The sequence below is a fragment of the Festucalex cinctus genome, chromosome 4, assembly GCF_051991245.1.
Source record: "Festucalex cinctus isolate MCC-2025b chromosome 4, RoL_Fcin_1.0, whole genome shotgun sequence".
Classification (NCBI taxonomy): domain Eukaryota; kingdom Metazoa; phylum Chordata; class Actinopteri; order Syngnathiformes; family Syngnathidae; genus Festucalex; species Festucalex cinctus.
Window position 1 is genome coordinate 10,974,158 of NC_135414.1, and position 288,358 is coordinate 11,262,515.

A 288,358-nucleotide genomic window follows, 5' to 3' on the forward strand; every position below is an offset into this window, starting at 1 on the left:
ATGTAATGGGCAAATTCTTCCATCTCTTATCAACAATGCTCAGGGTTGCAGGAACTTTTACCAGGTGATTGAGGGGTAAAGGTGGACTCCACTAGACTTATCAGCAGTCAATCCAAACAAGATCGTGTTTGTGGGGCATTGATGGAAATCAATCAAAAGCAAGCTGTGTAAAGTCAGCAGCAGAGGCTGTATGTGAAACACAATACAAAGCCAATCATGTTGTGATGCCTTAAAAAACGGTCAGGTCTGATAGTTATTTTTTTCCCGTTTTCATGATCAGTAATTACGACTATTTATGTAAAAAACGGTCAGGTCTGATAGTTATTTTTTTCCCCATTTTCATGATCAGTAATTACGACTATTTATGTAAAAAACGGTCAGGTCTGATAGTTATTTTTTTCCCGTTTTCATGATCAGTAATTACGACTATTTATGTAAAAAACGGTCAGGTCTGATAGTTATTTTTTTCCCCATTTTCATGATCAGTAATTACGACTATTTATGTAAAAAAACGGTCAGGTCTGATAGTTATTTTTTTCCCCATTTTCATGATCAGTAATTACGACTATTTATGTAAAAAAACGGTCAGGTCTGATAGTTATTTTTTTCCCCATTTTCATGATCAGTAATTACGACTATTTATGTAGAAACATGAACAATCAAAAAGTCTTTTGATTCATCTGTAAAGTAATTGTAGACTGTTGTCATTTGAGGGACTTTTTTTTTTTTTTTTACTTTTACAATACAACATTCAAAAATCATTATGAAAAACAATAACACTTAACAGTTTCCCTAATAGATAAATAAATGGAAGTTGGAAGATTTTGAAAGAAAGTAGGCAATGAAGACAAGAATTTGCTGATGTCATAAAATACACCAGCAGCACACTAACTTGAATATCCAGCACAAGGTGTCTTGAGTATGTGCAGGATAAGCATAGTAACAAATTCGAGGCCTCTTGGAGCAAAATACAGAGTGGAGAGTCTGTAAGGGAAATATACATATTTATATATACATATTTATATATATATATATATATATATATATATATATATATATATATATATATATATATATATATATATATATATATATAAATTCATTGCAGCCATTTTCAGACTCTCCTTTACCCAAACACTTGGAAAAATAAATAAATAAATAGATAAATAAATAAATAAATAAATAAGTGAGCCTAGCCGGTTTCCCAAGAGACGGAATTCCCGGCACTTTCACTGATAGTTTAACAGTAAACCAAAACAGGCAACTCAAAATATTCAAAATGGTCAGTAAATAAAAACAAATAATAATCAACCAAAAATGGCTCTAAAATGACAACTTAGTATTCACGATATCAGGCTAACAGTTGTTGATGTTTAGTCTACTTATTTATGCATTTATTTATTTATTTATTCACTCGCCTACTTCTTATTAATTTACTGATGGAAAATGTATTTACTTGTAAAAAACAAACAAACAAAAAAACCTTGTATACACACTTCAAAATGTTTGCTTTGTTCTTGTTTTGTTACCTTATTCTTTACTGCTCAACCAATATTTATGTTTATGTAAAACACTTTGTATACAGCAATGCTGCTTTATAAAGCTCTTTATAAATAAAGTTGAGTTGAATAACAGACAAAATATATAATGATTGTGTCCATGTTTATATTAGAGTATGACTCAACATTCCACACCTAAACTTGAAGCTGTCTAATTTGCACACAGTTCCTCAGAAAGCAATTTGTTTATTTATTGATCCTTTCGCAAAATACACAATTGTACACTCACAGACTCACACTGCACATCATTTAGAATGCAGCTTCTTTGTTTTCCAAACAATGACTCTAAAATGTAATTTCCGTTGTTGCCTTCTCAAAATTTTAATGCAACCAGTGCTGTGTGGCATCCATAGAAGGGGAACAGACAGCATCAGTTTTAAGGTTCCTCAGGTAGTAAAACACTGTGAAAACATATTGTTACAGCTGACTTGAGGAAATGATGAGCTCCAGGCATCAAGGAAAGTTGTAAATCCTTGGCAAAATGGAGCCTTGCTAGGTTGTGTCTGAAGGGAATTTACAGTAAAGTCGAAATCTAGAAACCCCCAAAACTCCACCCATGCGCACTCCACTTTGCACTAGTCTTGTGCTGGGCGCAAAAATAGGAAAATAGGGTCCAGAAGATCAGACCACATTTTATAACCTTTGTATGGACAAATTCAAGAAATTTCTAAGGGTTCACATAGTTACACTGTAACAGCATTCATTTAAACAAAAGGCAATTGTATTTTTGTTTTGTATTGAGTGCAATTCCTCCAGACCAGTTAAATACTGAATAATGGTTGATATTGTGCTATGCAATGACTCATAGCCAATTAAAAGAACACTGTGTGGGGTTTTGAGGATGCGCTCAACTGAGAGGAATTAAAGAAGTGCGTTTTTTCTGTCGCCAAATTGGCTCAAGCATTACAAGTGATTTGTCAACTACTGCAATCCAATCTCATACCATCATGCAGTTATTTTCAATAATACCAGCTATTCATTACCAGTTCACAAAGCGCAGTCAAGATTAATCTAATCAAGATAGCATTCATCTGTGTGTGTAACAGAGACAAAATAACATCATTATAGCTGGGTTACCATGATAAAAGATTGATCTATATGTGAATTTTCCTTCCAATGCTGTTCAAAAGCTAATCAAGCATGTGTCTTTCAATTTACAGTACTGTGCTATTCTTTAAGGCATTAAAAATTAAAAAATTAAATTACAAGTTATAAGTTTTATTTACTTCCTGTTGCGGCCACTAGCGCGAAACAGACTATAATTAGTTTTATTTTCAGTTTGACTTGCTTGATGCTTGTTGGAGAAATCTCAAGTAATATGTTCACTTTTCAAAGCCAAATTCAAATATCACAATACCCTGCTCAAGTTTCCACCAAAGGGTCACACGAATCAACCCTCCTGAAGTGTGCTGCTTGTGGGCTCAACTAAACCTGGAAGCGGAAAGTTTTGAGAATTGTTTCTATGAGAAAACAGATGGTCTGTAAAGCTGAGTCCATTGTGATCATTTTATTTAACAGTTGTATTTTACAGGAGATTAATTATATTCAATGTGCAAGGAAAGCTATTAGAACAGTATTTCCGCACTATAAGGTGCACCTAAAAGCCTTAAATTTTTTCAAAAGTTTACCATGCGCCTTATAATCCAGTGCGCCTTATATATGGATCAATATTGGGCCGCAAAGGTCTCGTTGTCGAGACACTATCGATGACCTTGCACGATCGGTGACGCGCATGTGCAGGAGATCCCGCCATCTTGCATCGCGAGCTAATACTAATACTTTACCTCAGAGAAAATAATAAAACAGCTGTTTACTTATTTTGGGAGTGAATGGAGTTGTCGGAAAGCTGGTTTGTAATCTATTAATAAAGTTTGACTGACTTATCTGACTGTTTTGTTGAATTTCCCTTTAACGCAGCACCATCTAATGGATGCATAACGTAACCCCAGCCTCTACTGTAGAGCCTTATATATGGAAAAAGTTTTAAAATATGTCATACATTGAAGGTGCGCCTTATAATGAGGTGCGCCTTATAGTGCTGAAAATACGGTAATTGATTTTGAATATACTTTATATTTGATTATTAGTTTATATTCATGACAAAATTCTACTCAATATCTGTTACAAGCTTTGTACAAAAAAAAAAAAAGAATCGTAAGAGAAAAATGTGATTTATTGCTATTAATTATGGAAAATTCCATCCATCCAACCATTTTCTTGACCGCATACTCCTCACAAGGGTCGCGGGGGTGCTGGAGCCTATCCCAGCTGACATCGAGCAGTAAGCGGGGTACACCCTGGACTGGTTGCCAGCCAATCGCAGGGCACACAGAGACGAACAACCACCAACACTCACAAGCACACCTCGGGACAATTCGTAGCGCCCAATTAACCTGCCATGCATGTCTTTGGAATGTGGGAGGAGACCGGAGTACCCGGAGAAGACCCACGCGGGCACCCAGGAAGGCCGGAGCCTGGACTCGAACCCGAGTCCTCAGAACTGGGAGGCGGACGTGCTAATTACTCATCCACCATGCCGCCCTAATTATGGAAAATTGAGTGATTAATTAGTTAAACAAATTAAATTGTTGTATATTCCGTATTTTAGTAAATCATATGTGTGTCACAAATAGTGTCATCTACATTAAACAAACTAAGCTTTCTCAAGTTTGCACTGTAAAACACTTGAAGCAAATCTTCATTTTTGTTTTGCCATTATTGTAAAGCAGTTGTGAGGAAGGAATTGTGGTTTTTTTTAGTGATATTTCCAGAAGCATGATTTAAAAAGGTGGCCTGTATAGCCTTAGTCTTGTGTTCTGATAGAAGCATTTTTCATCTGTGCTTTGTTTACTAGAAGTTCTAGCATTATGTGCCGTTTGAAATCCTACGGCATTATTGTGAGTTTACTCGACAGGGATTTTACTTTTTTCCTTGTGGGAGAAAATGAAGCAATGCATATCTTAGCTACTTGGCGTGTGTAATATGTTAAATTGTCGTCCTTAGCCCATCACGCTGTTATCCACAGCAGCACTCTGAGATGTGCATCGTGTCTTGTCTTGTGCCATGAAGCAGAAGCTGTCCCTTCCTGTGCCTTTTGAGATCACACTGCAAGGCCTCAAGGGTGGCAGATGAGCAGGGAGGCTTATGAGGACGAGGAAAATGAGAGCCAGAGAAGAGTAGCAGGAAAGAATTGGAAGTTGCAAGGTGAGAATGTTTCAAAAAAAGAGCAGCAAAATGATGAGGCAACGTGACTCACGTGTTTTGTTTGAGATTTCTTTGTTCCGCCCTGCTCAACAATTTGGAACTAGCTCAAGTGAATCATAGACCAACCTTGATAATCTCTGTACAGATTTAACTGTCTTGAATATTTTACAGCCTGAGTGGATCTACATTGTGTAAGGCATCAATGATGTATTCCTCATGGCAGAGATTAATTTTGACAAAGCCAACAATAAAAAAAAATACACTGACAGAGTGCTGTTCGTGCTGCTGTGGCCTTAGAAAAATTTAATTATTGACATAAACTACAAGGCATGTTGGGTGGGGATAAATATTCTGCACGTATGCTAAAAATATATTTGAGACAAGTTTGTGTCGATACTAATGTTGTCGGTGGGGGACTTTGCCACAACGAGGCTCCAGTTAACAGCAACCCTTACGAGGTCAAGTGGTATTAAAAAAATATATGGACGGATGTATGCAAAGATGAGCTTCACTGGCAAGAACCTATTCAAGGTCAAGCAATCCTCCAGGAAGACTCCTAAAAACTCATCCACCTTTTGCCAGGCACGTCTCGCTCAGCATAGTTCAATGGGCTAAATCATTTGTGCCCCATAGGTCAGCTTCAATAAATAAATAAATAAATAAATAAATAAATAAATAAATAAATAAATAAATAAATGAACAAACTATGGGTGTCAAAATGAGTGAGTTAATTTTGAGTTCCGTTAATGCCACTAATGTTTTGAACGCACTCATGACTGCCCCTTACTTGGAAAGTCTGTACTGTAGGAATTCCAGTCGCAGTGCAGCAGGCACATCCATGTCAGTATTTAGCAGTAATACATTTAATAATAATGCATATATTTGTGGAGACTGGGGTCAAGTTGTATTTTGCAATTTAAAAAAATGTGCATAACTTCACAAGTTACTTCATGTTAGATTAGATAGCTCTTTTAATATGAAAAGAAAAATGCACTGAGCTGTCACCAATATCTTACAAATGCAATAATGCCATCTAGTGGCCAAAAAATGACCTCATCACAAATCAATATCACACTCGTTTTTTGTTTTTTTTGTTTTTACAGTACAGTCCATCTTTTTAATTTTAACTCAATTATGTTATGAAATTACTGTGTCAATGACTAAAAGATGCATCCTTATTTCTATACGGTTAACATTTGTTCTCACTTTCATGTAAACAAGAGTATGAAAACTTGGAAAAAATATGTTACTGTGCATTTTATTGTACATTTAGAACACGTATAAAATTTGTAATTAATCGTAAATTAACTATTAAAGTCATGTGATTAATTACGATTAAAAATTTTCATCGCCTGACACCGCTAAAATAAACATGACTCAGTGATGCTGCTATTCTCCAACAATAGTCTTCACTTGTCTATTTTTTTAAGTTATTACGTTGCAGGCTGCTGTCACACTGCAAACCTAGAACAAAGAATCAATTTGAATTTCCTTATTAAGGTGGAGAACGGCACAATGGAGTTTTTCAAACTCTTTCAAGAGGCTTGAGATGGAATGTCACTGCTGTGAAGCTTTGAACGGCACAAACGCTTCAAGAGTGACGGTTGACAATGACCCCAATCAGGGAAGTCTTTCATGATGGAGACGACTGAGACCACTTACAGAGTAAATTAGATGGTGTGCGGTCACAGATTCACAGTGCAGTTTGACACTGGGTCAGATGCTTCACCAACTTAACCAGTCATTTAAAAAAATTTTCTTTCTCTACCTTCAGGTGTGTGTGAAGCACCATGTGAGAGCGTGACAAAGACTGATAGCAAGTGTGTTACTCAATATAGCCTGAAAATAAAATTCAGAGTAAACAATATTCTGTTTTATGCCCCTGGAAAGACTGGACAGCAGACATTCCTGTCAACCTAGCTGCAGCCCCACTGGCTATGATGACTGGAACCAATGTCAACCTTTGCTGGTGTAGCATGTGGCAGAAGTTGTGAGACAAAGATGTAGAATGTTACATAATGTAAATAATACAGTGCTTTAACTTGTAAGAATAATTGTGTGAATATTTTTGCACGTTTCCCATCCATAGAAATACAGGACCAAAGATGTACCTTTATGACCACACAATGGCATGGTTAAATATTCTGGTCACTCACCATGCGACAGAACAGTGTGAGGATCTTAGAATCGTGCCTCTTTGTCGTGAAGGTCAGGGAAAAAAAAAAAAAAAAAAACTTGAAATAGGCTTTGAATTCTGCTACTGTAGATCCTTTGACCAAGAGTCACTTTCTATGCAGTATATCTGTATTTCATTTATTTATTTATTGGTCAGCTATTGTCTTTTATTTTGATCTGGTGTTTAACTCTTTGACTGCCACACTTTATAAAAACAAAACAAAAAAATCCACAGTGCCAGCCGCTTTTGAGCATTTTAACTCATCTTTAAAGGCAAAAAGAATATTGTTTGCCTTTACTGCATATAGAATGTGGCTACTAAATGAAAGATCGCATTCCATTCATCGGAATTTTACTAATCATTATTAAACGTCTTCGGCAGTCAAATTAAGACAAGTATTTTTCCTAACGTTTTTTTTTTTTTTTTTTTTTCATTATTTTCCCCATCTTAGTCCGCATGGTGGATGACTGGTTAGCACGTCCGCCTCCCAGTGCAGAGGATCGAGGATCAAGTCCGGGCTTTTGCCTTCCTGCGTTGTGTGGGTTTTCTCCGGGTACCTCCCACATTCCAAAAAACATGCATGGTAGGTTCATTGACGTCTCTAAATTGTCCCTATTGTGTGGATGATTGTTTGTCTATGTATGCCTTGCGAGTGGCTGGCAACTAGTTCTGGGTGTATCCTGCCTATTATCCAAAGCTGGCTGGGATAAGCTCCAGCACCCCCGTGAACCTTGTGAGGAACGAATGAGGCACAACGCTCATGATGGTATCTGATTATGATAGTGTGTAGTTGGATATCCATCCATCCATTTTCTTGACTGCTTCTTCCTCACAAGGGTCGCGGGGGGCAGCTGGAGCCTATCTCAGCTGGCTTTGGGCAGTAGGTGGGGGACACCCTGAACTGGTTGCCAGCCAATCGCAATGTCGTTGGATAGTCACAGAGAATGAAAAAAAGGAAAGTCAACAAAATAGCAGCGCTAGCAATAGCACTGTAAACACGTTATTGGTTTGGAATGGACAGTTAATAAAAAAAGGTGATGAACTTACATGTTGAGCAGAAAAAAGCAACTAGAAGCCCAAAAAATCAGCGCAAGGCTGCTGGAGTGTGCTCGCAAAGTGCACATGAATGATTGACACATCGGGCACATTCGGTTGCTGTGGTTACTTGCAACTCAAATTAGAGGTAAAAAAAATAAAAATAAAATAAAATAGGGCCAGGTACAGAGGATTTTCTCACAGATCATTTTAGTCACATACCATTGTCAGAGCACGGCAACAGTTTTAACAATTGATTATTTGTTTTTGTTTTTTTCCCTATTCAATTTTCAAACTCATCCCTTTTAAGCTTTCATAAATGCATTCTGTGAAATTCTGAAATAATTGTTCATTCATCAGCATATTTCCTTTTGTGTTTTTTTTTTTTTTTTTGGCTAGTATACTATCAGTTTCCTCCAGTGGTATTAATTAGCCCGAGGGATGTAAACATGTTTACTTGGAAACCTACAGTCAAGTCACATCATAATGCTTGTCAAATATTGACAGCTGGAGAATCTCAGAGTTGATTTCATCTTCATCACAAACCGCCTATTTGCAGAAGCGTTAGATAAACACTGGAACTCAAAGAATGGAGGATTCATAACATGTTCACATCAATACAACTGAGCTCCTGTTTTTCAGTCTCTGCAAGCTTCTGTCACAGAAGTTTCAGCCGAGGGCTGATGGTCGTCTGGTGCTTATCAACAATGCAAACATTTCTTAAGTAGCCTGTCTGCTTTCGTTGGCATCCATGTGTCACATTTAGGAGCAACATTTCTCTTTATAATGCGTCATCAATTAAGACGTTTAAGTTTCAGAAGCAAACGTGATTCACTCCACTTTCTGCGGTCTTTCTTCTTTCTTTCTGTGTCAAGGTCGGATTTGTGAACATATCACATTAATGATTATTAATGATCCCCTAAGATCCTCAAGTAAACACTGCTTTTAAAATTGTCATCTTATTACCAATTGTGTCTAGAGAGACAGTGATTAGTCATGTGGCATGATTTGAAATGTTGTGCTTTTGAAATGGTATGAAGACAACAATCGTGGCTCACATTTTGATGTTGGACGTAATCACTGCATCAAACATTCTTTCAGAAGTATGTTTTATTTGAAAACTTATGTCATAGTCAAAACATTTTCAAAAGAAGAAGACATAATTCTAGCCCATTTCTTAAATTCTCTTTTCTGAAAACATTGTCTTGACAGACATACAGCAATCGCTATGGACGCCTCTATTCAGTTTGATCTTCTATTTTCTTTCTTCTTCAAATGATGAGCTCTTCAATTGCATTAGTTTTGGTTTAATTATTTCTAAATGGTGTTTTATCAGCTCTCTTAGTTAATCATATTTATGGCACATGATGACATGAACAAAAGTTAGCTGCTTGGTTATGTATTTCCAGAAGTTTTAGTTGTCATCAAATGGCCAGTTTTTGCTCAGTTAAAGCACCCTGTCCAGCTCGTCACTATACATGATAAAATATTGATAATATTTAAATGGATGTTTATATTGGCCAATTAGACATATTCATATTATTTAAAAGTCAATATACTTTTAAAGTGAGTTATGCAAGTTACACTAGCACAAGACTAGTGAGTAGGGAGTCACACAAAAACCACAAATTGTTTAAATCAGATTAATTTTCTCTCAAGGTGATCCACATGAGTGGATTTGTCCTAACAGCAACCCTCTGCTCTGGACATCTCTATTTGTTTCGCTCCGAATCGCATGCCACCCTTTCCCACTCTCCTCTGTTGTAAGACTTGTAAAACCCAACAGGATGTTGTGCAGTCAAGTGGAACCACTTGTGCTGCAGCTCAACTCCCGCCGACAGATTATGATATACTGCTATATTATGATAAAAGAGCAATGCTTCCAATTTGCTGTAGGGCGTTGAGTGTGAATGCTCAGAATCCCCCCCCCTGCTGTGGTTCTCGTTACGCCATAGGAACAGAGCAAATTAATTAGAATCTTTTCCCACATGTGATTACAGTGTTTGGGATTTCCCCTGCAAAAGACTGTGAACAAGTGTCTGTGGCCTGTTGGTAGGATCACACAAAGTGTTGAAATCAGAGGTATAGGTATTATGGTCACAATACACTGTATACACACACAGCTCTATTGCCTAAATTTGTCACGATTTGGGGTGCGAGTGGGTGATGGGCGTGAATGTCGTGGATAGACCCATTGGTGGAGAAACATTACAGGAAGACAGACAGGAATGGCAATATAAGGAACTTTATTTACAATGACCAAGTAAAAGACTGGATTGGACATGAGAGGACTGGTCGCCAAGACTTGACCAGGCAACTGGAAGCTGGTTGACATGACAGGACGGAACGTGAGAGGACTGGTCGCCAAGACCAGATGGGAAGGGGAAGCTGGTTGACATGACGGAATATGAGAGGACAAGTCGTCAAGACCAGACCGTACAAGGGGTGGGAGGTAGCCATAGTGGGGCATGACGTGAGTGGACTGGTCGCCATGACTGGACTGAACGTGGGCAACTTGACAAGACAGTGACTTGATGACGTGGGTGACTAGACACGAGTACCAATCAGGACGAGGGGGGTACTGGACTGAGACGAGGAAGACGTGGACGACTGGATGTGATGACGATGTGAGTGAACTTGACTGAGACAAGGACGACTTGAACAGAGACCAAAAACATCGTTGTTCTAAGACTTGACTGTCTTGAACAGAGACCGAAAACGCCGTTGTTCTAAGACTTGACTTACCAACACCAACACCAACACCAACACCAACACCAACACCAACACCAACACCAACACCAACACCAACACCAACACCAGCACCAGCACCAGCACCAGCACGACAGGACAGGACAGGACAGGACAAGAGAATGCTCCCACATGTACTGAACAAACACCATTAACTAAATACATCAACACTAACGAGAGACTAACAAGACACACCTGGGAAACACAGTAGGCTGAGGGCACTGATTGGTCACACATACTGGGAAGGGAAGACACACTCAGGTGGACGAGGGTAACCATGACAAGGGGAGAACTCAGGACAAAACACTACAAACACCTAAAACCAAACAAAACCTAACCACACGGAACCAAAACATGACAAAATTGTTGCATTGAAAGAAGTATCTGAAGTAAGTTTGATCTTTTTGACTCTTACCCCGGGATTACACCGGTTGTGTGTGCGGTGCGGCTGCGGTGCGGTGCGTCTTGACTGCGTGCTCCGTTAGTAATTGACAATGCATGAAGGTTTACTGATATTTAATAATCCTTACCTGGAATTTGTTATGTCTATGACTTTTTTGTGTTATTTATTCATCTATTTATTTATTTATATATTACCAAGTGGGCGAGACCTGCAAAATCATGGTATTTAAATAATTTAAAAAACAATTGGCGTCAGTTATACACAGATTTTAGCTATTTGCAGGTCAATCCTAAATAGCGGGGCTCAACTGTAAATATATTGTTCCAAAAGAAAAATAACATGAATGGAAACGGAACATGAAACACTTCCTATGACTTCCGGGCGTGTTATATACCTATGTTTTATTAGTTTGACATTACTCATTTTATTACTCAGTTTTTTTTTACTTTACAAGATCATCTCGCGTGCTGGATTGAACCCCGTTGCGGGACTGAGCCGGTCCATGGGCCATACGTTTGACACCAGTGATGTAGAGGATAATACCGATTTCTCTTGTAATGTTCATGTTGTGCAAAAGAAGCAGGAGATTTTTACAAATACCTACACACAGACCAAGAGAAGCTTATCCATGCTTTTATCTCGTTTATCGCAATGGTCTTCTGACTGGACTCTCTCAAAGAGCATCAGAGAGTTGCAGCTCATTTAGAACGCTGCAGCTCGGGTTCTAACGAAAACAAGATCAGAACACATCATTCTGGTCCTAAAGGCTTTATTTACACTCTAAGTCAGCCATAGAATAGATTTGAAAATTTTGCTGCTGGTCTATAATTCATGGAATGGTTTGGGTCCATACATTAATGAAATGCAAATTGAATAAAACGTACGGCTCTGAGATCTGCAAACCTGGGTCAATTAGTGGAACCCAGAGTTCAAAGTAAACATGGTGAAGCTGCATTTAGCTGCTATGCTGCATACAAATGGAATAAGCTGACAACAAAAGTGAAGTCAGCCCAGAGTGTAAATGCTTTTAAATCCAGGTTAAAAACCTATTTTTTCATATACCTTTGACTGTCTTCTATACATTTTTACTACTATTTTACTACTACAATTACTATCACATTTTTTTCTTTTCGTTATTTTATAAAAACAGTCTTATTTCTTTACTTTACTCTCAAATATTTTCAAAGTTTTCTGTTAATTTTAATGTTGTCACTGTACGTTCTTTTAGTAATTGTACTTTGCTTTCTCTGCTCTGCTTCTGAATGTCATTAACTGTTGTATTTGTTGACACTAAGTGTTGCGTCTTTACTTGTGTAACACACAGTGATAGCGTTGTGTATGAAATGTGCTAAAGAGATAAAATTGAATCTAGTTCCATATAGTTATATATGCATCATCACAAAGCTACTTACTTGGTATTTCTTGCCTTCCTAAAACACAAAGGCATCTAATCATAATTTTGTTTATTACGACTGTAATCAGACATGTGCATAAAGCAAGTCAAATTAATTTTATTGGTGAAGCAGCAATTCACAAGAGGAAATTTTTACCTCTGATGATCCCATCGCAGGGCACAGCAATCACGCACACACACACAATTAGTAACACAGTTCAGCCGCAGGGGACTTATGCAACAGCTCATGAAAATATTAGAGATCAGGTGCATTGCAGAGGGAAAGACTTATCTTGTTTTGTTTTTGTTTTTTTTACCCCCCTCAATTCTCATTATACCCACATCCCTGAATAGAGTAATCCCAACTCTTCAATCACTTACTCAGCGTAGGCATGGTTTTGTATAGAAAACATATTTACTCAAAAATGTGCAAAAAATAAAATTAAATAAATCAAAATAAGATAAAGTTAAAGAATGCAATTAGATTTTTTTTTTTTTTTTTTTTTACTGAATAGGATAATGAATGAATGCAAATTCATGCATTTCTAACTCCCTCATACCTAACTAATCCCTTTCCAAAAAACTTATGCCAATGCACCGCACTGACTAAATGGATGGAGAGGATATGGATACATGTTTTTTCTGAGCAAACATGTAGCTTGTCGCGCTTACACTTGGATAGTCATGGTATGAATCTTTTTATAGCTCATTGAAGTTCTTTAAAGTACAAATGTCGTGTAGCCTACTTACATGAAAGTCTAGACCTAATCGTTGTATATGTTATACTGTGAATTATTAACAAACAGAGGTTTCAATTGAAAGTAAGCACATATGACTGTTACTATGTCAAAACGGAGTTGACACAATTCTCCAAAATCCCCACCAACACCAACACTAACTCCAAACACCTACATGCTCTGCTTCTTTCAGATCTTATTTTTGTTCCGTGGAATCACATTTTCTCTTTATTTCCGTTTTGGGACTTCTTTTATTTATTTCAAGCAGTTTTGGCATAGCTTTTACTGGTATGGGTGTTACATCACTGCTGAGAGGAAGAGATAGCTTAAAATGTGAAACCAGCCAGACCACACTGACATACTGATAAGCTGTATGTTAGTTTGTTGCGAATCCTGGCTTACGTGCATCTACTGTGTTTTAGCCAGATTGTTACTAATCCACTTGAGTCCTTTCATGCTTTTGAGACTACTTTAATCACAAACAAACATACAGATAATAAACATACAGTGAGAAAACTGTGTCTCCGTAGCTGAACAATGCCGAACTGACACTTTCCCCCGCCACAATTTCCAAGATGAAAGCACCTTGTTGGACTTAAAATATAGTCATTGCTATGTGAAAAACATTTATGCCCGTTTTTGTCCTTTTTTTAAATTGTTTTTATTATTATTATTATTATTATTTAAATACATTTTTATGTTTTTGGGATGGAACTGGATGCAGAAATCCCAAAAATGTAAATAAATAAATACATAAATAAAAACAAATTGACATAAGTGTTTTTCACATAGCAATGTCTGACCTGCCGATCCCGTTTTTTGCCGATACCGATTTCTTTTCATGTCAAGCAGCTTATATTTTCAGTGTTCCAGTCTTGTTTTATTGGAAAACAATGAACAATATTGGCGAAATAATACAAATGGGTTGTTTTAACTGCACATGAAGTAGTTCTATCAAATAAAAATACAAATCCTTATAGTCATCTCAGCAGAAGAGGCTTTTTTTCAGACCTCTGAGGAGGGAGATGAGATTGGTGGAAAAGATCAGTTTATTTTTAAGGGATCGGCCGATCACCGATCTTCCAAAATTCAGGAAATTGGGGCCGATCGATCGGTGCACCCCTAATATATATATATATATATATATATATATATATATATATATATATATATATATATATATATATATATATATATATATATAGGGGTGTGCGTGCGTGTGTGCGTTTGTGTGTGGGGGTGTAATATGCACGCGCACGCGCACACAGTCAGCTTAGAGTCTAAAATAACACCCACGGTTTTCACTTGATGAGGACTTAAAGGAGATTGCTTGTACTATGGTGAAATGTTTTTCTCCCTGAGCCACAGAACCATTGATTCAAACTTCAGTTTTGTCTTGTAAAGCTAGAGATAGTTCTCTCTTGATGTCGAAAATGCTGTTAAAAAGGGCATCCAGTGAACTCGTGTTACTCGGAGACAGATGTATATACAGCTGCTCACCACAATTAGACGTAACTGTAGATATTCATTCTGTGCCTCATGATGAAACTAAACCTTGCTCATTCAATTCTCATGGTATTTGTAAGTTCACAAACTCCGGCGAATACATCTGGTATCGAACCCGCTGATTTTCACTGATACAAACCACCGGTGGTTCAGACCAATCACAAAGCAACGTTGTGTTTGGGGGTGGGATATGCAGCTGTGACAAAACCAGGAAGTGCCGTTGCCGTGGGAAAAAAAAAAAAACCTAACATGGACGCTGCAATTAATTCTGTTCTCGCAGAATTACTCACCGAGAGGCATTTTTAGCTCGTAACAACGTTTGTGTGTTGTTGTTTTTTTCCTACTATGAGAACAAAGACAACATTTTCATCCGTTGCTGTGAGTGATCAAAACAAAAGTTTGGTAGTCGTGCACAGTTGGCGCATCGTCCAATCAGCTCCAAGTATTTTATAGAATGTTCTGCCTTTCACGAGCTAACCACTGTGAAGCAGTCTCAGATTGATATTGCAGAGAACTCCCTTGAGTGAATCACAATTATCAATCTGGTATTGCCAGGTTAGATGAAACTGCTGAGAGGGAGCATATATATAAATTGAACAATGAATGGCTAAAATCTCATCATCCTAAAATGATTACTCTTTGAAACATTAAATTAAAATTTGCAGCAAGTCTCTGAGTTGATTAAAAAAAAAAAGTTCTTCAAAAGTTTTGCTTAAGATTGGAGAGTTTGATTCCTGTTTCTAGTTTAGATTGTTAAAATCTAAATTATGCCTCATCAGAATGGACCTAACCACTTCTGCTTTTATGGTAGCAGGAAAGACATTTGCCTGAAGAGAGCAATTTATAATGGTAAAAAAATAAATAAATAAAAAAAAATAGCTCTTCTCGGGCGGCACGGTAGTCGAGTGGTTAGCACGTCCGCTTCCCAGTTCTGAGGTCTCCGGTTCTAGTCCAGGCTCGGACCTTCCTGGGTGGAGTTTGCATGTTCTCCCCGTGCCCGCGTGGGTCTTCTCCGGGTACTCCGGTCTCCTCCCACATTCCAAAGACATGCATGGCAGGTTGATTGGGCGCTCCGAATTGTCCCTAGGTATGCTTGTGAGTGTGAATGGTTGTTCGTCTCTGTGTGCCTTGCGATTGGCTGGCAACCAGTCCAGGGTGTCACCTGCCTACTGCCCAGAGCCAGCTGAGATAGGCGCCAGCACCCCCCGCGACCCTTGTGAGGAATAAGCGGTCAAGAAAATGGATGGATGGATGGATAGCTCTTCTCGCATAAATCCAAAACATGCTTTAAATGTTTTAAAAATAGATGTTCGGATAGGGTCTAATATAATATAAGTTAGTGTCAGTAAAGAGCAACAATGCTTTCAAATCTTGGATTTAAAGTGGAAGTCAATCTTAAACATTTCTTGGCAATAATATGTTATATGTGACCTGACTAGTGTAAACATGGCATTCTGATTAATATTACATATTTGGAATATGAGTTATGAAGCAAAATTCAGCTGTTTTTATCCACATCAGGGGGTGGCGATTTTGCCACTTGCTGTCGACTGAAGACGACATCAATGTTGCTCAGGGCTCAAGCAACAACCAATCAGAGCTCACCTGTTTTCTGAAGCTACACTGTGATTGGTGAGCTGGATTTTGCTGCTTAACTCATATTCCATTAGCACAATATTAACCACAATATCCTATTTAGACTAGTGGGGCTGCATAGAACATACTGTCAAAAAAAAATAAAAAATAAAAAAGGTAATTGACTTCCCCTAGTTGAAAACCTTGCGACTTTAGCGTTTTGGTAGCAAGCTTGGACTAAACACTAAGCAAAACACGTTCAACAATAAAATGTTTCTAATATGTGAAAGTGTATCCAGTATGCAGATAAGTGCACCAGAGTATACAGGTACAAAGAACTGCTATTTCACCATTGTTAGAATAGCCATGAAACCGACCATTTAGCTTGTCCTCATTCATCATTCAGTAGCTGCACAATCACATCGAAATAGGGAATTAGGCTAGCAGTTATCCTCTTTTGTCTTCTACATCTTAAGGTGATTTGTCTGAACGGTAGCACATTAGGGCCAGATACATCAAGCATGAAAGGTGGAAATTGGATTCCTTATCTGGCTAATTCCCAATGTATGTCTTCAATCATAAGCAGATTTTATCTGGAATGGAGACGCAAGAGGTGACAAGTGTAAGTTGGCCTTTGAAGATTTAATAGATTAAAAGATTAATCAAATGGATCAAAAGATTAGGTTTTGAATACTTGGCCTTCTAATCATTTGGGTCCTATTAGCACAAATTTCTTAAACGGAGTGTTTTGCTGGTTTCTGGCTACTCACCTTTCAAAATGTTCAGACCCCAGGCAGTCGTGCGTTTCCTGCTCCATTATTCATACTTGAGGTTTTTACCCGGAGGTTATTTCTTGGCATTGTCACTAATCTGAATGTCTTCACCAAAATCTGCTTCAAAGTAAACTTTGTTAGTTCAAACATGGTGGATTGAAAATATCTGTAGAAAGATTTGTTTCACAATCCCAAATCTCTTCATCAATTTGTACACAAGAATGTTGATAGAGGTGACGTGTTTTGGAAACTGGGGTGCACATTTTGTACTGACGACAGCGCAAGGTTACAACTCTTTATAGCTTTTATCTTGGAGTGTTTTTGGAGATTTTCCACACTTTTAACTTTTTCAGGGTAACTTGGCTCAGCATGGTCCAATAGCTTTATGAGTGTGAGTGCCTCTATCACCGAAAAGCGTGTCCGGCTCGCTTCTCTTGTTGACAGTCTGGGTATAAATATCATTATATGTCCTTTCAACACTCTAAACATCACTGTTGTCACTGAGGCCTTTGACAGCTGCTGTTCATTTGATGGAGCTGTGGTGAAGTGTTAGCGGTTAAAAAAAACAAAAACAAAAAAAAGAAAACACGTCAGTCATTGAAAATGGCTTTTACTGTCAACTTTAAACATTCAGATAATGCATTTCTTTCTATAGATATTTGCTTCAATAATCAAATTGGGAACACTTCGACAAGCTATGAAAAACAAATGTCTTTCTTTACATTTTTTGGGTGGATTTATTTATTTAAAGTGTGGATTTCTGAACCCATGGACTACCTTGCTATTATTCAACTGTCCTGCCTGACACACTCCAGAAATAACAGAAGGGACACCGTCCTTGACTCCCAAGTATTTCTAGCCACATAGGGAGAAAAAAAAATGCCCCTCGCTCCCCAACTACCAATTTCCCTTTCAGTGGACACTTTAATAAACCAGCGTGTTGCAACAAGAGTAATGAATTAGCACATCGTACTACATTTAACGTTCAATATCGTTTTTGTGCTGACTCGTGGTCCCAGATTGCCCAATAAAAGCTTGTTGTTTCTCTTTTGCCCAGACTTTATATGGTCAGCTTGGGAAAAGACACAGCACTCCGTTTAGAAAAAAAGAAGAAAGAAAAAAACAAACATTATCTACATTTTATAGGTCATCAGGTATTGCATGTTTTTGTCAGTCAGTGAATAATTCACACGCTTCTTTATTTGACCTTGTGTGACCACAATTCCAAATGGGAGGGGAGGGTCTACCGCTAATGAGGATCTGATGAGGCCAAATAATACCTAGCAGAGCATGGTGAATTGATGCTTTTTGGCCAGCTGCAGTGTACAAAATGTCTCTAACGGATGTGAACGTTCACACACTTTTGGCAATTATATAAGGGGAAAAAAACATTGTGGGAGAACAGTACAGCATTACCAAACCATACTCACATTTACATGTTCTATTTTAACGACACCCAACAATTTTAAGGGTGTGTAGATTTAAGGAGCAATTAGCATTTTTAAAACCACCTCTGGAGCTTGAGATCTTGACCTCATCAAAATTTAGTGGAAGTGGATGAATGAAAACTAATGCAGCGGTTACTACAGAATGGTTCCTTTTTAATGAATGTTATGAAAATGACCTTCTAACCCAAAGCATTTCTGTGGGTTGTATTTCAACATTTTTCTTTTAAGATGTGGCAATTCATTCATGCGGTAAGAGCATAGTTGCCTGAAAGTACATTTTACCGTATTAAAATGCTTCGTTTTTGGACGTTCTTGTAAGAAAGATGGTTATAATCACCTTTTGTCAGAATGGAAAATATGCACCAAAGAATAATACGGTATTTATTGAATTGAACTTCTCATCTTCCTATTCCATTTAAAACACATTTGGGATCTGATGAACACAACAGTAATCTTCCAGATTACTGCAGCCTGTGGATTTAATTTATTTGTGGCAATACTCTATATCACCTCAAGACTTTCTTGCAGGGTAAATTGGATATAGTTCTATTTAGAATAACAGTGTGTTAACACAAGTGAGTAAAGCGCAGAATCCTCATAGTAACTTTTATTTCTGTACACGCAAAGGCATTGGCAACACTGCACATTCTATTCCAGATCAAAGCATGACATCACATTCTTTACAGAAAGGGAAATAGTGGCGAGTTCAAAAGTAGTGAGTGAGTGCATTTTTTTCTTTCAAGCATTTTTTTGTATGAAATGAAAATACTTGATTTTTTTTTTTTTTTGCGTTTCTGTGAGTCACTCAACAAACAGCTATAGTTGTACAATCTCTGTTTCTGAGAAGTGCTTCATATCCATGTTGCATGAGTGCAAACTCGGGACAACTGGTCTACATTCCACAGTTCCTCTGCCTTTTAGCTAACATGTTGGTTCCTTGCTGTTGTTTTTCGGGGAATTTGTCTTGTTGAAACATCCATTTCAAATGGTATCGCGTCTACAGATTAAGGCAACATTGACCCTTTAACTATTCTCAAATTCTCAAGTATTCTCAAATGGATGATCACTGTATCAAATCTGCAGTCTACTGCGGCTTGAATTCAGTGAATGCAGGTCTTCTAACAAATTACCCAAAAAACAAATCTTCTGTCAAACAGCTCAAAAAACATTCCTCGTCAGACCTTTTGTCGTTTTTTAACAATAGCATAGCTATTACTTGGCTTCACAAATCTTCAAGAAATGCACATGTTGACATCTATTATGACCGACTGCATATAAGCAAACTGCTCAATCTGTCTCATAGTTTTTTCATACTGCATGTTTCAACTCCTTCCATAAATGCTCGACGGGAGTTAGGTCAGGGTTCTTCAATGTAACTTTATGTTTCGTTACTAGCCCATTCCTCGATATTTTTAGCCATGGATCTGGGTCATTATCCAGTTGGATGACCCATGACCTGCTGAGCCAAAGCTTTCTTTCATTAGTCAGCACATTTAGTTCCAGAATGTCTAGTTTATAGTCTTGGAATTTTATTGCACCCTGCACAGTTTAAAGATACCTTGTGCCAGATGCAGCAATGCAGCATCACAACGCTACTGGGCCTCCTCCATGTTTCGACAAAATCCGCAGTGGTCTTTTCTTTATATGTTGACGTGACTTGCCAGAAATGTTCTATGCCTTCTTTTCTCATTGACAGCAGATATATCATTGGACAAAATAACACATTTAAAATGACCTACTGAGAAGTTGATTAGAAGTGTCATACATATAAAATTAAGTTGTCTCTCCTTCATTAAAACTCCGAATTCCATGCATAGTCTCTGACTATCTCATTTGAAGTCTCCCCAATTACAAATTACACCACCCAGAGTTGCAGTTTGGATGGTATATTGCCATGCCCCCTCATAGATTATAGATGTTCCGCAGAGTCTCAAAAGCATTGAGGCCAGGAGAAAAAGGTGTCCACACCTTTAGTATTTCTCCCTTAATACCAATAACAGTCACTGCTTCAGTGGCAATTTTTCCACCCTGGGAACAGTTCTTCTATACAGAAAATGGTCAGCTAGAAACATCACATATTTTGCTAAGGTCATTTTGACACTTTCAGGTCCCATTTTTTCCACCTCAAAACATCACTGCTCCGCCTCCTCGCTGATGGTTCAACCTTGGGGACATGGCAGCCATCCACCCACCAACCATTCCGAATTTCATCCATCTGGACAATCTAATGTTGTACATCAGAAATGAGTACAAATATTTGAAAACGAGTTTTCATATACTGTATTTTTAAGCCTACTGCAGTTTTTTTTCAGCTTGTGAGATTGGTTAAGGGGTGGCCGAAAAATACTGATTTATGCATGACTGCAAGACTTTGGAGTCTCCTGCAACGAGAGGTTCTTGGGACTCCAGAGACACCAGCCACTTCGAATACCTGCTTGCTGCTCACAAGTGAATTTTTAACAGCTGCTCTCTTAATAAGATGCATTTGCCTGACAGAAACATTCCATCATATGCCTTTATCGGAACAAACTAGTTTGCCCTCTGAGTCGCACACAAATTATTTAACAGTACAGTCCAAGGATGGGTTTTAGATGTCCAGTGTTTTCCTTCTTCAAGGCATTAGTTTAGTCTGCAGATTTCATCAGTAGAGAGGTCCTTTTTTCCCCCCATTTTATGCATGACTGTGATTTGCTTAATAAGGTGAAACAACCCCTTTTAGTAATTTCCCCTAAATTAAGATCTCTTGATAAGCGAATTGACAATCTTGTCTTTTGCTATCAGTGAATATAAAGGAAGCAACACATTGACGCCTTAAAATAATCACCTATTTCTTTTTTCTTTTTTTCCCCCAGAATTTTCAGCAAAAAAAAAAATTGAACCATTTGCATCGTGAGATAATTTAGGCAAAAAATAAATAAATGCAAAAATAATGTCTAATTATTATAAGAGTTGACGATATGCAAAAACTTCTCTGGAAACTAAAACTAACAGATGTTTATTTAACATGAGTCATGCTATCCTCAGTGTTAGATGGAAACCAGCTATTGTTCATCATTGGTCATTTTCCTATTTTTTCACAAATTGATAATCTTGGTTAGTATTAACGTGGGTCTGCTTTTTTTTTTTTTTTTTTTTTTTCAAATAAATAACTAAATAAAATGGTTTGTGATGCAATGTTAATGGCTTAAAATTTTTTTCAAACCTTTATTTAACCAGGTTGGTCAGTTTAGAACCATTTTTCATTTACAATGATAACCTGAACATTTTTTGGGTTTCATGAAAAGTTATAATTTTGGAGATGTGAGGATTCCACCCAATGTGCATATATACACTATGTACTGTACAATACTTTGGAACACAATGTACTGCAAAAAATTATACATTTCTTACATTTTTTTGTCATGTTATTGTATGTGTAGTTTGCCCAATGCATTTGCAATTAGAAATAATAGCAACTGTAAGGAAGTAATATTTCTTCACTTTTTGAAAAACACACAGCTATTATTCCCAATATAACAATATCACTAAATTATAATTATTTTCAAATTGATTATATACTGTACTACCCATTTGCTCCTCTCTGAACAACTTACATACTCAATAAACAATATGACATTTTCTCTTTTAAAAAGGTCACAACAAATGTATGTTTTGTATACATAATCTGCTTTTAAGATTATATAATTTGCTTTATCCCATCCATGAAAAGCATTGCAAAGAAAGAATAAAATATTTATCTATAAAATAGAAAACCAAAAAACATTTAGCACAGTATGTCAAAATAAATGATATATTTTCTTTGTTATCGGAAAAGATCACATTCTGGCCTCTTATTCTTCATAGTGTGTTAACATGCACATTTTTTTAATATAATTAAATGTAACCAGATTAAGGAAAATTACTGTTGTTTTGTTTGTTTGTTTGTTTGTTTGTTTGTTTTTTTACAATAATATGTTCTATAGTCTAAGTATGTCATTCTGGTTAATAAGGTGTTCGTGGAATATGAGTTATGCAGCAGAAATTAATCCAGCCGTTTTTATACATCTCAGGGGGCGGCCATTTTGCCACTTGCCAATCGACTGAAGATGACATCGATGTTTCTCTGGTCTCAACCAATCACAGCACAGCTGAAAACAGGTGAGGTGGGATTGGTTGTTGCCTGCAGCATTGACGTCATCTTCAGTCGACAGCAAGTGGAAACATGGCCCCCTAAAATGGCTGGATTTTGCTTCATAACTCATTCCACAAATGTAATATTAATTAGAATGTCACGTTTAGACTAGTGAGGTCACATATAACATATTATTGTCAAGAAATGTTTCAGGTTGACTGACACTATAACCATTAAAGCGGAATAAGTGTAACACAGTGTAACAATTGATTTTACCTCCGTATACATCTTCGGTTATCTGTCCAAAAGTCAAGATAATTTAAAAATAACAAATACACATGGTTGTTAGACATAAAAAACTTAAAGATGTACTCCTGTCAACAAACAAACAACCAAATGACATTAGCTGACATTCTTTGAAATTTTACACCTAATATTTATGACATGGGTTTAATCTCAAATTAAGAATTCATAAATGCAATATATTTGCTTCATAAAATAACACATCTATATCATTAAATTAATTGGTACTTTTGATGGGACAGGAGGCACATTTAAGCATACAAAAATGGGGCTCAATAGGTATATCGTGCTTTATAAATCTGAGTGCTTATATTTGCTTAATTTGTGCTCATAGAAAGAGTTTTCATGTACCATCAATGACTTTTGGCTGGATTTAATCAGAGTGTCTTCTTAATTTAGTTACGGCAATTTTTCTGGAGACTTGTGCTTCTCATTGTCAACGACCGTAATTTGGCATCCAATATATGTGTGCATGTTAACATACTAGAGTTTTGCCCGTATAATGTTTATTGTGATACAATGTTTTCTTTTAAAGGCTTTTATTTCAATTAAAAGAAAAAGACAAACAAACATATGGTCACAATGCTTTTGCAAGTGTGTAATTGCTATCACTCAAGTACACAATCGAAGCAAAGATAATGTGTATCCCAAATGGAGTTCATAAGTCTGCAGTACTTTTATGGTTCACATGATTTTCATGTTGAATTGTATGGGTGTCTCAGGTGGACTAGCCTCTTCTGTTTCTTCTTTGCGTGGCACATACTCAACCTCTATACTTGGCTTTGTGTTGTCTTTCCCTCTGCTCCAGAGGAACAGGATTACAAGACAGAAGAGTACAACGCCGAGAAACGAGATGAACCCCATTGTGGTTGCAATGATGAGGGTCTTTACATCGAATGGAAACGGAATTGTGGTCCGGGTCACATTCGCACCTTCGTCGCTGGGTTGGTTGAATATGAAGGCAAATGTCTTGTTTGGTTGATGAGGCCAATTAGGAGAGTAGCTATGTACAAAAAGATGAGCAACTTTGGTGTCATTGCCCGCTGCATTGCTTGCAATGCACAAGTAGGTCCCGTTATCTTGGATTTGGGCATAACGAACCTCGAATCTGCCATCGTCAGACACAGAAAGTCTTGATCCCACGGTTTTGGTGGTGATGTATTCCTTCTTCGGAGAAAGCCACATGATCACAGGGACTGGCTCGCCCTCAGCTTGGCAAGTAAAACTGACGGTGGTTCCTTCATCCACATGGCTTTCTTGAACCTTGTTATCCACGATCTTCGATTTCTGGCAGATGAAATAATCAGAAGGCAGCGTATCTGGGAAGTCCTTAAACTCCTTTCCCTGCACCACACCAGGTGACGCACAGATGGGCTGCTGTCTATTAAAGTTTAACCTCCACCGCCGGCGGAAAACCCAGAGCAAGCGACAGTCACAGGCCAAAGGGTTGTCATGCAGAGCCAGAGTTTCCAAATTACCCACCGAGTGGAAGACAGACTCCTCCAGGGTGCTCAAACTATTACTAGAAACGTTGAGAATGTGCAGATGATTTAGTCCTCGGAAAGAGTAAGGCTCAATGGCGATTAACCTGCCACCAGCCAAATGAAAAGCCTGGAGCTTTTGCAGATTGTGAAGTTGGTTCCCTTCAACAATAAGAATGGGATTAAAAGACAGGTTTAGAAAACGTAAATATCTTAGATGACTGATGGCTTGGTAAGGGATGGCAGTAAGGTTACAATTTGTGATCGCTAAAGATGTCAGGTTGATTCCGAACAAGCATTTTGGGGTCATGGTATCCAGGGAAGGCATCTGTGATATTTCGAGTACTCGAAGCCTATACAGCCGCTTAAATGAGTAATCCCTAATGGCAGTGATGTTCAGATAGCGCAATCGAAGTGACAGCAGGTTGTGCAGATGGCTCAGGGCGTCAGTGGGCACCGAGGACAGCTTGTAACCCTCAATGTTGAGGGTTTCAAGATTGCTGAGGCCATGAAACGATCGTGGTGAGATGAAAACGAGGTCATTGTCGCCCACTTCCAGCACCCTCAAGTTGTAGAGCTCCTGGAACATGTAGTCCAGCAGAATGACAATTTTGTTCTCGCTAATATCCAGTTGGGTGAGGTTGTTAAGGCCTGTGAACACCCCGAGCTGAATAAGCTTCAGCTGGTTGTTGCGCAACCCGAGACTCCGTAGATTCATGAGATTGCTAAAAGCCCCGGACTCGATTGACGAAATGATGTTTTCGTTCAGCTGGAGCTCCTCCAGCTGTGGGTAGTTGATAAATTCCTCTGGCCCAAGAAGTTTTAGACGATTCTTGCTCAGATCGAGGAGCTTTGTTTCGGTTGGGATGCCTTCGGGGAAAGAGGCCAGTCGTCTTCGATGGCACACGACCGATCGCTCTTGAGCATTGCAGTCGCATCTGGAGGGACAGCCGGTAGTTGAGCCGGAGAGGACGGTTCCCAGCATCAGGACCAGGATGGGCTGCCAGCACGCCACTAAGTAGCTGTGCCCCCCTGCCTCAGCAGAGACCATCCTACTGCGAACCTACGAAAAAATAGGGGGGGGTAGAGTTTAAATATGGATGTAGATAGAAATAAACTCACAATTAATATGCAACAGTGTTAAAATTCGATTCTGAGTGTGCTGTAATTCTTGATCCTTTGTGTATTTTGACCAAAGCATGTCAAACAAGTTTTATAAGACACCTGGGAACTGCTTAAAAAGATTCTGAACCAGGAAGAATATATTATCCAACAAAGTTCTGCCAACAGTTAAAATAACGAGTACAGGGGATTAATAATTTCATTTTTCACTTTTCTGGCCTTGAAATGGGGCAGTTGTGTGGGCCCCACAGCGAATCTTACTTTGGGCCACAATTTGGTCAGGCACGGCTTTGGCTATACCTGTGTGACACCATCTTAAGATAGGCATCACATTAGGTATAGAAAAGCATTATGTGAGGCAAATGTATTTGGAAATGGGAACAAATTTGACATTTTAATGAAAATATGAATCACATGTGCCATGTGGCTCAGCTTTCATGCACAGAATTAACCACATTCTGTGAATGTTTCAAAGTACTGCTTTAAAAGCTTTGGGATGTCTACCATTCTCACTTTAAAGGGCCTGTCTGCCGGTTTCACTCAGGGAAATGCACTTTTTAAATACAGGACTTCAACAAACAAACTACTTCTCAATTTATAGATATGGGCTTTTCATAACATGTGGGGGTGATTTTGTCCGAAATCCCCACACCCCCAGCCTGTATTTTGCCATTTTGTGTTTGTTTTGTAAACAGCGGGCCGTTTCTGTGGAAAGACAGTGTTTACACCCCTCCAGCCAATCGCAGAGCGGGGGGGGGGGGTCACAAACGGGGCCGGGCGTACGTGTCAGCTGCGTGACATCACTCCCGCGGCAATTTGAAAGCACGCACGGATTTTTTTTTTCACTCACTCATTCACACATGTAAGCTTCAGTGAGTGAGTGAGTGAGTGAGTGAGTGAGTGAGTGAGTGAGTGATGAGTCAGTGAGTCAGTGAGTCAGTGAGTGAGTGAAAAAATAATAATAATCCGTGCGAGCTTTCAAATTGCCGCGGGAGTGACGTCACGCAGCTGACACGTTCGCCCGGCCCCGTTTGTGACACGCGCCTGAGATGGATAAAAGTGGCTGGATTTTGTTTTTTAGGGGTGTGAATTGCCTAGTACCTGACGATTCGATTCGTATCACGATTCACAGGTCACGATTCGATTCGATACCGATTAATCCCGATACGAATGGTCACGATTCGATACCGATTAATCCCGATACGAATTTATAAGTCGATTGTTGCGATTTTTTTCCATTCAAATTTAGAAAATACTATCAGTAAATTTGTACATGTACACTGTAAGATTTGTATGAATATATTTATCTAAAACTTGAGGCTTATAACCGTGAGCCACTGTACACAAACAGTTTGCAATCTGTTTCACATTTGAACAGCATTAAAATAAAAATATTAAGGCTTAATGTGCCGTTCATATAACATTCTTCCATGCTCAAGGTGTGAATCCTAAAAAAAAAAAAAAAAAAAAATCGATTCTGCCGATTATTGAATCGATTCGAGAATCGCGCGATGTAGTATCGCGATATATCGCCGAATCGATATTTTTTTTAACACCCCTATTGTTTTTAATAACTCTTATTCCGCAAATGTAACATTAATCAGATTGTCATGTTTAGACTAGTGAAGTCACATGTCACATATTATTGTCAAGAAATGTTCATAGTTGACTTCCACTTTAAGACATCAAACTTGATAAGTAGTCAGGACGGAAAATGATTCAGCCACTAGACAAAGATAATCTATCCCTCAGCACATGACAGGTGGAGCTTTAAATTGTCTAAAAGTTTATAATAGAATAGAAGCTGCCTTTGACTTCTTGATTTGTCTTTATATGGCACAGTTAAAACACTCGCAAAATACAGGCAATCGAATTAATAAGAAATGCCAGTTCAACATCTCCTTTAAATTACCTGACAAGCGGAAATTTTACTTAAAGAAGCAGCAAAACTCCATTATTCCACTAAACACAGTGAGTGCTTATTAATGAATAAAGCCTGAAATGAAAAATCATATTGCTCAGCTAATGCATGCATAAAGCCAGTGACATGTTTATCTCTCCGACATTTTATTGTATCAAGATAGAAATATGAATGAGCATGACTAGCCCCCTGCCTTTGCTAATCCAAAGCAAATGAATGCAAATGCTTTGGTGATTTCCTTACCAGAGCACATGCATGATTTATAACGCAGAGTGTTATAAGGAACGAGGAGCTATCTGTGTAATCTGGCCTTACAGTACATATCTCACAATAACGCCACTTTGTTGTGACCTTGAGCCACAGCTTTGAAAAAGAAATTCAGCAAATAACACCTCACAAATATGACCAATCTCTTCATAAGCGGTTGTCGTGCATTTTAAAATGGCTTGTATAAGTATTGCCATTTTTTTCTTCTTGGTGAGAGAAAAATCAATGTCAACTCTCGTAATCTCCCTCAATACATCAATGTTTATTTTCTCTTTCTTTGAAATGGGTGTACAGGGGAAGAATATCAGTACACATTTTCCATGTTAAGACTGTTTGCTTTAGTCTCTTCCTCTTTTGGTTCACTTCTACTGAATTTATGTATTGCGGTCTGCAATCTAAAAAGGTTACAAATAAAGTCAGCATTAATTAATCTTTTGTTCCAACATAGTTTTGGTTTCAAGTTATATTAAGATGTATAAAGCAAAAGGACAAGGGAGAAAAGCAAAGTAATCGGAATAATAAAAATGGATTTAACTCCAAGCATAAAAATGTATTATTGCTGTATCAATTTGTGTTGCATGTGTTTACTTCTGGAGCAAGCATTTTTTTTCTTTTACGTAGTAGACAAATGACACTGCTGTATTGATGTTTAATAACAATGCTCATTTCCCGCATTGCTACTTTAAGGATTTAGATCAGTTTGTTATTTCTAGTGGGGGCACGGTGGGTGAGTGGTTAGCACATCCGCCTCCCAGTTCTGAGGACTCCTGTTCGAGTCCAGGCTCCGGCCTTCCTGGGTGGAGTTTGCATGTTCTCCCCGTGCCCGCGTGGGTCTTCTCCGGGTACTCCGGTCTCTTCCCAATTCCAAAGACATGCATGGCAGGTTAATTGGGCACTCCGAATTGGGTGTGCTTGTGCTTGTGCGTGTGGATGGTTGTTCGTCTCTGTGTGCCCTGCGATTGGCTGCCAACCAGTTCAGAGCCCTGTTTACATCAGTTGATCCTTTTTTTTTTCTTAATATTAAGTCACTGTTATACCTGTGACCTGTGTGACATAATCTCAAGGCGAGAGAATAAACACGACTGCAGTAGGAAATTGGAACAGATTACATTGTGATTTTAATATCCATCCATCCATCCATCCATCCATTTTATTTTTTTTTTATTTTTATTTTTTAAGAGCTCAGAATTGTTCATTCGGTAGTCTTACCGATTCAACGTCTTATCATCATTGCTCTTTCTTTTTTTATTTTTATTTTTTTATTTTTTTTTGTGTGTGTGTGTGTATGTGTGCGTGCGTTTGCGTGTGTGCGTTTGCGTGTGTGCGTTTGCGTGTGTGCGTTTGCGTGCGTGCGTGCGCGTGCGTGTGCGTGCAAATACGTATAAATTTATACTCATTAATTCACCTAAAACCTTATAAATATCCCATTACCCTTCGCCTTAACCAGGTACTTCAGAATCTTGCCAGAGTCGTGAGGTTCAAATGGTCAGGAGACCAGAGAAAAGGTCAGAAAAAATAAAGAGAAAAGAAAGATAAATCAAAGTGAAATCCAGCACCGACCAAACACTTCCTGCCTTCCCCATGGTTACAAAATCAAAGTCTTACGCCAACCCCGGAAGCCTCTAAATTCCAGCAAATTAGCGAGATCTCAAGAGACCAGAGGAAAAACTAAAGAGAGGAAGGAGGGAAGGATCGATGAGGTAGAGTGAGATCCATAGAAGCCAGTACATCCAATCCATCAAAGTGAAATCCAGCACCAACCAAACCCCTCCTGCGTGGTTACAAAACCAGAGTCTTATGCCAACCCCAGAAACCTCAAACTTCCAATAAATTGAGATCTCAAGTGACCAGAGAAAAAACTAAAGAGAGGAAGGAGGGAAGGATAGATAAAGCAAAGTGAGATCCACAGACACCAGCACCCACTGATTCAAGGGGCTGTGGGAGGGAGAGGCAACTTCTTTTTGAGTTTCAGTAGATGCTGGCGCGATGGATCTGGCATGCATAAGGACCACCACCAAAGAAAGAAGCCGTCAACCGCGGTCCAGCAAAGCCAGCACCGCCCCCCCCCCCCCCCGGAATCCCCAGGTCGCAGCATCACCAAGGCCACCCCCAAGCCACCCGAGCGGACAACGGCCGACCCAGACGCCCGGAACACCCCCGCCCCAGCCCCGGCCCACACCACCGAGCTCAAGGCCGCAGAACGAGGCCCGGCGGGCCCCTACAGCGCCCCACCGGTCCCCAGCCCCCATCCCCCCACGACCCCCCCGCACCCCACCCAAACCCGCCACCCACCACGACCCAGGCCCCGCCACCCCCGGCCCCCAAACCCCCAAACACACCCCGACCCCCAACACCCAACCCCCCACCCACCCATACCTCCACCCCCCCCAAAAGAGCTCCCCCCCCCGACGACCGCCAACCCCCCCGCGAACCCCGCCCCCCGCGAGCCCCCCCCCCCACCCCTGGAAACCGGCACCGGGCAGCAGCGCAGAGAGGGAAGACGTGCCCACCACCACCTCCAGCCGTGCGAAAGGAGCACAGCGGCGGGAGTGGGGAAGCAGAGGAGGAAGCACCAGGGGAGAGGCGGAACACCAGAACACCGAGCCCGGTGGGAAGAGGCCCCGGTACTAGTGACACCTAGGGGGGAGGGGGAAGCGGGGAGGAGACGACAAGAAGGCGAAAGGGCGGCTGCAGGGCCATCCATCCATTTTCTTGACCGCTTATTCCCCACAAGGGTCACAGGGGGTGCTGGAGCCTATCTCAGCTGGCTCTGGGCAGTAGGCAGGGGACACCCTGGACTGGTTGCCAGCCAATCGCAGTATGATTTTGATATGAACAATGGAAAGATTAGTGATGAGTGATGGACTATGTGGCTGAACCTTCAACTAGTAACTACATTTGGCTAGTGTTTACAAGCGGTTCCTTGAGATGCGATATTCATGTATTATGTGACTTAATATACTCCATTGAAATGAATGGAAATGGCTCCCTTACGCTCCCCCCAAAAAATACCAAATCATTTTGTAATGTTTTTTTTTTTTTTTTTTTAAACAAATAAAATAACACCCTATAAACGTTCAATTCACAGCAACATACAATAAAACACACAAATACTGAAACTTCCTACATTTTTGTTTCAATTCAATAGATACTGGGCTGCACCAATACAGATATACAGTACTAAGCTCAGTAAGCCACAGTAAAATCAGTAATTATTCACACAGAATGAAGAATATATGGCTGTAAGTATAATGGCATATCTTTGTACACGTGTTGCTCCACCTTGTAAGTAACTATATGTTGCTTAATGCTCCAGAGAGCATTGATCTCATTGATCAAGAGAAAGCTACAAATGAATTTCCAAGGCAGCACAGTGAAGACAGTCCATGGCAGAAAATATGGCACAATAGTGACATTATCAAGAACTGCTTGTCTCCTCCAAAATTGATGACAAGATGGGAAGAAGTATGGCTAGGAAAAAAAAAAAAAAAAACCCAACTCTTTCACAAAAGTTGTGTGTGGAATCCCCAGTTCCCCAACTGTACATACTGTACAATATAAAGTGTTTTTCAAATCCTTTGGATATCTACCATCCTACTTATAGATTTTAAAATTCAAATTTCAAAATGCTCAGGGCAAGGAAGATTATGCTTCGTTCAGCGCTTATAAGGATGAGAAGTTACAACAGAATTGCAGCTTCCTTTTCACTGTTGATTTCATATTCTCAAAGCACAGAACTCCAGTGTGCCTGGGGCACTGGAAAAAGCAGCCACGGAATACAGCAAAACAAAGTTAATTAGGAGTGCCTTTCTATCATCTCCTTTCAATTAACTGACAAAACATAGCAACGCAAAATATAGTAAACATAGTAACTAAATAACACAACAAAAACATCTAATAAATAGTGACATGAATTTCTACAATTCACTCTTTAAAAGCGCATATGGAATTCATCCAAATTATTATAATTAATGTGACTAATGCCGATGTCAGACTACACGAAAACAGCCCGATTTCAGCCCGACCGACGTGTCGCGGACAAACGGGGCATGTCGTCAACGATTTTGGGTTGTCTTGATGTAGCGTGTAGTGTGACACGTTCAACGACTGGTCGCCTGTTGTCTGGAACGGTTCACAACCATCACGACGAAAGTAGAATTTTTGTTCGTCTTGACGCATAATGTGACATACCTCCGACGTCGTCCGTTTGGTTCCACAGCATTGACCAATAGCGAGAGGGAGCGAAACATCAATCACACACTGAACAGCACTTTATAGCTCTTTTTATTTATGTATACATTTGTTTATTTATTCGTTTATGTATTTATTTATTTATCCCCTGGATATTTCATGGGATGGGGCCAGACAGGTGCATCTCGAGGGAAAAAAAAAAAAAAGCGCCCCGCTGCAGCGCTGCGGCTGCATGGAGGGCGCACGCATCCGTGCAACCCGTCAGGCAACGGCGACGTGAATAGAGGACCAAAATATATTGTGACTGTTGTTCTAATAATTTCAGAAATTTGGGCATATGAGATGGGCACATATTTAGTGAGGATTGATCACATTTTCATATAGTCGGGCCAGGCCTCGCCGCCTTAACTGTCACCCGCTCTCACTAGAAAGTTTCCCCTCGAGTGGCCTACTGTCCAATGCACCGTACTAAAACAAGTCAAATATGAATAAATGAAGCAGTAAAAAATACTCAAACAATATAATATTTCAGTGTTTGATAAAATAATAAAACAAGATGTCATCCCGCAAATTAATTAACAAAATCAGCTATAATTACCCTGGCGCATATAGGCCTAAATAAATTAAAATACAGTGTTGGCTACTAAATCATATTTTAAACACTATTGCGGAGCAGGGAGCGCAAGCAATGCGCTCACATCACACTTGTCCCATGCGTGCTCCATTCACACAAACCCTGTCCGTGCCTCTTTTTTTTTTTTTTTTTTGGCCCACCTCCCCGACAAACAGTGGCCGACGCGTCTCTCTTGGCAAGACAACACACGATGATCAGCTGGTGTCTTGTCGCGTTCAGACGTGTAGTGTGACTACACGCCCCGTCCACGACACGGAGCGAGTTTGTCGTGTAATGTGACAGCGCAACTGTCGTGTAAGACAAAAAAATCGCGTAGTCTGACATTGGCATAACGGACATCCGATACTCTTTCAGCACTGAATGCTCTTAACAGAAACAGCTCACAACTGACTTTATGAGGCAAACATAGCATCCAAATATTGTGTCCGTATTCCACAGAGAAATATAAAGCGATGGAATAACCAGTAGTTTATTAAAAATATATGTAATAATGAATAATCATCATTCATTAGTTGTTAATTAGCACGTAAATGCCCTTAAGAATGCAGCTGGGAAATCACACATCAGACCTTCAGTTCTACATACCTAAAGCTGTTATATTGACGCAGGGCATAGAGCACTGCTGCTTGGGCTGCTTGCTGGAACAAACAACAACAAAGTATATTTATATACCCAGAATATTGCCCTCCAACCACCTTCTATGTTTTCATTATTTTAAACAGTAACTGTTCACTCTTCTTTGTATCATTGTGACCTGTGGGAAATAATAACTCTTATGGGAGTGAAACAATTTTAGCTGACGTTCGATCAATTTTTGAATATGGTGGTGCTTCTAAATTTGAGTTACCATGCAGATGGTCCAATTCTGAATTCAACCACATTTATCAAAGGTTAAACCTGACCATGAGGTACTCTACAAAAGGGGCCCTAATTTCGTGCCCAGCACAAGTCTAGTGTAATGCGCAGTCTAACTGGGCACATGGGTGTAGCTTTTTTTTTTTTTTTTTGGTATTTTCATAGGCGTAGGTACAAAGGTGGTGAACACAGTTGGCTTATGAAAATGAAAATGTTTCCACTCATTCTCTTTAAATTTACATTGGCAGGAAGCATAAAAAGACTCACTGGAGTCCATGTAGAAGATTGAAAAATATATGTTTATAAGCAAGAGTGCACATAAAGATTTTGGCGTGGTTCTCAAATGAGCATCACAGGTTGTTTTTTGGGTGCTCGTTTTTTTTTTTTCTCCCAGTGCTCTGACCCTCATGGATGAACTTAAATACTTATGGCACATATCGGCAAAGTAATACTTGTGTTCCACATCAGCCAATCCGTATTCTCTGCAGCCTTTATTAAGTCAAACGAAAGGGGAAAAAAAGTACAGTATGCATAGTTTTATTTTGACGTGTGGTGTCTCAGCAGTGCAAGCAAATAAAAGCAGTGATATTCAGCAATCTCATTTCTTGCACAGTGAGCGGAATTTGCACTGGTAATGATCTGGGATCACAAGGGTGGCTATAGTAGGGAAAAAATATGAACACATTTTTTTATGCTAATTAAGAATATATATAACATATACAATTAATATATAATAAAGATGATCAATCAAAAAATAATAATAATGCATTTAATTAATTTATTTCTACAATAATCCAGTGGGCTAGATGCACACTGCTTTCATATTTATGAATCAAATGATGATATACACCACACATATCAGTGGAGCAGAGAATCTACGCTACAATTAATCAAATTTGCATTGCACCACCTACACCACAACTTACACCCACATTTAGCTGGTCTAAGGTCCTGTCTACTTTCTGTCATAAATTGTCCGGTGTGTCTGGGCGTGTAAAACAAAACACCCCCGGTCCACTGGAATACCCAGCATGGCGCACCACAGTCTGCCAAATTCCAAACACGATAATCTAGACTGTCTCTGGAATGAAAAGATTATATGTCTGCGCTTATATGTCTGTCTATGAAATTATTGCTCAAGAAGCTACGTGAAGTACAGTAAACAGAATCACATAAAAAAAAACATACATATATATATATATATATATATATATATATATATATATATATATATATATATATATATATATATATATATTATATAAATGTTACTGTTACATATGTTACTGTGATTTTTATTCTCCACACTTTTTTGCCGCGTAACAACTCCCACATAATACTTCCAATTTAACTAGTTTCAAAAATTCACGCCTCCCGGGGCATATATCGTCTGATTCCACAGTACTAACAGTATTTGCACAATTTAATATTTAATATCAACTTTTCCCCATTCATTTTCAATGGAACAGACATTGAACTTTTTCTAAGTATCACTTTCCACGCCCACTTCCATACATATAACTCATCATAATTAACAGGTGTCTGATACTGCTTGGTGGCACAGTTGGTAAAGTGCATTGTCCAGTAACTAGGAGGTTATAATTTCATAATTTATCTCTCAATTTACTTCATAAGCATTCCACATGCATTCAAATCTTAGCATTCAGCAATTAGCATTCAGCTTTCATCATTCCCACGCAATTTCTCCAGAAATTGCACTTAGTCTACTTTATTTGTGTTATCTGTTATTAGGCTATAGGCTAATTCCTGTTTTTATGTTTTTGCGTGTACCATGAATAACGATTTTATGATGGGAACAGTTTGACCCTAGGAAGAATTCTTCCATTTACATTATTTTTCAGTGGGAAAATAGCATAATAGAGGTTGGCCAAAAAAATATAATTAAGCACCCAGATAGGTCGGTACTAGATACCTACATATGTATATTTATTTGCTTATTTTCTTATGCTCAGCTCAGATCCTCATTTTTTTTTCCTGCAGCTTTAACTGCACAGGCTGCAAGCTTGTATCAGCAGAACACATGGATTGAATGTAATGATTCTTCACCGCATCCATGGTAACTAAACTATGTGCAGAATCAAAGAAACCCTGTGGCTTCTAATCACTGCTACTCAACTTAATTACTGTAATAGACTGTCATCCAGCAAATACGTGACCCATCTTTACTACACTTTGGAGCCTCTTAGTTTGAATATACACAAATTGAATTCAATCAAAAGACATGTGTTAAAACATCCATCCATCCATTTTGTATCGTACTTGTCCTTATTGTCCACATTCACTTCAATGGTCAATTTAAAGTCTTCATTGAACCCGTGCCCGACGTACATTCAAACGTGACTGCTCATTCAAACGGATCAAGTTGATCGACTAACCGAAAGCACCCAGGATTGTGTCTGCCAAATAAATTCCTAAACTGTAGTGCATCCTGGGAGATACAAGCAGAGATTAATTTAGCACTTGCAATGCATGTTATCAAACCTGTGATTAATCTTGATGCGTTGGGTTTGTGTCTTATAATAATAGCATGTCTGAAAAGCAAATGCAAAAGGCACCACTATGCGTAACCAGTGAGGGAGCGCAGACAAAATGAGAGGTGACAGGGAGAATGGAAAAGTGTGATATCAATGAAAGCATGTCTTAGACAGGTTATTAAAGTTCTTGCAAAAATAAATGCAGATAGCCTATATACGCGAGAAGGCTCTTTTAAAACCACCCTGAATTGGACTATTTTTCAGGATGTGGGAAATTGTGTGTTCTTTTAACCAAATGCAATACAATTCTGACTACCACGTTCCATCACAATAGAAACGCCGAGATCTAATAAGCGAGTCGCTCGGCTCCATGCTGGAAGCTTTTGTGCTGCCCATGGTTTTTATATGGCGGGGCCAGTGAGAGCTAGAGGGCCTCAACTTGACTGAAATAAGAGGCTGAAACCTGCAAACAGGGCTGTAAACGCTTCACACTCTCAATCAGCAGCACTATTATCACTTTTACAATACAAAGTATTATTTGACATCCAGTACTAGTAGGCAGGATGGTGGGAAAGATGTAAGCATGTCTACCTCTCAGTTGGTCCTGGATTTGAACCTCGACTTCATATGTGGATTGTGCATGTTCTCCCCACATTTGTCAGGGTTTTATCAAGCTACTCAATCTTTCACCCACATTACATGAACAGAACATGCATTTTCCATGTGTGCATGAATACTTGTTTATATGTGCTCTGCATTTGTCTACAGAAGGGGAAAAAAAGTATGATTATATACCATACTTATGATGGGAACTACTTGTACGTTGGGTTCAGATTCAGAAACTTTATTTACCCGGGTGGGATAATTAAGGGGACAGAACGTGACACTCTTATTTGCACAATTTAACAAAATCAAAAGTACAATTGTATAATGTATAATTGTGAGCCAATTGTGGATTTTGAGAAAGCAATACAGTACATCAGATTTGGTGTTAACAAAATATCACGGTATCAAGATTCAACTGGGCAGCTTTAATTAGTTGTTGGCCCAGCCTAGATTGGGGAATATGGAAATACAACACAGAAATTAATTAATCTTTTTTTTTTCACAACTGATGGAAACTAGGGCAGTAGTGCCAGAGGTACAGAATTACGGTATATAATATGGTGATGTCGACAGAAAATGACAGGAAATCAGGCCATATTGTATTCTAAGTTCAGTTGTGAAATATTGTGATTATATAGTAAAAAGTGCCATTTGAAATCCACACTCTTCCTTTTACTGACCTTTGACATTCATATTTGGTGTAGGTTGGCAGAGAACAGCAGCAATTTGACTCTCTGAGTACATTTATTGAACGCACGTTTGAGTATCCAGTGGCAGATCTCCCTTCATGGTCACCTCACCATATCAACACTGCGCACATAGTATGGCTGGCAGTCACTTTCTCCTTTCAGAGGGCTAATGTTAACATAACATTAGGATACGATCCAGGATGTTCTCCATTTTGGAGCCAGGGGTGATTTAAGGAGGGTAAGTGGGATCCCCAAAACGTATTAGGGCATAAATTAATGGGTGATTGCATTCAATATTACATGTGCTCCTGGGGGGTTTCCGTCGGCAGGATTTTGCTGCACTGGCTCGATGAGAAATGCACTGTAATGACAAAGATGCTGAAGACACCTGATAGAATATTCTGATGCGATTATCCAAAGCAGTCAGAAAATAGAAATAAATCTGTGTATAAGTTAAAGAATAACATTGAATTTTGAATTGCTGATGCCACCTGGGGCCGGAAAATTTGCAGGGGTTTCCATTACGAACTGCAAAGGTGTTAATCTGCTAATTAAAAAATGTTTCAGTCATGAATGGTCAAATAAAAAGGTCAAGATATTTTTGGGCAAATTGTTTGAAAGCGCAGCTTTAAGTGTAGGCGATTCTACACCTCCAGTGCATTCATTGAAAAGTAATTAAAAATGCCTAAATCGGACAGGAATGTGACTTATCTCCATTTGTAATTTTTCACTAATGGCCTATGAGAATCTTTGAAAAGCATTGCAGTATGTGGTCTCTAATTATACATTTTTGAGCCTATTAAATCAAAACAAACTAAACTATTGTTCAGAATCCTTTGGAATGTCACATTAGACCAGGGGTGTCACTCATATTAGCTCAAGGGCCACATAGAGGGAACTATATTACCAAGTGGGCCGGATCGGTAAAAACATGGTACATAACTTAAAAACAATTGGCGTCAATTATAAATACATTTTCACCAGTTTTTTTTTTTTTTTTTTTTTTTTTTTGGGGGGGGGGGGTCAGCCCTATCATTGCGGGGCTCAACTGTAAATATATTGTTCCAAAAAATAACACAAATGCAAATGTAAAATTAAAATGACAAGTAATTGAATTTGTGTCGTATTTAACACGTTTATGTCGGTCTATGATTTTATTTGTATTTTTTTTTAAATATAACTTGTAAAATAATGAGCATAGCAATTCCATGTCGAAGTTGCATTGCTTGTGAAATCACAAATTTGTTGTTGATTGTGGCCAGCTGATTAATTGGTCCAACTCCTAATTATGATTTTTTTTTTCAACTTTACAAAATCATCTCGCGGGCCAGATTAAACTCCTTTGCGGGCCTGATCCGGCCCGCGGGCCCTATGTTTGACATCCCCGCATAAGACTTTAACAAGCATTGTTAAAAACACACAATTGTTCAATGGATTCTTTGCTGTTTCGTTGATTCCGGAATTGTTTATTTTTGTTTAATCTTGTTTTTTTTGTTTTTTTTGTTTTTTAATTGGACTCTGACAAAAATTAAATCAGTGACTCTCAACAAATGAATTTGAATGTGTGTCCAACATATTCTATACACCAGCGTTGTACATGTGCCAGTACATTGTGACAGTTCAGTTGTTGCATACTGTAGGAGTAGCATATCTTATTGTGTAAACATTTTTAGTAGCGATGGGGGAATGCCAATATCAGGCCTTGTTTCAAGATATCGGCATTCAGCGCGCCGGCTGATACCAGTATTGTCCGCCCTCTCGTGGCCGTTGCAGCATCAGGAACTACAAATTAGTGTTTAAAAGAATAGAAAATTGCCATTAATGTCATGAAGTTTTAACGAAAAAGATATATATTGGGATATATCAGTCTTTCTTTTTTGGGAGGGGGATGGATTTTATGTATCAAAAATACTTGTGATATTGGTGCTTGGTATTGTTATTGGTGACTAAACAGGTTGAGTACTGGTATTGGTCTGAAAAAAAAATAAATAAATAAAAAATAAGGTTCTCCATGCTCTCTATTTTTTTTTTTGTGCGTTAAAAATTATGCTCCTAAATAATTATATTTGCACTTCTTAGTACATGAAAAACTTTACACATCATTAAATTTAATTTTCAAAAGTGAATCCACTCACAAAAACAAACAGAATTCTAGCATTTTGGGTATTGTTTCCAAACAAATGTGATTCTTCAAAACGTTCATGTTGTCATATTGGATATGTGTCTTCTTATCACTCAAATAGTAAAATGCAATGGTCTTAACAAGCGTTTGGCTCCCCTTCATGCCGTCCACTTTTATTTAGGGCCCAGTTTGATCCATTTTTACCAATAAGGGACTGATGAACTTTATTGTCAATCAGGGAACACTAGGGATGAATTTGCCTTGGCAATATGGCAAACTACGGCTTGCCAGGCAAAACCTATGTTGCTCATAATCGTCCACTGAAATCATAATAAGCAGCAGACGTGGAACTAGTGACCAGCATAAATAATTTACATTGGAATGATCCAAGCCAGTCATCACAATTAATAAAAAGAACTCCGCTTTGACAAGAGCAGAGCAGACATTTGACTCCGAGACTGTCGCGTCTGCATGGGTTATTACTCAATGTTAAAAAAAAGGAAGCATACAGCTGCCTCCCTGCTGGAGCTTTGCAGCCACATTTATGCTTATGCAAATATGATGTGCAGTAGGATTTAACATTTGAGGGATCATTCGTTTGGTCTGCATAAATCATCAAAGTCTATCCCCCTTCCCCTAAGCTGATGCTCCCCACCTCCACCGCCACCCATTGATATGACCTGTGGCAAATCAGCCAACAGCGAAAGGTAGCGCTGAATAAATGAAGTGTGATTCTGGCAGAGTTTACTGGCATTTGAAGGAACATGAATGTTAATGAGATGGCAGCTTAGTAAGCATCAACAACCTCTGGTACGACAGTCAGCGAGGGGAAAGGAAACAAAACAGACAGTACTCAGCCTTACAACTTCAACTGTGATTATAAAAAACAGCATGCTGTAAGCATTTCTGCATGTAAATAATACTTAAATGATAATAATTTATACCATTAGTTGGATCCCCACTCAGACCACACAAGTGTGCGTTCTGCATGTTGCATACAGTACAAAACAAATGAAATCCATTTGGATGACAAGGCACAAATGAGACATGAAACCCCCCCTCAGTGGACCATCCTCCCGCCTTTCTCCGCTGCTACCTACTAATTTTATTCCTGAGATCAATTTGCTCACTGGCTATCATATGGCACCACCACTGCACCATATTAAATCTGATCCAATACCTCAGAGCTCAAAGCCCACCACAGAGACCGAGTACTTACCAGGACTGTCATGCAGAGAATTCTAATTCAAGCAGCTCCATGTTGCCAAGGAAATTCAAAATGCCTCCAAAAGCATGGAGACGGGGATACAGCAAACAAGACGGGCTCAGATCTGGAAGCTAAAGGCGGCTGGATGGAGCAATGAGATTCCCTCGTCAGCATCCGCAAAATGCCTTCGTCCTCTACAGATGCACTAAATCCAACAGCACTGATAGGCTGATATGTAAACACACGGGCGGCTCTGCTGCCTCACACACGCTCACATACATGCTGCACCTAGCGGAGAGCCAGAGGAAGGAAGGAGGGGTGGCGGATGAGAGAGGTGGAAGGAGGAGCTGCAGTGCCCTGGAAGAATGAGAGGACACATGAAGGGAGTTGAAAAGAAACGGAGACAACTGTCCTCTCATTGCCCTGGCAGCAGCATCATCGGATTGGGTGTTCTTTCTTTTCATGCAGGGATTTCTTTTTGCTATAGTAAACTATAACATAGTTTGTTTGTGTGTGCGGAGAGAGAATGTTGGTAGTGAGAGAGGCGCAAGTAGCAGCGGGATGAAGATAAGAAGGTGAGAGGAGATTATGGCAGCTCAGAGGACATTTTGTCATTGGAGAATAAACAGCCAATTAAAGAATAAAATGGCAACGATTGTACAGTGTAGATAAGGATGGACAAGTGCTTACTTTATTGTCCCACTTATGGGGGCATTCCAATTAATGTACCTGTAATCATCATCAGTGAAAACCACGTTTGTTTTGAGTGCAGTGTAAGGTGCTCGATGCACAGGCTTAACCGTACTAATTGCTGTTATAGGAGCTCAAAAGCTGCCAGTGTATGCCAAGCTCCATCAGGGAGTTTTTATGGGATATAATGTGGCAGAGGATTTAGTCAAGTGGGCATGAACAGCTTCATGCCCCCGAATGAGCGATGTGAAACTATGAACAGGGTATTGATTCTAATTTCCTCAATCCGTTCGATTTTGATTCACAAGAGTTCAATTCTATTTGATTTCAACTAAAGATTCGCTTTAGTTCAATCTTATATTGATTAATCATGGAACATCCATCCATTTTCTTGACTGCTTATTCCACACAAGTGTTGCGGGGGGTGCTGGAGCCTATCTCAGCTGGTTTTGGGCAGTAGGCGGGGGACACCCTGGACTGGTTGCCAGCCAATCGCAGAGCACACAGAGACGAACAACCATCCACACTCACAAGCACACCGAGGGACAATTTGGAGAGCCCAATTAACCTGCCATGCATGTCTTTGGAATGTGGGAGGAGACCGGAGTACCCGGAAAAGACCCACACAGGGACGGGGAGAACATGCAAACTCCACCCAGGAAGGCTGGAGCCTAGACTCGAACCCGAGTCCTCAGTACTGGGAGGCGGATGTGCTAACCAGTCCTCCACCGTGCCGCCTTATGGAACATCAATTGTTCTTCAATGTCAAGAACATGATAAATAAAAAAAATTTTTTTTTTTAAATAATTTACATTTTTTTTCACCAAATATTAAATTCCAAAGTAAAGTAACACCTGTTATAATCGCTTAAGCGTTACACAAACGTTGATATCAGCAAGGATGAGATGAACATATTTTCACAATTCTAATTTAATAATTGTAAATATAAATTTAAAAGATTATTAATTGTCTTAAAGTGCAATAAGTCAGGTCTTTCATAAATATATGAAAATACTTTTAAATTCATGTCAACAGTAAATTTCAAGAAAACGCACGATGGCCATTGTTTCCGCCTGTTCACCATTCAGAGGTGATTTTCTGCGTATAATGGATAAAAATGCACCAGTTCTTTAAAATAAACATCTTTGTATGTAGGGAGTGAAGATGTTCAAGGGTAAAAATAATTTCGTACTTGAGTGCTTGATGTTTGCTGTCCATGTAATAACTGCACCAATATGAAATAATAGAGCCGAACATGACATTTAATAATCTCCTGCAAACAAAGGACTGAGTGAACTATTGCTATATATTTGGAGTACACTGCATAAAGATTTGATATAAAGCATTAGCATACTGTATGTCATTAACTGGTTTTGCACAAGAACATCCACACTGCTGGATCATGTTTTCTGAGAACAACCCATGCATCACATTTATATGCAAGTTTTCCACAAACAAAATACCAAATCCTTTGCTTAAATTTCATTGAATTATTTTTGAGAGATTATGAGGGTCTCCTTGGAAAAGTGGGGTGCTTGGACTTCGAATGTTTGGGGTCTGGTTTAGAGTAAGAATTGTCAACTCTCACACTCGAGGTTTATGACAAGGATCACCAAATCCAGTCCTCGAAGACACCTATCTATTATCTCTCATGTTTGGGATGATTCCCTCTTCCAACACATCAGATTCATATCATCAGGTCATCAGCAATCTCTGCAGAAGTCTGATGATAACGATCCTGATCATTTGAATCAGGTGCATTGGCGGAGGAAAAATCCAAAACATGCTTGATAGGGTCCCGTAAGGACATGAGTTGGTGACCCATGGCTTACGGTATAATTTAAATATCTTACACGTAATAAGGGCTCCATATTCGTAAACAGCACAGCTGTGCTCAATCATAAAATCTGGTGTATCCTAATTTCCATGCCGTCTTTCCAGCGTATCAAGAGTCCTTTGACATGCGCACTTGACAATTTTTCGGGGACAGAAATTCATCAGAATTTTAGGCTTGCTGGAACCACGTCTAAGATTTGGTGCAGGTATTGTCATGTTTCAGTTTTGGGGCCGGGGTTTAGTTTTGGTTCTTTATGTTGTTTTTTGTCCGGTTTTCTCTCCCCTAGTCTCGTCACAGTTAACCTTGTCCACCTGTGTGTGTCGCCCCTCCCCGTTTGTGTTGCTAATTAGTGTCCTCTGCCTGCTGTGTTTCACGGGTGTGTCTTGTTAGTGTCTCGTTAGTGTTGTAATTAGGGAGTGGTGTTTGTTCATGCATCGTGGGAGCATTCTTTTGTCTAGTCTTGTCCAGTTGAGGTGTGCAAGCTGTGTTTATAGCGTTTACGGCTAGTCAAGTTTCTCAACGTCTGGTCAAGTGTCTCCCCTGCAAGCCAAGTGCCTCACATCCAAGCCAAGTGTCTCACGTCCACGCCTAGTGTCTCACATCCACGCCAAGTGTCTCACATCCACGCCAAGTGTCTCACGTCCACGCCAAGTGTCTCACATCCACGCCAAGTGTCTCACGTCCACGCCAAGTGTCTCACATCCACGCCAAGTGTCTCACGTCCACGCCAAGTGTCTCACATCCACGCCAAGTGTCTCACGTCCACGCCAAGTGTCTCACATCCACGCCAAGTGTCTCACGTCCACGCCTAGTGTCTCACATCCACGCCAAGTGTCTCACATCCACGCCAAGTGTCTCACGTCCACGCCAAGTGTCTCACATCCACGCCAAGTGTCTCACGTCCACGCCAAGTGTCTCACATCCACGCCAAGTGTCTCACGTCTACACCAAGTGTCTCACATCCACGCCAAGTGTCTCACGTCCACGCCAAGTGTCTCACATCCACACCAAGTGTCTCACGTCCACGCCAAGTGTCTCACATCCACGCCAAGTGTCTCACGTCCACGCCAAGTGTCTCACATCCACGCCAAGTGTCTCACGTCCACGCCAAGTGTCTCACGTCCACGCCAAGTGTCTCACGTCCACACCAAGTGTCTCACGTCCACGCCAAGTGTCTCACATCCACGCCAAGTGTCTCACGTCCACGCCAAGTGTCTCACATCCACGCCAAGTGTCTCACATCCACGCCAAGTGTCTCACATCCACGCCAAGTGTCTCACGTCTACACCAAGTGTCTCACGTCCACTCCAAGTGTCTTACATCCACGCCAAGTGTCTCACGTCCACGCCAAGTGTCTCACATCCACGCCAAGTGTCTCACGTCCACACCAAGTGTCTCACGTCCACACCAAGTGTCTCACGTCCGCGCCAAGTCTGTCCTGCCCCGTCTGTCCACGTCTTTCCCAGTCTGTTCACGTGTCTCCCTGCCTTGTTTCTCCGCCATTGGGTCCATCCACTGCATCTTCTTCTTGACAGGTATTCAGATTTTTATGAATTTGATTGGGACACAGACAGACAGATTCTGCGCAGACGTGTGTGGTGGATGTCATCGTATTTCATTCATAAATATGACAACCGCATGTATTGAACCATCTGAATCATTGTCTCCAAGTACCCATTCCTCAGAACTGTGATCTCCCTGGCCTACATTATATCATCCACCCATGGCGGTCCGCTGCGTAGGACATAAAAGCAAATCAGTGTCTTCGTCTGCTATGCCAAGGACTATAAGCGTTTCTCTTGTGCGCGAGATTTGAAGGGAATGAGAGGAGCTGCTTTGATTGGCAGCAAATCGAGTCATCTGTGTTCACGCCTACAACAGCCCAAAATATGTTTTTTTGTATACTTAACTTACATAGGTCTGCTAAAACAGTAAAAATGGGCATGAAAATAGAGATACCCAGAGGCCATTTCACGAATAGCAACATTGAAATGAATCTTGTAAACATACAGTAGTGTTTAAGCGTAGGGAATTTAGGTTGTATCACGAAGCAAGGTTATTAGAAAACTACAATACTGACCATTAGGAAACGGTTAATTAATCTCATTTACATTCATGAAAAATAAGAAAGTCACTGGGTGAAATAGGTGTTTAGCATTGTGTCTTTGAAAATGTAAAACCAAGAAAATGACAAATTGTGAAAGCATAATATCAGATTCTGGACAAAAACGTTGTCATAGAACTCATCAACAAATGATCTCATCTAGTGCACTATAGTGTAAGTCCACAGTCTATGATGAGGGTTCTTAAAACAAGCAAACTGAATAACCCTGGAAATTTAACTGTAATGATGACATTTAATTTTGGAGTGGAATGGAATGTTTAGATAAATGAAATCAAAAATGCTTTCAATTACCCTTCTAACCTCGTATTAAATACTGAAGAACAGATGGTATTAATAAATGCAATATTCTAGTCTAGAGGAGGATTTATTAATTTTTTTACTCGATGCCACTCAAAGTATGTCGATGTAAGATAAGTCTGCTAAATTTGTACATTTATTTACAGAATATGTGGCGACTTCTAAGATGGTTTAAATGTCAAGAGTCCGATCAGTAAAAAGTGAGACTATATCGGCTTTCAGGCATGCTATCTCCAAAATAAAGTGCCTCTGTTGTATCTACCAACAAACCCCGTCACGCACAAGGCACACACTGCGACAACAGCTACACGTAAGAATTAAAGGACTGGCACACAGCACAGGAGGCTGCTGCTGGTTGCACTCTTCACTAGAAGTGAAAACATGACGGCCGGAAAAAGCCATTTTGTCTTGTTTATGTCATGTTGAAACCCAATGCTGGGGAAAGGGCTTGCCTGTTGGTTAATCCTGAAGGTGTGACTGTGGGAACAGAAGATTAAATAAAGGAAATGATTCGGCACCAAGAAGGTCTCGTGAGGATGTTTTACTGGACCATTACAGGCATACAGAAATGCAAGTTAAATACATGTCTTAGGCCTAATGAAAGCCATCTTGAGTTAATTACTTCTTAGCCTCCCTAACGTCATCATGACATCTCTGAAAACCTCATCAAGTCTTGTCACGAGAAATTACAGCTTCATCTGATGAGTTTTGACAGTGATGTAAGCATCTGTACATATTTAGGGGAATTTTCCATGTTACATTTAAATTGGTTGCCAAATGGTCAAACTGGATCAGATCTTGATTGAACTTGTTTTAACAGATTACACACTTTGACACCATCTGAACCAAAAAAAGATGATCTGGGTCTCATCAGACCACAGGACATGGTTCCAGTAAACCATGTCCTTAGTCTACTTGTCTTCAGAAAACTGTTTGTAGGTTTTCTTGTGCATCATCTTTAGAAGATGCTTCTTCTTGGGCCATGCAGACCAATCTGATGGCAAGTGTGCGTGTGGTCTGAGCAAGGACATGCTCAAGGGCACCTTCAATTTCTCTAGCAATATGCTAGTACTCACATGTCTATTTTCCAAAGAGAACCTCTGGATGTGACGCTCAGCACGTGCAATCAGCTTCTTCTTTGGCCAAGCATGGCGAGGCGTGTTCTGAGTGGAACCTGCCCTGTTAAATTGCTGGATGGTCGTGACTATTGTGATGCAGCTCAGTTTCAGGGTGTTGGCAATCTTCTTATAGCCGAGGCCATCTTTCTGCAGTGCAATAGTTCTTTTTTTCAGTTCTTCAGAGAGTTATTTGCCACCAGTTGCCATGTTTCAGTGACCAGTATGAGAGAGTGAGAGCTGTACTAGTGCCAAATTACCTGCTTCCTGTAACACTAATGACACTTGGAAAGGAAAATTACTAGCTGTGCTCCATTTGTCCATATATGTAAATAAAATTATATATAATGGCATAGCTCAGTGGTAGAGTGGTCGTCTCCATCCCTGAGATTGTGGGTTGAGATCATCAGGTTTCAAATAAGAGTCAGGGTTTCATAATAGTTTCAAACTAGTTCTGGCATTTGTGCAAACTAGGAGTAGGGTTTCAAATTAGGGTTTGAAACTAGGGTTAGGGTATCAAACTAGAAGTAGGTTTCAAATTATGGTTTCACACTAGGGTTTGGGTTTCAGTTTTAGGTTTCAAACTAGCAATGGGGTTTCAATCTAGAATAGGGTTTGATAGCAGGGTTTCAAACTAACTAGTTTTAACTTCAAACTACGGCTCGGGTTTCAAATTAAATTTGGGGTTTCAAATGAGGTTTAGAGTTTCAAATTAGGTTTTCTAACTAAGGTAGGGTTTCAAAGTAGGGTCACAATTTTTAAGTTTGGAACTGAGTAAAACATCTAAGGTGTGACCACAGGTTTCAAAGTAGGGTTTGGGTTTCAAAATGAAGTTTTAAAAACAATTCTATTGTTTCAAATCGGGTTTCAAACTAGAGTAGGGTTTCAAAGTAGGGTTTTAATTATTTTCTAGGGTTTCAAATTGAGGTTTCAAAGTAGGTTTCAATTTACAAGGGTTTACAACTGTTTCAAACATCGGAATGCGTGACCACCGGTTGTAGAGTGTTAGGGTAAAATCTCAAAGACCCTCATAGCACGTTGAGATTTCTTTTGTGAAATTTGCTCACTCTCCAAATCCTTCCAAGGGTTCAGAATACAGTACATCCATGCCACCTGTTCAGAGAATGCTGAAGGAAGGTGTGCAATGCTGTATTGCATCAAAATCCTCTGAAATTGAATGTTAAGTACTTTTTGCATATTTGCATAAGACAGCAACACATGTGGAACATAACATTAGTAAATATGGTGCATAATTACCCAGGTTTGAGCAGATGGTGACTGTGCGAAGAGCATTAATGATGCAGCTGGGTAAGAAGTTAATGGATGATTGGTAGTCACTAATGCATGATATAGTGGGGATTATTTCTTGATGTTTAATTAAGTGAACCCTTTAACTGCAGCATGAAGCATACGCAGGTTCAGAAGGCTCGGTGATGACTAAAATAAAATGTGTTTAAGGTCACAACGTAACAGAATTTTACACTGTTACTGACTGGAATGTTTGGCAAACACAGTACAGTATACAGTACCAATGCTGTGGTAAAGAAAGTGAAAGAGAACCACCTTGTGGAGTAGCACAGAAACAGCAACTTCATAATACAATACAGTACACTTAAAAAATGAATTTGTATGTCAAGAGTTATCCTATTTCATTTCTTATTACTTTTATGTGTGAACTAGTTTCACTGTACATTTAGAAAATGAACATTTCAGTCACTCATTCTATTATGTGACAAATTCAGCTGCTCTGCCTCACAAAAATGATTTTAGGCCCTGCTGATATTGCAACATTCAGTTGAAAAGTGTTTGGTGTGAGTTATTCAGTGAACGGCCCCCAAAAGAGCCGAAACAGACAGCTTCCACTGGCATGATGCTGACTTCACTAGCCCCGTGTCAAAGAACACCCCACAGTGTGTGTGACCTACTTGAGCACGAATCTGCTCAAGACTTTTGCTTTTCTTTCTGCAGCAACAGCTGTCCTAAAAATTGACAGAAAATGCCAGTGAGCACAGAGGTGATTGTGTTCAAAGTGTGTATAATTGTTTTAAGTGATGAACCATGTCCACCCTCCACGGGCTATTTCCCGTGACCTTGTTTTTACTCAAAGGTCTGTATTGTTTTCTTTTCAGTCGTTTCCTTTTGACTGTAATAATATTCAGGAGGTTCTTCTTGCATGCATGCATGCATAATGTTGTTTAATGAGGTCTGACAGAGGTCTAATCTCAAAAAGCGTTTATTTAATGGATGTGTTTCACACACTGATCAGTTAGTCTTGTTTACTACACACAATACTTATATAAATTACATTTGCTATTAAATAAATAAAATCAAAATGTTTCTTTGGCAACGTACACAATTTATATACAGTATTGTAAAATCTGCTTTACTGAACTCTCCCTTGCACCATTTAAAACATAACCTTCTGGGTTTTGCATAATTCTCCATTTAACAGAGACAGAGGGCAGAGGTAACAATAATTTGAGGAATGAGGAGCTATAACAGAGTATCCTGCAAATTTACAGCTCGTCCTGCTGAATATCAAGCAGTTTTTATAGCGTCTGGTGCAGTGTGAGCACCTTTCACCACACAGGATCCAATTTTATTCTACTCCTTTCTCCAGAGCTTACTGTAGTGTGGGGGAGGCTTTTATCAATTGGCTCACACATAAAGAGAGAATTTTCCACATTCCAAGCAGAAGTGATGACTCTCACCTATGTGAAATGGTGTGGAAGAATGTGCTGTGTCTAGTCATCAACAATAACAGCTCAGAGGCAGTATTGTGGGATCAATTTAAATTAAACCAGCCATCTTTTGTTTTTAATGTCAACTACTTCAGCTACATTTTTGTTCCACAAATATTGTATGTGACCAGGATTGATAGTTGTTCTTCCCTGTCTGCCACATATTGATCTTTTTTTTTTTTTTTTTACGTCAAATTGTAAGTTAAGGCAATGTTGTTATATTTTCAGCAACATCAACATGAGACATGAGGTGTTTATATGGAGCATTTTCTTTCCGTTTGGCTGTTTGGATTCATTCCAATCTGAATACATGGCTCCATATGTGCTGTATCTTGGATCTACTTTTATCCAGTCATTATTTAACTCATCAGGAGCCTATCACATATAACTTAATACTGAAAGTACTATTCTTTGTTTTGTTACACTGCATGCCGAAGCCAAACTTATCATGTTTTATAACGTGATACGTTTTTGCATTGTTACATGAAACATTACATAATGTAGATGGGACTGTGAGACGATGCATGTTCATTAGTGATTGGATAGTATGAGCATCGTAGTTTCTTTTGAAGAGCAAATACTGACTTTGGCTCGCCTTATTTTTGCAAAATACTTTACAGTGGATACATAGTTTGTTTGCAATTAAAAGAAACAGACACATAGCCTTTATCTATATGCATTTATCAGTCATTTTATTTTTGCCAGGCAACAATGACAGACACTTGTTTCAAGGAGCGCTTTTATTAGGATATCAGCCAGTATCTGTTGCTGTTATGCAACATTTTTATTGACAGGGTCATGTGGACCAATGCGCTTGCCTAGAACACATACTGATGCCTTCAAATGTTTTATGTGCACATCTGTTATCCGCATGTAAAGTGAGGCAGCTCGCATTTGCGACCATTTTGCTCACAATCTCGATCACTGAACGGTTTTGTAAATTTTGGTATTGCAGAATTGCTTTGTTTTATTTTGCTATTACAATAACATAGTTGATACTTTTATTTTGAAAGATGCAGGAAAGCTCTCGTAAATTGATAGGAACTGAAGTAACCAATTTAGTGCCAGAAGTAGCGCCATCTTCGATGTGCAGAGAAGAGGTGTGCGCGCCACAGTCAAAACAGAGAGAACTGAAGTTTACAAGTAATTCAGTGAACGGTTGTTTAGCACCTGGTTGAGGAGGGAACAAGGTTCGTAGTAGAGTAATATTTCATTGTTCAACGAATTTCGAATACATTTCAACTGTTTGTGTGGTTTGCTGCTAAGTAAAACTACAGTTTTCATCAGCTTGAGTGTGCAAACGCACCTTGGTAAATATTAAGCAATGCTCTATGGTTCAAGATTGTTTACTATGAATCTGTATTTTCTGTATGGTTTATTTTTGTTTTATGGTAATTACAAAGGTAAAGGGCAAGGTTAAAGTGTTTTTATGCAATGTCAATTGTACTGAAAAACGAGACTGTTAAGGCTAGAAAACGTAATGTAAGGCAATTCATTTATGGTATATTGCTTAAATAAGATATAAGGATACACAAAACATACCGATTGAGTTATTAATGGCAGTTTCTGTTTATTTGCATTGTAGCTCTTACGATGTGTTCACACAAGGACTGTTCATTAAAAGTTGTGAACCATCAGTTGGAGAGACCAACTGCCTAGAACTGGGGGGAGGCAACACTGGTCCTCAAGAGCCGCATTCCTGCATTCCAACACTGTTGGAGGAGGGAGACGTCTCAAACACACAGGACTGCGGCTCTCGAGGACCAGGGTATCCTACACCTGGCCAAGAGGAACAGCACCAAAGTGAACCTGTACTGTATGTTCCCTTCCGAATGCATATCAAAAGTATCTGATAACATTAGGTTGGAGAGGTGAAGAGAGACGACAGGCACTTTGCCAATAGCATCCTCTCTAGTAGTACAGTAGTTGTACCAGTAGATGGGGGTGTTGCGCTTTGCTGTTTCTGCTTTCTGTTTTGTTTTGCACAATCTGAGGTGAGGCTGGCTTCTTGCTGCTGCAAGTTCCAAACGGTTTAAAAAATAAAATAAAATCCATATATGCCTCTCCTTACTGCTTGTCTCTGTTCTAAACGATTGTTTTACTTTATGCTTCACACGTGCACTTACTTTTTAGAAAACCTATTAATTGCCGCCCTGGTGATAGGAAGGATCGATGATTACTTTTATATATTATCTATTTTAAATTAACTTACTTGTCAATCAATTTTACTGTACTTGTTTATAACACCCAAAAAAATTATGTTTTCCATACAACGCTGATATTCATTTTACATTTGCATATTAAGCTTGATCAGAGGGTTAAACTCAACTCAACTCAGATTGATTTATAAAGCACTTTAAAATACATTGCAGTAAAGAATAAGATAAGAAAAACAAGAACAAAGCAAACATTTTAAGTGAGTTACAAGTTTTTTGTATACAAGTAAATCAGTTTACATCACTAAATTAATAACAAGTAGGCAAGTAAATAAATAAATAAATAAATAAATAAATAAATAAATAAATAAATAAATAAATACATAGATAAATAAATAGAATAAACATCAGATTCATGACACAAAAGACAGCACACACCACCAAACACCAAAAACAATGTTAAGTCTCATAGTGCGCCAAAAGCCAAAGAATACAGATGGTTTTTAAGACGTGTTTGAAAATAAATAAAGATGGGGATTGCCTAATATTTTGTGGAAGGTCATTCCAAAGGGAGGGACCGGCAGCTGCAAAGGCTGATTCCCTCTAAGCCGCGCTTTGTCCTCAGTACCTCCAATAGTGTCTGGTCTGCTGACCTCAGACACCAGGCAGGTGTGTAGGGGTGCAAGAGCTCAGCGAGGTAAGCTGGGGCAAGACCAATTAGAGATTTAAAAACAAATAAAAGAATCTTAAGTTGGACTCTAAATTTTACGGGCAGCCAGTGAACAGAGGTCAGGATAAGGGTTATGTGCTCCCTCTTACGGGCACCAGTAAGGAGGAGAGCAGCAGCATTTTGGACAAGCTGGAGACGCTGGTGGGAGGACTGGCTGATTCTAAAGTAAAGTGTATTACAGTAATCCAGCCGAGATGTAATGCTCCAAAGTCCCGCACTGCCCCACTGCCATATGGTGTTCCACAAGGTTCTATTTTGGGGCCCCTACTGTTTACGCCCTTGGGCTCTATCCAAACAAAACATGGGGTTTCTTTTCATTGCTACAGATGACAGTCAGATCTATGTCCCACTTAGTAAAATGGACGCTTTCTCATTGAGGCCACTTTTGTCCTGTCTGGAGGAAATCAAAGCCTGGATGGCTTTAAATTTCTTGAACTGCAAAGAGAAAAAAACAGAAGTTATGGTCTTTGGTCCCAGTGGCCTTTCTCATCCTGCTGACTTGGGTTGTTCCGATACCGATACTGGAGAGGCGCCAATACTGCATTAAAACAGTGGTATCTGTATCGGTTTTCATGTTGAGGAAAAAAAAACCTTAGGTATCGGTATGGTATAGGTATCAGCCGATACTGCAAAGCTGGGTATCGGAATCGGTATCGGGGGCCAAAAACCGGTATCGGAACAACACTAGTCTTAAGCCAACAGTCTCACACTTGGGTGTCAAGATGGACAGTGATTTCAAACTGGACCAGCAAATTGCTGCTGTTGTCCATTGACATTTTACAGACTATTCTTGACCCTCCCGGTATTACGGGACAAAGTGCGTCCCTTGACATCTCAATACGGAACGTGTACTTAGAGTTCTAAATATGGGACAATTCCATATTTCAAGAGACGGTTGACCATCCTGACTGTATAAGTGATCTAACTTAATTCACTATTGATAATGTTCAGTGTCACATAGGTTCACTCAAACCGTGGGTTAGACAAGTCACTGGCGTCATCTTGTGAGATTGCTGAGATTCTACCTACTAAATTGTCATTGTCCTACCAGGTTTAGGCTACTCCCTAATTGCTTCGTGAATCTCCCTTTCCTCTGGACAAAAACGGCAATTAGAAGTATGTTCTTGCGACGTAAGATAACCCTCACAAAGTGTTGACTGGCAGCCTCAAAGCTGTGCGATGCTAAGTGTTGTCATCGAGTAGACAGGACTGCTGACTTCCGATTTTCTCTACGCTTAGTTGAAACAAAGAGCATTCCTAAGGTCTCATCACTCTCGTTAAACAGTCTAGTTCTACTGCGGTGATGGTGTACAGCAGCAAAATTGCTTGACATCTGCTTAGCACTCGCTACATGCTCACTTTCTCTCCCCATACCAGCAAATGTGCCAAGGACTTCTCAAGAGAACTATGCAAGGGACTAGCCTACATTTTCGACCAACTCCCTAATGTTGGGTTCCTAGAGGGCCAAACTCATATTTACTCTGACTTCTCACTTCCACACAGTGGCAGGCTGTCAAGGCAGTCAGGGTCATATTTCGTTGTCCTCCATATCGTCTTAATAAGGAATTGGACTTTTTTTTTTTTTCCCTCCCTGTGGGCATGACAGCTTGCTGAACAGGGTGAGAAACTTTAGCTTCCTGCTATAAAAGGCTGGCAAGATGATATACTGTAGTTGATATTTAAGCCAGGTACTGTAAGTCGTGGCCCACTGCTAGCTTGGTGGTTTTACAGCACTAATTTATTTCTGACAGAGTAAACCAACTATTAGGATGTATACAGGTGTTTGCTGGAATTAATAAGACATCAATTAGGATTCCAGGTTCCTGCTATGGCTAAAAGGTAGGCAAGGTCCCACAAAATATATAAACGTTTGAAAAGAAACACACTTTCACCATTGGATTGTTCTGAAACACAATTGTATCAGTCCATTTATCCCAGAAGAAAGTGCCAAAATCGCATTTTCCTCTCTGCTGCTATCACAGGCTCAATGTGACAATAACAAACTCAAACAAATTTACAAAAGCCTATTGCCTTGATTCTGTTGGCTGCAGCTGTTAGTTCCCATTAGTTTGCTACAAGCGCCCCAGTAGCACTTCGTCCGTCTTCATCAATTTGTCAAGTGTGGTTCCTAGCTGACCAGAATGTTTATGGACTTGAACTTGGACCTTGAACTTATGCCGTGAGTTGAGATTTCCCTGCAGTTAGTCATATACTGTCTTTATAGATCTTTGTCCTTCTTATGCTGCATTCAAAAAATCTCTGAGGTACAATATACCTGATTTAGTGTGTGATGATGATAGAATTGGTACAAGAAATAAATAAAGCAAAACTTGATTAATTGATTCATCTACTACATAGCTGGGAGCACCTACGATTGTATCCGCCAAATGTGCAAAATTGTTGCACAGTTCATTTTACTTGTTTTGGAAGGAATATAGACAAATCAATGAATTTAGCACAAGTGATTTATTAAACCTGTGAGGAAAAATGAGAAGCAGAGAGGAGAATGGATCTTTTCGTGTAAACAGTTTGAAATGCCAGAAATAAAAATTATCAGAACATGGCAGTTTTTGAGCTTTTGAAATCACAAGGATTCATGTCAAGTGATCTAGCTGTGCCTCTGGGGCCTTTCAGCATACAATGACAATTGGTGCTGGCATCTCCTGCAGCAGTTTTTTTTTTTTTTTAAAGAGTGCGGTCCAGTTTTAAACTCAAAATTTTATATATACCGTATATATATATTTTTAAAAAAAAATCCTATTAATTAAGCAACAAAACAATGAAGAGACTTATCCATCCATCCATTTTCTTGACCGCTTATTCCTCACAAGGGTCGCGTGGATGAAGAGACTTATCTATATTTAAAATAATTTTTAGTCGTAGCACTAATTTGGGTCCCAACGAATGTTGCCCTCAGTAATTAGCTTACTTATCAAAATAATTCATAAAATCTTTTAATTGATGGTTTCAAAGTTGTCGCCATTCTTGTGCAATGTCAGATTACTGCATTTTGGTGATGCCAACTGAAATTATGAAATTTAAAACTGTCAAATGATGTTCCTAACTCAACATTCTCAATTGGTATGTGCAACAACAAAAAGCACGTGTGATGCAGCCCGAGACAATTTGTCTGCTAATAAATTAACTTTGTACACTTTCCATCCAGTCATTTCTGTTAAGTGCACAATATCTATGTATGATTCTGTCGAACATCTTAAGAGGAGAGTAGTCTCTAAAAGCAAAGACAAACCCCAGAGCGACAATATAAAAATGCATTTGGGGAATTTGGACCCTTTCAGGTGTTTTCCCCCACTCATTATGTTGTAGCCTAATGTTAAAATCCATCCAGCCATCCATTTTATTAACCGCTTGCTCCTCACAAGGGTTGCGGGGGTGCTGGAGCCTATCTCAGCTGGCTCTGGGCAACAGGCGGGGTACACCCTGAACTGGTTGCCACCCAATCGCAGGGCACACAGAGACGGACAACTATCCACACACACAAACACACCTAGGGACAATTCGGAGCGCCCAATTAACCTGCCATGCATGTCTTTGGAATGTGGGAGGAGACCGGAGTACCCAGAGAAGACCCACACAGGGAGAAGACCCACACAGGCATGGGGAGAACATGCAAACTCCACAAGGAAGGCCGGAGACTGGACTCGAACCCAAGTCCTCAGAACTGGGAGGCGGACGTGCTAACCAGTCCTCCACCGTGCCCAGATGTGCTTTAAGAAAATAATAATAATAATAATAATTTAAATTCTGTACACTACTATGATTATGTCAATAGTAGAGCTGCCAAACGATTAACATCTTTAATCAGATAACACATCACATTTATCACATTATGACTTTTGATTCATCAAGATTAATTACTTAATAAAAAAAGGCTTTTCCTAATCAACATTTTTTGCCCGTCAAATTTGAAGAGCACCTATTATGTGTTAATTCTTTCGACAGTTAATGTGATGTCTTCAATATTTTTTGATCCACTATATATGCTCATCCTCCTCTTTTTCCAAGAAGTTAATTACTTGCATAATAAAAAAAAATAAAATAAAAAAAATATGACCCCAGTAGTTGACATGAACAAATATTCTGAATGTGATACCACTCAACCATTTATGAAATGCTTTACTTTAATGCATGTAATTTCAAATAAATGTAATATCCTAAATTCTTCATTTCCTTTTTTGGCAACGTGTGCTGTTTCGAATCAAGGCAAAAACAAAAAAAGTTCACCACACAAATAGATAAGCTGCAAAACAAGGTTGCGAAACCTTATCCTCATGAGGTGGACATTTTTCAATCTGATATCTGATTTGGCATATTTGTCCCCCCACCCCCAGTTGATTTAAGATGTCTAATAGTGAAGAAATGCTACAAAGGCCACAAAGAACAAGCAACCAGTCCCTAACAGATGCCACAAGTGTCTTCTCTCACATGACGGCTCATATTCTTTTTATTTGCACCAAGTAACTGCATGGTGTAACATAGATGATAAACCGCTAGTCGGGTTATTTCATTCATATTTCTCCGTGAAAGCGTCTCTTCCAACACACAAACGTAAATCCTACAAAAGGGCGAAAATAAAAAAATGAAGTGCGGCGGAGTTGACCGCGTAAAAGAAAAGTTGGCTAGCTTTACCTCAGTAGTTTACAACGCAGTGCTTGCTTGTGGCCGATACTTCATGCTAACGTTAGCTCAGCTTTGACAAAGTCCCCCATTTATAATGCGTCACGCCAAAAAATATGTTGTCACAAAAACAGCCCCTTACTGTTTGTTATGATTTTGCAACACTTATTTAGCATGTCTCACCCGTGCATTCGGTTGTCCTGACGGCAACCGGCCGGACGCCAGCGGGAGAATACGATGCGTTCACAATGCCGACATCGACATCGGACATATTGCATAAACGTCGCTGTTGTACGGCAAACCTGGCACAACCTATTGCTGCTAGACCGTAATGGGTGCTCAGTACTGTCTAAAACAGACTTTGAAGTGGAATTTTGTCACTGGCATTAATTCATATGCTGCCAATCACACGAATATGGGGTATATATGTTGAGTTACGAGTTCTCTTAATCCCTACGTTCCCTGAAGGCACTGTCACTGGGGGGTGTTTCCAAAGCGCTTTTGTGCAGCTGTCACTCATGATTCCACGCCCCGCTCAGTTGTCACCACGCCCCCACGTAACATTCGGGCCAAAAGTCTGAAACTGAAAAAAAAAAAGACTTGAAAGTGAAAAAAAAAAAGATCTGAAAGTGAAAAACGATTTGAAAGTGAAAAAAAAAGTTTTGAAACTGAAAAAATGTGTTGAAACCCAAAAAAATAAGATCTGAATCTGCAAAGAAAAAAACATGCACCTGAAAAAAATAAGACCTCAAATGTCAAAATATATATGGAAGCAAAAAATGAAAATAAATAATTTATTCAAAGGCAGGACCGAAGTGAATCAAAATTAATTTTGACCCGAAAAAACTTTTCACATGCTTATTTTTACTTTGAATACCTTTTTATATTTTGTGAAATTCAAGATCAACACAACAATTTTCAGTTTCGAGTTTTATTTTTTCAAGTACAAAACTTTTGGCCCTAATTTAACTCCATAGGTGTGCTTCGCCGCGAGCTACAGGTTTGAATCTTTCATTCCCGCATATTTTCCGTTTGGATTTGTAACTAAACCACCTTATTGCGTGGATTTGTAGGAGCCCTCTACCGTGGCCGGTCGAGTGTGTTACGTTCACGCAGCGGGGTGGCGTGTTGTACACCGCGACGACGGGTGAGTGAAATGTATGTTGCTGTGATAGTGAGAGTCGGCCGGGCTCACTTAACGTGATTAGTGAAGCTGTTAATATGCTTTTGAATGTTTGAATGGAGCAATTTTAACGGTTAAAGAACTTCAACTGTTACTTTATTGTTGATAGAATTATGAATGCCGATGACAACTGTTAACTGTTGATTATGTATTGATGATGTTAGATGATCCTTTTTGTAAATATTGCCAATATTTATATGGATGATTTTATGTGCACATTGGAATATGCGATTGTAAGGAACCTTGTGATTAAGAATTTATGGTACTGTTGTTAGGCTGTGTTCTCAACTGATGGTGAGCTAAAAAGGAGTAGGACCCGCACCTACAAATTGAAATGGATTGAAACATCTCAAGAGTCGACCTCCTCCTGCCAGGCCGGTAGGGGGCTCTTCGTGGCCCACAACCCCACTTTCGCCTTTTGACATCTTGGCTACTATGCATCCAACCTTTTGCAGAACCTCTTTCCATTCCACCAACTGCTTAAAACCCCCTTTTCACCTTTTACACATGCACACACACATTTTTGGACTATCTCATTAGACCCAGACGTGGGTCGTCAACCAACTGTGGATGGACTGAGGGCTTTTCGCATTCGTCAACGTTGGGCTTTGGATGTTATTGATTGACTTTGGGAGTGTTGTTATTGAATGAATTTGATGAAGCGCTGATTGAACTGTTTTAAACATGATTGTTAATATTTACTGTACATAATTACATTCTGGTATTGGTATTTGGTTTTCCTATTTAATATACTTTTTGCAAATCAATCTCAGTTTCCTGTCCACTCTCTTCTGAGCGAAATCCTAGAATCTTCTGATGAATTAGCCTACTGATATATATTGCGATATATTAACATCTATTTTTCTAGTGTACTGGTTGCTCTGGCTCATTTGGCTGCCAGTGCAGGGTTACAATGGCCTGTGCATGAATTTGGATGGCTAAATTATTAACAACTCTTTGACCAATGTTACTTACCTCATCCCCTTAGTGGTAATTTTACTCCGTTTTGGGAGTTCAAGAAGGAACCCTTGATAAATGTTAAAACTATTTTGAAACCGTTAATTTGACTCCAAAGAGCATGGAGTGATATAAACCCTCAGACATCGTTAAAATTAACACTGTGGGAATTAGTTTGACGCTGGTCGTTTTGCTGTGTGGATTAATTTTTAGCTGATGCCAGAACACTTTGCATCATCCAACAGCTGTTATGCTGTTATAGGCTCCACCACAACCGAGATCCTAGTGAGGAAAAGTGGTTGAAAGGATGCACCTCCTGTATGTTTTATGTCAAGGGATAGATTATTGTATAATGATTTTATTTGATTAATTATATAATTAATTAGAAGATAATAACACTTCTTACAGCTGTGGTTGTTGTTCAGTTTAGTTTTTTAGTACATTTTTACATGACATTTGAATTAAGAAATGTATTCCAAATTGTTAAAGAAGTCAAATATAAATATAAACTTAAAATGTTTCTGAATGAAATGGCTTACTGTTCCATCAGAGCCACTGTTTCCTCAGCACATTCTAAAATAATATTTCAAACAGTATTGAGCATCACAATATCACACTTTCATCTTGTGTTACACGGTGATAAAGAAGACATTTCACATTAATCAAAACAACACAGTGCCGTTCGGCGTTAAAATTGCAATTTACAAACCTACCTGAAGATGGTGGTAAAAATCCACAACTGAAATCAATGCCACTTCATTGGGAGGCCGAATCCGACAAAGTGAATGCAATACTTTTGATATCTTTTGGGGTATTTGGTTGCTAAATTCTTGTGATATTGGACATTGATGCCAAACAGCAGTGTAATTTACATGTAACTAAATATTAACTCATAAAGCCTATTGTTTTTCTGAGTTTAATAAATTGAAGTAAAAAAATAGGAAAATATTTCCATAAATTGGTTAAGACATTTGTTGAACTCTATAAATGAGCACTTCATAAGCTACAAAAAAAGTCATCTGCCTGGCATGTGAGTCTTGCTATTCAAAGAGAAATTGCACGTGCCATTTTTCATGCAACATAATGCAACAGATAGCACAAGTTTAGAAGGCATGCACAATCATGATGCCAACTGCAAGAATATCAACCGCCAGAACTGTGACGTGAATGTTGATTTAACCACCAACATCCTCTGCCAATATTGTGTCTGAGAATTTGGCAGTATATCCAACAAGGCTTTCAACCTCAGATCACGTGTAATCACGTCAGCCATGTCAGGTGGCTTCAGCTGGGAGATTTTTAGAGATCGACAGTCAAAACTTTTGATGAAGCACTTTTTTGGTCTGAGGGGGGGGAAAAAACACAGACAGACCCAGGAGCTTACACGTAGCTCAGCTGCAAGGTTGTCAGGGTCATGACCTGACCTGCCTGAATGGCATGTTGCATTTTGAAGAATTAATTGACAGACAAATCCTGAATAATATTGTATTATTCACAAGTTGCACAACAAAGAAGAAAGCGCATATGGTGGAGTACTCCTGAAAATACAAGAAAAGGCCTGCCTACACTGCTAGTTTATGAAAATGAGCAATCACACGTTCTTGTTATTGACGCAGTTGGAATGCTCAGTGATGCCGTGGTGCGCTGCCATTCAATTCATTGTTTCGTACATCGCAAGGATTTGCACACCAAAATTCAATTCTTTCATGACCTGCATACCAACCACATTACCCACTGAACACCTTAAAAGTCATTTGAATTGTGGAGGACAAAAGTACTTTCCAATATGACACTGTTTTCTCTTTGCCAAAAAGAGTATTTCTGCAGGACATGATTGTTCCGAATATAAAAAAAAAATAAAAAAAAATAAATAAATCATTAGTCACGTTAAATCAAGCGATGCTCAGTATGTCAATTTTTCAAAGTTTTCTGTCATGCATTAATCAACAAAACGGCCATTACTGACATCCATCAATGGTGATGGAATGCCCACTTCTGGTTAGTACAAAGTTGTATCCATGAGTGCAAATGTACTAATATTTTAGTGCTATACTCTATATACAGCGGATCCTCCGCATACTCGAGGTTGAGCAACTATTTGTGACTCGAACCACCCCAATATTTGTGGGCTATTTTGGGCGTTTATTTCCCTCATTTTGTTCCCCTTTAAAAATCTCTCTCTCTCTCTCTCTCTCTCTCTCTCTCTCTCTCTCTCTCTCTCTCTCTCTCTCTATATATATATATATATATATATATATATATATATATATATATATATATTTTTTTTTTTTTTTTTCTGACATAATTTTTAAAAATATGGAAATACACATATGGTGGATAACTGGTTACCATATTTGTCTTACAGTGCAGAGGTTGTGCGTTCAAATCTGGGTTCCGGATTTCCTGTGTGGAATTTGCATGTCCTTCCTATGCTTGTGTGGGTTTTCTCTGGATACTCCAGTTTCTTCAAACATTCATGGTACATTTAGATTAACTGGAGATTCAAAATTGTCCATAGGCGTGACTGGGGGTAAATGGTTGTTTGCCTATTTCTGCCCTGTGATTTATTGATTGCAGGCTGTATCTAGTCTCACTCCCAAAGACAGCTGGGATAGGCTCTAGCACACGCGCAACCCGACTGAGGATAAGTGGTTCAGAGAATGGATGGATGGATGGAAATGCAGATAAATTGTTCTGGAAGTTAATTTCTATAGCTTGGCAGCTCTGGAATTGGATATCTGCGGATGTTGATTTCCTTGATCGGGCATTGGTGATGTATAAACTGGTGTGTCTACCCAAACAACTTGTGAAATGCAATGAGCAGAATGGAAAAAAAAAAAAAATCCCTTATGAATGAAGATGAAACATTTTTGCACATAAGTTACTACAAAAGGAGATGACACAATGCTGATGGCATCTTTTTAAATGGGCTGTCTGAGGAGTCAATGAGGAACACCTGGACAAGACATAAGTGGCTGTGGGAGCTGATTGGGACAAGGGACCGGGCTGACGAGAACAGGTGGACAATAACATACAACCCCAAAGGGACAGACATAAAACAAACCACAAAAATAAAAAACAAGACATAACACAAAACTGTTCACACTGCAACTCAATTCAGATTTTTTTCACAAGTATCTGATTTTTTTAATGCAGTGTATTCAAAACAAAAGTTTCAATAGAGATTGTGAAAATTGTCGCTGTTTACTGAACGTTAACTATTAAAGCAAAAGAAAAAGAATAACATCAATGTCAGCTGGAGTCCTCATGTTCGCAATAATCTTTTTTTCCTGCAAGGTGGAGGGATATGGGTAATTTTCCCTGGTAATAATTTGGGAGTCTTTGCCATGACTGGGTCACGCCAGGGTTAAGTTTGGGTTAAGTGTCTGTTTTGAACTGATGTTTTGAACTGATGTAATCGGCATTTAGTTTCAACTGGTTTTAGCTATGTGTTGTCAGGAGCTATGTGATGTCAAGAATCTTTAATCGCTTTACTGGATCAACAGCCAGCCAGATAATTCATTGTCCGTACTGTTACCCACATGACTAGCCACAACCAATGAGATCGATTCACTGTCTATTTAAGCCAAACTGAAGACGTGTGTGTGTTTGTCAGATTATTACCTCTGTTCCTCTGTGCATCTTCGCAGCCCAAGGGGGCTTGGCGTCTTGTGATTCTCGATGCATTCTCGTTGTTTCTTGTCTAGTCAAGTTTGTTCTACGCCTCTCGATGTTATGCAAATAAAGAGTTAAAACTTTGTGTTTGTGTTTTGGGACCTCAGCACATAACAGTCCTAAGAATGGCTTATCAGGGTTTGTCCTCATAATGGCAGCACGCTTTACTGGAAAATATATGGAAACTGTGAACATGTTTTTTGTGTTGTGTTGATGAAATAGTGAATTACTGTAATGTTAATATGCGTCAAGTCATTTTAATGTCTCTGACATTTTCTCACCAGTTTTTATTTCCATTTTTATTACCTAATTTCAACATATATCATGGCTGTACAAGTGGCAGCTTATTAAAACAATCCAATTGACTGCTTTATAAAAAGACATTAAATTCATATTTAACACAATTGAATTAGCATGTTGGTGTGGCCCTCAAAAACCATTTCAGTTTCCTCACATGGCCCCTTAAAAAAAATGAATTGCCCACATCGGACTTGCAGGATGGAATTGCCCGATCAGTTGACCGCAGCACAGCGAGACTGAGATGGCCGAATGGCCACTGCCGCACATCCTCATGTCTGGCCGTTTGTGGTGGCTATAGCCGTCAAGGCAAGGCAGCCACCACAGACCACTCATCATGGGCTACCGTAAAAATGAAAGTCAAACAAATAACTGTACATTGCCCTCGGAATAGTGGCGACTGATTTGACTTCGTCTGGAGGCTGGCCTGACCACAGTCAGGCTGACTGAGCTACAGCAGGCTGGCTATCAAAATGCGTACAACACAGTTGCTTCTGGTGCACACATGAATATTTTCAGCACCTGTGCACCCCTGCATATAATAATGTCATCTCCCAAAGAATGTAACTTTCTTCCCCCACTGGCTGCTTTTTAAAACACCACAAAAACATTCTAAAATCACACAGTGGGGAGGGGAGGATACGCATTGCTTATATGATATCAAAGCTCTGACACTGTTGTTGCAATTCCAGCCTAGGGGGGCAACAGACGGCAGCTGCAGCTTTAAACAACCAAGTACATTTTTACTTTATCTGCCTTTTTCTGAAATTGTGTCTGTGAGCTACAAGTTCTGCACTTCCATTGAGAAACGGTAGGTCTAATTTACATCCTAACCACCAGTACACCACCTCCACACTGTCTCAGCTAGTGACAACATGGCAGTATTGACGTTCCAGAGCGAAATAACCTTTTTGATGCGACCGTTGAAGTGAAATGTTCTGCTTAGCTTGCACTATGGGGGCGGGTGGCCCTTTGCGTGTGCTGTCATGGGCCACACCATGACAAGTGTTAACTGGTAGATTGGTGAAAAAAAAAAATAAATAAAATCGGGCATTTATGACTAACAATGCAATGGGATCTCTTTGGACACTCGTTTGAATTGTGTGGCATGCTGGGGTTGAATAAATTACACAACTGAGCTGCATTAAGAGTTGATTGATTTACCTTTGGCACTTTTTAGCATTAGATGACAGTATTACCTTCTAGAATGCAGCACTTGATTAATCTAAAGAAGTTGAAGACATGTTTTTAACAGACCTGGGGATTGTTTGAAATGGGGGGGGGGGATGTCTTCTTTAACTATGCATGCAAATGATATAGTACCGTAGTTATGCATAATGAGCATCTTATTCAGTAGAAAAAAAAATTGCAAGCTTTTGAAAAATAGTGCAACTAAAAAAAGCGCTGATATTTAGGAAAAATAAAGCTATTTTGGCAGTAGCCTAGTAAAGTGTTGATGTCTGCTCTTGTGCTACTCTGAAAGAGAGTAAGAGCGAGCAGATGATAGAACACTTGTCTGTCAGGATCTTAGTGGACAGGTTAGATTGGGCCTTGACACTGCTTAAAGTCTGTTTCTGGCAAACATGAAAAATCCACTTTTCTCTTCTTAGAGAACGTCATTAATTATCTCTGTGTCCCACTCACTCATCTTTATCTGATTCTCTCCATCTCTTGCTCACTCGTCGTCGTCCCTGTCCTTGTTTAGTGCTCGTTTCTCTCTAGCTCATCCCCTGCTACATATCTTCTCTCCTGGTTAGCTAACTTCTTTTCTTGTCTGTTGTTTAAATCTAACCTCAAATGCCCCTGGATCAGGAGTCATTCCAGGTCAACTGGTAGAGACACAACAGACAGACAGACAGAACAACAAATCCCACATGCCACTCCCATTCCAATAAAAATTGTTGATGTCAAACTATTTCACTTACACACTGATCAGCAAAAATGCCAGAAAACGATGTCATGAATATAGCATCCCTTTGTGTTTTGAATAATATTTATCAGCGTATATTAGATATAAGAATAGCGTATTTTGTCAGCAATATGCCTCAACTGGACACTGTTGTGCTGCATGTGCACAATGTTGCAGAGGCATTATAAACACAGATGCTACAACAGCATCATTACTGTCTTGATTATAATGTATTTGTGCATACCCTGACCAAACACTTTTCACACTGCCTCTGTTTTCATCAGCTGCCACGCAGCATTTGCATGGAAGCGGTAACATTGTCGACTCGTTTTCAACACCTTTGACTTTGATCGGTTTTCAAAATGTTGCATGTTTAGGCTTCAAAACACTGTTATCACGTACTCATGGCTTAAAAAAAAGGAAAAAGAAAAGAAAAACACTTGGCCAATATTGTATATAAGCAACCCCTTATTAATGAGATTTGGAGTCACAGTGTGTCATTCACACACTCAATGGACAGTTAGTCTATTGATAAAATTTACTCTAAATGCTAAAAAAAAAACACATGCTCAAGTAAAATAAATAAAATAAAATAAAATAAAATAGAATACATTAAAATAATAATAATAATAATAATAATAATAATAATAATAATGGTTTTTGCATTTGGCCTATATTATCCCAATATTTTCAAAAATTAAGTACATAAACATTGTTTATTAGTAATTTATTCTTTTTTTAAATTATTATGTTATTTTAAAACTATCTGCAGTACATGATTTCAATTTGGCAATATGAGGGAAAAAATGCTATGTTGTTAGCATTGTGACTGCATTTTATTAATACATACGATGCAAATGCGTCCATCGGACCGCATTGACATTGTCCCATTTGTGGAAGCATAGTTAAAATAACAATGCGATAATTATAATAATGACAGACTAGTGAAATTTACTGACACGTCCACCGCCTGCTGTTACCCTTGTAAACAGTTACTTACTGACTGTCAACATAGTAGTGATGGACTGTAATTTAGTGATGTTGTACTGTACTTTAATTTATTTAATTCAATCTCCGGTGTAATAACCTTATTTATTGATTGATTTAATTTTTATGTATTTATTTATGTATTTATTTCTTTATGTATTTATTATTATTATTATTATTATTATTATTATTATTATTATTAATTCAATCTCTCGTGGAATAACCTTATTTATTGATTGATTAAGTCTAAGTTAAAATAATGGACGGAATGACCATGACGGACAGATGGCCCGGCCGTGTCAGGTTCTTTGGTGTGGTTGTGGACTCAAATGCAGAGAAGCAGGGCGAGGGGGCAGAGGTGAAGCTAAAAATATTAATAATCAAACCAAACAAAAAGTGAACTCCAAGGTGTAAGTAAAGCAAGACGAGGGAACAGCAAGGCAGAAAACGGGCAGCATAACAGGGGGAAAACAACAACAATGAATCGACGTGGACAGCGGGGAGGCAAGAAACTAAATACACACACTAATTGACACAATTATACACAGCTGGGCAAGACACAAGTGGTAGAGCAGGGGTGTCCAAACTTTTTCATTTGAGGGCCACATACAGAAAATCAGAAGGACGCAAGGGCCACATAATGTTATGAAGAGAAATTGTGTTTAGTCCTAAAAATTGTACAAATAATTTATTTGTGCTTTTGCATATTTAGAAAAATGCTACAGTATATAAACCATTTTATTTGTAATATGGCAGTATTTTTTTTTTTTTTTTTATTTAAAAAAAAAGTTTTTATTAATTTTCAGGGTGGTTCTGTTAGTTTTTATTAGTTTTAGTTCTTTAATAAATGCTTAGTTATAGTTTAGTTTTAGTTAGTTTCAGTATTAGTATTAGATTTTTTTTTATGTGTATTACTTGTGCGCAATATTAAAAAAAAAAAAACACCATCGGAGGACGTCATCTGAAGGTGCTTTTCTATTGGCTGCTGCTAGATGACGTCACTTCTTTGTGACATACTTTCAAACGTCATTATTCCAGTTGATATCAAAATAAATCTACTAAAGATCCCACCAAAGACTAAAACGAAGTACATTTTTGCTATAATTATAGTTTTAGTTAATTTTGTAAACATAAAATGTAATTTCAGTTAGTTTTCGTTTTTTTAATTTTTGTTAACTAAATTGTTTTTTGAAGTTTAGTTTTAGTTATTTTGTTAATTAACTAAAATAACCTTTAATCACACCTGTGTTTTTCGACAACCTCCCTTCTTACTTTGACCATCTCCAAACATTTTTGGTTTTATTTTATTTGAACTGAGTCAAATGCCATTTTTAGTATATGTCGCAGGCCACTAAAAAAATGGACGACGGGCCGTAAATTGCCCCCGGGCCGTAGTTTGGACACCTCTGTGGTAGAGGATGCTGATTGGTTGACGAACCCAGGTGGACATAACAGTACTTGACAAGACTTGGGGATGCACACAAGGACAACAACACAAAACACAGATCATGACGGAACTTAAAGAAACGAGAACAAAATCAAACTAAACCAACATTAAATCCATTTTTCTCTCTGAATTCAAGTCTCACTTAGTTTTCACATGTTGTATCACAGTCAGCGTGACTGGCAGTGGGGTTCGAGGCTGTTGAATTCTCGAGGCTCAAAGGCACACTACATTTTGGCCTGCAGTTTACAATGGATGCCATACTGTTCCCTCTTGGCCCATCACATTTTGTTAGGGTCTCTCACGCTTTTCACATTCTGTTAAGCTTTGTGCGAATGAAACTTGGACACTGGGCAGCTTTTGAGCACTTTTGCCAAGGCAGTCAGCAGAGTTCCTGCCTGACTCCAGAGTAGCGTGGGATGGGGATCGTGGGCACATGTATATTGCTGCTCAATATATGTTTGATATTGTCTTCTATCATCATCAAATAATTCTCAAACTACTGAGATAATATTGTAAACTTATATTATGGTTTAAGCTATTTTTCCCCCATCAGCACAAATCCTTAGCTTCTGTTCCATAAACGAAGGGTGTCCTGCTTGCTGCAGTCTTATCGGCAGTGTGGGTGTCCTGCAAGTTCACTGTGTTTCTTTTTTAATGTGTGTATCTTGGCTTCTTGTTTCTTACTGTGGGTGTCTTGCAACTGGTGTGGGTTGGCCCATGATCCCCTTGGCAGATACTGTAACTCTTACTTTAATTCCTACATTGGTTTGTTTCGAGCAATAATCTTGTTATGTATTTCATGGTGATGTCTACTTTTGGTCTGAATTATGATGGAACCTTGATTTGATAGTCTTATCTGATTATAAGAATCTCAGTATGAACACAAAGTGAAATGGAACAAATGGGTAGAGGTTATACCTCTTTTTTTTCTGGACAGTATAAGAGTACTGTACTAAACAATGTAGAATAAATGCTCATAATTCAACCAGCGTTCCAAGACACCATTACTGTATCACCTTCATTTGTGAATTCTGAATGAACTGACAGAGAACTGCCTAAAACTTGTGCTTTACAGCCAGACTTTTCTTTCCTGTTATCTCATGCATTTTCCACATCCAAGTTTTGAATGACACATGGACGCTGAAAATGAAATATATGCAACGGCGTGCGGGATATTGTCCTTTCTTGTACAACCCCTCTGTAAACATATTGTGCATAATAGGCTGCTGAGATTCCACTGCTTGCCATCTTATCTCCTTTCTATACATATTCATGCCGAGAAGCATACAGTAGAAAGGAACGAAAAGCATCTCCACGACAAACAGTTCTCAGTGGAATTGTCAACGTTGTTGACAGGCCAATATTTTGTCTATTTCCTAGAAACAATAAATCTTGTTTTACTCAGGCAACTGTCAATCAATATTGCTGACCTTGGGTATGTTATTGTAAAGTTGAAATGTGTGCTCCTTGGATTTTGATGAACAGACTGACAGGCACAATTTATGTGTAAATTTTTGCTGGTATCTTTTTCACCATTTAAAAAGTAAATGTAGGCTACTTGGGCATACATTTGACATTGATTCTATAATAAGGTGCATCAAAAATACATACAAATGGGCAACATTATTGGTACCCTTACAGTAAATAAATAAATATATAGATATTCACTGAAGGCGGCACGGTGGTTGACTGGTTAGCACGTCTGCCTCCCACTTCTAAGGACTCCGGTTAGAGTCCAGGCTCCGGCCTTCCTGGGTGAGTTTGCATGTTCTTACCGTGCCTGCGTGGGTCTTCTCCGGGTACTTCGGTCTCCTCCCACATTCCAAAGACATGCATGGCAGGTTAATTGGGTGCTCCGAATCGTCCCGAGGTGTGCTTGTGAGCGTGGATGGTTGTTCGTCTCTGTGTGCCCTGCGATTGGTTGGCAACCAGTCCAGGGTGTCCCCTGCCTACTGCCCAGAGCCAGCTGAGATAGGCGCCAGCACCCCCCTTGTGAGGAATAAGCGGTCAAGAAAATGGATGGATGGATGGATGGATATTATTCACTGAAATAACAGAAAATGACAAGATGGGAATTTAACAAAATGAGTATTGACAAAGCCACAATGCTTCTGGGAAAATGTAATTTATACATTTAAGGCAAGTCTTAAAAAACAAAAACAAAAAAAACAAAAACAAAAACTGCATGCTTATTGATGCAAAACTAAAGCTTGCATGTAAACAACATTGCAAAGCTAATTTGCTTCCCAGTGGTGGAACAAAACCAGTGGCAGTGATAAGCCTCTGTTTGTTTGTTTTTAAAAAAAAATGTATTTACACAATTAAATAAAAATCATCCTTGGACTCAAACCCACACCATCCCCACTGGTTAAGAACTGAGCGCACTACCCGAACAGGCAGCGTTGCCCGGTAGCGACGTTAGCGTGGACGTAGCTGCCCACATTGAATAGCTTTTCGGTAACAAATCTACTTTTGTGGTCACATTGCACGGTAGTGTCTATCGAGGCTGCTTTTGCCCAGGCACTTCTAGACCTTAAATGCATCTCTTCCATTTCACATCATGCTACGTAGCATATCCTTACTCTAGAAGCACATGACTGGGTACAACGGCATAGGATAAATATCTTGACTGACACAAAGTTAATCAGTCAGCTTTCAGGAAGGACTTCATCTCACATTCCAAATACATGCATGTTGGTTTAATTGAACCATAATTTGCCCGTAGATGTAAATGTGACTGTGAATGGTTGTTTGTGTACTATATGTGTGAAATGTCTTGGCTCCCATGACCCTAAACAGGATAAGCAATAGAAAATTAATAGCTTGATGTGTTTGTCCAAGCAAAGTTATGGAATACATAGTACTGGTGGTAATGCCCGAGAAATATATTACACATAATCATGATCGGAATTCAAATGAAGCAGTGCACAAAATATACAAACCAATTGATGCGACACGCCAGCTTAGCTTTGGGGATTTAGCTAAATGTAATCACACTTGATATCAGCAATTCATGCTCATCCGCAATAATTATTCTTTACGATACTCAAGAGATGGGCTCAGCTAGCACATTGGCAACAGCAAGAGTGCATCTTACGCAATATATTATTGAGGAGATTTGGGGGGTCTGTTAAGGACTCTCTCCACTGTAATCTCAGGCATACTGTGACCCGGCCTACTCATTATAGCTGGTCACCGTGGGTTTCCATGCATGAACTTCTAATTAAACCATATAAATTGGTGGAAATCTTTCATTATGGACAGTAGCCTCCTACGAGGACACAACAGACTGGAAATTCTATTAAATTGGGAATGGAAATGATTTATCATGCCTGTGGTATATGGTATGTGACTTTCACCTTTTGCGTGGGCTGTTTAATAATCTGCATATATTTTCATGGTTTGTGGTCCAGCTCGCTTGACTCGTAAATTCTCAACATTTTGTGTTTTTGTTCAGGCCAACTCTCATAAGGACAAGATTTAATTTGAAATACATTCCAGAGGCAGTGGAGGTTAGAGGTTTGGTAGAATCCTCTATACACATTCGACACCAAGGGACTTGGAACTTAAATACTGGAAGAGGGCATAATTTCCTCATCGGAGCTTCTGGGGGTTGGGGGTGTTGGTTGGGGGTGGGGATGCACACAAGACCTACAACTTCCTTACCAGATGTTTGACAAAAATACAATTTTAAATATGGACAAAATACATGCTGTTATTATATTTTTTCTTAATTACTGTATTTTCTCTACATTTCTCAATGCATGCAAATAAGCTCCACTTTCCTAAATTAACATGAAAGGTTTTGAAGCAAACAACAAACTAAGCATATACTGTGTGTACTCTTTTGCATAAAAAATACCATTCAAGGACAACACTAAACTGCTGAACAGCCAACATTAAGAGCAATAAGTCATTTTATGCATCCTTGTACCCCCCACCCCCCAAAAAAAAATCAACTCACTTAAAATTTTATACATTAATGAGGTATTTTGGTTGCCCAGGATATCATCCAAAATCCACAAACAAATCCTAGTCATATGTTGTAGTATAGGGCATCTCCAGACTTCCCGACGGCTTTGAGGAAATTCTGGTCCACCATTAACACTGTGTATAGTGGAGATGGCGTGCTGCTGACCTCGAGTCGGGACGTCATGAGTCGGTGGGGAGAAGACTTCGAAGACCTCCTCATTTCCACTGATATGTCTTCCTTTGAGGAAGCAGAGTCTGCGGACTCTGAGCTGGGCTCTCCTATCTCTGGGGACGTAGTAACTGAGGTGGTTGGAAAGCCTCCTCTGTGGCAAGGCCCCGGGGGTGGATGAGATCCGCCCCGGAGCTCCTAAAGGCTCTGGATGTTGTGGTTGACACACCTCTACAACATCGCATGGACATCGGGGACAGTGCCTCTGGATTGGCAGACTGGGGTGGTGGCCTTCCTTTTAAAAAAGGGGGACCGGAGTGTTCCAACTATAAGAGGGATAACACTCTCAGCCTCCCTAGTAAGGTCTATTCAGGGGTGCTGGAGAGGAGGGATCGTCAGGAAGTCGAATCTCGGATTCACAAGGAGCAGTGTGGTTTTCGTCCCGGCCGTGGAACAGTGGACCAGCTCTACACCCTCGGCAGGGTCCTCGAAAGTGCATGAAAGTTTGCCCAACCAGTCTACATGTGTTTTGTGGATTTGGAGAAGGCCTTCGACCGGGTCCCTCGGGGAGTCCTGTGGGGGGTGCTTCGGGAGTATGGGGGATTGAGCCCACTGATATGGGGTGTTCGGTCCCTGTACAACTGGTGTTAGAGTTTGGTTCGCATTTCCGGCATTAAGTCGGATTCGTTTCCAGTGAGGGTTGGATTCCGCCAAGGCTGCCCTTTGTCACCGATTTTGTTCATAACTTTTATGGACAAAATTTCTAGGCTCAGCCAAAGAGTTGAGGGGGTCCGGTTTGGTGGCTTTTTGCAGATGATGTGGTGCTGTTGACTTCATCAAGCCGCGATCTCAAACTCTCACTGGAGCGGTTCACAGCCGGTTGGGATGAAGATCAGCACCTCCAAATCTGAGACCATGGCCATACAGTATGCATCTGTGATGTAAAAATGATCGCAAAATGTCTCCCCCATTGCGATCGCTGGGTTACATCGTGCTGTGAACCATTTCGCCACATACACTCAACCTGATCCAGGCCGCCTTGGAACCCAGCCGTCAGGTACGCAACTTTCCCCGTGCGTTCAAAGCTGAACTCTGTGTTGTTGTGCGCCCGCGAAATGGGCCGTGTGAAACAGAAGAGCTGTTATGAGTAGAAATAACCGTTGTTGTTGAACGGCTGTTAGACGTTTAAAAACCACGGTTAATCGTAAAACCGGTTAATAGCTGCACCGCTACCTTCCTTTAGTGGATCTGGCCCTCTGTTTCTTCAAAGGTGATTACTTTTTAAGTAAGTAAGTGTTCGTCACTTCGCACCACAGCCACGCTTTTACTTTGACCAGTGATGTTGAGGGAATTGTCTCGTCGTGTGTATCTTCAGATGCTGATAAAAGTATTAGACTCAAGAATACAATGTAGATCATCAATTACTTTTTCTTGTTTCATTTGTACAGTACCATATCACACCAGATAAGTTACATTCATGCATTTTTTATGGTTCAGGTTTAGACCACATTCCCGATTCAAGGTATTTGATAACAACATGAGCTGACATAAAAGTTAGACACCTTATTGTCAAGCACTAAAAAGGAGTGATTTCTTCTTATCAGTCATCAAAGAGCTGAGTTGTTGAGGAGATGAAGTGAGAGCGAGCGAGAGATTACATAATATGGATGCAATGTAAATATTGCTGATTCATTAGAATATCATCAGAATGTAATCTGCTTGTGTAATATTCAGATCATTTTAGTGCTCGAAAACAGTCACTGATTTTTATTTTTTTTTGTAACTGGTCGTGGGAGTTCTGGAGATTCTGGAGTTTTTAGATCACAGTGGACTCTCGCAGAGACCCACGGATTCATATATGTTTAAATTTTTAAAACATATGTTAATTTTTTTATTTTTTATCTCTATTTCTGTTTAATTGGGGAGATCCAATCTCCTTTATAGAAAGGGAACCATGTGTATATAGGCCTATTTCAAGAGCTTCAAGATACAAATGTTTAAGCGTTGGAAAAGGTCTGTGCTCTTTGAGTGCTCTTGTTTTAATTGGAGATTTTTATTACTTCGGCACCTCAGCATCACTTTGCTTTGCATCATCATATTTTCACTTTTATGAAAAGGAAAACCTTGCACCGTCATAAGCGATTACACTCTGTTTAAATCTGTTAGCATCATTTCTGAGAAGTGTCAATTCCAATGTAACCGTTCCCTGATGGCCACTCTCACCACTTACGCGTGCTGCGTCCTACCCCTCACACAATGCAGGTAGTAAACCGACAGTGCGGATTGAATGGGGTACCACAGTGCTGGAGGAGCAACCAGCAGCCACACAGTGGCAAAGATGCCTCTCACCAATCGCAGAAGCTGCGCGGCTACTGACATCATATCTCCTCCACATCTCGCTCTCTTCATTTCAAGCCCCACCCGCTCCTTTTCATTAGCAAGTCGGTCCGTGTCTCGGTGTTATTTAAAACCAGATATCCCCCCTCTCGCGCAGCCACTGTGTTGCATCTGTCTGCCTCTCCCCATGTGTGTGTGAGAGCGTGTGTGTGTATATGCGAGGGTGCACTAAAATCCCAAGCAGCCAGTGGGAAGAGAGCAAGAGAGTGAGGAGAGAGACGCAGGGGAAAGGCTAAAAGCATCTGAGACGGGAGAAGGAGCGGGAGTGCGATTCAGCTATGAAATCCATCCAGGCTTTTTGCATGCTGCTTCTCTGTCCAGCTTTGAGTCTCAACACCAGGTAGGCACGGAATCATGTTTTCATTCAACCAGTTTCAGACACTCTAAAACAAATAAAAGCAGGGATGTGCAAACGCACAATATAATGTAAAGCTCTGTAGTGCCAACTATAGATCCTAAAATTGTCCTGGCAGGGACTCACTGTATTTCGCATGTTGCTTCAGGAAACTCAAGGACTTAAAGGGAGGAAGGAAGAGATAATCTGTTTAACTGGGCTATTATCTTCCTCAGTTCTAGGTCGGCTAAGAGACAGTTGTCCCATTGTGTGCATTTCCCTGTTTGCGATGCCTGTGGTGTGGTGGTGGTGGTTGGGGGTGACCACTGTGCTTTTTGGGACTTTTGCTGCATGCCGGTTTAAGAGAGAGCAAGTTGAAATCAGGTGAAAAGGAAGGATAAGGTGACTGGTGCTGCAATTTGCACACAATGAGCATGTGTGTGACGTATGTTTTGCATTTAGAAGGAAGACGGGTCATAGTAAAGAATGACAAAGAGAGATGTACTGTATGATTGGGAGAGTTTTGGTAAGGCGTGTAATGTTTGAAAAATCATCCTTTCCTGCCAGTGCCTCCACTGTCTTAATGAGTCGTGAGGGGAAATTCAAGGTTTTGACGATACCTTGGAGACTCAGACGCAGAATGACATGTAAGAGGAAATCAACCAAAAAACTTGCCTTTCCTGCACCGGGTGCTTAAAAGTAAATGGCATTTGTGAACAGATATATTTCTGTTGTTACTGAAAACGAGGTCAATAACAACGTTTGAGTATGATGGCAAGTACAATTATTACCTATGTCCAACATGCATCAATATCACAGAGGTTAACTAATGATGTACGACTTGTATTACTCCAGGCTGCGTTCATGTATTAGGCCATAGTAATATGTTTACCTTAGATAAATAGCATGTGTGCAAAAATATAACTTCTTTTGTAACATCTTTGTAATGCTTTTAATTACTGTGCTCTTGTTGGAAACAATTGGTTATTTCTAACTTTATGAGGTCTTCATTTAGCTTTTATTATATTCAAGTGTACTTTTGAGTGCATGTCTTGTTTTCAAAAATTACACTTGAGCCTTTGAGGTGATTCTATGGGTACTAATGGGAGCTTGCGGTGTTGTGGAGGTAATTTTGCTACTCCTCACACATTGCAAAGTACCGCTTGAGGGTAAATACAGTACCTTTAAACGTAGTTAACCGTAATCATGTATAATAAGCATCTTGTATTATGTTTAGAAGGAAAACATTACAACTCAAACAGATTTTCCACAGATGCCAAGTATGAAAGTTCTTTCTTCAATAAATACTGTTGTGAGCTTCTATATGTTGCATGAATTCCAATCCAAAAGTCAATCCATTGACATTGCAAATCTATTTCAGGCCAGATTGGAGGTTAATCATTTCCTCAAGTGAACACATTTTTTTTTTTAGGTTGTGTTAACGACAGAGGCTGAGATAATTTGTGAATTAGACTACCACCTGACCATGTCAATTGAACTAGCATTTATCTGTGTTTTCATAGCTTCATTGTGATATTATCGAGCCTAACTACTGTATCTAGAGCAGTGGTTCGCAACCTGGGTTCGATTGAGCTCCAGGGCTTCAGTGGAGCTCAAGACACACACCCGACTCAAATGATTCGTGACGATATGCCCCGGTTGGCCATCACTGGCTGCAGGTGATAACGCTTCATGGCATGGCCTATTTGTGCTGCAGGGAATTTGTTGAACTCATTTGTTGACTTGTGGCTGTTGTGATGGTATGCGAATTCTCTGTTATTGCAATCACTTTATAATAATTATGTCCAGCAAAAAAAGAAAGTGGTCGAACAAATATGTGTAATGAATTCACATGTATAATGGAACGTATGGCGATCCACAGGTTTCAATTCTGGGGCCTCCGCTCTTTTCATTGTATCTGGGTTCCATCTGAAGAAATCTGCGGTGGTTGGTTTAAAGTGCTCTATAGATATAAAGTTGAAGTCAGTGATGGGAGTTAGCATCCTAACTGCATGATTTGAAGTGCCAATTTGAGCAATTCTAGTCCAGAACAACTATAGCAAAACTAAAAGAATACTTAATTTGCATAGAGATGCAGAATACAAAAACACAGAGCCAGATTCAACTAAAAAACTAGAAGGCTACTCTCCTTGTTGACTTTGTTCACCATTAAATCTTCTATGTCTTGAATTTGAACACAATTGTATTTTATTTTCCAATAAAAAAAGGATTCGTTGAATGCGCATAGGAAACTCGTGTGGTTCAGTGCCTCCAACAGGTTAAGAAAGACTGATCTAGACGAAACGCTTGCTTGGCGTCCTTTATTTCTGTTGTGGTTGTAAGCATCAGTCAAATGTCACCATTGAACTGGGAAACTCATGTACAGTTGATACATAACACTTTAATTTCTATTGGGCTCCAGTATTAGCTCCCTGCTGTAATTGGTGACATGTTTCATGTCTGTTAACAGTACAATCTAATATGTTAATTAGTTTTTGTGGCGCACATTAATTAACTGCAGTATCATTGAGCTATGTTTATATTTCGATGAAACATTGCACAGTTGTTGAGATGACACCATTACACTTAGCAGTAACTTTTTTATTTAACTTTGTTTCCCCTTTGTTGTCTGTTTGCTAACCAAAACATTTTATAGTGGGAATTCATTTTGGTAAGGTGGCACTTTTTGAAATTAAACTCAGTTGTGATTCTGTGGGATCCTATTCTGTTGACTGTGGTATAGTACTGTAACATTGAATATTACTGAATGGAAGGCGGACGAGAGAAAAATGAAATGTGACCCGTGCTGCCGAGTCTAGGTAGAGCTCTGCCTTGCTTTGTTAGAGTCACAATCATCACATCATTGGTCTGTGAATGAATCCCTTTTGTATTATAAGTCTGACCTGATACAATTGCCTTGTAAATGCATTCTTCTGCTTCATTGCTCTGAAATCTAAAATGGCATCCATAGTACTGTTATCATAATCAAAAAAGCATGGCTGTTAATTAAAAATGTATACCTGCCAGTTTATGTCTGTATCGAAGCCGTGATGCCAACTCCAGTTCCAAGGAGAGTGTGATCAAAAGGGTTTGACTTTAATGAATTGAGTGAGAATCTCCAGCCGCAGAATGATTGTGCAGGGTTGTGTGCCATTGCAGAAATCAATTGGTACTTAGGCAGAACACAAGGCTGCATTGACACCAGCCCCGTGAGATATGACTGTCCACCCCAGGTCAGCGTTCTGAGGCTAAGAATGCGCTTCTGCATTCAGCTTTTTTTTTTTTTTTTCTCCTTCTGTATAGATCAAACAGCCCCACCTTTTTACACTCTCAAGTATTCTCTTTCAGGGTTTCTCTTAAAACATTTTGACACATTTTCTTGACACCATCTTTGATGCCTCTTGCATCAGCAGGCTCTTCTTAGAAGAAGCTGCTCTACCTAGCACTGTCTTCCACTATTTCCAAAATGTTAGATTGTTTTAGATGTCACATGGAAGGGCAAGAGAGACTCTTAAATTGCTGATTGAGTACAGACAAGTAACTGTTATTTCAAGTGGTCTTTTTCACATGAAATGAAACTGGTGAAGTGCCAACCCGCAAAACGCTGTTTGACTAACTTTCACATCTAATTTCTCTTTAACTCATTCACTCCCAGCCATTTTCACAGAAGCAATCCTGTTCGCTCCCGGCTGTTTTACTGGATTTTGACTGATTTTGCAAGGCCCACAGAATATTGTGTTCTATTGCTATAAAAGCATGGAATCTATCAAAAGAAAGATTAAAGTCTCTTCTTTCATCGGGAAAAAAAAGTATGTTTCTATCTGTTTCCGTTTTGCAGCAATTAGCATTAGAATATAGCTAAGTTTCATCAGTTTTCACAAATCTCTTCAAAATTGTAAGTAATTGAGCTTTTTTTCTACATGGCCCTGGTTGATCTCCTTTGCTCTGCTGCCATCTGCTGGCCGTTTGTGTAATAACTACCATTTCTGCAACCGTTCTTTGCAGTTGGGAGGCTGCATCAAAGCCTTCTGTATGCTCTAGCATAAAAAACAAACAAACAAAAAAACGTATAAATACGTCTTTGGGACAGGTAGAACATTAAAAAAACGTATTTATACGTTATTGGGAGTAAATGAGTTAAATAATGTACTAAAATATATGCACATCTAATAAATACTGCATGTGATGTTTATAAAACACACCATGCAGGATACAACACAATGTTTTGCTGTTTCACATGTCATTTCAGTTGCTATGAGGCTGGACTAATCCAAATTAAACAGCATGCATAGGTAAGCCCACCATAAATTGTGGCAAAGGGTTTTTCTGCCCCACAACGCAGAGAAAGGATAGGAAGAGGTGGTAGGTGATGCATTATCAGATGATGTACACACTTATGGAAATGACTGCACTAATCATTGTAGTTATATTTGTTCATGCACATTGCATGTGACGTGGTATGTTGTATTAAATATTAGGGATGTTTGATAACACTTTTTTTCAGACCGATACTGATACTCAGACCCTCAGTACTCACCGATACCGATACCAACTGCCGATACCAGTAGTACATTTTGACAAATATAAAAAATCACTAAAAGATATTTTTAAACAATTATATTTCCTTTAATTTTGACAAAAAAAACAACACAGTCACTCTTCAATCGTCTTAACCAGTGTTGCCACAGTTACCTTGAAAAAGTAACTTAGTTACTTTACTGATTACTTGGTTTTAAAAGTAACTAAATTGCGTTACTGATTACTTGATTTTAAAAGTAACTAAGTTAGATTAAAAGTTACTTTTTTAGTTACTTTCAGCAGCTGCCGATAACACCATCTCAACATAAAAATAATGCAGTAGAAACGGAGTTCCAAATACTTTATTGAAAGTGCATTTTTAACATGAAAATAAAGGTTTTTTTTTAATGAAAAACAAAATAGGCAGTCTCTCTTGACTTCTTGTAACGTAAATACTTTTTATAAAACAAAAAATAAAAATCTATCCAGGTTGAAAATGAAAATCCCCTAAATTCCTCTATTGTTTGTTTGTTCCGCTATTCCAGTGTGTACACATGTATCAGTTTAAATATTTATTAGTAGTTATTGACAGTTATAATTGTTTTTTGGTTTGTTTGTTTTTTCTCTTCAAAATAAGGATCAGGAAAACAAAAGGTTGATAATTTAATGTTAAATATAAATATTTAACCTTTAGACAGACACCAACACAATTAAACAGAATATTTGCACATTGTGAAGTATTTCAGAAACATAAATTTAAGACATGAAATAAACCTACCGTCCAGCCAAAAGAAATATGAAGCCACCTTATGGAACAATAAATCTATCAAACACATTTTAACCACTTAATATATGCAAAAATATTTCCAAAAGTTCATTTCCCTTTTTAATCAACAATTTTTGTATTGAACTTTTTTTTTTTCTTTTGTCATCACTTTCATTTTTGGTTAATGTATGACATCTTTTTTTGTTTTTTTAATCTGAGACACGATGATGACCACAGAATCACTACTGTTTATATTTTGTTTTTTGGGCTGTCGTAATTGCGGGCACGTCTCAGTTCTCCTATCTGCTGCTCATGCTAGTTGTAGACATTGACAGGGAGCCACAAACTGAGAAATGAGATACTTGCAGTGTGCTTTTAGCTTAGCTGGTGTGTTGGCTGTGGGACATACCTGTGTCGTTTGAATCCATGCATTGGATCGTCACGGGAGTTATTCTTTTTGGCTCGCGCGCAGTACCAACGCCGGCCCGGGACATACAAGTGCACCGAGAGGACTCGATAGTCATGGGAAATACCGAGATGTACGGCACTGGCTTCTGCAACCGTTCTTTGCAGCTGAGAGGCTGCATCAAAGCCTCCTGTATGCTCTAGCATAAAAAACAACAACAACAACAACAACAACAAAAAAACTTATAAATACGTCTTTGGGACACTTACAACATTAAAAAAAACCTTATTTACACGTTATTGGGAGCAAATGAGTAAAATATAGCATATACAGTGCTGCCGTGAGATACGAGTCACCCAAGATTTTCGAGATACAAGTCATCGGACAGCCAAGTTAGAATTTGTAAATGTTAAAAAAAAAAAAAAAAAAAAAAAAAAAAAAAAAAAAAAAGAGGCTTCAAGCTGTTTATTGCAACTCTCAGTTTAAGTTTACTGTCAAAAGAGAATTACATTTGTATTTAAGAGTTTGAGACCTGCGCCTTGATATGAATACAAACCATGGAGCAACACCTGAAGATTGACATCATACTGTATTAGTACTCACAGGCATATACTGCATTCTTTATCCTCTGCGAAGAATGACTATATGAATCCTACTTGAATTCTAGGCAGGAAGCACCCGCGCTGCTTTGCGCTATTGTGACTGCCCCGCTGCAATATGATTGGCTTCTGTATACAAGCAGGAAATTAAGTGTGAAGTATGAATTGGCCTTTATACTACCCCCAGGTGTCCAAGGCATGCACACCAGAATGAGCAGCACAGAGCGCGTTGAACTGAATGAGGAAGTGTGAAAACAGCTGTTTCTTTCCATTCGATGAGGGAGGATGTTTGAGATATGAGCGTTTTGAGTTATGAGCGTGGTCAAGAAGCAAATTGAACTCATATCTCAAAGTAACGCTGTATGTAAATGTCAAAGTGAGAAAACACAAGCTTTTTTTCCACCAGCTGTTACTATCTACATCTTAAAATTATGAAACATAATGCAGAAACAATGCGTACCTATTGAAATGATAAAATATAACCCTAACCCTAACCCGAAGTCTAGGTATGCCTGTGGATGTTTCTTTGAATTGTTCGTATTTACGTTAGCCTAGATAAGGATAGCCTACTGCCCAGAGCCAGCTGAGATAGGCGCCAGCACCCCCCGCAACCCTTGTGAGGAATAAGCGGTCAAGAAAATGGATGGATGGATAGATAAGGATAATGAATTTATGAAGTTGTAGCAATTCATTACTGCATGAATATGAGGATGTATTGAATTTAGATGTAGACTACTACAGCAACATGTGATGTAGTAAAGTAATTTTCAAACAATAAATGCACAGTGACAAATCTTTGTTACAAAACATAATGTGCCACAGTTGGTCCCTTAGTTAATTGAGTATCAAGGTCAATTCAGGCCTAAGCAGAGATGATGGGAAGTGTTCACAAAGATCATCAAGAGGTAAAGTAAGTGGAGGTAAATAGCCTTCTATCCTTGAGTATTGTTGAAGATGAGTGTGATGGATTGCTTTGGACAAACGATTTATCTCAGCATGGAGTACAGCGCTCACAGATGTTTTGCTCGTTTGACTGAGGCTTAGCTGGGTCACAAATTTTCTAAGTTGTTACTTAGAAGAACCATCATTATGCAAATTTTTTTATCTATAAAGTCACTGGAAACTTGGAATGCCTAATTACCCCCCCCGCTCCTAATGTGTCATCCAAAGTACAGGGGTGAAAGTTAGGTTACATTTGATTTAAACACGGAAATATTAAGAGTATTTGTGTGTGTGTGTGTACTGCATACTGTATATAGAAGAATCGAAGGGAGCCATTACAACTTGGATATTCTTCACTTGTATCATTATTATTATTATTATAATTTATAACAATAATAATAATTATTATTATTATTATCATTATCATCATCATCATCCTTCTTCTTCTTCTTCTTCTTTTTCTTCTTCTTCTTATTATTACTAATATAATAATAATAATAATACTAATTAGCATTATTATTATTATTATCATTATCATCATTATCATCATCATCATCCTTCTTCTTCTTCTTCTTCTTTTTCTTCTTCTTCTTATTATTACTAATATAATAATAATAATAATACTAATTAGCATTATTATTATTATTATCATTATCATCATCATCATCATTCTTCTTCTTCTTCTTCTTCTTATTATTATTATTATTACTAATATAATAATAATAATAATAATAATAATAATAATGATCATTATTATTATTATTATCATTATCATCATCATCATCCTTCTTCTTCTTCTTCTTCTTTTTCTTCTTCTTCTTCTTCTTCTTATTACTAATATAATAATAATAATAATAATAATATTATTATTATTATCATTATTATTATTATTATTATTATCATTATCATCATCATCATCATCATCATCCTTCTTCTTCTTCTTTTTCTTCTTCTTCTTATTATTACTAATATAATAATAATAATAATAATAATAATAATTATTCTTATTATTATTATTATTATTATTATTATGGGCGGCACGGTAGTCGAGTGGTTAGAACGTCCGCAGTTCTGAGGTCTCCGGTTCGAGTCCAGGCTCGGACCTTCCTGGGTGGAGTTTGCATGTTCTCCCCGTGCCCGCGTGGGTCTTCTCCGGGTACTCCGGTCTCCTCCCACATTCCAAAGACATGCATGGCAGGTTAATTGGGCGCTCCGAATTGTCCCTAGGTGTGCTTGTGCGTATGGATGGTTGTTCGTCTCTGTGTGCCCTGCGATTGGTTGGCAACCAGTCCAGGGTGTCCCCCGCCTACTGCCCAGAGCCAGCTGAGATAGGCGCCAGCAGCCCCCGCGACCCTTGTGAGGAATAAGCGGTCAAGAAAATGGATGGATATTATTATTATTATTGTCATTATTATTATTGCACTCCCCTGTCATACTGTGCATCACAAATCTCGTTTGTCATGTATTTTTCCCTTTTCATTAATATATTATCATCATCAGCAGCAGCATTATTATGATTGTCATTATTATTATTGCACTCTCCTGTCATACTGTGGATCACAAATCCCCCTTACTTGTTTTTGCTGTTCAGACTCTTCAGATCAAGCATTCTCCATCAGGCAAAAGGTTATCCGTGACAGTTAATGGGCCAGTGAATGTTGGTCAGACCATTAATTTGTTGTTCATATCAGTGTTTCTAAATTCTGAAGGTCAGTGAATGATGGGTAACCAGGAAGTAAGAAGGAATGTGGGTACACACGTTGAGGACGAACAAGTCTCATATGAGACTTTCGTATGAAGTCACTCAGAGAAAGGGTTTCCCACAACCAGACAATAAGATGACAAACGTTTTGGCTGGTGCTGGTGGCCTTTTTTTTTCTTTTCTTTTTTTTCTCACGACAAAAATGTAATTGAGTTTCCTCTTCTGTTCTTCACTTGCCTTTCTAAGCTGAGGTGTAAAATTGTAGTCAAGTAAGAGTGATGTTACCTCTGCTTTTTTTTTTAATTAGAGCATGAACATCAAATAAAACAGAAATAAGTAAGTAAAATATTAATTTGATGATTCAGATATTGATGAACAATATCACTTAATATAAAATTAAAGTTAATTAAGAAAAAATCTTTAAAAAGAATTCACATTCATCCCCATGGTCTTATACTTGTTTTGTTTCCTTGAGAAACAGCACAAAGGTTCAGTGTATATAAAAAGTCTACACACCCCTGTTCAAAAGCCAGATTTTTGTGATCATCCATCCATTTTCTTGACCGCTTGCTCCTCACAAGGGTCGCGGGGGCTGCTGGCGCCTATCTCAGCTGGCTCTGGGCAGTAGGCGGGGGACACCCTGGACTGGTTGCCAACCAATCGCAGGGCACACAGAGACGAACAACCATCCACACGCACACGCACACCTAGGGACAATTCGGAGCGCTCAATTAACCTGCCATGCATGTCTTTGGAATGTGGGAGGAGACCAGAACTGGGAGGCGGACGTGCTAACCACTCGAACACCGTGCCGCCCTATTTTTGTGATCATTTAAAAAAAAAAAAGTAACTAAGCAATAGCAATGATTTCTAAACATTTTCCACCATATATGCAACCTAGAACCTGTAGAACTATTTTTGGAAGGACTGACAATATTTGGTTGAACAAGTGTGCACACCCTCCACCCTCTTATAACTGATACGTGGCTGTGCTCAGAAGTAACCAATTACATTCAAATCACATGCTGGTTTGTTGACCAAATTTATTGATCTAGTTTTATGGCACTTGCAAAACAAATGGAATGTGTGCGTGCGTAAGCGAGACAGAAGCTACACCACAGTATTTACCCCAAAAGCTGCCTGTTTGACAGTTACTTATGATCATAAAGTAGGACTAATGTTGGCCTAAAAAAAAGGAACTTACTGTGTGTGTGTTTTTTTATTCATTTATTTATTTATTCTTTTTTTAATCAGAGTAGATTGAAATTTCCATGTTTGGGCAGACACAGACAAGCAATGCAGGACAAAGCTGTTGTTTCCTGTAGTCTGAAATGTAAACAAGAGGCGCACGCCGCTCAGTCACTCCTCCATTTACAGTCACCTTGACAGGTCTGCAAAAACGTGTGCGGTCATGTGACTGCCTGATGCCATTTGATTTGTGAAATGCAGTCAAACATCACTAATGTTTAGCACCTAAGGAGAAAGTCACTCTGATGAGCCAAAACCGAATAGATCGCAACAAGCTATTATTGATTGATAAATAGAAGTAGCAAGCGGAATCTAGCTCAATGTAGCGGAGTAAACATACTGTTTCTTATTAAATACTAAAGTAAATGGTATGTTTTATTAAAACTACTTTGTAAATACATTTGATTAAAAAAAATAAAAATACTTGAGTTACTGTAACGGAGTAAATATAGCATGCTGCTAGACACCTCTGCATGTAAGAGGCAAATTTGACCCAGGACAGGACAGCCCTAATATTTGGCATCTAAGCTGAAATGACACTGTAAATGAAAGGAAAACAAATCACTGGATTGGCCCGTTGGGAACAGTGTGATGGCCTCTGAAAGGCTCCATCAAATAAGGCACTCGGAATTACCACATATAATGCAGGTTGAATGCTTGCTCAGTTTTATATTTAAGAAAGGTTCAGTGTATTACGCTGTTTTCCATCTTATTTTGTTAAAAATACTGAATGTCTTTTTTTCAGTTTACAGTGATCAATTTCAAAATGTCATACAACTTTATACTTATTCTACTTACTTTCCGTTGTCAATGCTAAAATGTTTGTGTAGTCTTACAAAATGTTATGTACATCTGGTCATCCCGCTTGTTTCCACATCAAGGAATGTATTTCTTTCCCTTTTTCTGTTCACACACGATGTTCCTGCTTATTGTGTTGCCGACTTCTCTTCCCACCTACAAGTCATTAAAGCCGATCTAAGGAACTTTGATGTGGATCTTTATTGCAGCTTCAACCGGCGCTTGATTGTACTGCTTTGGTGCTGTCACTACACATAGTGTTGCGCTGTCAAAATTGCTGTTCTAATTGGCAGAGACTTAATTGCTCTGTCCCTCTAAACACTGATACTTGTGTTCTCAGAAATGAGTCATTACTGGAGGGCTTGGCTCTTTGTTTTACACTGTAGTGCAAGATGTATAACCATAATAAACAAAAGCTGAGCACCATCCCTTGTCATAGTGGCAGCGAATATAAACTGACTTGGTTGTTTTCAGTGTATTGTTGCGCTGCAGCTTGGAGTCAATTTGTTTTGAAGCTAAAGCAGCACGCTTGAGTGCTTTTTGGATCTTGTCACATCTGATCAATGCATATAAATGTGACGCTCAAGGCCTTTCAGAGGTTCTTCAATGTGGATGTTGGTCATGGCAGAAGATTTGAGTCAAAGTGTCATCGTCTTGCGCACTTTATATGATTCCCTTGCATCTGAAACAGACATCCACTGATCATTCAGTATAAGTCAACCAGGATCTGGGCTTTTTATTTTTATCGTTCGTTTCAGCATTCATCTTAGCAATCAGACCTGCGCCCCCGAGATAAGTACCATCTAATTGGTTTACATATCCGTAACTGCATGGAAACTTGGAAAGGTTTCAAATTCAAGGTAGTGAAAGTGAGAATAGAGCCGTCATTTTAAAGTATCCATGTGTTTATTTTCTATGCCGCTTATGCTGTCGCCTATTTGATTGCGATGCACAGCGCACTGGGGATTGGTGTCTGGCTAATCGCAAGGCACAGTGACAAACAACAATCACACTCACATTCATACCTAAGGACAATTGAGAGTATTAAATGAAGGTTATGCATATATTGATAAAGAGTATGTATATGTTATGTATGATATAAACAGAGAATTGGAATTCGAGTCTCACAATTGTTAGAAAGATAAAAAAAAAAAAAAGCAACATTCTGAGTTTACTACATAGCTAAATAATATTTTGACAGTGAACACCCTTTCTTATTTTTTATTTTTTTGTAATTTAACGTGTCACTAATGCAAACAATATTAGCATCAATGTCACCATTCGCTTGACATGTTTCTTGCAAACAGCACATGCTCTACTTTTTCGTGAGGAAAAAAAAATATGATGTGAAAATGCTACTGATTGCTCAAGAACGAAAAAGCTTGAAACAAGCTTTCAGTGGATCTTTCAAGAATGCTTTACTTGACTTGACTTGACTAAAATGGCCGGTAACATCTCCTTTGAAAGCAGCTGGCAGTGAATGAGACTGTTACGGAAAACTGCACATTTTGGAGTGACCTTTTACTGTGGGTAGCCTAAGGCTGCGTTCAGACTGCAGACATATCTGACTCCAATCGGATTCCTCCTCAAATCTGATTTATCAAGCTGACTGTCCTGACTGTTTTTAGCAAGCGTCCAAATCCGATCTGGCCCTGTTCAGACTGAGCCACATTATTGACCCATCTGACAGGTTGCTGAAGCAACGACGTGGAACGGAGATGGCGCCCAGCGCATTTGATGTTTGACGTCGTCGTGAGGCTGTTTACCACTCAGGACTTTCCATTCCTCGCAAGCGCATTAGGTGGTTTTCTTTTCTTTTCTTTTTTTTAAATGACCATATGTTGATGGCTATGGCCAGGCATGAAATCTCTATTTCCGATTGCACATGTGAAGAACTGATGGGGTCGCGAGACCGGTTTCAGCGCAAGTAATGTACGCTGTCACTGTATGCACCGCACCTGCAGCACATCAAGGGGCTACTTAAGGCGTGAGCCCAAGTTCAACAACTGCCGGATTATTCTTGCCCTTGCTCGCTGCATTTGCTCCAAGTTTGTCATCCGTCTCGTTGTCTTTTGAATCTGCTATTTGATATTCCGCGTGTAAGTACTTGCGTCAGTTTTGGTCCATACGAGTTTGTAATCTGTCCTAGTCTACCGGTACTCCTTTCTGTTTTTTGCAAGCACTTTCTGAACTCATTTTTCTCCTGTCATGGATGAAGGTGTGTGGATGTAGTGGATGGACCCAAAGGCGGAGAAACAAGGCAGGGAAACAGACCGGAAGGGCAACGTGGGGAACTTCATTTACAGTAAAGATGGTGATGGACATGACCGGATGGAACGTGAGCAGACGGGGCATGATGTGGACAGACGGGGCAGGACTGACTTGGCAGAACGTGGACAGACTTGGCATGAAGTGGACAGACTTGGCAGGACGTGAGGGCGACACTTGGCTTGGACGAGACGGAGAAACTTGACCAAACGTGAGGGAGAAACTTGACCACACGTGAAGAATGACTCGATAGCAAACGTTACTAACAAAGCACAGCACAGCACAGCACAGCACAGCACACCAGGACAGGACAGGACAGGACAGGACAGGACAGGACAGGACAGGACAGGACAGGACAGGACAGGACAGGACAGGACAGGACAGGACAGGACAGGACAGGACAGGACAGGACAGGACAGGACAAGACAAGACAAGACAAGACAAGACAAGACAAGACAAGACAAGACAAGACAAGACAAGACAAGACAAGACAAGACAAGACAAGACAAGACAAGACAAGACAAGACAAGACAAGACAAGACAAGACAAGACAAGACAAGACAAGACAAGACAAGACAAGACAAGACAAGACAAGACAAGACAAGACAAGACAAGACAAGACAAGACAAGACAAGACAAGACAAGACAAGACAAGACAAGACAAGACAAGACAAGACAAGACAAGACAATGCTACCACGACGCGTGAACAAACCCCACTGACTAAATACAACACTAATGACGCACTAGCAAGACGCACCTGGGAAACGCAGAGGGCACTAATTAGGTCACACATACTGGGAAGGGAAGACACACGCAGGCAAGGTTAATGATAACGAGACACGGGGAGAACTCAGGACAAAACACTACAAACACCTAAAACCAAACAAAACCTAACCATATGGAACCAAAACATGACATCTCCTTGACGTCTGCAGGTGATTTTTTTTTTTTTTAAGTCGGATTTTTCCTGGCCTTGTGCACCAGTGATTTTTGTTAATGAGTTTTTCTGTAAATAAACAAATTGTATTTGTCCTTATTTTGGTCTACGTTTGTGGTATCCCTTTTTCCTTCTTTTTTTTTTCTCCACCGCTTCGACCCAACACAACATGCTGATTAGCTGATCGTTTGAAACACCTGTGTTGGCTGAAGGAGACATGTAAAACTGCAGACCCGTCACCAGAAAGAAATTGTAGGGGGGGCATTACCTTTTTTTTGGGGGGGCACACTTTATCAACCTAAATCTAATGTTCATCAGGTTGAACAGCGGCATTGTGACAACTGCAAAAGTGTTCAGAAATATTTTCTGTCACTTAAAAGCGGCAGTTCGTTCTGAAATCTAAAAGACAAACTGAAAAAAAAATGTGTAGTTCATTTTGCATTTATTCAACTCAAAAGTTCATTTGAAACAAATCCACTCTTCACTTCTGTAAACAACTATGTCTGAATGAATGACTCTGTGACCCAGCCCCTTCTATCTGGAATTGGCTAGCAGTTGCCTTCATTTGCGTGTTGGATTAGGGCTGTACGATATGGACAAAATTTCATTTCATTTCTGCCAGACATCTCTATTCTTTGATCTTTGACTCAGCATGAGACTTCACATCATTTTACTTTTTTTATGGTGCCTTCTGTATTTTGTGTTATTTTATTTCTATACTTGTACAGATTTTTTATTTTTTTTTAGTATTTTATTTGGGTGTATACTTATCTACTTATATTTACTCGAATTAATTTTATTTTGTGTTATTTTATTTCACTTGTGTCTACTAAAAGACTAATTTCTATTCCATGCACAGCACTTTGTATGCAGCAATGGCTGTTTTAAAGTGATTTAGAAATAAGGTTGAGTTATGTCGATGATATACAGAAACAACATATGGGTTCAGTGAAAAACTAAGCAGAATATCAATCCAAAAGGATGTGTAAAGTGCTGTTTTTTTTTGTTTTTTTTATTAGAACTTAGTGACAGTCATCAACATGAACAAACTTGGCAATAAAAAAGAGAATTCAACTCACATTGTACTGCAACTGCTTTAGTGATAAATAATTTTATGCTCCTTAGTTGTTGTTGTGTATGTGTGACTGCTTGGGTCTGTTAACCGCATACTGTGTATTGCTACAATTCATCCGTGCTGTGTGGCTTGACTAATTAAAATAAAAGTTTGACACTCACTTGTAAACGTAACCAGTGGACTCAGGATTCCCATTGATGTCAACTGTGTCATCCTGGATCGAGGTTTGGCGTTTGGTGGCTTCCATTAAAGCGGCACGACGTGCTCACTGCTCAGTCTTTGTCCCAGCGCCAGCCGGCAAATGCGCACTATCTACCCGGAAGTGGATTTGGCTAAGGCACGTCTGCAGAGCGCGCGTCTCCCCCCCATCCCACCCCATCCCTCCTGATCCTGATTGTCATTGGCTCGCTTAGTTGTCAATCACAGCCAAACTTGAAAGGAGGTATGTGGTTGGCTGGCACGCCATGCTTTACTTGAAACAGAAGGCGCAAGTTTACGTGACTGATAGGACGAATAGTTGGTGAGTCATCTTGCTAGGGCGGGCACGGCTGACTGACAGGGCGGGCACGGATCCCCAAGGCCCGCCCATGGCGACGGGTCCGTAAAACAGGCTGGAGAACCACTGAACAGAGCAACACCTGTGCAAGAATCAAGCTGTCTAACCAGTACCTTGATATGCCACTCGTGCAAGGTGTTTGGCAAAGGACAATTGCTCACTTACTTGTGAAATACATTTGAGTGAACTACACCTGGGATTGACAAATAAACAAGACAAAGTTGATAGACTCGCAGGCAGAAATGACTTATTCTGTTGTTTGAATGGTCACAGATGGATACACAAGTTTATTGTACCTTCTGTCATCTAATGGAAGAGCATTTAATTGTTCTTCCTGTGACTATACGTCACTGGCATAGAGGGCTGAATAAAGATCTACTTGTACACTGCACACAGGTTGGGAATCACTGCACTCGTGCCCAAATATCCATCAGACTGATCGTGTACAATATTACCTTGTTGTATTATCTGTTTCTTTTTTTTTCTTGCCTCCCAGCTGGTGTAATTCTCACCTTTTCATCAAGTGAACAGTGTGAGCAGACTTCATGTTTTTCACGAGCAGCATGTTTGACATTCATTGCCGTTCAGGGTTTACCTTCTCTTCTATTGAATGTCTTCCCTGCAACAGTTAGTGTGGCTCAAGACTCAAGTAATTGCACTGTAAATATCACATATTTTCCCATCGTCTTGAGCATTTTGAGATGTTGCTCCCACTTATGTGATCATGATGTTGCCATCGGCTGTATCCGTTCACTACTTTTGTTCTTTTTTGTCTGTCTCTAAAACCACAATTGGTTTACTATCGGCGGAACCAAGCTCAGCGGAATTATCTACAAAATGGAGAACTCGGAAGATGAAGATGTTTCTTTTGGCATGAACAAAAAAGGCTTATAAATTATACAGGTACACACAAAATGCTTGGATCATGGAAGACAAAGCCAGACCTCAGTGGCTCATCCCTTTCATTATTTATTTTGCTGCTGCATTTGTCTCTTCTCGTTGCTGTTGCATTCATTTACCCAATTGTCTATTTTAATACTATGTTCATGTATTCCAAAGCCATTGCAGAATTCCCCAGGTGAATGCCACACAGTTGTTAGCTCTATTAATATCCTACTGTATGTTACATTCTGAAATGAAATGAATGTGAATTAATACAGTAGTATAGTATTTATCCTACGTCTGCTAAATTGCATGCTTTCACCATTTTACGATCAATGACCAACTAAGGTAAATTAAGTAAATTGAATTAAATTGTTGATATTTCCCAGTGGGAAATGTTGCTCCATATTCTTCTAGTGAGAAACATCTTCTGTCAAATCTCTGATAAGACAGTCTTTTCAGTTTGTTCCTCGTGGAGTACTTCTTTTTTGGTGGGGGCTGTTATGTTCATTAGATAATCATTTGCTGCATTGCACTAAATTAAGCAAATGGAGAAACGGAGGCTTTATGTGTGTTTGAGAGCAGCAATTAAATGACCGCCTGAGTCTGAGTCTTGGGGGCGTAAGTCAACAAAAAGGGAGTTGCTCACCTGTTTAATTAACACTTTGCTCCACACACAAACCAGATATAGCCTGCGCTATGGTAGGTGACACAAAGGAGATATGCATACAGTCAATATTTAGACAAAACAAACCCAAGTTTACCTCTAAAATTAGGAAGCAAAACTACCAATCTGGACCCATGATTTTCCATTTCATGTGTATTTGGTAACCAATACTGAGCAGACTTTGCAGCCTATCTATCTCCCATTTTTCAGAAAACGAAGGCTATATAAATCTGAATCCTTTATCAGTTGCTAGCACACCTCCTCGAAGGTGTCTGGTTGGTTTCTGTTATTTTTATCATATCATTTCCTGAGCATATTATAGTCTCAGAATCCATCTTGGCTGACAACCTCAACTTCTAGTAGTCCCCTATCACCCTGTTTATTCAATTTTTACCACGTTGCCTGGCGGATGGGTATGTTACGTGTTGCACACAGCACACTATTTACAAATAGATAATTTCCCATTCTGTCTTTTGCATTTACAACAAGTTCTTTACATCTCATATGTTTTTGTTGTGTTTCAAGTGATGTTATGCCTGACATTAATATTCAATGACACTTCTGAATTCAAAATGATGTGCGGAGGATTTTCAAAATTAAAACTGGAACAATACAGTTTCATAAACAATCAAATATATAATAAGTTCTCACCAGGAAATATAACAAATTTAATTTGATGACCAGTGGTTGTGTTATTGCTTTATAAACTTGTAAATGTTATCTGGGTTGACAATTCGACAACGCTAAACATAATGCACTCACCTACCTACCTTTTTTGCTCGGTCTCAGCAGCTATTGGAAGCTGGATGTGCTGTTTATCTTGCGTATGTCCTGCATTGTAACATTGGAAATATGCCAACGGAAAAGCTCAGTTTGCATTATGGAAGGAAGCAGGACAGACCTGGCCGGCGGCAGGAAGAAATTACATGTGGGGGAACTGCATTGTTTTTTTTTGGGGGGGGGCACTTCTTCAACCAAAATCTAATGTTCGTCAGGCTGAACAGTGATGTTGCAAAAGTGCTCAGAAATATTTTCTTTCACTTAAAAGTGGCAGTCCATCATGAAATCTAAAACATAAACGAAAAACGATAATGTGCATTTATTAGACTCAAAAGTTCATTAGCAACAAAGCCGAACACCATTTTTGCTGACAACTATGTCTGAAGGAGTGACTCTGTGTCCCAGCATCTTTTGTCTGCAGTTGCTTTCCTTGGCTGGTTGGATTTAAGGCTGTACGAAATGAACGTTTCATATCTTGTGGTTTTTGTCAGACATCTTTATTCTTTGACTCAGCATGAGACTTTGCATCGTTTCAGTGTGTTATGGCGTCTATGCTGCATTTTGTGTTATTTTATTGATACTTATTTACTTATTCACTTCCTTACTTCTTATGTTTTATGTTTTAATATTAATTTTATTTACTTGTGTGCTATTTATGATATTAATTAATTTTATTTCACTTGCCTCTACTGCAAAACTGATAATGATCCAATAACAATATTATTCAGTGAAAAATAAGCAAAATATCAATCCAAAAGGATCATGTGTAACTGAGGTCCGGGTTTTCACACATCAGCTTTGATTCCGGTTCCGGTTTGCGACGTGTTTCCGAGTGGTCAGAGCGAAGCAGTGCACTCTCGGTTCTGAATCACGATCAGAACTGTGTGATTGACTTGCACATGCCACAAACAACTGGCATGGTGGCTGGCCAAAACAAACAAACAGACAAAAAAAAAAAAACAAACAGGAAAACTACGTCCGGTCGGACCGTGCGTACTGTCGAGGCGGGACAAAACAATGGGGCTGGCAAAAGACGGCGCGGCTTGGGACACAAGGCTCAAAACCGGTGTACTGCTGAAATAAGCTGCTTGCCAAGCGGTACTGACCGAGTGGCCTTTCATGTGCATGCTAAGTTACCGTCAGGTCTGCGCATGCCAAGTTTCCGTCAGCTACTCCTGACAGCCCGTTGCTTCAAGTTAGGCTGTTTTTAAAAGAAGTGCCTTGTGTCTTTATTGATCCAATATTTGACGATCGTGTCGTACTTAAACCAGAACCTCTGGTCAGCGTCGTGGAGGACTTTGGTCAAAGGAGCAAATGTATGCACGGCTTTGAGGCAATTACAGAACATTTATGTTGAAACAGTTTTATAGGACATTTATTGCATCCCATTTCACCATGCTACTGTTTTTATAGATTGGCCAATCTCCAACATACTGAAAACTCATATTGAATTAAAACAGTAAAAGTACCACTGCAGGGAGATTACTGACATATGACTGACCTGGAGTGTTCTGGGAATAACGCTTCTTGGATTAAGGGGGTTTTTGCCACTCACCAATCAATCTGCAGTGTCATTTGGCACCAAATGGAAACCCACTCATGCAGTTCACCTTCTTGCTGATTGTATCTCTCTGATCAATCTGCCTCTCCCAGTTTTTATTCTGTATTTCAGCAACAACTCGAGAGCAAAGAGATGTCTAAGCCATAGAATGCATAACCCTGCTTTGTGTGGGTGTATATGTACAGTACTGTATGTGCAGTGAACTACTCTGTTAGGTTCAAAGAAGGTAGCTAGCGGGTGTCACGTTACCAAAGTCCACCACTCTGGTTTGCCTGCCAGTCAGGTGCCTTGCTTGGCTGAGCTCAGCCCAACTGTGATGGTGTTGACAAAATGACAGGATGGGAGCAGTCTACAGTGAATATCAATATGGCGGAAAAACATTGCTTCCCCTCAAACGCTTGAGCACCCAAACACCGAAAATAAGAGCAAGAAAGCAGACACTACAGACGATATATGAAACTAATTGCATTCCCACAATGCTTCTTGGGTCACATGCATGCAAGTCATCATACAGTCTGAGGTCTTATGCACATGAGATGTTATCTCGCCAAGGGTGAAATTACATCTTGACTGCAGATTATACAAACAATTAGATTTCAAGATGCTCCTTGCCTTCATGTTTATATGACGGCGTGGAGAGGTTGCATGTCTAAGCATATGCACAATGTCAGTCTCGTATTCTTTGAGCATTACTTTGACATGCTTATATAGTCCATGTATTCAGGACTGTTTGCATTTGAGAAGTAGGGCTGCCGGAAGGGAAGGAAAAAAAAAAAAAACACCACCCCAAAGCTGCAAATATTCGTCAGTCATGGCCCCTTGGACTTGTCATCAATTTTCTCCCCATTACAGTATAGCTACTGGGAAGCATTCAAATGTATCTCCAATTTGTTCTTCCACTGGACCTCTTTTATGGTGGTTCAGTTGTGGGATGCCTGGGGAGGTTGTCATTTCACACAAATCGGAAAGTTTCTTGTTAAAAAATACCAATATATTACTGTCATATGTAAACATATGCATCTTATCTCAAGTGTTAAAGAAATTGTAGAAAACATCCCCGTTGCATGTTTTTACAAATTAGCTTTTGATGACAGGTGTTTGGATTAACGTCGATTTAATGAGCTTTATGAAATTCCCTGGAGGATGAATGTGGGGTTTGGGGATTACTGACTTCCAGGATATTGTTTAAGACAGGCAATGGAGCATTTCCGCTCTAAATCCATTAAAATGTGTAGACAGTTTCTGCTTATACGCAAGGAAGAAGGAAAACAATATTTTTCTCGATGTGCAGCAGGAACAGATCTATTGTACTGATGCAAATTGACATGACTGTAGAGTCCTGAATGGGAAGAATCTTGGGAGTTTTTGGCATTCTGATAGCATGCAAAAATGGTGGGGGAGACCTGCAAAAGGTTAAGAAGGCAGTATTCCCCGAGGTAGTGAGAGTTGTGACCACTGAGCAGAAAAATGGTTTTCATGGTAACAGTTGTAGTTTTTTTTTTCTTTTTTAACTCTCGCTTGCATTTTAGTATTGATGTTCATGCTTGATACTATGCCTTTGAGGAATCCAGTTACAACAGTTTTTGCATGCCTACTTGAACTTCTCAAGTCAAACCATGAATTCTGTTTATTTCATGGAAGTTGCAAATGCACACTTACACATTTTATTCTGCATATTATTGTTTTATTCTGTTTTATTTACTTTGTAGCAGACATTTTGAATATTTTACATCAATCAAGATTATTGAAAGGTAACTTTGAAAAAATAAAATGAAATAATGGTGTTTATATTTGTACAAGCACTGAACAGTAACACCGCTATTACAAATGTTAACTGAATATGAGTTTACTAGTAGTTTTTTTGTTCTATATGATTTGGAAGAAATTCTGGAGCTGAATGAAGCGTGCCTGCTTTGAGAGAGGAGCACTGTGGTCAAAGTGGTTCATTTTTCATGACCAAGCTCACTATATTTATATTTTCTCAAGAAAATTTAACTGATATTCACGTTCAATGCTATCAACCAGTTTTAGAGCACTGTAAATAAACAATTGCCGCTTCATTGGCAAAATCGATATGCCCCACCGACTTGGACTACTGTACACGTCAGCGACAGAAATTCGTTGTACTATCAACCGGTCATATTTACTCATATTCTATATTGTCCCTGTCAGATGGAATCTCCCCACCTCCAAAATGACAACTTCTTTGGAAATAATAATAATTTAATAATACTGCCACCCGTTGACAGCTGGGATAGGTTCCAGCATGCCCGTGACCCTAGTGAGGATAAGCGGTTCGGAAAATGGATGATGGTAATGATGATGATGATGATGATGATGATGATGATAATAATTTAATATCCTAAAAAAAAATTGCATTGTCTGTGATGTGCTGGCTGCTGCTCGCTGGGGTGACAAAAAAAAAAAAAAAAGTCACAAGTGCTACAATACATAAAACAACTTACTAAACCCTTTTGTATATAGGTGGAAAAGAATCAAACTCACGTCATGATGACTGATGCTACTTTTAGTGTGCACGCTCTAAGCAGATAGATTATGTGGCTTGATCCTCACAGACTGAGCATTTCGTCTTTTTTTCTTGAACAATCCCACCGTGAACGGAGAGTGCTCGTAGTTGGGTAGTTGGCGAAGGCGTGCTCTGAGCGGATCTCAGCGTTGCAGCTCTTTCCTAACTGCCGCCCAACTCTAATGTAGAGTATCTATCCTCGGTATTTGCTGCTCTCTTCCACAGAACGAGGCGGCCTTTCTCACTTCTCAGACATTTTTAGCATTCAAGAGCATTTACCGATTTTTTCTCAAGCTATTTTCACCACTTTGAATTCGTTACATTTGTGTAAATATAACATGCGATGCTGGAACAGACACAAGCACTACTAGAGGCAAATAAGGTCATACTCTGCCTCTTACACAAGCGTGAACGTCGCTGTTTTCGCCCAAAATTAGGCTGTTCCTAAAACTGCTAAAACCATCAGGAAACAAGCATAAAATCATTACTGAGTCTTCGTGCGGACATGATTTTTAAGTCCAGATTCAGCCCACTATAGTGGCACTTTAACCAACAATATTACAGTGTTGGTTTGCTCTTATGTTCTTTTTTTTTTGTGTTTGTTGAAGTTCCCTTTCAAACGATACAGAAAAGTAAAGAGTAATATGTGTTTCATTATAACAGAAATTCAAGATGACAAAAAATAGACTTGTTTAAAAAGACATGAAGAAGGTCACAGGTTGCAGTGAAAACGATCCCCGCTGTACGTAACCTTGTCATCTCTCCTTCACCTTGTATAATCTAGATGAAGGGTCTGCAGAGTCGCCCGCTATGGGTATTGACCCCAAATGATCAGATTCCCCTCTCACCCTTTTTTTGTTGTAATTTTAGCAGGCACTTACAATGAGGCATGTCCTTCAAAACCACAACTGCACCCAGGTGTAGTTTTTTCATGATTAAAATGGAAATGTTTTACTCTACTAGATGAAAAATGTGAAAAAGTATATCATCCATCATTCTGGTTTTATAGTATTACGTATTCTTTTTGTTTTTTTAACCACTGAAATAAATCCCACCAGTGAAAATTCTGCAGCTACAAATCCGCACATTTTTGACTGTACATCCCGTGAGTCTGTCAAAGCTTACATAATATGTTACACAACTAATTTATCCAACACCTCCTAGCCTGAGTTAACAACAGGTTCCTCCGAATATAGCACTAGGCTGTGTAGCAAACAGGATCCCATTACTTAAATGGATAGGACTAATAATAAAATATGACTTCCAACCTACGGATTAACAGTGATTTCATGCTCTTGAAAATGTGTTGAGTTCCCTTTCCACATAAATACCCTTTTGTATACAACGCTTTTAAGCAAGTTGATCTCACTGTTGCTGGTGTGTGTTAATAGAATGGAGGAGTGATGGTAATATATGCGAGTTGGTGCAAAGAAAGAGGGGGAGGCTTCTCACTGTATAGCTGAATTAATGCCCCATACAAACAAGTTAACGCAGCTAGGGATTACTCAGGATTGGAGAACACAATTAATTAGAAGACTTAATAGAAAAGTCACATCGGAATGAAAGAGTAACTGAATAAGAAACCAAGACATAAATCTTATCTAGTAAAGTCATCATTAAATTCCAAGTTATGACCTGCTGACTGTGCAATATTTGCGGCTAGTTGCGACTTCTGCATGTGAATTTTTCAACCAATGGAAACTATTTGGAAAGATCTATAAAATGTAAGGGAAGTAATGTGAAACTAAATGATCACCCGTCTGTCAAGTTGTAGCCTAGTTCTAATTTCAGATCATTTTTTGTCTGCTGCTTCTGTAATTTTACTTCTTTTGGCTCATTTCCATCTACAGCTTCAGCGGGAAAAAAGGCAACATAAATTTACTATGCCCAAACTATTCAGCCACAAAGAGCATAAAAAAGTCTTGTGAACATAAAACAAAACATGAAGAAAACCCCCCCCAAATGGCCGGATAAGCCAATTCAGATGAAAGATATCACTCTTTGTCTACCACAATTTTTTTTTCCTTAAATACTGTGCGCAAAAGCTAAATGTTGTGTGCTGAAGGGTTGGATCCCAAAGCACTGACACAAATAAGGTTTTAACTATTTATTCACATAACTTGGCTAAACAAAAAACAACGAGAATGCATCGAGAATCATGAGACGCCAAGCCCCCCCGGGCTGCGGCAAGCACAGAGAACAGCGAGCAATAATCCGGCGACCACACACACTTCTCAGATCCTTATATAGACAGTCAATCAATCTCATTGATTGTGGCTAGACATGTGAGTACCAGTACTGACGTGGATTTCTCTGATTGGCTGTTAACCCAGTAATTACAGAACGTTTCTGACACCAACAAACATCATATAGCATAAAAGATTCTTCAGTAACGCGATTAACGATTCCTGACATAACATAGTTCTTACAGAGAGTTCCTGACATCACCTAAATTCAAATAGATTTAAAAATCCTTGACATCACATAGTCTTAAACTAGTTGAAACTAGATGATTGTTACATCAGCACAAAACGGACACGTGACCTCAACTTAACAGGTCATGAACTCAAACCTAACCCAGGCGTGACCCCAGACAGGAGACAAGACCCAAACATTACTCCTGCATGACTCGAGACATGACACTAAGCTTTAAGGTGCATTGACTCTACCTGCCTGTGACTATATTTACATACATTGAATATTCAGGTAAAGTCAAAATTCTGTTTTTCTGAAACATTCGGGATAACCCAAGTTACTCCCATATACATGTTCAGTGTTCAGTTGATACCCCATTCGAAATTGCAACACACGGGCAACGTCATTACACAAGTAGATGGCATTTCCACTTGTAAATGTCAATGATCAATAAAAGACATTATATTTATGTCACTCACCACGCTAAATAAAGTAGATGGTTTTGTCCTCACTTCAATTGTGTGCTTCATTGCTGTCATGTTTGTTTACCTTTGCTTGAATATTTCCGTTTGATTGCATGCCAAAAGGAGGGACTTATTTACACATATATATGTTTGTATACACTGTGGCATTTACACCACAGAGACAGAACACAAGGCAAAAATGCTGCAGAGAAATGTATTCAAGTTGGACGTGTGAAGTGGGACGTCGCAGCGCAAAATAGTACAAGTAGTTCCTAAGCAATTTTTGAAGGGGTGAGTGAACTTGAAGTTTTACAGCTCCTCTCAAGTGAGCTGTTTTTACTCCCAGCACAACTTTCTTTTAATTGGGATATTTCATGACCATTTTTTTATAACGGGCCAATATGTTCCAGTGCAAAATCAGTCTTGCACACTTCCTAATAATCGTCATCCGCTGTGCTCAGTGCTAAGGAAATTTGTGTAGCTATTGCTTCGTTGGGTTTACACATGCCATTTTGGGACCATTTAGTGATTACTTTCAATGTAGTGGCAGTCATTTTAGAAAAACAGTCTATCATCAAATATTATTTACAGTTACCACTGTAATGCATGTACTGAAGTCTGCTTGTTATAGTGTCTGTGAACACTACGTGAGGTCTTTGTGTGCACATTGCTTCCATTTATGGTTGGCATTGTGATTTTGTGAAAAGAGAACCCAGAGAAGCAAGCAGATAAAACACATACTATCCAATTAATGAAAGGTGGACTGGATCAAATGTTCCAGACTTTGAAATGTTCTGTAGTGATAGTGTTTTTGTTCATCTTAAGCCAATTTTGAGCAAGTTTGTCATGAATACATAGGTAAACCGATGTAATTAATTGAAGCAACCGTGTACAAACAATGCTTATAGTCATTTAACAAGGATAAGAAGATTTTATTTGGTACATTCAAAGCAAATATTCTGAAATAAATGGGTGAACAGAGAATGTTTAATTCTTCTAGAGCAGGGGTGTCCAAACTTTTTCATTTGAGGGCCACATCCAGAAAATCAGAAGGACGCAAGGGCCACATAATGTCATGAAGAGAAATTGTGTTTAGTACTAAAAATTGTCCAAATAATTTATTTGTGCTTTTGCATATTTAGAAAAATGCTACAGTATATAAACCATTTTATTTGTAATATGGCAGAAGGGTTATTATAGTTTTGGATTTTTTTTTATTTTAGTTAGTTTTTATTAGTTTTAGTTCTTTGATAAATGCTTAGTCTTAGTTTAGTTTTAGTTAGTTTCAGTAGTAGTATTTTTTTTTAAATGTGTATTACGGGTGCGCAATATTTTTAAAAAAAAACAGCATGGGAGCGACGTCATCTGAAGGTGCTTTTCTATTGGCTGCTGCGAGATGACGTCGCTTCTGTGTGACATACTTTCAAACGTCATTATTCAAGTTGATATCAAAATAAATCCACTAAAAATCACAACAAAGACTAAAACGAAGGACATTTTTGCTATAATTATGGTTTTAGTCAGTTTAGTAAACATAAAATGTAATTTCAGTTAGTTTTCGTTTCTTTAAAAAGCATTTTCGTTTTTATTTTATTTCATTAACGAAATTTTTTATTTTATTTTTAGTTTTAGTTATTTCGTTGGTTTTAGTTAACTAAAATAACCTTGAATAGCGCCTGTGTTTTTTGACACCCTCCCTCTTACTTTGACCATATCCAAACAGTTTTGTTTTGTTTATTTTATTTGAACTGAGTAAAATGCCATTTTTAGCATGTCGCGGGCCACTAAAAAATGGACGGCGGGCCGCAAATGGCCCCCGGGCCGTAGTTTGGACACCTCTGTTCTAGAAAATGTATACTCAAAAAAAAAGGAAAGAATTTCCTGTATATGCTGCATGAAAGAACACATTGGAAAAGAACACATTAATCCAACACAAATGCCACCTTCATGAATGGCAAAAAAAAAAAAAAAGTTGTAGTATGTTTTACTCTAGGGACCCACTACACAATAAAGTAGAAATATAGTTAACAGGAATCAAAACGTACATGACAAAAAAAAATAAAAAAAATAAAAAAATCCCTTTTTAACCATGCAAGCAAGCCTTAACACACAAAACAAGAAGTTTAAATACTGTACGTAACTAGTGTTCTATAAAGATGGCTAAAAAAAAAGAGACCTTTAGACTTATTGTCACATCACTCTTAGGATGTACATTTCCTCCCGGCACCTGAGCCAGTATCACGTCTCTGATTCCATGTTGATACACTCTCATTTCCTGGCACAATTCCACTAATTGGCATTTCCCATTACGAGGATGGGATGTCTGACAGTCCTCCTGTTCCCATGACAATAGCAGTAGACTTGCAGGCAAGCACCCCTTGAGTAAACATTTTATGGCTGGATTTCTTTTTATATTATTAACGCTACAATTTGACTTTTAGAATTTTCAGCTTCAGCTCTCATTCAGCTTTGTGCATTTGGCTGCATCTTGCTTGAACAATGTCCTTTCCCCCCATATATATACAAAATTTGTAATTTATGTGTTTGGGGAATGTAAACACAGTCATAACAGATGTTTCGTTCGAAATGTACAATTAAATGAAAGTAAATCCAGCCATAGAGGCCAATTTTATACAGATTAGGTTTTATATGACAATAACAGTAAGGAAATATATTCTATTAATTATGTTACGTCAACCCAAGCTCCCTTTTGTCTGAATATTTTTGGAGATTTTTAATTGTATATTATATTTCTAATCAATTGCAGATTGGAGCATCTCACAGTAACAAATGCTAACGTTTCGGCCACAAAAAGCAACATTTGAATCCTGAATTATGGTACATTTGAGCACCATCTGAAAGTAGTTGCTGGTTTCAATGTGACAAAATAATCACATCATTCTAAAAGGACGCTCACAGTAATATAGTAGCCATAATGGCCAAAAATGGTGAAATGAAAGTGTCAGGTGAAGGTGTTCCCATTGTGTCTGTACAGATGGTTTTATCCCATGTTCCCCCACCACTGCAGGAGTGCACGACTTATCTTTGTAATAAGGAGACAACGCCGAAGTATGTTATTGGATTGCGATCATTAAATCCTCTTTAAAGCATTAGGACACATTGCATGTGTAGCGGGTGTATTGAAATTCACTGAGCAATCCAATGTGCTCTTTACTGTATGAGACTATGAAATCCCTCCTAATTGAATTTTTATGAGGGCCCTGTTCCGATGTTTCACAGTAGTCAAGAAAATAGTGCCTTCATTTCATATGATTTGAGACTAAAGTTAAACATTCAAATGTATCTCTTAAGAACCATTCGTGCATAAATATGTCCTTGAGATAAATCTGACACCTTTTTTTTTTCAAGCTTTTTTCTTTATTAAGCCACATTGCTAAAACTAGAAAGTTTGAGGGAACAAAGACAGGTGTGTGAGGAGAGACATAAAAATCACCATCATAATTTTATACTACCCTCTTTACTTTTTATGAGCAATACAAAAAACGTCTGTCTAGCATCCTGACAAGACCCTTCTTCATGTACCTAAAAATAAACACATGCAACAACTCTATGACACACCTGGAAAGAGGGATGCCATAGAATTTCTTTTGAGCCTACACGGGACCAAACCAAAATGTGGAAATCAGAGATTGCAGGCCAGTGTGTAATGCTGCCAGTTAACGGATGGAGCAATGTAGAAGCACAGTTGCCAACACTGTGGTCTGATGAGTATTTACCTACAGGGGGTGCGCTCATTCCTTCCATGTTGTCTCAGCAAGCACATATGGTCCTTGGACTGTGCGTCTTCCAATAGATGCCTTATATTCTAGTCTTTAATCTGGGATTTCAGGTGTTTGAATTGCATGTATTGTGTGTTTTTGGAGGATATACGAAATTGTCACGTGCATACTTTCCTCCATGTCCTTCAGACTGCACACTTTTGAGCTGCTTTTTTTTGTTGCCATTACGCTTAATTTACCTGAGTACGTTTTTACCTTATATCAAAGGTGACAGTCGATCCTCAGAGTGCTATTGATTGAAATAACCCCTGTGGAAGTGAGCGGTACATTAATGTGGCAGCAGACAGTTACCCTTAGGAGCAACATAATGGAAGGCAATAGAGACAAACATTGACGGTAGTGCGGATAATGTAATGCCCCCTTGAAAAGATTTGAACTTCCTGTATCATTACGTTCATCCATTAATAAAATAAAAAATGGCATTGACTTGAAATGAGTTTATGAACCTGACCTCTATGTCCACCTGTAGTGATTTAAATGCACCTTCAATTGATTGTATTCTCATAATGAGATTTGAATGTCAAATGGCCGTGCTGGGGAACTTCAAAGGTGACTGAATGTGCCTTCTTTTAGGGGAATATTTCATTTAAGTAGACAATCTTAGCAAATGAATGTCTTATATTGGAGAATTTTCGATTGCAGCTATATGGGTTTATACTGTAATGGGGACATTTTACTTCAATATTGAGACTTTGATTGGAACTATGAATTGTTAACTTCATCAGTGTGTAAAAACCCTTTAAGACTTTGAGACTACCCTTGAACATATTAGAAGTATTTATAATTGCTGTGGCATTTGAAATATGTCAGCCTCTCAGCGCTTCAAAAACCCTCTGGGTCGAAAAAAAGGTCACACATGAAAATATCAAATAGGCTTGAAAGTAGATCACAGTTCACATTTTCCAAACATCATCCATACATCCATTTTCTTAATCGCTTATTCCTCCATTATGTATATATATATATATATATATATATATATATATATATATATATATATATATATATATATATATATATATATATATATAGGGCGGCACGGTAGTCGAGTGGTTAGCACGTCCGCTTCCCAGTTCTCCGGTTCGAGTCCAGGCTCGGACCTTCCTGGGTGGAGTTTGCATGTTCTCCCCGTGGGTCCAGGGTGTCCCCCGCCTACTGCCCAGAGCCAGCTGAGATAGGCGCCAGCAGCCCCCGCGACCCTTGTGAGGAATAAGCGGTCAAGAAAATGGATGGATGGATATATATATATATATATATATATATATATATATATATATATATATATATATATATACAGTCTTCCCTCGCTATAACGCGGTTCATTTTTTCGCTGTATCGCGGATTTTTTTTTAAGTGCAATTTTGCATATTTTTTTACAGTAATATACCCGTTTTATGAAATTTATGAAGGTTTGAACATTGTCAATGTTTGAACAAGAGAGAAATGTGAGAACATGTAAATGCCTCAATGAGAAAAGTGTATAAATTGTGCGGTCGGGGATTTTAGAGCCTTAAAACATTTATAAGAGTTGTAAAACATAAAGCTAACTACTTCGCGGATTTCATTTATTGCGGGTATTTTTTGGAACCTAACCCCAGCAGAAAACGAGGGGACACTGTATATATATATATATATATATATATATATATATATATATGGGCCCGATCCCAGCTGAATGTGACATGTGACTATGTGGAAGTATCCTTGATCAAGATACTGAACTCCGAGTAGGTGAATGAGTAATCAAAATGTAAAGCGCTATGTGGGGCTTGTAAGGTGAAAAAGTGCTACATAAACAAAGTACCATTTACCGATTACAGTACCGCAGGATAGGCCATAACTGTGCCTAAAAACCTACGCACAGGTTTGATTCAGAATTCATATTATTGGAAGGAATACACAACGCTGTAGCATTTAAGTTTGCATCCCTCTCAAAGAGTAGTTCTCAAACCTTTTTTCCAATATGAAACATCAGTGCTTAAATTCAAGAAGTGAGATTCTTTGTCATACGGAAGAATCTGGATATTGTAAGGTGTAAGGTGAGGAGGATAATTTTCTAGGGCCTGCTTGCAAGATGAAATACATGATTGCACCTTTCCATGGGAGAGACTCATGCCCAGCAGGGAAGAAGAAGAGTGAAAAGTATGAAAGGTATTCAATTGAATTTAGAATTTGAGTGTCATTGTCAAATAACTTTTTACCATCCAATTTAGTCCAACCATTAATCCATCAGACATAAACTTTTGCGTCTTCTGTTGATCGTTGTAAATTGTTTTTTAGTTGGGCTCTCCCTAAGCGGCAATAAAAAGGCACCGACTACCAGGGAGTAAATGCTTTCTGATTATGTTGTGCCTTTTGGGTTATTTCCTTTCGGCATATCCTTCAGTTAAATGCTTATTGATGGTGGATAAAACTCTTCTGAAGCATGATCATGTGTGTCTTTTGGTTTGTTTGCCTAAAATTGTGGTGATGATAACCGGTTCAGAGACTGGATGGATGGATGTATTAACTCATTCACTGCCAGCCCAGTTAAAAATTGATCTTTGACGGGTATAGTCGTCAATGGCACTGAATGAGTTAATTGTAGTCCTTTCAAGGGGAAATTTAATTTGCGACGTTTTTTTTTTTTTTTTTTTTGTTCCCACGTGTGTAGGCATGAAATGACTGATATGATATCAGAGTGATGGGCATGGAAGTGGTGCGGCATTCCTGAGCTCAGTGTGAGAGGGAGTTTGATGCTTTGCTCAAGGACACCTCGACAGACAGACGTCTCCAACAACTATTTCCCAATATGTTGTGAAAAGCATTACATTGTGAATTATTACTCTACATGCACAGTATAACCACTTTGAAAAATGTTTCAAAAGGAATAAACAGATTCAGTAGCTACAGAGTGTAATCAAGTGCAGGATAATCTCTCAAGCAGTTGATTTGAATTTAATGCACATTAAAAATTAATACACATTAACATACCAGCTATTTTAGCTGATTCATATTTAGGGTTGAGAGAATAACATCCAAACTCCTGTAGAAGCTTATGTTCATCTTACACTGAATCTCCCCTTGATAATAATGCCTGATTATGTATGTGTGAAATGGGGACACAATTTCCTTCCCCTGTTGTAAACTCTGCAACTTTAAATAGCTTTACTGATTGCAGCTGAAAACCACATGAGATCTACTTGATTAGTATGGTAGCAGTAGTTGGAATTGCCTAATGGCACACTTGTTCAGAAAGTGGCATTGTGAGTATTTGCTTTACACGCTGTGTTGGATTGGTTATATCAACACCTTTCACCATATTGCTTGAACAGAGCATATTTTTAAGCCCATTTGGAACACAAGTCATAAACTGAATGACGTACTACCCAATGAATACAGTACCTTCAAAATTGGAAACTCAACCATCATTTTTTTTGCACTGTAATATGAGCTGCTAGCAAACTTGCATAACACCAAAGTGCTAATTCAACACAAATTATTATTCCTTCCCAATCCATCATTTAAATGGCTGTTGAGAAATTTAAATCAAACTTCACCCATTGACAGTACAGTTAATAATGGTTTTACAATGACAGAAGCAGTTTAATGATATTTTGCTTCAAATAATTACTTCCAGTGAGAAAAATATTCGGCAACATTTCACTACAAATATTTCCTTCCCTCCCTTTATCCACAACTATTATTTTTCAATTATTCCTTTCCATTTTAATCAAATAACCATGCTATTAATAAGAAGCTTCCTAAATACAACTTTAAGAGTCTCGGTACTTTCTGCAAGCATGACCGACTTCCTTCTTAAAATATGTGTCTAAAATTATCTAACACTGGGCCATTATTTTAACTCCATTTTGGCAGAGGAGAGATGGAATCAAAAGTCAACTTTAAATTGTCAAAAGGTTCTTGGTTGATCAAGTGATGTGTTGATTTACTGTATGTGGTTGTAAAAACAAAATGAAATTTGTGCTCTGAGCTCCAGCAAATAAACACTGTAAAGAAAATATCTTCAAACGAGAGGATAGTCATAAAATTTTACAAGTCTGGAATTGTTACTTGTTTTGTCATGACACAAACTCAAAGAACTTTAAAATTACTAATTATGTTCTAAAGAAGCTGCCAGAAGAAACATTTGGTGCACAGATTGATCGCCAAGTCATTTATTTTGTAACCATGGACGCACTTGCTATTATCTGCCTGAAGTGTTTCTTCCATAAAATGCATTTAAAATGTCTGGAGTCTACCAATCAACTTTTTCTGTTGTTCTACAGGAAAACATTGGGGTAAAATAAAGTGTACCTTTATGTCCCAAATTTTTGTTTGTGTTTTTCTTTTATTTGCTATCAGGTTTGTAATTTTGTTTACTCTATGTAGCTTACACTTTAGTTTTTGAATAGGAAAAACAATTTGTAAGAAGTGCATGCATTGTAGTTATTATGGGGAAGTAAATGTGTCCTCATGAGCAGCCATCTCATACTGTGATCTATACAAACCATATTAAGTGGAACTGAGCAAAACAATCCTCGATAGGACTCTTCCTTTTAGTGGGGCAGATTTTTGAGTTTCATTTTATTAGCTCACGTCTGTTCAATCGGTGCACAGGGACAACAGACTAAAAAAAATAAATGCGAGCCTGATTATCCGTGAATAGTATGTCGATCAATAAAAGAAAAATAGCCACTTATACTTTGTTGCATAAACTAGTTTTGGCTGTTTCCTACTTATTCATCTTCACTTGTCCTTTTAAGATACCGAGGCTTCAGTCTGCTCAAGTATGGATTGTCAGCGGATTGTTTCGTCTTAATTGGAAAACTGGGTTAATTATACTCCACACTGTGTTCACCCAAACCTCCCTTGGGAGACTGTTAGAATTGGCGCATAATTCTTAACAGGAGCTTGCATTGCGGAGGCAAACAATGATGTGGGAGCAATCTGGTCTGAAGTGTCCCCCATCGACGGCTAAGGATAGTTGGCCAAATAGACATCAAGAAAATCCATCATAGCTGCCTGTAATCACTACATTTTGTGTAAACAATGTAACAATTTCCCTCTGGCTGTCGCCAAAAAGGGGAACAATTTACTGCAGTGTGGCTCAAATCCAAACAAATGTCACAGAACGGAATAACTTAATCTGCAATTGGATATCTGTTCAATAATTTACATTGATGACAATGACAACAATGTCTAATGTGTAATGTCAATCTCTTTGATGGAAACGCAATCCCAGCAATACACTTTCGATGCAAGATTGAACACAAAAGACAATGTTTTAATAGTGCATACTACCTAAGATGGCAGCCAATTAGTTCGAGTTCTTGACATGCTTACAAGTTAAAGTCATGCGAGCAGTTTCCTTTGGGACCAGTTCTAATCCATTTCAAAAAGACAACTATTATAGATACATTTGGTGGTGATATATCAAAAGACCTGGGTGAATTTGTAAGACAGAAAGGAATTGCTGGAAAATAGAATTTTCTTCAAAGTCAATCTTCGCGCAATTACATGGCAACATTCTGGAAAATGAATATGCCATTGTACAACTGGATAGCATCCCAGACTAATTAAATCATAAAGGACTTTAACAGGCTGTTCTCAAGCTAATTACCCTGGAAAAGAAGATCTTATTTTTAGTTCCTTGATAAGTCTGCAGTAAAAACCAGCAGAGATGGGAAAAATACTGACTTAATAATTAGGGATGTTCGATACCACTTTTTTTTCAGACCGATACTGATACTCAGACCCTCAGTACTCACCGATACCAACTGCCGAGACCAGTAGTACATTTTGACAAATTAAAAAAAAATCACTAAAATATATTTTTAAACAAATATATTTCCTTTAATTTTGACAAAAAAACAGCACAGTCACTCTTCAATAGTCTTAACGCTCAAAATAAAACACAAAAATGCTCTTTTAGTTTAAGATTCACAATTTTGAAGCATTTCCAAACCGGTGAAGTTTTGGTGAAAAACTGCTGCAAGCTAGCGCCAGTTACAGGCAAGGAGGACTCACTTAACGTCTTCCCCCTCTGCCATCGGTCGCTTGTACTCGTCTGCGTCACGAGTACTCGAGTACTTGAAAAAAGGCTGGTATCGGCCTGATACCGATACCTGGTATCGGCACTCGCCCATCCCTAATAATAATAATAACTTTGGTAAAAGTAAAAGTACTACCTCAAGTAATTACTCAAGTAAAACAGTACAGACTCTGAAAATGTACTTAACGAGTAGAAGTAAAAAATTTTACTGGATGTTTCCTCCTACGTCAATTTGATTAGCTATTAGCAATATTAGCTAAAGGAGCAAAAAAAATGGGCTGTAGCAGTAGCGCGTATTGTCCTGATATTTACGGGTTGTTCTAATCTAGCAAATTGCAGTTCATGTGATAGCGTGTCGTAGAGCCAATCACAAGCTGGGATGTAGGAGACTGGGTGTAACGGGATTGGCGGAGCCAGGAGACATTGATGGCTGCTTGTTTTTCTGGGTCATGTATTTAAATTGTTTTTATGCATTTAAAAACAAAAGCCACGACCCTGTTTTGAGTAAACAGTCCAGATACTCATGTTTAAATGTAAGGGATAAAAGTAAAAAATAATTACTCAGGAAAATACAAAGTACTAAAAAACAAAAAAACAAAAAAAAGGTACTTAAGTACAGTAATGAAGTATTTGTCCTTTGTTACTTCCCATCTGTGAAAACCAGTTCAAGCACACCAGTTGTTTTATAACATGGTGCCCACTGCACAACGTGTATTCACCCGTTTTTCATGAGTGAGCAAATTTAAAGCTTTTAAATAATGTTTCCTTCATCACAATAACAAAAACTTGTTTTAATGTTATATACAGTCAATGCTTATGACAATGATAACTGATAACATAGCATTTCAAGGCGTTGCCACTACAAAAGGACAAAAAGTCTTCATTATTATTAGCATATTAATCAACAACATACTGGTTCATTTTGAAATAGAAAAGGTATAAATGTAAAATTTATTTTTTATATTAAGTCAAAACTCCATACACTTGTGACTAAAGCAATTAATGATTATATATATATATATATATATATATATATATATATATATATATGTATATATATATATATATATTTTTTTTTTACATGGCAGCCTAAAAATTGGTTTTACCTTGTATGTGAAACATTAGTTTTGCCCCACAAAATGTTGGCATGCAGTAAGGATGTAAAACCTAGTTCATGTGATATGAAGGAGAGGTGGTAACGTCACTTTCGCTTTCAGTGTATTTCGGATCTGGAATTGAGGTTTAAAGCCCTTGGTGAGATACGCCTCTTTTTCTGTGTATTGACTACATAAATAGGGTGTATGCCATGACCCAGATCAAATGAGACTGGCAGCTTCAGCCTAGTTAAGCATAGTAAATTCAATGGGGAAACCTGTTCAATGGAGATACACAGCCAACGAGAGACTTAATGGTAAGGCATGCTTTGAAAAACTGCTGAGAAAAAGAAGGTAGCCTTAAAGTGATTCAAATCCGAACTAACAGGCTCCTGGTTTTCTTTTGATATGCGTGAAAATTGGAATCTTGTAAGCTGACTGACCGAGGGGGCGAGAGCTTGAATGAGCTCGTCCTCACATCTGTACCTCACGCACATCCACTGTGTTATGCACCGCATTGTAGCCAGCCGGCTATGAATACCAAGTCTGAATCCACCGAAACACTTACCAAAGAACTGCATTACAGACGTGGAACTGTCTCTGTGAAATCCCTCAAATCAATCTGACAACACAAATATTTCTCGAGTGGGAATTTGGCCAAGGCTGCACTCCTATATAAAGTCGGTATGAGGCAATGTTCCCTGTATGGTGCGCGCGAGAAGAATTGCGCACTGCTCTCACCCTCTCAGCACACAACAAATGTATGCAGCGCATTAAAAAAAATAAATAAAAAAAAAATAAAAAAAGTTGTATTTTCATTTTTTATTTTCATGTTGTCCAGTGTTCACGCTGTCCACTCGCCACCTCATAATCCAGCTCAAAACGAAGGTGTTTTAAGAAATTTAGCCCACTTTGTCCTACTTTTTAAATCTGTCACAATGATATGTTAACCCACTAACATTTACCACCAAACGTTTTGAATATTTATGTTTAACATATTTTTTAAAAAGTATTTTTACTAATTAATTTGAAGAAATCTGAGAAAATTATTTTATTCCTTGATCTAGTTTTTAAACTCCATCTTGAGTATTATTATTAAGTGAAGGATCTTAACACTTTTACTGTAATTAGTAATAGCAGGAGCACTGCTAGGATACATTGGATGTGTTAAAAAAAAAAAAAAAAAAAAAAAAAAAAAGTCTCTGGTGCTATTCAGTGAAGGGATCCGCAAAGCATATCAAAAAAGAAAGAAAACTGAAGCACTCAAAGGGGTTCCAAATAAAGGCCTTTTAATTGGAACCTCTTTAAGTGCCTCAGTTTTCTCTCTTTTTAGTAATAACATTCAGCATTTAATATACAAGTAGTTTACCTTTTCAGCCACTTTTATACTATTGTGATGAAAATCATCACTGCTGTCACTTCACTCTCAGTGCTACTAAATGGCATTTACCCTTAAGATTGCATTTATTACACTGCAGTTTAGTACTATTGTTTATTAATTATACTACCTCAGAGGATTAATCCCTTTTGCAATGTGTTACTACGCGGCAGCAATTAGTTACCTCTGCACCCGAATATTTCCATCTTTTATTTTATTTTTTTAATATCTAATCTCATCATGAAATGTCTCACAATCCTACAAACCGATCAATTAAACCAGCTCAGTGGTCTAGTGGTAGAGTGTCCACCCTGAGACTGGGAGGTCGTGGGTTCAATCCCCCGCCTGGGTCATACCAAAGACTATAAAAATAGGACCCAATTGCTTGACACTCAGCATTAAGGGTTGGAATTGGGGGTGTTAGATCACCAAAAAATGATTCCCGAGCGCGGCCCCTGCTGCTGCTCACCGCTCCCCCTAGGAGATGGGTCAAATGCAGAGAACATATTTCACCCCACTTCGGTGGATGTGACAATAAGTGGTAATTTAATTAATGTGTATAAGATGTGTACGTGAGGTCTAACCCAACACATTAAAATTAATTAATATTGAGGCATGCTTAATACAGGATAGTCAGCGTCATACTTTTTAAAATATCATTATTGAATTGTCAATGCATAGAAGATATGACTGCTGATTTACAACAGGTTTGTTAATGTGTATTTCTGTCTTAATTATAATGCACACAGTCTCAAAACCAAGCACCGTATTTTCACGACTATAAGGCGCACCGCATTATAAGGTGCACCTTCAATGTATGACATATTTCCAAACTTTTTCCATATATAAGGCGCACCGCACTATAAGACGCACCGCATTATAAGGCGCACCTTCAATGAATGACATATTTTACAAATTTTTCCATATATAAGGCGCTACAGTAGAGGCTGGGGTTACGTTATGCATCCATTAGATGGTGCTGCTCTAAAGGGAATGTCAACAAAACAGTCAGATAGGTCAGTCAAAATTTATTAATAGAATACAAACCAGCTTACTGACAACTTCATTCACCCCCAAAATGAATAAACAGCTGTTTTATTATTTTCTCTGAGTTATTAGCTAGCAATAGCGTATTGACAGCGAGACCTGTTGCGGCTCAATATTAATCCATATATAAGGCGCACTGGATTATAAGGCGCATGGTCAGCTTTTGAAAAAATTGAAGGCTTTTAGGTGCGCCTTATAGTCGTGAAAATACGGTAATCGCACAGTAAATTCTGTAAAGTAAGTTTAACTCTATTTGACTATTTAGAGTGGGACCAAATAGATTCAGTTTTAGAGTAATGATAGTTTGATAGCTTGTCTTCATTTACATGGATGCAACACATCATCCAGGGTAGAAACTTGACTTTAATTTATGACAGGGTGGGCATGATTGATGATGCTTGCCAGATTTCATTTGATTATTGCAACCTTGCACCAAATGCAAATATATTAGTTAAATATTTTTATTCAAATTATTATTATTATTATGTAAATTCTCTAGTCATATTTGTGTGGACATGACATTGTGCAGGTTGCACATACTGTACATGTTGCAGGCAAATGACATTTTTAAAGTGGATTACAGAGCAAAATTGCTTGGGGATCGAACTGTAAGGTTAAAGGCATGTAAACATGATTGCTGACTTTGAATGTTCATGAAATGTAGAGCAGTTGAAGGTAACACTTGATCTATTAATCAGATCTTGAATTTACTGTATTCCACAAGAAGTATTTTGAATTTTGACTCAAATCCTGGCACCTATTATTGGATGTACTTTGGTGTTGCACCTGAACTTACATCCCTTTATTTGATTCCGTTATTGCTTCAGCGGGAGCTGTAAAGGTCAGGTTATCACTTGACTCACAGTCTGACCTTCAACTGTGGCACAGAGTTGTCTTTTCATTTTACTGGAGTGCTTTCAGGAACTCTTAATTGAAACATGTTACTTACATTACTATAGTAGTGGGGCACTAAATAATAAAGAACAATAAATAAATAAATTTCAATAAATTATGCAGCTTTGTTAATAATTCATCCATATCAAACTTATATTCACTAAAAATAACCACTTTCCATCAGACTTTACGTTGTCAGAAAAGTTCCAAGTCTAATATCCCCAAATAGTTGTTATATTTAAGTAATAACAGGAGAGACAACCCTATTTTTTTTTTTCTTCATGCTTCCTGGGTTTTATATGGATAAAGGTCTCCCATGCTGAATCTGTATGCACTAATTTTAAGGCTGACCAACACAATTGTAATCTGACCAAGATTTCTCAAACTAGTGTAGAAAAATCTTAATCAATGTTCATATTTATTTAAAAGAACAGCATTAATAATGACATAATAATACACCAAAATCAGCAGTAAATTTAAATGCGAAATTATTACTTGATTTAGAATTTTTTAGCATAATCCTTCCAGAGTAATTGTGTCATAAGAGCCCAGCCAGATAAGTCATGAAATTGCACCAGTGCATCAATGTTCTTATTTGCAATGCTGTCAGATGCTCATTTACATCCATCCATCCATCCATCCATCCATCCATCCATCCATCCATCCATCCATCCATCCATCCGTATACTACTACATTTTCTTTTAATTTTTTTTTTTTTTTTACATATACAGAAGAACTATTACTTTGATTACAAAACCAATAAGATAACTGTCTAATCACACCAAAAATAAACTGTAAAATGCCTGGCATCAGTTCAGCTCTCACTGTTTTTCTAACAATGGAGTCCAAGAATTAACTGTCATTCCTGATTTTATAAAACATTTTCAATAAACCTCAATATTATACCGTCTTTTATTTTTTTGCACGATTGTTAAGCTTTGAATGGATCTAATAAACTGTTTCCTCTCAGTCGCCTAGCAATAGATTCTCAATTCATCATTCATTCATCAAATCTTCTGTTTTGTTAGTTTAATTTTCAATACAATAAAGAATTCAGTGGGGGAACCAGGTGTGATTCAAATAATCTTGAAAAAGAATGCATGATTCTGCTTTGCTCAGTTTTGAAAGAAAATAAAAATATCAAATAGCCTGCTTCCGTGCTACGACTACATCAATGCTGATTTGAGTGCAACCATGCTTGTCATGCTTGTAAAGAAGAGGTCTCGTGGCATGCATAAATTCTGCTTCCAATTACTAAGGCTTGTCCATTTTCTGTCAGCTATCTCACTTTTCCACCTAACAAAAACTGATGAATCCATTAGGCTAGGACTCTGCAACACTATTCTTAATCGGACAAGCGTCTTGGAAGCTAGGCCACAACTTACTCTGTACGCCTAATTGAGAAATACGACATTGAATCTCAGGTTACTGCAGAAAGATGAGAGGGTCCCTTACCAACCAAGTCAGAGCCGTGATGCACATGGGATTCGACTTTTATAATATTTGTCCTAACTTACTGACTTCCCCCCTCACCTATATTTACCTTTATCTGAGCAGATAAAAGTGCATACCCTCCGGACACTTCTCGCCTTGGCTTGTCTCTGTTTTAAGACTTGCCAACACTGTCTGTGAGGAACTGATAGGATCAGGTGATAGGAAAATCTGTTCTTTAGTGGTCTCTGATGAGCCGTATTTTGCCTTTGTCATCATACGTTAAACATTGAGAATTTATGTTTCCATTTAAATGTTGCTTGATACCGTACAGTAGATAGTAAAATATATTTGCAGAATATATTCACAGGTGTAATTTGAATACATATCTTACATCCTCTCAGCTTCCTCCTGTCACAATATATGTTAAAAGAACAACTGGGACAAGACACAAGGCCTGATTTATTCAGATCCAAAAGAGCAGGCACTAAATTGTGTGATCACTCTAACAGATTGTGTGCACTATTGGTGGGCGTGTTGTGCATGATTTACAAAGATTGCGATCTATTACTAAGGTTCCAAATATAAAAGTGGTGCAGACCCGCAATTAAAAGAGGATTCTGTGCTTTTAGTCCTGCAGCTCTGATGCAAATTGGAGTCTGAAGTGATGGAAGGGGAAGTCTAATTGGAGCAAACAAATACATATTTTAATCAGTGGCATATGATCAATCGATCGATCGATCAATCGATCAATCGATCAATCAATCAATCAATCAATCAATCAATCTGACACTTTTAGGAAAGCAACAACTGCATTAAAACCATGCTCCATTTGTTTTGATTCGCAATTGCTGTGCCTATTCTGCATAACATTGCGTTTTAAACTTGGGACTACTGACCTGGGATAGGCCCGCACCAATTTTCAGAGTGCGCTGAAATGACCCAGATGCACAGAAAGGCAGAGTTGAAAGTAGTTTTGTCATTTTTTTAAAACATATTATAGTCCCTCAAAATGAAATTCAACTCACAATTCGACTTCATAGGTTGATATGGCATGACTCCTTCTTGTGATTTGTCCAAATTCAGCCCATAGATCATTCAGAAGCTCTAAATTGCATTCCTAAATACAAATCGGCCACCGCTTTGTGTGCTGGTTGGTTCACACCTGTCTTTCAGATACACTATTTGAAGTTGCTAAATCAGCTAGCTAATTCATCTCAGGTTTGAACACTAGTTATTCATTTGTGATGATATACAGTTCAATAGCAATTTAGACTTTGAACTTACGTTGACTTACACTCCACCTCACAGGTGTTCTAAACTGTTAATTTGATCTATATACTATGGGTTGTTAGCTTAGCACAAAATATTTCTTAGAAAATGACTTTTTTTTTATTTTTATTTTTTTTTAAATAAAGTAAAAACTGATGCATTTTGTTTAATGTGCTAGCCCAAGCCTGTTGACTTAGTTTGGGAGTTGGCTTCATCTCTCTGCGCCATGCTGGGCAGTCCGATGTACAAAGGGTGGGTTTACGTGCATCTGACATTTTGATGGCAGATATTCTTTGTGTCTCCTGGAAGCATGTCTAAGTTTTGGCACAGATAGCCTAATGCAATTTTGGTGTATTTGATTCATGTGCAGGCAGACAGATTTGGAGCATGTGTGCTTGATGTCATCATCGTATTTCATTCATAAATATGACAACAGCATGCATAGAACCCTCTGAATCATTGAATAAATTGATTGAACACATTATTATTATTATTATTATTATTATTATTATCAATATTATTATTATTTTCATCTTTATTATATATATCTATCATTGAAATCATCCTACTATGTTGATAAGGTGGTTTCCAAGTGGCAACTTTACATCATCCGCTCAAAAATCACAAAATCACACTCAGCTGTGATCATCTTTGATGAAACACAGTCATGATGACATACACCACTCCCTCTCGTGTGATACTAGTTGTGCATGTTAAATAATTAAACGTGAATACACGCCTCCCAAAACGCACAGATGGAATTGCGCAGCAAATTAGCCCATATAAATTGATGCAATCTTGGTTATGCCATGTTAGTAGATCATCATACCATTCAGATCGTTATAACCATATAGTGTTTTTCTTTTTTAATTTACAAAGCCCCAGTTTTATTGTTAGAATATGAATCTGATGGAAGTGTTATATACACAGTACATGATATATTACACATACAACAATATATAATACTGTAACATATTGTTTTGGGTATTGTGGTAACAACCTTCATGTTCTACTTTTCTCTAATAAAATAATCTACTGTCCTTTGTCAACTTGCAGAGCTTAAATAAATCAGACTGTCTTGAAAAAGTATTCACACCCCTTGAACTTTTTCCACATTTCGTGACCTTAAATTCACAAACTGGAATATATTTAGCACGTCATTTTGAAATGGAATGAAAATGTATGGTTTTGAAAATGTTAGCGAATATCAATTTGCACATTGTGGTGTGCATTTGTTTTCAGCCCCCTACACTCTGATACTGACACATCTAAATACAATGCACTGCAATCAATTGCCTTTAGAAGTCACATGGGTGAGAGGGTTGATAAGTAGACTTCACCTGTGTGTAATTTACACTCAGTACAAATAGACCTGTTCTGTGTGTAGGTGGCTCTACCAAGACGTTGGTGACCGAATGCAAATAGTCACCACATTTTTCACATTTTTATTTTCTAAACTTTTGAAAACTAAAACTGTACACAATTTCCGTTGCAAATTACACTTATGACCTACTTTGAGCAGGCAGATCACATAAAATTTCAAACAAAAACATTTAAGTTTGCGGGTTATAATTGTAATATATATATATATATATAAAACACACACACTAAAGGAATCTTTCCAGGTCAAATGGTCAAACGGTACCTACTACAGTAAAACTGTAAAGCTTTAAGACCAATTATGTCATCTCAATGTATGTAATCTCTTTTGTGGGTGTGCCACAGCTGCAGTTATATTAAAAATTTACTGTATCCTACTTTTGTCAGTATTTTTACAGCCTATAACACAGCATTTCCATTAAAGAAAAAAAAAACTAAACTAATCTTAATACATTTTTATCATTATCTATGTATTCCACTGGCACAAAACCTATAGACCATTTGGAAATAGTAAAAACCTAAGGAGTCATTACTTAGTATTGATACTCATTTCACAATTATTTGATGAGATGTGTAGAAAGAGGCACGAGAAAGCTTATTTATTATCACGTGGAGCTGATAAAGTTGCTGCTCAAGCAATTAATTTCACTTTTTAGTATTTGAGTCACAGTAAATAGAATATTTCACCCCTAGACAAGGATTCCTTTACTATACTCTATTTTGATTATTCTCTGTGAACCAGAAATTACCTGGTTAATAACAAACAGAGACAACACAAATGCATGTCTTATAATAATACTCTAGGTGGCGATCTGTGCGTCATATCATGGTTAGTTCTTGCTCCTTTGACGCAATCTCTGGTTTACATCCAGCACCTATATGCATTAGTATTCAAAACAACATCTTTTTTTTTTCTGGAAGCCTGTGTGTGCTTAAGTTAAACTGGGTCAACCACATGGTTGGGCATGTGCATTATAAATAACATGGATCCAACCAACGGACCACTTCAAAGAAATCCACTCACTGGGGTCATTTTATACTTGAGCAGGTAGCCAAAGTTATGGAATGCATGGTTAAAAATGAAGAGGGTCTGCCTGCGCAAGCTTTCATCAGTGTCTCTGTAGAATTGTCTGGCACTGAGCGCTGTGGAACACGTGTTGTGTAGTAAAGTGCTGGATTAACCAATGAAGTGTTCCACTGTCTGATCAATATAGTTTCCTTGACTTGCGAGCAGTGTAGTGGAAGCTACAGTTGTGCTATAGAGACTATTTTAGTGAGCATTGCTATTTGTCGTACTGTTTTGGCACTTTGTCATTTGTGGTTTGTACACTCCATGTAATGCAAATTTTATCAGTGACTGGAGACCTTTCATCAGCGGGAGCGTGTCCATCCACTTTTACAAGATCTATATCTGAATATAAAATGCATGTTGAGCAACGCTGTGTGTAGCCATTCATTATGGAACAATTTTGGAGAACCTTTTGATGTTGTGATACTTTCAAAGCCGATGTCTTTTTTTTTTCAACCCGCTGTGTAAATATACGAATGTTACGGCTCAGGCCCGCCGGCGTCTGCGCGCTCCTCGTGTGTGTGTCGGGTGGCGCCTCTTTTCTTGCGACGCAGCTTCGAATGTGCCAGTGCGACATTCTGATTGGACGACTGTACCAGCACCCGTTTCTGGTTGGTGGCCCTCCCCGACTGCCCTCAGCTGAGCAGCACCGGACCTCCCCGCCAATCATCGACCTGCACCTGGCCGGACTGCCCCAAATAAAAGCGCTGCTTTTTCAATTACTCAGGGCAGCTGGAACTCATTAGTACAGCTCGCCTCGTGTCGCTACGTATCTCTCGTTTTTATTGAGACAGTTATTGAGACAGTCACTAAGTGCAGTGCCAACCAGATTGCGCCACGGTGTGCCAGTGTTATTTGTGCGTATGTAAATTAGGTAATTTGCATACATTTGACGCAAAATATGCCCACCCCAATGCAAATGAGACTCATTGATATGCAGCGGCTAATTCACTAACGCCAGCGCAAATAGCCACATGGAATTTGCGTGACGCAAATAACGTTTTTGGAAAGCATGCATAAACCTGCCACAACCTCGATCCGAAGATCATGACAGCAGTGCACGACGAGAGAGAGAGAGAGAGAGAGAGAGAACTTTTTATGTTGTTTTAGGACACGTAACGTAACCCGGGCTGATCGGCAATGGTGGGGAGGCATTTTACGATCATTTTTACATGCCAGATGCATACTATACGCCCACGGCAACCTCTGAAAATATATATTTTTTAAATTATCGCACCAATAATTTGTACTTTATGAATGAATGACGCCATTGTCATCCTCTCTTCTCTGTACAGCTTAATTGCGCTCTAAACGCTTACTCTCGGTCCAACCTCGCCTTCTGATAATGTCATCTTTGTCGCAACTGTTACTATAACAACCATGTTCTTGGTGCAAATCCGTTGCCATGTGTGGTAAATCAGGTGCAAATTTGCTCCAAGCTGTCAGTTTTATGGGTGTGGTTGCTCCACTATATGATTAGAGCAATATCCTGAGTGAATAGATGGGTAACTGGGCGCAGACTGCGGGTGTAGTTGTGGTGCAATATTTCGCGCTATTACCGGACGCAGTTAGTGAATATACCCCTTTTGTATTTTGTGTTTGTTGAAGCCTTTTGTGCTAACTTGTGTATTCTTTTGTTTAAGCCAGTTATGCATCTTTGTACTTCATTTGTACTTCATTTGCTCCTGAAAGTAGACTCTATAAGAGCCATTTAAGTGCCCGCTTACTTTCTGTGTCACTCATTACCATTTAAAAGCTTTGTCAACCGCCTACCAACCCAATTAAAACTGTCAATTTTGATTCAACCATTTAAAAACCTCTTTGTTTGTGTTACTTCCCTTCCCTAACAACAGATAGTTCAAAATCAGCACTCTGTCTCCTTCATGTTCCTCTAATTTTCCACCCATGCAAAAGCAACCAATCAGAGATAGAAGGCGCGGTTTACTAAGTGCCAATCATTTGTTGTACAATCACGAGCAATAAACCTGCAAACTGTTAACAATGAGTGTTATAGTAACAAGTTTTTTTTTTTTTTTTTTTTGCCCTTGTCATCCAAATGAAGCAGTCCTCTAACTGCATCACAGAAATGTCATAGTAATTTCAGGTAAGCTATTGAGAGTTCATTTTAACACCCATCACCAACGGCCTCACATAAAATGGAGGTGCAATTTATTTCCATGGAAGCAGTGTAGCTTTAGATTGTCAGAATGCATATAATCTGAAAGCCTGGAGATGGGTGTGGAAGGTTAACACACTTTTGTTTTTCCTTAACACCATAGTGAGGAGCTCAGCAGTGCAATTTCAGGATTAATCATCAATGGTGTTTTGCTCCGTCTCCACTGAGGCTCGCTTCCAAAATGCGGGGGCTGCTAAGCTGATAGCATAACATTTGAAAGAGGTTGATAGGTTGAGTAGGAAAGAGGAAAAATGTTTTAATTTCTCAATTTGGAAAATATCTTGTCCTAAAGTTTCCTGAGCATCTTTGGTTGACATTGTGTAACTTGGTTACCTGACAATTCACAATTATCGTGTCACAAGCTCGTGTCTACTAGTGAAATAAGTGTACGAGTAAATTATTTCCATTTTTTCATTAAAATTAATTTTCATTTAAACCAACAATTTGTCATAATAAGAGCTTAAATAACTGTCTGATGAAGAGAAGAGTGAAAGTCATTACCATGGCAACTGTGGATCATTTGGGTTATAATATTGGACCAACTTGGTGGTTTTGTATGTGCGTGTATGTCTGTGTATTTTAACTTTCATCTTGCATATTTCCCGATGAATTTATTCAACTCTGAACTTAACCCGTCACACCCACTTTCCAAGCCTGTTTTGCTCTACGATGAGCAGCTTGAAGCTGTTGGCCTATGAGTCACCGATCTGTTGACTGTCTCTGTGTTGACTTTCGGCATTCTGCCTGTCAGACCTTTTACAGTCAGCTGCACTTTCCAATCGACAACTGATGGTGGATGAAACAACCTTTTGCAGGTCCCTTCAAAATCCTTCCCATCGAAAGCGTTCCTATCCTTCATCTGTGTTGCTTTGACAATGGCTCTTTTCCAACAATAACCAATAATGGAAAAAGCATTATTAGTAATATTCACTTGTTGTGAGTGACATCAGGAGTCACCATCGTGACGTGAGTCACTCGCATGATTTGTTTTAACAACTGGTACTCTTTCTTACACAACTCACGTTATTATTCGGGCATGGGACCAGCCATGGCTGAGAAAGTGAGCGATAGCAGAAATCAAATCCAATGCAGTCCGCACTAAATTAACGAGTCTTAATTTTGCTAACGAAAAATAAAAAAAAAATATTTTCAACACACATTTTTCACTGGATGAAAACGAGACTAGACTAAAACCCTAATAATCAATAACTGGGACTAAATCAGTATACATTTTTTGTTGGCTAATTAAGACAAGATGAACATTTTATGATTTTGTAAAATCTTATCTCTGCTAATCTGTCACTGTGACACTGTCATGTGACACACACCCTTTCAAATCTGTAGTGAGTGCAACATGCACAAACACATGGGACAGACAGGAGGTGGATTCACGGTGAATGGTTAATTAAAAAAAAATACAAATAAAAAAAAAATAAAATAAAGGAAATTATAGTTATAACGCAACATTAATCCAATGGCTACAACGTTCCAACAATAAAGTTAATCCGACCACTAGCTAATCCTGGCTAATTTACTAACTTGTAGCATGGAGCTATTGTAGCCACTTGTTGATATACTGACATTGAGTTGTTTTTCATCAAAGAGATGAGAGAAAATTTCATGTGAAATAATTTAGATCTGAAATGTTCAACATTATCTGCTGACAAAAAAATTTATATAGCCTACAAGGGCAAAATGATTGTCCTGTCTAAAACTAGACTAAAACGTTGATAAAACTAGTTGAATACAATTGTTTTCTTGGACTAAATTAAAGACTAAGAGTGTATTCAGACCAGAAAAGTCCTTTAGTCCGCTTTTGGTCCGGAGCAAACAAGCGGACTTAATTTTTTTTATTTGGTGCGGTTCATATTCACACTGTGCTTTTTGCAAGCGGACTCTATTGCGTAATCACGTCGACCCACGTGACGATCCGTGCTCCCATTGGACAAAAATGACGAGGGCTGTACGCGTATGAAACCCGGAAATAGCGGAAAACGTGAAATTCCGACATGCTGCATTACTGCTCTGGATATTAGATTAGGGTCATTAGATGCAAGATATATGCGAGCGTCAAGGGCAGCTCATTCAACGGAGGTTCCGCCACGCTGTTGCTAATTTTGGAACGTGTCGTCGATTGCGTGTAGTAAACGGAGGAGCAGTTGCGCTCTGCTTACCCCGCACCCACCACAACATGGTGACAGCAGTGTGGCTAAAAAGAATATGGATGATTTAGCACAATATTCACGACCGGGCAACCCCCCACCCCCCCGCGTTACTTGACTACGGCTTGTTAAGCCCAAAAAGGCGCATATGTCCAGCAGTTGGAGCGGATCAGCCGTGGTTTGTATTCAGACTGCAAAGCGAACCGCGCCGAGTACGTTTGGAAGCGGACTGAGACCACCTCGAAAAGTGGGTCTCGGTCCGTTTGTTTAGTCCGCACCAGGATTCGTTTGTGTGTGTTCAGACCTGCACAAAAGATCCGGATCAGCGTGGGAAACGAATTCTGTTCCGTTTAAAGCAGACCAAACAGTGCATGTCTGAATACACCCTTAAATGCAAGATTTATAGTCGACTAAAGGTTGACTAAAGAAAAACGGGATGAGGTTGACGAACTATGATAAAAACTAATACGTGATTGAAACAGTACTAAAACAGACTAAATTTGAAAATGTCTGATAGAATTAACACTAGTAGTAGCTATAGTGGCATTCAGTGATTTTGGGGAAAAAAAATTGTTTGTTTTTCATTCCAAGAAAGTCGAATGTGGTGATAGGTATTAAAGGTGGCTTCAATTATTTTCTCAAAAACTGGAAGCCAAACATCTGTTTGTCCCGTTTAAAAAAACTGCACATGCGGAAGACCATCCTACCTGCTCGTCCGGGGGAAACACCACTCAAATGCCGCTAACGTGGGAGCTCATCTTCATCATCATCTTCATCAGTCTCTGCAGCCAACCTCGCTTCATACGGATGTCCTCTTGCGGTTCTCAGCTATTTTCAAAGTACAAGGTCAGCTCGGTGGAGTTACGATGAATGGCCGAATCCGAAGCTCACTACACGAAGCTAGCAACATGCTACAAACACTCGAAGTGCGTGTGCGCAGCTAGGAACGAACACACACGATATCATTACGCAGGTTGATTGACAGGATCGAGAAACAAGATGATCCACCCGGAAGACGCAATGACAAAAAATTACTTGAATCCACCTTTAATGTTACATTAAATAAGTGTGAGCATTTTCCATCTTGTAGTAGACGATCATTTGATTATAAACAGATTTAATCTCATGTCTTCTTGTATTTCCACACTTTTCCATCGTTCCATGAATGGTGTATACTAGGGGTGTGAATTGCCTAGTACCTGACGATTCGATTCGTATCACGATTCACAGGTCACGATTCGATTCGATACCGATTAATCCCGATACGAATTTATAAGTCGATTGTTGCGATTTTTTTTCATTCAAATTTAGAAAATACTAATCAGTAAGCTTGTAGAGTGTAAGATTTATATGAAAATGTATTATTTATTTATCTGAAATTTCAGTCTTATAGAGGTTGTAATCTGTTTCATGTTTGAACAGCATTAAAATAAAATATTAAGGCTTAATGTTCCGTTCATATAACATTCTTCCATGCTCAAGGTGTGAATTCTAACCCGAAGTCAGACGTTTTGTTGAATATTTTTCCATTAAAAATGGAAGTTTAAAAATCTATTCACACAAACAAAAATAAAAATAAAAAATAAAGGCAATGATGATAAGACGTTGAATCGGTAAGACTACCGAATGAACAATTCTGAGCTCTTAAAAAAAAAAAAAAAAAAAAAAGATTTTTTTTTCATTGAATCGATTCGAGAATCGCGCGATGTAGTATCGCGATATATCGCCGAATCGATTTTTTTTAACACCCCTAGTGTATACAGTATGTTATTACGTAAAGTGTGGAATTTGGACCCAAACACAGACAGGACACGGAAGTTGGAAAACAGAAAGTCTCCATAGACAACAATATTGCAAGTAACCACAGAGAGCATGACGGGATGTAGATGGCTTTGAAGAAAGAACTTGACGCAGAAACCTCGGCAAAGAAACCTTGGGTTGGATGCAAGAACTAAGACTAAGAAACCACGATTGGGTGAGCAGGTCTGCATGCTTGTAAGCAACTTCAAACACATGGAAGAACAGCTTGAATGGAAGAGTTGGGATAGGAAACCTCAACATGCTGACACAGTGTGACATCCAGTAACTCGCTAGGGCAGTGTACAATTCTATATGACACATTAAAGGCCTATATGACAAAATAAGAGGCACAAATACAGAACTAAATATAGGACCTAAAAGTAACAATGACAGGACCATAGCAACTGTACAGTCTTCCCTCGCTATAACGCGGTTCACTTTTCGCGGTCTCGCTGTATCGCGGATTTTTTTTTAAGTGCAATTTTGCATATTTTTTTACTGTAATATACCCATTTTATAAAATTTATGAAGGTTTGAACATTGTCAAAGTTTGAACAAGAGAGAAATGTGAGAACATGTAAATGCCTCAATGAGAAAAGTGTATAAATTGTGTGGTAGGGGATTTTAGAGCCTTAAAACATTTATAAGAGTTGTAAAACATAAAGCTAACTACTTCGCGGATTTCATTTATTGCGGGTATGTTTTGGAACCTAACCCCAGCAGAAAACGAGGGAGCACTGTATACCAATTGACAGTTTTATCCTCCCAAGGGACATAACTGCATAGCAACTGACAACTTTATCGTCACAATAGACATAGCAACTGTATAACAACAATCATCACAAGGGAACAAATACATGACCGTCATAATATAATGACACACCCCAAGTCATAAGTAACATGTTGACCATTTTTTTCTAAGCTCAAAAGCAAGGTTATGCACCAGGTTGGTTTTTATTTCTATTTTTCCCATAAATGCATTTGCTAGTTAGTTTGTCTGTTTTTTATCATGTAAATTCGGAGAAGACTGTTGTGACGCCCTACAGTTTTGAAATTATGTTTTGTCAAATTAAAAAAAAAAAAAAAAAAACAGACTGAATGACTAATATGAGATGCTCATATACTTTTAATCAAGCACAATTTTTTTCCCCTCATGAATTCATTATCACCACAGCATTTGAAACTTTATAAGAAACTGAATTTGATATTTGACAGAAGACTTTCAGTGCATCTTTAATGATGTGGCTGAACTATATTTTGTTTGCTGCACACGCACACATCTAAATTCTGTCTTATACTGCAAACTTTGACTGTGTCTGTTTTTAAGCCTGGAATAAACAAGGTAATTATTTTTCACCCGAGAAGCTCCATTTTATTTTTCACCTTGGTTGCTCTCACAAAAACGAAGAGAAAAGCAAACGGTTGACAGCAGAGGTTACACTGATGACAGCTTTGTTGATAGCGGATGGGGAGAAGCTGCTGGAAATGACATTTTTGTGTGTGTAATTACTCAAATAATTGACAAGAGAAACAACAACAAATCTGCTTGAAATCTGTCTGATTGTTTTGTTCTCTCATCCGGCGAACATGCCAACGTGTGGTATATTATCCCTTCATCAATGTTTTAAAGATAAGAAAGCCCATTATTCTCCATACCTATTTCCCAGAAATAATTTGTCGGCACATTTTGGTTAATTTGCAGACAAGCCCACCCAACGACCCCCTCAATATTTAATCAAAAAGGTAGCAGTGAAACCAAGATTATACAAAGATTGAAGATAGCATTGGCTTATCTTTAATCTTAAAGGTCATGAATGAGCCCAGAAGCTGAAGCAACAAGAATTGGATCCTCCAGACTTTGACACACATAGAAAGTGACGTGCAAGCCGAGAGGGTGGAAGGAAGTTTATGGTCGAAGCCAGCTCGTTCTCCTCTGCATTTGTGAAGAAATGGAAACACGATGAAGAGCTTCCAGCAAGAGTCGCGTGGAGACAAGCATGCCCACTCTAAAGTGACAAACGAGGCGTTCTTACTGCTGCAGTAGTGAGCTTCATCCATTATCTGTCTCACTTCATCACCAGCTTAAGATCCCGTGCTCTTCAGTCTCCCAACAGAATTTATCCAAATGTTAATAGTCTTGGCTGGATAGCAGTGGGAAAAGAGTATATCGGAGATGTTGCTGGCTCAGCCAATATTGAAGTGGAATGGCTAAGTCTCTACTTTAGCTTTTAGCAGGACAGGCCGCTCCTTTGGGCAAAGTGACCCGAGCTGCGCACATTGTACCACATATTGCACATGACATATTCAAATAGCTCGACTGTATTATGCAAATCATGTGCAGAGACAAGAGAGGTTACTTGTCAGCAATAGAGAGCTTGGAATTACCTCTGCATTCAAGCCATTTCAAGGGGATGCATTGGATGTGACCTTATGGAATAAACTTAGATAATGTAGAAGATAAATGGGAGCCTTCATTCGTGCAGTCTGCATGGGTAATATTTCAGGACACGTTTTTGCATCTTCATCCCCAAAGTGTGTATTATTTTCCTTTGGAACAGTACATGGATTTAGATTTTCTTGAAATTTTGATACCTGGCCTTATTTCAAGGTATCGGTACTCACAACTGCGGCCGATACTGGTTTCAGCCGCCCTCTTGTTGCCGTTTTATGGGCAGGAACTAGAAATTAGAAGAAAAGAAAGCTGTCATTAATGCATTTAATGCAATTTTTAGAAAAATTGAATTGGAATATATATGTGTTTCTTGAAGATTATCTGTGATTGTTTTGTTTTTGGGGAATTTTATGTATCAAAAGTACTTGTGGTATTGATACTTGGTATTGGTATTGATGACTCCTCAAGTGTTGAGTACTCGTACTGTTATAAGTCTGAAAAAAAGTGGTTGAGCATTCCTAATAATAATAATTAATATAAATAATAATAATAATAATAATAATAATAATAATAATTTTTAGTATTATAATTAATAATATGGATGATAATAATAATAATAATAATAATAATAATAATAGTAATAATAATAATAATAATAATAATTATTATTATTGGGCGGCACGGTAGTCGAGTGGTTAGCACGTCCGTAGTATCACTTCCCAGTTCTGAGGTCTCCGGTTCGAGTCCAGGCTCGGACCTTCCTGGGTGGAGTTTGCATGTTCTCCCCGTGCCCGCGTGGGTCTTCTCCGGGTACTCCGGTCTCCTCCCACATTCCAAAGACATGCATGGCAGGTTAATTGGGCGCTCCGAATTGTCCCTAGGTGTGCGTGTGAGTGTGGATGGTTGTTCGTCTCTGTGTGCCCTGCGATTGGTTGGCAACCAGTCCAGGGTGTCCCCCGCCTACTGCCCAGAGCCAGCTGAGATAGGCGCCAGCAGCCCCCGCGACCCTTGTGAGGAATAAGCGGTCAAGAAAATGGATGGATGGATGGATTATTATTCTTATTAATATTATATTATCATTATTATTATTATCTGCATCTTTATCACAACCATTAACATTATATTGCACAGGATAGGGTTTGCAATAATAAATGAATAAATAAATAAATAAATAAATAATGGGGAATTTTATGTATCAAAAGTACTAGTGGTATTGATACTTGGTATTGGTATTGATGACACCTCAAGTGTTGAGTACTCGTACTGTTATAAGTCTGAAAAAAAGTGGTATTGAGCATTCCTAATAATAATAATAATTATTATTAATAATAATAATAATAATAATAATAATAATAATAATAATAATAATAATAATAATAATAATATTTATTATTATAATTAATAATATGGATGATAATAATAATACTAATAATAATAATAATAATGTTGTTATTATTATTATTATTATTATTATTATTATTATTATTATTATTATTATTATTATTATTATTATCATCATCATCCTTAGAATCATTATCATTATTAAACACACAAGTACTGTATCTTTATCACAACCATTAACATTGTATTGCACTGGAGTGTCATTCAGGATAGGGTTTGCAATAATAAATAAATAAATAAATAAATAATTGATATGATATGATAAATACTTAAAACATGTCCAAAGAAATGTTCTAATTCGGCTAAATATTTAAAATACCTGTTGAATATCATTAATTTAATTGGCAATTATAGACATAGTTTGTAGTTAATAAATAGCATATTGGAAAGGCTAGAACATTCCTGCTATGATTTTCTGGTTGCTATGCATTCAATAAATGTGAGTCATTTCGGCGACGGCTGACCAGTGATTTATTTTTAGCCATGTTCAAATTGAAAAATGCAGATGAGAGATCATTAAAGACTTGTCTGGAGAGCAATTGTTTCAAATGCACAGGAAGCAGTCCTTCCTCTATTTGTGTGGTGGTGGTCATCAAACATACATCACATTTATGACTTTTCTGTGTAGTGGCGAATTGTTCTCTTCTCAAAAGCAATATGACAGTTTAATGACTGTGACTGATTTGCGGTGTTCCACGCAGGGTGTGTGCTGTGCTCATTGTTTCTGATGTTGCCTGACAGACGGTTCCGCTAATGATGGAGCTTGCATGTTCTCTTAATGCTTATCTTGGTTCTTTCTACAAATGAAGTATAAAGTCCATCGCAGACACAATATTGTGCTTGAATGGGAATTTGAGTGTTTTTGCATCTGTGCTAGCAATGGCAGTTTTTTTTTTTTTTTTTTTTTGCGGTTGGTGGGGGGCTTGGTTGTTAGTGCCGGGATCATCCCATCCTCCCGTGTGCAGTTACTACGCTCAAGTTCAATATTCTAGTCAGATCATTTAGTATGTTTTGTTGATAAAGCACAAAGTTGACCGTCACATGGCCAGAAACAATTACTTTGTGTTATGTTCTGGGGTTGGATACCAAAAGCGCAGACACAAATAAGAGTTTAACACTTTATTCGCATAACATTAAGAGGAACTAACTTGACTAGACCAGAAACATCGAGAATGTCATGCTGCCAGAGGCGGGCCAGTGTCCACTTTTTTTTTGTCAAGTCACTTCCTGGTTTATTTTGAAGTTACTAACCACCATCTCACCTCAGGTCACTTGCCCTTCCTTCTGCTCAGCTCATCACTGGTCCACGCCCATGATTGCTTCCACCTGCCACCAATTACCCAGCCAATAAATAGCCATCATCCACCACCTGCAGTTTGCTGAAGTGTCACAACCCGTGCATGGAAGAGTTCTCACAGCCCTTGAATCACAGTCCTTGGTCTTGCCTTGCCTTGCCTTGCCTTGCCTTGCCTTGCCTTGCCTTGCCTTGCCTTGCCTTGCCTTGCCTTGCCTTGCCTTGCCTTGTGTTTGCCCCTCTTTTTCCTCCCTAGCGGAGTGCCTTTTGTTGTCCCTTTTTTGAGTGCCCTTTTTCTCCTCTCCAGTTTGGAGCTCTTTATGTTCAGCGTTTTTTTCCCCTCTGTAAGAGGTGTTTTTGGTTTCTTGTAAATAAACTGCAGCCTTTGAGGCCAACTGTTCACCTGCGCCTGAGTCCTCCATTCCTACGTCGTGTCAGAGAAGGCATCATGGATCTAGAGACATCGAACTAACTAACTAGCAGATGAGCAGGTGGCCAGATGGACAGAGGAATAAATCGGCACAAACACACTTCTCTGTCAAACTTATATCGACAGCGAGTGGACCTGATTGGCTGTGGCCAGACATGTGGCTAACAGGACTGACATGGAATTATCTGATTGACTGTTAACCAGATAAAGAGATTAAAGATTCCTGACATCACATAGCTTCTGACTTCACATAGTTTCTTACCAGTTGAAACTAGTTGCTGTTACATGCTGATTGCATCAGACCCCAAACAAAAAACAGTCATGACCCAAACATAATCCTTGCATGACCTAAACATAACCCTTGCCCCAGACAAAACACAGTCATGACACTTTGACACGACAGTCTACTCACTGTTAATCTTCACACAAAATCAAGAAAGCCCTTAACACTAGTCAATTAAAAAAAAGAAAGAAAAGAAGCTTTGTATGGGTCTCTACTGAAATGTTATGTGTTCAATCAATCAATCAATCATATAGCACTTTTATTTTTTTAAATGTAGCACAAAGTGTGTCACACAATAAAAGCAGAGACACCAGACAAATTAAAAGTATTGCTCTCCAAATGCTCCTTGTTGCCTTTAAAAATGGGAATATGTGTCGCATAGGTGTCTAGTTGTAAAATACAATGAAAGAAAAGTACTGAATGTTTGAATGAATCGAAAAATGTTTATTAACAATAAATACAATGAATAATGACGCAATTTAGACAACAGTGTAACCCCTCGCCCTGCCACTGCGTTAAGCGAGGAACAGTGACACTCTATAAGTATGTTTCATTAGATTATCCCAAATCTTTCACTTACTGTATTGTATAAGTGTGATTTTCGTCTCTCCCTGATCTGCTCAGGAAAAGGTCAGGGCTTGAAAGAAAGCGACATAAGCGCACACTGTTCCCAGACTCGAGTAGCTTAGCAACTGGTTGTTCTGAGCAGTTTTATAACGAGACTCCCAAGTCGTTCACCTCAATAAAAATGACAAGAAGACAACATTAGCAATGTAGTTACCAATAAGACCTGTGGTTTGGCGGATGAGAGTCACAATATTTGGTGGAGAAATCTTGATGTGTGTTGGTCATCTCGAGTACACCTTGTCAGGAGGTGCCTCATATTTTAAAACATTTTTTTTCTGTGTAACACGCTGTCGAACTGTTGACACTTGAGTATCTGTCAAAGGTGCCTCTTTCGCTTCCAAATACATTCTCTATATGCAGTATCAATCTCAAATGTGTAGTACTTCTTTTTTTTTTATTATTATTATTCAATTTTCATTCTGTTACATTTCTTGTTTAAGGGCACTGTTTGTAGTTGCTGTTGCAAAGCAAAAACCGATTTCACATATTTTTTTTTAAATTTCCTCTGACCTGTTGTCATTTTTACTTCTAGGTATCATACATATGTTCATGCAAACATTATACCAGTCTCATGTAAACATTCATTTCCAGGTTAGTAGATTTATGTATACTGTCAAGTTTACACCTGCAACATTTAAAATTAAACAGAAAAAAGAAGGAGAAGACACAAGGATTTGATCACTCGCGAGGAGAAGCTGACAGAGAGTTGTGCGCAGATCACAAGCCCCCAGCCCCTTCTGACACAACTTCCCACTTCTCCTCTTTTATTTGGGATTCAAACTAACAAACAAAAGGTCACATGCTGCCTCTAAGGGAAATAGCAGCACTGTGATAAACAATTACATCAGTCAGAAACACAGGTAACAACCTTTGTCCACTAATCATTGAATGCTGTCTGTTGTCCTGATGTGATTACAGTAGTCAGAAACACAGGAGACATTCTTTGACCACTAATCCTTTTAGGCCAATTGTTGTCCTGGTGCGAAGTTCTTCATTCCCGCACTCCAGACATCCTTAGGTTGAATACACATGCAGCAGCTCCAAACAGATAGTGAAATACTGAATACATGACAATTAACTCTATGTAATAAGAGAAAATATAGAATAATATATACACAATAACTCTAGCATCCCCCCCTGTTTATTATATATTTGCTCAAAGTCTCATACCATGTATTTGTTAAAAAAAAGCAAAACATCACCATCACAGTGCATAACACAATTTTTTCCCATTACACAAATAAGTCCTTTGTCAACACTATCAATACCACATAGAGCATGACGTAACATTTCTCTTTCCATCATAAAACCCCTTATTAGTAAAATTATCATAAGCACAATATAATTCAACGTGTCGTCTTTAAAGTGCAATCAATGTGTTGTTGCTCTAATGTGTGTACATTATCTAATGCTTCTGTATGTAATTCTCAGCATTAATAATTCAACCAGCTGTCTCTCTTCCTCTTCAAGATGGCCCCAAAAATCAAAATCAAAAAGACAGCCCCAACTGCGTCTGATCGCATCTTACGCTCCATTTGATTCAGGAAAGGGACTCGTCTCCTTGAATTGTCCCTTCTGACACATCATGCACAATAGACAGGCCCTGGACTTCACAGCGGTTGGGGAAACTTCGAGGGTAGCAACCAATGTGCTCCCAACCTCTTCACTGACTAACTTGGTCAGACTTTCCACAGCTAGTCAAGCTGCTTGTTTCTCCTCTGACCTCACTTCAGTCAGGCTTCGTTCCGCAACCTGGCAAGCTGTTAGTCAATGGTACCTGTTTTGTGCCATGTGATAGGTGAATCCACGAGAGTCGTTCAGCGATCTTCACAGCCTTCGGGGCCAACAACACTTACAAGGGCCTTCCCACCTTGGGCTGGACCTTTAATCAAAGTCAGTCACTACCCTTGATGGGAGGCTTGCCTTCCTGCTGAGATAGAGAGTCATCTGGCATTTTATTAAACATCTTCACTTCCTTATCATTTAAACAATCGCCTCATATAGTCACTTAAAGTAATTTATTTCATCTGTACGGCTTAACAGGTTATTACAATAGGCAAATTTAAATGGTCTACCACAGGAAATTTCAAACGAGCTTAAATGTCTTATTCCTTTTACAATTTCCCAAATTACTTAATCATCAATTATCTGATCTCCATGCCTTGATCATGTATTTTTCTCTCTTTTCTCTTTTCCCTTAACAATGTAACATATAAAGTGACTTTCATTCATTACTCCAAATAACTAGTATGTCATATAGAGACATGATCTGTTCACACAATGCTTCTGCCAACATCCAGTTGTTTTTCTGGAACAATTTCAACTCATTGTTAAATTTTTTAAGACCATCAATCAGTACTTGTTAATATTGACATTGTCTTACTTTTTGTTCAATTCCATAAAATCCATAGCCACTAACAGAAATTGTAGAGTATTAGAAACATCAATTCCATGTATAACAAAATTCTAAAACAAAATTCCAAAAACGTAAAAACTTGAAAAATTAAAATTAAAAACATAAAATTTGTATGCGGTATTGCAGTATTGTTACCAACTCCCCCCTTTTGAGACATCTTTATGGCTCACAACTCAAAATCATTATCCAACCCACTTCATATAATCTTATGCTGCATGCAATTTAAAATAATTTCATAATATTTACAAAAGGTTTTCATTTTCCCTTTTTTTCTTTTCCACTACAGTGTTCCCTCGTATATCACTGGGTTAACCCTCATTCATTCATTTTCCTCTCCTCAAAAATTACACAGTTGTACAAAAATACACAAAATCAGCACTTTTTTCTTTGTTTTTTTTTTTCTATGGAATTTAAAAACAATAGGGGCCCTGTAGCCTTCACCGCTCTGGCCCTAATTTGCGAAAGAACACTGTAGTTCACATGTCTTGGAGGGGTAGAATTTTATAATCTGCCCATAGCATAATAATAGTCTGGCATTTCTTCAAAACTAATTGTATCATACTTCATCTTGTAATGTTTCCAACCATATAATCAAGTTTAATGTCACACATCTTTCCCAAAGTTATATGTAGTTAATAACAAAGCCACCATGAATATCAATCATCTTGTACACAATTAATATAAAATACTGGCTTAAATTCTACTTCATGCATTCTAAACAAAACTCATAACCCTGTCAGCAATCAATTGTCGTTTAAATGGCCTTCCAATATCTTCGTAAAACCACTACTATCATTGTTCAATTTAAATCACAAACTGCATTTTTCACAGTCATCTATCTATTAAAATTTGTCAGACATTGTCGTTGTTATCAGTATCTCAATTCAATTTCAGTAGTAACAATTTGTTAGCATAATTATCCACCCAATTTATGTATAATTGCACAGCCAAATCAACCTGTGGGTGTTTTCGTTTTAAAACAGCATAATCACAAACATCAAAAGTTCATAACAGGTCACAATTTCACTCAGGAATTTAAAATATCATTTAAGATATCATTTTGTAATTTGTTTCAAATCTTAGGGCTGACAAAATTGCTTCGTATATCGTTGGGTCTCCATCATAACCACTTTACAATCAAAACAATCTAAATATTACACCCTTGTTGCACAAAAGTGTAATATACCTTAATTTACATCATTCTCCAATTTCTTCTTTCTTTTAAGTTGTTGCTGGTTTTCATTTCACAGCTCAATTTTCTTTCATGCCATAAAAGAATTTTGTCCATGCAAGTCAAAATCTGACTTCCCAATGTACCCAAACAATTTCTAATTGCTTGAGAGGGTATTGTGGGACATTCACAATATCCTCGTAGTAACAATATACATATATATGTGTGTCATATATGTATATGTATATATATGTATGTATATTTCCCTTCCAGTGCAAATTTAGACCAGAATATACAATTTGGGTGTACTGTTATAGTACTTATTCATTCCTCAAATTTTCATCAAGAATCCAAATTATCTAATAATGTATTTCCAGTTAGTATGTTTAGTATTTTCAATCAGCACTCCTGCCCTTTGCGAGTCCTTAATCACTAGTCTAATTTATCTCCAATTCAGCATTTTACTTCAATAAATCATCTTTAGCATAGATGATATCTGATCTGTTTGCTCTGATTTCCACTTACTTACATGTTGTCAAGAAACCCAACATCAGAATGAATTTATATCCAGAATTCATAAGGAAGCAGGTTAAACAATTCTTCCTATTTAGTTTTAAAGAAAAACAAAAGTTCTGTCATCTCTATTTGTTCTGCCATAATTGTTATATGCAGTGTCACTGCATCAAACCCATCATCAGTTTACAGGTAGTCAACTGTGACACTCGTAGGTGTGGCATTGTTTTCATTCTCACATTTATGCTCAGAGTGACATAGTTTATCATCTCCCTTCTTTACAATCAATTCCCTCGCTTTTTGTAATAAGGCGTCAGCTACCATTTAAGAATTTATTTAGGTTATATACTGCGTCGTAAAAATGCAAAGATCCTACACCTTTCACATAGCGATATCCCTTTTTCTACTCAGCTTATCTTTTTACTACCATGTTCCCATCTAATGTAGACACTAAGACTAGGTCTAATCCCATTTAATATAATTCTGCTTACTGGTTTCGTTTCATCTTTGTTTCTTATGTTCACCTTGTTCAAATAAATGGCCGTTTTTCCACCAACAACAATTACCAGGGTAATAAAAATTCCTCATGGGGCATCCAAGTACTATCTCGGCAGCAGGGTCTCGCTAACCAAATTATAATAGTGGGCTGTACATTGATACTGATGTTGCACATCAGATGTTTCTGCTTGCTGGTATGACTACTAGCTCACCGACTCTAGCGGCTTCTGAAATTGTACTCACAGTTTACATACAGGCAAATTTCATTGAAAACTCGGCTACCACTACATGACAAGTTCATTAAATGAACGGAATGAACCATCATTTACAACATAATCATTAAAAACAATTTGGTTAGTAAAACAGCTGGGATATGCTCCAGCTCTCCATAAGCCTGAACAGGATGTGGGTTATAGTGCATAATCCTGATGTTTCTTTAAGCCATGAAAATATTCCTAGAATACATTTTCCCCATTTTTTCCTGCATGGCATTTTGTCGTTCAAGAGTACACAAACATATTTCACCACTACATGTTTCAGTTATTAGAAAACAGTGTTCACAAATATAATTATTAATTACAGTATTTTCATTCCACTTACTCTGGTTGTTGACTTGGCAACATATTCAAGTGATTTCATCTTCTACAGTTTCAATGTCTGAAAGGATGCGTGAAAGGATTTGTGTTCATATCAACAAAGGTAAAGAAAAAAAAAATGTCTGTAACAAGGGAGATAACTGATTCATTGGCAATCTAAAAATGAAAAACACATCAGTGTGTTGTTACCTTGTCTCCCCATAAATGATAAATAGATAACACTTGACGTAATATAGTTATTGTTCTATGGCCCCATAAATGCAAGTGGACCAAACAGCTACTGTTTACTTCTGTTGAAACGAGGTTTGCCAAAACAAAAGACAACGTACCAGTCTCTAAATTGGTCAAATTCTCAGCAATGTGCAAAAATATCACCATACTTTTTTGTCAAAATTTTATATTTTATTTAGTGTTGTTTCGATACCGATACTGGTATCGGCAGAGGTGCCGATACTGTATTAAAACAGTGGTATCGGTATCGGTGACTACTCACAAGTAACATGCCGATACGATTAATTCCAATGCTAATATAGGATTTTGGATGCAGCATCTTGTGTCTTGCTCGTGCACGACATTCACTGATATGTGACATATTCACTGCATGCCCATCTAAGATATCCTATTGGCCCTTGAATGCTCTGAACCAATGGCAGGACATTTTTTTCATGTTGAGAAAAAAAAAACCTTAAGTATCGGTATGGTATCGGTATCAGCCGATACTGCAAAGATGGGTATCGGTATCGGTATCGGGAGCCAAAAAACGGTATCAGAACAACACTAATTTTATTATTATTTTTTTTAAAACTCTTCATTTTGGTAAGCAGAAAAAAAATAAATATACAGTGGAACCCCTCTATTCTTAAAGTTATAAGGTCTGTGCCCCTGAATAGTGAAAATCCACATAAAATTTTCACCAAGTGAAGTGCATTGAAATAAATAAATACATTTAAAAATGTTGATAAACCTCCAGTTATGTTTTCCACGAAAAATGGTTGTTAAAAAAAAATCCAAAAAAGCAATTGACAATTTTTCCATTGAGAAATTTGCTTGTAGCATTATGTTTTACATACAGCTAAAAACAAATGATAGTCAGTAGCCGTGTCTAACTGAGTTGACATTTAAAATATGTCATCCTCAAGATTAAAGAGCTACAAATGACTTCAGTTGAATGGATATAAATAGATAAGTGGGCATGTTGTAGGAGATTTGACAAACAATGAAACAACGTTAAAGTGCTCCACAGCCAAGGGTAAAAAGGCTTCCCCAACACAAATAATTAAACACTACATTCTCGAGACAAGCAATTTCACTAAACTTCCATGCAGCTTCATTCAAGTGAAAAATACACAGAGCCAGCGGTACAATATAATGAGATGGATGCGTTTTCATTGCTGATTCGTGACACAGTCAAGCCAAATGTAGATCCAGCACACTGAAGTGGTAACTGTTGCTTTAGAGGCCAGGTACCAAACAGCAGCGTGACAAAACAGTTTGATGGTTTCACTGAAAGCGCTAAAATACAGTGTTACAGTTGTGTTATGTCAAGAAGACGGCAAAAAGGAAATATGCTGCAAGCCTTTGAGATGTTCTTTGTAAAGCACCTCACATTAAAAAATAACAGAACATTTAGCTTCAAACAATGTTTTAAAAACTCATGTCAATTTTTGAGAATGCGCAATTACATTGTTCAACTATACTTTAAAAAGGATGATTATTGAATCAATTTAAGATTACACATTGAATTGTTGACCAGCTTTAAAAAATTGCTTCAACTGGTAACACACAAATTGTTAGTCCAAAGTGAATATTTTAAGTTTAATTAATTATGAGTTCATAACACTTAATATGTTCATCTGAACTTAAGTTAATCCAAAGTAACTCAAATTCAAAGTATTAAGTTTAATGAACTCTTAAATTAATTAGACTTAATATATTCATTTTGGACTAACGTAATTGAATTGTGTGTTACCAATTGAAGAGATTTATTTATTTATTTATTTATTTATTTATTTATTTATTTATTTATTTATTATTATTAATTTTTTCTTAAGTTGGTCAACAATTCAATTTGTACCATATTTTCCACACTATAAGGCGCACTGCATTATAAGGCGCACCGCATTATGAGGCGCACCTTCAAAGAATGACATATTTTAAAACTTTTTCCATATATAAGGCACTACAGTAGAGGCTGGGGTTACGTTATGCATCCATTAGATGGTGCTGCGCTAAAGGAAACGTCAAGAAAAGTCAGATAGGTCAGTCACACTTCATTAATAGATTACAAACCAGCTTTCTGACAACTCCATTCACTCCCAAAATGAATAAACAGCTGTTTTATTATTTTCTCTGAGGTAAAGTATTAGTGTTAGCTAGCGATCCAAGATGGCGCGATCTTCTGCGCATGAACGTCACCGATCGTGCAGGGTCACCAATAGCGTCTTGACAGCGAGACCTGTTGCGGCTCAATATTGATCCATATATAAGGCGCACTGGATTAGCAGGCGCACATGGTCACCTTTTGAAAAAAATTAAGGCTTTTCGGTGCGCCTTATAGTGCGGAAAATACGGTAATCTAAAATTGGTTCAACAGTTCTCTTTTTAGAGTGCAAAAGACATATTAAATAGTTAAATGAGCCTCGAGGGCTGGAGTCCTGCAGGTTTTGGATGTTTCCCTTTTCCAGCACAGCTGATACATGATCAGCTCATCAGCAAGCACTGCATAAGCATGATAACGATCATGTTGATTGGAATCAGCTTGTGTTCGAAGTGGGAAACCTCCAAAACCTGCAGTACTCCGGCCCTTGATGACCGAGTTTGCCCACCCCTGAGTTAAATCATAATACATGTGCTAAATGTTACTCCTAAATATTAAATGTTATAAGTCACCATTTCAAATCTAAATCCTGAATACAACTATAATTATAAAGGCCTCGGGTGGAATAAAATGTTTAACTATTATGCAAATTCAAACTGCTGACAACCAGAAGCACGAAAATAAAAACGTGAGGAGCTCCTTTTATAGTAGAACCCCGCTGATGACGATTATCATATTAGACAAGAAGTTAAGAGGAAGAAGAAAGAAATCTCATGATAGATTCATCAGTCAATTTAAAAAATATATAGTGAATAAAATAATGTATTTAATATAACTAGAATCTATGTCCAAGAGTACATCTTCCCAGAGCTAAATGTGACAAAACATTGGTGTTATGTTCTGTGGTAGCCAGTTTACAAACATCACAACGTACAGGTCAGTATTTAACATAAACCTTAAAGAATTTCTGAAAAACAGTAAGCACTTGAAAATTTGTTAAATTGTTATGTCGTGCGGACGATCACAAAAAGATACACGACAATTAAAAACACAAAATACATGCTTGACCCCGGCTTTACACCGGATGCGGTTGCGGTGCGGTTGCGGTGCGTTCCGGCGACGCAAGCAATTAGATTCCATTCATTCGAATGGTGCAGTTCACACCGCTTGCGGGTGCGTTGCGTGTCGACTGCGTCTCAGCTGCGGCGTGCCGCAGCCCTTCCGCAAGGATAGACCTATTTTCTATTTTTGCCGGACGCCGCAGCGGTAGGCCTCCGGCAAATGGCAAGCTAGCGCAAAACACATCGAGCGGGACAGGAAGACCGACGCAGTTTCAAAATAAATTTCTGGTTACCTTTCAAGATAAAACACTCGCCAGCTCCTATTTCGCAAGCATGCTAGCAAAACGTGATGTGGGCGTAGACGGGCTTGGAGTTAACGTGCGAGGTGCTCATTCACGGTTTAGACACCAGCGAACATGGACGAGGAGAGGTTTATATTGGAGGTAGAAAGCCACAAAATAATAAAAGTCCACCTCTCTTTCTGCTTCTCTGTTGAGCACAGACTTTCTGTGTGTTTGTTGTTGTTTTTAATGCCACATGATCGCGCGCGGTCACGCGAGACACGGCGGGAAGTGGTCGGGACGGAGCTGCCGGACCGCAGCTGTGCGGAGCCGGTGTGGATTGGCCAAAAAATTGACGCGTCCGGAGCACGCAGTCAAGACACACCGCACCGCAGCCGCACCGCACACGCAACCGGTGTAAACCCGGGGTGAGAAGTGCTTAGAAATCTCACAAGATATGACTTGACTTGACTTGACTTAAGTGGGACCATAAATGGCCCGTACATTTCAGTCAAACTTTGCGTTGCCAGTCTACTGACCATAGAGTTGTGTAATGGAGCTTTGTCATCTCATAAAAACAGTGATTAGGTAAAAGTGCCATTTTCTTCTGGGTTCCTATTTAATAGCCCTGCTCTCATATTCTGTGATTCATATCCAGGTCTTGGTTCATGGTCTCTGATAGAAAAGTCTCTTGACTAGAGGGTCAATGTAATTAAGGATCGTATCCTACGAGGTAACTGTAATTGTCTAGTAAAATAATGTGTTCACTGCTACCCACATTCATTGTTAATCGCTGACTATGAAGACTATTAAGCCGTGCTCATTTCAGTTTGTTCTAAAATTAGTGCTTTTTTTGTAACTATTTTATATTCTCCCATAATTTCATATAGTTCATTAAAGTCAGTGCAAATGTGCTTTAGACTAGAAATTAATTTTGTTCTTAAATATGCCGTAATTATGATGTCAATTTAGATTCAGAGACATTCTTCGCATCGTTTGTTGAGCCATGGCACCCATTTTACTACATTGCAAAACTCTCACCGTCTCACGGTCGCAATGAATAAATAATAGTTTTCTGACAATTGGGTTATTTCTCACAGCACTCGTGATGATCTCTCACGGCTCACTAGTGTGCCACGGCACACTGCTTGGGTGATACGTTTGAGAATTTTAATGGAGCATATTGAGCTTATGCTTTATTTTAGCCGAGCTTGGGAGACAGTATCTGGCTCTGAAATTATTTTTCCATTTCTTTTTAAGGTTAGATGAACAAAGTCTGTTTGTGTTTGCTTGGCTAAATCAAGGTCCATTTGACCTTAATGCCTGCCTCCATTAACCTTGTACTGTCTGCCTTGTCAATCAGCAGACAGGGCCTTGAATAAGCATCTTTGACTGAGACATTTTTTTTTCTACATTGCCCATTCTCTCAAGAGGATTTTACTTTTACACAGCTACACAATATGTACTTCATCACTGTGCAGCATAATAAAAGTCAGACATATTTGAAGCACAGATTTTGCTGGGAAATGTGTTCCCTTGAGATCATTTGATTTGATAAAAGACAAAGAAATTGGACAGAACTATATATACTTTTGAATTACCCTTTTTTTTTTGTCTTGTCTGCTGTGTTTTATTTGGTTTATTTTCGGCACCTCCATTGTTGTAGGAAGTACAACATTATCTAACCCCATAAAAGAGAGAATTAAGGTATAGTACACAAGTGTCCTTATTTATGCCACTTAATCAAGCATGGATTTGACAAGACTAGTGAGTTTAAAGAAAGCCCACTTCACCTTTAGGCTGACACGGGCCTGACAAGGACTGGACAAAAAAAAAAAGAAAAGAAAAAAGAAAAAGAAAAAGAAAACAAAGACAGAAGAATAACTGATTACATAAAGAAAGGAGAGTTGAGAACGATACCAGGTGCAGTAAGGAGTATATGTAGTCACAGAGGAGGAGCTGATGAGATTAAGGGGGAAATGGTGGCAAGCAAAAGGGGGGGGGGGGTTCGAAAATGCCATTCCGCCATTCCACATCAACTAAATCAAATCAATGCACAAAACTGGTCATAACGAGCCCACTACGGCTTGCCTCAACTCAATGTTATCTCAAATGAATTGTCAAAAATTCCCATATACACATATGAGGCTTTTATTGGAACGGGGAGAACCAAGACATATAGTTGCATTGGACAGCTAATGTTTTCATACTTTCATTCATATAATGTATCTTATTTAGCTAACTTTACAGCTAATGTGAGAATCAGAGAAAGTAAGCGATAATATGCTCGAAATTGGATTTTCTTTCTACCAAAGTGTTGTGGTGTGTGAATGATCTGGTTAGTTTCCTTCCATGGCAGCATCCTCCATCATCATTGTGGGAAAGGCGGAATGGGGCTACATTGTAAAAGGGGCCTTCAGTACCTTGAAGGTGGAACATATATAATGCAGTTAATTTACCACGATGACATCTGGAAGAGCCTCAAGCCAAGACTGGCAAATCCTTCAATTGCAATTGTGGCATCATGCAAGCCCTGCAGCACAGAAGAGACACTTTTACACAGCTTAAATCGTCATTGTGAGCTCCCATTTATTAATAACCATTGTGTTGTCTAATTAAGAACTGTCTCCTTTGTTTGCTGAAAAGAATGCACAAAATGTGTGCATGACTCAGGCATGTGGCATGATTTACTTTTAATTTAACATATTTGACTCAACTGACATTTACTGATCTGACCTGTAAATGAAGAAGACTGAAGTAAAATACAATGTAATCACAGGCACAATGTGGGGCACATACTGGCTAATTGCAGTGGCATTAATATGACAATAGACATGGTGTTCATACATAAAGGTCATTTGTCTAATTATTACAGCACATAGAGTTCATCCTGCATACTGTCTGTGAAACAAACACAGCTGCCCTGTCTGCAAGCAGGCTCATTAAAGCTGTTTGCCACAAACTATTGTTTATGCGAGCAAGTCACAAGACACCCATGAGGCTGAGCAACACAGGATATTAGACTAAGCTTGCTTCATTCAACTTTCAAATGAATGAATGACTCTCCCTCACCGCTGTTACAGAGCGTAGTGACATAAGCCCATTTTGGCTGATTAAATCTAAATGAGACATGGTGTTGACTTCAGGCAGCGAGATAAAGTTGCACTTCCATGTTGAAGACTGAAGTGTTTGTAATATTTTGGTAATTAGGCTCCATGCAACCTTGCTCTCAGATTGATACAGGACATCACCGGACAGCTCATGTTCTTACGTACAAGCGAAGGGGGGATACTCAAGTGCATGTCAGATAAAAAGAGCGACACGCCACCGAAAACGCTGGCAATTAAAACAAAAAAGTCTCAGTCTTTGTACATGTTTAAAAGAGATCTTTTCGAAACATAGTTAAAAACAAATCTCTGAATTAACTTTACATGAACAGGATAAGTGGTATGAAAAATGGATGGATTTTTCCATCCATTAATAACAGGCAAAAAAATAAATACTGGTATGCAGAACCAAACAAATCACTTTGTCACAAATGGGCACCACTGATGAATCCCAGCAAATTTTAGCTGACATGAATAAATATGACACAACGCTGTATCTGAATGAACAATTACAAATAGCAGCACTATGATTGGAACCCTGTCTAGCTGAATGATCAAACTTTTAATTTCCTGCTTTGTTGCAGCAAACCTGCTGTAATTTTAACAGCTGTCTTTGTTTAATTGCACAATTTGACCCAATTCATTGCTTAAAATGTTCAATGGGACATATGGAGAAGTTCCTTTTTAATTGCTTGTAAACAAATAGTTGGGCCTCTGGAGTGCCTACCCATGTATGAAGTGTGAACTTACACAACCAAGTATATTTTTTGTGTGCTGTTTCCCCAAATTTGTCTGTTAGCAAGCTGTTCTGATTTTTGCTGGATTTTGATGTAACAGTAGAACTAATTTACATATTGTCTCCACATAGAGTTTCTCAGCCCATGACTCGGTAACTGCTTTGTATTTTATGGATGCTCAAAGGGTTAGCTAACATTAGCTTCTGATAAGCAGCACATAATCATGTTCTGTGAATTTGTTGATGGGGGGGGGGACATCCACAGCACCATGTTAAATGACATTGATGAGGAATACAGTACCTGGTTACTTACATTAGTCTTCTTCTTCTAGTTGAAATTTGCATCTCCAATAATGAGGCCACTGATACTCTCTGGGATGTGCAAATATATTCCGGATAACGTCACTTCAGACCTTTTGAATGACTATATGAGTCCTCGGGGTTGACAACAGATACAAGAACAAAATCTGACAAGCTTGCTACCATCAAGGTTGCCTTCGAGAGATGAGTGCAGCTCTTTCCACTGATGCTCAACACAGGGTCAGAGGTAACAGTAGATGAATGTTTTTTTCCCCTTACAGGGAAACGTCCCCTTGCGGCTATACGTGCCCAGTAAGCCAGGCAAGTACGGCATTAAAATGTGGACAAGACTCAGGCATAACTGCAAGAAATTCTCAGGAAGAAATTTACTATATTGAACATACACCCAAAAAAAGGAAAACAGTGCTGCCTACAAGTAGCTAATTTGTACATATGTCATCCAGATTTGTGTGTGCCATCCATCGTCCTCTGAACTACTTATTCCTCTTATAATAATAATAATAATAATAATAATAATAATAATAATAATAATAACAATAATAATAATAATAATAATAATAATAATAATACTGTGCTTTTCATTTTGTATCTTGTATCTGAATTAGTTTTATTACACCTATTATTAAAAATTCAATAAAAAAATAAATAAATTAAAATACAGATATGGCAAAGAGATTTGCCTTTATGTTCTACTAAAAAAATACTTGAACGAATGAATGCAAACTTTAATATAAATTGATTTTCTAAACCTGTACAAAGACTGTTGTAAGTGTGTATATGTTGCGTATCTCTCTCTCTCTTGCAGCATGTCAGTGGACTGGTTCTGAGAAAGGAGCAACATCAGAGAACACAAACCCAAACAAATATCCGGTTAAATCCGTAGTGCTTTCCTCAGTTCAGAAACTGAACCTTTAATAAGATTTGTTGGTGGGTGTAATGCAGGATAGTTGCACAAGATAGGCTTTTCGAGAGTACCGTATGATTTTGTTCAAGAACGTCTTAATCCGGCATAAGAGAGTTTAATAAAGTCCACAAAGCAACTCAAAGTATGTCTCAATGGAGAAGAAACATATTGTATTAGATTATAAAGAGGCTCAAATGATTAAACTCTCCAGCCAATGAATTTGAGAGCTAAGACAAAGGAATGGAAATGAGTGTTGAACACTCCAGTTTCACGTGCCGCAGAAATCTTAGTATTGTCATTTGTAGTGGATTATAATGACCAAATCTTTAACTGTTTGCACCCTGAATTCCAGTCTTCATTCATTCTGAATGATTAACAAGCTTTTACTTGGTTTTGATTTCTGTTTTTTAATTTTTTTTTTCATCAACAATGAATTACAGAGCACCACCGAGTATAAGAAACTACAACTACAAAAGCTTAAGAACTGTCTGTTAGCTTCCCAATATTTAGGCCTCCAAATTAACACAAAAACATTATTATACAAAACTTTAAAATATTATACTGTACATTTATTTGTGCTGGAAATCCTTTACAAAACAGATTTGCTGTCATGGGCCATAACATGTCCCAATATAAAAAAGAATCACGGATCTCAAACACAGCGATCAAAATCCTCACTCATCATTCCTTTCTGTTCAGATATTGTTTTATCCCTACAGTGACAGAAACAGTCAGACAGCATGTTGGACTTTTCTTAGCATTTCATCATGCCAGTCCAAACTTTGGCCAGCGGGTGAGTTTAAGTGAACCAGACGACTCTTGTCACTGCAGTTTTTTCAGTATATTAGCAAAGGTCTACAACATGATGCTTGACACAATATTGGTTAGCATAATAAGTCTACCTTGGATGAAACAATCAATTGAAATCAATCGTCCATTTATTCTTAATAGATAATCCAGCTGCCTGTGGGTTTCCCCTTCAGACTTTCTCAGAGAGTGGTGTACCAGAAGGGCATAAAACCTGTGATAAAGCCACATCTGTCATCTGATTTCGAATTCTCTACCTCACGCTTCCTCCTCCTGCTTTCCCTCCAGATGGCTTAACTTGTCTTCTTGTCTCATTCCTGCGAGACCTCACAGACTGTCCTTGACGTGATTTAGACACATACTGTAACGTGGATCTGCATACGAGAAGCCAGGATCACAATTAACTTTAGCAAGAAACAGCAGCAACAGCTCACATTTCTCCATGTTAAAGAGTATTAATAGTACATTCAAATTCAAGACTCATAAAATGAACCTATACATAATATATGTTCACCAAGAAACCATGTACATGTATGATGCTTTTCTGTTCATACGGTGGTGAATATAACACTCAATACTGGAATATTATCATTATCATACGTTAATCCTGGTAGCACTGTTAGGCTAGCTAATGCTAATTTGTGTGTAACACTGCAGCCTTATTTTCCTTTTGGCTTTGAGATGATTGTGCTTTGACCGCCGCTTCAAAAAGGTTCTTTCCCTCTTGAACCATGGCCAGCCGCGCTAAGCATATCATTGGCTGAGAAAGTCGGTTTGAGGAATGACTACCATGTTAAGTTACACTGGGGCTAATTAAGTGGAAGTGCACACATAAATATTTTCAGAAATGGGCAATGGGCACGCACTCCAGAGACACAACTTGTTGAAAATTCTTTATTAACGTAGGATTCAACCCTGGCCTTGAGATGCAATTTTCTCGTTTGTGATATATTTGGATACAAATACCACAAAGTCAAAGTTCATTATGTCCCATTTAAAGTGTTTTAAAATGTGTTTTCTTGTTATTAGCAAATTAATATAAGTGGTTAACTTCTGCTAATACTTTTTTACACACTAGAACAAACTCATCAAATAAGCTTCCAAAAAGTGTATTCATGCATATATGCTTTCCTCATATAAACCAATAGTGAGGTGTAGCTATTCAAGTAAAAGTTGTAGTAGTGGTGTTCATGTCTCAGGGATATTGATGATAGGCTACCTCTGGTGTCGCCTGTTGTTGTTCTTTCTTTCTGTCTTTCTTTGTCGTTGTATTTTATTTTTATTTTTTCTTGGTAGGCCTACCTAGATTTGATGTGTAACAAACATCTATGAGTGAGAACGTGAGTTTTCAACAGCTACAAACAACATTGGGCATGCCCATTTGGGAGGAGAAAAAAAAAAGTGACGTAAGTAAGGGATGGCAGTGTGATAAAACATTGAAGAGAAAACTGGATTGAATTACACAAAAAAATGTGGTAAAAGTTGGCAATGATGATCCTGAGAGGTTTTGAAAAGTGAATGATGGTGACATGAGTGCCTAGATTGGGGTCATGTCATCAAGAGTGATAGCACAAGGGAAGAAAATAAGTCCGAGCTGCTTCTTGCAATCAGTGGTGTCAAGAGAACCAAAACTTGTAGAAGAGTTATATGTACAGGATACTGTATGAAAATTAGTTGGCCTGGAGCCTATTTCACAAAGCAGGTTTAGTGAGAAGAACCCTCAGTCTGTTAACCCTGAAGTGTGTTTTCCGTTTCAGAAAGGGAGGTAACTGAAACCGGAGAAAAAGGAGGTAACTCTGGCCAGTTTCATTCATAAAAAGAGGGAACTTAAACTCTCGGGCAGTTACCGTAGAATAGATGAACCTAACCTGGCCTGTAGCAGGTTTATCACAATGAAACTCAAGGTTCTCTCTGTCTCTGCCTCCTTTCAGTCACACACGGCATTTGATTTCCTCATTCACGCAATCAGATGGTGAATTTTGGCGTAGCAGAGTTCTGCTGTCTGTTATTTAAAAAAATAAAATAAAAAATAAAAATGAAAAAAAAAAGTCAGTAGCTCAATACTAAAAGTCCACTTTTTCATGAACATGGCATGTCCTTTGATGACAAATGAGCCCCTTGATGAAGGTGCAATCTCAAAAGAGAATTGTTGACCAATTTAATATATATATATATATGAATAGTAATAAATGTTTTTTCTTAATAAAAATGACAACGTTTATAAATACATGTAACAAATAACAGCAAGCTATAACATAAAATAGAATAAAGTAAAATAAATAACAGATAAAAAAAAAGTATGCAAGGCTAAAAATAAAATGTTATATAGGATAAATGACAATAAAAGAATCAACTTTAAATGTGTGAGGGAGTTTCAGCTAAAAGGCTTATGTTGTTGAACCTGCTTTGTGAAATGGACCCCTGGTTTTGACAAACAAGGGAGAACATATGTGAGTTTGACATGCTTGACATCTACAGAAATAATTTAATTATTTTCATGTGACTGTTATTATTAACATGAGAGAAAAAAAAATCAAACAAATATGTTTAAAACTGGGAATGTATTTTCACTGTGTATTATGTTAACATTACTCATAAAGTTATACTGTTGGGTTGCTGTACGCTGTTGAATAAACATTTTTAAAGGACAACTGTTCTTTCTTTTTTTTTTAGAATTATTTTTGGTTGAAGTGTTACAAGGACTTGAATTTTGTTTACATCATTGTTGTGAAAGTGCTTATATGTCTAAAAACAGTATTGTTTCATATTCAGTGGAAAATGTCAAAGGAATTTAATAGGCATCTAGTTGAGCTTAAAAATGTTAATTTGTGAATTTGTTAACATGATAATTATTTTTATTTCATTGACTTTGTGCCTTTTATTTCAGTGGAAGATTACATAATTGAAGTGACAAGCAAATTGGAAGTTTCACTTTTTAGGACAGTGTTAACTGATGGAGTTTGTATCAGTTTCATGTAACAGAACATGCACATGAATATGATTTATTGTGTGATCTAAAAATTAAAATATTCATACATTTATATACCTTCAGGGACGTGCAAGGAGCTCAAGTGAGAAAAAGGGCAAAAGGTCTTGCAATTTATTCATAAATAAATAATAGGACATTGCTGACTTATCTATTTATTTCAGTGCCCTTTTTACTCTCACAATTGTTTAATACTCATCAGATTTCTACAAAATAATTTGGTCACACAAGGAGATTTTTTATGGTTTCATCATACGAGCAAGCAAGAACAAAAGAAGTGTTGACACAACATGTGTATTTTGTATGATAGTAGATATTAGGGGTGTTAAAAAAAATCGATTCGGCAATATATCGCGATACTACATCGCGCAATTCTCGAATCGATTCAATAGGCGGCTGAATCGATTTTTATTCATTTTTTTTTTTTTTAAAGAGCTCAGAATTGTTCATTCGGTAGTCTTACCGATTCAACGTCTTATCATCATTGCCTTATTTTTTTTTTTTTATTTTTTTTTTATTTTTTTGTGTGTGTGTGTGAATCGATTTTTAAACTTCCATTTTTAATGGAAAAATATTCAACAAAACGTCTGACTTCGGGTTAGGATTCACACCTTGAGCATGGAAGAATGTTATATGAACGGAACATTAAGCCTTAATATTTTATTTTAATGCTGTTCAAACATGAAACAGATTACAACCTCTATAAGACTGAAATTTCAGATAAATAAATAATACATTTTCATATAAATCTTACACTCTACAAGCTTACTGATTAGTATTTTCTAAATTTGAATGAAAAGAAATTGCAACAATCGACTTATAAATTCGTATCGGGATTAATCGGTATCGAATCGAATCGTGACCTGTGAATCGTGATACGAATCGAATCGTCAGGTACTAGGCAATTCACACCCCTAGTAGATATACATCAGTTCCCTGATGGGACTTGAGACCTCCCTTGTATTGAACTACTTGTTTGTAACCCTCCTAATGGCATAATTAATCTAGCCTGATTGTGAAAATACATAAATCCCTGTCTGCCTTTAATTCTTGCATTGCAGCAAATGAATTTGTTTTGACCCTGTAGCATTTGATTTGTGTATTTTGTTTTTGATATTAGTCTAAGACGTGTAAGCAGGATCATGCCACCATTTTCCAACTGTGCTACTGCAGGTATAGGCCCTCCAGTTCCCACCCTCGATCCAAATTAATGATGTTAGGTTAATTCAAAACTCAGAATCCACCAGTTGATGGGTTTCTAAAGAATATTTATCAAATGGTTACATAAAAAATAAATTAAATTGACCTGGACAATCGGAGCTGCATTTTTTTTTCCAGGTCCATACTGTGCACACACCCATTGTGTCTCGTTAGTTAATGTACATGAAGGAACAGAGAGCTTATCTAGCAAGAACACATTGCTTTATTTTCCCCCTTTTTTGTTCTCACATTCAGAACATGAATTGATGGATGTACGCAAGAAATGAGTGATTGATCACACTTGGGCTTGACCCGCCCTGGTTAGTTTATACGACCACAGCCTCTCGACAATGCATTCAGGAAAACACTTTCATTTGTCCTTGACTGCTTGTCCTTGCTTTTGGACATTTTCTAAAAAAACTAAACAAAACATTGGCTACTTGAGGAACAGTAAACAAGTCACCTATATGTTTCAGTGATTATTTTGTGAAAGCCCATTACTGTGAACTACGGGGATATCCTCCATGTACTAGAATTGGGTTGTACGAATGACGCTGTACATTATTTTGTGTGTGTGTGTGTGTGTGTGTGTGTGTGTGTGTGTGATGATGATGATGATGATGATGATGATGTGCCTTGACTCAACTGGTGTTCACCAAACAAATCACATTGTGTCCGTTTTGTGATAATATCAAGGAAAGAAAAAGAGTAAGGTGACCTTTTCTGTCTTCACACGAGAGCAGAGTTCAGTTGATGCTATCACTACCGGTGGTCTAAAACAGCGTACCTAAATAATCTGTCTTTCACTGTTGAGACTGATGTAGATGCTTTTAAAAAGAACATTGCAATCAGGCAGCTGTGACAACAATATGAATAAATTGAACATTATCTCCACGCTTTTAGCATACTCAGGAATATTCCACTCCCGTCAGCTAATGTTTTCTTTTTCATCTTCACTACACTCCAGTGTTCAAAACACTGATGTTGATTGCCTAATGCAGCACTTTGTCATCCGACTGAATAGATGCAGTGTCAATTTTCGGGGGACGTACACGTGAATATTTCTGCCACCACTCTCAGATGAACGAAAAACAAGGCAGAGTTGGCAATTTGATTGTTTTGGTTACAATATAAGTTACATTAGACAGGTATTGTAACTGAACAGTTTCCCATCTTTTTTTTTTTTTTTTTTTTTTTTTTTATGTACAGCGTGAGTCAAACAGCAAAAGCTTTGCTTTACTGTAGCGATCAATCCACTTCATATTTTTGTCAACAACTGCATTATAGGAACAACGTCCTTTTTTAAATTCTGTAATTTGATCATGCAATTTACATGATGAGTTTCCATTTGAGTACTTTAGAGTGCCCTTGCACATTAATCATGAACTTGAAGAATTCAGTAGATGCTCCAGGGCTTGCAAATGGAAATTGGCATCAATGTGGCAGAAATATGGTTCAGCATATGCTACAATAGAAGAAATATGGGAGAGCATTGCAGCATTTGCAAATTTGTGTTCTGGCTGTCCAATAAAGCTGAATGTATTTCTTACTGTGTTAACACTTTAATCATATTTACAGGCTAGCCCTTGTCAACAGGGGACGCGAGCCCCTGCATTTCTCTTGCTGGGCCTCAATGCCATTGCCTTGGCTTCCATTATTGAGCCATTGCATGAATGGTGAGGTTCCTATTCAGTAGCATTGCTTTTATTCTCTAAAATTATATTTCATACTGCAGGGTCAACCCGAACAACTCGAGACTTTCTCTGACTCAGAAAGTTCAGACATATTTGTCCTCAATAATAGCATCCAATAAATGGAGCCTCCCCCTCAGCCTAGAGTCTGATGAGTTTCTTGACGACAGCCTGGGTCTTCTTACAAACTGCAGATGTGTCAAATGAAAAAAAAACATTATTTCAGTGCTTCTGCTTTAAGACCATTTGCTTGTCTGCCCGCACACGGCTTTGTTAGGAGGCATTGTCTTTGTCATTACATAATGTCATTTGCGCTTTTCCAAATGGGATTGTTGGTTTTGCAGATGCAATGGTAGACTTTTAGCCAAGGAATTACATCTAACAATTTAAGCATCTTTTCATACACGCTCTTTTGCCAGCAGTTACTAAATGATCACATTATGAATTATGGCAGACAAGAACAATCTTTCACCTTCTTTTTCCCCCGTTATGTGAACCTGCAATACATTTCCAAGTGATGCTGCTGGGTGACAAGCCAAGTGTGCCTTTGACTTCACTCTTTTATTGTGTTCCAGTTCTTTTTAACTAGTGATTTATTTGTTGTTGTTGTTGTTAATGATCTGCTGTTGGGATTTTTGAATGAAAGTCCAGACTGAAATATAGTTAAAGAGTTTGGAGTTATGTTTGTCTTTTTTAATGGTAAATGGTTCTTCATTTTTACAGCACTTTTCCACCTCAAAAGGCCCTCAAAGCGCTTTACATTCAACTACTCACGACGCAGGATCAGGATCAGTATCTTGCTCATTGATGCTTCGACGTGATCACAATGGCATGGGATTGAACCCACAACCTCTGGGTTAGGAGACAACCACTTTTCCACTGATCCACGCTGATCCAGAATTACTTCATAGTCTAAAAATATATAGTAAAGGTTTTCTGGCAAAGGCAGTGAAACCATGTAGAGTGCATATTATATCAATAATTGCGATTGGCTGGCGACCAGTTCAGGGTGTCCCCCGCCTACTGCCCAAAGCCAGCTGAGATAGGCGCCAGCACCCCCCGCGACGCTTGTGAGGAATAAGCGGTCAAGAAAATGGATGGATGGATGGATGGATAGATGTATGGACGTAAATAATAATAAAACATTACTTAATTATTGTCTGCACAAGTAATACAGGGTTTATGTCATGGCCACGATAGTTGGGACTCTAGAGGAAATTATTCCAAATACTATTCATTTTACTGAAATCTGAAGAAATTAAAAGTAACAGCTTTCAGTGAGGGCAATAATTTAATGTTTTCTACATAACGTCCAAGGAGTCATTCATCAGACATTGTGTTAGTGGCCTATGAAATACTACCACATCAAATGAAAACGAGAATAAATTAGGGACTTTATTCTAGAGCGTTACCTAACTCATTTGCTGGTTCAGTTAGATTTGTTATTTAAACAGTCCTTCTAATGCTGTTCAAATCTTGCCATCGAGAGGCCAAGACCTAAAACAATCGAGATCAAAAATACATCACCAGTGTGAGGTTTCAAACATGTTCCGAGATAGAAGACGCCACAGCGTTTAGAATATCGCAGCAGGGTGCAACTGATAGACAGAGAGACGGGAAGAGTTACAGAAAGACATTTGGTGAATTTAGCCGTTCAGTTGCTTGTTACAGAACATCAAGTTGTGCAAATAGTACTGAAACATTCAACTGTTGGACATCATGTGCATTAAAAGCTTCGAGAAGGTCACATTAAGTTGACCTGGAGAGATTATACAGTGCATTTGAGGTTCTTCATGCAATTCCACCCAAAAGCCGAATATACCTAACCTTTTGTGAGAAGTAGCATATTTTATTCAGTATTTTTACGCCCACCAGGCACAAATTATGACCACTAGCACAATAAAATGATATCCAATACAAGCGTTGTATCAGATATTCTCCCTTCGCCGAGGTAGTAATGGTTCCGTTTTGATGGTTACTGCCAGAAAACTATTCATTTAACAATATGCTCATTATTGTAGTTGTAGTTTACAATGACAGACTTTTTGTAATTAAAATAATAACTAGGGGTACAGGCAGATTGGGATTGTTATTATTATATTTTTGTATGTCACAATAAATCCATGGAATATGGAATTTTATGCAAGTCCTGGTGTGTGTGCAAAGTTGAATAAATTTTCAAAAACTTTGAGACCCTCATCTGTGGTCTTTTCTCAAGGTGACTAGATGACAGATGTGAAGTTTGGGATTTTTTTTTCTTTTTTTTTGACATTTTGGAGGGGCGTTATTAAGCATTTCCTCTTGTGGTGAAGGAAATATAAAATATAAAACTGATTCCCAGCCCCCTCCATATAGTATAGAAAGACTTGTGATTTTTCCAAATTTTAAGTCAATCATAATATTTTTTATGCCAAGAGAAAAAAAGTATAATCCCTGTAAATTTGCAAAAATGGGCAAAAATTTGACACACACACAAAAAAAAAAATCAGAACTCGCTTCCTGTTCATTGTAACATTGGCTTCAACTGGTCTATTTTGTACATCTTGGGGTGCTACAAATGCTTAACAATTTTTTTCGGTCGAGGTCAAACATCGGGATCGGATTTTGTTTATCATGTTAGATCTTTTTATCACAAGGAAGTTATTTATCCCATGTAGAGAGTAAAGTTAGGCCCTGAACTTTGCGATTCAAATGGGGAAGCAATCAGAATATTAATACTAGTCCATAATAAAAAGAACAGGCCCTCGTAATTGTCACTGATAGCTTAGATAGTTCACTCGTATGATTTCTGTGCAGGCTCCATGGGTGACTGTGTGAATGTGACTGTGAATGAGTTATCTGTCTTTAGATGTGCTCTTAGGGTTTATCTGCCTTTTTACCCAAGTCAGCTGAAAAGTAATGAATGAATGACGTGGAAGAAATAATGTCTAAGATTACTTGTAACTTCTAAGCCTTGCTTTCAATAACCAGTGTCAAATATTGCAAGAGAAGATCTAAAAAGATGACCATTTGAGTGACCATCAGCAATTTATCTCCTTGTACTCAACTTCTTCCTTCTGGATCAATAACCTTGCCATCTGCCCAGTTGCTTTTGTGACTTTTTGCGAAGGGTTTACAAGATATTTAAAATACCCAGGGCACCACAGTAAGCACATTTATGGTCTGGAAGGGAAATTTAAGGCCCCCCATCTCTTTTCACCAACAGGTTAATTGCATACAGATACACTTGATTTGAGACACTTCCCAAATGAGCTGTTGGCTGTTCTTTAGTTAGTAAACAAGCACATTAGATTTAAAGAAAATCTTATTTAGTAACAGGTAGTGAGAGGTGCACTTTTGTCTTGGCACATGTCCGTTAAATCAGCCATAAAATCATTCAAATGCACTGGTTCACATGGTCATAGCTCTTGTGTTTGTTCACTTATGCAGTATGTGTCCAAACTGTCTGTTAGTACAGTACTGGCATCTAAGTGGTGTCCATGACTATGATGACATATTTTTTTGGGACATATCCAAATCGTGCAAACATATTGTGAAGTAGCATTTGTCTTTTTCTCTGAAGCTTCAGTGACAAACAGAAAAGAAAAAGAAAAAAAACATTCAGCAGTATTGCTCTGTGGAAGCTCAGAGACAAACAGGATGTGACATTACACCCAACACACACTGGATCCCCCCCTCCCCCCCTTAATAGCTGAATGGACCCCATCCAATATTAAAATGGAACAGTAGGGGCATGCCTCTGGTCAACAGGCATATCTCTGTAAAACAGACGTCACTAAAAGGATTGGTTGAAAGCAATCGGCGGTACAATACATGTCTTTTCCCATTTGTTTTTCATTCGCTGGGGACTGTGCTTAGCAGATAAGTTTTTTTTCTTACCTTTGCTTTACACCTTGTCTCTGATATTGCTGCTTAGTCTTCTGGCGTATGTGACAGTAAAAGTTGAATCTCAGTCAGTGTTATACATTAAAAGCAAATTTCTTTCTTTCTTTCTCTCTCTCTTAAAAGACAAAGCTATGATGGTCTGGAAAAGAAGCTAAAGGAAGTCTTCACTGAAAGAAGCAGCATCTTGCACCAACTCTCCAAGACATCCAAGGAGCTGGACAGCATAAAAGGCAACATTCAGGTTGGGTATTTTCTCTTTCTCACTGTAAAGCAAATGAAAGTGCTGTTTCCTGGAGTTGCAAAAAGTTCAACATATTCACAGTCTGACAAACAACTGAACTATTATTATCCATTTAAAAAATTATATGCACTTTTTTTTCTGGTTAAAATACAGAAAGATTAGAGCCATTTATTCAGTGCGTAATGTAATACAAACCTCTACTCATAAGTTGTGTTGTTCCGATACCGATACTGGTATCGGCAGAGGTGCCGATACTGCATTAAAACAGTGGTATCGGTATCGGTGACTACTCACAAGTAACATGCCGATACCATTAATTCCAACGCTAATATAGGATTTTGGATTCTGCATCTTGTGTCTTGCTGGTGCACGACATTCACTGGTATGTGACATGTTCACTGCATGCCTATCGAAGATATCCTATTGGCCCTTGAATGCACTGAACCAATGGACGGACAGCTTTTTCATGTTGAGGAAAAAAAAATCTTAAGTATCGGTATGGTATCGGTATCGGCCGATACTGCAAAGCTGGGTATCGGTATCGGGAGCCAAAAAACGGTATCGGAACAACACTTCATAAGGCGGGTCCCCTACTCACCATTGTTTTGGAACAAGGCAAATCCAATGGAGATAACAAAATTAAGCAGCATTTGAACAATATTTACAATGGTAACATATTAATTGCCCCTAAGCCAACCACATGGCCAGTTGATTAACCCCTCCCACCACAACAACAACAACAACAACAACAATAATAATAATAATAATAATAATAATAATAATAATAATAATAATCTCAATAATAATAGCCGCAATAATAATAATAATAATAATAATAATAATAAAATAAACAAAGTTTTCTTCAACATTTTTTTTTTATTAAATAATAAACTTTCAAAATGTTTTCCACGAAAATGGGGAAAATTACAAAAAAGAACACTGAAAAAAATTAAATGAAAATATCTTAAATATGAAAAAAAATATATTTGGGGAATAAATCTGTGAATATGCGAATCTGCAGGTGCCAAGCTGTGAATATGCAGGGGTCAACTGAAGTTTTCATTTGTACTATTAACATTCACCACTATATGGCAGACGTGCTCACACTAGTGCCCTATACGATAACATGAGACAGCCTAATGTTTAGGGAATGATCTAGGACAAATAGTACCTCAATAATATGAAAATGATTAAAAAAAAAAAAAAAAAGTGGAAAAAAAATGCACAAAAATAGTTTTTCCACTTTGTTACTTTGCTGTTCAGCAGATTTGTGTCATCCTTGAATGGTAATTTTATGCAAAAGAGCCCTTTGCACAACACAGTATGTGGTTGTTTTGTTGTTTGGTTCAAACCCTTCTTCATTGTCATTGTGTTAGGATAGTGGGGATCTTTTATATATTCATTGAAAAATGTAGTATCAAAAATGAAATAGATGCACGTATTTTGTCCATATTTAACATTGCATTTTTTTTCCATAAATCTGGTTAGGAATTGCATGCTCTTATGTGACCTAGTGATGTGTCGGTCACGAACGAATCTAGTCTTTTGAACGTCTCTTCAACCAGAACGATGGGAACCGAGTCTCTATCGAGAGCCGTTCACCCCCTACCCCCCCCTCGCCAACGGTAGATTGAGTGTCATTCTTTTGTGCAACAATATATGTCTTGTGTGGCCCACTGGGAAAAAAAATGAACCAAGGAAGATTACCTTAATGTACCCTTTTTCCTTTCATTGCCAACACAGAAAAGAAGAGAATCTCGATCAAACTTTTTCAATTGTTCCCCTTTCAGTGCTTGCCTTCAAATGTTCTGTATGACTGATGTTTTTTGATGTGGTTTTTGGGCAAATATAATTCTTTGTAGATTGGTTATCAAAGAAATGATATACAGCCAGCAAAGTGTGTGTGCGTGTGCGTGCGTGCGTGGATGCGCATGTTGTTCAGAGATGTCCAATGTGGGGCTATCATTATCCCCTTGGGCAGACTTGGATGTCCTTCCACTGCAGGCGACTGCTGTACTTTCATCCTGGGCCCAGTGCCAGCATAATAGACAGGACAGAGATTGGGTTTTGGGAATACAGTGATACCTCGGCTCACGAACGCTTCAGCTCACGAACTTTTCGCCTCACGAACATTAAATTCGCGAAAATTTAGTCTCGGCTGACGAACTACTTTTCGGCGGACGAACCAAACCACGCGGTCGAACAGCACCACGGTGGCGGCCACAAGAAGCTGACGCACGCTCACGGCGTCCCAGTTCGTCACCCCCTTTCTTTTAGTGCGGACGCGGTTTGTGTTTGATAGACATTTTGAGTGTACTTTTGCTATTATGGGACCGAAAAAGACCCCACCACAGGCTAGTGTTAAGCCTAATGCTTACCAGCGAGGGACGGCGATTCGGTGGCGCGTTTGCATTGTAGTCAATGGAGTTCGCGCCACTAAAAAAAGCGAAAGTGCCATCACGTACCTCAAAAAAGGAGAAAATCGTGCCACGGCTGTTTAGTCCCAGGAAAGAGGTGAAAGTAGTTGGCGGTGCTCACTTTTTGTTGACTCGCTAAAGTGCTCCACTTCCTTGTTCACCAAGGGACACACCTCCTCCGCTCCGGTGAGCACGAAAGTGCGAATGACGACAACCGTTCCATAAACACTCTACGCGGTGAAACACTCGCGAATGAAGTAAGTCTACCATTGCTACTATCCTTAAGAACTACCATCACAAAGTAAAATAAAACGACTTTATTATACAGTACAATTTATTTCTTTAATTACAATACAATAGCACATTTATTATACATAAAATAAGGTATATTTTTGTGTAATTTTAAGGGTTATTTAGTAGAAAATTATGTTTTATAGGGACCTGGGAACGGATTATTCTCATTTTAATGGTTTCTTATGGGAAATAAATGTTCGGAAGAAGAACTTTTCGGCTTAAACACACTCTCTGGGAACCAATTAAGTTCGCGAGCCGAGGTATCACTGTATATATTTGGGAGAAAAAGCTAATATACACAAACACACGCACACACACACACACTACATCAACAACAAATGCTTTTTAGAAGGGAAGTACTGGGTCAAAGCATTTTTGAATTAGTCAGTGTTATGAGTCACCTTCATGTTTCAGGCTAGCACCCTATTAATTAAAAAAAAAAAAAAAAAAAAAAAAAAAAAAAAAACACCTCCACCCGGTATGACCAACCTCATCATTTTAAATAGAACAGGATATAGCTGTGCACGCACCTGTTGTGTGCTGAGAGGTTGGATCCCAATGCACAGACACAAATAAGGTTTTAACTATTTATTCACATAACTTGACTAAACGAAAAACAACGAGAATGCATCGAGAGCCACGACACACCAAGCCCCCCTTGGGCAGCGGAGAAGCACAGAGAACAGCGAGCAATAATCCGGCAAAACACACACAATTCTCAGACCCTTATATAGACAGTCAAGCAATCTCATTGGTTGTGGCTAGACATCTGAGTACCAGTACTGACATGGAATTCTCTGATTGGCTGTTGATCCCGTAAAGTGATTACAGATTCTTGACATCATATACATCACGTAGTATTACAGATCGTCCTAGACATCACATAGCATTAAAGATCCCTGACATCACATAGTCCAGACATTATATCGCCTAAAACTAGTTGAAACTGGATGCTGTTACATCAATACCAAAACAGACACGTAACGGGTCGTGAACTCTGGCGCACGATCATGAACTCTACTTAAACTTAACCCAGGCGTGATGCCAGACATGAGACAAGACCCAAACATTACTCCTGCATGACCCGAGTCATGACAGCACCTTCAGGCTTTGAAACGTTTCCTCAATGCACAACATTAGAAGTCGTATTTTCGAATTTATTTAAATGGAAATGTTATGGTAGGGACAGAAAGGATTTACAGATTCAGTAAATTTTGGTAATGTTTTGAAATTGTTGTTTTATTTTTATTTTTAAGGGGAAGTCAACCTTTAACATTTTTTGACAATCATATGTTGTGTGTGACCTCACTAGTCTAAACATAACATTCTGAATATTATTAGATTTGTGGAATATGAGTTTTGAAGCAAAAACCATCCATTTTTATCCATCTCAGGGGGCGGCCATTTTGCCATTTGATGTCGACTGTAGATGACATCACAGTCATTCAGGAGTCAGGGTTCAGGCAACGACCAATAACAGCTCACCTGTTTTCTGAAGCTGAAATGTGATTGGTTGTTACCTGAGACCCGAGCAACAGTGATGTCATTTTTACTCAACAGCAACTGGCAAAATGGCCGCCTTCTGAGATTGATTAAAAACTGCTGATTAACCCATATTGTACTAACATAACCAGAATGTCATGTTTAGACTAGTGAGGTCACATTGAACATATTGTCAAGATTTTTTTGTGGAGTTGACTTACACTTTAATTAGATATGTCAGTCATAAATCAAGCAAAGTAGATTTTGCTATGAAAGTTCATTAATAACGCTTTAATTAAATTAAGACTGTTTGACACTACCTGCTACACCCACCTTGCAAAAAAAATGGAAAATGCTTTACAGCTCCCACCTGACTTATTTGTAGCTGTACATGCACAGTGCTCTGGACTGAGGGCCGCCAAGAGAGACATGATTGGGAAAGACAACTTCATTTTTTAACAGAGGTTAGTTCAGTTCAACTGTTAAAGCACAATATTATCGATGAAATGTCTTGGTTAGATCTTACCTCCCAAATCTCAAGAAAATTTGGTGGAGGGGCGTGGTGACGAACATACGGAGCCCCTAAGGCAGTGGTGTCAAACATACGGCCCGCGGGCCGGATCAGGCCCGCAAAGGTGTTTAATCCGGCCCGCGAGACGATTTTGTAAAGTCAAAAAATTAAATTGTAATGTTGGACTAATTAATCAGCCGTCGACAATCAAAACATAATAAATTTGTACATTCACAAGCAGTCCTGAGATGAGCAATGCAACTTGTACGGGGGAATCATCCGGGATGTCATTATTTTACACACAACTTAAAGTTACGGTTTGTTAAAATATTATTATTATTATTATTATTATTATTATTATTATTATTATTATTATTATTAGATTATTTTTTATTTTATTTTTTATCATAGACCGACATAAATGTGTTAAATATGACAAGGATTAACATCATACCCTCATTAGCTGCGCCCCGCAATGCATTCTGGGAACAATATATATGCAAAGCAGGTAGATTTAACACGTCCGGAACGTGTACCACCAAATTGTTGCCGCGTTCCATTTGCATTTGTGTTATTTTTCGGAACAATATGATGACAGTTCGTAATTTAGGGCTGGTCCACGAAAATCTGCGTATAAATGACGGACATCGTTTTTAAGTTATATATTGTTTTTTCCCGATGCGGCCCACTTGATAAAATATTTTTCTCGATGCGGCCCCTGAGCTAACATGAGTTTGACACCCCTGCCCTAAGGTGACATGGTAGAAAAAGGATGGACGAGGATGGAACGTTTGTAAACATGAAACAAAGCAGTGGGAAAGCTTTCCTAAAGCGACTAGGATGGAGAATGTATTTTCCCACTACTTTGTTTACACGTCGCTTTTGGTCACAGGGAAGATGACCCGGAAGTGTTTACGGCGCAACTAAGGTGAAGTGGTAGGCAAAAAAACAACAACAACTTTGCGTTCCCTCGCAAAACAACTTTGCGAGAGAATGCAAAGTTGTTTTGCGAGGGCACGCAAAGTTTTTTTTTTTTTTCTTTCTACCATGTCACCTTAGGGGCTCCGTAGGAACAGACAGCTAACAGCCTCTGCAGCTAATTTCTGCATTCTCCTTTGCTTTTATTGGCTGATTAATACAAGAATATTGCTGCTTTATTCCACCTCACTGTCATGTAAATGAACTCAATAACATGGTATTTAATGATTGTTTCATAGCGGTTACATTTATCAGCCCAAATAAATTTGCCCACACACCTCAGGCTCCACCCAATACTAACAAAATAATGTTAAATTGCTGACGTTATGCTCTGCGTTAAAGAGCTGATAGTGAATCAGATTACAGCTACACTCACTATGTTAATGTGAAGCAGTAATTGAGTCAGTGAGAGCAGAATGAAATCACAAAGTAAAAGGCGACTGTTCACTTCCTATTTAGATCAAGGGTTGCTTCATTCCTTACCTAGTTCCATAAACAATTAAACACCAGCAGCAATTTAACTGTACACAATGAGATGCTAAGTGTTCCCAAGTTATAAGATCAAGATAGAGCTACTACAGATTATAATTAAACACGGAAACTCTCAGTGGTTTGGTTTTACTACAACCAGAAACACACCAGACACATGTTCATTTTTAAACCCACACTCAAACTTACAAAGGATAATGGCAAGCTGGTTAAGACTAGATTGGCTACCTGTCTGAATAGCACTTTGTGGTTGGATGTTTTACTTTTTGAGTGAGGCATAGGGTTGCCAACTTTCTCATCCCGAAATAAGGGACAGGTGCACGGCACGGTGCCATGGTGGTGTGAGCATGATGTGTGAAATCAGTGTATATTCTGATTAGATTCGAAATGCACAAAGTTTGTACATTCCCTTTAATCCTTACTGCAGGCCATCATTATGTAACCTCATACAAAACCTCAAAGAAACCACAATTTGCCTCTTTACCTAAAAAAAAAAACAGGTGCAAAAAAAAAGATGAAATGCAAAAGAGGAGCGTGACTCACCAAATTTCCTTTTCCATGGAGACTTTTCTTTCTTTTCTTTCTTACAGGTTTATCCATTCTCTCTTCCTAACCGACCGGACAACACTACACATAATAATAATAATGATAATGATAATGATAGGGCGGCACGGTAGGCGAGTGGTTAGCACGTCCGCTTCCCAGTTCTGAGGTCTCCGGTTCGAGTCCAGGCTCGGGCCTTCCTGGGTGGAGTTTGCATGTTCTCCCCGTGCCCGCGTGGGTCTTCTCCGGGTACTCCGGTCTCCTCCCACATTCCAAAGACATGCATGGCAGGTTAATTGGGCGCCCCGAATTGTCCCTAGGTGTGCGTGTGATTGTGGATGGTTGTTCGTCTCTGTGTGCCCTGCGATTGGTTGGCAACCAGTCCAGGGTGTCCCCCGCCTACTGCCCAGAGCCAGCTGAGATAGGCGCCAGCAGCCCCCGCGACCCTTGTGAGGAATAAGCGATCAAGAAAATGGATGGATGGATGATAATGATAATGATAATAATAATAATAATAGTAGTAATGATTATTATTATTATTATTTTAATTATTATTATTATTAGTAGTAGTAGTAGTATTATTATTAGTATTATTATTATTATCATCATCATCATCATCATCATCATCATCATCATCATCATCATCATCATCATTATTATTATTATTATTATTATTATTATTATTATTATTATTATTATTTTTCTAGCCACTTACGCAGTATAAGCCGCTACAACAAATGCACGTGCCTGATGCCTGTGATTGGCTGACAGGTGCCGTGCTTCGTGACATTGCCGTTTTAGCTGATCTAGGACCTGTAGAGTACAGTTTGCTGTGTTAAGCGCTGATTGCAAAACTTGCCAGCAAGCTAAATTCTCGCAGCATTTGTTCATAAATAGTACAAGAATACTGACGTATTAAGATCGGCTTTTAGAGTGTAGGCAACATGAAGCTGTGACGAAACCAGGAAGTGCCTCTCTCTCTCTCTAGTTGCCTCTCTTACCTTGCAAGATCGCCACATAACGTCACACCCAGCAACTCATTTTATTGGCTACGAGCAACTTCCTTGTCACTTGTCAACATACGGGAGCAGCCGTGGTCCAAAAATGGCAAAGATGCCGTTTGCTGCATTTCGTGTAAGAGTTGAAAATTATTTTACGGGACTTTTGAGGTCCCATACGGGACATAACAATTTAGCCCAGAAATACGGGGCGTCCTGGCTAATAGGGAACAGTTGGCAACCCTACCCATAATGGAGGTGACAGACATGAGCTTGCCCTTTTCCAAACTGGTGAATTTGTCAAACAAACTGCTGTGAAGTAAGCAAACAAGTTGCTGCCAGGTTTACTTTGCCTGTCTTCATTTGTAAATATACTTTTCAGCTTGGCTTGTACAAAGCAATATCCTGTGCGTGTGTTTATAGGACCTAATCACTTCACTATTCAGTCATTATTACCTGTCAAATTAGCATTTGGACTTAGCGCAGTAGGGTAACAGATAAACTTTTTGTTCCTATGACCTTGCTTGCTTGCACACCACACACAACTACCCCGAGGTTGTAGCTGACATTGTACTGCATGTGTTACACGCTTTAGTGGGTGTCCTGTGTGGACATTTCAGCAACGTGCAGGTGCCTTGCCGCAGCTAACACTTTGAATAAGCATGCAATGTGGGCCATCAAGGCAATGAATTCTGATGTAGAAAACTATTTTGCGATTGTTTTCATTTTCCTCCTTTCAGGTCAAAAACGTAACATTTAGGACTGCTGAAGTCTGTAATGTTGACAAATATTGTATGCAGCATTCTCCACATTAACTTTGGACTTCATTAAAAGTGATTGCCATCATCATTATTAGTGTTGTTCCGATACCGATACTGGTATCGGCAGAGGTGCCGATACTGCATAAAAACAGTGGTATCGGTATCGGTGACTCCTCACACGTAACATGCCGATACCATTAATTCCAACGTTAATATAGGATTTTGGATGCAGCATCTTGTGTCTTGCTCGTGCACAACATTCACTCATATATGACATGTTCACTGCATGCCGATCTAAGATATCCTATTGGCCCTTGAATACTCTGAACCAATGGCAGGACAGCTTTTTCATGTTGAGGAAAAAAAAAACTAAGTATCGGTATGGTATCGGTATCGGCCGATACTGCAAAGCTGGGTATCGGTATCGGTATCGGGAGCCAAAAAACGGTATCGTAACAACACTAATCATTATATATCATTCAGCAATCTTTCTGATAACGTTTTAAAATAGGATAAACATTGAGAAAGCTATGGACGCTTCGAGGCCATCTCTCGCAACTGTTTTTTTTTTTTTTTTTTAACCTCTGTGCATTGTCTGAGATGTGTCAAAAGGATACGCCTTTGGGGATAGAATGGGCATGGGTTATGCAAATCTGGGTCCCGCGGGCCGGCATGCGCTGTCATTTAGAATGAATTCTGATCCATCAACATATGCACAGCCGTGCAAAGAAAATGGGCCGGTGCATGTGTCCAGAATCTGACAGCGACTTTGCATATACGCTCAACTTGCGTGCAGTTTATGAACATTCTTATTCATTTATTAGTCAATTAGGCCCATTGTCTTCTTTTTTTAAGGAACTTCTCTGAAATGGGTTACAAAAAAGAAAAAGCTACACCCACGCGTATTATAAAATCTTGTGAATAACACGCACCCATGTATAATACACCCCCATTCCCCACAAATCAGCACTTTTTTCCCCTCTGTAATTCTGTATAATGCAGTCCACTAATTTGCTGGTATATTTTATCAGAATGAATAGTATCACTGAATAAAGGAATAAAGATTCAAAACATACCAATAACGTGTAAATGCTTTTAATTCCAGGTGAAAAACTATGCACTTCCTCATACCTGTGATTAAGGCCTGTCAAAGAATTTTTAAAATCATGTTTTTGAAAATCTGCTTCTTGCACTGCATGCTCTTTTAGTAATATTAGTAAGCCATTTTTTTTATTTCATTACTTTTCTTTTAAATCTTTGTAACTTTGTTTCTGTTATGTTCTGAGGTTGGATCCCAAAAACGCAGACACAAATGAGATTTTAATGTTTTATTCACACAACTTAATTAACAGAAAAGCAATGAGTAAGCTAACTTGGGCTGTGGAAGTACACCGAGGAACAGAGTTAATAATCCGACAAACACACACAACAGACAGTTTATATAGACGGTGAATTGACCGGATTGGCTGTGGCTAGACATGTGGATAACAGGACTGACATGGAATTATCTGATTGGCTGTTGACCAGAAAAAGAGATGAAAAGTTCTTGACCTCACATAGCTCATAACATCACATAGCTTAAACCAGTTGAAACTAGAAGCCGATTACATCAGTTCAAAACAACAGTTCCCAACAGACACTTGACCTCACGGTCATGACCCCAAACATGACCCTTGCACGACCCAGACATGACAGTTTCTAACTGCTTTTAATTACAGTATGTGAAGCATATTGAGTTACATTGTGTATGAAATGTGTTATAAATCAGTGATTCTATTATTTTTTAACCACTAGGTGTCTTGTAAATGCAAATGTCTACACATTGTGAAAACACGCAAATATAAACATATAAAGCCACTTGTATAACAATTACCCAACCCCCACCCCCACCCCGTGATTTGTGATTTTTTTTTTTCTTTCTTTTTTATTTTTTTTGCAAAGAAATTACGGCAATTAATTGGATTTTACAGTAATTTGCTGCCCAAAATCAGCGGTGATAGGCTACAGCTCACCCACAATCCCAATGAGGACAAGAGCTACTGCATACAGTAGAAGATAGAGGGATGGATGTTCATTTGAACTGAGGTCTCCAGTCAAGTTCACTGTAGTCTCATGTGGCATGTTCCATGAGCGTGGTTCAAACTCAAAAGTTGTTGGAGAGGCATCATTTCAGAAAATCTGGGTCGTTTTCCAAATTGTACAACAAAAGCTTGTAGATGTTCCACTGCAAGTCAAAACACGTTTCCTCCTCCACTTGCAGAGCTCAGAAGGGCTTTGACTGATTTAATATTCATTTATCAGCCAGTGCCTGCCTCATTCCTGAACATAAATGTGAATGAGGAGCCGTTGGGGACAAGGAAGAAGCGCAAAACATCCCTGTACCACCAATGGAAATGGGGTTTATGGAAATGCAATATTAATTGCCACAGAATTTACCTTCAAGCATGTTTTAAAATAAGCTATATCATTTCGGAGTCCTATTACTTGAGGAAATTCTGCCCAATTCATAACAAACAAAAATATCTTCAAGGGACTGTCAAGCAATCAGAGATACGATGAATCCAGAATTACCCACCAGGCAGGTGCTTAGGCACCAGTAACAAGAAAGAAAGAAGAAAAAAATGAGCGCTTCTCCCTTTACCGCTTGTTAGGATTCTTTCAGACATCATAGCCAGATTGTTGGAGGCTACTTTTTTTTCTTTTTCTGGGGCATCAACAACATTTGAACATCTGCTGCATAATTCTATCTTAATGGTATTCATCTCAATTATTTTAAGATTCATCTCTTTTTACTTCTATTAAGTATTCAAGGATTATCTTGCTTTAAACTTTGTTTTCTAAATACAGCATAGTGGATGAAGCGTGCTGATTTTGCCCTAACACTCGCAAGGAGGTCATTGTGTAATATGCAAAAATCTCTGTGTCTTTGTCTCTTTTAGTCATTGAAAAACGATGACTCAGTGGCCAAGAAGGACGTACAAAGGATTTTGGAGCTCAGCCACAAACAGAGGTAAAGAGACCAGCACTACTATTCAAGGTTGAAAACATTTGTTACATATTTATTTATTTAATATATAAATCAAAAATAATTCATTAATCCCTTCACAACCAAATTAACCATCTAAATTTAATAGGTTCTATGTGGCCCCACTAGTCTAAATATGGTATTCTGGTTAATATTGTGTTAGTGGAATATGATTTAATCCAGCCGTTTTTATCCATCTCGGGGCGGCCATATTGCCACTTACTGTCGACTATAGATGACATCAATGTTGCTCAATTCTCAGGTAAACCAATCACAGCTCAGCTGCAGAAAACAGGTGAGCTCTGATGGGTTGTTGCCTGAGTCCTTGAGCAACATTGATGTCAGCTTGAGTCGACAGCAATTGGGAAAATGGCCGCCCCCTGTGATGGATAAAAACGGCTGGATTTTGCTTCATAACTCGTATTCCACAAATGTAATATTAATCAGAATGTTTAATGTTTATTTGATTTCCACTTTAACTGCAACATTTGTAATCCAACTATATATGTGAAATAAGAAATCCATGTTTGAAAAGAACCCGACCTGGATTAGCAATATATCTTTTTGCAAGCGAGCTGGAAAAGTGTTTACCTAAAGTGCTCCACAAGTTAGCATTGTCTGATTAATGTTGTGTGTAATGATACTGTTAATGATTAGGAGTCATCTGTGGCCTTCTTGCTCTCTGAAATGTCAGACTGATTAAAGTCCAGCCTCCGACATGCAGTATCTTGATAGGCAATCAATAGCCCATCACCAACGCATGGCAGCGTTCACGTGATGAAGCTAAGAACCATAAAGCAGCACCTTGGCTCAGCGTTGCTTACCGAGCACTGAACCGCAATTTTTGCAGCAAGTGTTATTACTCCTCCTGTGGAGTCCCACATGTGCTAAGTATAATTATAATCTGCTCCCATCATGACAACGTGATTAATCACAAATAACTTATTTTCGACAACTACGCCATACTGCAATTCCATGAATCTATATAGGATTACTACTCTCATGGGTTGCTTTGAGATTTCATGGGGGGGAAAAAAAGAAGAAAAAAAAACAAACGGGAAAAAGAAAACCTGGTGATTTCACCTTTAATAAACCTATTTGGCCTCTTCCGTCATATCCTTACTGCTCTGTACCTCTGCGTCAGCCTCACAGTCACCGTGCCCTTTCCTGTCTATGTGGACACTTTTTGATTTTGTTTGTAGAAGTGTTTCCAAGCAGGGGACACAGGAGATGAGAATAAAAATGAAATGCCAAAGCAGCCGTGGGTGGCTGCTCGCTGAAAAGGAAATCATTTTCAAGGATTTTGGCAATGCCAAAACATAAGCCCGCTCGTATGTAAAAGTGTTGTGCGGCTGTTAAGCACAGAGAGTCTTTCAACACAAACAATGCAAGTGGCTTTTTTTTTTTTTTTTTGCTTTCAAAGGCTGCTGCTTAACTGCCAATGGCTGACTGCTTGTAATGACAAGGTACAGCGGTGCTTCGAAGCATCAAATAAATTGTTTGTGCTGATTTAACATCGCCAAGATCAAGTTAAAGCGTACTGTAACGCTGCTACAGTAAATAAAACACCCATATATGTATATATTTAGACTCATTAGCATTCGTGTAGATAATAGCATGGAGTCTGTAGAGCGTGCCAAATGCTCAAAGGGAAGTGCATGACGAAACATAATGAATATTTCATGCGACTGTATGTCATCACCGTCTCCGTATGGACCTCAAGTCAAATGGCCTTTATTCCATTTACATTTGTCGAGACTCCCTTAATTAAAAAGAACTTTAATATGATTTGGGACTAACAAGCCACAGGAGCGATTGGGTGTAATAATGCACTTGATTTGGAGGCCATTAGGAAAATAGATAGCAAAATAAAGGTTCTGACACTGCAGCAGTGAAATGCAACAATTTAATGAAAAAATGAATAACCAAGGGCTGACTAATTGAACAAGCTCAGTTCAAGTTGTTCAACATCTTTTCAATCACAAAGTGACATGTGCAAAACATAAGGTTCGCATTATTCATGCTGAAAATGGAAATGAGATGAGAAATTTTGATGTACTAAGAATGAAGTCACAAAGGGACTATATATACTCCCTAAATTTTCAATTTGGAAAATTTTAAATCACATGTATGTATTATTTATGTTCACCAACTGCCTTGCATCTGTAATTGTTACTCACAGTCATGTAAAATGATCACATTTTCTTGTGGCATTAAAAAATATTCACATGCTATACTCAAAATTGTAATCAAGCATTGCTTTTCTGAGTATAGCCATTCGCTGCTAGACGAAGAATATGTGAAAAGTGTGCTAGCATGTTCTCATTTGCTTCCCAAATGACAGAGACGAGATGAAGTCCCTCCAGGCAGCCTTGCAGAAGCAGCTGGATGAGGCAACCGAGAGAGCCGAGAAGCAGCAGGCCACGGTAAGACAGACCTGACCTGACCATCAACATCCGGTTGTTTCCAACCTGTCCTGTCACCTGTCACACGGGCCCCTCGTGACCCGGGCTTATTAGCCAGGAGCGCTCTCTGTCAGCTCCTTCACTCCAACACTTGACACTCTACGACAATGGCAAGAGAAAGTGGTCTGTCCCCTTCATTCAATCCTCAACTAAAGATTAATAAGACCGAGCAAAGGGAGCACAATGGCTCAGTTGTTAGTGTGGTTGTCTCTCAGCAACAAGCTTGGTGTCAACTTGGGCATCTGTGTATGGAGCTAGCATGTTGTTTATGTGTTTGACTTGGCGGCTATATTCTGTGTATGAGCATTTGGTGTGTTTAATGATCTACTGTGCTCTTTAGGTTGAATAAATGATTAACGAGAATTGATTGAATCACTAAGAGGAACACATGTTCGACCAATATCACTCACATTCAGTTGAACAATGGGAGCAGACATTACTGTCAGCTGATTTGTATCCCTGGTCCACAGCCAACGGAAAACACAAATGCTCGTCAGCTGTAAAAGTCAGTGAAATGGGAAAGGGATAAAACAAGTACTTCTAAGGGAGTCACTAGACTACTGACAAGCTATTGTTGCCCTAAGCGCACAAAGATGTGATTTTAGTTTCAGTGTATCCAAAACTAATGTTACCATTGTGTGTATTGTAAGCCTTAGTTCAACATGTTTTGAATGTCCATATGGCTGATGGATTGAAACATTCTCCTGCTGTAAACGAACCATCAACGATTCACCATCAAGTTTAATGCAAGGCAGAACGCTGCAGGGATTTGCCATTTATGCTCATAAAAAAATCTGCCTACTTTTTATGCTTGGTCAGGGGGTGATAATACATGCTATGAAATAGCAATAAAAAAATCTAAACACCTGCTTGGTATATAGATTAAGTAGATAAACAACAGTGCAGACTGCAGGTTAGGTTGTGGATTTGGATTTCTCTTATTTGAGTGCACACTCCAACTCCAACTTGCCTCATATTTTTTAAATTGAATTTATGCTCATTAAATATTACCATAATTTCTTGAGAGTTACACATTTTCACTTAAGAAAATCATATATCAAGGGTTTTGGGCGGGGGGGGGGGGGGGGGGGGGGGCGGTAATTGACATTTCCGAGTGTGTAGTTATCATTCGGGAATTTCAGGAGAATAAATTAAAAAAATAGTAAGTACAATTTTTTATTTTTTTTTATTCTATTTACCATTTAATTCACAGTAGTTCTCCTTGCTAATCAAAACTGACAATCACAATATAAATGTAACAAATGAAAACTGTTACTGATTGTGTAAAAAACTCCAAATCATGAGTGATGATCTACTGTACATCTGTTTGGCCATGATTGTGTTAACTTCTGGCCATTCCATTTTTGGACTGCACAGTACAAGATGTATGCCAACAACCCTTGCCAGTGAGTGCATGATCGTTACAGTTTGATTTAAGTTGTTGTCATTCTTACTTCCGGGGTGATTTCTGAGTCTCACTGATGTACTTGAAACCAATCAAGTACATGGATGTCTTTGTATTCCCCTATGGAGCATAATCGAGCATTGACATCCCTGGGCATTAGACAATCACTGGCCGGGCTGTTCTCATTTGTGGTGCAGATGGTGGCATGAACCATTAGACACAAGCAAAGTAGGGGTGTCTCTTTCAATCTCATAGATTCTCTTGAAAATGAATGTGTCCAGCCTACTTTCTCAACAAACAGATTAACCATTCACACTCCTACCTATTGCAATGTATCTTATGTCAGAGAAAAGAATCAAATTGCTGATTGTTGCTTTGGCTAAAAGTCAAACTTTAAAACGTTTTTATAAACTAAAATTTAAAATAATAATAATAATAATAATAAAAATGCTTAAAATGCATAATAAAAACTGTCTTGTGATATGGTACATGCAATACCTTCTCAATACCTTTGGCAATACCTTACTATATCTATGATTTATTTTATTTTATTTTTAACCTTTATTGGACGCTATAAATAAAAACAGGATATACAGTTAGGTTGTCTTTGAGCTATGGTGAGAGCTTTAGTTACCATTATTTATTTATTTATTTATTTATTTTTATAAGACATGCCATTATTGGGACTATATCACTTTATTTCATTGATGTAGCACAAAGAAAACATATAATTGCATATACCCTACAATCTATTTTAATGTGCAATATACTGGTAATTAGCAGTGCACCGTGCCAGCCTGCGAACAGCAAAAAAAATCTGCATAAGTGACATCTATTGAAATGCATTGGAAAATAAATAAATAAATTCCCCCCCCAAACCCCCCCGCCTAACCACCCAAAAACAAAAACCATAATAATAATAATAATCATAATAATAAACAATACGTGTGACTCGGGGAATCGATTGGCTGTGTTACGCTCTGGAGTTGGATCCCAAAGACGCAGACACAAATAAGATTTTAACTCTTTATTCGCATAACATCGAGACGCTAAGATAACTTGGGCTGTGGAGGTGCACCGGGAAATAGAGGAATAACACCACAAAACACACATTTCTCAGTCAGGCACATATATAGACAGGGAATCGATCAGATTGGCTGTGGCTAGACATGTGGGTAGAACTCCTGGATCAATAAAGCAGTCATCGGCCACGGAATCGATTAGGACATTTCTCTTAATGACCTGCCCGAAACCCCATAACTCCCCATCCAGTTCAAGCCTCTTTGCATTTGTGTCCGACACCCGATCGAAAAGTTCTGTCTCGTCCTCATAGTACTCACACTGGGAATCGGTGCTGGGTGGGTCGGTGCTGGCACAGGGTGACTGGTTCTCCACCGATCGTTGCCCTCTCCAAACCGAAACAGGACCATCTTGATGTGGAGGTTGGATCAGACATGACGATACTTGGTGATCGAGTTGACCATAATGGCCCCTGTCTGGACGCGTCTCCGTCGCTGGGCCTGACTGTGGCATCCTCCGCCGATCTGCATGGGCTCCTCTCCAGAAGCTTGGTCTCTACTCTCTGGCTCACTGACCGATGTCGCACGTCCGAGTCCACCTCAATGATCCTCTGGGATGGTGTCGGTGGTACTCGAGGGGTACCAGGGACGCTCCATGCGATGTTCTTTCCAACGCTCCCTCAAGCGGTTGTCCAGGCGTATGGCAAGAGTGATGAGTCCCTCTAAATCAACTGTTTCATCCCTGACAGCTAGCTAATCCTTAACTGGCGGGCCCAGGCCCCGGCGGCAAATACTACACAAGGCTGTATCACCGAACCCACTTTCTGCAGCCAGTATGCGGAATTCGATGGCATAGTCGGCCACAGATTGGTTTCCTTGGGTATAATCCATCAGTTTGCTTCCAGCCTCCTTGCCCCTGACAGGATGATCAAAAACGCGCCTGACTTCATAAAGGAAAACCGGGACTGAAGTGTGCACTGCTGGTTTAGCATTGCTTACCGCCATAGCCCAAGTTGCTGCTTTACCCATAAGTAAACTCATCATGAACGCGACTTTAGTCTTATCTTGAGGGTAGGTAGATGGTTGTTGGTTGAATACCAACGAACAGTGATGAATAAATTATCTGCATGACCCGGGCTCACCCCCATAGCGAGACGGATGCGGAATGCTCGGTTCCTGAAGAGAAGGTAAGAGCCCCGATGATTCCCTAGACGCAACAAGCGTGGATAATTCACCAAACTGATTGGCTAAGGGCTTTAGCTCATCTCTCAGAGCAGTCAAGGCCTGATCATGATGTCCAACCAATTGCCCCTGGGCGCTCAGGGCATGACTCATCTTATTTAAGTCTGCGGGATCCATGTGGTCGGATTATTCTGTTATGCTCTGGAGTTGGATCCCAAAGACGCAGGAACAAATAAGATTTTAACTCTTTATTCGCATAACATCGAGACGCTAAGATAACTTGGGCTGTGGAGGTGCACGGGGAAATAGAGGAATAATCCGACAAAACACACGCTTCTCAGTCAGGCATATATATAGACAGGGAATCGATCAGAATGACTATGGCTAGACATGTGGGTAGCAGGACTGACATGGAATTATCTGATTGGCTGTTGACCAGAAAAAGAGATTAAAGATTCCTGACATCACATAGCTCCTGACATCACAAAGTGTTTTACCAGTTGAAACCCGATGCTGGTTACATCAGTTCAAAACAGACACTTGACCGTACGGTCATAACCCGAACCCGAACCCAAAATGCAAAAAAATGCATTATTTGACGTCTTTTTCCGTCAATGGCAATCAATGAGTTAAGATGAGATGTAACCAAAATTGACGGATTTTTAAGCAAAATTTGCCTTAAAAAAGAAAAAGGGAAAAAAGGATGCTGCAATATAATCACAAAATATATTGGCACATTGTGTTTCTGCTTCAAGCAGACCAAGAGAAGCTTATCCATGCTTTTATCTCCAGCAGACTAGATTACTGTAACGGTCTTCTGACTGGACTCTCTCAAAAGAACATGAGACAATTGCAGCTCGTTCAGAACGCTGCAGCTTGAGTTCTGACCAAAACAAAGAGATCAGAACATATTACTCCAGTACTTAAGGATTTACACTGGCTCCCAGTCAGCTGTAGAATGGATTTTAAAGTTCTGCTACTCGTCTATAAATCACTAAATGGTTTGGGTCTTGAATATATCCAAGAAATGCTGATTGAGTACAAACCCAGCAGGGCTCTGAGATCGACAGACTTGGGCCAACTAGTGGAACACAGAGTTCGAAGCAAACATGGTGAAGCTGCATTTAGCTATTATGCTGCACACAGATGGAATAGGCTACCAACAGAAGTGAAGTCAGCCCCGAGTGTAAATGCTTTCAAATCCAGGTTAAAAACTTTGCTTTTTTCTTATACCTTTGATTAGGTACTTTTAAACAGCTTTAATCAAGTGTGTTTTTTTTGTGTGTTTTTTTTAGTAAATTTTGTAACCTATTTTTATGTATTTATTTTTTTTATTTTTTTATTTTTTTATTTTTTTTTCTCTGAATGTTAACTACTGTTTTTTGATGCTTATGTGTTGTCTTTCCTTGTGTAAAGCACATTGAGTTGCCTTGTGTATGAAATGTGCTATACAAATAAACTTGCCTTGCCTTAAAACATTCACTGCCAGCCCAGCAAAAATGCATTATTTGACGTCTTTTTCCGTCAATGGCAGTCAATGAGTTAATGAGCCAATTGATTATTAATTTAATAATTAACAATTATTGATTTAATAATTAATTGGACCGATTTCCCTTACATGAATGCCCCACCTTTCCCAAGCAGATCACATTGGAGCAGTCCCATATTGATATTGTGGACAACTCCTTTGAGTGATTCACGTGAATCTGTCTATTGCTAGGTCAGAGAATTGAGAGACAATCGTGTGAAAGCAAAAATGAGTGCAAAGGAAAGGAAGGACCTGACCTGAGATGATGCATAATGTGCAAAATCACAGATATGTCGGTTGGAGTGGCTGCTGTAGCCCGCACGACTGTGACAAAAACATTTTGAACAGGTGAAGAAAGCAAGCAGCGGGCTGGGCAGGCAGAGGTGGGAGACAGAGTGAGCAGCAATGTCTTTAAGCTGTTTATAGCATTTGGATAATACAGGGACTTTGAGGAGATGGAGGAAACATTAGCTATCCTCCATTAACACGGCTTTAACAGTGACTATTGATTAGTCATCTGAATAGAAACCAGTAGGATGGAAGAGTAAGCATTACTTGACTAGTCATATATTACAGTGGATCCAAAATTTAGGATGTTGCACAATTTCCAGATATTTTCATTTTTGTTTATGTATTTTTTTTTTCTACTAAGGTTTCAATTTACCACTTTAACTCTACAAATAGCGACAATAAATCACTCTCTTCCTGTTGAGTCTAGCCAGGCCAATGTGGTAACTATTGAGAAGAGAGAATGCATCTGCATACTATCCATCCATCCATCCATTTTCTTGACCGCTTATTCCTCACAAGGGTCGCGGGGGCTGCTGGCGCCTATCTCAGCTGGCTCTGGGCAGTAGGCAGGGGACACCCTGGACTGGTTGCCAACCAATCGCAGGGCACACAGAGACGAACAACCATCCACACTCACACGCACACCTAGGGACAATTCAGAGCACCCAATTAACCTGCCATGCATGTCTTTGGAATGTGGGAGGAGACCGGAGTACCCGGAGAAGACCCACGCGGGCACGGGGAGAACATGCAAACTCCACCCAGGAAGGTCCGAGCCTGGACTCGAACCGGAGACCTCAGAACTGGGAAGCAGACGTGCTAACCACTCGACTACCGTGCCGCCGCATCTGCATACTACACAACATAAATTACACAATGAGTTGTTTGTACTCTGCTAATTATGATGGGCCGGGTCTAAGCCAAAAATGCCAATTTTTGGTGTCAGTTCAGCCCCGGTTATGACATAATCAGCTCCTCGGTATTCAAGTTCCTGCCCACTTTGTGGTTGTACACGGTCACACAACTTAAGAAAAATGTCTGAATGGTTGCGCATCTGTATTTTATGTAGCGCGAACACTTTGGATCAGTTGCCAACAGATGTGGGTAGTAACAAGTTACATTTACTCCCTTACATTTACTTGAGTAACTTTAAAAAAAAACAATAAATATATATATATATATATATATATATGAACACCGTATTTTCCGCACTATAAGGTGCACCGCATTATAAGGCGCACCTTCAATGAATGACATATTTTAAAACCTTTTCCATATATAAGGCGCTACAGTAGAGGCTGTGGTTACATTATGCATCCAATAGATGGTGCTGCGCTGGTGACCGGAATGTCAACAAAACAGTCAGATAGGTCAGTCAAACTTTTTTAATAGAGTACAAACCAGCTTTCTGACAACTCCATTCACTCCCAAAATGAATAAACAGCTGTTTTATTATTTTCTCTGAGCTAAAGTATTAGTATTAGCTAGCGATCCAAGATGGCGGGATCTTCTGCGCACGTGCGTCACCGATCGTGCAGGGTCACCGATAGTGTCTTGAAAGCGAGACCTGTTGCGGCTCAATATTGATCCATATATAAGGATTATAAGGCGCATGGTCAGCTTTTGAAAAAATTGAAGGCTTTTAGGTGCGCCTTATAGTGCGGAAAATGCGGTATATATATATATATATATATATATATATATATATATATATATATATATATATATATATATATATGTATATATATATATATATATATATATATATATATATATATATATATATATATACATATATATATATATATATATATATATATATATTTTTTTTTTTAAGAAACTACCACATATGGTTGTTACACTGGGAGGCAAGTTACACCACAATTTATGAATGGATTGTGCATGATTGCGCTAACGTGTCTGCTTGCACTGTTGTTCAAGCTCCATTGTTTTTTATTTTTTTTTTTTATGATTTGAAGATGCCAGAATTTGCACATAATTTTATTATTTTTGTGTGTCTGATGACATTGCTTTTAAAAATAATACTTGAGTATAGTACTTTGAGTATTCTTTTCAGTGAATACTTTTTTTTACTTGTGATTTTTTTTTTTATGAATACTTTTTACTTACTTGAGTACAATTTTTGGCTACTATAACCAACTCTGCCTGCCAACCACAGAGGAGTAAAGGAATTCAATTTGTTTTTGGAGAAGTCAGAATTGTGCTGTGTTGGGGCACATTTCATAATTGTCCTCTTTTTATGGTTCGTTAATTATGATAAACAGTGAACACAGCATGTGCAGCCTCAACAGCTTACACAGGCTCACTTTTCAGAGCACTCATATATCAAATTGCTTAATGTGCAGGTGTGAGTCACCAACGCTTGGTGAATTTTTCTTTGCAATGATGAAAGAGCCTAGATGGCCGCCATAGACAACCATATACAGTATTGCCAACTACCAGTCTGAGGAAAGCACAATCAGGTGTGTAAGGCAGTCTGCCTACATCACGTGCGGCTGTGATTGGCTGGGAGTCGAATGTGTTCCCTCCCACATTGATGCAAATGCCCACTAGTCTAGCAAAATATCAAAAGAAAGAAACCACAAACCATGCGCACAGTTAGACTATGCATTATGCTAGACTTGCGCTGGGCATGAAAATAGGGCCCTATGTAAAAGGAGAGAATGTTCATTAGCCGTAATTGGATGCAGTGCTTTATTCAGAAATGTTGCCATGGATACCAATTATGGTTCATACACGATAATCAAGTGTTCTCATCTGAAGGATAGAGGTTGAACAACACGAAGCAAGATGCAGGGAGAGCAATGAAAATGACAAACGCTGGCACACCTGATGGTTTAGTTTCACAAGTGTTTTATTCCCATGTCCTCATGAAAGAGGAAAAATATTGACAAAACGAGAAAGGCCAATCAGATCGACAAGTCAGACATTAAGGGGCACAGTTCTTTCACAGCAAAAAGGCAGCATCGCTTGTCAAATTCAATCAGCAAAAGACATAAAGAAATGAAGTATTCTTTTTGCGATGTCTGCATATAGTGTACGCTCATTCTCACTTTCATCACATTTAAAGTAGTGTGCAGCTTCTGACTGCTCGAGTCTCTTTCTGTGAGCGGATGCAATCCATTAAAGAAATAAATATTTGTAGGTTTTATTAAATCAGATGCCTTTTGAGATTGGTTACTGTAATTGTGAAGTGACATTTGACATCATTTGTGATTATAAATCTCTAACGAGGGAGGATTACCTCTTGTAACAATGCAGTAAATGATACAAATGCACAAGGAATGCCAGAATTAAATCATGTAAGGAAGCTAGCTGGTAATATGTGTGTTTTTAAAACCGGTCCCTTTGGCTCTGACAAAGACCGGAAGGCTCAAAGATAAAACGTGATGTTATCTTACCATACTCTGGGTTGTGAGTCAACTGGCATGGCTTAGTTTACAGTTCCCTAAGGTGCATACCTGGTAGGAGGTCACCAACACCACGATTATTTACCTCTTTGTCACGTGGTTTATCTTGATGACCTCTTTCAAGGACTCACAAAGCTTTAAAAATACAGCCTCAATTCTCTCTCTCTCTCTCTCTCTCTCCCTCTCGAAAAATTTGGAAAATGCAACTATTGATTTTAACTGGCTTATATATTAATACTGGTTATAATACAACTTAGCATGGACATTATTTCCAGATTGTCACCATAAACACAATTATTACAATCTCTTTTATTCTTAGTCAATGCTGGAGTCAAGGAACATTCATGATGACTGCTGAATTTTGTTGTCTCTCTGTCTTCAGGTTAAATTGATTAAAGCAGAGATGGAAAAGAAAACCAAAATCATCAAGGATTTACAGCAAGAGGTGAGTCATCTAAGAATCATTCAGTTTATTTGAACACTTTCAAGTGCTATTTTCATTCATATTATTTTTCTACTGCATATGTACAGTAGCTTCATCCATCCATCCATCCATTTTCTTGAACGCTTATTCCTCACAAGGGTCGCGGGGGGTGCTGGCGCCTATCTCAGCTGGTCCTGGGCAGTAGGCAGGGGACACCCTGGACTGGTTGCCAGCCAATCGCAGACAGTAGCTTCAAATAAATTAATTATTATCAACCCACTTTCCGTTCAATTTAATGTACTACAAACGTGTTCTGACAATCCCAGTAGACTTGATGGGAGTACTTGTTATAAACTTAAAGGGATCGTTCGGCTTTTTTGACGAAAAGGCAAACAACTTCAGGCGGAAGTATCAGCTAGCTGGCTGCAGTGCGTCGGTTAGCGCTCTACAGGGCGCCGCGCAGTGATACAAATGAACAGAAAAGTAGTGGCTGGCGGTAATGGCGTCTGACTTTTTTCAGAAAAGGAGTATTGTGATGGAAATGTATCACGCTTTTGAAAACAAATAGTTTATAGAAGAAAAACGCTTTATTTCCGAGACCCCAGCCAGCTTGCTGGACTATTTTCCTCTCGTCCAACGCCGGACCAGAACTGGTGTCACCGAACGCTGTCAAGGGTAAGTCAGTGCTGATCGCACACACGGGAGGTGAGGATCAAATTGAGATTCATGTTAAAAAAGCCGAACGATCCCTTTAAGTTGTTTGCTTCAATGTGCTTTGTAAGGGCTAAAGTGTCTTACTTCTTATTCCTGCATTGATTCATATCGGTTTGGAGATGAATATGTCCTGAACCAATGAGGGCTCTCTTTTATGTTGCGGTGTAAACCACCATACAAAGATGATGCAATATCTTACAATGTGTGTTTTAAGGCAAAAGATGTGGAGCCTAAATCTAGAAACTTGAATGATTTTTGGCCCTATTTTCGTTACCAGCACAAGTCTAGCACATAGCACAGTCTAACTGTGCAATAATGTGCATATGGGTGAAATTTTATTTCTTTAGAAATTATCGTAGTCATTGTACAGGTACAATTGGGCATAAATGAAATGGTTGCTCTGTTGTGCGGAGTTGTGGGATGGAAAATAGCCAAATCCCGGCTCGTAGCAGTTCCCCTCATTTGCATTAAAACCGGGGCGGTCGAAGTGCAAGCCGAGCTTGACGTTGCGGAAACAGAAAGCAGACTCGCTGGTGTGTGCAAGACATATTGATGCGTGCAATGTGCGTTTATGAAGGTAAACTCCACGCTCTCCCCTTGCGGTTGATGTAGTCGGAGACCGCCTTGCACCCGTGACCGTGTGTAAACGACCCCCTCCGCCTGAACAATAATTGTGCCGGGTGGTTACGAGGATGCTAATAAAATGATTTTAAGATAATAATTGTAGTGATTGTCTGTCAAAATAAGGCCCATATTGTTGATCTTTGCACTGTCCAATGATGTATAGCTTCTATGAAACACTGTATTGGTTGTGCAGAGATTAAGCTACTTTAAAGGGTCAATTTTACAACGCTTACAAAATTGTTATGAGCTGTTTGTCAGCGGGATATTATTGCTGTCTGGGAATGAACATAAAATGTAACATTTCCAAACAGTTAGGTAACTTATTGACTCATAAGTCGGTACACTCATTTGCACATGTTGTCAAGCTGGCCCCTTTGCCTTACCTGACCCTACTTTTGACTTTTCAGCAAGCAGACAGCAGTCTTCCGGTCAGCTACTGCTGCTGCAGACAACCTTCTTGTCCTGCAGCTTCTCTCCTCTCATTATGAGAGAAGTTAAAAAAAATGTTTTTTTGTCCCAGAGTGGTTCAACTATGCCAATGCATCAGAATAGAATAGAATAGAATAGAATAGAATAGAGGCAAAAACGGCCTTTGTTAACCATCAACAAAGTGGGCAGCAGAAGGAAAAAAAATAAAAATAAAAATAAAAAAACAAAACACCTGTCCATTAAAAAAAAAAGAAAAAAAAGAGAGTATTAAAATAAAACATAGCAACAGAAGAAGTATAGATAGGGGCTGATAATGAAATAATAAACTACAACCATACATGAATAAATAACGTAAACATAATTCTCTATACAAACACTGTGTCTCAGAAAGGCCCCAGCACGAGCATCACAAAATAAATATTTCTAACGCAAACTTTAACTACAAGTTTTTTTGCTCTGTCATTGCCCTTGAGTATACAGTACTCTATACTGTAACTTTGACCTCTGCCTTCTGTAGCCATTGAACTTTATTCCTCATGCTTTTATGTACTTGTATCTTTTGTGTCAGGTTGTCAAGCGTTGTGAGGGTTGATGAGACAAATCACTATCACCAGTGGCGACATCACCATCATCTGACAATGAGTCATGGATCTTTGTGTATGACTCGGACACCACATGCTAGCAGCTAGTTGAAGTCCAAATTTGAAATCATGTTTATTATGTGATGTGAGGTGCATCGTTCATTACAAGTTCTAGCCACAGGCCAGAAGCTTAACCAGCATGTAACCACAGATCCTATAACTTTTTATTTGTTTAGTGCACAAAGGAGAAGCAAGATTGCAAAATGTGTGCTGGGAAGCTGCAATTGTCTGCAGCAGAATCAAAAAGTGAGTGTCCAGGATCAAAGGCGAAGAACAAGAGCTGGCTTTGTGTGACCGCTGTGACATCTTCAGCAGTTAATCTGGCCAAAGGTGCTCGGGTCGCGGCACTGATCAGGGAAGATCATTGAGTCGTCAATGATGACATCTGTGAGAAAAAAAAACATGGAAGTGCTTCAAAAATTGAGAAAGAGCTCGGTTTTGAAAAGGTTTGTGCCAGGTGCGTTCCTAAGCAACCCACAGATGCGCAAAAGGAGGACAATTTTAAAGCTTGTTTGAATGTCACATATAAAGGTGAGGAATCTTCTCCTAAGCATAGATTAGATTAGATTAGCCTTTATTGTCATTATACAAGTACAATGAAATGAAAGCTCTGCCATAAGTGCACACATAATAGACAGATAAAAATATATACAATAAAATAAATAGGTTAAAAAATAAAATAAAACCAATACTGTATAAAACCACTGTACATATTGCAATGTACAAATGTGCAAAAGTGCAATGCTAGTCCTTAAATGAGTCCAGGTCAGTTGTCAGTGCATAGTGGAGTTGAGTATGATGACAGCTTTTGGAAAGAAACTGTCTCTGAGTCTGTTTGTTTTTGTTGATATTGCTCTGTAGCGCCTACCAGAGGGCAGCAGGCTGAAGAAGTGGAAACCAGGGTGTGTAGGGTCCTTGATGATTTTTCTTGCCCTACCGAGGCACCGGGAGTTGTAGATGGTAGACAGTGGCATATTAGTGGATGAGTGGGGATGACACATGGGTTCATCACTTTGAGCTGGGGTCCAAGAGAACATTCAGAAAAAATAGCAAGAATGAGGCTCAGACAGGCTTAGACTTAAATACATCTTCAAACAAGTATTTAAACTTCACACTGCGAAAAACAAAAATGAATCAGTTGTAGATTAAATTAAATTGGTCTCATTACTTTTTGACAGCCCCTCGTACGTTAGCAGCGCTTATACCAGTGGTGGGTCCGGGTGGTGACCTGGGGCATTAGCAGGGATTGATGTAACATAATCCACCTCAAACCACTACTATTATTTTGCATTTTAAAAAATAATAAACAAAATTGCAATATAACTGTTCTTGGCATTGCAAAGAGAGCTGCTCTGGAAGTGCCAAATAAATAATTGTCCATGTTGAAACAAGCCAGTAAGCTTCTTCCTTCACAATTTTTTAAGTTTTTCTTGAAAAGCCCACCCTGGAAATGTTAATTTTTAATCATGTCTGATGTATCCTCCTCCGTCAGCCATTGTAGGTGTCATCATGTACAAATTGCTACCTGAATATTTAGCTCTGATCGACCAATCAGGGGCTGGATAAATGCCAATGTCACATCAAACCTGCTAGCTGGCCTTGTTAGTAAGACCGGCTGGATCGGGATCGGACGATACTATAAATCAGTGATCAACTGTATCGTTCTAATATGACTGTTTGATTAATGATGTCACTGATCGGCTCCTAGAAATAAGACATGTTATATTTAATGTTTATCAACATTTTTGTAAATTAATCCCCCCATGCATTCCAACTTTAAACAAGTTTCATTAAGCAAATATATTGCTCCATCTTCTGATCGAATCGGTGATCGGTTATCGTTTTTTTCATCGCTGATTGGTGATCAGACGAAAAATCCTTATCATGTAAATGATCAGACCAAAAAAAGTAACATGCACACAACTGAAAGCTGTGCAGTGCGGCCGAGATGCCCGCTTTGAAATGAAGCTAGAGTGTTGGAAATTAATTAATACAATACCATATCTGTACTTTATAGGTTATAGATGTAGATAATTGCAATTTGGAAACAAGCAATTTTGACGAACCGCAATGAAGTGACACCTATAAGCTATTTAGGTAAATGGATGTATGAGTGTGTACAGGCAAGTGTAGGAATTGCTGGTCGTATAATCTACCTGCCAGCAGCAAAGAAAGAAATACCTGCTGTATCTCTCCGTCACACATTTGGGGCAAGAGAGTTGTCACTTAGTAAGCTGCTGAGAGTGTTTTTGGTGCTGTGCATTGGGTTGGAGTTACTGACCGTCACAGATGGCAGCTTTGCTTTGTTAGCATGCTCCTTCCCACTACATTGAGCCCAGGACAACACAGGAGCCGGCCTCCCGTATCAGTTGTTGCTGCCCCTGTCCTCAGGAAGGCCACCTTTAAGGACCTCAGCTTCCTCTGCACAGCTGTGTTCTTTGTTCTTTTTTAGTAGTAAGGGCCTGCACATTTTTTGTTGCTAGTCGTTTTGATAGGTGAAACCCAGCTACCATATAGGGTCAACTATCTCGCTGTCCTTTCCATTGATGTTCACCAGTGTTGAAGAGGTTTGTCAACCAGCTTGGAGGGGAAAACAAGAGGAAGCTCGTGCGTCACCTGAAGGTGATCGTTGTTGAAATAAACTTTGTGGCACAAAGCAGCTACTCATTAGATAGGAATCTCTGCCTCCAGACTCTGTCTAGACTGAGAGCCCCCCCGCCCCAGCAGCCCTGATAACCATTTATTGAATAAGCTGTTAACACCCTATGCCTATGAAATAGAGTGGTAAAATGACTGTTTGGTTGTACAGTATATAAACATTGGCCAATATCCAATCAATTGCAATAGGGGTCGACAACCTTTTTAAAATATGGGAGCCACTTTTTGGGTCCTGATTAATGAAAAGTGCTATCAGTTGGATACACACTTCTGAAATGACAAATTTGCTAAAAAAATAAATAAAATTAAATTAAAAAAAAATCTTTAATTATTAAATAGCATTATAGTTTTTATTATAATACAAAGTATGTTACTATTAATAACACTGGGGAACACACTTATTGTTGAGTAGGCTCTGACAGTTGTTTGTAACAAATTTTTGGGTACGGATTCCAAAACTGTTCTCTGTTTTTCTCTATCACGTCCAGTTTTGAGCCATAGGATCCCCGTTCTTATAAAAAATAATAATAACAATAAATAAATAAATAAATAAATAAATAAAAATCTATCATAAAACAAATTAAAATTTACAATATGCTCATCGGAACAAGGTTAAGAGAAAAGCCAGCACTAATCATCTTACTTGCTTCTACTGGTATGCTCGCTTTTTGTTTGCAGTTGTTGAATGTACTGAAGTTGCCACATAGCTGCTGATGTGTCCAATCGTAATCAGCTTTTCTTACTACAGTCTTACTACGACAGCTAATTAGTGGGATTTTGCCTATCTGGAGGGTAAGCTGTGGAGAAAAAAAACTTGATATGCAACTCACTGCGATTTTAGAATCAACATGTAAATTTTAGTTTTAATCAGCATAAAAATCTAAATCAATGAAATTTCCCCCTGTGAAATTAATGATAATCATTTATGTGACGATACTAATATTGCCATTGGTTTGGTTTCTCACATTTATTAGGAAATTGATAAATATCAATAAGCCACACTCTAGTATAAATCTCTGCCAATGTTTATGGCTCCAAGTAAAATTTTTCTTGGTCAGGTGCGGCCCTGACCAGTCCGCAATTTCCAGAGTCAGTTCTTACTATCATTCACAGTCTTACGAAAACTGATGACAGTGACACTATTGCAGAACAAAACATGATGTTTGCAGTCCACTGGCTGAAGAAAAATAGAGTAAGAATTGTTACCTTCAGGGATCTCGTTATTAATGACCACTATGTCTGACGAACTGACAAACTGCGGCCGGTCAGTGAAGGCAGTTCATAAGGCCAGGCTGGAGATGGCTAAAAGCACAGGTGGAATTGCAGAACCTGATCCTGACAGTGCATCCTGGCTCGATGAGAGACGCAGATGACATGCGTCGGCAAACTGTGGCAGCTCCTTTTAATGGTTTCACGAAGGGACATATGTGGTTCAGAAATAGCTGCTTCTGTGTCTTCTTTGGAATTGATGCACAGACCTGTTAACTGTTGAGGTCTTTAGGATGCTGTTTTTCGCATAGCACCAACACAAGAGGTCTTCCATGGCTGTGAATCTCTCCCCACCTTGTGGCTCAAATTGAAGACCTGCTCCATGATCTTGCACAGCTCATCCGCGTACGACTTGATGAGCCTAGAGCTAATTCCGTCCGGCCCTGCTGCCTTCTTTGTCTTGATCTTGCAGTGCTCTCTTGCAAAGTTCTCTTGCTTACCAATGTCACATGTGCACAACTTAAAATGTGTCACAAACTGATAGTAGTTTACTTGGTGAAATGGCTGAAAATTATTTTTTTACGACGTGCAAACCTTTCTCCTCGACAAATTGTAACACACTATATACCCTTATACGATCTGGCATACAAAATGTCTGAATTTCTCAATTATGGACATAGAGATAATCTGTGACAATGAGTCATTTGGCTTCCTGAAGATGTATTTTGGTTGTCTGAATGACTTCCAATTCTTCACATGAGAGTGTGACATACTTAAAAGCGGAAACGACAGCATGAAGATACATTTTTGTACTCCACATTTGGATGTTTATTATCTTCATATGCAATGTCGGTCAGCAATTTTTAAACAACTCATTTAATGGCAAATATTTTGTGAAGGTTCCAATTTAACTGAATACATGTTATTCATTGTTCATGTAAATAATTACATGAATTGACTTGGCTCTCAAGTGCTTTACCCATTATAAAGTGATCAAATCAAAGATTTACACAAAGGGCGACTGTGCATGGGGTTTGTATTGCACAGTAGATCTGTTTAAGTGGATAAATTGCCAATAAAAAGGACCATGATTTGCCTTGGTAATGGACAATTAGGTATTCCTTTACTCTTAAACAACATGGAAATAGACCAAATAAAGTGCTCAACGCCATTTGAAGTTGTTATCTTTGTTGGTGTCAAGCACTGATATGTAATGCCAATTTTTATTTTACATACTTTGATCTCCAGTCTATTGGTTAACCTAATTTCACAAATAAGTCACTCAACTAGTGCTATTAATTTTAGCAGAACAAAGAGCATGTATAAAAACCTGCTGTCAGCAGTTTGTTCTTATTAATGATAAATGTGTAGTCATTTAAGACTCAAAAATATAATGTCATGATGTCAAATAAATGTGTATGCCTTGAAATATTTATGAGTTGATGTGAAATGTGTAGGTACGGTAAATTATGATAGATCCAAAAACAATACTTTTGGGTTACAATGTTATCCAGAAGTATCAAAGTAAAATCTAAAATAGATATTATTTGGCAGAAAATCGGGTTGGAAAATGGTTGGAAATAGCAGAGTTACTGCTGAGAGGATTACTGTACTTTTGTCATCCATTTTTGTTCGGAATGCAGCTTTTCCATTACATGTCCCTAATACTTAGGATCAGCAAGCCACTGTGCTTGCACTGCACTGGCAGATGTCTCAACCAGTTGCTCCATCATCATATGATTGCCTAATTGCTGACATTTGCTTTTTTTTCCGTCCCATATCTGCATCACTTAGTAAATGCCCTTCCAAGGTTTCTGGGCCAATGTAATCACATACAGAAAGGATCGTTTGTGCTCAGCAGAACATCTCTGACATCTGTGATGACCTGACATTTAAACTGGCTGCATGCACAGAATCTATTAGAGCTTCACTTACCGAAATGTATTGCGTTCAGAAAGTCAAACAGTAGCAATGTTAAACTATTCCAGTAAAACCTTCAAAGTCTGCTGGTGAGTAATGCTAGTTACATTCCAATTTGTTCAAACTATTTTTTCTCCGGCTGCATCAATTATATTTCAATATGTCCATTAAAGACTCAAACTATGCCCAAGATGAAAGTCTTACTGACTGTATATGGAATATTTTAAACATGATATATGCAGTAAGTCTCATGCATGTTATATACAGTATTTATATGCAATTCCCTGGTTGTGCAATACTACATTTGTCTGACTTTAATGCAAGCAGCGTGGGTTCACTTCCCACTCACTGATGGTGTGAAAGCAAGTAAATGGTTGTCTGTCTCTATACAGTGCGTGACATTTTTTGCCAAGTTCAGGGTGTACTGTAATCTGTTTTTTTTTGTTTTGTTTTCTTCTGAAGTCAGTTGTGGTAGGCTCCAGCAACCTGCGACCCTGGAATGCTATTGAAAATGGATGGATGGATATCTATATGCAAATTTTAAATGCATACTGAACAACAAATGATCAAAATCTTCCATGACTGCAGGGACACTTGATGAAGATGATGATGAAAACGTTGTGCCAAAAACGCACAATAGCATGATAAATTTACTAAAGGTCACGTTATATAATTCAAGTCAAACATTTTACTTTCAATAATATGTTCTATACGCCCCCACTAGACCAAAAACAGAATTCTGTGAATGTTGTATTTGTAGAATATGAACTAAGCAGAAAAATATGCCCGTTTTTATCCATCTCATTTTAGGGCTATTTCGCTGCTTGCTGTTTGCTGAGAATGACATCACAGATGGGCAGGGCTCAGTCGATGACCAATCATGGCTTAGTTTGTGAATGTCAAATGACCAAACCTAAAAAATCAGCTCAGCCATAATTGTTCGTGACCTGAGCCCTTATGCAAGGCTGACAAATGCACGACTTTTGGCCACGATCTTTTCGTGGCAAGTCATGCCATTTTGGGGCACGAACTGGGAGGTTCCCGTACTGTTGCCGCATAGTTCACGACGAGTTCACGAATGCATGACCATTCGTGTCCACACTGACACGAACTGGCACAATGAGTTCACACATAGCTTGTGCATAGTTTACACATAGTTTACTCACTTCCCGCATTTGCACCACGAGTTCGCGCAATTCGGACAGTGTCGTGCCGACTTGGGCACGCCATATAAAAAGGGGGCCTCCCCAACTCCTCTTCGTGGTACTTTGCGCGCATCCTTCCCGCATCGTCCCGTTGAGTTCATGAACAGTTTGTGCACAGTTCACGACCCGGTCGCGAAATTTTGTCGTGACAACAATTTTGAAGATTTCAAAATTTTTACCCCGACATGGCACGCAGTCACGCCGAGTTTACGTACACTTAACGCAACTTTACGACTAGTTCGCGCACTGGCATGACTCGAGTTGTGCCAATTCGTGCCACAAAATCGTGCAATTGTCAGCCTTGCATAAGGCAGCTATGATATCATTTTAGGTCGACAGCAAATGGCAAAATGGTCGCCCACTGAGATGAATAAAGATGGGAAGATTTTGCTGCTTATAAACACAATTTTGGTGTGGTGCATAAACATATACTATTATAAAGAAAAAAACAGACATTAAATGATAGTTAAATCACATTAAAAAAAAAACCTCAAAAGAGAACTACTTGTAAAAGAATTGTATTCCTAATTTAATTCAGAATTCATTCTGGACATATTTTAGTATATTCTAAATACAATGTCAGGGCCGTCGGTCCAACATCTGCTTTCACGCTGAACCAAGCTGCAAGGGTCGTCTTTTATAACCATGTTCACCCATGTCAGTATTAGCCATTAAGTGTGGTTTGTTATCTTGCACATGAATGTTGATTGTGTCATGATGTGAGGTAGCTGTGTGGCAGCAATTCAAACTGAAAATGTGCTCTCGAAGGAGAATAACATAGATGCAAACTTGGATCCTACTGGGTTTCATCAGCTTTACAGAGAATTGTAACAGGCGGCTGCTTTGCCACACACGCCAGTCGTTGCAACTGATGCTTCTAGTCTAAAATCACCTTGTGCTTTTGTCATCTTTCATATTACTGGTAGCTAAATAGATGAAATGAGCAAAATGTATCTGTTTGTTTCCCCGGGAGACAAAATACTTAAAAAAAAATGTGTCGTCATTGTGACAACTGACACCATTAAAGTTTATTACTGAAACAGTAAGCCAGCAGGAAATGATCTTTTTGCAGTGGAAAAGTGTGCATGAACCTTTCTAAGAAATTCACAAAAACACTTTCACGCTGCAGGATATTAACAGCATGAAGAATTAATAGCTTTCTCCCTACTCAACTGGTATATTACTCAATGACTGAATAACCACAGTATTAACAAAAGGAGGCTCTCAGCGCCATCAAGACTCTGTCAGAAGTAATTTCACACATATGATTGCTGACACGCATTAGGGAGAAAGTGCACTGGCGAAAATGAGGCTTTAAGTGAAATGGAATGAGAAGGGGTACAACGTGATGTAACTTTTTGCTCAGAAAGAAGGAGAAGTGATATATAGCCTGATTGACGTCATTCATAAATAAGACACAGCAGGGCAGGTTTTATGCAAAGTATTCGGTGGAGTTATTAAATACAAATAGCAAGGTAAGTGCACGTTAGAAGGCAGCAACTGACCTCTGTGCAATACAATTTATAGGTCACATGCAATTATCTCTATTTGCATTTCACTGATTGTGGTCTAGACCAGTGGCTATTCAACAGTAAGGCGACCTTACAACCCGGAATACAATACAATACAATACAATACAATACAATACAAAAAAGACGGTGAGATGAGCTGGCTCTTCTATGGCAGATATCCCTGGCTCAGTCCTTGTGTTTTACCCTTGTAAATTCTCTGACATGTTAAAACGTAAGTAAAAATGAGCGAAAGAGGAAATCAGACAATATGCAAGGAAAGGTGCGCTCCATTGTTTTAGGTTGTAGCTATTTGGTCTCTATCATTTCTGGGGGGAAACAAAGTTAGTTGCCCTCTTTAACTCATTTGCTCCCAATAACGTGTAAATATGTTTTTCTTTCATGTTTTAAGTGTCCCAAAGACGTATTTATATGTTTTTTTGTTTGTTTGTTTGTTTGTTTGTTTTTTTTAATGCTAAAGCATACAGAAGGCTTTGATGCAGCCTCTCAACTGCAAAGAACGGTTGGAGAAATGGTAGTTATTACACAAACGGCCAGCAGGTGGTAGCAGAGCAAAGGAGATCAACCAGGGCCATCTAGAAAAAAAGCTAAATGACTTACAATTTTAAATAAATCTTCTAATGCTAATTGCTGCAAAACGGAAACAGATAGAAATATACTTTTTTTTCCTGATGAAAGAAGACTTTAATCTTTCTTTTGATAGGTTCCATGCTTTTATAGCAATAGAACACAATATTCTGTGGGCGTTGCAAAATCAGTCAAAATTCAGTAAAACAGCCGGGAGCGAACGGGATTGCTTCTGTGAAAATGGCTGGGAGTGAATGAGTTAACCATATGGGTACAGAAAAAAATTGAATTTCTTCTGTAGTGAAAAATGGACAACTGCGTGAAGGTGCACATGGGCTTTGTGACATGCAAGAATACTAAAGGTATTCAATGTTGTTGCTTTTTAATATTCGTGTAGGCGTAGCAAATTTTTTGATTGACATTGAGGATCGACGGTGCTGCCTCTGCAAGAAATAGTCAACATTAACTGTCTTTTCATTCGTTTTTTTGTCATCATTCGTGCTCTGCCTGAAGTAAGGTGCCGAGTAAAGTTATGATAATAGGACATAGTGCAGGCTCTATGTCCAGAAACCTAATAAAGAGTGTGTGTTATGTGTTAACTATGGAGTGAAATATTTCTGCTAGCTTGTCTGTAATGAAATCTGAGGTGGCAGTGAATCATGACCAAGTGGTGGTGCAGTGTTTAATACTAATATGATGACATATTAGCTCAGCATGCCAGTGGGTTGATTGAATTAAATCTGCAATTCCCCCGCCCAAGTGCTTTTATACACAGAAAAGAAAAATGGATGTTTCTGTTTTGTTTTTGTTTTTTTGTTTTTTGTTCTTTTTCTTTTAACTTATATAATATGCATATTGTATGTATTTCCATGACTTCATTGCCTCAGTGGTTAGAGTCCTTAAAATATATATATATATATATATATATATTTATTTTTTATTTTTATTTTTATTTTTTTCGGAATATTGCACCCACCCCTCTGAAGCTGAATTAAATTTAACGTAAAATTCTGGGAGAGTAGCTTGATGGCGCAGAGGCTGGTGGCCCCAATGATTTGGAACACTGTTCAGGGCGGATGGCCCACCCGCGGAAAAATGCATCTGGTGTGAAAACTGTGCCAATTGCCAAACATATCATGTGAGTGACTTGCTGTGATGACTCCTGACAGGGGAAAGTTGCTTCTTCTTCTTATACAAACATCATATACAGACAGTACAGATAATGTATAACAGAGGTACGTTTAAATAATAAATAAGCAAAAAAATAATGGCTGATGACAACCAGCGGAGTCATGTGGAGGTTACCCTATTCAAATCAATGTGGGGAAGGGTGAGCCCAGATCAGCTAAGCAGAATGGAACATTCAATATTTCTTTCATTTATATATTATTAACTACTTCTGTGTTGTCACTGTTCAATGAGGATGCTTGTGGAATTATATACATTTTGGACACGTGGGCTTTGTCTCATGTGTTCCATGAATGTAAACACTGCCAAGTGGGATGAGTCACTTGTAATGTAAATATATTAAAAAAACGTGCTGTATAATAGGCATTATGGTGGACTACAGTGTAAATCCAGCCCAAATGAAAGTACTCATCACAATCTTTATGACCTTTTTCTCAAAAAACAAAAGTACTTGTACATGCCTTTATATCTCATGCTTACTTCATTGCTCTTATTACTTCCTGACTTCAGACATATGAGCAGAAATAACAGTTGAGAGGTAAAGGCATTACACATCAGTATAGAATGTTGGAGTTGGTCTCAGGCTGTCACTTGGGCACATTGCTTTATTCCTCACTGTGCACCACCAATATTGATTTCTGACCTTCAGTCTTCCGTAAACTGGTCTGGGTTCTGTGGTCAAAAACCCTGACAATATCAAACAGGTTTTGTTTTGTTTTGTTACATAGACACACCCGAAATTTTTAAAGATGCTGACTGAAAATAAGTATGTCCGAAGTGACCAAATTATAAATTAATATTCAGCGAATGCTTTATTTTAATCATAATGTCCAATGTATCTATTTTTAATCTCAGATCATAATGCAAGTAAAATTGCTAATAGTAGGACAGCATAAAGTTCAGCCCAGTAGATGGACACCCACATCAGCGGGTGGGTTCTAATCTGCCAATGAAGCAATGAAGAACCCAAGTGCTGAAGGGATTTTTCTGTTGACTGAGTCCAATGGAAACAACAAAGGGGGAGCCACTCCCCTCTGTTGAGTCGCCCCGGTGCCAAAGATGGAGTCACTGTGAAGGCTGGCTATGTGGCTGTGTACAGGACAGACCACCTTTGGAATCGGCTGCACGTTGGCCCTGAGTCCTGGATAAGGATCTGATGGATGGATTGCTAATGCCCAAAACTGTGGGGACTAAACAGAGAATAGACCAAGCTGAGGATGCTGTGTAATTTTTGCACTCCGGCTGTTATTATTCCACTGTTTATAGTTGTTATTGTTTTTCCCTGCGCTCTCACGTCCCGTAGTACAAAGTACAAAGCGCCCAACTAGCTGGAAAGCCTCCTTTCAGGCCAGCTGAAAATGTGCATGGTGAGAAAATACAGTTGATTTTTTTTTTTTTTTTTTCATACAAGTAGATGAAGGTACAATTTTTAGGTAATCAAATTGTTTGCTATAGTTTCTTCTAGGTTAAAGTATTACTGCATCTTCCCTACTCTTTCAATGTTGGAATGAGGATTTAATATATTTAATTGTTGAGATCAATTCTCTTTTGGGTTGTGGACCTTGATCAAGATTGCTGCTCATGATTCTGCTTCATCAGTCAAATAACCTTTTATTTTTCAACTCAGCGTATCATTAATTATTCATGAATGCGGTGACATTGTAAAAATCACTTTGAGGGCCTTGTCATCTTAAATCACTACCTTGGTACTTGTATGATGGACAGTTGTATTCCTAATTTATTTGGCATCACGTTCTAGTTTGGGCACTGAAGCAAATTTCTCATTTTCCAGCTAAGTAGGTGGGATGATGATTGCTAATATTTCTATGTTCTCCAGCCTGCTGAACATCTTTAGGAAAAAGGAATGATTTCAAATTCACTAAACCACATAAGATGACGCAGTAGACAACTGGTTAACATGGCTGCCTCGCAGTTCAGGGGTTGTGGGTTCGTATCCGCCCTCCAGCCTTCCTTGTGGTTTTCTCCGGGTGCTCCATTTTCCCTCCCACATGGTTAATGGGAAACTGTTCATAGTTGGAAATGTGAATGTAAATGGTTGCTTGTCTCTATGTGCCATGTGATTGGCTGGGGAGCAGTTGAGGGTTTACCTGCCCTCTGAAGTAGTCTTGGTTAGGCTCTAGTACTTGTGCCCTCAGGACCTTAATGGGGATATGCAGTATATTAAAATGGATGGTACATAGAATAAGGAGGGTGAAAAAAACAGAAGAATTGCACAATTATGTTACATCTCTATGCAATAATCTGGGTTAATGCTCTTACGACTGAAAGGCACATTTTGGAGCAGGACCTACACGTGTAGTGCATTGTTGTATAAGCCAAAGTGGAAAGAACAACATATAAATATGAAAACATTCCTTTACTTCCAGGTCCACAATTTACAATGCTCCGGGACTAACGCGTTTGGACATATGCAGCTCAAAGTATTGCATTTTGCATAATGCACAGTGACAGAGGGGCTCTAGAGGATCTCTTTTTCACTCAGAGGATGTCCAGGGGCTTAACTGCATCACATTTGGTGACAGCTGCCAGTTGTACATGTCCTCATATGGTGCTCCCTGTGTAGGAGCGAGAGGCGGTGCAACTGTCTGGAATTGATACTCGTCCAGTTTTGCCTCACTAGATCACAAAACTGTTGCTATGCCAGCTCATTATCTCCATTGCCTTAGCGTGATTACTTGTATGTTAAATAGAAATTCAAAATGTCTCAAGTTTTTGACAATTTTCGAGTAAAATATATGTCATTTGGATATGCATTAATGTGGAGAAGCTTAAGAAAGCCAGAAGTTGTGGTAGAATGTGGTTTGAACTGGAGTGTGCCTTCCTCTCAAGGCCCATCATGGATACCCTAATAGACAATGAAGAAATGAAAAAAACAAATTAATTAGTGAAACTTCTCACATTCAATTCCCTTGGTGAGCCTCCAGAAAATACCCACATATTTATTCATTATGTTCAATGTTTGCACAAAGGCTTTCTCAAAGAGCAGAAGAAAGCTTGCCAGCAAAAACTTCCTCAACAAACTCAATTAAAACCGCACGTTCTAATCTTTGTAAAGGCAAACCTTTTCATACACCACTTGTATTTGATATCATTTAGATCACTAAATGTGGTCAAAAGGGCAAGGCCAGTTGGTGCATGTTGGCTTTTAATCGCCTTTTTTTTTTTTTTTTTTTTTTTTTTTTTTTTTGGGCCACCCCTTGCCAAAAAACAGTTTTACTACTCACATTGCTGTTCATAGTTCTGTGCAATCAAACATTGTAGCTGACTGATCAGACAGTTTTTATAACTTGAGATGATCTCATAACACTGACAACTTTTTCTTCGTATTGACTCCGCTTGACTCACCATGTTTACCGCTGACATTTTATTATCAGAGCTTGAGTTGATGCATGGAGTGACGCAGGCAGCAAAATTGCCTTTTGGATCATTACCCCATCTTGCTGGGCATAATAAAAGTATATACAGTGCATAGAGTTGTGTTGGGGAAAATAATCATAGGAAGGTGTGCTTCTTAAGTTAATGTTGCAATATCTGCAATTGTTTGTTGTTTTTCACATTGTGGCTTGGGATAGAAAAAAAAAATTGAAACCGTCATACACATTTTCCTAAATAATCAGTTTTTATGTATGATTTTTTTCTTTATATTTTGTAGCAGTATTTCAGCTGCTTTTGTAACCTGCATGTTAGCTTTTATATCCAGAGTGAGGCCACTCCTCGTGCTCCTAAATCTATTCTGACATTGAGAGGCATCCAAGCACTCACTGTCAGAGCTTCAGCCCAAACTGAGAAAGCGAGGCCCACTGAGTCATAAAATAACAAAACATGTAAAGGAACATAAACCACCAGACACCAATTTCATCATCTCCTCTCTCATCCTTTTTCAGAACAAGAGCTTGAAGAATAAACTCTTGTCGGGAAACAAGCTCTGTGACGCTCACGCCGAAGAGGTAAGGGCACGTTCAACTGAAGAACAAAGAAACACAACACAAACTAAGGCAATGCTGAAATGTAATTTCAAATGTAGAACAATCAATTTGGGTCTTGTAGAACCAAATTTGTTTTGTCAGGTGAATTGTTCTTTCACAGCAGTGCAGGGAAAACAGTTATGAATTGTTTCAGTTTGCCATTGTGTCATTTTGCTTGTGACAATGCTGCAGTTTTTGCAATCATTTTGGCGCGTATGTACCAGTGCACCATATACCCATACTTACCAAGCCTAGTCTGAGGTTGAATATCTCATTGAATTTATGGAATCTTCAACTACAACATTTGGATTGGACACATTACAAGGTAATATACTGTATTTTGACCACTGTGCAAGATTTCCAAGACCAACTGATGAAAGTCGAGTCCTCGCCAACCAATCGCTAATGATGTTGTTAATATGTTTTCATTAGTGTATTATAATTAATAACGTGTTCATGTTTGTAAAAATGTTCCCAAACAATAGATATAGAAACAAACTTGACGTTAACATCCACATTGAAACTGGAGTTGGACGACTATTTTTCGGATTTGATGTTAATGTGATGAAAGTCGAGCCAATATCAATTAAGCAATCATTGATATTGCTTCAACGGTACCCAACTATTTTTGAGCCACAGGCCAGTTTAACGTACATGACGTAGGTTGTTGGAACTATAAAGAAACACATTTTATAATAAATAAAATATTATGCTCACAATGACCCAATAGGTCGACTGCCGCTTACAGTACCTTGCACAGCTGGAGCCTGCAGGTGGTCATCGCTGAGCCCTGTGATTCGGGCTCCCGCCGCTAATACCGCTTTTTCATTAGACCAGTTCCACACCTTGCTCGGCCCCGGATGTTGGCGTTTCCATGTGACTTTTTCGGGGCCGAGCGGTTGCAATGGAACCAACTTTTAGAACCATCTTGGAGGTGGTGCTGGCCGACAGCAACGCGGCAAGCAACACCGTCTTCGTCAAAGTCATAAAATACAGTATATACAATAAATAAAATAAAGTTTTACAACAACACTGAAGTATGTTTACAATTTAAAAGGTACTTGTGGATGGATTTGTAATGATTGTGGTTTAAAAAAATCGCAAGTGCACACACCACTTACCTTGTCGTATGTTTCCTTTCACTTGAATGAGAGCTTGAGTCGCAGTTAACTCATTTGCTCCCAATAATGTGTAAATAACTTTTTTTTTTTAATGTTTTAAGTGTCCCAAAGACGTATTTATATGTTTCTTTCTTTTCTTTTCTTTTTTTATGCTAGAGCATACAGAAGGCTTTGATGCAGCCTCTCAACTGCAAAGAACGGCTGCAGAAATGGTAGTTATTACCCAAACGGCCAGCAGGTGGCAGCAGAGCAAAGGAGATCAACCAGGGCCATCTAGAAAAAAATCTAAATTACTTTGAATTTTAAATAGATTTGTGAAAACTGATGAAATTTAGCTCTCTTCTAATGCTAATTGCTGCAAAACAGAAACAGATAGAAACATACTTTTTTTTTCCTGATGAAAGAACAGACTTTAATCTTTCTTTTGATAGGTTCCATGCTTTTATAGCAATTGAACACAATTTTCTGTGGGCCTTGCAAAATCAGTCAAAATTCAGGAAAACAGCCGGGCGCGAACGGGATTGCTTCTGTGAAAATGGCTGGGAGTGAATGAGTTAATGAATGAGGCTGAGCTCTCCATTCAGAAATAGCTGGCGACGAGCTTCCCGAGCCAGTTGTGAAATCAAGATCGCAATATTTCATCCATGGTGGTCTATGTGAAATTGTAAATACGGTTCAATGTTGGCACGACTTACGACTCGTGAAATGTTATGGCAGGGCCACACATGCTGCAAGTGTGCAAGCTTGGACAGTTCAAATGATCCCGCCCCAATCCCGTAGCGCGCCTGCTGTAATGGAAATGCAATGGAGTCGTTCCGTGCGGGGATAATGGAAAAAGCGGCATAATTGTCACTTTCTGCTATATACTCTTACAAGCTTTTGCTATAGCTTTTTTTTTTTTTTAACTATCTTCTCCCATTAGCCGCTCTTGTTAGCCACTCCGGCCTATGGCTTCGACTAATTCCTGTTAGCTGCTCCGGCTAAATCCGGCATCACACCGTCGCCGTCGCTCACCGAGATGCTCGTTCGCTCACACAAAATAAGAACTGGTGGTAGGCTTGCAAAGTGTGGTCTCTGAGTCACCGTAGTGTGCGTGCTTCGAAATGCATGCACTTTGGCTGCATAGGATTTGTCACGTGGAAACATTATACTGTAATATCCATCCATCCATCCATCCATCCATCCATCCATTTTCTGTACCGCGTGTTCCTCACAAGCGTTGCGGGGGTGCTGGAGCCTATCTCAGATAGCTATGGACAGCAGGCGGGGTACACCCTGAACGTTTGCCAGCCAATTGCAGTGCATACTGTAATTATATCAAGAGTCCCAAATCTTTTTAAGGATGTGATTTATTTGACAACACAGGAAACCTCTGATGCAAACAAACAGGCCTAAATTCGCTGGTGGAAACACCTATTAGCCTCTTTTCCGCACTAAACCCTCAAGACGAGTGTGTCTGAATCGTATCCAACAAACATGTAGCTTTTCCAAGTCTTAATCACATTTGTAAACTTGAGGATCTGGCTCAGGCCCTGGAGAAAAAAAGCTGGAAAGACAACAAAGACCGAAAGGCCATAATTTAAGCTGTCAGTTTGTCAGTCAAGCCGGAGCCAAGGATTCCCTAGCAAGCGAGGATGATTTAACATACTTGCTGCTACTGAGAAAGTGCTGTACTTTACAGAAGGTTCAACAAATGTGAGTATATTATGAGAATATTAGGTCAACATAGGGAAAAATATGTTTGCATTATGTCAGTTGTCAATACTACAGATTCCATTTGTACAGATCTATTTTTTGAGACGCTGACTCTGAAGCACTGTGGCACTAATTCAAACAACAGTTATATTATTCTTTTGGAGTTGACCCTTTTGTTAAGTTTTCTTTATAGCAATGATATCAAGTTAAAACAAAATTGTTCATTCCACTTGCAATTCAGAGATGAAATGACTCTTCGATCTCTTCTCTACTATCTCATGTCTTATTGAAGTGTGAAATGTGGTCTTGAACAGTTTTTTTTTTTGGTCTGTCCAAATGTTTCTGGAGACCTGCTCTAAGGCAAGCAAACCGTTCTTGAAAATAAGCAGATTAAATTGTACTCTTTTAAATCCATCCACCATGGACTGGTCAAGTCATCTAGTTGCAGTCTTTGAATATTACCCATCGCAGTACCACTGTGTAAACGTCAAGCTATTCACTGTCAAAAAGAGGATGCAAGCTTGATCTAATGAAGCCTTCTTGGATGAGAGGCATAACGTCTTCGAAGAAAGAGTCCAGTCCAGTTATGATCATTTCAATGCCCAAAGAAAGAAATAACCTGGATGAATGAGAATATCCACAAGCAAATACAGCGAAAAAACAAAGAGTGATAGGATAACTTTATGCACCCTTAAGTTCAACCTACATACTAGCCCTTAAGAAATTGTTTATGCTAGAATATTATAATCTGCACTTTAAGCAAAAACATTTCCACTTAGAGCTCCCGCTAAGTTGAACAACAAAAACAAAGCTTTTGATAAAATCTTAAATCTGAGCTTTGAAGTCATGGCCAAGAGCCGAAATGAGGCTACTGCTTTTTTAGAAGGACTTAGATAAACTTTTCAAGCACTTTGTTCCATGCTTCTGCATTTGTATCGTCTGTGAGACTTTGGACTTAGTGAAGAAACAATTCTACGTCTTGGTGCATTATATTTCAGAACACTTTTATGAGACGTGGAAAATGATAATGTGGCACAGCAAATGGGAACAGAATATTATTGTGACTGAGACAAACAGCTAACGTTTATATATTGTCACAAGACGTCTGACGATGAACATTCAGTGTAAACATTTATCGAACCAGATGGACATACGAATAATCTTTATCCTCTTGTGCTTCAGTTTACCTTATTTCCTCATTTGAGGAAACTAAGACGCAGTGTGATTCCAGTTGAATAATGTTAACACAGTTGTTAACATGTGAACAAGCAAATCGGCTTAGGTACTCATAATAAAGAACGCGTTCTCAAATTGCAAGGAATTAGTGGAGAGCGCCCAAGCATCAACGAAATACATTACAGCTTGCTGCCCTTAAGCTTTTATTTGCAATATGCAAGGCTTTTATACCATGTGCGTCTCAAACAATAATCCAGGACTTCACTTTGACATGAAAAGCTGCTCAGTTAGCTGGCTTTGAGTTGACAGCTGTTGGTTCATTACATAAATACCATCTAACCTTTCAGAAACATTTGACGAAATCCTCAAGGGAAACATCTGACATTGAAAAAGTCAATAAAAGTCTGAGTCATACAGACCTTGGAGGAGAAGGGAGGAGTAACAGGCATTACATCTGCCATTTAATCAGTTGCTTGCTCTGTAAGTGCATGCAACCATTGCTTTTTTTCTTTTCTGTGAACTAGATGTCGTTGCTGCATGTTCCTCTTTATTACAGATGATGCTGTACCCAAATATCAGGCAAATAAAGTGCTCTGTAATTTCAACATAAGAGAAGGTGGAAGGTGATTTCCATATGAAAAATCTGTTTTAGTACCATGGCCTGCGTCTCCACTTGATCTCATAAACTATAATTCTATTCTAGCCGTAAGTCTATGGATCCTGCTGAGAAAATAAGCTTTAATGTATTCCACAGCTGTGCCTGCGGCCTAAAACACTAATTTTAGATCGTCCTTGAGTACCAAACTAATATGCAATCAAAATTTGATGATGATTCTGACAGTAAAAATAACCTAATTAATGGTACTGAGACGTAAAATCCAGTGTAGAGTAGACTGAATGAATGATTGAATGAAAATTGCTTCTGGCGCTGTCAAGAGAAATTTGTCTTTTAGGATGTAATGTCGTTTAAGGTTGACGCCCATGCTTTCACTCAACTCGACTCTCAACTTACTGTAAATGTAGTTGTTGTGTTGCGCTTCCCGGTCAATGCCCCGATACCCAGCCATGGTCTGTCCTAAGCCAGTTAAAAAAAAATAAATAAATAAAATGTGTGTACTGCATCACGAATGACATCTGTCATAAAATCTGTGCCAAACAAATCATGTGAGTGACTTGTGGTGACCCCTGATTGGAGGAGCCTGAAGTTGCAGCAACAGACAGTATAAAGTTCCAGTGAAGAGTCATCGAGTACCTATATGCATATCCTATAACTGTGCCGGATGCTCAGTCTCTAGCCTTTGTCAACATTTACATTTAAATTACCGTAGCCATGGATTTTTACTTTAACACCAGACCACAAGAAATTCAGCGACGCCTAAAGCATTCATGATCATATTAGTTGTAGCACCACTCGAAAAAATGTGTAATTCCATCAAACACCTTTTTCTTGTGTAAAGCTAGTTTGACCCTTCAACACTGTCCTACTGCAGGTTACACAGCTTGCACTAACTTGAAAAGCCAAGTACAATCATGCAGAGTTATCCAATGAAGAATGTATTGGTCAAAGAACATTAGAGTATTTGAAAAGTGGTTTTAGTAAGGCAAGAAGAGAACGCAAAAAAAAAAAAAAAGACCAATGCATATCCATCTAGCTCATTCACTGCCTTTGACAAGTATACTTGTCAGTTGTATTTTTTACAGCGGAGATAAATGGGGGCTAATCTGACTTTGCTCCACAGTAAATATCAAACTTGGAAACAACTTTACTGATGCCCAACCACCGGTTGATGACATCATTGCACCATTTTATACCAAATAAACACAGTTTCAGAGTCCATGGGAGAAATGGCTGTATTTTGGCAAACCTACATTTTTCTACTGTCAATTATAAAAGAACAGGACGGGACAAAATGTAGGCAGTCTATTCTGTTATTTGGTACATTCGGTTTATATATAATTATTGAACGTAATATCACATTGGTATTAAAAATTTTGAAATTTTCTGAAATGGCTGGCAGTGAATGAGCTAGATGCAAAATGAGAATGTTGTGTCAAAAAATCCAAAAGTAGCGCTAAGGTTCAACAAACAAAAACTGGATGTTTTGCTGCATTGATAATTCATTGTTATGAGAGATGTGTGCAGCACCCGCTTTCACTAATGCACCCTGCAATACAATTAGTGATGAGCCAGGAGCATATCTGTCAAATAAAACAATTTCCCGTGTTCTCCCTCATTCACTATCTGTATTGAATAATTCAGACACCTGAAATGACTGGAATGATTAAAATAAAATTTACCTCTCCTCTGTGGATTATGACCAGTCTGCCTCATCGGACATATTCTAGAAAGTCGGGCGCATAGACTACTTTGAAAAGAGCAACCTGTTTGAAGGTAGTGGAGTTTTGGGATACTTTTGTGCTCTTGTGAGTTGGATGCATGTTATTGAATATTAGAAGAAATAGGACATAACTTGTGAAAATGAACTTGCGTCATAGTGTTGCACGTTAAAATTAACACCTCCACAAAGCTAGTCTTTTGTCACATTAGAGGAAGAGACAATCAATTATTACTGAGGTACAGAAAGTAAATCAATCACTCCGATAACTGATGGGAACCCGCATGTAATGTTTTATTTAACTCGCCGCAAGGACGTAGCAATTGAGCGTGCAGGTGTACGAGGGTGTGTGGCGAGTCGCGTCTGTTCACGAGATCACTCATTTATGTTCCACTACTAGCATGAAAACTCAGTGACGCTTGACATGTTGGATATCAGCAGTTGCTACAGGTTTCAAGGAATATACGGAAACCTGAACAGAATTTCAGTACTCACCCAGAGAGGCCACATTTTTCACCATCTTTGGCGGCGTTGCACAGATGTCCACAGCGGCAGTTGATCCTTTCATTTGTCTCTTCCTCTGGGAACACCTGAAGGATTTTAGCAGCATTTGAAGTGCTCGCTCTGAATTTTTCAAGACCTCCATCAAGATGGCAAGCTCGTGTATGAATTTTTACTCTTATACCCGAGGACCTCTTTTGTTTTACCACATTTGCAAAAACCGATTAAACAATTTTTTCTAAGCTGCAAGTGTTTTGACAATGGATGCTCATTTTAATCACACGTACACAAGTGTGTGAGATGACTCAGTCTTTTCTCTTCTATCAAGTACACAGCCAGCCTAACAGGCTCATGTGTTGACTAAATTGTCAACAAGTGCACTAATAATGACATGGGCATGCAGTAGCCTATCCTAGCTGTCAATGGGCAGGAGGCGAGGTACACCCTGAATTGGTCCATAAAGTAATTATTATATATTATATATAGTTATACATAATATTTTATTAATATAGAGTTTACCTTCCACTCTTTTTTTTCTTTTTTCGGGAAATACAAAAAAAAAATAAAAAAATTGCCAAAAATCCGCTTAGGCGGCAAAAGATTGTCTGAGTCTAATGCAAGGCAATGCTGGTAAATAGAAAATACATGGCGTTCATAAACCAGTTAACTCGTTTGCTCCCAAAAATGAATATGAATATGTTGTATTTTAAATGTATTAAGTGTCCCAAAGACGTATTTATGTTTGTTGTTTGTTTGTTTGTTTGTTTGTTTGCTTGTTTGTTTGCTTTTTTTATGCTAGAGCATACTGAAGGTTTTGATGCAGCCTCTCAACTGCAGAGAAGGGGTGAAAAAATGGTAGTAATTACAAAAACGGGCAGCAGGTGGCAGTAGAGTATAATAGATCAACCAGGGCCATGTTGAAAACAAGCTGTTTCCCACAATTCTAAGCAAATTCGTGAATAATGATGAAACTTAGCTATAATTGCTAATGCTAATTGCTGCAAAACGGAAACAGATAGAAATGTCCTTTTTTTTTCCTGATGAAAGAAGAGACTCTAATCTTTCCTTTGGTTGGTTCCATGTTTTTATAGCAATAGAATATTACAATACAATACAATATTCTGCGGGTATGGCAAAATCAGTCAAAATTCAGTAAAACATCCGAGAGCGAAGGGAGTTGCTTCAGTGAAAATGGCTGGGAGTGAATGCTAATGTGGTTTCAAAGAGTTTGTTTTCTATAGCTTTGACCTGGACAGGTCACCAGCCAATTACAGGGCACATAAAGAATTGCCAAGTGTTCCAGTTGGTTACGGCAGTTCTCATCTCTTCCGCTGTTCCGCAGAGGTTGAAAATGTTCTGAAGATGATGAGGCTAAGTCGCTTCTACCAGCCAATCATGATAACGTTTGTTGATGTCCTCACATCTTCACCGTGTACAAAACTAGCCAGCTTCATGAATCCTCAAATGTGGCTGGCTGGATTCTACTAAACAGCAGCTGCTTATCTCAAAGTCTCTAATCATCTCCTTCATGGTGGGGAATAAGCAACACTTCTGACAAGTTTCATTAACACAATGTAAAGTAAAGATGAGTAGACAGGAGAAGGCTTGCTATGGCAAACCCATGCTTAACCGGCTCGAAGCTGTTGTAGCCACGATGCACCGGAATCAACGATTGATGTTAGTTACCGTACAATTTTCACTGCAGTCTAGTTGGAACCACATTCGTTACAGTGGAGAGTAGCCAACTGTGAACAGCAAATTAATGAGCATCTAGAGAGAAAATAAATATTATACACGGCCTCACACAATAATGTCTAAAAATTGAAAATTAATTAATGAAATAATTAGCATATATATCACTCGAAAGGAGGGGGCTCGGAGATTAAAAGCATATTATATTACATATTTATAGTATCAGTAATGTTATTTGTTTGCTCAAGCCTTATTACAATAATAACAATGACAAACTGAATTTTAGAATAAATATGGGCTATTTGCACAAATCCAGCACTTCCTGAACTCAATACCACTCCTTCATTTCCTGTCTTTCATGAGTGGACAAGCTGATTAATACAGGTGTGCTGGACCTAAGTAATCAGGACGACATTGGTGAGACACACCTGGATTAATCAGTTTGTCCACTCATGAAAGACAGGAAACAAAAACGGGGTATTCAGTTCAGGAAGTAGTCGAGCTGTGCAAAGAGCCCATTGCGCCTACATAAAAATGAAGAACTGCACAAAATCATACTCAAGTTTAGCTTTATTATTAAGATATACTGTAATATAGAATGTAAGATTTGGGATATGGATATTTGATCACATATGAAAAATGTAGGGCATCCGAATTCCGAATACTTCCTGAGTGCATTGTACTCTCATACAATGCTTCCATCAGACATCAAGACTGACATGACGCTGTAATTCTCTTGGGTAGAGGAGATGATTTAGTGAGTAAATAATAAGTTTGCTTTGGCAATGCTGAGAGCGCAGCATATTAAAAGATACAAATATTTGCATTTCTTTGTCAAGTTCACTTTCCAATGGAGCTGTGCAGCTTCTTTTGGTAATTTATTCTTGTAACGTCTCATAAAAGCTTCAGATAGAATCAATTTGCTATTAATTAACTTCTTTCCTTGACCCGAGCCACAGCACAACAAATTAATTGTTGTGAGTTTGAAAGTCAATTTTTATTCTTTTTGCTGATTTAAAATTGGCCCGGCTTTTGAGGAGTTGTATTTGAGTACCGGTAACTGTTTTCTGCTCCACCATCGCTTGACTTTGGCTCCTTTTGATGATGGACAGGTCCGATGAGCGTGACTTCAGCGTCCAGACTGCGAATGCATCTGATACAAATTTGATCAGACAAAAGAGGCCTGGGTTGGATTTAAAAAAAAAAAAAAAGCGGAATTTTGTTGTACTGTTTCCGTGGCATGATTGGAGAAAATTCTCCAGGATTTTATTATTATTATTATTATTATTATTATTATTATTATTATTATTATTATTATTATTTAGTGGCATTACAGTTTATTTTGGTGTTTCGGTTTTTGGTTTCATTCAACCAAAAAAATTCCGCAAGGTGTCAGAGCAAAGAATGGGTCCGTGTTTGAGTGAATTGCGTACTGATTATAGCAACAGCTGGCTGTCACCAAGGAACCTTCATACCTGAGGTGGTGGCGTCACTATGTGTGGCGTGTGATAATTTGGCAGTGGACATAAAGCCAACACATGGCTGCATCACTATTTGGTTTGCCTTTGCAGTTCAGTGAAGGGGAGATTTGATATTTTCCTTCCCACCCCACAGAAACGCTGTTCTTTTAGCTGGAGCTTTTGCCCTGGGAACACTCACAAAGGAGTCTTCTGCTGCAGCCGCCAGAATCCTGCTACATGATCTAAAACCAATTTCACAATTTGAATAAGCTAACACTTATTTTCTTATCTTTCTCTTGCAGTCCAAAAAAATCCAGGCTCAACTGAAAGAACTGCGGTATGGGAAAAAGGATTTAATTTTTAAGGTAAGCGCACACTGAAGGTTGGTTAGCTTTAAAGAAGGTCCACACCACAGCTGAGGAAGTACTTGAGATGGTTCCATCGCAGGCGATATGCTAATTAATTTGACTGCAATTACAAAATTCCTTCAGGCAAGGCAGTTAATTGCACAGTCAACTGGGAGGGTCAAAATAAATATGGGATTTATCATTGTAATTAGTTTTTATTTTGACTATTTCGACTTTTTGATTAGTTTTTCAATTCAGTTAGTTACTTTTTAGAGCAAGTTTTTTCTTCTTTTTTTTTTTTGCTTCCCTTTAGTTTTTATTAGTGTTCGTATTAGCTTTATACATACATACATACATACATATATCCCGATCACATTTTTTTTTGCACCTGAGTCCGAGTCACCTGATTTTGACGATCTGTCGATACCGAGTCCCGATCCGATTCATATTCGGGAGTTGGGGGGGGAAGTGCTTCCAAATAAAAATTTTTAATTTTGAATAAAAGCATCCATCCATCCATCCATTTTCTTGACCACTTATTCCTCACAAGGGTGGCGGGGGGTGCTGGAGCCTATCTCAGTTGGCTTTGGGCAGTAGGCGGGGTACACCCTGGACTGGTTGCCAGCCAATCGCAGGGCACACAGAGACAAACAACCATCCACACTCACAAGCACACCTAGGGACAATTTGGAGCACACAATTAACCTGTGAACAAAACCATCCTGTAATTTTGGGGGTTCCATCAGAAGTGCACAAAATAATAGCCCCTAAAAATAATGATAACAATAAAACCAAAATTGACAAAAATGAAAACCCCGATTATTTTCTCCCGATACCGATCAGCTGAAAATGATGTGATCGTGACTCGGTTTCCAAAGAATATTTGCGAGTTCTAGATAAAAAATAAAAGGTCTTTAAGTATTGTGTAATTGTGTAATAATTGTGTGGTCTGACAGTCATACCAACATAAACACATGTAAAATAAACCCTGAATGCTCATGTATGATATTTATTGACAAAAATGAAGTTTTATAGTTACTTTTAGTTAGTTTTATAAACTTGAAATTTTGTTTCATTTAGTTTTCATTTATTTATTTATTTATTTATTTATTTATTTATTTATTTATTTATTTATTTATTCTTGTTTTTATTAACTACAGTATAATAATTTTGTCAACTGGCCGGAATGCTGTCTGTCTTCTTTGTCGATTGTTTGCAAAATCCATAACATCTTTCTCAGTCACAGATTGTGATTGTGTTGATAAGTTCTTATGAGATGCTCCTGTAATGTGAATGCAGAAATATATTTTACAAGTTTAAAATAATTACTGAAAACATATGCAAAGACTCAGAAATGTGTAATACTCAATTGTGGAAATTTTTTTCACCATGTAAGTTTTCTGGAATTTTTGGGTGTGCCTAAATCGGTGACACAAAATCAAGCAAAATTCACTCTTGTCCCCACTATAAAAACAACTGATTGCCTTTGTATCTGTCACAATTGCGAGTTATTTAGTTATAATTTTTACCACTCCAGCATGCAGTTAGCTTGACATGCCGGCAACCAGAAAAATGTACCTTTCGCTGATGCCACAATTTACAAAATAGCTTGGCATCGTTATTTGCATTATTTGCATGTTATTCCGGCTACTGAACTGTGGGACTTTTTTTAATTTTTATTTTTATTTATTTATTTATTTATTTATTTTTTATTTTACCAGCAGGAAACGTGCTGAAATTAGCCACAGGCTGAATTATGAGCCAGTGCTTAGCTAACTTTATTTGAAGTGTCTGTTATGTGGCCCACAACATGACACAATTGGGGCGCCGTGGTTCAGTGATAGAGTGGTTGTCTCACAATCCATAGGTTGTGGGTTTGATCCCAGCCTACTGTGACCATGTCGAAGTATCCTTGAGCAAGATACTGAACCCCCAGTTTGTTCCTGATCCTGCGTTATGAGTAGGTGAATGAGTTGTCAAATTGTAGCACTTTGAGGGCCTTGTAAGGTGGAAAAGTGCTATATAAATGAAGAACCAATTACCATTTACAAACACGAGCTGGTGATGTGTCACACAAGCCCAACAGCAGCCCACGGTGTCTGGAAGTGAGCTGGTGGCTAGCGCCTCTCATCATGGGATGTGAAGACCCAGTGGGATATATTTTCATGGCTCAAACATACTATATAGGAATATGTATATAAGCAATGCATATTGTCGACATCTGAACCTATTTGAGTGACAAATGATAGATCAGCAGGGTGTGTTTTTTCAGCGCATTCAGTGGATACACTCATAGCATTTAATAGGCAGGAGCACCTGAAAGAGCCTGAGATAGCCTGGTTTCATATACTTGATTTATTCCCCCCCCATTCATTCATTCATTCAAATTTTGGCATGCTAGCTCACACCACTGTTCTCTTTGGTGTGTCAATTTTTATGACATTTCCATTTTCACTTTACAGGGACTTTAAGGGATAGCAAGGATCATGAATTATTGTAAGCATTTGGTAGGAAGTAAATATTACCGAATGTCATAATGCGTCTGTGACAAAATTGCTCAAATATTATAAGACGGTAATGTACAGTTGTAATGTAGTGTTTTATTACTCTATGTAATTTATCTACCGTTTTTTCCGCACTATAAGGCGCACCACATTATAAGCCGCACCTTCAATGAATGACATATTTTAAAACCTTTTTCCATATATAAGGCGCTACAGTAGAGGCTGCGGTTACGTTATGCATCCATTAGATGGTGCTGCGCTAAAGGGAATGTCAACAAAACAGTCAGATAGGTCAGTCAAACTTTATTAATAAATTACAAACCAGCTTTCTGACAACTCCATTCACTCCCAAAATGAATAAACAGCTGTTTTATTATTTTCTCTGAGGTAAAGTATTAGTATTAGCTAGCGATCCAAGATGGCGGGATCTTCTGCACATGTGCGTCACCGATCGTGCAGGGTCATCGATAGCGTCTTGACAGCGAGACCTGTTGCAGCTCAATATTGATCCATATATAAGGCGCACTGGATTATAAGGTGCATGGTCAGCTTTTGAAAAAATTGAAGGCTCTTAGGTGCGCCTTATAGTGCGGAAAATACGGTAATTAGTCTTTGATCTCCCCTAAAAATTGCTGAGAAAAGCCCTCAAACCAGAGGTATTTTTATCTAAATATATTGTAAATTTTTTGCTCTTTTTTTTCATATTTCTGTTTGATGCTGTTTAAATTCTGTGGTGCTCGAAGGGCTTTGTTTGAAATAGCTTATAATCTTGTGGTGCTTGGCTTGTACACTAGCTGCACTGTATGTATTTGTTGATGTGTGGTTGTTTTCAATTCCGTAGTCATTTGCCACCTTGAGGAAATGTTGGGCGCATTTATCAGCAGAGTCCCTGGTTTATGTTTTTTTTTTCACACCGGTCACTGCAAAATGAGTTGAGGTTCAATAAAAAATCAATAAAGCGACCGGTAAACCCCCACCCCCACCCTCGAGTTATCTTCGATTATAGCTACACAGTTGGACGAATCGTCCATACGAATAATAAGTTGTTTTTTCTTTTCACCGTCATAGATGATATTGCTGATTTTAGTCGTCACTGGAGTCTTGCAAGGTGGTTTGTGTGATGGGGTCATAGGACGCTGTTTGTAATACCTCAATTAATCCCTTGTCTTCAGCTATGTTTATCAGCTTGCAGTTCATCGCTATCCACTTGGCAAGAACATTTGTCAACCTGTCGGTCGCAGACTTGCTCTTACGCGGGGTGTTCTATGGTGAAGAACTCTGCTATGGCTCGCTACATTAGCATTTTCGCTGCTTTTTTTTTTTTTTTTTTAAAGCTGTGGCTGCAGTCGTGACTGGGTGCTTTTCATTTATGTGGTAGGCTAAAAGTGAGCTGCAACTATGGGAAGCAAACTCCCTACAAAGACGATATATCACTCTACCTTTATCAAAGGTGGCATTGGGGCGTTGTTTTTTTTTTTTTTAATTAAAATTTATCACTCATCAGAATGGCAACTCTCACATGCTACTCATTTTTATATCCCTGTGCTCCTCACTGCTCGTGTCTCAACTTGCCCTCCCAACTGCATTAAGAGCCTATCAGGTTAGACCAAACATGAAAGCCAATCAGTATCCACTTCAGCATTTGATTGACCATTGTTATCCACCCCAACAACAAACACGCAAGAAGCCCAATGCATAAAAATTGATCGAATCAGCATACATAAACCGTAAACGTCCGATTAACACGATTAAAAGCACAAGACTTTAATATGGCCTTAATTAATTGATTGTAAGAAATGTGATAATTTGGCACCCTTAATATATATACACTGAGGGTTTCCACATTTTGTGACTGGTCTGTCCCTTCTTTTACTTTTAGCCTTGTTGAGTCAAGTGACCCTTTGTATGTTGTTGATTCAACATTGCTTCACATTGTCACATTAGCCAAAGCAATGTCACCCATACAACCATACAAGTATGTTCAAGGAACCATAAGCAGACTAGTTTTTAGAAATATGACTAACTTTGATGCATAAAAACAGCAATGGGTAGTGTGTTGTTTTTTTGTATGAGAGGACAAAGCCAGTGTTTTTTTTTTTTTTTTAGCCAGCTTTCTTTTAAATCTTATCTGTATTCCCTGTATGCAATGATTGAAAGCCCAGCAGGGGACAACGGAGCAGATGAGACGAGAATGCAGGGAAGAGTCACTCAAGATCGGAAATGTCATCAGCCTCACATAGGGGATGTCAGTCAAGGCACCTAGCCCGCGAGGAAATTGAATTGGTTATAACAGCTGTTGTACCGTAGCATAATGCATTTTATGTGGCGACAGTACACACAAATTATAACCCTCCGGCGTCACACAACATTGGCAAAAAATACAGATACCTCCAACAGTAACCAAAATGGGAACTCTATGATGAATTTTATAAAGGCACATAACTGTATGGTGGGTACAACAAAATAAAGTTGTGAAACCACAAGGGCAAAATGTTTTTTGTTTTTCAAATACAATATAATTATGAGGACATCTGTTGAACACTTTCTGTGAGCACAATTACTTGAAGATCAACTTGAGTTGAGATGCGTGAATTTACATCCAGCAAGCTACAACATAGTGTCGTGTCATTTGCTTGTCACAACACTTTATACAAACGAACGAATCATTTTAGTGAACGTGACTCAACGCATTATTTTCCCGGTTCATTTGAGCTCAGCTAGCTCAGCTGCGAGTATAAACAGAATTGCAGCCTGTCATTCACTTGTGAATCTTCACGAACAACCAATCAGAAGCCAGCGTCAGTCAGGGGACGGACTTGACTGAACGTATTGCCATGCTGTTGCCATTCGTGAACGAGTCAGTGAGTGAATGCACTGCTATTGTCATTTGCGAACAAGTCAGTGAATGTACAGCCATAATGACATATTACCAGTTGAGCAAGTGAACATACGGAATATGAGTGAGTCACGATGATTTCGTCTTCACGGGGATGCGCTTTCATTGGCATCTGTTTAGCCAAACTGATGGTAAATGCAAACCACATGAAAGGAAGCACACAAATTTGTATTAAATTTAAATTAATAATCAACGTATAGATGCAGACATGCATATCTCCAACATGCTGAATTACAGCTACATTTTTTTTTGTTAATAATAACGAATCAATCCGACTAATTAAATGACAATAACCATAAGAGGAGGGTGAGCAAAGAGAAGAATGGAGACGTCTCGATGAGAAGCTTTTTTTAATTATTTTGTTTAATGCTCCTGTGAATGGGAAATGAACGATTCAATGAATAAATATTTTGAGTCTTTTAAATGAACTGATTAAATGACACTTAAAAGAAGTGTCGTGCCCATCACTCGTTCAAACGTGATATTGTGATCAGATGAAAGAGGCACGATCTATTCAAAACAGTCACCACAGTCAGTGCTAAACTGTAAACACAAAACCCACTCCTCACTTGTTGTCTGTTATTATATAAAGGCCCTAAGAGGAACTGCCCTTCCCTGTGTTGCATGTCAGAAGAGCCTCCACTCTGCAAGTCCCCATTCAACTTTACCTCGGGCTGTTTCTCCACTGGCTTTCAAAAGCAAAAGAAGTATGGTGGCTTGATGTAGTCGCATGCTTCATCTGGCGAAATGGCTTGTACTCCGCTGACCCCACACCTCCATAATGGACTGACACATAAATATGGAGCTTTGAGTCAGTAACCCTGAAAGTCAGCATTTCTGGGTCAGTCACCATGTGCCCGCATTCCTCAGAGGACTATCTGCTGATGATGCACGAAGCAATGGCTCGAATGGCTCTCTGTAATGCAACACAGTCACATGCGTGCGTGTGTGCACACATTCTTTTGTTAGCCTTTAGAAGGAGACTGAGAGCAGGCGGCAAAATTCTCTGCTTGTTAGTCAATCCAACCTGGACTCGTTATTTAGCGCCTTGTATTTGCACTGTTTCATCTGACATACTGAGCAACATTTTGTGTCTGTATTATCTGCTGTGATAAGATACATTCTGTGTGTTTTCCCTTCTGTAGAATCATATTAAAATGTCCTCTGCTAGTATTCAGACAGCAAAAATGTAACATGTCATATGCTTCTTTGAAATTTACCGATTGAATGTTTGCTTGTTTTTCCTCGTTGCCATCTGTTTTGTTCAAATAACATTATTACCAGTGAATATGGCTACCTTTTTGTAGAAAACTAGCAATATTTTATAAAATAGTCCACATATGTGAATCTGACATATAATATATATATATATATATATATATATATATATATATATATATATATATATATATATATATATATATATATATACAGACCCGTCACCAGAAAGAAATTGTAGGGGGGGCATTACCTTTTTTGGGGGAGGCACACTTCATCAACCTAAATCTAATGTTCATCAGGTTGAACAGCAGCATTGTGACAACTCCAAAAGTGCTCAGAAATATTTTCTGTCACTTAAAAGCGGAAATCTGAAATCTAAAAGACAAACTGAAAAAAAATGTGTAGTTCATTTTGCATTTATTCAACTCAAAAGTTCATTTGAAACAAATCCACTCTTCACTTCTGTAAACAACTATGTCCGAATGAATGACTCTGTGACCCAGCCCCTTCTATCTGGAATTGGCTAGCAGTTGCCTTCATTTGCGTTGGATTAGGGCTGTACGATATGGACAAAATTTCTTATCATTTTTGCCAGACATCTCTATTCTTTGGTCTTTGACTCAGCATGAGACTTGACATCATTTTACTTTTTTTATGGTGCCTTCTGTATTTTGTGTTCTTTTATTTCTATACTTATACAGAATTTTTTTTTTAGTATTAACTTTATTTGCGTGTATACCTATCTACTTATATTTACTCTAATTAATTTTATTTTGTGTTATTTTATTTCACTTGTGTCTACTAAAAGATTAATTTCTATTCCATGCACAGCACTTTGTATGGGACAATGGATGTTTTAAAGTGATTTTAGAAATAAGGTTGAGTTATGTCGATGATATACAGAAACAAAATATGGGTTAAGTGAAAAACTAAGCAGAATATCTGTGACGACTCAGCAGAGTCGATGAAAAACAGATCCCAAAAATGCAGGCTCAGAGGAGGAAAACAATCTCGATTTATTCTTTTTGATAGACCGATTGCACAAAGCTTGCTCGCAGGCAAGACAACGAAATTTACAGAGGTGTCCCTGCACACGGGCAAGGGACACGGAAGTAACAAAAAACACTTGCAAAAGGCAAGGACGAATTGGAAAACACAAAACACTTGCAAAAGGCAAGGAACGCGAATGTAACAAAAAGCGCTTGCAACAGCAAGGAGAACTGACATAACCAAAAACGCTTGCAAACGGCAAGGACTAGAAAAACACAAAACACTTGCGACCGGCAAGGACGACACGAAATGCACACGGGATCAATGAACACGGAAATATCAAACAAAGGCGACGCGGAAACACACACGTGAATAAAACTTAACTGAAGACGACGGCAGATTCGAAAAACTTTACCAATAGGAACACGCGGAGAACACTTGGACACAATGGTGAGCAAATAATAATCCGACAGCTGTCAGTGCTGTTCGGAGTCCTTTTAAAGCCTTGATTACCAACGCGTTGCAGGTGCGGCGCTGGGGAACGCCCCCCTCGTCACAGGCACTGAAAGAGACAAGCACAACAGGGCTGAGAACCGAACCATGACAGTACCCCCCCCTTAACGGACGCCCCTTGGCGGACCACCTGGTTTCTCTGGGTATGCTGTATGAAAGGTGGTCAGTAATGACGGGTCCAGGATCCAGGAGCGGGGGACCCACTGCCGCTCTTCAGGTCCGTAGCCCTCCCAGTCGACCAGGTACTGGAAGCCCCGGCCCCTGCACCTTGAGTCCAATATTTCTTTCACAGTGTAGACAGGGTCCCCGTCGACCAATCGGGGAGGAGGCGGAGCTGGTGCAGGTGGATTCAACGGACTAGGAGTCTCTGGCTTGAGGAGGGAAACGTGGAACACTGGATGCACCTTGAGTGAGGGTGGAAGACGGAGCTTTACAGTCACTGGATTGATGACGGTAAGAATCTCGAAGGGACCGATGTAGCGGGACCCAATTTCTTGGAGCACCCCGCCAGGCGCATGTCCCGGGACGAGAGCCAGACCTTGTCCCCGGGCCGGTAAGAGGGTTCCGGACGCCGCCGCCGATCCGCAATCTCTTTGTTACGGGCTGCTGAGCGGGATAGCGCCGCTCGGGTCTCCCGCCATACCTTGTGGGCCCGCCGTAGGTGGTGCTGAACGGTGGGTAGTTCGATGGAACTCTCCTGAGACGGGAACAGGGGTGGCTGATAGCCGTATGCCGCCCTAAAGGGTGAGTGTCCCGTCGCCGATGATGGCAGAGTGTTCGTGGCGTACTCAATCCAGGAGAGGTGCGAAGACCAGGATTCAGGGTTGTGTAGGCAAACACATCGGAGGGCAGCCTCGAGGTCCTTGTTGGCCCTCTCTGTCTGGCCGTTGGTCTGGGGATGATACCCAGACGACAAACTGGCTGTGGCGCCCAACAGCTTGCAGAACTTCTTCCAGACCTGGGAGATGAATTGTGGTCCACGGTCGGACACCAAGTCCACCGGGATGCCGTGGAGCCTGAATACATGACGGACGAGGAGTTGTGCAGTCTCCCAGGATGACGGCAGTTTGGAGAGGGCAACAAAGTGAGACAGCTTGGAGAACTGGTCGACCACGGTCATGATAACCGTGTTTCCTCTTGACTTAGGAAGGCCGGTGATGAAGTCCAGGGAGACGAATGGGTAGCGGCCTTAATAAGCCCATCGGCGGCTGGTGGGAGGCTTTCCCACACGCACAAGCTGTACATGCCTTGATGAATTCAGTAGTGTCTTTTTTCATGTCTGGCCACCAGAATCGCTGGCCGATTAGGGCTAGGGTCCTGTTAATCCCTGGATGACAGGCAACTCGAGAGGTATGCCCCCACCGTAGGACCTCGGCACGCAATTGATTGGGAACAAAGAGTCTCTCGGTCGGGCATTCCGGAGGAATGGCAATTCCTTCCAGCGCGTCCATGACCCTCTTCTCGACCTCCCAACGTACCGCACCCAAGAAACAACGTTCAGGTAAGACCGGTTCCGTCCCGGTCTCAGGAGTGGCAGCATCGTGCATCCGGGACAAGGCATCTGGTTTCTGGTTCCGGGATCCCTGGCGGTAGTCCACGACAAAGTTGAACCTGGTGAACAGCAATGCCCATCGCGCTTGTCGAGAGTTGAGTCTTTTGGCGGACCGAAGGTACGCCAGGTTCTTGTGGTCCGTCAAAACCTTGAACGGCTCCTTGGCGCCCTCCAGCCAGTGTCGCCATTCTTGCAGCGCCAAGACAATCGCCAGCAGTTCCCGATTCCCGACGTCGTAGTTGGCCTCTGCGGGGCTCAGTCGCCGGGAGAAGAAGGCGCAGGGATGGAGCTTCCCGTCTTCTGGCGACCGCTGGGACAGGACCGCCCCCACTCCTGAATCCGACGCGTCAACCTCGACCACAAAAGGCAAATCCGTATTAGAGTGGATGAGTACTGGTGGGTTTACAAACTGCTGTTTTAGTTTCAAAAATGCATTTTCGGCACCAGGTGACCACTTAAAAGGAACCTTGCTCGACGTCAGTTTCGTAAGGGGGGCTGCCCGTGAACTATAATCCTTAATAAAGCGACGATAGAAATTGGCGAATCCCAAAAATCGTTGTAGCTGTTTACGACTTTTGGGACTCGGCCACTCAACCACGGCCTGAGTCTTTACCGGATCTGCTCGTAATTGCCCTCCCTCAATAATAAAACCAAGGAATTGCACCGACTTAGCGTGGAATTCGCACTTCTCCGCCTTAACATAGAGTCGGTTCTCTAAGAGACGCTGGAGAACCAGGCGGACATGTTGCCTGTGCTCGTGCTCATCGCGTGAGAAGATTAGGATGTCGTCTAAATAAACAAAACAAAAGATATTCAGCATATCCCTGAGTACATCATTAATCAGACATTGAAACACTGCAGGGGCGTTAGTCAGACCAAAAGGCATTACACAGTACTCAAAATGTCCGAGTGGTGTCTTAAAGGCAGTCTTCCACTCGTCCCCTTCCCGTATCCTCACCAGATGATAGGCGCTTCGTAGGTCTAACTTAGTAAAAATTCTTGCGGACTGTAACGGGGCGAATGCTGAGTCTAACAGGGGGAGCGGATATTTATTTTTCACGGTAATATCATTCAAGCCGCGATAGTCGACACATGGACGGAGAGTTTTATCCTTCTTCTCGATGAAGAAAAACCCGGCCCCTACGGGAGATTTTGACGGGCGTATCTGTCCAGTCGCGAGCGAAGTCGTAATATACTCCCGTAAAGCGTCCTGTTCTGGCTGGGACACCTAATAAAGGCGTGAACCCGGGAACGGTGCATTTGGGATCAACTCAATCGCACAATCATAAGGCCTATGGGGCGGCAATGCCTGCGCGCAATCTTTGCTAAAAACCTTACTTAGGTCATGGTATTCCTCGGGGACATGATCAAGACAAACGGGTTCTGGAGCTACGCTAACCGGTACAGTGGTAGCCCCTCCTGCCGACTTCAGACAATGGGCATGGCAGAGGGGACTCCAGTTCTCTAAGGCCGGCTTCTCCCAGTCAATATCGGGATTATGCGTCTTAAGCCACGGCAACCCCAACACTAGGGGGGCAGAACGGGACGGCATAACAAAAAACCTCCGTCTCTCCACGTGATTTCCCGAAAGTCTCAAGATCAGGGGACCGGTGGACTGTCGAACCTCCGCCAGCAGACGTCCGTTGAGGTCGAAAACCTCCTTGACCTCCTCTAACGTTTCCACCGGGCTTCCTAACGCTTCCACGACACACGGGTCTACGAAACAATCATCTGCACCCGAATCAATAAACGCGATTATCTTAAGACTCACCCCGTACCCTGACAGCTCTCCCGACAATTCTAGCCGTTTATTGCTAAGAATCGACCTCGACGATGGGCTTGGTTCGGTTCCCCCCGGTTCGTGCTTACCCTGATGTGCGTCCATTCCAGACCCCTGGGTCTCGTTGGCTCGGCCTCCCAGTCGAGTCAGGCGTGGAGGTCTTGCTGGACACGAAGCAACCCGATGCCCAGGTTGACCGCAGTAGAGACAGGCTCCGGCGAGCCACCGGCGACGACGCTCCTCGGGGTGCAGGCGTCCACCTCCAATTTGCATGGGCTCCCCTCCATTGGCTGGAGGTCCCGGAAGGGTATGCGTTTCCGCGACGTCGACGAGAGTGAGTCCGGACATGTTGTTGACTGCCGCTCCCTGTCGCTCAACAGCACGCTCCCGGCACCGTTCTCGTAACCGGTTATCCAAACGTATGGTAAGTTCAATAAGTCCCTCAAGAGACCTCGTGTTGTCGCGGACTGCCAGTTCATCCTTAAGTCCAGTGTTCAGTCCCCGACGGAAGATACTACGCAACGCACAGTCATCAAAACCGCTCTCGGCGGCCAAAATACGAAATTCGATGGAGTAATCCGCGACCGATCTTTCTCCCTGTACTAAATCTAACAACCGACCTCCGGCCTCTTTCCCCTTGACTGGATGATCAAACACGCGTTGAAACTCAACAACAAAATTGGGGAAAGAAGACCGAAGGTCTGGTCTTGCGTTGCTCACCACCATCGCCCACGTAGCGGCTTGACCAGACAGGAGGCTCATAATGAACGCCACTTTGGACTGATCACGAGCGTATGTAAATGGTTGCTGGTCGAAAATGAGAGAACACTGGTGCAAAAACTGACCGCAACCTCCGGGCTGTCCTTCGTAGCGTGACGGGTGGGGCAAAACGGGTTCCGGGAGCGCCGACGTGGCAGTGTCTGAACGCGACAGTTCCGGGTTTGGCACTTCGCGAGAACCGAGCTGCACGAGCCTAGCAAACATTTCCTCACACCGGTGAGCTAGCCTGTCCACGACCTCTTGTAGACCGGCTAATACAGTTTCGGTTTGCCCAACCCGTTGCCCCTGGCTGGCCAACGCCCTTCTCACCTTCTCTGAGTCTGCGGGATCCATGGTCGGATTATTCTGTGACGACTCAGCAGAGTCGATGAAAAACAGATCCCAAAAATGCAGGCTCAGAGGAGGAAAACAATCTCGATTTATTCTTTTTGATAGACCGATTGCACAAAGCTTGCTCGCAGGCAAGACAATGAAATTTACAGAGGTGTCCCTGCACACGGGCAAGGGACACGGAAGTAACAAAAAACACTTGCAAAAGGCAAGGACGAATTGGAAAACACAAAACACTTGCAAAAGGCAAGGAACGCGAATGTAACAAAAAGCGCTTGCAACAGCAAGGAGAACTGACATAACCAAAAACGCTTGCAAACGGCAAGGACTAGAAAAACACAAAACACTTGCGACCGGCAAGGACGACACGAAATGCACACGGGATCAATGAACACGGAAATATCAAACAAAGGCGACGCGGAAACACACACGTGAATAAAACTTAACTGAAGACGACGGCAGATTCGAAAAACTTTACCAATAGGAACACGCGGAGAACACTTGGACACAATGGTGAGCAAATAATAATCCGACAGCTGTCAGTGCTGTTCGGAGTCCTTTTAAAGCCTTGATTACCAACGCGTTGCAGGTGCGGCGCTGGGGAACGCCCCCCTCGTTACAGGCACTGAAAGAGACAAGCACAACAGGGCTGAGAACCGAACCATGACAATATCAATCCAAAAGGATGTGTAAAGTGCTGGGTTTTTTTTTATTAGAACTTAGAGACAGTCATCAACATGAACAAACTTGGCAATAAAAAAGAGAATTCAACTCACATTGTACTGCAACTGCTTTAGTGATAAATAATTTTATGCTCCTTAGTTGTTGTTGTGTATGTGTGACTGCTTGGGTCTGTTAACTGCATACTGTGTATTGCTACAATTCATCCGTGCTGTGTGGCTTGACTAATTAAAAGAAAAGTTTGACACTCACTTGTAAACGTAACCAGTGGACTCAGGATTCCCATTGATGTCAACTGTGTCATCCTGGATCGAGGTTTGGCATTTGGTGGCTTCCATTAAAGCGGCACGACGTGCTCACTGCTCAGTCTTTGTCCCTGCGCCAGCCGGCAAATGCGCACTATCTACCCGGAAGTAGATTTGGCTAAGGCACGTCTGCAGAGCGCGCGTCTCCCCCCACCCCACCCCATCCCTCCTGATCCTGATTGTCATTGGCTCGCATAGTTGTCAATCACAGCCAAACTTGAAAGGAGGTATGTGGTTGGCTGGCGCGCCATGCTTTACTTAAAACAGAAGGCGCAAGTTTACGTGACTGATAGGACGAATAGTTGGTGAGTCATCTTGCTAGGGCGGGCACGGCTGACTGACAGGGCGGGCACGGACCCCCAAGGCCCGCCCATGGCGACGGGTCCGTATATATATATATATATATATATATATATATATATATATATATATATATATATTTATACATTTTTATTTGACCCATTGAATTGTAAACTCAGTTGACCTCATTAAAATTATGTAACTGAGTGATGAAAATGCATAATAATGAAGTGAATTTTGCAAATATTCAATGTTTCAACACGGACTCAATACAAATGCGGGCACTTTAATACTATTGAAAAGGATATGCAAACCAATACCTTGCGGCTACTATGTGCATATTTAGCCAGCCTTGGCTGTTACAAGCATGGGGAACGCTTCATTTCAAAAGGCCAGTAAAAGAAACTTAATAAAAGATCATCATTGAAAGTAGTAGACCACCAAGGTCAGTTTTAGTTTTACACAATATGCATGCAAATTATCACAATTGGTTCCATTGTAATGGTAAAGCTATTAATAATGAGATTCATTTGGTTCCTCTGTTGATGGTCTTTTTTGTGTGAACTAAATGTCCCTCCTGTTTATTATTCAGTTCAGGGCTCAACCTTGATCAACGATAGTAATTATGGGTCTTGTGTGTCATATATGCAGTATGACACCTAATATGAAACACTGCTCTGTAATAGAGTATAGTATTAAATATTGCAACACTCCGGCAGACAATGATTATTTATGTAGGTTGTACAATCTATTTGGTTTTCAAACACTTTAAATTTCCGACGGTATTGTTTGCTGGTAACCCTGTGTGCTGTGCATTATTCAATAGAAACTACTAGAGGGAAAGAGATGGGAAATGTGGTGTCTGGGGTGGGGTGAGCCCAAGACCATTTTTACTTGCCCTTGTCTTAGTTCATGCAGTGTGCAAGTCGTCAAGAGCGGATAGGAGGGATCCGATGATCTTCTGGGCAGTTCTAGCTGTCCATTGCAGTTCGTTTTGAGGAAGTGCTGGTCAATAAAACAAATTAATATCCTACGTGAAGTGCATCCATCCATTTTGTGAATACGGACTAATAACTTGCCGTGAATTGCGTGATAGCTACAGTAATAATTTTGCGCATGAAAAGGAGTACCATTTTATAGTCTAGAGGTTAAGTGAGTGGTCACTGGTCACAGTTTGTTTTTTTGTTTTTTTAATATATAACAGCAATTACTTGACAACAGCATATGTTCTAAGAGCGTCTTAACCAATGTCATATATGTATAAACGTGGGTTCCCCAGGCGGCAGGAATTTTTTTCCAAAGCAATTATTTCCTTGCAGACATTAACACCTTATATTGCTTATATTGCTTATATTGCAATCATCGCCGCATATCCGGAAGTACCTGGTCGTCTCCGTGTTTGTGAAGTCACGTGTGATCACACGAGAGCGTTCACTTGGCGGACTAGATTCTTGACCAGTGGTTGAAGAGATGAGATTATTTAAGCACCCCACGTAGCTACAATACGACCAAAACTGTTAAATGCCCGATTTTTTTTTATCTTTATGTGTGGGGTCTGACAAAGATGAAAAATCTTTTAAGATTTGAAAAATTGTTATGTGTGAATTGCCTCAACAGCTCTTGCGTACTTCCTCAGGAGGAAGTACATCCTTTGTTGGTCCTTTTCCATAGGGAGTTGATGTTGGCCTGCCACTTCAGGTTGTCAGAAAGTGTAATATCCAAGAACTTGTAGGTGTCAAAGGTTCATACGGCAGTTGGACAGCGAGACGGGCCGCTGTGGCGAAGGATGTTTCCTGGCATCCACGATCATCTAGTCTTAAGCATGCCTATCTCCAAGTTGTGTTGGCTGCACCAAGAGCAATGGCCGCTCCACTTCCTTTTGACTTTTGATATGCAGATTCATCACCGTTGTTGATTAGCCGATGGCTGTGGTGTCATCTGCAAATGTCAGGAGTTTGACAGCTGGGTGCTCTGATGTGCGGTCGTTTGTGTGGAGAGGGCGTATCCTTGGGTGGGCCCAGTGCTAGAGTTTGGTGGTGCGTGTTGTTGTGGTTGTCCGCTAGCATCACCTGCTGGGTCCCGCCCGTTCTGATGCCTTTTTGGTCTTTTGTCTCTTGCAAAGGTGTCCTACGTATTGTTCACAAATCGTCACTTGAAGAGGGAATCGCGTGTGATGGGAGTCATTGGTGGTGGGGCTGGGCGGGTGTAGGGTGGGAAAGTGCCCAATTGCAGTACAACATATTCAAATCATCAGGCAATCCCTTATTGTTCTCAGCCTGGGGAGGGGGGTCTCCTGTATTTCGTGATTGATTGTACACTTTTCCACACTGACACAGGGTTGTTATCAGTAAACATGTTTTTCTGCATGGCAATGTGAATTTCTTTTGTTGGTTTTCAGGCTTGCCTGTACAGAGTTCTGTCTCCACTCTGATAGGTGTCCTCTTTAGCCTGACAGTTGGCAGAGTTTGGCAGTGAACCGTGGTGTGTTGTTGTACGTGTGGAACGTCTTGATTGGGTTAGGCTGCCCATAGAGTACTGTGCTGAATTAGCTGATCACAAGGCAAGGTCCCATACTGCAAGTCAGAAGTGGGCAGTTAATTTTTCGAACGGGCAAGGCAACTCTTTTTTGTTTTTTTTTAACAAAACAGTTAATTGTATTATTTTAATAAGCTGTAACCCCAGCATAACTATATTGTTGTAATTAGGAAAGAAAAAAAGCTTATTCAGTTATCAGTTATATTACAATAACATATCTACTCGTATTACCTTGGCTACATGTGCCATAAGTTCATTGCGTGATTAAATGCTAAATTAAAGAGTTTCAGCAATACTGCACAATTTGACTTGGATGTGATAGTGCTGTGGAAATGTAGAGAGAAAATGCCAAAATGTTCATTTGATTCAAAAGTTGTATTTGTCTAGGGACAGCAGCTAATGGATTTGGAACACAAGTTAACCATGGCCAAGGAAGAACTAGAGAAGACTGCTCTTGACAGGGTAAGTACTTTTCATGCTTTAGTAGGGCTTCTTCATTTCAAGAGTCCTTAAATGTGTCCTCAAATTCACATGTAGCACTTTTGAAGATCCTTAAAACCATGTCTATGTGCACATTCATTTGAAAGTCAATTTAAAGCTTGGTATCTCGTAACAATAATTGATGAAGTGAATGCATGCTAAGAGAAACATATGAATTGAAAATGTGTCCTGTGTGTAATCTCTTTTGGGCACAGGAGTCTCAGCTGAAGGCGCTAAAGGACACTGTTCACATCTGCTTCTCAGCTGTCCTGCACAACCAGCCCAGCGGCAGCCACAGATTCCCCACCTCCCCCTCCCATTTGTACAGATACTCATCACTCATCAACAGCTCCAGAGTCACCTTTCAACAGCCCCATGCCAAGGTAATGCAGTATTTCACTCAGTGCCATCTGATTTAATGCTGATCAAAAAGAAGCACTTTTGTTGTCAAATTTTCTCCACTAATATTTTACCGCTGATCTACTGACGAGCCAGCCGTCCTTGAACTAACAGAATGTGTCATGAAGAATGGCAATGTGGGCAAAGATGTAACAAAGACCCAAATTTATTGTTGCCCCTGGGAATTGATGGTCCTACTTTTTGGGGGGGAGAAAGTCAAAGTGCTGTAAAAGCTTGTCATTTTTAGTTTCAGTCTAGCGATCACATCTCTTCCGATCTAATTTGCAACTCGCAAGGGGTTATTGCTTAAATTTAGATCCAACACACTGTCATCTTTGGAGCAGGGACACCGACTACAATTGTAGAGTGCTATATCGAGTCCTTCATTATCAGCAATTTTACAGAATGTACCCTTGTTTAATTAATCTAAAGTAGCCTTTTAAAGACAGTGTGTAGTCTCAACATCACCATCAAGAATAATACACAAACTGTCACATTCTATTAGTTCCATAAAAAGAGACTGCGCTTCCGCATTGCACCACAACACATACATCACCCCACAATTTTTATGTGTATTTTTGCTGTACCAAGCAGTCGTGTCAAGCCCAATCAGAGATTTCGTTCGTTCTGATTTCTGAAAAGCAGCCACTGCGGGCACTTTGAAATCATCTGGTCGGCCACAGCACTGCTGTGCCTTATCTGCCATGATTCTGGTGAGCAATTCTGTCTTTTAAGAGGCTTTTCTCCCGTCAAAGCAGTCGCAATTTGCTCTGCGTCCCTTCAGTGGGCGCCTCGGAGATTTGACATGCTACGAAGATGTTTTTTCCATTTCTTTCCCTTATCATGTCTCACTTTCACCATCGCCTCCACTGTCAGTGACATTGTGAAAAACAAAATAAGGCAACTGAGGCTTTGTTGCTCCCAATTAAACACTTAAAACAGACCGCTCCATACAAAGGTGTATTTTCTTGCCAACGTTTTTACCACTTATTTGCAAAACAAACAAACAAACTCATAACAAAACCAAAAGTTGGGTTTGTGCATTCTGGCGTCTTACTTTCCATTAAAAATAGCCACACTCCACTCGCAGGGGAAGATTCTAGCACTATTATCTCCATTATCTCCTTTAAGCGCTGTACACTTTGACTGGCTGTCTGATAAATCTGAGTCAGCCCTCGCTGTAAAGATTACCGGGGTGCTCCATCTGTCCACTCTGTCTGTTTATATGGAGGTGTGCCAGATCTCATTGAAATCCCTGCCAAATTGTTCTAAAATTATTTGTTCGGAACAGCACATAATTGCACTCACTGTTCATGCAAGAGTAGAATGGTCCACAACTATGTTTGCTAACAATAGAACACACTCCCCCAACTTGGCAGAAACGATGTGCTACCAATGTTGTTTTAGTGAAGGAAGCATTTACAGTATATTTTTAAATGTTCTTTTTTTAAATCAAGCGTGAGAGGCACCCATGTTAACTTAAATGTGTATGTGTTTTCTATATTAGAAAAATGGTCAAAGGCCTCACTTGTGGTGAGTGTGATGAGCTGTTACTGATAAATCAGAAGTCAGACAGAGCTGTAAAGAAAACTATTATAAAAATGTTCATCTCACAAAGAGCCAAGGCAATAAAGGCAGATTTTTATTATTTTTGTGATTTTGATTTTATTGTATTATTTCACAACTGCAGATGTTAAAATGAATTTTACAAGATCAAATATATGAACAAAACAAAACACACACACTCACCCCAGGTCCAATCATTCTCCTATACATCCCCAGATTTGTGGTGGAACCTCACCATAAGTGCCAAGTCTCCCTCAAGGCAGTGCTCATTAAGAGATAATGCACAGAAAATGAAATAATCAACCAATATTACAAAAGCAAAATAACTGAAGTAATTAAATATTTAGAATAGAGATCTAAACTAAAATTATTCATTTCAAAGCTGAAGGAGCATACTGTATGTTTAAAAGACAGGATTCTTATATACTTGCAACTACGAGATCCACTTGTGCAACCACTCCCGGCAATTAGGGAAGCAAATCCCCAGCGTTTGATGAGGGGTTAGTTGACATAGTGGGAGTCACGCCGGAGACACACCAATCACACCTTGCCTTCCTACTACTTATGTGTTCTCTCTGTTTTGAAATGCATTATAGAAGAAGATCCTGATGATCATCAGAGGTCAAAACATATCTTTTATATGTTTCTCATTATGGTACAGAATAATACATATTTTATCTTGGAAGAAGGAGACATCTCAAGAAGACCGAAAGAAGTAATAGAACATGAAGGAGGGAAAACTTTGTGGCAAATTAGCCTGTTTTGTATGCTATTTTTGGTCATCTGTTTGATAAAAATAAATAAATAAATAAATAAATGAATAAATAAATGAAATTTATATTTATATATATATATATATATATATATATGGCAATTTCCCACCAGATGATGTTTGTGTTTCATAAGCACACTTGATTCCGCATTTGCCATGCAAAGAGGATAAGTGCAGGCTAGTTTGTTCAAGTGCACTGCTCAGTGACACCTTTCTGTGTTTCTTGTTTGAGTTAATATAATGAGGCTTAAGATCTCATGGATGTAGTAGTAGGGGTGCCATGGCCTTGGCCTCTCCCACATTCACAAAGCTCTACTCACTGCTGAAAGATTCATTAGTGTGAGGATGCAGAGATCAGCAAGATTGCAGTGGAAGTTGCTTCATATTTAAGAGTCTTGGGGAAAGAGTCATGGCTCGTGGTCCAATAGCATGCAATTTTCATCTGCCTAATGGAAGAAAATGATGTCTTGATGATGTAGGATTTGGAACACTGTGCTTAAAAAAAAAATAAGTCATTTTGTTGCTCCTTTTTCGGAAGTTCATGCAATATATATATATATATATATATATATATATATATATATATATATATATATATATATATATATATATATATATATATATATATATATATATATATATATATATATAATAAATAATAGTATAAATAAATAATAGGAAAAGGAGCATTTTAAATCTATTCCCTCCCCTATTGCTGTACTACTGCGAAGTGATTGTGATGGTTGCTGTCAAGAGGTGAGAAATAATTCATGAAATGCCCTCCCCCAAAACTTCCTCTCTTCCAAAAGTCTTCTTGACTGAGCTGTATAAAAAAAAAAGTAAAAATAAAGTAGAAGAAGAAAAAAATTGACAGTGACGTTAAAATCGCTTGTATTCATCTTAAAAATGTTTTGATTTATACTCTCAAGAGACATTTTGGTCCAGTGAAGGAAACTACAATATAACAGCCTTGAGCAGTTGGCATCAACATGCAGTTACATTTGGATCAGTGTTTCTTAATAGCTGTGGATGCTTCTCTTGCCTTTGCTTCGGACATGCAGTCTCTTCAAAAAATACATGTCAACATTGATTTCCTTTCTAGACACACTTTTCCTAACATTTGGATTAAAAATGATAATTATATAGTTAATCTGGTTAGGTTTAGCGTTACAGTTGTGATTTCAATTTTCTATACAGTAGCTTTCTATTATTTATTTATTTTTTGATTTCAATGCTTGTGGGCTGGAAAAAAAATAAACAGATCTTATCTCTATGAACTCCATTTAAAAAAAAACAACAACATCAGCATACACCATATTATGGGAAACTGGCAGGGTGAGCCAGTTAAAATGAGAGTATTTCTACTTTCCAAAAACAAATTATATTGCTACTTGGTGACTGAACTATTTTGATGGTTTAATATCATTGGATGTTTCCTCTTCTGCTTAACCTACTGTCAACACTGCATATCCAAACAACGAGGAAATTGTTCAATACTTCACGCTTTAAACATGTATAACAGGTTGAACTGTCCGTCAAACACGTCTTTCAAATAAAGAGCTCAAACCAAACTTCAGTGCAATACTCACTATGGGGCACATTCTCCCATTCGCGCTTAAGTCAGTTTCCTTAACAAGCACGCCTTCCTTACGAACTTTCAATTTGCTCAGCTTCTGACACATCCACCTGCGTCACCGGTGAAAACTCGCACAGACAACAAAGAGGTGTGATCTATTGAATTGTGAGGATGCTTACAAGTCCCGTATTGCGGAGCTTCCGTAGACATGCAAATCCATTTGGAATGTATTTCACACTTTAAATGTGAAGTTGATTTGGATCCGGCAGTTACACAGATCGTCCCCAGTGACGTGCGCGCGGCTCATCTAATTTCTTCTCATTTAAATGTTGCTCCATCCAGAATGCATACATTTTATGAAGGTGCCTAATTGACACAAATAAGTCAATGGGAGAATCTGTGCAGCCAAAAAAGTGCAAAGCAGTGCACCATTTCTGACTTAAGCAACCCCATAAGAATATGTCCCTAAGTGCAGTATCATGTACAAACAAGATAGAAACTACATCATATTATCCATCCATCCATTTTCCAAACTGCTTAACCTCGCTTGGGTCATCAAACCATTAAAAGCTATCATTCCAATAATGCAAGGACACTGAAGAGGCAGACTTTTTTCAAAGCTTTTCAACTGTTTCAATAAAATAAGACCTACTGCTTTGCCATCATATATAAATATGTGCAATAGTGAGTGTAAAAATATATACTTTAACAAAATTTATAATTAATATTTTTTAATATACTTAACAAAATTTTTTAAATGTTTCACTAATGTACAATGTTAAGATCCTTTGTATATTTTTTTTCCTTATTTTTGCCATAGATTTAACTGCTTCAAGACTGAGGTCTGAAGTGATATGATATGTCCTAAAATTGATGTCATAGTATAAATTGAATCCCGTCACTGTAACACTTTTTGTAACTTAAGTGTAAAAATGATAATGGAAGTACTTCTGAATGTGTTATTTAAATGTGAAAGGGCCTGTTAAAAGGGTCAGAAAGTATCAGATGTATTTGTCTTTCTACTTATTTGCAATACATTTTTGTCATTTTCATGTAAACATGTCTCCTTTTTCTTGTATGTAAGGAAATAAAATTAATACATTAAAAAAAACATTACCCATGAGCAAATCCAAATGTATTAAAACAACCAAAAAAAAAGCACTGTATACACAAGAATAATCTTGAGACCAATCATTGGATAGATTTCAAAATTCAGTACTTTGCAGGTGCAAAATAGTGCGACTATAACACAAATAACACCGTTATTGTTACAGTTTTAAAGTGTGTGCATACTGTTTAGCTGTTCTCATTTTATCTCTAGACACTTTTTTAATTAGAATCATAATTTGCTGTTTATAGTTGGTTGCTCTCCGGCCTAACACGGTACCTGCCTGGCTTCTGTAAAATGTATACTGTACACTTCCTCTGGTCTTTGACTGCATCTAACTTTAGTCTGGTGATTAGCATTAGATTCTCCATCATCTCATGTTCACTCTTCTTGCTCAGTGTGTCCATGCTTAGCTACTCCTCATCCACCTTTCGTGACAGCTTTACTTGTTAGAAGTGTAGCTTATTTGCCACCACGCAAGCAAGGATTAGTTACTTAGAGGAGATGATCCACACAACGTAGCTTGTCGCTGTTGCCGGGATTCAGGAAGGGTAGGTGACTGTGTGTGATGTTGATGCCATTTTTTATTATTTTGTAACTCATTCACTCCCAGCCATTTTCACCTTTGCTCCCGGCTGTTTTACTGGATTTTGACTGATTTTTGCAAGGCCCACAGAATATTGTGTTCTATTGCTATAAAAACATGGAACATACTAAAAGAAAGATTCAAGTCTCTTCTTTTGTCAGGAAAAAAAAGTATATTTGTATCTGTTTCTGTTTTGCAGCAATTAGCATGAGAATATAGCTAAGTTTTATCATTAGTCACGAATCTATTTAGAATTTAGAGTAATTGAGCTTTTTTTCAACATGGTCCTGGTTGATCTCTTATACTCTGGTGCCACCTGCTGGCCGTTTTTGTAATAACTACCATTGTTTCAACCGTTTCTTCAGTTCAGTGGCTGCATCAAAGCCTTCTGTATGCTAAGCATAAAAAAAATAAAAAAAACATGATAAACGTATAAATCCGTCTTTGGTACACTGGTAATATTTAAAATAGATAGAACGTATTTATACATTTTTGGGAGCAAATGAGTTAATAACCAGCTCAGAGCTGATTGGTTAGCGTGACCTGTCCACGAGTAGCATGGAGGGGATAAGAGTGCTGGTAAAAAAAAAAAAAATAGAAACTAAAACGCAGCTTTTGTGACCACAGAATTGTGTTGTCTGAAATCATGATTTCAATACAAAAATGATAAATCATTCAGCCCTACATGACACAAAAACATTAGCATCTGCTCACGTACCCTTCTGTGGTAAATTTCTACTAGAACTCAGGCAACTTTACTGAAATATAATACCAGAAATGTAAATTCATCTTGTTTTTGCTTTGTCGCTTTATATACGGCTTACATTTTATATTGAAATCACCATCAAATGTATTTGTGAATTTGTCCGCCTGAATGCATGCATGCCACAGAATATACCTTTAATGTAAACCGGCATAAAACATTACATTCATTGCCCAAGGATGTCATCAACCAGTTTATTTAAATCATGTAATGATGCTCTGCTCCATTCTTGACAGTGTTGTGACTCGTTAAATATAATGTGTGCAAAACAATTCAACACCAGCAAAGAATGAATTTTGAAATTGCATGTTGGTTCATTTTGTTCCTTATCTTTTTTGTAATCCCTTTAACGCTTCTTCTACAACCCTGCTGTTCTTGTTTTCATGCTCTAGAAATACTTTTGATTGATTGAATTGCATAAATTAAATTAAAAGCGCACGTAAAAACAACCATTATGAGTCAGACGTGTTTTTCAGGATGCTCAGATTTAATACCGCGAGTAACGAGCCATTTCTGCATTTTATTATTAACCCCAGGCTAAAATGTTTGTTTTTTCCCTAATAGGATATCTCTAAAGTTCAGAGAGTCGTCACAACCAGCAAAAGCCCCGTGAACATCAGCGTAATGAGGAGAGAAAGTGGCGGAGTTAAAAAGTGCCAGATGGAGGAGGTGAGCCTTAACAGTAATTAAACCACGATGCAACCCAAGGGCTTGAATCCACCAGCATCCATTCAAATCCCTCACCGGGATTTAAAAACATAGTTTGTCTTTATTGTTGTCATTATCCATGAACTTTGTGGAAGGACTGAATAAATGAATCACATTTTTTTATTATTATTATTCATATGAGTTGTCATATGTGTGTTTATCAAACATGCAATGGTTGGGAAGTGTGAATATAAATATATATTTCTTTGTTGAGACAATTTGCCCTTAACACTAAAGACTAATCAATGTAGCCAAAGTAATTCAAGGTCAGCAATAAACTATCCAATGTGACGCCACCTCTTGGCCAGTGCCTGCTGGCTCGAGCACCCTATGACCCTGCACAGAATACGCTTTTAGAGATAATAAATGGATGGAAGGAATACTTGCATTAGGGCATAATTTAAAAATTGACACTTACAGCATAAAAGCTCTCAACTACACTGTTCTGGTTTCCTAATAGTTCTGCCAGAAGGCTTCATTTGAACAAAATCTGCAGCTGAGTGCTGCGCTGAGTTGAAAATGAATATGAAAGCAGTTATTGCAAGCGAGAAGAGAGAGTCAATAATTGACATTCACTATTCACATTTTGGTTAATTTGCTGCTTCACTGTCACTGGCGAACTTCGCTAAGAATCAGGCAACTGTGACATTCCGGCTGTCAAGGAGCCTTTCATAACCTCTTGTGAAAACTAAAAGGATTAAACGGGACCATCAGGGTTTTTGACAAGTGGCTAGCAAGAAGTACTAAAGATAAACATTGATAGGGTGTCAGGAGACTATTGCAGAATGTCATGGAGGAAAATAGCTTTTGTAAAACGTGTCTCAAGGATATCGTTCCGTAATGAAATTGTGCTGTGCGCAACAATGGATTATGTAATTTTGGTGTGGTTGTAAAACTCCTGCAGAAAGCGAGAGAAACATTCTAATCCGGATAAGAGAAGACACAGGCAAATTTGACAAAAACACTAATATAGTGAATGTTGCCATAACTCCTGTTGGTTTCCCAGCAGTCAGGGTTGATGTATGGGTTTCAGTGGTGGCCCATGCAATTTGTACCTGGTTCTTCAGTTGGTACTTACTAGTGTGATTCCGATACCGATACTGGTATCGGCAGAGGTGCCGATACTGCATTAAAACAGTGGTATCGGTATCGGTGAGTACTCACAAGTGACATGCCGATACCATTAATTCCAATGCTAATATAGGATTTTGGATGCAGCATCTTGTGTCTTGCTTGCGCATGACATTCACTGGTATGTGAAATGTTCACTGCGTGCCGATCTAAGATATCCTATTGGCCCTTGAATGCTCTGAACCAATAGAAGGACAGCTTTTTCATGTTGAGGAAAAAAAATTTTAAGTATCGGTATGGTATCTGAATCGGCCGATACTGCAAAGCTGGGTATCGGGAGCCAAAAAACGGTATCGGAACAACACTAGTACTTACTTACCCAACCTAATTCTACCTATTAATACGGGATGACTTGCAACCCATACATATATGACTGATAAAATTGCTATGAATAATGCCATTTATCTTGCTTCCGTTGGCGCTTAGTCGGTCAATTTTTCGAAGTTTCCCGCCATTCATTATCTGCCATCTTCAATTTTACATCTTCTCACAATATAATTTCAAACATTTTTTAAAACAATTGAACCCCCCCGGCTTCACTTTAACAATATTAAATATATGAAGCACTTTTTAAGCTACAGTGATTTGTGGAAATGTCTGGAACAAATTTTCAATCGGAACATCATTGTGTTCAGAACCTGACCAACCGCAGATTTTGGACCACTTGCACAATATAATTAACGATAACTAATATATGGGTTGTATCGAATATTGGGCCTTTAGAAAAAATTTTCAGGCTCGTCAGAGAAGTATTTCGCAAAGCGTTAAGGCGGTTCACAATATGTTCATTATTGTGGTTGTATTTTGCAGTGGTGTACAGAATATTTGATAAAGCTATTTTATTGGATACAATTATATTGTGCAAGCAGTCATAATGTGGTGGCTGGCCGGTAGACATTTTAATGATGTTGTTGGTTATAGTGCCAGTGCCGGTGCCCAGCCCACCAGTTTATAGGTATATATCACCCTGGGAGATGAGAAATAATGATACACATGATTTGCTTTACGCTATAAAATATCTCCCCAAAAAATTTCCACCACACATTTAGAGCTCAAAAGTGGCATCTTTCCTGCATTCATCAAAATTAATACTGCTATTTTTGGGTCTGATTTTCACAGCGTGTGTCAGTGCTACTTCTTTATACTTCACGTTAAAAAAAAATAAAAAAAATAAAAATGTATTACTCTGATGTATTGGATTTGAAATTCAGTAGTTTTGACACATTAGGTGTATTTGCACAATGTATTATCGGATCATTATTGCCAATACCAGCTTGAATTTCTACTCACTATCAAATTGGGAAGGATTTTTTTTTTTTGTATTGTACATCACTACCATTCACAATAATAGATAATTTGGAGAATGGGAGTCAGAGCAAGCGAGAGCTGTTGATGCACAAGCATGCATACATTTGTTATACAGGGAAAACATCATGATGGACAATTTTCACTTCCATGGAACGTGTTTTGGAATACGATATGTAATGAGCTTATTAGCCAAGTTGCAAGCTTATATATGTACAACATTCAGATGTTTTTATTCTCCTCCAACAGACTGGGAGTGACTGCTTCCAGAATCAGACAAAGGAATTAGCTGCAGAAGCAAAACAGCAACCAGAACCGCATCAGGTGAGATTGAGGTCAAAAGACTCAAAATGAAATATGTTATTATGAGAAACTTGTGGCATTCTTGATTAAAGAAAGTTTCTCGTACTTTTCACTTGGTAAACAATGGAATCCACATTTTTAAATTGCATTTTATACTTACTTGGGTTGTCTTTGTGAGATATTTTAATGATCTAGACCAGGGATCTGCGGCTCTGGAGCCCCCAAAAAAAAATTAATAAAAATTTAAAATTAATATTGTATTAAATATATTTAAATTTACATATACATAAAATATTCTTAAAATGAATTAATGATTTAGATTTTTTAAAATGAAAAATTAATTAGTAAAAAAAATGTCAGAGCTCAAAGTTTTAAGGTGTCAGAAAAAGAGACAAACGATAGATGAAAGGTTTTTAAACAATTACCTAAAAATGTCCAAAAGGTGACAATAAAATGTCCAAAAAGGAAGTGGAAAAGCAGAACATTACCATAAAATGTCCATGAAATTGCCAAAAATATCAGAGAATTGAATTTTAAAAAGGAAAACATTCAAAAAGTAAAATAAAATAAAATGTCCACAAACAAAATAAGAAATCACGAAATTTACCATAAATTGTCCACAAAATTGCCCAAAAAAATAAATAAATAACTAAATATATAAAAAAGGTAGGGTAGAAAAGTTAAAAAAAAATACCCATAAAATGTCAAAAAAAAAGAAAGAAAAGAGGCAGAAAATGACCGTAATATATCCATAAAATTCCCAAAAATATCAGAAATATGACAGAAAGACCAAAAAGTCCCAAAAAATGTATGAAAAATGTCTGAAAATCCATCCAATCATCCATTTTCTGAAACGCTTGCTCCTCACAAGGGTCGCGGGGGGTGCTGGAGCCTATCCCAGCTGCCTATGGGCAGTAGGCGGGGTACACCCTGAACTGGTTGCCAGCCAATCACAGGGCACACAGAGACGAACAACCATCCACACTCACAAGCACACCTCGGGACAATTCGGAGCGCCCAATTAGCCTGCCATGCATGTCTTTGGAATGTGGGAGGAGACCGGAGTACCCGGAGAAGACCCACGCGGGAACAGGGAGAACATGCAAACTCCACACAGGAAGGCCGGAGCCTGGACTCGAACCGAGTCCAGAATTGGGTGGCGGACGTGCTAACCAGTCCTCCACCCGCCCATGTCTGAAAATATTACCCCCTCCCCTCCAAAAAAAAATAAATAAATAATACATTTAATTTCTAGCTGATAAGAGTTGAGAAACGGACTAATTACTAATAGTCAGTTATAAAGCACTATGTGAAAAAAAACAGAAGCGAAAATGAGTTCAATATATGGGAAAATAAACTACGATATCAAATCCTGGCTGCAATGCTGAAGCATAATATTCTGTAGCATCATATAGCTGAATTGAGTCACACCTGCCTGGAGTTGGCAGATGGTGCAATAAAACAACAGATCCCATTTGAATTCAGAACAATCATGTCAAACTGAGAACTTGTCATGCATTCCAAATGACTCCATTCACTTTTGGACACATTCTATTCGCACAAGAATGCAGTATGGCAACATCCGACAGTAAGAGGGAATTTCTGCATACCAGAAACTTTTCAGTGACTGCCTCGCTATTTGATTGTTTATCAATACAATACATTAGATTGTGCATTAATTATTGGCCAGTTGCATTGTTGCCTCATCAATAAATACAATTCTGTTGTGTATGATAGTACGTATGATGATTAAAAAATAACAAATAAAAATACAGCACAACTTCTTTAGAGATGATGAATGGGACTCTTTGTACACGACACTACCACATTAGGTATATATATGGTGGCATCACTATGGTGGCATGTTTACTAAAGAGAAAGTCTGTTCTTTTCGATAAGAGGTTCTATGTGGCCCGACTAACCAAAAACCCAACCATTATTATCCATCTTTATCATTAGGCATTTTAATGTCATTTTCATTTGGAAGCAAGTGGCAAAATGGCTGCCCCCTCAGATGGATTAAAACAAATGAATTTTACTGTGTACTTTATATTCCACAAATGTAATATTAAAGCGTGAACCATGAAATATATGAGAAAATTCAGATTCTTCGTAAATACGGTAATTAGTGGTCCTTTAGAACAAACAAAAACATGTTTTGGGAGAAAAACTTCAACATATGACTTGATTTGTGTCGTATTTGATACATCCGGTCACAATGCTTTACATTTTTTAATTTACAACTATCAAAAATACAATGATAAACAGGCATATCAAACATATTAATATTTCCAAAAATCAGACAGAACATTTCCTACTATTTCTAAGTATGGGTGTCTCTCCTTTCTCAATTGGGGCGATCTTGCAAGGTCGCTGGAAAAGCCATCAGCTGGGTGATATTGTCCTCGAATGGATTATCAGTGCAATACATGTCAAATCATATACGTCAGGGTTTTAATGGGGAAAAAACATTATACTAATGAAATAAGGGCTCAAAATGTCTTGTGCGTTTGCTCCCAAAACATTTTTATTAACATTTAACATTTTAAATATTGTCTCAAACACATATTTATACGTTCTTTTTTATGTATTTTTTTTTTTTATGCTAGAGCATACAAAAGGCTTTGATCAATCAATCAATCAATCAATCTTTATTTATATAGCACCTTTCATACATTTAAAATGCAACTCGATGCATCCTCTGACCTGAAGAGGTCGCTTAAAGCACTGGTAGTTTTTACAAAAAATGGCCAGCAGGTTGAAGCAGAGTATAAGAGATCAACGAGGGCCATGTTGCAACAAGCTCTTTTTCCCTCAGTGTTTTCAACCATGTTTGTGAATAATAGCTATATTCTAATGCTAATTGTTGCAAAACGGAAACAGATATGAATATACTTTTTTCTTACCTGATGAAAGAACAGACTTTTTTTTCTTTTGGTAGGTTCCATGTTTTTATAGCAATAGAACACAATATTCTGCGGGCCTTGCTAAATCCGTCAAAATCCAGTAAAACAGCCGGGAGCGAATGGTGTTGCTTGGGTGAAAATGGCTGGGAGTGAATGAGTTAAAATGGTATGTTTGGCTTTATATGATTAATCAAAATGCCATGTTTAGACCAGTAGGGATGCATAGAACATATTATTGTAAATAAAACTTTACTTCCCTTTGACAACAAAACTCATAACCAGTTGATACTGAAATTAGGGCATTCCTCAGTGTTGGCTGGAATAGTTATCTTCTCGTTTTGGATCACTAAAAACTATTATTGCTTTTCGACCTTGAAATGTACAAGGACAAACTATTGACAACTCCGGGTTATCACACATTGAACAACAGTCAGATAGCATTCCATCCATCCATCCATTTTCTTGACCGCTTATTCCTCACAAGGGTCACGGGGGGGGGGGGGGGGGGGGGTGCTGGCGCCTATCTCAGCTGGCTCTGGGCAGTAGGCGGGGGAGACCTTGGACTGGTTGCCAGCCAATCGCAAGGCAGATAGCATTCCAGTAGCTTGTAATATATTAAGAGCAGAAACGTTTATGCCATCTCAACTTTCTACAGGAAATGCTCAATGTGGTGTCATGCATATGGTCCATTATATGTTGAAAATAAATGTGACGTTTTTATAGCATTTCATTTAAGACACAAGTTTATTTGCTTCTATTCCCTTTGGCTATTTGTTCCTCCTGCACAGAATCACGCCAACATTCATTTTGTAGTAAACGCTTTGATTAGTAGTGATTTGCAGTCAGGTCAGTCTGGGTGAGTCCGCATTACATTGTCCAATATTGCTGTCACGGTGCTACTAGCGTTATGCGTTCTCATGTTCAGTCAGAACTTCAGTGATGCCTCCCCTGATGTACCAATGTTTTATGGAGCGAAATAGTATGCTGAAAGCCACAAAAATAGAGCAGCATCTGGCCTGTTCAATATAATATGTCCTCTTCTATGCCTTCCAGCAGGCTGATCACATGAGCTGGTTCTCACGCATTGTGGATTTAGCATCAACAGTTTGACAGCTCAAGACACTCACGGAAGAGATTTCACTAAGATTCTGTGAAATGCCAGCAAAAGTGAACAAAAACAACACATTGTGACTTGCTACTTACACAGCACAGATGGTTTGGCCTTGCAATTTTTTAGGCTTAAAATATAGTTCAGAAAAGTAATGTACTGAAACCTAGCGTATTGTTGTAATGGACACATAACCCCTAACATAATTGTTGCAGCTTTCTTGTGATTAGTTGTTGACAATTACGAACGTTAGTTGTTATTATCCATGGCCTCATAGTAATATTGTTACAGTACATAATGTGATGTCATTTTTGCTTGTACAGCTATTGCGTTATCACCAATTCCACTATGATTTGCCACACTGGCATATAACTACAGTACAACCTGAGCTCGAATATAAAACAAACATTTAGCCATGAAAAGATGTCAAATATTCAGTTTCTGACAATGGCATAAGAGTAAAGAAAGGTTTTCATTTCATAAATTCCTCTAACTTTTACTGAAAAGCACAATTCTTTGAAATTTCAATTGTTATGTATATATATATATATATATATATATATATATATATATATATATATATATATATATATACACATATATATATATATATAGGCACTCTAAGAAGAGAATTGTTGAACCAATTTAAGAGCACAAATTGAATTGTTGACCAACTTAAAAAAAATATATATATATATACATATATATATATATTATTATATCTTCAATTAGTAACAGAATTAAATCAAGTTAATCCAAAGTGAATACATTATGTTTTTAATGAATTTTTCGTTTGTTAAACTTAATATATTCACTTGAATTAAGTTAATTCAAAGTTAATATATTAAGTTTAATGAACTCTTGTTCATTAAACTTAGTTAGTTTTAGAATTAGCTCATTAAACTTAATATACTGTACTCACTTGAATTAAGTTAATCCAAAATTAATATAAATTTAATGAACATACTGTATTCACTTGAATTAAGTTAATCCAAAGTTAATATGTTAAGTGTAATGAACTCTTAATTAAATAAACTTAATATATTCAGTTTGAATTAACTTAATTTAATTGTGTTACCAATTGATGCATTTCTTTTAATTGGTCAACAATTCAATTTGTAATCTTAAATTGGTTCAACAATTCTTTTTAAGAGTGTAGGGTTTGTATAATTTTGACAGATATTTATTTATGTGACACTTTATAAGTTATTTTGTTCAAATTGATCTATTTTGGAATAAGATTGTACCCTGTATATTTCGATTGACATTTATGTTCAAAAGTGTTTCCTTTTATTCTCTTCATCGTGCAACCTAAAGTGTGCTTTGCGTTTGGTCCCTTGTGTGATTGTGTTTGACAGAGCTGTTGTAGTGTACTTTGCTTTAAGTCACACTTTGCTATGGTGAGTGGTGTGTAAATAAATCATTTGCTGCCACCAGTAGAAAGGCATTCCCAAAAGTGACATTGGCAAGCATATGACAGGTGCTTTGCATAGAGAAATGCTTTCTATTTAGTAGTTTCTGTGTGTACAGCTGAGCTGAAAAAATGCCACGGCAAAATGTGGAAAAATTGACTCAAATATTCCAAATGCCAATGAAAATTGAATTGTAGGGCATTTATTAAACGCAGGAGCAAGCATCCTTTATAATGCTTATTGTGCTCAGCACTGAGCAGACTGCTGTGACTGTCAGTGCTGTTCATCAAAGAATGGATGGAGATTTCATCCCACAAGGTGGTTAATGGCATGCATTATGCAGTCCTCATTCACACTTTTGTCTGGAATAAAAAAATTAAAAAAAAAGATGGATTGTGATGCTGTTACGTCTTAGCCATAAACAAGAAAATGCAGCTAGCCTAACTAGCTAATGTAAGCTCTAAATATTGAATGTACAGGAATAATAAAAACTGACCTTTTTTTTTTTTAAATAGATCCTTTGGTAATCTATTCTTTGAACACATTTCTTGACATTCTGGGGTATTAATGAGTATTATACAGCACTGTTCTCCTAAGGAAATATGAGTATGTTTATTATTCCTGTTTATCTTTTGAACCTCACAGCAAAGAAGCCAAGGGCAGCCTGGGAGCTCGGAAATCAGTGGAAAGCGCCCAGGCGACAGCGAGGACGAAGGGCAAATCATCAGCAGCAGAAAGATAAAGCCTCCAAAATACAACTGAGTGGACAGCGTATCATGAAAAATACAAATCTCCTGCATTCCTGCGACGATATTTCAAAGAGCACACACATCTGACGCACGTTCACAAAAACGCGCGTGCGCACGCACATTGACACACAAGACACACACATACAGTATCCGCGCTGACGCTGGAAATGTCAACAACAACATGGCATGCATTCTACAGTTTTATTTTGAAGGTAGCAAATTAATGGCACTGGTAACTTGTTTCATGATTGTTCATTTGATGTTTACTTATCTGAGTTTTCTTCTTAGTGAGGGTACTGCTTACTAATGTGTGATCTTTCTAGAAAAATCCCTTTGCACTGGTCTGGACACTGTATAGTGTGATTAAGTATATGAATTTACAGATGCCTGTTTTACACTGTACCATTTTTGCAGTCACTCATTTTCATAATATTCATTCAAAACAGTGTGATGAACATACGTTTGGCTAGAGTGATTTTCAGGGTCTTTGCATCATTAGTATGAGTCCACCACAGGTTGTTGTTGTGACTTTGAGCCAAAATGCTCACATCGTGGTGTTTATGTTGAAAGTAAATTAATAAAGGAAGAAATAGGAAAGTGTGACAAACGTCACTCGAAGTGGGTCACATCACATTATTAATGCAAGTTTACATATGCAGTTGCTGCTGCTGCTGATGATGATTTTCATTTCATGGTGTGTTTCTCTTGTCTGATTTTCTATCTACGATCGTACCGTCAGCGAACCCATGAAATGATTTTCACTAAATTTGCGACACTGCTGGATGTTGGTCGCAGTCCATATTTTGTTGCATTTTCCATCAGAGATGGTCAAAATTGTACAGTGCATTCCGGGCTTTATACAAAAAAAAAAAAAAAAAAAAATCCTACAACTACTCCCAAACTTATACTATTGTTTGTCACTCATCGTAGCAGGTTAATTTACTCCTCGCCATTTTGGAATATTAAGGCTCAAGTTGGCTGGCCAACTGTTGAACATTGAATCTCTGTGCACTCTTTCTGCCTTGACCACTCCAGAGGCAACGAGCCGAAGACTCACAATGGGTCGTCTCCCTGAGAATGTGCCATGCACTGAGTAGTATCTCCTAGCTACATGTATCTGTGTTCTCTGACCTTTATGTGTACTTTCAATGAACTGTAATTTTCAGTACATTTGTGAAGAATAAATGGTTATTTGTGGGGAAAGAAATCATGAGCCAGCATATTTGTGATCAACAGAGCAAAACGATGCTCAAACGTGAAGAATGACTTCATTAATTTTGCACAATCCAATAGATGTTTAAATTGGAACTGATGATTTGTACTTTCCACAGTCGTAAATATTCTCCACATAGTTGAAGTTGTCAAGGGCTTTCTGAATAATTAAATTAACAATAGAAGTCAATCAATCACTTTTATGCTTTTCTAGCTTAAGATAAAGGTGTCAGAACTGCGGTGTCTGTGAGAAATGTTTCCATCAAATCTAGAAGTTACTGTATAACCTCAGCAGACCTACAGTACTTTAACTCAAGTGTGATTATTAAGCGGACCAAGACCACAACCAAGAAGTGGTTTCTCATCGCAGTTTGCTTCTTTTTATACCTGATTTTAACACACTGAATAGCAAAACTGAGAATCGTTTCACTGTTTTTCACTGGACCAATTAGCATGTGTTAAAATTTACTGACGCTTTGGGAGGTGGCGTGCACCGTGCTGTTACCAGAATATTTGACACATGATGTGTGTGATGTGAACACAAATGGTGTAGATGACTCAAAAAGAAACATAATAGAATGTTTAGTTTTGATACATGAGTGCCAGGGAAACTGTTTGCTTTTGAAATGGGATGGAATATGAATATAATACTCTATATAATTCAATATGCAAGCATTAGGACATCCGATTCATCCATTTGCCTTTCACCGCCTTTGTTGAAGGTGCTGAGCTGCTCACTGGTAGCACGCTGCGCTCCCAAACCGGACATGTGGTGACAGCGCAGGTTCGAGCACCGCAAAAAGGTCCATCGCCGGGCTTTTGCTGCTTGTAAAGTAAATCTTGGGGCAAAAACGGTTGGACATTTGTCACCTAAAACTTCAAAAGAGAATTAGGTTTTACGTTGTTTTAGATGAAACCCATGCATGGGAGGCATACGTTGAAATAGTTATAGTTAGTCTTAAGGCCGAGTATCCTCAGTGTATGGTCACTCGAAACTAAGGGATGGTGAGGAAAAAATAGAGAAGCAATGCTAAATGCTAAGCTAGGATTGATTAGGCTAGCATTACACTGCAATTAAGTGCAAGACCGATTACACTTTTCACCAACGTCTGGCTAAAATAGAGTAAAAATCATTCTTGCTAAACTGACCCAGAGCCTGTTTGGCCCATAAGCTTAAAAGTAGATTCATGTAGTTAGGTAATGTTATTTTTGTTTTCCCACTAATGTCCTGAATTTTGGCTTTTGCTGCTGTATACAATGTAAATGTAAGCAATACAAATGGTTAATTCTAAAGAACCAATCACATTTGTGTGAATGTGAACAAGATAAGCAGTAAGCAAAATGAATGGATACAATATGTTCACTATTAAGCATTATTTATTTTCACCCATACTGTTTAACTACTGTATGGCTTTTATACGACTATCATTTACTATCCTCTACGGTCAAGCCCACATTTGACCGAGAAGCCCCCAAAAGTTTGTCTGTTTTGAAAGTAACTGACATCTCACCCCATCTCCAGCAGCCCCTCCGTGTGACATTTGCTGTGACCACAGGATCTAAGAATGTGCCGGCCGTTTTAAAAATGTCAGATGACAGGTGCGCCGCATTTTTTCAAGGCAATAATCCTTCTTTTGGTGGAAAACGGACTGACTCCCACTGGTTAGGTCATCACGTTGCAGTGGCTTAAAAAGGCCCTCCAACCAGGATGTGGAGAGCCAAGCAGGATTCAAAAGATTCTGCCTTTTAACAATATCTCTTTGATAGGAGAAAAAAAACAAAAAGATGATGGCACGGGCTTGAGGCTCTTATCAAAGCAATAAGGTGTTATTTGTATGCCATTTTCATTTTGCCACAGAAACACGCACAAAAACACATCACGATACCTTTATTTGAAGCTGAAATCCTTTTCAAATTCATCAGACCAATGAGAAGCGATTTACAATTTATTTGGGAACAAAGGCTGTTGATAGAAGCCAGATTATCTTCTTTTATGTAACCTTGTCCCTGTAATACCAAATTGAATTTTGCATTTCTACTAATTAAGATAAACTGACACAATAGGAAATGGCTTCATTTTGTCATGATCCTGGATGGTCTCTGGGATAAATAGGGGAGGTTGGTATAATAAATTTGTTAACCACTTTACATGGACACTAATGATGAAGAACCAGCAATGGTGAGTTTATTACAACAAATGTGAATCACAAAATCATTTTGTACAAGGATTTTTTTCCCCCTTAATTAATTTGGCCAAGGTTGAGACAAGGTCTTAATTGGGAGGGGGGACGGACCTCAAAGCTCATGTATGAATTTTTATTCTTATACCTGCACCTTTTTTTCCCCACAAACCTAATTAAACAAATTTTTATACGCTGTAAGTCTTTTGACAATGGATGCTCATTTTAATCATGCATACACAAGTGTGTGAGATGGCTCAGTCTTTTCACTTCTATCAAGTACACAGCCAGCCTAACAGGCTCATGTGTTGACTAAATTGTCTTCATGACTTTGGAGCTACCATCTAGCCTATGATTCATTTTGAACTGATACTATTACTTAGACAAAATTACTATTTGTATGTGGAGAAGAGAACATTAGCAAAGTAATTATTATTGAGCAATAATAACAAGTGCACGTTTTATTGGGTATTATTTTAATTTAAAAAAAACAACAACAACTGTGGTGTTAGTCAATCTCAGTGGTGTCCAAACTACGGCCTGGGGGCCATTTGCGGCCCATTGTCCATTTTTCAGTGGCCCATCACATATGCTAAAAATAGCATTTGACTCAGTTCAAATAAAATAAACAAAACAAAAATGTTTGGAGATGGTCAAAGTAAGAAGGGAGGGTATCGAAAAACAGGTGTCATTAAAGGTTATTTTAGTTAACTAAAACAAAAATTCAAAAAACAATATTGTTACTGAAATAAAATAAAAACTAAAATGCTTTTTAAAAATGAAAACTAACTGAAACTACATTTTATGTTTACAAAACTAACTAAAACTGACTATAATTATAGTAAACATGTCCTTTGTTTTAGTCTTTGGTAATTAATTTAATGCATGAGCCTTTGGGGATGATTTTAAATGTGATTTTTGATAGCTTTATTTTGACATAAACCGGAATAATGATGTTTGAAAGTATGTCACACAGAAGTGACGTCATCAAGCAGCAGCCAATAGAAAAGCACCTTCAGATGATGTCAGATGACGGTGTTTTTTAAATATAGCGTACAAGTAATACACATTAAAAAACTAATACTAATACTGAAACTAACAAACTAAACTAAAACTAATCATTTTTTAAAGAACTAAACTAATAAAAACTAACAGAACCACCCTGAAAGCTAATAAAAACTAACTAAAATGGAAAATTCCAAAACTATAATAACCTACTGCCATATTACAAATAAATTGATTTATATACTGTAGCATTTTTCTAAATATACAAAAGTACAAATAAATTATTTGTACAATTTTTAGGACAAACATTCTCTTCATAACATTATGTGTCCCTTGCTTCCTTCTGATTTTCTGTATGTGGCCCTCAAATGAAAAAGTTTGGACACCCCTGCTCTGTGCGTGCCTATCTGCAGGGATTTGTGACATATTTATACAAACATATGACTCATAATAATGAGTGAAATATGTTACATGCAAGTCTCACATTATTGACAAAGTTAACTTTATTAGATTATTAGTATAAAATCAAATTCACACACAGTTACATAAATGTCCATCTTATTCTGCTGATTGGTGATGGAGTGAATGTGAAGGTACATTTGTACTAAAATTAATGTTGGTTTTAAAATACATTTTGGGGGTAAAAATATGGGGCGGGGGCAAATTGAAAGCCATTCATCAAGCATCTCTTGCTGACCAGACAGTTTTATGACCTTGCTCGGGGTCTTCTCAATCCATCTCTTCTGCTCTGTTTTGTTTTGTTTTGTTTTGTTTTGTTTTTTGTCATTGTCAGTAGTTTCCCATTTCCTGCACTTAATTGCCTTCAGGTGAACAAACATGTTGGTCAATCACAGCTTTAGAAGGAAAAGGAACATTAGCACGATTGCTTCATTTGTCTCAAACAATCATTACAAGACTTGTTGCTTTCTTGTGAAGAATTAATGAAACAAGGTCACATGTATCCTGATCTCTCAAGATGCCTGTGATGATCTACGGTATGGTAGTGAGTGCAGTGACAGTTATTCAACGCGTCAAAAGTAAAATTCATCGAAGTGCTAACAGATGAAAAGGGTTCTGGCTTGAGACGTGGTTATCCTTGACTGCAATGCCGTCTATCATGAAGATGAGGGTCTTTACATGAGACTGTTGTATTACTGACATGTTTAGAGACCGAGCCATTGCCACATTGACAGGTTTGTGGCGCAGTCGTTATCAAATAAGCTGTTTCAAGGTTTTACTGCCTCTAAAAAAGAAAATTACCTTGAGTGTATAAGGCTGTTAATCAATATCAATGAGGCGAGTAATATACAGTTTAAAGGACACCTTTATTTCATGGACATACATATGCTAAGTCGGAGCTTGTCAGTGTAGAAGTCATTATTGTCCCATACTTGTAAAACACTGACTGTATTTGCTTTTTTAAATACATGCTGAACAGCCACATTATGAATCCGTAATTTCCAAGTATGGTGCTGTAAGAGATCCTCAGGAAATCATCCAAGTTCATTTAATTGGGATGAATGTTATTTATTATGAACAATTACACCGTTTACAATGCTGGCAACACAAAGTAACAAGCAAAACAAACACTCTTTGATGAGTTAGCAAATGGTACAAACTTGTTTCCATTCTTATGTTCACATTCTTACAAGACTGCGATTGGCTGGCAACCAGTCCAGGGTGTCTCCCGCCTACTGCCCAGAGCAAGCTGAGATAGGCGCCAGCACCCCCCGCCACTCTTGTGAGGAATAAGCGGTCAAGAAAATGGATGGATGGATGGATGGATGGATGGATGGATGGATGGATGGATGGATGGATGGATGGATGGATGGATGGACATTCTTACAAGAATAAGTAAGTCATGGCTTCCTGTATATGATTTGTGTTTAATTAAATATGTACAGATTTCACATTGAGTACATGTGAGAGTAAATTGAGGTGAGATATTTCAGTATTCAAACTTTTGTTGACATTTTTGTTTGGTTGTGTTTTTTGTCATGTCACATGGATGCTTTGGCGCAACAAATTTTTTGGAAACACTGATGTGGATGACCTAAGCTATAGTATGTCTAATATTTCAGCTGTTTCAATTAGTTACAAATCCAAAATATACAAATATTAATTCTAATAAATTTATTAATTTTATGTTAATTAGGAGGGAGGCACGGTGGAGGAGTGGTTAGCACGTCCGCCTGCCAGTACCAAGGACTTGGGTTTGAGTCCAGGCTGCGGCCTTCCTGGGTGGAGTTTGCATGTTCTCCCCGGGCCCGCGTGGGTCTTCTCCGGGTACTCCGGTCTCCTCCCACATTCCAAAAACATGCATGGCAGGTTGATTGGGCACTCCGAATAAGTGTGCTTGTGTGCGTGGATGGTTGTTCGTCTCTGTGTAGCCTGCGATTGGCTGGCAACCAGTTCAGGGTGTACCCATTCATTGAAATAAGATTGAGTATCAGCCTGATCTCGATACCAACCTGGTATCAGTACTCACCCATCCCTAATATTAGCTCCCATAATGTGAGTGCTGTATATATTGTGCGTCTTTTTGTGTAATTGTGTCACTCCTCTGATTGACTGATAATAAGCGTGTGCATTAAATCAGCTGGGATTGGCTCCAGTTTACCGAACACCCTAAACAAGACGGGCAGTAGAGATGGAATGATGGATTGATATTAATCCTCTGTTTGTCCAGTGGACGCCACCTTGAGATTTCATTATCAATCGGAATCAACAGAAGATGCATTTGAATTTCAGTATTGTTTCCAATTTGTCCTCATCGTGTCTGACCTGATCTGAGAGCAGAATGTAAACAATGGTAATCAGCAGCCACAAAATCTCAACCAAACATGAACAACAGAATTGAAAATATCTTCAATTACTACTACATGGAATATTTTAGCTAAGTTATTTTCAGGCATTCTCATTCCTGTGTGGACTTCACATGTTCACCCTTTCATTTCATGGCTTTTCTCCTGCCACTGTTCTAAACCCAAATCCCAAAAATATGCATGTAAGGTGAACCCCAATGAGGACAAGCAGTACACAACATGGATAGATGGATGATCCGCAGCATATCCCTCGCTCCAGCTCACTGTCACTTGTTCAGATCCTGCTGCAGTATATGGATGGACACCAAGCCTCAGAGTGCTTTTTCTACTGAGCTGTCACTGAAGGCTTGAGGACCTCTCACCTTCAAAAATCTGACATCTCGGATATTGAAGCAGACAACCGAGAAGATCCAAATGTGTGTTATCTTCTCCTGGATTTCCCCAGGGTGACGGCTGAGCTTTCAGTGGATGACATTGTAGTGTGCGGCTTGCTAGTAAGACACTGCTGGATATTGCTTTTATGCCGAGAAAATATGGGTAATAAAAATCCTCACATTTTAGTTGTCATGATTGTATGATGAAACTGTTCGATAAAATATAGAATTTAGAACAGTGTTTATGTCATGCTTTAAAGTAGTGATGCACGATAATATCGGTGGCCGATAATTATCGGCACTTATCGACCATTTTGACGTCAAACAGATAAATCAGATAATAGAGAAATCTGCCGATAATTATCGGCAATTTGATTTCATACAGATAAACCAGATAATAAAGAAATCCATCAATATTTATAGACATGCCACGTTGGTCCATCTGTTGTTTGTGGTTCATATCAATAAAATTCAGCTTCATGAAACATTGTGCAAAGTTTATACAATGTTTCAATGTATTTGTTAGACTTATAGTAGCACTTGAAAGCATATTTGTATTCAAATTAATTTTGCAAACAAATATCGGCTTACTTATCGGTTATCGACATCGGCACCTCTAAATTATTGGTTCATCTGTATCGGTTGAAAACAGGATTATCGTGCATCCCTACTTTAAAGTAACCCAGCAGGGTGTATTCACAATCAAGTTCTTGTACAAAGTTCATGAGATGACTTCAGTGTTGAATATAAACATACTTGTTTAATGAAGTGTTAATGAGTACAATCAGGACAAGCATTACAGAAAAGGTCAAATAAATGAACGTGTGAAGGTTCAACTAAAGGAAATGAAGTAAGTGCTTTGTGTTTTGTTTTGTTGTTTTTATGACACTGTACTGCCCCATATTGTTTTCATTTATTGTTTTTTATTATGTGGAGTACAGTGGACCATTGTTGAAATTGTATGCAATACTGAACCTTTTGAATGGCTGTTTCAAAGTCTGACCATGAAAGGATAGAGACAGTCAATAAGTGTGAATGCACTCAATGCATACAATTAAACTTTTAAAATGAATGCTAACTTTAATCTGTGTTTTCAAAGGCTGATGATTTTTTAATACCCATCCGATTGGCTTGTTGTAGATGAAGATGTTGGAAAAATAATTTAGCATTATTTTTGAGCGCCACAATGCTTGCCACATTGCAGAGGAAGAACGTGTGAAAAGTTTGACTCTAGCATTGTGTAAATGAGAGCCTTATTGAGTGGTCCTTTATCATCTTTAATCCCTCCTTGACTGCTAAATGTGCACTCTGACAAGTGCTTTCTCTGTTCCTGTAATAATGAGATTCCGTTTGTCTCTTATCAGCTCATCCTGTTTCCATTTTTGAATCAATTCAGCCTTGGTCACACTGAAGAAAAACAGAAGCTAATTATGTTTTCATCATCTTTTCAAAAAAGTGCGATAAGGTTTGTTTCACTTGTGTGTTTGAGTTATTCCAATTCGTCCAGTTTATGCCATTTTATAGACCGGCTGTAATTGTTTTTGTTTTTTTTGTTTTTTTCATCAGTCCAGTTAACGTTTTGTATGTGAATCCTGAACCCACTTCTTTAATATGTTTTTAGCTAATGAAAATGACCTACCTGCTAGAAGTGCAAAATCAAATGGGTTGCATCACATTTAATCTGTCGTGCAGTGGATTTAAAAAGCGGATTTAAAGTGGCGCTTCAACACATGATACATGATGGTTCCCAAAACTTCATATTTTGTCATCTTCAAACTATTCATGGGCAACACACCCTTTCTCACATAATGTTAAAATCCTGCCATATGCTCAAACTCTCTTCCTCGAAAGATAGTCTGGAGGATTTCGGAGACCTTCAAATTTTTCCTACAGTGCATGTTCAGTTAAGTTCAATGTAAACTGTGTTGACATGGAACTGCTTCCCCCTCATGAGGTGGTAAGTTTTCCAAACCTCTTCCAGTTGTCCAAAAATTGGATAACACTCAGAAATTACGGAGCTCAACTGTAATCTATTGTTTAAAAAAAATAACACGAATGCAAATGAAACACGGCAACACTTTGCCTGTATGAGTTCCGGACGTGTTATATCTACCTGTTTTGCATATATATAGTTCCCAGAATGCATTGTGTGCCATAGTTATTGAAGTTATAAGGATGTTAATCCTTGTCATATGTATTTGTGTTACCAGTAATTGAATTTGTGTCGTATTTAACACGCTTATGTTAGTCTTTGATTAAAAAAAAAAAAAAAAACTTTTGTTTTAAACAAACCATACTTAAGTTGTATGTTTACATTACTCATCTGAGGAGTGCTTGTGAAATTACAAATTTATATATTTGATTATGGCTGGCTGATTAATTGGTCCGACATTACAATTTATTTATTTTTTACTTTACAAAGTAGTCTCGTGGGCCGGATTAAACCACTTTGCGGGACTGATCCGGCCCGCCGGCCGTATGTTTGACACCCCTGGTCTAAACAAATGTACTTTTAGTTTTACTTTTACTTTTATGACAACATTATTAGCACCCTATTCCAGAGGAACTGAAGACAGTGTCCAAATACAAAGCACTAAAAATCCAAGTCCCAACATTACATAATGTGAACATCTGAAAGAAAGTAAAAAAATCACTGAATTCTCCCTACCCCCATCCCACGACATCAATACATTCTTCCGCTGTTGTAAGGAATCCCTCCCAAACGGCACACACTCTCTATGCCCCCATGCAATCAGACCGAAGGCTTTGCAGCATCAACATCTGCGCTGCCAGTTTCAGCAACGGCTGCTTCCACTAAGCTGTCAGAGCCCTGATCACAATGGCCTCGCCTCAACATTATTAATGTCTTTCTTGGGGAAAGACAATCTGTACTTGCACCGAAGTCAATGTACAAATGGACCTTCTAACACACTCGGGAACAATACCTGCACTTGTGTCACTTTCCTGACGTCCTGTTAAATCCTACTTAGAATATAGACCTTGTGTAAATCATGTGTATTGTGTTAACTGAAAGTCTGTTCTTGCACGGGTGTTTTTAAATACTTGTTAGCTGCATTAACAAAGAGTATCACCTCATTTGTGTAATTGTCATTTTCAATACCTTAAATTACTGTAGATAAATGTGTTGTATAAGTTAATGGTCTGTTTTAGTATCCTTTGAATAATTATGTATTATTAACTGGGTCTCTATGAAATTACATTTTGTTCTGCTGTATACTGAATAAGGACAAAGCTTGATTTAGATTTTGAAAGTTGTGCTTTGTGGATTTTGTGTCCCTCTATTAACCTTCGCTTGCAATCACTTGTTTTGCATTTGGCTCTGCCTGTTTAGCTTTACCTGCAAATCCTTGACAACTCTGACAACAGAATTTTATTTTGCACCTTTCGTCACTGCTGTAAAGCTTTTATTTGTCATCACTCAAAACTGTGAGTTCACTACTTGGTGAACTCAAGCCAAGAGTGTTGATCACGGTTTCTAATTCTTGTAATATGTTGTTTAGATGTTCAAGTGTTTAGCGATCTGAGTTTCTTGTATCTATTTTCCATTGTCAATGTAAATACACTTGTCAAGTGATACATTTCTGCAAAAAGACAAACTGAACACAGTATGTATGTAGTCGGCTGGATAGCTTATAAAAAAAAAAAAAAAAAACTTTTGTCAATGCAGTTGTGTAAGTCATCAATTATCCACTTAGAGTCAGCATCTTAATTTAACATGGAAAAACAGAAGAGCACAATTTAATTAGTTTATTGAATTTTTGCATCAGAAGAGTGCTGTCGTTCTTTTGAAAATTAAACTGTTGTTAATTTGTGGCTACTGAGACAAATTCTTTGGAGATTGTCCTTAATACTTGAAAACCTTGTAAATTAAGTCACAACAAAGATCACAGCCAAGTGAAAAGGTCCTTCAATACATTATTGAGAAGCCTTGGATTTAGCTCACCCCATAATGAGATCAGGAACGAGTGATTGTTGCAGCAGTGCCAATAAGAGCATGCTATGAAGCCAATTCAGAACACTATGAATGTCTATTTGTATTCAAATAAAAAAATAAAAGGATGATTTCTTGAAGGGTTTTTATACTTTTCTAAGTTTCACTGTAGCACTACAGGTTCATTTATTTTCACTACTGTATCTCACACTACATAAAACACATCTTTCACTGAGAGTGGGTGTGAAAAAGCACCAATGTTTGTGTTATTCATGTGGGAACAAGAATAGAAATGTGCTGTGACTTGGAAATAAGTCTTAATTTTCATATTGTTTCCTGTCCTATGATGTTGGGAAAATTCAGATGAAGTGATACAGCACTGTTTGTGTAACAAGCAAACTTTTGATTAAAGTTTACTTGTGAGACTTTTGAATCAATACCTGAACTTATGTTGCTTCCTAAATTTTATTTTCTTTTTGAACTTTTTTTTTTTTTTTTTAAAGTCATCTAGACAAATGTAACCTTTCCTTTTGTGAAATTGTTTGGAAAATGTATTGTTGCTTTTTATCTTCCATAAATATTAAGCATGTAAACATTCCCACACAGTGACAGAACATTTTTAGGAGTCAGAGCATATTACTGGAGATTCATTTGCGTGTTTTTCTGTTTACACATCAACAATACATGCCATTGCCATCATAATGTGTGTTTTCTATCCAGCAAATAAATAATCATTTGCATTTCAGTATTGCTTAGGTCTTGCTTGGTGTTTATTAATTTGTATTCGATTATTGATCTTGCCATTCTCCTTCTGAGAATCTACAATCAGCTCCTGTCCACTGTTAAAATGTTTCAGCAAGTCAAGTAAACAATCAAAATGGGAAATCGCTCAACTGTCCAGTTCCATTGAAAGCATTCATCCATTTTCTACCATACGGGTGACCTGGAACCGATCACAGCTGACTTGGGCCGAGAGGTCGGTTGCAAGCAAACTCCACACAGAAAGGAACAAACCTGCATCTTGTTTAATAAGATGCAGGCATACTCATACAGTCAACATAGTGAATAGTTCATTCAAAACAATACTTTTGCATGACATATTTTCTAAATTCAAGTTATTAAAAACCTACTTGCGGTCAACCATGTTCCAGCAATGTTTAATTGGCCTCAGCGTTAATGTTGTTTATGAAAATTTCTTGACATATGTATAGTGAATGACCTTTTCTTTTATTCTTTTTTTTGCTGATGTAAACTAGATGAAAGCTACATAAAAATGCATTTCCCAGGACTAAGATGATGATGAAATGTATCGACATTTTGAACAACGCATGGAAATGTCTGCCAGAGATGAGATCTGATCACAACTAATTTTGCTTGAAGAAGCAGCAGTTGAAGAGAGAAGCAGTCAGAATGTCATGGTAACGAAGTTATGTACTGTAGCCACTTTTATATTGAATGAAGCGGGTTGGAATAAATAATGCACGTTCAGAAGCGCGACCAAGTTGGAGACACATTAATATTCCAGTCATCCTGAAATCCTTACACACGTGAGCAGGATCAGTAATTAAATTAAAAATCTTTCTTATCAATTATTTAACTTGTCACTGCCATCATTCTTGTACTGTATATCAAAAATATCACTTTTCAAGAAACCCCAAGAACATCATTTTTTGTTGAGCATTTCATCATCAAGAGAGGAAGCCATTTTCAAGACGGTAACGACGGTAAATCATTTGATAACATACCCAGGCTACTAACCGATAGTATCAATTAGTGATTTTATTTTTTATTTTTTTAATTGACCACATTCGGACATAGCAGGTTTGTCAGTTTGTGTTAGTGTTTGGGTCATAATCAGCACTCACAATTCTCGTTCATATTAACGAGCAAGTCCCGAATAAACTCGATGAAACATTCTGTTTTGGGGGTTGTAGATTATTGCTGTATTTGTGATATTTGTAAGAAACCAATCCGCATCAAAATCGCTAAAGAATTAAATGAGTTATAATGAACTTATAGGAGCCAAACACACCCAAGATGATGGCTATAAGCTCCTCAATCAGCCAAGGCTTGCTCTAGAGCAGGGGTCTCCAAGTTCGGTCCTCGAAAGCCCCTATCCAGCCTGTTTTCCATGTCTCCGTCCTTCAACACAGCTGATTCTAATGATCAGCTAATCAGCAAGCTTTGCAGAAGCTTGATAATGATCCTGATCATGGATCAGGTGTGTTATAGTGGAGAGAAACATGGAAAACAGGCTGGATAGGGGCTTTCGAGGACCGAACTTGGAGACCCCTGCTCTAGATAATATTGATGGTCTCTGAGTAGCATGCAGGCTAACCCATCCAGCATTCAGGATGTTTGCCGTAAGGACTATTTACTGGTATTTTACAACACTAAAGTGTGAAATAAGCCGACCCAGATTCTGCTAATGGCAGGATCCTACTTAATGTACGCCATTTCAAATGAAAAAGAACAACTATTCCGTAGTTAGAGCAATGTGTATGCATTGTAATATAATAAATATAATTCAAATAATTGAATGTGAATCCAATTGTTCAAAAATTAGTGCTGTAAAGCTATTAAATTGTTTTTAATTGTTTTAACTAATTATCACACAAATTTCTGTAATTTATCGCATTTTTCTACTTCTGCTTCTCCTTTTTTGTTCAGAATATTTCATTGAGTAAAATCTTGGAATTAATTAATGTAAAATCATACAATAGAAAGTATATTATAATCAAAGACGGTTCTAAAAGCTTTCTTTGATCATTTAATTGAATGCTTCTGTTAAATACAAATAAAACAATCGAAATGGACTCAAATTTAAAGGTCATCTATTTTCTCATAGAAACAACAATTCTCAGAACTTCTAGCTTTCAGGTTTAGTTGTGCTCACAAGAAGCACACTTCAGAAGGATTGATTTGCGAGGCCCCATGGAGGAAACTTTGAGCACGATGTTTTTCTGAGATGATACGCCATAGACGTAAAACTAATATGCTCTTTGACAAACATCAAATAAAACTTAAAATAAGATTATACATATAGACTCTACATAAATCTTTTGATATGTAACCATTTCAATCACTGCTTTTTACTTTATTTTTTTTCCTGGTTGCACTATGAATGTGTTAGCAAGATTCTGTACATGTTTTTGACTTTATGCATTACACTTAAGCCCAATTCACACTGCCTGCAGTGCAGTGAGTCTGCGGTGCGAAACGGCTGCGGCGATGTGGAAGGTTTCCGCAAGCGTTCTATTTTTTCCGGACGCGGCATGCGGATTTTCATGAAGCTGAAGAAATGACACGAGCCGGACAGGAAGTCGGCCGTCTTGCATCAAGGTAAATCCGGTATAATTCCAAATAAAACCGTTTGCGAAATCGTTTTTGGGGAAGCTAGCTAACTACATAGCATGACATGAGTCGGACATTTAAGACAAAAAAACATGGCAAAATAACACTATTTAAACACAAAACGTACTTACTCTTGGTAGTAAAAGTCCCAGAAATAATGTCCAAAAAGCATATTGATGTGACAACAGGCAAGAGTGGCTATTGTTTACAAAATAGGACTCTACACGGTTGTTATCGTGTGAACTCAACTCTCCAGCGTGACCCCGCCGTGATCTTGTAGTCTGGAGGGTGCAGATTTCCAGACACGCAACGCACGCAGTGTGAATTGCGTACGGAAAACACACCGCGTCCTTTCCGCAGTCAATGAACCAAGACTGTGAACCGCACAGCAAACAATGACCATCCAGCCATGTTCCATCATCCTTTGTCATCATGTTGTGAATTAAGGTAATGATTTTGAGTCTTGTTATTTTCTTTAAAGTGACTGTCACTTTAATCACAATTGCTATGGTGACACAGTGCGGGTGGTAATGGAAAAAGTGATTCCAAAGATGCATGTATGTTTATTGCATAACATGATTGCAACACTGTTTGCTGTTATTCCAAACACAGCTAGAGAGACATTCATCCATCCATCCATCCATCCATCCATCCATCCATCCATTTTTTTAACCGCTTACTCCTCACAAGGGTCGCCGGGGTGCTGGAGCCTATCCCAGCTGGCTTCGGGCAGTAGGCGTGGTACACCCTGAACTGGTTGCCAGCCAATCGCAGGGCACACGGAGACGAACAACAACTCACAAGCACACAGAGGGACAATTCAGTGTTCAATCAACCTACCATGCATGTAATTGGAATGTGGGAGGAGACCGGAGTACCTGGAGAAGACCCATGCAGGCACAGAGAGAACATGCAAACTCCACCCAGGAAAGCCGAAGCCTTGACTCGCTCTTGCGTCCTCAGTACCGGGAGGCGGATGTGCTAACCACTCAAACACCGTGCCGAGAGACATTCAATGTATTTTCATTAAAAATGCACAGTGGATTCGCGTTTGTTGTAGTATTTTATTAATCAGAGTAGCTCTTTCGCAGTCCCAGCAAAGAAGTGTCAGTAATCTGCCGCGAGTCAAAAGATGTGGGCATCCGTCAATGTTCCATCAGTCGTCATTCACCAAAATGGAACTTCCGTCATTGACGGATTGCCAAATTTATTGACAGTTTGACAGAAACCCCCCTCTGTCCATGCTTAGTTTGTCTTTTCTTCTTCTTCTTCTTTCTTTCCTGTCAATCGTCAACAAAATGGCGGATTGGCTGACCTTCCGTCAATGTTGATGGAATGCCCACCTCTGGTGAGTTCTTGAACCAGGCTATGTCTAGTCCATGACCTCAGACCTGTTTGCTCTGGGAGATGCTGCCAGGTGCATAAAGCCACGATCTAGGATCATCATCACAAACCACCCCACTGTGATAAGTTGACAGCTCACAGAATAAGGATAAGCAGAGTCTCTTTTAAATTTCAGAGGGTACGATTCATTTACTTGGTTGTCAATATGAATTTAAAAGGCTAAAATGCATTTAAAAGAATGATGGTGCAAATACATCACAAAAAAAAAATTTCTTTTATGACCATGTGTATTGAACATTGACCCTATAAACCATAAGTATGGCTCCTCTGCAATACACTTTAGCAGTAGCCAGCAGGGTACAAAGATCAGTGGGCAGGACAATTCAGTCACTATCACCTTATTGGATGACCTAAATAACAGTAAAAGATTCAGTCCAGTTAAACCTGAGAAATACAGGCTGACGAGGACATGCAACCAGTCTCTCAAAGTTGACTAGACAAAGATACTTCTCTACCACCACATTTTCAAAATGTCGATATTCATGGGAACAACTGCAGAAGTTCCTGCCTGCCTCTCTGCAGCAACAATCTGCTCTGGTGCCAACTGCCTTGTTGCAACTACTAAATCTAATGCAAATTTGAGTCTAGCGTTGAGCATCGTGCTCACTATCATGCTGGCTATTATTATGTTTACAATGGGCTGCGCTGTGGAAGCCAAAAAAGTTTGGGGGCACCTGAAGAGACCCTGGGGCATTGCTATCGGTTTCGTCTGCCAGTTCGGCATTATGCCTTTTACCGCTTTTGCTTTATCGGTTGCCTTCAACGTGTTGCCTCTTCAGGCCATTGTCATCATAATTCTGGGTTGCTGTCCTGGAGGCTCCGCTTCCAATATTATCTGCGTCTTGCTAGATGGAGATATGGACCTAAGGTAAGACGTCTCTCGTTCATTTGATAATCTAAAGTGTGTTGATGGTATGTTGGCTGAATCGAAGTAAATGACATTATCACCCATTCTCACTACACTGTTGGGTCAAAAAACAATCACAATGACTGTTTTCTGTTTGTAAAAGAAAATAAGTTTGTAGGTGTTAATTCCCATCTCTTCAGTATCAGTATGACAACGTGTTCCACCGCGCTGGCCTTGGGAATGATGCCACTATGTCTGCTCATATACACCTCCATCTGGACTTCTTCAGACAACATCCAAATACCATATTGGAGAATTGGTAAATACACAACTCTTGCAGACAGACAGATATGCTTTCTGAAGTTTTTTTTTTTTTTTTTTTTTTTTTTAAATGCCCGAGACATAAAGCAAGGGATTATCTTAATTTCACACACTTGTTTATACTACGTCAGGCTTGAGTAATATTTTGGTCCTACATAAACTGGGAGAATAAAAACCTGACAGACTTTGGGTTTTCTCAGGTATCACTCTTCTGGCCATGCTTTTACCAATCACTGCAGGAGTGTATATTAAACATAGGTGGCCGCACTTGGCTAAAAAGATCCTCAAGGTAGGAAGTTGCATTGTTTTTGCTCAAATAACTCTACAAAGTGATATGTACTGTTTATTTGTGTGTGTTCTGTCCAGGTTGGGACCATTTCAGGCTTTAGTTCCCTTATCATAATTGCCGTGGTTGGACATGTTCTTTACCAGTCTTCTTGGAATATTGACCCTTCCCTTTGGATCATCGGAACTATATACCCTTTTATTGGTTTCGGGATGGGTTTCCTTCTGGCCCGCTTTGTGGGTCAACCATGGTACAGGTACAGTGAAAGTTAATAATTTGGCATCATCACAAAATCTTTAATGTATGTACTTTTGTTTTCCTCAGGCCATATACACTGTTTTTCTGTTGTCTGTTATTATTAACTATTTATTTTTGGCAGGTGTCGAACAATTGCTGTGGAGACTGGCTTTCAGAACGCCCAGTTGTGTAACACCATTATCCAGCTGTCCTTCAGCCCAGCTGAACTGGAAATCATCTTTGCATTCCCCGTCATCTACAGCATCTTTCAGCTGGTGGTGTCTGTTCTGTCTGTCGGAGGTGAGCTATACAAGTGTGGACCAGGTTTGAAAACCAAATGTGGGTGAAAACATGACCCTTTAAGCGAGTCTGTCTGTGTTTTGTCTGTATGTGAAGAAGTGACAGAATTGAATTCAGGAAAATTTTAAGTGCCTTCACGACAATAAAATATGTATGTGGTCTGAAGCACTAGATAAGCTTTCTTTTTGATCACAAAGGTAGAGCTATTCATTGTACCTTTTTATAAATTAAGCCTTCAATTTTAAATTGCCCCAGTGGATGAATGTCTGGTGATTGAAAAGATGATGTTGAGATGATAGATTTAAAATTCTTATATTTTGCTCCACAGGATACCAGGCGTATAAAAAGTGTAGTGGTCTGGGATCGGCTGAAACAGACAGTGAATCTCCATCACAGCAAGATGGCTATGAAGAACAAGCAAAATAGGCATGATGACAAGTGAAAAATAGTGCCTAAATAATGACTGGTTGATAAAGGAAAATATGATATGGATAATGGCTCAGCATTGTTCATTCGGTAGTCTTACCGATTCGATCTTCATTATCATTGATCTCTCTTTTGTGTGTGTGTGCGTGCGTGCGTGTGTGCGTGTGCACCCTCGGCTACCAGCGAGCACTGTGTACCATAGAAACTTCATTTGCTATATCTATTTTTTTAAACAGTTACCACCATCTCAATCCATAAAATATTTCTTGTTCACTAAGCCTGTAGAGATTTGGAAAATGATGTAAGTTTAGACATTAGGCATCGTATGCACACTTATTAACTCTTCTGAGGTTTGTCTTTCAGATCAAAGTGCCTTCTCTTGAAATCTAAAATAATGAGGAGGGAAGGAGGGGAAAATTCCAAAAACGGACCAGACATGCCAGTCTTTTAACATCAGATGTAGCCTCTATTTCAAGTACAATCTGTTGTGTTGTGGTTATATGGAGCACATGCTGAGATGAAGCCCAACAGAAAATCACCTGGGATTTTCGACAAAAGGTATGAGGTATGGGCAAAAGCACACTTATTTAGGGAAGAAAAATATGTGGTCACATAATTTGCATGGTGATCTCACCTTTAGCTTCTTCATTGTGGCATCCCTTTCTCACTTGCACATTCCCTTGGTTTCCATGGAAACAAGGAATCTACTCCTCCTGCCTCCTTTCAAAGTGCTGCAGCCTTACAGCAGTTTGAACCAGCCCCTGCCACACTTTTCTTAGAATGCGCCACTGTCACATTTGCATAGACTTCACGCATACAGTAATAAATAGAACCATCAGAACATCACTAATAACTTGAATATCAAACGTATGCCGTGTCCCTCATGGAAGAGTTGACATCCATTGAATAAAATCCTCCCACACTAAACCATGTCTGTGGTATTTAATGTTTTGAAGTCTTAAAAAAAAAAAAAAAAAAAACTGCATTAAATTTCATGAAATGCATGCATTAGATCAGGACTAAGATTTTGGTGTCTGCAAGTTCCTTTTATAAAATTTGACAATAAACGTACAAAATTACAACAGCGTATTAGGGTCATGTATAAATATAAATATTTTTATTTTTTTTTATTTATTTTTTTTGGGGGGGGGAATATTTAGAGAAAAATCTCACAAATTTGTCACTTTATAAAGTGGTAAATTTGCAATGAAAAAACTCGTAAATTTGCGACTTTTAAAGTGGCAAATTTGTGAGAGAAAAAAAAATGAAAATTTGCTGCTATAAAGTGGCAGATTTGTGGGAAAAAAACTCAGAAACTTGCAAGAAATACACGTAACATAGCTATAGTCTGGACAAGGTACTGGCTTTTGTCTACCAGGAGCAAACGTAAGGATTGGTTGGTGGTTAAAGGAACACGCTTTATAAAATGAAAAGGCAGGATGGAGACGGATTTCGTCTTATTTTAAACTTTACTCGTCATTCACGACAGCTAGAGCAATAACACTTCCTGATCCCCTTCAGCTGACCAATCAGAAGCTAGCATACTTTAGGTAAATGCAAGTGAGTGATGAAGAACAGCAGATTCGACACATCAACTTAGCTATTTGTACAAAATAATACCAAAATGTAGAATGTGTAAATAATAATTCTGGAAACATAAATGTACAAGTACATATATATTTTGACAATTAACTTACATGCTTCATCCTCAGGGTGTGGACCTTTGCAAAGGGAAGCGTCTTTGTCGCTGGCAGTAACGCTTCAAAGTGTGAATGCTTTACATGGTATGATTAATCTCTGCTAAAGCAATTACCGGGACTCTCTCCTTATTTCAGAACTCAACCAAGTATTGGCACAAACATCCAAGTACCGTAATTTTACACACTATAAGACGCACCTAAGAGCCTTCAATTTTTTCAAAAGCTGACCATGCGCCTTATAATCCAGTGCGCCTTATATATGGATCAATATTGAGCCGCAACAGGTCTCGCTGCCAAGACGCTATCGTGACCCTGCACGATCGGTGACGTTCATGCGCAGAAGATCGCGCCATCTTGGATCGCTAGCTAATACTAATACTTTACCTCAGAGAAAATAATAAAACAGCTGTTTATTCATTTTGGAGTTGTCAGAAAGCTGGTTTGTAATCTATTAATAAAGTTTGACTGACCTATCTGACTGTTTTGTTGACATTCCCTTTAACGCAGCACCATCTAATGGCTACATAACGTAACCCCAGCCTCTACTGTAGCACCTTATATATGGAAAAAGTTTTAAAATATGTCATTCATTGAAGGTGCGCCTTATAATGCGGTGCACCTTATAGTGCAGAAAATGCTGTAGTATTTCTCGTCAGTTTTTTTCTAGCAAATTTTCCACTTTAAAAAGTCACAAATTTGCCACTTTTATGATATTTTTTTTTTTTCTCAGAATATTGCCCCCTTCTAAAAAACAAATATACATTTATATGTGGCCCTAATACGTCGTCGTACAAAATGATGCATGATTTCAGTCATTTCAGTCATGTTTTTTCAAGGTGGAGAGTTTATTTAAAACATTTTCAACAACTGCCTAAACCATACGAACTACCTTATCAAATCATTAAGCATTGCAAGACAGGAAAATCTTCTAAAACTATTAAATGAAGCCAGTCATATTGATCATTCCATATCGACACTTGCTAGACTTCATTGAATCTGATGGTAAATTCAAGCTAAATTCACATTGGCATGATGTAAATGGTGAATATATCTGCTTATGTGAACACTGAAAACAGACCACATATAAACAAACTGTAATAACGTTAAACATACACGAAGACTAATCCAACAACACTAGCGCTGCGCCAAAGCTTCATTTCACACCTTGCTCCTATAGCGTTGGAGAATAATTCCCACATGCATCATCGATCTTGGTAACAACTGGCTTTACTGGAAACTAATAGAACAACTGTTGCATTGAAACAGCTCCTCCGAAATTTATTGAGCCAGGTTGTAGTGCGGCACACAGTAAAAGCAAGATGCAAAGTAGCTCACGATGACCTGTGGTTCTCAAAGTCAGCAAACACCACAACTAAACTTTATTTAGATTTTCTTGCGTCATCCAAATAAGCCACCAGCTGCTTTTCTCACTTGCTTCTGTGACTACAACAGAGCTTTGATCTACTGTAACCCTTGTCCAGCCACTTCTGATTTACTGAGTGCACTGCGTGTGGGAGGGTGGGCATAGGCATACACATCGAATATTCACAGGGGACTTTCCAGCAGACGAAACTTGCTGATGATTCTTGGCTGCAAGTATATATTTGCTTTCATGTACATTTCCCAAAAGGGGAAGAATTTCTGAGACAATACAATATAAAAGCGAAGGTAAAGAAAGCTGCAGAGTAAATGAGGCTGAACCTCCTCACACATGGGAGCAGTCCAAAGGTTGACTTTTATGAATTCAGTCGGTTTTATAAGATATATGTAATACGTTTGCTGCATGATAGTGAAGTTCAGTCCATATGAATATATTAAATATAGTCTAGATCAGGGGTGTCCAAACTACGGCCCGGGGGCCATTTGCGGCCCATCGTCCATTTTTTCGTGGCCCGCGACATATGCTAAAAATGGCATTTGACTCAGTTCAAATAAAATAAAAACAAAAATGTTTGGAGATGGTCAAAGTAAGAAGGGAGGGTGTCGAAAAACACAGGTGCTATTAAAGGTTATTTTACTTAACTAAAACTAACGAAAAAACAAAAATTCAAAAAACTATTTCGTTAACGAATTAAAACAAAAAAGAAGGTACTTTAAAAATGAAAAACTAACTGAAACTACATTTTATGTTTATAAAACTAACTAAAATAAAACTATAATTATAGCAAAAATGTCCTTCGGTTTAGTCTTTGGTAATTAATTTAATGCATGAGCCTTTTAGTAGATTTATTTTGATATAAACCGGAATAATGACGTCGCGCCCATGGTGTTTTTTAAATGTTGCACACGAGTAATACACACTTAAAAAAAACTAAATAAAAAAAATAAAAAGAAATACTGAAGCTAACTAAACTAAAACTAAGCGTTTATTAAGTAACTAAAATTATTATTTTTTTTAAACTAACAGAACCACCCTGAAAAGTAATTAAAAATAACTAAATTTAAAAAAAACAAAACTCAAAACAAAATAAAAACTAAAATGAAAAATTCCAAAACTATATTAACCCTACTGCCATATTACAAATTTATATACTGTAGCATTTTTCTAAATATGCAAAAGCACAAATAAATTATTTATACAATTTTTAAGACTAAACACAATTTCTCTTCATAACATTATGTGGCCCTTGCGTCCTGATTTTCTGTATGTGGCCCTCAAATGAAAAAGTTTGGTCTACATGAAAATGATCAGCACAGGGTTAGAAACTCGATAGTGTCAAAACGATCAAAGAAAAAAAGGAATCCAATAATTAAATATCATCTTTTATATGCACATGGAATATGATTAGCAAATGTAATGTAAATGTGTTTTATTATTATTAAAGGAGACATATTCTGTAAATCAGTCATATTTTATCTGTTGACTCAAACTCACCCATAATCTTAATGACATTAATCCTGAAAATATATGGATCCTTTTTATGCAAGTTTTCCACAAATTATTAACTGATAACATGTCTGTGACATGCTTTCATCAAAATACCCCAAATATCAAGAATGACAGAACACGTTTACCCTTTCATTCGATGTACAGCCTGTTAAAATGAGCCCGTTAAAGCCCACGAGGGCGAACATTTGCGACGCTTGCGAATGTCAATTTCACCTTGGAGTTCGTTCAAGGTCGCAACATTTCCAAATCATTCGCCCAATGTTTTTTACGTTTTTCTTTGTCGCAAGGCAATTTGGAACATGTTCAAGGCAGCAAACGATTTCTGGTTGGATGAAACTGGTGCTGTAAATCCTTGTTGTAGTGTAAGGAAGTCGAATGCTAAACTAGCTATAGCTACGTAACAACTTGTTCCATTTCTCCTTCTATTGTTATTCTTTTGACAGTTAGACAGTTTTGCTGCATTACCGCGGGTGGAAAGAATGTAGTAATGCACAGAAAGACGCACCAGACTATAAGCTGCAGGACCAGCCAAACTATGAAGAAAAAATGGGACTTATAGGCCAAAAAAAACAAAAACAAAAAAACAGTACTTGTGCTGAAGTGACAGCGCCGAGTCTAAAGATAATGTGAGCCTCCATAAAGACAACAAAAACATCACCCAGCCGTGGAATATCACTTGCCCATTGGATAATGCAATGGCAGGTCTATATTTACCTTTGTGTATTGTGCACATTAACTGGCTTGTGACCATAATTCATAAAAAGCTGAGATAAAAGTTTTAATTGGTTGTTTAATTTCATATTTGAAAGGTGGACAGTCACTCCAGAGACCCAACGATTTCAAAGTTCACCACCCATTCTCTGAATTGTTCCATAATATGGTCCTTAAAAAAAAGAAAAAAAAAAAAAAAAGTTAAAGGTCACTAAATATGCAATTCCAAATAGTTTTAATTTTATTATGTGTAATAAAAATGTTTTGGCTTATTGGCTGGAAGAAATCATTGGATTCTACTGCCTTGTAATGAGGTGTACAGGGTCCATTTTCAACACCCACTTAAGTTACCAAAAACGACTCCTCTCCTGTAAATGACAACAGGAGAAGTAGAAACTGGGGAGCTGGTGGGTGGTTGCTTCTTAGTACTTTTACTTCCTTACTTTTTTTTTTTTTTATTTAAATGATGGCACATTATGAATAACAATGGCAAGGATGCAGACATCCTGGTAAAACGATACCTAAATCACTGTCATTCAGGAACTTGATAATGTAAATGTTTACCTTCAAATAAATGACCAAATTGTCACATATAAATTACAATATGTATAATGAATTCAATTCAAAAAAAAAAAAAAAGAAGATATTTTGAAGCAATTTTTGTTGTGTTGTGGTGTTGTGGGAACAAAGGACATCTGCTGTTGTTTGTCTTTAAATGAAAAAAAAAAAAAAATCTCTCCAATGGAGGAGCATAACCTCAGGCAAGATTTAGTGACAACACTGACAACTGTGCTGAGACATGGATTGCTTCATCTCAGCAACTCGCCAAACTTCACCTTCGCAGAACAATCCATTCCATTTGTTAAAGACAATTACTACTTTTTCAATGACTCAACAGTTAAGTTAGTCACAGTGAGCAAAGACAGCTTTACTTTTCAACAGGTTTGTCAGGACTTTGTAATAGGTTACAGGTTAAATCATCATTGTGTTATTTTTGTTGTGTTTATACTGATGTGACGAGAATTTTCTTGAAATAGAATAGAACTGAACAATACACTGGCAAGAGGAAGTACGTGAAATACTTGTACTTCATCGTCATGGTTGGGGAATTCAGTTCCAGAAAAAAAATAAAAAAAATAAATAAAAAAAAACTGAAACAGTTTGGCTTTAGCCACAGGTGCTTCTACTCAACGGATGGAAATCTGCTTGTGTACCTGCCAGTAGTTAGCTAATTTGAAGTCCAATCAATGTGTTGGTTAAAGCCTATAAAAACACACATCAGTTTTGAGTTTTCTATTCCTAACTGTGAAATATTGTGGTGAGGGAACATGTTTTGGGGCTGCTTCTCACCTCAGGGCCTGGACACATTGCTATCATTGACAAGAAAAAGTCATCATAAAGTTTAAGTTGAAATTTTGTTGGAAAACTAAAGACCCTAAAGGTTTTGTAAATACAAACGGTCCAAAATGCCTCTTGAACATTGTGCAGGTCTAGTGATGGTATTAGTTGTTGTGACTTAGATGAGGATTAGATCACGATTTACGGCCAATTTGTTAGGAAATCCGAGAATGAAAGGGGAAAAGAAGAATTTCAAGCTAAATGTACTTCATTACTTTTCCAACAAAATGAGAAAAGTTTTCACGGTGACAGTTAATCAGCTAGATTTTTTTTATTATTTTTTTAAGTGTCTTTCTTTAAAATGTTTTATAAATGTCACACCAAGACTGCTTTGACAGTGCGAGTTTTCAAGTTGAGCTTGTTCTTTTTTCCTTCTAACTTACTGTCAGTTTCCTTTCTGTGTTTCACAAGAAGAAGTTTCTTGCAGAGCTGTGCCCTCACATGTCACTAATTCCTGGTGTCATACACTTTCATCTCAGCCTTCTGTTCCAAGGCACTGTAAGGAGACAGTGAAGAACAAAGGCGGGAGATCAATGAATTTAGTGACCCAACTGTCAAAGTTCTCAACCTTTGCCATTGGAAAAAAGCTTAACAATTTTCTTTTAATCATTAAAAGAAGACACTATCAAAGTCGCAGGGTCGCGCGCTATTTTTTTAAGTTCTCGATACTTCCAACCTTTCAGCTCTTGCTAGTTGATTTTTTTTTTGCAGAATTTATACAGCTGTAATAGCATTAGTGTCCTGTTCATTCTGTTGCATCTGTGTTGACTCGCAATGTTTACTAATGCATGAAAATGCTATTCGTTCAACCTGTCACTGCAGTGAGTGGTCTATAACCTACAGGATAATTTGCACACTAATAGAGGTCGCTGACACCAGTATAGTCAATGCAACTGTCAACATTGCAAATATTTGACAGACTGCCATACTTACTTTGACGCAAGCTATCTTATCCTCAAAAACAGTAGGCCTATGAACTATTATAGGTATTTGCAGCATATGTGTAAAGTATTAGTGATGATTTGCTGAAGGTGTCTTTCTTGATGTGCTGTGTTCAGGCACTTTTCGTGGAGGACAGCTTCACCAACGGCTTTCACATACTAGAAATACGTTTCCCGGTTTATAAAATGACACACCTGCACGTTCGCATACACATTGATCAATCCCACTGTGAGATCGTGCGATGTCACCATGGAGATCGAAAAATTTGGGGGGACTAGGCAATCGCCCTGTGGCCGCCACAGGGTGCACTGCCCCTGAGTACAATTCAGCCGACGCAAGCTAACTTTTAGTGGAGAAAACACAAATCTCCCGCATATCTGGAACTAGCCAATCAGATGAAAGCTGTTTTCCAGAACAGAGACCCAATCGGAGAAAAGGTCATTTACATATTCAATATATCTTTTTTTATTTTTATTTTACTGTAAGAATTCAAAATCACAGGAAAATAAGGACATCCTGTTCATTTTTAACCCAAATTAAACCAGATAAAAGATGTTTATGTCATTTATCACCTTGCCATTTAAGCACCTCTGAGTGGAGCAGCCGTAGAATGTGGGTGTTCCCTGTCAAATCTGACCTTCCATGTATTCGCTCGGCACCTTAATCCCATTTCCTCTTACGTGCTTCAGATGCTGTCGGGAAGGTTAAACATTATGTTCACTTATGTAATATATATGCAACAGGGACTAGTAGTTTTGGAAAAACAGGCACTCAAAACACCAATGGTATATTGACTTTGGGGCTTAGCTCTCTGGAGATAGCAATCAACCCCATGCCTTACTGGTCTTATTAAAAAAAAAAAATAAAATAAAAAAAAAAAAAAAAATATATATATATATATATATATATATATATATATATATATATATATATATATATATATATATATATATATATATATATTTGTATTCAGTTGGTCAAAGAGTGTTTAAAGCGTTTAGTTAGTATATTTAACGTCAATTTATATTTGTGTTAGTGAGATGATTTGACTTGACTTAAACTGATTTTTTATTTTTTATTTTTTTGCTGTTTGTTTTTGATGCTCGCCTATTACAACGGCGTTTTAGGGCTACGTATAAAATCAAATTTTGCGACATTTTAAAAGTGGAAAATTTGTGAGAAAAAAACAAACTTGGATATTTGTGGCATTAAAATTCACAAATTTCGGAGATGATGACATGTACCGAAGGAGGAAGAGGAGGTAACTGGCAAACTTAAATCCACTCTCTATTCATAAAAATATTAAAGAAATTTACAAATGCAAAAACATTGCATCTGTCCATTTTGTTGTACCTTCCTGGAGGACAAAAGCCAGCATCTCATCCAGACTCCTATGATTTTTCCTCCAAAAAAGGCTTTTCTTTTCTGCAGTGCCCCTCCAAAGATATATGATTAATCTCTGCTAAAGCAATACTACCTCCATGTTTGAAAACACAACTGAAAAATTTTGCAACTTGTTCCACCATAGGCATTTTGCACAATTGGGAATTGTGACTTGGCACAAAAATCCAAGTAGGCTATGCGTAGTTCTCGCAAGTTTCTGAGTTTATTCTTGCAAATTTGCAAGTTTATTTCTCGTAAATTTATGTTTTTTTTCTTGCACATTTTCCACTTTATAATGCCACAAATCTGTGAAATTTTTCTCATAAATTTATGATTTTTTTTTTCTCGAAAAAATATATATTATATGTGGCCCTAAACACCTATAAAGAGAAGCAATTCTGCTTTCAACATATTCATGGCTGGCATAAAAGACAAGTCTTTGGATATTTTTTATTTTTTTGCTGTTTTCACATTCTTTGACAGTTTATGTGCAAAGGGTGTGTCAGAAGTCGAGATGGTAGAATAAGAGTAAAGTGTGCAAATCAAGCTGCGTAAAAAAAAAAAAAAAAAAAAAAAAAAAGGGCTCACGCACAAATTGGAGAATGGCCAAAATGAAGAGAGAACAGGAAAGTGTTTGCAGAGAGAGCATTGAATTAATTGCTCTCCCCCCCAAAAAACAAAACACAAATCCTCACAATATGGCCTTTACATGAACATTCTACTGGATTTTTGGATGTTGATGCCCATTCAAATGAAGAAGTCATTACCTCTGCCAAGGAGGCAATATTTTTGTTTGAGAGTGTGTTTGCAGGCCAGTTACGTAAACCGTCGTTTTCTTTCCAACTCAATCGATCATTCGTTCTGTGCTCCGAGTGTTTCAGATGCATTTTCAGATGTGAGGATACATAGGTGCAAGCTTGACACAACAAACATATATGCTTTTGTCCATTTTCACCATCAGATTATACTCATTCACTATTCCTTTAGCCCGTTTCTTCTTTTCCTCATTGTGATGAGGCGATGTCACCTTGACATGGAGGAAGAAACATCCTGCATTTCTTCTGCCATTCTATTTATGGACTGACCTGCGGGTCGCAGGAAATACCCAATAGGGATGGACTCGCAGAAGAGTGTCTACCTTTATCTAATTATATGACAAGTTCAAGGGAGGGAGTTGGTGCTGCACCATGAGCCCCTCATGGTGCCTAATATCCTATTCCTTTTCATATTCAAGCTTTTTGTTCAAAGCAGTTCTTTAATACTCTCTGCACCCGTTATCACCCTGGCAATAGGAAAGAAGGACACAGTAGAAATGGTATCAAGCAGGAGAGAAGAGCTGCGTAGTTAAGGAGCATGAGGTTGCTATATCCAATAAAAAGAAGATTTGCAAGGGCAATTTAGATTTTGATCATTTTCTTTTCACATCATAAGCAAAATGAGTAAATAAATAAAACTGGGGAGTGTCAGGGGGATCCTCAAAATGGTCTAGATTCTGTTTTATTTATATTTGGAATTTAACAGGTTTTTGTGTGGTGACAATGTTGGTGTTCAACTTGGCCATCTGATTTTCTTCCTCCCCCAGCTCTAAATACAACATATAATAATAAAATATGATTGAACTTAACTTGACTTCAGAAGTGTATATCAAACTTGTAGCCCTTCACACTAATCAGAAGCCAAGAAGTACAGCTCAGTTTCAAAAAAGTTGGTGACCCAAGTTCTATAGGTTTGACTATACCAGGAGCACTCCCACAGCCGTGCCTGACTGGCCAGGAAACATGCACCAATGGGAAATTGCTACAAAAGTTCAGGTGTCCACTATTGACTGATATGGGGAGAAGAGACACAAATTATTATTCGTTTGTGGTCAATCACACCATGCACCTGAGAAGGAATGAGAACGGCTTAACATCTTTATTATGTCGAAAGTGAGAATTTGACTGGGAGATAGATGGGCCTTGAGTTTTATTTTTTTATGTGAGAAAGGTATAATACCTCATCTGAGACTGCAAAAATGCTTTCATTTATTGACAATTTGATTTGCTCACCACCTGTATGATTAAACTGTCGGTTGCGTTTAGCACCATAGAAATCATATCATCCACTGGAAAGCCATTCATATAATAATCCATCCATCCATCCATTTTCTTGACCGCTTATTCCTCACAAGGGTCGCGGGGGCTGCTGGCGCCTATCTCAGCTGGCTCTGGGCAGTAGGCGGGGGACACCCTGGACTGGTTGCCAACCAATCGCAGGGCACACAGAGACGAACAACCATCCACACTCACAAGCACACCTAGGGACAATTCAGAGCACCCAATTAACCTGCCATGCATGTCTTTGGCATGTGGGAGGAGACCGGAGTACCCGGAGAAGACCCACGCGGGCACGGGGAGAACATGCAAACTCCACCCAGGAAGGTCCGAGCCTGGACTCGAACCGGAGACCTCAGAACTGGGAAGCGGACGTGCTACATTCATATAATAATATATCTTAAAATGAAATTGCTTTAGTAGCAAAAGCATTATAATGACCTTCATGTTTCTTATGTATTGTTGAAAAAGACCAAACTATTAATTTACTTGCTTGAAAAACCATATTTACAATGCAATAAAAATAAATTTTAGAAAGTAAGAACATAGCTGACCTATATAAAATGAAACAGAACTGCATGAGAGGAGCATGAATGAGAGGCTAATATAAATAAAAAGCGTGTATCCCCCATCATCAAGGTAAAACATCAAACATAAGTGGATGCGTACCATACCATTTTGTATGCATTTTCTTTTTGACCCTTCCACTTGACTGGAGAGCAGTTTGGCTACAATCTCCATATTTTAGTTACCTCCTCGTTTTATGAAAGGTCATCCTCAGCCGCTGCGGAATGCCACAGATGAGTGCTGAGGCTGCGTCGTTGAGCAAGTGTCACGAAGGGTCAGTCACCCATTTACCCACACTAACATATTTGGGAAACAGATTGGCACAAAAAACAGCATATGTCATTTTTAAATCTGAGTATTACAGTCAATGTTTACGCCCATATGCAGTATAACGTCAATATTTATCATCACAGTAACATAGGTAACTGTAAACACTCATACACACTCAGTTAAAAAAAACAAGTAATAATGTAAATATGCTTTAAGATTAATTTTTAGATCTGTAAATGTACTTGTGTGTTATGATTAGTAAAAAAATTTTTTTGATCATTCCAATATAAGTTGACTGAGCAAGACTGTATGACTTGACTCGACTTGCTTGATTTGTTTTTCCAGAATTGCTTAAATTTTGAAGATTATGACTTGAAACCCACTTGCAACTGGCACAGATGTTACTTACTCACACCTCTGCTATTTACTGTAAACTGTCTTTCTTTATTCTCCTTCCCTAGCGTAGTGTTTTAAGACACAGAGACTTATTACTGAAACAGACCCTAACAGTTAATAAAATAAATATGCATACTACTTATTAAATTGACAGTCAGTAATATTTAGCGCCATCTAGTGGTGAACTGTGGTGAAAGTAAGCTGCCCAGCCGGACGAACGCCTTTGCGACCCTCAAATCCAGACTTTCCACATCTTGGACCAACACTGAGATCATCTGTAAGTGCAACTTTTTAGACATTAACCAGAATGTAAAAATTGGTGCCTCCAATTGGGTTAAACAATTTGTGGATCCCATGTTGGTTAGAGTAAGAAATCCATCACCTCGGTTAAGACCGTTTCTCTTTTCTTGTTTTTGTTTTCTTTGATTATTTTATCATTTTAGTTCTTGTTTTATTTCCAATTAAAGTAGTAATTTTGCTTCTTTTAAGTTCCAAGATTTTCCCACATCGGTTAGAAAATAAAGATGCACAAAAATCAAAACCTGATTTGTTTACTGTGTATGTCTATGTTTTGTCAATTTATAGTAACCTCTTAACCTCGCAATAGCCAGGTACCTCTCCACAGTAATTTGGTCGGGAAAACATTCTGTACAATAATTCGAGCTGATTGGACGATGCGACATTCTACACGTTTGTTTTAACCAATCACGGAAAATTTCGTGTTCGTCCTTGTCGACGGGGGGAAAGCACGAACATCTTACCAGCTAGAAATGCACGAAGCAACTCTTACTGTTCAACATTCAACAAGGAAACAGTGAGTAATTCTACGAGAACAGAATTAATTGTAGCATCCATTCGTCCATGTTAGGTTTGTTTGTTAGCTGGCGTCGGCGCTGGCTTCCTGGTTTCGTCACAGTTGCATATCCCGCCCACAAACACAAAATCGCTCTGTGATTGGTCCGAACCACGGTGGTTATCTGCGGGAGCGGTACAAGATGTATTCTCCGGAGTTTGTCAACTCACAAATACCACGAGAATTCATCTTGCGAGAGCAAGGTTAGTAACCTCTAAACTGAACAAAGAACTCACAAATTTGTAAAACGGGTACAACCTTCATTTTAATGACTGATTCAACGAAGTTCTCATCTATTATCCTGATGAAATGATCAAAAATAGATGTGGCGCTCCGCAGGCGAGCTCAGAATTAATTTAAATATTAAGTTTGAGTCCCCTTCAATTAACGAGTCAATTGATTATTAATTTAATAATTATTAATTTAATAATTAATTGGACAAATTTCCCTGACACACGCCAGATTCTCTCGAGTCAGTGTAATATTGTCAGCGTCAGTCTCGTTACCATGCCACCTCAGAAATGATGCCGGCTTTTGCAAAAGCTTCAACATTAGTGCAAGCAGACACGTTTACCCCAAGCATGCAAAATCCATTCACAAATTATTACATAAACTCTAGCAGTTCCATAAAGCGAAACCAGAGAGCACCAAGACGTCCTACTGTATCTTATATACAGGAAACCCGGCCCATGATTGAGTACTGACAGGTATGAGAACCCAATAGACTCATATCATCTTTCAGTTGAGTTTTTAAGAGTTCTCATGCCTGTCAGTCCCCAACCAGGGCCGGATTTCCTGTGTATAAGCAATATGTCGGCACTGCTCCGCTGTTCCCACACACACAGTCAAGCGAAGCGCTTACCGAAGTCGCATAACAACATTTACAAATTTTGGAACTCGGTGCACACGAAAGGCGTACTTCACTATTAGGCACGCCATTATTATTATTTATTTATTTATTCATTTTTTGTTTAAGAAAATTTAAACTCGGTGCACACGAAAGGCGTACTTCACTATTAGGCACGGCATCATTTTTTTTATTTATTTATTTTTTTTTGTTTAAGAAAATTTAAGACTATTAAGTGCGCCTTATAATCGTGAAAATACGGTGGTTTCTTGCCGCTCGTCAGCCAATCCAGCCTATGGCTGCGACTAATTCATGCTAACCGTTTTTGTTAGCTGCTCCGGTTAAATCCGGCTCACTCGACCTTTCAGTTTCACACTGGCTGCCAAATCGCTCGCCGAGATGCTCGTTCACTCAGGCAAAATAAGAATTGGTGGTAGGCTTGCAAAGTGTGGTCTCTCTGAGCCACCGTAGTGTACATGCTTTTAAATGCATGCGCTCGAGCTGCTTTCTAGTGGTCATTTGTTACACACTGTACCTTTAAGATTGTCACTTTTACAAAGTTGTCTGTTCACTTGCATTGCGTGCACAAGTGTGTATGCCAAATATAGAGGTTTATGCATAAACTTTAGGAATTTTTTTGCTAAAAGTTGAGTGTGACAAGGAATAGTGGGTGTAGCATTGAAGATCAAATGCAGCATACTCGATTGGGACAGGTCGTGGCAGGGGAAAGAACATAACAGCTCCACTGCTATATGCTGTATTATGTTGATAAAAGGCAACCTGACATTGACTGGAGGGGGTTCTTCAAGCGGTGAGTCAAGGATGAAACTCCCTCTCTGTAAAAAAAAAAAAAAAAAAAAAGCAAGAAAAATAAGGAGAAGTAACTGCCTCAGTCAAGAATACCAAATGTGGATCTATAATTGACTTAATATGCAGTGCCAGAATTCTTAAAAACATGCATAGCAACAAGTCTTAGACCTGCCTCGAGTGTGCTCACACATTTTTAACGATACAATTATGGAGTCAACAAGCTAATGACATGAGTGTTTATTTTGGAGGGATGTGGCAAATTAATTAAAATCATCTGGGAGCAGACAGGGTCATCATCAAGGTCATTAAAAAAATCAGCCATCAAAAAAGTAGATGCTGCATAATATTTTAATGATCAGAGATGTGCTGTGGCGCAAACATGAGACTTGGTTATCGGTTATAAGCCACTCAAGCTCGTGGGAATCTTGTTTTAGATCTAGGACAGGCAGTGTTTCTCATATTACAATATCTTAAAGAGAAAAGCAGACCATTCTTCCCAAAGTGGAGTTTCAGAGCGGTGTCTAACAGAATAACTTGTTCAAATCCACTTCAGGTCAGTACTGCCGCAGGAGAATACAATTCTAAAGGTTCCTTGTTGCCGTCACTATTTATAGCTCTCCAGACAGGCTTTGTGTGGTTGTGGCTCCGACAGGAAAGGGACCATTTGAATGCAGGGACGAACTCAGGCCAACTGCAAAGAGATTTTGCATATTCATTGTCCAGAACGGAACATTTGGGGCATTTCTCTGTTATACTGATTTCCACACTCGTGTTAATGTTCCAACACAATCAAATGATTGGCTCATCTTATGTCCCAGTGAAGTACTATATGAAAGGTCAAGTGACACATTAAGAGTTAATTAACCTGACCTTAGCACATGGTGCCAAAGTTTAAATATTAATAAATGACGGGGGAGGGGGGGGGGGGGGGGGGGGGGTCATGATCCTGATTTCAGGTGACACGTATCCAATATGGCTGTTTTACACTGACAAAACACATGAAACAAGTTGCATTGCTCACAACTCCACCACTGGGCAGCGACAACACAAAAGGGTTAGCCTAACCCTAAACATGTTGAATAAATAATACAAATATTAAATGGTAAAAGGCTTTAGATGATACCGCGATTCCATATGTTTTTCTGTCTTTCTCTTTATGCTACCATGAGGCACATCCAAATTGTGCCATTTAAACCATGAAGTGTAAACTCAGCCTTAGGCTATGCTCACACTGCAGGTCCAATCTGACTCTTTTGCTCAATGTTTTATCGATCTGAGTCTTTTTTTTATGTCAATGTAAACAGTACAACATGATGATCGCTGACTTCCAAATTTGGCTTGACTTTTGAGGCATATTCTCTCCAGAATATCTCCAAATTGTTTGAATCTAATCTCTCCATCTAATGATTCCAAAACTGGCGAGCGGGAAAATTCTCTAAAATTAGCTCAAAGTATGTTGACATAAAGACAGCAAAAAATGTTTCAGGGTTAAAAGCCATTATGATATTGTATTGTTGCATCCTTTTATAAAATCCAAACACTAGAGGATAGAACATGTTTTCCATTCTCCCCTTTTTCTATATCGCTCATCCTTTTCAAGGTTACAGCAAAAGCTGTAAGGCTTAGGTTTAATGGTTCGCTACATCCTGGGCTGGTCGCCAGTCAGTCAGAGAATAAATTGAGGATTGAATGGAAATTCATCCCACACAAGATGCATCAAAGTCAACACTATCAATGCCCGCAATTGAAAAGTTAATTGTAAAATCGTTTGTGCACTCGACAAATCATATCTGTGTGAGACACAAAAGGCATGGGTCAAACTCTAAACTAAAGAAACAAATTATGGTACGAGAGCAACTTCTGTATGTGTTTATTTGAACAGTTTGTTGTTTTTGAACATGTCTTACATAAGGTTTTTGATCCAATCCTCTAAATCTAATATTGATGCATTTTGGGGCTACAACTACAAAATGCAGCTGTGTTTATATGATGTATATGGTTGTTGTTGCATTTCATATCTCTGTGGCGTATGTGGCCCTTTGACAGATTTTTTTCTTGCGTGCATTGTGGTTTGAATTTGCCACGCTCACTTCGTAAATCTTGCAGTGTACTTTGTATCATTTTGATGTACTGTGAGTCACATCCGCCCTGTGCTAAATGTAGTGCAAATTAAACTCCCTTTTAATGTGTTTAGCATGAATCACAACGACAACTGAATGACAGACATACACATTGAAAAACTAACTAAAAAAAAATAAAAAAAAATGGGACACTGTAATATCGGGACAATATTTGCTGAGAAGCGGTACCCAAGGCTCAAAAATGAGACTGTCCTAGTCAAAATGAGAGGTCGGGTCACCCTAAATTTAGCATTTCTGAATCGGTGCATGGTCTTTTAGCAAAGCTAAATTGATTTGAAATTTTTTTTTTTTAAAATGAGCACGACTGTAATTTTCGGAACATTTATTGTTCAGATGTCAAAATCCAAACTTTTATATTTCCATTTATTTTATTGTGGAAACAAATACTATTAGTAATAATATAAGTATTCAATAGCTTATACCCTAATATTATTAAAATACTTTTAATCTTCTCGGTCTCTCCTTTTGGCTGATATATCTACACAGTAAAGTAACAATTCATTTCCGGCTCTGTTTAGGTATGTGTGTGCATTATTTTATACAATTTTCTGTCCAGACACTTTAGTTTGCCTGCTTTTGCTGTTCAAAGTTGGATAAGCTCTGCTAAGTCTCCTTTAATATGTTTCCCACTAAACTTCTGTAAAAAGGTGTATACTCGATCACCCAAAAAAACAATTCAATTACTGGTAAGTTTGATTGGCCATACATTTCTTAGGTTACCATAGCAGTTAGCATGGTGTCTCCGTCTTCTGTTCACTACTACTCAAATGATGAGAAGTGCACCATATTCGCCCCCATGAGGCAAAGAATACCAACTCAGGAGTGATTCTAGTCTACATGTGTTTAGCGAGCTCCATTAGTAGCCATCTGAAGCTCCTTGCTAGGGCTAACTGGATGTGACTTAAGTCTTAATGAGCTTGTCTCGACAGTTTACATTCGCAATGGCGAAATGTGTGTGTCCCGCCACACAAAGCATTTTGAGACCGTCTCAGAAAAACTTCCAAATCTGTGATTGTCAATTTTGCTGTTCTGTTTGACTCGCAAACTTGTTTTCCAAACCGCTTAGTTTGAACCTTGTAGTGTACGTTTGAGTGGCTTTTGTTTTTTCCGAACCTCTAGTGCTGTTTCAAACATGTAGTCTGTCAGGTGTGATTTCAGCCGTCTACTGCCTAAAAGCCTCAAATCATTTGTGGCCTGCGTGAGTTGCAGTCTGTGTTGGCGGGACGATGAGGTTGCTAATCCAACTGTCATTACTAAATGCACTGAGTCACACTAAAGAGTCTTACCATCACAGTGTTTAGCATTTCTTCCAATTCAGAGACTGAGGCAATTACATTTATTTTGAAGATTTGCCAACCTCAATTTACATTCAGTGCCAACCAACATCGTGTTAGTGACAATGCCGAAGCCTGACATCTGCGGGGGATGGAAGTGGAATTGTGAATGTTGTCGATTGGTTCACATACCATTCTGAGGACTGCCACCAATTGTGCACATATGCTATCGATTCTGGCCAAAATAAAAACTGGCAAAGTATTTGCATAATCCCAGCACGTCAGATCAAAAGTGAACATGTTGTATTGGCCTGAAAATGAAACAAAAAAGTTCACCCTGTGACAGATGTTATTCTCATACAAACAGCTGCCTGTTCTACAGTTTTAACAACCTTAGATGTGTCTTAAACACAATGAAATACATGTCAATCAAGTTCTGAAGCTGCACGCCTACAAGATGCTAGACTGTGGCTTCACATTGATTTAAGGAGGATATGTTCATTTTTTGCTTTTGTCAAGAGGACTGTTTTGCTCTCTTTGTTCTACCAGGCATTGGTTTGTTTTTTTTCTTTAGTTTGTTTTTATTTAAATAGGTCTTTAAAAAATCCTTACATCTTTCAAAGTATTGACAACTTCACTTTGATTTGTATTATGGTGCTGTTTCCGTCTTTCTGTCATACTACGACAGTTTGATGACTCTGCTTCAGCTTCAGCCATGCATTGCATGCTTTCTTACATCTTTTCATACTTTTAACACTCAACCGTACCTGTTCTGACTTCAGCTCTTTACCTTACACACCCTCTGGCCCCTCTTGACAAGCGGCCCTGTTAAGTCCCTTTTGTCAACAGCCCCAGGCCACAATTTTTCTCCACACTGGTCTATCTATGACCAATGTATTCTCAAAAGCTCTCCAAATCCGGCCTTTCCGCACAATTGTGATTTGCTGTGTTATACTTGACTGCATTGTATGTGGTCTTCTCCTGAAGTGCTGATGATTTTTTCTTTTTTTCTTTTTTTTCTTCTTAAAGCTGACCTTCAAGTTCTTTCAAAAGACCCTAGAAGTCTGAGATTTTAGCCCTACTGGTACTTTAGCCACGTATTTGCGGCCGTATTTATTCTATCTCCACTCCCGTAAGTCACCCCCAAAGCCATATTTCTTTGTAAGTGCATTTGCTGCATATTGATGTCTCTTGTGAACTGCAAACCCATTATATTTCTAGCCAGCTCTTTTTTTCCCTTTACCGTCAGCTATTACTATTGTGATTGTATTGCAAAGTCTTCCAACAGATGTCAGCAGGAATAATGATAGGAGTCATTAAATTGATCTTGCTGAGACATTTTTTTTTTCCACAAGATTGAAATTTAATAAATGTCACGTTGTACCCTGTAGACCACAGTGTTTGGATTTTACAGACCTGAATCCAACAATGGGCAATACCAGAGGGACAGTAGACAAATAAATACAAAACACGAGTTTGAAAGGGAAAACATCAATCAGAAATAGTAACTGAATTTTCAACAGGTTACAAATGCTAGTTTAAATTTTGGGCCCTCTAGGAAGTGTAGATAGATGGTAGATAGGATGGATGGATGGATGGATGGATGGATGGATGGATGGATGGATGGATGGATAGATAGATAGATAGATAGATAGATAGATAGATAGATAGATAGATAGATAGATAAATATGCATGCAGTGCATGCATGTAGTACAAATGGCAAAAGTAATGTGAAACGTTTTCCTTTACATATCAATTTCCCATTATATCTCTGGTCTGTATTAAATATAAAATACACATGAGAATAAAGGAAACATAGAACATCCTATCACTGAGGTCATCAACCTTTTTGGAAACTGACAACTATTACTTGGTTACTAGTTAATGCAAAGGTCTGAAGTAGCAAATTTTGATCAAATTACCTCAAATATTGTATTATTGTTATTTGTGGAGGTGTGTTAATTATTTCTCATTTATAAACAATGGTTTAACAATTTAAGAAAAAGATTCATAGTTGTCTATAAATCTTTGCAAGTGATTCAAATGATCACTTTGATGACATTCCTAGAGGAAATCACAATGTCCCAACACAGGTGAGCTATTTTTTTTTTTTACACCAGACCTGCAGGCTCTTATGTGGTAGACGAACCACTTCGGAATACCTCCAGCCCCTGTGTTCTTTTGCCATCCGTCCTCAGCCTTCATCTCGAAGGCATGCAAATCCAGTGGCCATGCAGTTCTGCTTTCCAGAGCCTTTGCTCTCAGCTCGCAAGCCTCAGGCTGCACACCTGCGATCTATCCTGCCCTGCTGTTCTGAAGTCACTCCATCTGCCTGATAGCTGCTCCCTTCCTGCCACGTGACCTTTCACCTCAGGTTTACAGCTTGTTTACAGCCTTGCTGTGTCTTTCAGTGATTCTGTTGATGATTCTTCACTCAGTCACTCAATTCCATTAAGTTTTGCTTTACCTGTCATTTTTGCTTGTTTATTTAGACAATTGCTTTTTTCTAAACTCTCTTTTCCCCCTGTGTGAGGTTGAAAATAAAATACCAAACTCTCTCTTCAACCAATTCCAAATCAGCACTTCCGGGACCAGAACAAAGCCACCTCTTGTGGATATCCTGTCACTTAGTGGTAGGGGGATTTATTCAGGGCTTGGCATTAACCCCTGCCAAATGTGAGTGAATTTCAGTTGTGGCTTGGGACACCGTAACACCCGCTGGCCACTTTGGTGGGTGCATCCTTGATCTGTGCTCCATATGGATTACTCTCCATGCACAGCTTCGGCACGCCGGCCACTTTGGCGGGTGCACCTTTGATCTGTGATCCATATGGATTACTCTCCATGCAGTTTCAGCGTGCATTAGCATACGCCAAACAGCGCCAGTCAACGAAAATACCAAAAGAAAGAAAAATCCACCCAAGCATAGTTAGACTGCTAACTTGGCCTGGACACGGAAATAGAACCCTATGTGTTAATGAAGAATTATTTCAAGGTGGGTATTGAATAAACTCAACGCATGACTTGGAAAATTGGGCATTTTTCTATATAAGTGACAGCGATGGTACCAGTGGTGTCGTGCCGATCCACTCGTCTGGCTCACGTTACTTGGTTATTAATGGAGTATCACCACGTGTGGTCTAAATATGTGTTTGTCACAGTGCATGGGTGAAGGAATTGTCACATATTGTTGTGGAGGCCCAAATGATAGGCTTGTTTGTCATCAGTCAGCTCATTGATGGTCAGATGCATGTTTCGTACTTTGACAGGAAGTGTCGTAATTGTATACAAATTATTAACATAATTTTCCTCTTTTAGTTGAGTTTTAATTATCATCTCTTTCTCTGTTCTATATTACTAAATGCAGGGCATATGGTTGTGCAAAACCCCTTTTATCCAACAGTAACACTGTGGCGAATGACAATGCAGAGCGAAATTAGTAGCCACAGTGGCTTGTGAACAACAAATAATAATAATAATAACAGTTATTATTATTATTATTATTATTATTATTATTATTTAAAAAACAGAAAAAAAATCTATTAATATTATATTAATTATTGAAATTCTATTTTGCTGTTGTATTGTCTTTCCTGAATACTCATTCTATTTGGGAAAAAAATGCTTCATATTTTTAGCTTTTTTTTTCTTGAGAGATTATGCATTATTTGCTTTATTTAAATTCACTCCCAGCCATTTTCGGCGGTTTTACTGGATTTTGACTGATTTTACAAGGCCCACTGAATGTTGTTAGATTGCTATAAAAAAAAAAACATGGAACCTACTAAAAGAAAGATTAAGGTTAGAATTGTGGGGAAACAGCTTGTTTTCATCATGGCCCTGGTTGATCTATTATACTTTGCTGCCACCTGCTGGCCGTTTTTGTAATTACTACCATTTTTTTTCTTTTTTTTTTCATCCATTCTCTACAGTTTAGATGCTGCAGCAAAGCCTTCTGTGTGCTCTAGCATTAAAAAAACAAAAAACGTAAAAAACGTAAATACGTCTTTGGGACACTTAATACATTTAAAATAGAACATAGTTATATGTTTTTGGGAACAAATGAGTTAAGAAAAACAATGTGAAAATGTAGTAGTAAAAAAATAAATAGAATATTTCATTTATCAATAAACTTTGACCAAATCTATCATGGCTTTCAACTAATTAATAATATTAAATAGAAATTCATTCAGATTGGATGAAGGACTGAAAGTTCCAGTATAAGGGATACTGACCTCTTACTTATTTGATATTGGATTAATACCAAATATTGCCGTATTGCACTCAACTCCATTATGCTCTTGTTTGTAGCTGCAAAAACTCCAACAATACAAATAAAAAATGCCCATGGCTGTAAAAAGAAACTTCAAAACAAACAAACAAAAAAAAGCAATACATAAACAGTTGAGATATTGTTGGTGGAAGAGTTGGCTAGGTTTATTGATACCGCAAGAGCAAAGTCATCAATTTGAACAGATGTCAGCTTTTACAGTTGTAGTCTAGTATCTCGAGGGCAGACTGACCGAAGGGAATAGAGTGTCTGTCAAGAAATTAGAACATTGTTCTCCTTGAGGAAGATACCGGAGCCCCAATTCTATCTGTTGCTGTGTTGGCAATGTGAATGTCCCTGCTGCGGGACAAGAGCAGAATACATTTATATTTTCTGCCACTCTTTCTTTACTATGGCGACTTCCATGGATTCCAAACAAAAATGAGCAGTATCCTAATATGCCATGATTAGTTATTTAAAGGAAGGTGTAAAATAACGTTCTTAGTGTCTGCAGTCAAGTTGTCTTAGGGGATATATAGTAGGGAGGTTTAACAGCCACAGGGGTATTTCAATTACAAGATGTGGTGAATTGTTTAATATTGCAAAATGTAAAAGTGTTGTGTGGATTCTCAAAGCTTAATCAACCTAGAACAAACATCAGATGTAACTTCAATATTAATAAAAGCAAAAGTAGGAGTTACATGCACTTTGCTGAATCAAACGTAATAGTAGGAAATAGAGCGAACCGAAACGCTACACATGATTTCCTTTTCTCCTTGAACTAAAATCTTGCTTGAGGCGCAAAACAAAACACTCTTGAGACAAAATGGTGTGTCATAACAGAGCAAGTAGGTGCATGACAAATGCACAACAGAATATCACATGAACATACACCAAAATCATTCAAGTCTTTCGATTCTGAATACACGGGGAACAAGTGCAGCTTAGCTCAAATGACTGAATTAAAACAAGTTGAAGCAAACTTTCGAGGAATGGAAAAAGTGGTAAAAGTAATCCTGGCTGGGGTCCTTTCTAGCATGTTAAATAAGACAGCTTTTAACATTATTTTTTTGTTAATTAAAGTTTTTAAGGACAGATTACAACTTGACATATTTGGTTTAAAAAGAATTATGGTAATGATTAAGGGATGATTAAGGGTGTCCAAACCTTTTTCATTTGAGGGCCACATACAGAAAATCAGAAGGACGTAAGGGCCACATAATGTTATGAAGATAAATTCTGTTTAGTCCTAAAAATTGTACAAATAATTTATTTATGCTTTTGCATATGTAGAAAAATGCTACAGTATATAAACCAATTTATTTGTAATACGGCAGTAGGGTTATTCTAGTTTTGGAATTTTTCATTTTAATTTTTATTATTTTATTATTTAGTTAGTTTTTATTAGTTTAGTTCTTTTAAAAAATGCTTAGTTTTACATTAGTTTGTTAGTTTCAGTATTAGTATTAGTTTTTTTTTTGTTTTTTTTAAAATGTGTATTACTTGTGCTCAATATTTAAAAAACACCATGATCGCAATGTCATCTGAAGGTGCTTTTCTATTGGCTGCTGCTAGATGACGTCACTTCTATGTGACATACTTTCAAACGTCATTATTCCGGTTTGTATCAAAATAAATCTAATAAAAAAATCACATTTAAAATCATCCCCAAAGTCTCATGCATTAAATTAATTACCAAAGACTATACAAAGGACATGTTTGCTATAATTATAGTTAGTTTTAGTAGGTTTTGTAAACATAAAATGTAGTTTCACTTAGTTTACATTTTTACAAAGCATTTTCGTTTTTATTTTATTTTGGTAACAACATTGTTTTTTGAATTTTAGTTTTAGTTGTTTCATTAGTTTTAGTTAACTAAAATCATTTTGAATGGCACCTGTTTTTCGACAACCTCCCTTCTTACTTTGACCATCTCCAACATTTTTGTTTTGTTTATTTTATTGGAACTGAGTCAAATGCCATTTTTAGCATATGTCGCGGGCCACTGAAAAATGGACGGTGGGCCGCAAATGGCCCCCGGGCCGTAGTTTGGACACCACTGGATTAAGGGCTCAACAAAAAACAATTTGAACTCAAAAATTGGTTTAGCTTTAAAAGATGGGAATGCATTGGTAAACAAACTAATGACTCTGTCTCAATTGTAAAATGATTGTCTGTGTACTATGAACAACAAATTCATTCCATTATACCCTCTTGAACTGTGCCGTACCTCACTGAATTGTAATCCCACTGAATCGAACCGAAACAAATCACACTACTTCAAAACGTACCATCGTTGAAGCTGATCGGACTCCATGTATGGATTTCAGATACATATCAAATAGTCTTTTATTGGAGAGAAGCACAGCCCTAGTCATCATGTATTTCTGCTTAGTCATGGACCAACGAGAACATGCAAACTCCACCCAGGAAGGCCGAAGCCCGGACTCGAACCCGAGTCCTCAGAACTGGGAGGCGGACGTGCTAACCACTCGGCCACCCTTTTTTTAATACAGCCATCCATCCATCCATCCATCCATCCATCCATCCATCCATCCATCCATTTTCTTGACCGTTTATTCCTCAAGGGGTTGCTGGCGCCTATCTCAGCTGGCTCTGGGCAGTAGTCAGGGGAAACCCTGCACTGGTTGCCAGCCAATCGCAGGTCACACAGAGACGAACAACCATCCATACGCACAAGCACACCTACGGACAATTTGGAGCGCCCAATTAACCTGCCATGCATGTCTTTGGAATGTGGGAGGAGACCGGAGTACCCGGAGAAGACCCACGCGGGCACGGGGAGAACATGCAAACTCCACCCAGGAAGGTCCGAGCCTGGACTCGAACAGGAGTCCTCAGAACTGGGAGGCGGACGTGCTAACCACTTGCCCACCGTGCCGCCTTTTTTAATACAAGTAATTCAAATTATGTGATCCGCTTCCTGCAGCTCCTCCAAAATAAAAGTCACAACACATTGCAGCTGTCAAGACACCTTTATTGTGACGAGATTGCGACAACAACAGTGTCTCTAACTGTGTGCAAAAGACATTTTCCTGAATGGATTTACCGGAACCTAGTGTAAGCTTACTTCGAGCCTTGAAACTAATAAATAAATTGTAACGTATGCATTTCACATACAATAGCGATACCGCCGTTTTAAATATGGAGAGAATAATGAGTTAGATTAGTCCGTTTATGAAAAAAGAATAGTTACCTAACGCCATTAGTTCAAACGCCGTTATTCCCAACATTGGTAGTATAGAAAATGATGGCAAACTCTTTCTAGAAAAGAAGTTATATTTGCATGTACTTTGTCCATGTCAAAAAACTTTAAAGTGTAGCTCACATTTCCCCCTTTAGCAATAATGATTTGCTGTTTCATACCTTTTATAGCAGTCATTAAGCATTATCAGTGCACAGTGTGCGCTCACATCTTTAATGAACATCCCACAGAATTGTCAGTTTGAGAGCAGATGGCTCATCATTCCCACACAATAGATCTGTTAATGATTTTACCCAGCTGTGCCTTTGGACTCCGTCTTTCAAACAATGAGCAATCAGATCATCTATCTAGACTCAAATTACATATCGCCTCTCTCTAGGTTTTTATCATTTCCGCTGATCTTTCCTAACAGGTGGTCCTGGAGCACTAATTGTAGATGGTTATTAGCTGTGAAACCATTGGAGTATTAATTAACTCCTGTGTTTCTCAATTTAATTCTGAACTGACCTATTCATTCAGAGTGAACCACCTGGGGCCACATTAAAAAGAAAAAGCGATGCAGCTTGATCATAGCGGCAGATACCTATCGTGCGCACTGTAGTCCGTCAAAACTGAGCAAACCACTCGGTATCCTTTCTGGCGAGCACGGTACACACATACTGTTGATTGGAGCAATTTGGAGCCTGATTACCCACTTCCGGCCAAAGTCAGCAATTGTCTCATTCGCAAATATCTGAAACAATTATCCAGGCAAATAAAAAAAATGTTCTTTTTTTTTTTTTTTTTTTTTTTTTTTTTGTTACGTTGCTACATCCTCTTTTTGTGTCATTGCGTGTGCTGAATTTAAGTCCATCTCTTCCTGATGATTGACAAAAATGAGCATTGAGTGAATGAAAATTGATGAGTCTTGCATTAGCCGCTAGCTAAGTAGCTACTGTTCAGCTAGCATATTTGGTCCCATGTTATCAAAAGATGGAGTTCTGTAGTTGTGTTATGTTTTAGCATTTTACATTAGGTTTGTCATTATTTCATTTTTTTTACTTGTGTGTGTGTTCTTTGTCTTCTGGTTGGTTAATATAGGCTATTGTGTTTTGTTATTTGTTGTTGTTTTACACTTCATGGCGACCTTAGTTTTAAGTTGTTTTTAACGTAATGAACTACTTTTGCCAATAATTTTAAGACATCATTGACTGTACAGTAAAGAATGAAACACATGACACAGAAACTCACAGTATCTAAATATAGTAAATATCTAAATAGTAGTAACTAAATATTTACATAGGTCACGTTATGTGAATTAACATACATATCACAGCAAATTTCATACATGTACAAGACCAAAAAAAGAAGAAGCATTCCTACTCCCTTGAGTTCAGTTTTGTATTGCAGTGTTCTCTCTGCAGCAATTAACTAGATATGGCAATGAATAACAGATGAACACAAAAGGAAATGATAAGCACAATTTCATATGCTGAAATAGTGGAGTATTTTTCAAATTAGGAATGTTGTGCACACATTTCTGCACACAGCTCAAAAGAACATAAGAAAAACTGAAGCTAAAAAGGTCTGTAAATGTTCCATGCCACTTTACACTTTTTTTTTTTTTTTTTTTTTTTTTGCAGCCCTGAATGTTTGAAGCTTTTGGAATGCATAAGCTCAGTACTAAAACTGCTATTGTTAATGGTCTTGACAAAGTGATTTGTTCAAACTACTTGATTTAGCTCGCCAGTGTCATGTTGCTGGGCTCTCAGTGTGTTTTCCTTGTCTCACAGTGCCTGATTAATGAGAGGGGCGTGTCTCCTGCACCACACCTGCAGTGCATTACCTATTAGGCCTTCATAAGGACTGGGATTCCTTGCAGCCACTGTCGGGTCGTTGCGCCGTCTGCTCACAGCCATCGTCTAGTGTTTCTACTGTTTTTCGCCTTCGCTAATTATTATAGTCCAAGATTCTTGATTTTCATCTACGTAAGTTTTGCTAGGTCTCTTTATGTTCCCACTTTTATGTGGCGTGTTTCATAACTATAGTAAGTTGTTGCTTTCTTGTGTTTGCGGTTTGTAGCCTTCGGGTCTTTTTGTGTTGTGTTAATTTCCCTCCTTGCAATTTGCAAGCACATTTTGTTAACCTTTTTCCTGGCTGTGTCCAGCGCTTTATGTTCATATTCACGTGTTTTGGTGAATAAAACCTCTCGCTTACTCCTCTGTGTTCTGTGATTCTGGGATCCACTCTCCGGTCGCACCGGAACCTTAACAGCCAGAGTCCCCCGACCCCCTTTTTTTTTTTTTTTTTTTTTTCTCCCCCCCCCCCCCAAAAAAAAAATATGTGCTGCGGTCTTTTGACTATCATGTCTCAATTAACTAGAAAACATTTAATGATTTGTCATGTTCAGACATTGTTTCTGAGACAAAAAAGCAACTTGTAGCTGTAAGCAACCAGTAATCAATGATTTCCTGGCTAATGATGTGCCATAATTGTAATAGGACACCGCCAATATTTGTGTAGACTGAAAGTCAAGAGGCAAACTGATGAAAACATAAAAGACAAATGCTGCTGAAAATGTATTAAAAGAAGGATGGAGAACTGTGAATATTTAGCTGGTACAGCTGTGACTGTTAAAGCCAAATCACAGAAACAACTATTTTTAGCTCAAATTCGTTTAATTAGTTTTGCCCCATCGCCACTGGATGCACTTTCAAAATTTACAGAATTGTTAGGTTAAAATGTAACGATTCAGTTCAAGTGAATGAACTCCTTTTAAGACAAAACTGATTTTCCACTTCAAACCGTTTTTGTCACACCCCTAGCTAGGACATACAAAAAAATGAATTGAATATACAGCATACTGCATGTCCAATGGCATTACAGTTGAAGAGTGGCTCGGGTCCTGCTTCACAGGTCACAGGTCAACTTAAGCCTTCCGGTGTGGATTGTGCATGCGTTCCTTGAGCCTGCCTGGGATTTATCTGTGTATTCTGGCTTCCTGTGGCAACCAGTTGTACTCAAACGATTGCCCAAAGTCAGGATTACCACAATGAGAATAAGAACGATAATAGGCCTGACCCACTTGGATCTTGATGTTACCAAGCAGCAAAGTGACCCAAATTCTGCAGCATGTCAAGTCATTATATTCACCTGACCTGTATCTGCTTGGTCTCAGTACTCCTTAAAGAGTTACATCAGCCTACTGCTTTCATTCTGATGGCCCGAGGCAGTGCTGATGTGGTGCAATGTGCTGTGAAAATGCTTAGCAGAATCCCTACAAGCTGCTCGATCAAAAGCTTCCTGTTCCCCTTGCATAAATTGACACGGTGGGGAGGTGGATTATCATACCTGCCTCTTAATGTTTGAATACAGCTCACTAGCCACTAAATTATTTGTATAATCACTGATGACTACGTGTCACAGTTTTTGGAGAACACAAAGCTACAGGGAAACCCACTGATATATGAAGGCGACCAGAACATCAAGCCTGTTCTTTGGAGAATTTGACTTATAATTTGGAATAACTAGTCCAGAGTTACAATGGGATATTTTTGGGGTAAAGTACTTTTTATAATGAATTGCAGAAATCGTGAATAAATGTAAGTGACGAAGAACGATGTCACTAAGCGTTAGGTCAGGGTTTAGTACGTTATAGAGCTGCTTGAATCCGTTTCATACAGGGAAAGAAAAACAAACACGAGAGCCACAAAACCCATTTGGACATCTAAAATGACGAGTTTTCTTCCGATTGTTTTTTTTTTTTTTTTCAGTTCAACTTCTGCATGCAACAAAAAAAATGCAAATCTGGGGAAAAAGAAGTTGGATTAAATCTTACTTTCAACTACAGTACTAAATGTTTACATGATTCCTCCTCGTATTTATGAGACTTACTGTAAGTTATCCACCTGCAGAAAAATACAACTGGTGCTTGCTCCTTTTTATCACTTGTACTGAAGTGTGAACCTCACATCACAGCTTCTGCACATTAGGGCTTTGTAAAATGCATAGAAATGCATAAATAGACACCGTCAGGAGCGGGGTGGCCCGTTCTGTGCGATACACGTCAGCACGTCCTCCACATTTGCCACAAACTCTGCAAATTAGATTTTAAAAAAGCAAAATGGTGTTTGAATGGACTAATGCATTTAAAAGTAAGGGTTCAGTGTTAATGTCATGAGTTGCACCTTGAGTTGATACATCTCCAAGCGGCAAATAAAAGAAGCATCTTTATAGATCGCGTCACTTTTTCCACATCCAATGCAGATGTGATGTCAACGTACAATTCAGCACTCAAGGCAGGGTCTGTGTACTCCATATGAACTGGAATATTTTTCAATGGTAATATTCAGGTGTCTC

General features: G+C 38.6%; 3 protein-coding genes across 3 annotated transcripts; 2 read left to right on the top strand and 1 right to left on the bottom strand.

Annotated features, from left to right (window-relative positions):
• Positions 1-18,524: 18,524 nt before the first annotated feature.
• Positions 18,525-40,877, bottom strand: lingo1b (leucine rich repeat and Ig domain containing 1b). Its single transcript, XM_077519032.1, has 2 exons — positions 40,574-40,877; positions 18,525-25,515 (listed from the first exon to the last, which is right to left on the bottom strand). Exons 1-2 carry the CDS (start codon positions 40,583-40,585, stop codon positions 23,656-23,658), a joined length of 1,872 nt encoding a protein of 623 aa, XP_077375158.1. The 5' UTR covers positions 40,586-40,877; the 3' UTR covers positions 18,525-23,655.
• Positions 40,878-73,927: 33,050 nt separating this feature from the next.
• On the top strand, positions 73,928-240,692 carry luzp2 (leucine zipper protein 2). The gene is made up of 12 exons (XM_077518207.1): positions 73,928-74,223; positions 155,908-156,025; positions 167,438-167,508; positions 169,868-169,949; positions 179,227-179,289; positions 195,858-195,920; positions 206,222-206,284; positions 223,041-223,115; positions 223,349-223,516; positions 230,468-230,572; positions 233,297-233,371; positions 239,422-240,692. Exons 1-12 carry the CDS (start codon positions 74,162-74,164, stop codon positions 239,536-239,538), a joined length of 1,062 nt encoding a protein of 353 aa, XP_077374333.1. The 5' UTR covers positions 73,928-74,161; the 3' UTR covers positions 239,539-240,692.
• A 15,609-nt stretch (positions 240,693-256,301) lies between these two features.
• Positions 256,302-258,299, top strand: LOC144017414 (ileal sodium/bile acid cotransporter-like). The gene is made up of 6 exons (XM_077518959.1): positions 256,302-256,699; positions 256,879-256,997; positions 257,200-257,288; positions 257,366-257,541; positions 257,665-257,822; positions 258,151-258,299. Exons 1-6 carry the CDS (start codon positions 256,302-256,304, stop codon positions 258,246-258,248), a joined length of 1,038 nt encoding a protein of 345 aa, XP_077375085.1. The 3' UTR covers positions 258,249-258,299.
• The last annotated feature ends 30,059 nt before the right edge of the window (positions 258,300-288,358 follow it).

Coding starts and splice junctions, on each gene's coding strand:
- LOC144017414 (XM_077518959.1), top strand. CDS start 256,302: ATGTCGATATTCATGGGAACAACTGCAGAAGTTCCTGCCTGCCTCTCT. Junction 256,998..257,199: donor AATACCATATTGGAGAATTG/GTAAATACACAA, acceptor GGGTTTTCTCAG/GTATCACTCTTCTGGCCATG. Junction 257,289..257,365: donor TGGCTAAAAAGATCCTCAAG/GTAGGAAGTTGC, acceptor TGTTCTGTCCAG/GTTGGGACCATTTCAGGCTT.
- luzp2 (XM_077518207.1), top strand. CDS start 74,162: ATGAAATCCATCCAGGCTTTTTGCATGCTGCTTCTCTGTCCAGCTTTG. Junction 195,921..206,221: donor GTGACGCTCACGCCGAAGAG/GTAAGGGCACGT, acceptor TTTCTCTTGCAG/TCCAAAAAAATCCAGGCTCA. Junction 233,372..239,421: donor AGCAACCAGAACCGCATCAG/GTGAGATTGAGG, acceptor TGAACCTCACAG/CAAAGAAGCCAAGGGCAGCC.